The 288,358-nt window shown below is 46.4% G+C and overlaps 1 protein-coding gene across 1 annotated transcript; it reads right to left on the bottom strand.

The window, feature by feature from the left end:
• Positions 1 to 148,589: 148,589 nt before the first annotated feature.
• PPP2R1B (protein phosphatase 2 scaffold subunit Abeta) lies at positions 148,590 to 286,891 on the bottom strand. The gene is made up of 15 exons (XM_063943257.1): positions 286,665 to 286,891; positions 235,272 to 235,362; positions 228,983 to 229,083; positions 219,653 to 219,885; positions 206,843 to 206,990; positions 206,319 to 206,474; positions 203,568 to 203,682; positions 202,469 to 202,539; positions 189,403 to 189,537; positions 187,474 to 187,647; positions 187,138 to 187,198; positions 160,293 to 160,447; positions 159,442 to 159,584; positions 152,212 to 152,303; positions 148,590 to 150,023 (listed from the first exon to the last, which is right to left on the bottom strand). The coding sequence occupies exons 1-15, from the start codon at positions 286,845 to 286,847 to the stop codon at positions 150,007 to 150,009; spliced, it is 1,875 nt and encodes a 624-aa protein (XP_063799327.1). The 5' UTR covers positions 286,848 to 286,891; the 3' UTR covers positions 148,590 to 150,006.
• Between the last annotated feature and the right edge of the window lie 1,467 nt (positions 286,892 to 288,358).

Genomic DNA, 288,358 nt, shown 5'->3' with positions numbered 1-288,358 from the left:
TGGGGGACTGCCTGCCGCAATGTGTAAAAACGGGGGACTGCCTGCCGCAATGTGTAAAAATGGGGGACTGCCTGCCGCAATGTGTAAAAAGGGGGAATCTGCCTGGCGCAATGTGTAAAAATGGGGAATCTGCCTGCCGCAATGTGTAAAAAGGGGGAATCTGCCTGCCGCAATGTGTAAAAATTAAGGACTGCCTGCCGCAATGTGTAAAAACGGGGGACTGCCTGCCGCAATGTGTAAAAATGGGGGACTGCCTGCCGCAATGTGTAAAAACGGGGGACTGCCTGCCGCAATGTGCAAAAACGGGGGACTGCCTGCCGCAATGTGTAAAAATTGGGAATCTGCCTGCCGCAATGTGTAAAAATAGGGGACTGCCTGCCGCAATGTGTAAAAACGGGGGACTGCCTGCCGCAATGTGTAAAAATGGGGGACTGCCTGCCGCAATGTGTAAAAAGGGGGAATCTGTCTGCCGCAATGTGTAAAAACGGGGGACTGCCTGCCGCAATGTGTAAAAAGGGGGAATCTGCCTGCCGCAATGTGTAAAAAGGGGGAACTGCCTGCCGCTATGTGTAAAAATGGGGAATCTGCCTGCCGCTATGTGTAAAAAGGGGGAATCTGCCTGCCGTAATGTGTAAAAAGGGGGACGCTGTCTGCCGTAATGTGTAACAAGGGCACGCTGTCTGCCGTAATGTGTAAAAAGGGGACGCTGTCTGCCGTTATGTGTAAAAAGTGCACGCTGTCTGCCGTAATGTGTAAAAAGGGCACGCTGTCTGCCGTTATGTGTAAAAAGTATACGCTGTCTGCCACTATGTGTAACAAGGGCACGCTGTCTGCCATTATGTGTAAAGAGCGGACGCTGTCTGCCATTATGTGTAAAAAGTGCACGCTGTCTGCCGTAATGTGTAAAAAGGGGGACGCTGTCTGCCGTAATGTGTAAAAAGGGGGACGCTGTCTGCCGTAATGTGTAAAAAGGGGATGCTGTCTGCCGTAATGTGTAAAAAGTGGAATCTGTCTGCTGTAAGGTGTAAAAGGGTCTCTACCTGGTGTAGTGGTGCTACTGTGCGGCGTAATTTGAAGAATGGAGACTACTGTGCACCGTTTTATGAATTGGTATTATTTTGTGGCCACACCCCTTCCCCACGAAGCCACGCCACTATGTTTTTATGCGCGCGCCTACGGCGCGCACTGCCCCTGTTTTGCATGCAGGGGTGGGGCTCCGATGCCGTTTCTTGCACACAGTGCTAAAATGTCTAGTTACGGCACTGTTGCTAGGTATCCATTTCTCTGGCCCTGAGCAGGTCCCCCTCACCAGATCCTCTCCAGGGGTGAGGGGGTGGACCCAAAGCATTTTGTCGCACCTGGGCCCACCTCTCGCTAGTTCCACCACTGGCCATGTGGCTAGTCCAAAATGGAGGACAGACCATGCGGCTTCCTTTGTCACAAAAAAAATCACACATCATACAAGCACCAGAAGTTATTTTAGGCCCGAGTTAAAAAAAAACTATATCAAGGCTATGCAGCAACTTTTAAATATACTTAACAGATAAACAATCCAATCTGAATCAAACACAATATGACTTATTTGAACCTTGTTTTGCAACAATAAAAATAAATTTTAGCATCTTAAATATTATGAGAAACGCATTGTCCCTTGAATTTCATATCAGCGGCTTACTGATACCACAACAATATATTAACGTGGATGTTATTTTCATCAGCTTCTCCAGAGCCGGCCCTAACCAATATGATGCCCTAGGCAAGATTTTGGCTGGTGCCCCCTAGCACCACCGCTAGTTCTGCAGGAGATGCCTGGCATGAGTCAGCTGGCAGCTCTGCTAACGTCGGGCGCCTTTTCTTTATGAAAATGCATCTTATTTGCATTACTATGTGGCTAGGACGCAGAAGCAGCTTCTGCTGATTAAAATGATATGCAGCATGCTTATATTCTGTGTGCGACTCCGGCTGTATCTGCATACGAAATGTTACATTACATTGATTTCCAGGAATACACTGCAACGTAGCATTTCGTATGCAGATACAGCCGCAGTCACACACAAAATATAGGCATGTCGCATATCATTTTAATCATCAGAAGCTGCTGGTGCCCCTAAGCATACTAAATGCCCTAGGCATTTGCCTAGTTTGCCTATGCCTAAGGCCGGCTCTCAGCTTCTCTATGCGTCCATTGGAGCCGGTCAATTACAGCCGCGTTTGTAATGTACAGTGCATCATTAAGAACATGATATCCCGTGAGAGCCCACAATTGATAATGCTGATTTATCTTCAGGAATGAAAGCTATACCTTAAACACACCTTAAATACACTTTACCATGGAGCCGCTGCGGCCGCTATACTTCATACACACTCTACGTACTTTGTACGCTATTAGCGTACAAAGTCCCGTACTGTGAGATACACTTTAAACCCTTAACAGCTATGCAATGCAATGATAATACACTTTAAACCTTAGCAGGGCAATGAAGACATGACACCAGATTGTAATTAAACCGCTGGGTTCCGACACCACAGCGTATTATTGCTGAAAGGGGGTTACAATAAATACAAACAATACAATACAATATAACAGAGTAAATGGTTACAGTCAGGGCCGGTGGAAGGTTTCTCGGCACCCTAGGCAAAACTTAAGCCTACCCCCCCTACCCTTATTCACGTTACGTTACAGTAGTGTCTCTTATTGATGTTGCATCACACAGTAGTGCCTCTTATTCACGTTACATCACACAGTAGTACCCCTTATTCACATTACACCACAGTAGAGTCCACTTACATTAAACCACACAATAGAGACCATTCACGTCCTGCCACACAGTAGTATTCCTTATACACATTATGCCACACAGTAATACTGCCCTTTATAACACTATATGCCATAAAGTAATGCCTCCTATACATTATACCCCGAAACGTTGGTGGAACATTGCCTGTTACAAGACCTTGAGTGCCGCAGCTTTTTTCCCAATATATATATATATATATATATATATAGTGGTCGAAGTGGAAATTTGAAGTGGGGGTATGGAAAAGTTATGATTGCAATTATGTGCGCACTTCTGGGAAAGGGGGCATGGCCACTCAAAAGGGGGGTGTCCTTCAGTGTAGTTTACAACACAATTTACCCCTTATACACATTATGCACCACAATAGTAGGACCCCTTATACTATCTTGTACTGGTGCCCCTTTCACATTATACCACACAGTATGAGCCGAAATTCACATTATAGCACACAGTATGAGCCGAAATTCACATTATACCACACAGTATGAGCTGAAATTCACATTATAGCACATGGTATGAGCCGAAATTCACATTATACCACACGGTATGAGCCGAAATTCACATTATAGCACACAGAATGAGCCGAAATTCACATTATAGCACACAGAATGAGCCGAAATTCACATTATAGCATACTGAATGAGCCGAAATTCACATTATACCACATGGTATGAGCCGAAATTCACATTACAGCACACTGAATGTACCGATTTTCACATTATAGCACACAAAATGAGTTGAAATTCACAATATAGCACACGGTATGAGCCAAAATTCACATTATAGCACACAGAATGAGCCAAAATTCACATTATAGCACAATGAATGAGCCAAAATTCACATTGTAGCAAATTGAATGAGCCGAAATTCACATTATAGCACAATGAATGAGCCAAAATTCACATTATGCCACATGGAATGAGACAAAATTCAGGGAGAGTGACAGCTGGGACATAGGGACAGGGAGAGTGACAGAGGGACAGGGAAAGTGATAGCAGGGACATAGGGACAGGGAGAGTGACAGAGGGATAGGGGAAGTGACAGCAGGGACAGGAAGAGTGACAGAGGGACATGGAAAGTGACAGCAGGGACATACGGACAGGGAGAGTGACAGAGAGTGGGATAGCAAGGGCATAGAGTAGGGACTAGGTAGAGAGAAAGGCAGCAGGGTAAGCAGTGGTGTAACTTCAGCTCAATTTCCCAGAGGCAAGAAAAATGTTGTGCCCCCCCTTGCAAAAATTATTTGTATTTTACTGACCCTCTTCCTCCTTTCCTGAGCTATGTCCCCCTTCCTACTGTGTGAGACACAGAGACAGAGAGAGGGAGACAGGGAGAGGGAGAGAGCGAGAGAGACTGGGAAAGAAAGAGACGAGGGAGCGAGAGAGACAGAGATAAGGAGAGAGAAGTGAGGTAGAGAGGGAGAGACGCAGAAACAGGGAGAGAGACAGGGAGAGGGGGAGAGAGAGAGAGACAAGGGAGAGGTAGAGAGACGAGGGAGAGAGACTAGGGAGGGAGAGAGGGAGACAAGAGAGATGGACGAGGGAGAGAGAGATGAGAGAGAGACGAGAGAGAGACGAGGGAGAGAGAGAGAGACACGAGGGAGAGAGAGAGAGACACGAGAGAGAGAGAGAGACGAGAGAGAGAGAGAGAGACAAGGGAGAGAGAGATGAGGGAGGGAGAGACGAGGAAGGGAGAGAGAGACAAGGGAGGGAGAGAGAGAGACGAGGGAGGGATGAGAGAGACGAGGGAGGGAGAGATGAGGGAGAGAGGGAGGAAGAGAGAGACGAGGGAGGAAGAGAGAGAGAGAGAGGAGAGGGAGAGAGGGAGATAAGAGAGAGATGGACGAGGGAGAGAGAGATGAGGGAGACAAGGGAGAGACAGAGATGGGGAGAGAGGGGCGAGGGAAGGGAGAGAGAGATAGATGCAGAGACAGGGAGAGGGAGACAGGGACACAGGGAGGGGGTGAGAGAAACAGGAGAGAAAGAGCGAGAGACAGGGAGAGGGAGAGAGATACAGAGACAGGGACACAGAGAAACGTAGAAAGACGGAGAGAGAAACGAGGGAGAGAGAGACGAGGGAGAGAGACAGATGGAGAGAAAGAGAGGGGGAAAGAGATGTGGGAGAGAGACAGGGAGAGGGAGACAGAGATGGGGACACAGACAGGGAAAGGAAGAGAGACAGGAAGAGAAAGAGACGCGGGAGAGAGACAGGGAGAGGGAGACAGATGAGGAGAGAGAGAAGCGAGGGTGAGAGATGGAAAGGGAGAGAGACAGGGACACAGACAGGGAAAGGAAAATAGAGACAGGGAGAGAGAGAGGGGAGGGAGAGAGACAGGGAGAGAGAGGCGAAGGAGAGACAGATGGGGAGAGAGAAGCGAGGGAAAGGGGGAGACAGTGAGAGGGAAAGAGACGCAGAGAGGGAGACAGAGAGACAGGGAGAGAGACGCAAAGACAGGGAGAAGAGCCGGGGAGAAAGAGAGAGAGACAGGGGAAAAAGAGGGAACAGCACAGGGTGAGATGCATGGAACCTTTGCCACTCTGTGGGACGCTGGGTGATGAAGACGGACACCAAGGGTGCCACACACTGACGCTCCTCCTTATGTGGCCGGTCCGCCATGGTGCTCGCTGGTAGCTGCGGTGCTTCTTCCGGCCTCGCTGTCCGGACCGTGTACCCCTCTCTCAGTCAGGGCGGCTGGTTGTGGGGGCAGCTCCTCCCCGTGTCCACGGTTTCCACTCTGCTCATCCCGCTAATGTTCCCTGCCTTACCATGTCTTGCTTATTCGGCATCCGTCTCTGCTCTCAGGCAGCCACTGAATGGCAGTGAGTGGGTCCTTCTATGTGTCCCCGCCCGAGAGGGGGTCTTTTAGTGACCCCTTCGCCCTACTGTGGTCGGCGGCACAGCGGCTCCTAAGACCACGGCGCTACTATTTAAAATCTGCCGCGGACCGGCAGCCAATCAGGAGTGGTCCACGGCAGATTTAAAATAGTAACGCCGCGGTCAGAAGCGAGAATACGATATGGCGGCAGCAGCGGGGGTCATCAGAGCACTGTATATATAAATATACTGTATATGCTCAAGTTCAGAATCTGGTATTCCCATTTACATCTACATGGATAGTGAAATGGATAGCCCAGGGGGTCCCACGTTCTGACCTTTAGCATATACAGTATATGTGCGGTTCCATGGCAGCACTACTCTCTGTACACTGAGCATGCAGTGGCAGGAGGTGGAGCTGGCCAGGGTCAGGTAACTACAAAGGTGCCATCAGCAGGAGGGCGGCCAACAGCTGGTGGGAAATGGCGACGGACGGCTAAAAGAGCATGGAAGGCTGGCTGGGGGCAGCGATCGGACCTCCGTGCCTACAACTGCAGGGGGAGGAGGGAGAGGATGATGCTGCTGCTGCTGCCTGCCCGGATGCTGCTTGTTGCCGGGGTCCGTCATCAGAGGGGGCGCGGGTGCCGGCGCGGGCGCGGCAGACGCAGTTCACCCTGGCCAGGGGTGACTGATAGCACTGATAGCGCTGGCTGCGAGCGGCTGGCTAGACCGGCGCTGCGGCCGCCGCTAGCCAGCTCTGCACAACTTGATTTTAGGTAAAACTAATTCAGGAGGGGTGTGCCGCCCTCCAGTGGCCGGCGCTCATGGGCAGCTGCCTAAAGCTGCCTAATGGTAGCGCCGGCCCTGGTTACAGTCAATGTTACATACGTGAGTGGATTCGCCGCGCTACCCAGTCTGGTCCTCCGTCATCTGATAGATAACGTTGTGAGTCTTGTGTCTGACCAGGCCTGCTGCAGGCTCTCTTTATACAATTCATCCAAAACATAACACAATGGATACTGTAATCTCTGTGTCCATTGGATTCCCGTCGCATACATAATGTACAGTAAATACAGTTTATATTTATATTCTGCTCCTGCACATAACTATCCGCAGGAACATGCAATCTTTCTCAAACCAACACCGGAATGTTACCCTTAAAATACCCTACAGCTGGATACCAAACACCACCTTATAACCTTGTTCTGTCCCCTCCTATCCTGTAAAGGTGAATCCCTTTGTTCTGTTACCATTTAAACTGCTGTTACTTGCTGGTGTGGTGCAGGGATACTATGTGTACATTGTGCACTATTTGGATTAAATATGTAATGTGTTTTGATAGCCTTCCATGCGTTCACAAACTCTACCGTAAATACTCATACCACGCGCTAATACGCAGGACCGCGGGAGCGACCATACGCAAATTGCGGATATGGGCACGCACAGCAGAACAAGTACGCGCACGGAGGCCATCTGTGCGTAGTTTGTACGTGATGTGTGTACTGCAATATTTTTCGACTTTGACAGTACTTGGCGGATCTTATACATTTTCCCAGAGTGCGGATGAGTAAATGTGTCTCCAAATTCTAGGAAGCCGCGAGTAGTGCATCCAATGCATCTGTAGTTGCCCGGTTTCTTAGATATGAAATGTTGTACTGGGGTTCTACCACGGGACGTGATATCTGTCCTGACTACCATATCCCTAATATTCCTGCCCCTGTGATATATACGTTATGGTAAGAACTTACCGTTGATAACGTGATTTCTCTTATGTCCACAGGTATCCACAGGATAACATTGGGATATTGTTGAGCGACAGCGAAAATGGCACCAACACGGTCACGAGCTATCTGGTCTCCCAGGATGCATTGGGGCCTCCACTATATAGTCCCGCCCACTGACTCAGTCAGATCAGTTCTTTCCACAGCGATTTTAGGCAGGAACATTAGTTAGAGACCTGTACAGGCGATAAGAACACACATGCACACCCTTCCATACAAGAAGGAAGAGGTTTAGTGATTGTCTAGATCCTCAAATCAGATGCGTCAGGGTGGGATCCCTGTGGATACCTGTGAACATAAGAGAAATCACGTTATCAACGGTAAGTTCTTACCATAACGTATATTTCTCTGGCTGGGTCCACAGGATTATCCACAGGATAACATTGGGATTCCCAAAGCCATTTTAGTGGTGGGGACGCTCCTGATTGCACAGGAGGACCTTTCGCCCGAAGTCTGCGTCATGAGAGGCAAAAGTATCCAAGGCATAATGTCTGATGAATGTGTTTATGGAAGACCATGTGACTGCCCTACATATCTGTTCTGCTGAAGCACCCTGCTGTGCTGCCCAAGAAGGGCCTACCTTACGTGTAGAGTGTGCAGAGACATTAGCCGGAATAGGGAGATCTGCATGAGAATAAGCTTCTGATATTACCATTCGGAGCCATCTCGCCAGCGTCTGTTTACTAGCAGGCCAACCTCTCCTATGGAATCCGTAGAGGATGAAGAGAGAATCTGTTTTCCTGATGGCACTAGTACGATCTATGTAGATTCTTAAAGCCCGGACCACATCCAGCGACGCTTCTCCCGCAGATAGTCCCGATATCTGAAAAGCTGGGACTACAATTTCTTCATTCAGGTGAAACTTTGATACCACCTTTGGAAGATAGCTAGATCTCGTTCTGAGAACTGCTCTGTCTGGAAAAAAACGTAGGAAAGGAGACTTACACGATAATGCTCCTAAATCTGACACTCTTCTGGCTGACGCCATTGCCAGTAAAAAAAGAACTTTAACCGTTAACCACTTAAGATCTGCTCTCTCAAGTGGTTCAAACAAAGGACCCTGGAGAAATGTAAGAACTAAATTCAAATCCCAGGGAGCTGCAGGAGGAACAAATGGAGGTTGAATATGTACTACTCCTTGGAAAAATGTACGTACATCCTGTAAATCAGCAATCTTCTGCTGAAACCATACAGTTAATGCTGAGACTTGAACCCTCAAGGAAGCAGCTTTCAACCCTTTATCCAATCCTGCCTGAAGGAAATCCAAAATCCTAGCTACTTTAAAAGATCTCGGATTGTAATTTTTTCCAGTACACCAGTGAATATAGGCTTGCCATATTCTATGATACACACGGGCCGAAGAAGGCTTTCTTGCTCTAAGCATGGTTTGGATTACTTGTTTTGAAAATCCTTTAGCCTCTAAGATAGAGGTTTCAACAGCCACGCCGTCAAAGACAGGCGATCCAGATGACTGTGATAACAAGGACCCTGCATTAACAGATCTGGACGTTGAGGGAGCAGTATCGGTGCTTCCACGGACATTCTCAACAGATCTGTGTACCAATGCCTTCTTGGCCAAGCTGGAGCTATTAGAATGATTTTGCCTGTTTTATCTTTCTCACTACTCTGGGTAACAGAGATATTGGAGGGAACAGATATGCCAGCTGAAACCTCCATTCTACTGACAGTGCGTCTACCAGGACCGCTCCTGGGTCCCTTGTTCTTGATCCGTACCTCGGAACTTTGTTGTTTAGACGAGACGCCATAAGGTCTATCTCTGGTAGACCCCATCTGTTCACCAGTGTCTGAAACACTTCTGGGTGTAGTTCCCATTCGGTTTCCTGAATGGTGTGCCGACTGAGAAAATCTGCTTCCCAATTTAGTACACCCGGGACAAACACTGCTGACAATGCCGGGAGATGGAGTTCTGCCCATTTTAGAATGGAAGTTACTTCCTCCATCAGACTCTTGCTGTGAGTTCCTCCTTGATGATTGAGGTATGCTACTGCCGTCGCATTGTCTGAGCGGATCTGGACTGGACTTTCTTGTAGATTGTCCTTTGCCTGAACTAGAGCCAAGTAAACGGCCCTTATCTCCAACAGATTTATCGGCAGGCGACTTTCCCTTGCGGTCCATTTTCCCTGGAACCATAGGCTTCCGAGTACTGCCCCCCAGCCTTGCAGGCTGGCATCTATTGTCAGGACTTGCTACTCTTTTATCCAAAAGGGTCTCCCCTTGTTTAAATGGTCTGCCTGTAGCCACCACGCTAGAGACCTTTTTACCTTTACTGGAATCTTTATCATCTGTTTCTTTATCGTCTGATGATTTCCGTTCCATTCGGTCAGAATAAGGTGCTGTAATGGTCTGGAGTGGAATTGCGCATATTCCACCATGTCGAAGGCTGATACCATCAGACCCAACAGTCGCATTGCTGCATGGACTGACATTGTCTGGGCTTGCAACGGTTCCTGAGCCATGACCTGCACCTTGACTATCTTTTTCTCTGGCAAGAGAACTTTCTGTAGGTCTGAATCCAATATGGCCCCCAAATGAACCATCCGCTGTGACGGATTCAGGGACGACTTCTCCCAATTTATGAGCCACCCGTGTCTCTGTAAACAAACTATCGTCTGTTGAAGATGGCTCAACAGTAAATCTTGCGATTGTGCTAAGATTAACAGGTCGTCGAGGTATGGGAATATTCTTATCCCCTGTTTGCGCAGACAAGCTGCGATAACCACCATGATCTTAGTAAACACCCTGGGTGCTGTAGCTAGCCCGAAAGGCAGAGCTTGGAACTGGAAATGTTCCTGGAGGATGGCAAACCTGAGGTAACACTGATGTGACAGTGCTATAGGCACATGTAGGTATGCATCCCGTACATCCAGAGATACCATGTAATTTCCCGGTTCCATAGCCAACATTATGGAGCGTAACGTCTCCATGTAGAACTTCGGGATCCATATGTATTTGTTCAACATTTTCAGATTTAGAATTGGTCGATATGACCCATTTGGTTTCTGGATTAGAAAAAGATTGGAGTAATACCCCTGTCCCTTTTGTGATGGAGGTACCTGGACAATCACACCTGACTGCAGTCATTTTTGGACTGCTTCTTGCAGGGCATTGGCCTTCGACGAGACGGGCTGGTGCAAAAAAATCTTTGAGGAGGCTGCCTCCTGAATGGGAACCCATACCCCTGAGATACTACCTTCTGCACCCAGGCATCTGCTGTTGACTGTTGCCATATGTGTGCAGATTGAAGGAGTCGGCCCCCAACCCTGGAATCCTCCAGGCGGAGGCCCGTCTCTTCAGGCTGAGGGTTTCTGTTCAGGTTTGGAAGCTGGCTTTTTGCTAGCCCACTGCTTCCTACCCCTGGATTTAAACTGGGGTTGTTTAGGCTCCTCTTTAGCTCTTGCTTTGCCAGCGAAATGAGCGAAATTTTAAACCCTTGGACTTCGGGCTATAGGTAGCCGGAAATCTGACCTTTTTCGATTCAGCCTCTGATTCTAGGATATCCGATAAAGGTTTTCCAAATAATATATTACCCACAAAAGGCAATGCTTCCAATTCTTTCTTGGATTCCGCATCTGCCTTCCAGGTACGTAGCCAAATTGCTCGACGAGCGACTACTGTCAAGGCTGAAGCTTTAGAAGCAACTGTACCTACATCAATTGCTGCTTCTTCCAAATACTGGGCAGATTGTCTTAAACGGCAAAAACGATCCTCTTGCTCCCCAGTAGGAGAAGGGATGCTGTTCTCTAGTTCCTCTATCCATTCGCCCATAGCCTTTGCTACCCAGGCCGAAGCCATAGCAGGTCTTACCACTGCTCCTACTAGAGAAAAAATATTTTTCAAAAGGCTCTCTACCCTTCTGTCTGTGACATCATTCAAAGAGGTAGATGACAGTGGTAAAGCAGATTTATGCACGAGTCGCAGAACATGTGCATCTACTTTTGGAGGAACTTCTCTCTTCGAACAATCCCCAGCAGGAAATTGATAATAAGAATCCCATCTCTTAGGAATCTTATACTTTTTACTGGGCGCTGCCCAAGACTCATCCATCATTTCCGTCAACTCATCTGACGCTGGAAATTCAGCTTTCACTGATTTTGTTCGTTTAAATACAGGTGCTTTTGCTTTTAACGCTGTCTTGGCTGACTCTTCCAAAGAAAGCACAGCCTTCACGGCATTAATAAGTTCAGCTACATCTTCTGAACTAAAGATCTGCGACTGATCATCATACGGAGTTGATTCTATTGTTTCCTCATCATCATCCGATGTATCATCTTGTGTAGTCTGCCACACAGACGTATCTGTCTTAGTCTTACCTGCCCCTTGGTTGCTTGTAGAGGCTACTGGAACCAAACCATAGGAGGGGAGCTGCATGTATGGGTTCATAGTGTAACCTAACCCTTGAGGTGGTGCTACCGGAGCTAACCTGTCCGCTATTGAAGACAGAGTCTTTGCGAACATATTCCATGGTGGCTCTGTTGGTGGTTGAACCAACTCCTGTTTTTTACTTCGCTGAAAAGCGAAACAGTTTGCACACAAACCCTCATAAGTGACCAATTGATTAATATCAATTACCCCTGACTTACAAAATAAGCATGTTAGGGCTATAGGAGTGCTTGATAAATTCTCCTCATCACTTTTGCCGCTCACAGACATGGTATTAACCTGTTATCGACTACACAATTTGTGACTGAAGAACACCCTATATGTCAGTATATAGAGGTGAGATCAATCTGACCACAGTGCACCTGATTTGAGGGTCAGAACAGGACTGACATTACACAGAAAAGTCAGCACACATACTAGCAGTCAGTCACATGTTAAAGCATTAGACATTGTCATATGAGAATACAACCTCCATAATAACTTATACATAAGTAGGAAAATTGTACTTCTGTTTTAACTGGTTCTATTTTCAACATAACATGCAGAAAACACAGTAATATACAGGTCTCATATGCAATAGGTACTAAAAATTAACAATGCATACTAAGAAGTAGAGAGAATTTCTAGTACTGTATACCCTGCCTCCAGAGAGCGGGATACAGGGAGACTTACCACACTTCCATATCCAAGCAAATACGCTCGTAAGACACTGAGTGGATTCAGACGCTACTGGTGTACACTGCCGCTCTTGATAACTGATAATGGACATGGACGCTCACCAACGGACACGGACGCTGAGCGACTTCCACGTGTATGCAGACGCTAAGGCCTGCCAACCGCAGCGTCTATGCTGCGACCGAGTATCCTCGTGGTAGCGTCTGAGCCGGAAGTGAGGTAATTTAGTTCATGAAACGAGAGACACGCGGGAACTGGCCATGAACTCGGAGGAGGGACGGCCAGGAGAGCGTCTGAAACCCCCCGTTGACTTAAACTCCCAGGATCGCGGCCTCTACCTAGTCCTGGCGCCTATGATCCCCAGAGCGTAGCGCTGTCACACTCGCGATGTTCGGCGCAACAACACACTGTTTGTAGTCTCCACCAAATCAGTGTAGCTGTGTCCTGACCCCTCTAGTAAGAGGAAGTCCATAGGCTCACCGTCTCCCCATGCTCCGGCCACAGCCTGGTTACGTCTGCTGGACCTGCTAGAACATCCGACATAGACGCCCGTTGAGACAGCACTGATACCCAAAGGTAAGCGTTGTTGCGACCCAGTGGGGAGTTGTTGGAGCGACTCTTTCTAATATGCGTTTAAGACGCGGTTAAGATAAGTCGCTCTAAAAATATAGTAAGTCTATAAAAATAAAATAATAAAAGCTTTAGGCTGCTTTATTCACAGCAGCCCTGTGACCATGCGGCCTCCTGCCGCACCAAGCAAAAAACTGATCTGACTGAGTCAGTGGGCGGGACTATATAGTGGAGGCCCCAATGCATCCTGGGAGACCAGAAAGCTCGTGACCGTGTTGGTGCCATTTTCGCTGTCGCTCGACAATATCCCAATGTTATCCTGTGGATAATCCTGTGGACCCAGCCAGAGAAAACAGGGTATCAGACGACAATTGTTCAGGGCTGGAATCACCGGATCTTCACTGACCATAGGCCAATGCCTCTTTGCTACTTTCACAATTGTCACGATCCGGGTACTGAGACCTCGTTTTCTACCTGTCAGATGTCTCCTGAGGCTGGCTCAGCAAGCAAGGGCCGGGCTTTAACTATGATTATGGTTACTGCCTACAGCGCTGGTATCAGCGGCCTCCTCGGTAAATGTACTCACGGTGGTGCGGCGCTCTCAGCCCCGTCACGGCCGTCATTGCCGCACCTCTGGTCCTCTGCGGGATGCGCGTCCTCGGTGTGCCCCGGCCACCACTTCCATCCCTGTGGCCGCTGTGCGCGTCTGGGTGCGTTGAGTCCGGCTATTGCGACCTCCGCCGCCATTGTTATTTGTACTCATGCTTCAGAGTACTTAGTTCCCCTTCCAGTTCTGTTAATGGGCGCAGCCATTTTGGACTTTGACACATGACATCCATTCACCTATCCGCAGTGCTACTGGAGCCATGTCAGAATTGCCAGACCAATCCCTGTTCTGCAGCAGGTATAAATATCCTGTCCCAGCTCCCAGAAGATTGTCAGTGCTTCAGTTGTCTCCTGTGATTCCAGTGTGCAGTTCTCTGTGGACTCTCTCTGCATTAACTGAAAAAAATAAATAGATACAAAGTAACTTGCGCCCTAGCTTCAGCTCGGCAGATCTCCAAAAAAGAGCACCACTCCTTTACAGACACAATAGTAATAGAAAGAGGCGATCTCCCAGCGATGCTATATACAGATTCCAGATGTATATATTCCTGTTCCTCAAACAGAGAACACAATATACAGCATGTCCATTAGTTAATGTGAATTTTTTTCTCACAGACTTCCAAGGTCTTTGTGACTGACCTGTGCTAAATGAGATGCGTTCCCATAAAGGTTTCTTTCACACTTCATATGTAAACAGCCTTCCAACCCACGGCTTATCTACACCAGGCTTAAGGGCGGCAGTGAGGCACTCTTCCATGGTGGTTGGCGTTATCTTGTGGGTAATTTTTTTTCTTCAAACCCCTTACAGTTGGGAGAATTTACCAAGTCCATCCTACCGGTACCATTGGAAGTGGCCCTGCTATCTTTAAAATAGGGTACCTCTTGTATTTTGTTTTATATTTTTTATATATTCTGTATATTGTTTTTATTCCCGTATTCTTGTGGGAAAATTCTCTTTGGAATAAAAATAGACATTTTTTCACCATTTGCTGTCGTTTGGAGCCATTTGAGTGGAGGTAACAAAGGTCCAGATACGAATAAGAACTGGAAAAGATACCTTTCAGCGCATATAGGGCTTATCCTAAAGGTAAGCCTGGTGTAGATAAGCCGTGGGTTGGAAGGCTGTTTACATATGAAGTGTGAAAGAAACCTTTATGGGAACGCATCTCATTTAGCACAGGTCAGTCACAAAGAATAGTGACCTTGGAAGTCTGTGAGAAAAAAATTCACATTAACTAATGGACATGCTGCATATTGTGTTCTCTGTTTGAGGAACAGGAATATATACATCTGGAATCTGTATATAGCATCGCTGGGAGATCGCCTCTTTCTATTACTATTCTCTCTGCATTAGCCTGACTCCCTGGTGGATTTCCTCTCTGGTGATATTCCGGCTCCCTGTGTTCCTGCCCTGTGGTGCACCCTGTCACCATTGTTCCTGCACCCAGTGCTAACAGCATTTCATGCTCCGGCATCCCAGTAGCCACTTCCCAGTGTTCTACAGTTTTTCAGCAAACCCCAGCTTCATTTACAGTTTTCCATCGAACCCCAGCTTCATTTACAGATTTTCAGCGAACCCCAGCTCTATCTACAGTTTCCCTGCGAACCCCAGCTTCATTTATAATTTATTCACAAACTCTAGTATTATTTACAGCTTCACCTACCTTTCCCAGGATCACATTATTACCTCACGTGGGTCCCCAGGCTTTATACAGAACTCTCCTTCACATTCCAGATTACTGGTCCTAACCAGTTGTGCTCCAAATAATCACTTGTGACGTTTGATATTCTTTTGCACCTTATATGACTTTTTATTTAATAAAATCTCTGAAAGATACCTTCAGTTGTCGTGGTCACGCCTTCGGGCATTCTTTGCTATATATATATATATATATATATATATATATATACAGTGATCGAAGTGGGGCGGTATAGTATACCACCACTTCTACCACTGACCCGGAATGTGGAACTGAAAGTGCAGCAGGAGGCGAGGGAAGTGGCCATCCTGCTGCACATGGTGCTCCCTGTCCCTACGCGGCGGCCGGCGGCTGTGTAGGGCGCTGTATTAGCTCACAGCCGCTCACTGCCGCCCTTAGCCAGTCACCAGCCACCAACCGCTGCCAGCAACAAATGAGGTAATGTTCCCCTGCTGTCACCTCTGTTACCGTCCCTGTCCCTACTGTCACTCTCTCTCTCCCTGCTGTCCCTGTCGTCACTCTCTCCCCCTGCCATCACTGTCGTCACTCTCTCTCCTTGTCGTCACTCTCTCCCTGTCGTCACTGTCTCTCCCTGTCGTCACTGTCATCACTCTCTCTCCCTGTCGTCACTGTTGTCACTCTCTCTCCCTGTCGTCACTCTCTCTCTCCCTGTCGTCACTGTCATCACTCTCTCTCCCTGTCATCACTCTCTCTCACTGTCGTCACTCTGTCCCTCTCATCACTGTCTCTCTCCCTCTCGTCACTGTCTCTCTCCTTGTCGTCCCTGTTTCTCTCTCCCTGTCGTCACTGTCTCTCTCTCCCTGTCGTCACTGTCTCTCTCTCCCTGTCGTCACTCTCTCTCTCCCTGTCGTCACTCTGGCTGTCCCTGCTGTCACAATTTCAGCTCATTCAGTGTGCTACAATGTGAATTTCAGCTCAATCAGTGTGCTACAATGTGAATTTCGGCTCCTTCAGTGTGCTACAAGGTGAATTTCGGCTCATTCAATGTGCTACAAGGTGAATTTCGGCTCATTCAGTGTGTTACAATGTGAATTTCGGCTCCTTCAGTGTGCTACAAGGTGAATTTCGGCTCATTCAGTGTGCTACAAGGTGAATTTTCGCTCATTCAGTGTGCTACAATGTGAATTTCAGCTCATTCAGTGTGTTACAATGTGAATTTCGGCTCATCCAGTGTGCTACAAGGTGAATTTCGGCTCATCCAGTGTGCTACAAGGTGAATTTCGACTCATTCAGTGTGCTACAAGGTGAATTTCGGCTCATCCAGTATGCTACAAGGTGAATTTCAGCTCGTAGCGTGTGCTACAATGTGAATTTCAGCTCGTACCGTGTGCTACAATGTGAATTTCAGCTCGTACCGTGTGCTACAATGTGAATTTCAGCTCATTCAGTGTGCTACAAGGTGAATTTCAGCTCGTACCGTATGCTACAATGTGAATTTCGGCTCGTACCAGTAGAGAGAGCACCACTTTCCGTCAAACTCAATCTGACAGGTCAACACGCCCCCAATTATGCAAAACATGCCTCTGACCACACCCCTAATCACTCCTCCGACACTCCCACTTTTCCTCCCCTTCTGATGTTGTTTTATATGAAATAAGCTTACAGAATGAGATATAAGCGTCGTTTAACCATTGAAAAGCCTCCTGCGTATTAACTCTTAGTTGCACCAGTAAATGTTATATCCGGTTGATTTATAAAATAAGCATACGAGCTACGACTGCTGTTTATAGGATTCGATCGTTCTGTCTATAAAATTGTATAAACCTTATAGCTTTAGTTTACCTTTCTGTGACCGATAGTTGACCTCAATCCTTGAGATTTATTACAGATAGGTGAACGATTAATGGGCGGGCACACAGACAGATGTGTGCATTAATAGTTCACTATATGTGTGTCACACTCGCGGCGCTGCGGCTGCCGCGCTTACCGCTCCGGGTGCGCTGGGTCTCCCGGCGGTCGTCGCCCCCGGTGGGCTCCGGGTCGTCGAGTCTTGCTGGCGCTGCCTCCGGCGGGTTCCCAGGGTGTGGGCGCCGCCATTGCGCCCGACATCCACGAGAGCGTGGTGAGCGGGTGACGTCATCTGCCCCTTCTGCCAATCGGGAGAGGGCGGGAAGTTCAAAGGCAGACGCCGTACAGACCCCCGGCACCTGAGTGTCGTCTTTCCAATGATCACCAATGCTAGCAGTGTTCAGCGTGCTCTCAAGCTGAACGTCTCCTGTGTTCCAGCGTTACAGAGTATCTTTCAGTGGGACATTCCCTGTGCTACCAGCGTTACTGAGTATCTTTCAGTGGGACATTCCCTGTGCTACCAGCATTACAGTGTATCACTCAGTGGAACCTTCCCTGTGCTGCCAGCATTATAGTGTATCACTCAGTGGAACTTTTCCTGTGCTACCAGCGTTATAGTGTATCACTCAGTGGGACATTCTCTGCGTTACCAGCGTTACAGTGTATCTCTCAGAGGGACACCTCCTGTGCTTCCAGTATTACAGGGTATCCCTAAGTGGAACGCCTCCCAAACTTCCAGAGTTACACTGAATCTCAAATCCTCATTTATTTCTTCAGCATCACTCACAAGTTCTTCATTCTTCTATGTGCTTCAACATCGTTCTCAAATCTACATTCATCTCTTCAGCATCGCTCACAAGTTCTTCATTCTTCTGTGTGCTTCAACATCGTTCTCAAATCTTCATTCATCTCTTCAGCATCGCTCACAAGTTCTTCATTCTTCTGTGTGGTTCAAAATCGTTCTCAAATCTTCATTCATCTCTTCATCATCGCTCACAAGTTCTTCATTCTTCTGTGTACTTCAGCATCGCCCCCAAGCCTTGGCCACAACTAATTCTTTAGCATTACACATCGGTTACAACGGCTAAGTTCTGCATGAGGAAAACCTACATCCGGCCATCCCTGCTCCGGCCCAGCTGTGGTTCCTCTTCCCGATCATCGGAAGAACCCCCGAGTTCTCAACACTCCCAACCCAGGTCAGTGATAGTGTGTATTTTAAGCTATGGTGTTTGTGACAGATTAGTAAACTAATGACCAGTACACATAGATGTTTAATTTGTTTTAATTAGTAGTTGACATAGAGATCTAGTTCTTCCTTACGATGTTTACGTTGTTAAAGACAGATTAGTAAACTAATGACCAGTACACATAGACGTGTAATTTGTTTTAATTAGTAGTTGACATAGAGATCTAGTTGTTCCTTACGATATTTACGTTGTTACAGACAGATTGGTTAACTAATGACCAGAACACATAGACGTGTAATTTGTTTTAATTGCAGAGAAGTAATATATTATTGATCAGTACACACTGACAAAACATTTTTCCTTAAATAAAAATTTGACATTGAGAACAGTTATCATTATTACAGATAAGATAGATCTTTGTGCTCCACGCAAACAAACAGTCTGTTTGTTTTAATTAAGAGTGTTCTATAGTATAGTGCACAGGTTCTCAAACTCGGTCCTCAGGACCCCAAACGGTTCATGTTTTGCAGGTCTCCTCACAGAATCACGCGTGACATAATTAGCTCCACCTGTGGGCCTTTTAAAATGTGTCAGTGAGTAATTAATACACCTGTGCACGTGCTGGGTTACCTGCAAACATGCACTGTGTGGGGTCCTGAGGACCGAGTTTGAGAACCACTGGTATAGTGTATCTTTATTAAGATTTGTGTATTTTTACAGACATTTGAATGATCCACGCAAACAGATACGTCTGGGTCAATAATTAAGAAATAGCACTAAAAAGTTTATCTTTATTGTGACCGATCGTTGAACTTTGATTGCAAGCAGACATGACCAGACTTGTTTGGTTCATTAATTAAGGTCTATCAAGAGTGCTATGAGAATTCAGTTTGTAATTGATGTGTTGTCAGATGTAAAATGGCATACAAGCTATGAATAATGATATATTATCAATTAGCAACGGTTAGGTGAGAGAGAGAGAGAAACCAGATTTAACGGCGATGCACTAATCCGACTAATAATAAGAATAATACTTAATTGATGTATGTGATCATGTGCAATCTACCTATCTACACCAGTATTATGTGTTCCAGAATCATAATATATATGATAAATATATATAATTTAAATAAGATACAGTAATCAAACACTGACATACATATGAAAACCGTGTTAAATTAAAGACACAAACGTTATTGTGGCTTATAGAATATTATTTCATCACATCATATGTACTTTCAAAAAGAGGGTATGTTCAGACATGTTTTCTATATGTCTATATATATATATATATATATATATATATATATATATATATATTAGATATAACAGTTTATCACCTGTGCATATTATATTGTTACACTGATGATATGTATCATAAAGGTCTGAGTATGTGCTAAAATTGTTACTGGTGCCTTGATATTTTAGAATATAAGGCATGTTCAGACATGTATATTAACGAAAAAAATTTTACACCATTTATATCATTGTATACAAACCACATATTACTGTGTATTACACCGTATATATAGCTGCATACATACCATATATTACTGTGTATTAAACCGTTTATATCGCTGCATACCATAGATTACTGTATATTACACCGTATACATCGCTGCATACATGCCAAATGTTACTGTGTATTAAACAGTGTATATCGCTGCATACAGAACATATATTACAGCGTGTATAGCACTGTACACATACCACATATTACGGTGTATTACACCGTGTATATCGTTGCATACATACCACATATTACTGTGTATTAAACCGTTTATATCGATGCATACCATATATTACTGTATATTACATCGTGACATGTCCAGACTTGTATATTAACGAAAAAAATATTTACACCATTTATATAATTGTATACATACCACATAATACTGTGTATTACACCGTATATATAGCTGCATACATACCATATATTACTGTGTATTAAACAGTTTATATCGCTGCATACCATAGATTCCTGTATATTACACGTATATATCGCTGCATACATACCATATATTACTGTGTATTAAGCCGTTTATATCGCGGCATACCATAGATTACTGTATATAACACCTTATATATCGCTGCATACATACCATATATTACTGTGCATTAAACCATTTATATCGCTGCATAACAAACATTACTGTATATTACACCATATATATCGCTGCATACATGCCAAATGTTACTGTGTATTAAACAGTGTATATCGCTGCATACAGACCATATATTACTGTGTATTACAGCGTGTATAGCACTGTATATATACCACATATTACGGTGTATTACAACGTATATATCGCTGCATGCATACCATATATTACTGTGTATTAAACCATTTATATCACTGCATACCATAGATTACTGTATATTACACCGTATATATCGCTGCATACATGCCAAATGTTACTGTGTATTAAACAGTGTATATCGCTGCATACAGACCATATATTACTGTGTATTACAGCATGTATAGCAATGTATACATACCACATATTACGGTGTATTACACCGTGTATATCGTTGCATACATACCACATATTACTGTGTATTAAACCGTTTATATCGCTGCATACCATATATTACTGTATATTACATCGTGACACGTCCAGACTTGTATATTAACAAAAAAAAGATTTACACCATTTATATAACATACCACATAATACTGTGTATTACACTGTATATATAGCTGCATACATACCATATATTACTGTGTATTAAACAGTTTATATCGCTGCATACCATAGATTACTGTATATTACATCGTATATATCACTGCATACATGCCATGTGTTACTGTGTATTAAACAGTGTATATCGCTGCATACAGACCATATATTACTGTGTATTACAGCGTGTATAGCACTGTATACATACCACATATTACTGTGTATTACAACGTGTATATCGCCGCATACATACCACATATTACTGTGAATTACACCGTGTATAAAAATGCTTACACCAACAATGTTGTCAGGCTGTGATTAGTCAATCGGTAATACGATGGCAGGAGTTTACTCTAACTCTTCATCCCTAGCACGCTGTTATCCGCATACCTCCTGTTCCCGGCGCTGTTTGTGCTTTCTCAAACTGGTTAATGTTGTTACAGCATGTTACACCTTTACACGCCGGAATAACTGTGAAATTTTGTATGTTACATAGGTTTAACTCGTCGTTTTTTTACAGACATTTAAATTTAAAACATGTTTCAAACGTAGCCGATTATGACTAGTCATGGATCGGTTTCAATTATTTCTGCAAAATGATGTATGTTGGATTTAATAAAAGCAGTTGCCTTAACTGATCGATCTATGTATTTTGGCAGGCCATTCATATACGTCTCAACAACTTCTTTAATAATGTCATGTTTACATTTAAGCAATGTGGCTCACAACTTTAATGGGGTTTAACAAATATACGGCATTTACACCCATGTTCTCAACATCTTCCTGTATCTTACCCATCAATGCAAAAAATTGTATTTCAGCGCATTGGTCTACTTGTTCTGTATTTTTAATTTCACCAGCTATGTCGTGTGATAACCCGTGATCCTGGACTACTACATCGGGCAAAGTATGGCCTTGTGATAAACCGTGAGCCGGGGCACACACGTCGGTCATATGTTATGTTGGTAATAATGTAATGGGTTATTTTAACACAACAGATCCTATTTAGGAAAATGATGACATGATATGCCTAGTGACCCAATAGTTATTAAAACTTTTTACTTTAAATATGTTTGTGCATGCATACCCCATGAGATATGTCCTTCTATTAAGCACAATCAATCAAATTGGCATTCTACTCTAACATTTAGGGTAAAAGATTAGAATGGATCAAGGTAGCATAGCTTAAGGCCAGATATAGGTTCAGCGGCCTCTTTGCCAATCCATGTTATGGATATGAAGTAAACCCACCATTAATAAGCATTAAAAATACTACCAAGAATATGATTTTGACATATGGTCCCAGATTTTCAAATAAAGGATATGTACTGTATCTCCTTATTTAATCCTAATGTAGTCATAGTATTCAACAGGCAAATGTACAATATCTAGATTTTTTCTTTAGTGACTACTTAGTAATGTTACCAACACTTATCCCTAACTCAACCTGTTCTAGATCATACATTTTCACCTTTTTGTGATTACTATTGTGGAATCGTAGAAAGTGTCTCACCACACTTGTAATTTTCTTCATGTTGCTTATATCTCTTTGTGTATTTTTAATGATATATACATGATCCAATATTCATTTTTAAAAAGCATCTTAGTCATGCCAATATATTTATAAACGCATGGGGTCTATTAAGCAGTAAATTACACCAGGTGTGGAGCAGTTAATGAAGCTTTTTATTTCTGTTTTATTGTTATTTCTGTAAGAGAACTTCTGAGTGATATGAATATATTGGCATGCTTGACATTTGCCACAGGGATAACAGACAGATACTGATGGATTTTCCTCTGATGCTTGGGAAAGTGACTTCTAAACAAATTATCCCGTAAATTTGTTGATATCTTCCAGATGATCTGTATGTTCTTATCAAATTCTTTCTTCAGATCATCAGCCGTGTTGAGTATATATCGGTATTTGTGTAATGACACATTGATGTGTATCCACCCTTTACAGTATGTAACGCTGTATCTTATTTGGCACAAGGTGGGTTCTCTTGTCTTAGGTATAAGTAAGGATATACTTGAGGTTTTATTGGTGGCATTATAAGCTTTCTGTAGGTTCTGTTTTTCATAGACCATCCTAGTGTATATCTTTAACTCCTCTTGCTCTTTTTCTGTAAATTTCAACATCCGATCAATTTCTTCTGGTTCGAATGAACATCCAATCAATTTCTTCTGGTTTGGATATATTCTCCTTTTGGAAATGATCTCAGAGTGGTGGGATAATGGGAACTGATGTGATGTAAAATGCTGTTGGCGGCAGGTGATCTTACGGAAAACATCGGTGCTGATTTATCCAACAGCTGTTTTGGAAATCTTCAAGTCATGAAAAGTATTACTATTGTGACTTATATCCGATGTAAGTTTAAGTACTAAGTTGCTATTATTAAGAAGTTGAATAATTTTTCCAGAAGGGATGCTATTAACACTCTACGGGAGCGGGCAGAGGAAGGTTAGGAATCAAACAATAAAACAGAAATAAAAAGCTTCATTAACTGCTCCACACATGGTGTAATTTACTGCTTAATAGACCCCATGCGTTTATAAATATATCGGCATGACTAAGATGCTTTTTAAAAATGAATATTGGATCATGTATATATCATTAAAAATACACAAAGAGATATAAGCAACATGAAGAAAATTACAAGTGTGGCAAGACACTTTCTACAATTCCACAATAGTAATCACAAAAAGGTGAAAATGTATGATCTAGAACAGGTTGAGTTAGGGATAAGTGTTGGTAACATTACTAAGTAGTCACTAAAGAAAAAATCTAGATACTATACATTTGCCTGTTGAGTACTATGACTACATTAGGATTAAATAAGGAGATACAGTACATATCCTTTATTTAAAAATCTGGGACCATATGTCAAAATCATATTCTTGGTATCCTTTTTAATGCTTATTAATGGTGGGTTTACTTCATATCCATAACATGGATTGGCAAAGAGGCCGCTGAACCTATATCTGGCCTTAAGCTATGCTACCTTGATCCATTCTAATCTTTTACCCTAAATGTTAGAGTAGAATGCCAATATGATTGATTGTGCTTAATAGAAGGACATATCTCATGGGGTATGCATGCACAAACATATTTAAAGTAAAAAGTTTTAATAACTATTGGGTCACTAGGCATATCATGTCATCATTTTCCTAAATAGGATCTGTTGTGTTAAAATAACCCATTACATTATTACCAAAATAACATATGAGTATTGTTACTATTAAATTTAACTAACCTGTGTCTTATTTAAACGATATATATTTATCAAATATATTATGCTTCTGGAACACATAATACTGGTGTAGATAGGAAGATTGCACATAATCACATAGTATTATTTGTTTAAAAATTATACCCATAAGGGTATTACATTAGTAAAATATAGGAATATATAAGATTCATCATGATAAATTCAGTTATATCATCTGTCATGTTGATATTCTATTTACAATATTTAGTGGTACAACATGCATGAACCAGCTTAGATTTAGGAGCGTTTGGAAATATTTATGCCAAGCACATACAGTATCTATATGACACAGGGACCTATATGATTACTGTATACTGAGTTAACTATTTAGTCAGAAATCATTACAGCTCTCTTTTGTTTTGTTTAGCGATCTTATATATCATGATTCATATCTTTGTAGTGACCTGTAGTATATGTGTATATACCAAAATCATCATGTAAAGGATTATAGTAGCCGGAACTGCTTATTATCGGTTTTCATATGTATGTCAGTGTGAGATTACTGTATCTTATTTAAACGCTATATATTTATCATATATATTATGATTCTGGAACACATAATACTGTTGTAGATAGGAAGATTGCACATGATCACATAGTATTATTTGTTTAAAAATTATACCCAAATTATAGGATAAATATCCAGTGGAATTGCCCTGGAGATTATCACAACTTCAACGGAGTAGGATTGCGTTACAAACTGTATCAAGCGTCAGTAACGTGGCCGCTGTAACAGCAAAATAGAGACAATGACACAAGAACAGCAGAATAGTTCTGGTGAAATGTTAATAGTTGTTGCAGGAATTCCTGGTAATACTACAGCGTTTGTTTGTGTAGCAGCAACACACAATATTTTTACCACGGATGCCGGGGCATGCACATCGACCAACGTGTATGCCCCGGCTCACGGTTTATCACAAGGCCATACTTTGCCCGATGTAGTAGTCCAGGATCACGGGTTATCACACGACATAGCTGGTGAAATTCAAAATACAGAACAAGTAGACCAATATGCTGAAATACAATTTTATGCGTTGATGGGTAAGATACAGGAAGATGTTGAGAACATGGGTGTAAATGCCATATATTTGTTAAAACCCATTAAAGTTGTGAGCCACATTGCTAAATGTAAACATGACATTATTAAAGAAGTTGTTGAGACATATATGAATGGCCTGCCAAAATACATAGATCGATCAGTTAAGACAACTGCTTTTTTTAAATCCAACATACATCATTTTGCAGAAATAATAGAAACCGATCCGTGACTAGTCATAATCGGCTACGTTTGAAACATGTTTTAAATTTAAATGTCTATAAAAAAACAACAAATTAAACCTATGTAACATACAAAATCTCACAGTTATTACGGCATATAAAGGTGTAACATGCTGTAACAACATTAACCAGTTTGAGAAAGCGCAAACAGCACCGGGAACAGGAGGTATGCGGGTAACAAGGGATGTAGAGTTAGAGTAAATGCCTGCCATCGTATTACCGATTGACTAATCACAGCCTGACAACATTGTTGGTGTAAGCATTTTTATACACAGTGTAATACACAGTAATATGTGGTATGTATGCGGCGATATACACGTTGTAATACACAGTAATATGTGGTATGTATACAGTGCTATACACGCTGTAATACACAGTAATATATGGTCTGTATGCAGCGATATACACTGTTTAATACACAGTAACACATGGCATGTTTGCAGTGATATATATGGTGTAATATACAGTAATCTATGGTATGCAGCGATATAAACTGTTTAATACATAGTAATATATGGTATGTATGCAGCTATATATACGGTGTAATACACAGTATTATGTGGTATGTATACAATGATATAAATGGTGTAAATCTTTTTTTCGTTAATATACAAGTCTGGACATGTCACGATGTAATATACAGTAATATATGGTATGCAGCGATATAAACGGTTTAATACACAGTAATATGTTGTATGTATGCAACGATATACACAGTGTAATACACCGTAATTTGTGGTATGTATACATTGCTATACATGCTGTAATACACAGTAATATATGGTCTGTATGCAGCGATATACATTGTTTAATACACAGTAACATTTGGCATGTATGCAGCGATATATACGGTGTAATATACAGTAATCTATGGTATGCAGCGATGTAATTGGTTTAATACACAGTAATATATGGTATGTATGCAGCGATATATACGTTGTTATACACAGTAATATGTGGTATATATACAGTGCTATACACGCTGTAATATATGGTCTGTATGCAGCGATATACACTGTTTAATACACAGTAACATTTGGCATGTATGCAGCGATATATATGGTGTAATATACAGTAATGTTTGTTATGCAGCGATATAAATGGTTTAATGCACAGTAATATATGGTATGTATGCAGCTATATATACGGTGTAATACACAGTATTATGTGGTATGTATACAATGATATAAATGGTGTAAATCTTTTTTTCGTTAATATACAAGTCTGGACATGTCACGATGTAATATACAGTATTCTATGGTATGCAGCGATATACATGGTTTCATACACAGTAATATATGGCATGTATGCAGCGATATATACGTTGTAATTCACAGTAATATGTGGTATATATACAGTGCTATACACACTGTAATACACAGTAATATATGGTCTGTATGCAGCGATATACACTGTTTAATACACAGTAACATTTGGCATGTATGCAGCAATATATATGGTGTAATATACAGTAATCTATGTTATGCAGCGATATAAACGGTTTAATGCACAGTAATATATTGTATGTATGCAGCGATATATAAGGTGTAATATACAGTAATCTATGGTATGCCGCGATATAAACAGCTTAATACACAGTAACATATGGTATGTATGCAGCGATTTATACGGTGTAATATACAGTAATCTATGGTATGCAGCGATATAAACTGTTTAATACACAGTATTATATGGTATGTATGCAGCTATATATACGTGTAATACACAGTATTATGTGTTATGTATACAATGATATAAATGGTGTAAATCTTTTTTTTTTTTAATATACAAGTCTGGACATGTCACGATGTAATATACAGTAATATATGGTATGCATCGATATAAACGGTTTAATACACAGTAATATGTGGTATGTATGCAACGATATACACAGTGTAATACATTGTAATATGTGGTATGTATACAGTGCTATACACACTGTAATACACAGTAATATATGTTCTGTATGCAGCGATATACACTGTTTAATACACAGTAATATTTGGCATGTATGAAGCGATATATATGGTGTAATATACAGTAATCTATGGTATGCAGCGATATAAACGGCTTAATACACAGTAATATATGGTATGTATGCAACTATATAGATGGTGTAATACACAGTAATATGTGGTTTGTATACAGTGCTATACACGTTGTAATACACAGTAATATATGGTCTATATGCAGCGATATACACTGTTTAATACACAGTAACATTTGGCATGTATGCAGCGATATATAACGGTGTAATATACAGTAATCTATGGTATGCAGCGATAGAAGCAGTTTAATACACAGTAATATATGGTATGTATGCAGCTATATATACGGTGTAATACAGAGTAATATGTGGTTTGTATACAATGATATAAATGGTGTAAATCTTTTTTCGTTAATATACATGTCTGAACATGCCTTGTATTTTAAAATATCAAGGGACCAGTAACAATTTTATCACATACTCAGACCTTTATGATACATATCATCAGTGTAACAATATAATATGCACAGGTGATAAAATGTTATATCTAATTAATATATATATATATATATAGACATATAGAAAACATGTCTGAACATAACCCCATTTTGAAAGTACATATGATGTGATGAACTAATATTCTATAAGCCACAATAACGTTTATGTCTTTCATTTAACATGGTTTTTATATGTATGTCAGTATTTGATTACTGTATCTTATTTAAACGATACATATTTATCATATGTATTATGATTCTAGAACACAATACTGGTGTAGATAGGTAGATTGCACATAATCACATACATCAATTAAGTATTATTCTTATTATTAGTCGGATTAGTGCAGCGCAGTTAAATCTGGTTTCTCTCTCTCTCACCTAACCGCTGCTAATTGATAATATATCATTATTCATAGCTTTTATGTCATTTTACATCCGACAACGCATCAATTACAAACTGAATTCTCATAGCACTCTTGATAGATCTTAATTAATGAACCAAACAAGTCTGGTCATGTCTGCTTGCAATCAAAGTTCAACGATCGGTCACAATAAAGATAAACTTTTTAGTGCTATTTCTTAATTAATGACCCAGATGTATCTGTTTGCGTGGATCATTCAAATGTCTGTAAAAATACACAAATCTTAATAAAGATACACTATACTATAGATCACTCTTAGTGCGTGAGGCACGAAGATCTATCTTATCTGTAATAATGATAACTGTTCTCAATGTCAAATTTTTATTAAAGCAAAAATGTTTTGTCTGTGTGTACTGATCAATAATATATTACTTCTCTGTAATTAAAACAAATTACACATCTATGTGTACTGGTCATTAGTAAACCAATCTGTCTAACAACGTAAACATCGTAAGGAACAACTAGATCTCTATGTCAACTACTAATTAAAACAAATTACACGTCTATGTGTACTGGTCATTAGTTTACTAATCTGTCTTTAACAAAGTAAACATTGTAAGGAAGAACTAGATCTCTATGTCAACTACTAATTAAAACAAATTACACGTCTATGTGTACTGGTCATTAGTTTACTAATCTGTCACAAACACCATAGCTTAAAATACACATATAGTGAACTCTTAATGCACACATCTGTCTGTGTGCCCAGCCATTAATAGTTCACCTATCTGTAACAAATCTCAAGGATTGAGGTCAACTATCGGTCACAGAAAGGTGAACTAAAGCTATAAGGTTTATGCAATTTTATAGACAGAACGATCGAATCCTATAAACAGCAGTCGTAGCTCGTACGCTTATTTTATAAATCAACCAGATATAACATTTACTGGTGCAACTAAGAGTTAATACGCAGGAGGCTTTCAATGGTAACACGATGCTTGTATCTCATTCTGTAAGCTTATTTCATATAAAACAACATCAGAAGGGGAGGAAAAGTGGGAGTGTTGGAGGAGTGATTAGGGGTGTGGTCAGAGGCGTGTTTTTCATAATTGGGGGCGTGTCGACCTGTCAGATTGAGTTTGACGGAAAGTGGTGCTCTCTCTACTCGTACCGTGTGCTATAATGTGAATTTCGGCTTGTACCGTGTGCTATAAGGTGAAAGGGGCACCAGTACTAGATAGTATAAGGGGTTCTACTATATGTGACACGCCCCCTTTGGATGACCATGCCCCCTTTTCTGGAGCGCGCATGCATAATTACGTCCTTGACTTTTGCATACCCCCACTTCAAAATTTCCACTTCGACCACTGTGTATATATATATATATATATAGGGAATCCACTGCACTCGCCATTCCCAGGAGAGAGGTACACTCATGTACTCCCACCCCTAGGTTAGGGTGCGGTGAGCTGTGACTACCTAACTCCCGTTAATGCAACAAATCGGGAAATTCAACTTGAATTGAATATACCCCTATATGTTACTCCTTCTAGTGTCATAAAATGTGTACTGTCATTCACTATCCCTGGCTTGCAGATAAGCCTTATGTGAACTCTATTAATAATTTCTATTAATAATGGATTCACTAATGATTATGATGGCAACTATGTCCCATTTGATTGTGAAGCGCTATTAAGTGCTTTAATATCAACAGCGCTATTGATAGTATCTGATTGCGCTGGCTGGAGTGTGCTGACAACTTTGTGTTGCCATGGAGCGCATAGACTTCCGGTCACATGATCTGGAAGATGCGTTCCACAGACAGGAAGTGCGGCGGGTGGTGGAACCACGCCGCTGCACTCTGTCTCTATCTTGATACACAGCGGCGGCTGCCAGCCGGAGATGGGATTAACATTGGATGTACTGAATTAACATGAATATTGGTGAGATCTGGGTATGTTTTTAAACACTTGTTTAATGTTTGAACTTGTTTGATATGGGGTGTTGGGGGAGTTGCTGAGATTAATTAGGGGAAGGGTCTATGAGGGGTATATATGTAACACAGGCTCACTTCATGGTTATCTTGACAAAGAACTGGACTAAGACCGAAACGTTGATGTGAATAACTACTTGTTGATGGTTTGATTTAAACCCCTTTGCTATTGAAGACTGGTGAGTGCTCCCTTACTTTGGAAATTAAGTTGGAGTGGGGATATTTCTCCCTCATTGGATGTCACCCCAGCAACTTGGATGGAAAATGTGAGTGTGGACCCTATCTCTCTCTCTCTCTCTCTCTCTCATATATATATATATTGTGGTGAGAGGGCATGTGTCACTCTCACCACAGTTACCCACATTCTGGTGGGATCAGCTCCCCCCAGTGAGTAGAAAACAAGGCCTGCACATTATGCACCTGTAGTGGAAGCTTATAATTACAGGCTTTCTAAATTGCACAGCTGTAGCTGGAGAAACAGAGGTCCAGGTTTTTCAGTTCACCCAGAGACAGGAAGTGAGCTGCAGGAGAGGTATTTAAAAATCCCATTTACCCACAATGCATGGCGCTGGAGCCTGTTAGAGGCCAGTGAGCAGGGCTAAGTGTATAGCGCCAGGGACTGTGGACATTGGCCATGACAGGAGAGCCTGGTATGTGTAGCTGCAAACCACTGCAGCAGAATAAACAAAAAAAAAAGAACAAGTAACTCGCGCCTTAGCTACTGCACAGTATTAAACTTACAAGAGCACAACTCCTTGACATAACATACAGAATAAAAAATAAAGTAATACAAAGGCGCTGCTTAACACTATATTCTGTCCTTAATTTTCTTATCCTAAAGATTTTTCCAATAGACAGAATTCTTCTTTCAACCAGATCATCCTCAGATAATACAACTCTCCAAAATACGATTCGCACCTTTCAACTGACCTACTTAGATAGAGTATGTGCATCAAGGTTTCTTTTTGTTCCCCACACAGTATTTATATCAAAGCCGGACAGCCACTTGTCTTGGCCCTTGTAGTGGACACTCACCTCATAGAGGTTCCCTATGTGCACAGAAAGGTTTCTTTCACTTCCTCTTCATTCCAGACAGCAAACACTCCCCTGTCGCAATGTGGGTAAAAAAGATATTTTGACGGATATACACAAGCAAAAATATTTATTGTAGATTACATAGGTATATCCGAAAGAACAATTAAAATATAAAAACATTAAACCAAACACAAAAATTACCCAAATAGGCTTTTGGTTTGCTCCACTGTACACCCACAGGTATAAAGCACCACGTTTACCTCTTATTCGGCAAACCTCTTTATATTATAGAGTGCTGGTTCTTACCGGGATAGTGTGGAAAAAATGTGGATATATCCAAATTATCTAGGGCAGGGCTGGCCAAACCAGTCCTTGAGATCTACCAACAGTTCACATTTTCCAGACCACCTAGCTGGTGCACAGGTGTAGTCATTACTAATTAAGATGTGCTGCATTCATTCCTAACTGACAATTCTACAGATCTCCAGGAGGCCTGGAAAACATGAACTGTTGGTAGATCTCGAGGACCGGTTTGGCCAGCCCTGATCTAGGGTATAGAAACACCAACGCGTTTCGGATTTAGTATCCTTCCTCAGGGTGTACTTTGGAGCAAACCAGATCGGCCATTTATACCCCCTGGTCTCTCTCTGCAGCTATTCCAACCAATCATGATACATCAGTTTTAAAAACCCTTTAAAAATTATTCTATAGCTTTCTTTACCCACATATCCTCTAATTACTTCCATTCCAATTTAATTAGAGTATTAAAACATAATAATATCCGGAAAACATATATAATAACTTTCATAACTTAATTGGCTATACAGAAAATATGCACAGAATTTAGGGATTAGCCATTTTTCTATAATGTTCATTTTGTTTGGACCGTGCCAATCCTGGATTTCCCCCGTGTCTTTCCTTTAGTCCAACCTATGATCACTTCCTCCATGATTAACCATCATGCATCGGGTTTTCAATCAACTTTATCAGGATGTACATGTTTCCCTCTTTGTTTCCGTGTATTATTCTCAAGTGCAGGACCCGATCACATGTTTCCTGTCAATGGAACGCATAACCGGAAGTCCGGATCACGTGGTTCCGGTATTTGGAACGCATCGCGGGGATTCTCGTTTCTCTCAATAGAATACATAGGGACCTTTTTGTTTTGGCCGTAGTTATGGAAACAGGCTCATGCAAAAAAGCAAAGAATCAAACATTAGTGGTACAGTTGATAAATACAATAATTTTCACAATGACACACCATTTTATGTACATACATCCTCGAGATGTCATTTATAGACTAAAATTGATATACTATTTTTCAACAAAAAACTTTTTGCTATAAAAACCATTTAATCTCGAAAAGGGACTCAATGCAGATTTTGAGATGAAATGTTTTTTATAGCAAAAAGTTTTTTTGTTGAAAAATAGTATAGCCAATTAAGTTATGAAAGTTATTATATATAATGTTTTCCGAATATTATTATGTTTTAATACTCTAAATTGGAATGGAAGTAATTAGAGGATATGTGGGTAAAGAAAGCTATAGAATAATTTTTAAAGGGTTTTTAAAAATGATGTATCATGATTGGTTGGAATAGCTGCAGAGAGGGACCAGGGGGTATAAATGGTCGATCTGGTTTGCTCCGAAGTACACCCTGAGGAAGGATACTAAATCCGAAACGCGTTGGTGTTTCTATACCCTAGGTAATTTGGATATCTCCACATTTTTTCCACACTATCCCGGTAAGAACCAGCACTCTATAATACATAGAGGTTTGCCGAATAAGAGGTAAACGTGGTGCTTTAAACCTGTGGGTGTACAGTGGAGCAAATCAAAAGCCTATTTGGGTAATTTTTGTGTTTGGTTTAATGTTTTTATATTTTAATTGTTCTTTCGGATATACCTATGTAATCTACAATAAATATTTTTACTTGTGGATATCCGTCAAAATATATTTTTTACCCACATTGCGACAGGGAGTGTTTGCGGTCTGGAATGAAGAGGAAGTGAAAGAAACCTTTCTGTGCACATAGGGAACCTCTATGAGGTGAGTGTCCACTACAAGGGCCAAGACAAGTGGCTGTCCGGCTTTGATATAAATACTGTGTGGGGAACAAAAAGAAACCTTTTGATGCACATACTCTATCTAAGTAGGTCAGTTGAAAGGTGCGAATCGTATTTTGGAGAGTTGTATTATCTGAGGATGATCTGGTTGAAAGAAGAATTCTGTCTATTGGAAGAATCTTTAGGATAAGAAAATTAAGGACAGAATATAGTGTTAAGCAGCGCCTTTGTATTACTTTATTTTTTATTCTGTATCTCACTGCAGCAGAATGACTATTGAGCATGGGAAGTGCTAAGACTTTTTATGTTTGACTATTTACTTTCTCTATGTACCTGTGTGACCAGGCCCAAGCCTGGTTATGCTGTGCTACAGTGTCTGATGCCAGTATAGACACTGGTTGTAACCGGAAAACCTGCCTGCAAGTCCTTATTTACAATACCCATGTTACATTTTATATATGTACAATATATATATATATATATATATTCTGACAAGTGTACGGCACTCAGGTACATAACTTCAAACGGCACCACTGGCAGATGTCAGTGGTGCCGTTTGAAGTTATGTACCTGAGTGTTGCACACTTGTCAGAATATCTATTCCTCATTGGAACGCGAAGGCACCGGGGACTACTACCTTAATAATCTGGAGTGCCGGGCCATATCTATTGCATATATATATATATATACACGTACATACACACATTCATACATACACAAACAAACACACACATACATACATACATACATACATACATAAGCACACGTACATACTTACACATACAGTATACAAACATAGCTGGTGGTATACACATCACGAGGGTCTGGGAAGCGGGAGCAGACTGACAATTCTGTGAAGAGGGAGGCTGCTGTGGCTGAGCATGTGCTGCCAGCAGCTTCCCCCAGACTTTCTGCAGCAGCTCTGCGGTCGCGATTGCGAACGTGGCTTTTGCTGAGACGGAGACACTGCTGTCTCCGTCTTAAAAATTAAACATTTGGCTCATAAGGGGGGGGGTTTCAGGTACTCTGAACCCCCCAACTCTCCTCTGCGTGTGCTACTGCAGTGTAACACCTTTGCTATTATATGTGGTTAGAATTAAGGTTTGTCAATTTCAGTGTTTCTAAATATCCCCCATATACAGATAGAGCCACCGTTATCTTGGCTGGCTGAGGCGTTAGTCGTGATCGGGCATACGCAGCTTGCCTGGGCCCAATGAGGCAAGCCTATTCGTAGGGAGGCGCACAAGCGTTTGGCGTTACCTTTAAGTGTAATACCTGCGATCATCCAACAGATGTCGCTTTTTAAAATCACCATTGCGCATGCGTGTGGTCTCCATTAAAATACAATACCAAAAATACTTAGTAAGAACTACTTTACTAGTGCGTTTCATTATGCTACAATATGCTACAGTATGTCATACAGTATATTACAGTGTACAGACGTAAATACAGTAGTATAGTATATACAGATGCAAACGAATGTGATAAAGCTACAGTATAGTCTATTGACGTTAGGAATATCTGAGTGTCCAAGTCCCGCAGACAAATCAACAAATAAAACCAGTAGTGTATACAGACGCAAACGAACGTATTACAGGTACAGTGTGGTCTATTGATGTTAGGGATACTGTATGTTAGCATCCAAATCCCGTAGCCATTATGGCATAATCAAAACCAATGGGCTTATGCATCTGTCATTTGGCGACGTGTCCGAGTGGTGAAGTGTGCTGCTTCCCATGTTTAGAGTCCCGGGTTCGATTCCCAAAGTGCGAATGCATGTTCATTTTTTTCCTGACACTTTATAATATGTTTTACTTTTGTATCTATTGTACTTTACTATACTTTCACATTCAATAGAAGTGTGCACACAGGTTTTACATAAAGCAGGGCAAAGCTGCAGGAGCATATCTACTATAAAATACACAGCAGCTACGAGGATAAAGTTCTATGCACCGTACGGTACACATACAATTCTATAGCAGGCCAGACTCGATTGAAATGGCTACCATTCATGACCCCTTGCCTTGTGGAATGCCCTCAGCTATCGAGCCAGCGACTGCATAGGTTTTGCAAGTTACAGGGCAATGCTGAAGGAGCATGTGAATACCCTAGCTAAAATACACAGAGGCAATAGGGATAAGTGAATTGTTAGTTTAAAGATGGGGACTGCGCTCACTCATACATGGGTATATGGGGGTATGTAGGGAGAGGGGTGGGGAAAGACCGAAGCCCATAAACGACCAAGGACATTTACACCCTGAACGTCTATTTCTCCCTCCCTGACCAGAGAGAGGAAGCCCGTGAACACAGAACAGTGCCGGATCATGTGACCGCGAAAACCGGAAGTAGCAGAGAACGAGCCGGAGAGATCAGCAGCAGCCGAGCTGGAACTGTGCACCGCGGACACGCACCTAAGAAGACAAGAGGTACACCAGAGGGCAAAGGGATGGAAGCTGAGCCGGGACAGGTGCATATCACGCATCCCCGGTGGTATTAACAACAAGCCAGTTACCCTGTTTCCCACTGGTACTTTCACAGGCGTTTAGGTATGACTAGCGGGACGCCGTTATAGTAAAAAACCTAGCAGCACCTAACGTTATAACTATATACTATACCCATCACCACGATTGGTGAATATACACAAGGTACATAGGCTCATTTAGAGTCTATGGTAAAGGTATTCCCTAAAGGTTTACCTGACATTTTCCCCCATATAGGGGACCCTTGCAAACACTGTTATACAGCAGAAGGTTAGTCTGCAGGAATAACTTGAAGACACAACTCAGTAATTATCCCAATGAGCATTTATATCTATAATAAAAGAAGTACTTGATTTTACCAAACCCATTAGTTACTGAACTTGTCGGAAGTACAGAACATAAACTCAGTTTGTGACTATATTGTCTAGCATCACAAATCTAATCCGCACTCCATACTTTCCATCTCCACATCCCCAGCCCCCCCCTCTCTCTCTCTCTCTATATATATATATATATATATATATATATATAATTTTTTTCCCTTTCTCACTCTCCATTCCTTTGAATCCTCATACCCCCATTCCTGTGTGCGCTGACAACCCCCACATTGAATAGGGATAAGCGAGCTCTATGCACATTACGATACACCGGACTCAATCACATCACAAGTTGACAAAATGGCCACCACCCGTTACCCCCCGCCATGTGGCAGCGCTCAGCCATGGAGTGAGCAATGGCATAGGTGCTACAGGGCAATGCTGAAGGAGCATCTGAATACCTTAGCTAAAAATACACAGGGGCGATAGGGTTAACCTAGCTCTATGTACATTACGATAAAACGGACTCGATCACATCGCAAGTTAACAAAATGGCTGCCGCCCATTGACCTCCACCTTGTGGCAGCGCTCAGCTATGGAGCGAATGATGGCATAGGTTTTGCAGGCTACAGGGCAAAGCTGAAGGAGTGTCTGAATACCCTAGTTAAAATACACAGGGTTGATAGGGATAGGCGAGCTCTATGCACAATACGATACTGTACCATACCCTCCAACTTTTTACACATGAAAAATGGTTCAAATTAGGAAAGGGGCATGGCCACGGGTAAAGGGTATGGACAGGCTCCCTTTCCTCTACTTTTAGGGTAAATTTGGAGAGTCAAAAATCGGTACAAAGCCCTTTTTGGCAGGTACAGACCATAAAAAATGGTACTGTACCTGCCAAAAAGGTACAGTTGGAGGGTACTGTATGCGATACACTGGACTCGATCACATAGCAAGTTGACAAAATGGCTGCCGCCCATTATCTATCCCTTGTCCTATGGAAGCCCTCAGCCATGGAGCGAGCGACGGCATAGGTTTTGCATGTACTGTACTTTAGAAATACTGTACTGTCTCACTGAGCTTGCAGTACAATACTGTCAGTACTGTACCCAGAAAGACTAAAAATCTGAATACAGTACTGTAAGTACTGTTCTGTAGTTTGGAGCAGAGAATGGAAAGGGGGGCTAGGATCAAATAAGGTTTAAGCTAAAAATATTGCAAAAAAAAAGGGTCATACTAGATGCACACAGTGGTTCTTATCTGCCGTCAAATTCTAGTGTATGTTTCTACAGTACAGTACTGTAGAATATGTTTCTATGTTTAATAACACTTCTCCCCCATAGTGACACATCATACTGTACATTTACCCCCATGTACCATACTGTACTGTATAATGGAATATATATTGGAAAAGCATCAATATACTGCAAATGTAAAAAAAAGTCTTTATTAAAAAATCAGATTTCATGTACCGTACTGATCAAAAATGTACAGTACTCGATTACCCAGGACTTATAAAACTGTAAACAACTGTTCATACACATCAATAACAGTACTACTGTATAGTTTAATGTATAATATTGTACATTCGCTTACGCAATATTCAGACAAAGGCAATTTTATAAACATTTTTAATAATGCATCAATTAAAATTTTATACAGAAAACAAAGTACAGATCAACATATTTGTGGCTTGACCATTTCTTTCAACTATAACAGGTAATACTTTATACAGGTGATTTATATAATTATTACAATGTTCAGGTTTGAGTACTTTTAGCCAAAAAATTTGGATCCCATCCAACAGCTGCTGTTTTGTTGTTGGCTACACAACACTCCTAATGCATCTTTTCATTTGAGCCCACACTAATTCAATTGGATTCATATCCGGTGATCTAAAAAAAAAAAAAAAAACAGTACAGAAAAAAAGTTTGTTCATTAATGAAGTTAAAAAGAGAAAATAAAAACACACAGTACTGTACTGTTCATTAAACAAAAAAATACATTTACAGTACTAGAGTGCTAGCCAAAATGTAACTTGTACAGTATTAAAACAATACTCACTCTGGTGGTGTGCGTTCCCAATTGATACCTTTCTCCTCCATAAATTTGGCTGAGGCAGAATGTTTAGGGTCATTGTCTTGGAATATCCTGTGATGAGATGGGTAATATTTACTCACGAATGGCACCATACATCCCTCTACTATTTTTTCTTGGAATAATTGCTTATCCATTATCCCTACAGAGATAAGAAAATGTTGTTCGTTAATAAGCAACTCATTTTATTGTGCATTTACATGTATTGTACAGTACAGAATGTATTTTTACAGAACACAGGCTCAGAATAAAGTACAGTATCTTCGAAAAAGAATAGGGGACCAGCTCCTAATTGTGATATGCCTCCCCATACATGAACCTTCAATGGATGCTTTGGGCATGGCTTTAATGAGATATGGTGACGTTTCTGGAATGACATTCGGGAGAACCTCTCAAGATCAACAGACGATTCATCTGTGAAAATGTTTCACCACTCTCAACCCATTGCCGTGCCTGTTCAACTCTCTTTTCTTTATTCACATCTCTTATCATGGGAGATATCCTGTGAAGAGCCAAAAATAATTAATCAGATACAGTAATGAAATAGATTACAGTATATACAGAGAATTCCCTGCCTGAGAGAGTAGTAACTGCGGACTCAGCCAACACCTTTAAGAATGGGTTAGATAAATTCCTATTGGATAAAGATATTCAGGGTTATGGTGCGTAGGCACGCATTATAGTTAATTTAACTAGTCCTAACATAAAAAGAACTAGTCCTATAATAAGACTGCATAGGAGACCACAAATAGGTTGAACTTGATGGACAATTGTCTTTTTTCAACCTTAGTTACTATGTTACTATGTTACTGTATGTACAGTATACTGTACTGTATGTACAGTACAGACTATGTACAGTATATACACAGTTATATATATATATATATATATATATATATATGAATGACTCAGATGAATAAACAGGCAACAGGCAGTTGTTAATGCAACGTTTCGAAGCAGTTTGCTTTGACCTGATGACGAAGTAAACTGCTTTGAAACGTTGAATTTACAACTGCCTGTTGCCTGTTTATTCATCTGTGTGCCGCACGACTGTTGGTATAGATTGGACCCACTGTGTTACCTACTGTAGGAAGGCACCAGCTACTGTATCTGATTATTGGGAGTACTGCTTTTTTATATATATATATATATATATATATATAGGGAAAAATAATTTTAGAAGAATGCGCCCATAGTGCAGATCATTTTTATTTTATGAATGCATCATTAAAAACACACATCACAGGTTAAGATATTCTCGTACCAAATTTGACCCACTCTTTGGGTCAGTTTATAAGCATAAAACCATCCACCAGGCAAACCTCCACCGCTGTGTGCAGAAGCCGGAACCATGCACCGCGCCGGTGAGCCGAACCCGTCTGGCCACTCGCGACGGACACAGGGAGATGGAAGCCAAGTAAAAACGAGCGCACATGTCTGGCAAGCTCCGCCCCAACGCGTTTCGTAGATACTTTTTCATGTTGGCGATTATCTTGCTCATAGTTTTGTTGATAGTTACTACTGGCATGTTGTCCAACCGTAACTCCTGTGTGGGGAAAAAACATTTGTGAATACTGTATTCTAAAATGTACACATTTGAAAATTTGCATCGGTTTTATGATAAAAGCTAATACTGTACATGTTTACTATACAGTACCTGATGTTCAAATTTAAGTACTGTATACTGAGTACTGCAATTACTTTCCTGTAAAAAACAGTGGAATAACTGTCCTTGGAAGTGCATAGGCCCCGTGAGACTTACAGTACTGTACAGCATAAGGGACGACTGACATACTGTACCAGCATTACATACAGTACATGTCACTACTGTATGTAAATTCTTCAATTACTGCCTACCAGCAATGCTGCTTACTGTATATTAAATATTGTAGGCCTAGAAATGTGAGTCTCAATACGGTACTTAAAAAACACATGGGGCTATGGGGATAAGCGAGCTGAATGCACCGTAAGATACTGTACACCAGACTCAGGGGCGTAGCCAGAACTTTGTGGGACCCATACTGTAGCAAAATTTTGAAGGGGCCTCCATCCCAATGCAGAGCCTTATTTAATGTTATGCCACATCGTAGTGCCCTAGCTTCTTTTATGAATCATACTGTAGTAGTGAATAAGTTCACTCTACAGTACTGTACAGTATGTCCCATTTCAGAGCTGCTAGTACACATTATGCCACACAGTACCCCCAATTCACATTATTATACTGTATAGTGCTCCCTGTTCATATTGTGCCTCATTACAGAGCTCCAGTCCATATAACATTAAAATGTCCTACAGTTCATGTTATACTGTACCACAATGGGGTGTGGTATGTTAAGTCGACAGTAAGGTGGTAGACAATGTTTGAGTCGACCACTATTGGTTGACAGTAAGTAGGTCGACAGGGATGCTAGGTCGACAGGGTCTTTAGGTCAACATGGTCAGGTGAAAAGGTCCCATAGCAGCTGCACTGCCTGCACCTACAGTATAGTATGGTACAGTAGACCATGCACATTACGATACACCGGACTCAATCACATAGCAAGTTGACCAAATGGCTACCGCCTGTGACCGCTCACCCCATCATAGCCCTCAGCTATGAGCGAGCAACAGCACAGGTTTTGTAGGCTAAGCGGATTAATGCTGATTGAATGTATGCCGTAGCAGCACGTTTGTTCCTGGATTTTACAGCTATAAATATCCTCTAAATCAGTCAGTATTTAGTGTATACACGATGGTAAACCACATCAGCACACTGCTAATTGAGGAAGTACTTTACAATCGGATTATAATTAATTAATTAGTCATGGTTGTGTGTTCACGATAGTAAACTACGTTAGCACACTGCTAATTGAGGAAGTACCTTATAATCGGACTATAATTAATTTTACAAATCACTCCTACAAGTGCCTCTATTACCATTTATATATTTTTCACCTGTGGTCACGGGGAGCAGATAAATTACAATGTGGCCAATTCAGGATCATAATGAATATCAATACTGAGGGTATCTAATTTGACGGCAAATCAGTGGTTTAATGGGTTGCATATTAAGCTGATATATATGTATTATTCCTTCCACTGATAATTATGCTCAGTCTGAATAACTTGGATTAATAATAGATCTATTTTACTACTGAATCACAGTGGATATACCACCTGTATATGCAGCAATTTGGGTATGCGAATATACCATACTGTTAATGATAGGCATATCAATTATCGATCAAGAGTGGCAAATTAATTCAAGACATGTAATAGAGATCCTCCTATTTATAGGTACAAACGAATGTGCCAACCCTCGCTCGCACATTTAATATCAGCATTCCAATTAATCCCATCCAGATACAGTCAGTTTGCTGTTACAGTGGGGTAGAAACAGTAACTTCTGTGATTGAAGTGTTTATGTGATAGAGGAACACACTCGTAATTTAGTAAATTTTGCAATAAAGCTGTCTCTTTAATTCCCAATGAGCATAATGACACACGCCTTATGAAACATCGCTCAGTTTCATTGATCAATACACCTTATTCACTTTTACACCACTGGTGATACGGCTGTGTGTATACATTAGGAGTGAATGCTTGGGCGGTATAGGATAGCAAATCCAGGGCATACAAATCCGTATAAATACCAACCCCCTGTTCTACTCCAAAGTTGAGAAAAGGAAACAATTTATTGACACATATGGGCTGTTGGTCGTAGTGTGTGTGAGACATACAAAGGATCTACAATAATATACTTACACCATAGCGGACACTGGGATTTGGAAGTTTTCTGTAGCCATCAATTGTGGGCTCGATTTATTCATATGTATACATAACAGATTTATTTGTGAATTCATTAGTATTCCAATTAACTTCCATTGATAGTTTTTGCAATCATCGAAGTGGAGATATTTTTTAATTTCACTATTTTTCTATCTTAGAGCACCTTATTCTTTTTCTATACGTAATTTTAACCATATATTTCGCTATGCTGACCGGTTTACGGCCTCTTAATGTGACAATAAAAGTTATGTTTTAATTTATCCCCTGTGCACCTTACCAGTACAACCCCATTCTCTTTCTTCCATATCATGGAGTGTCTGAATTAGAGATGAGCGCCTGAAATTTTTCGGGTTTTGTGTTTTGGTTTTGGGTTCGGTTCCGCGGCCGTGTTTTGGGTTCGAACGCGTTTTGGCAAAACCTCACCGAATTTTTTTTGTCGGATTCGGGTGTGTTTTGGATTCGGGTGTTTTTTTCAAAAAACACTAAAAAACAGCTTAAATCATAGAATTTGGGGGTCATTTTGATCCCAAAGTATTATTAACCTCAAAAACCATAATTTACACTCATTTTCAGTCTATTCTGAATACCTCACACCTCACAATATTATTTTTAGTCCTAAAATTTGCACCGAGGTCGCTGTGTGAGTAAGATAAGCGACCCTAGTGGCCGACACAAACACCGGGCCCATCTAGGAGTGGCACTGCAGTGTCACGCAGGATGTCCCTTCCAAAAAACCCTCCCCAAACAGCACATGACGCAAAGAAAAAAAGAGGCGCAATGAGGTAGCTGTGTGAGTAAGATTAGCGACCCTAGTGGCCGACACAAACACCGGGCCCATCTAGGAGTGGCACTGCAGTGTCACGCAGGATGTCCCTTCCAAAAAACCCTCCCCAAACAGCACATGACGCAAAGAAAAAAAGAGGCGCAATGAGGTAGCTGACTGTGTGAGTAAGATTAGCGACCCTAGTGGCCGACACAAACACCGGGCCCATCTAGGAGTGGCACTGCAGTGTCACGCACGATGTCCCTTCCAAAAAACCCTCCCCAATCAGCACATGATGCAAAGAAAAAGAAAAGAAAAAAGAGGTGCAAGATGGAATTGTCCTTGGGCCCTCCCACCCACCCTTATGTTGTATAAACAAAACAGGACATGCACACTTTAACCAACCCATCATTTCAGTGACAGGGTCTGCCACACGACTGTGACTGATATGACGGGTTGGTTTGGACCCCCCCCAAAAAAGAAGCAATTAATCTCTCCTTGCACAAACTGGCTCTACAGAGGCAAGATGTCCACCTCATCTTCACCCTCCGATATATCACCGTGTACATCCCCCTCCTCACAGATTATCAATTCGTCCCCACTGGAATCCACCATCTCAGCTCCCTGTGTACTTTGTGGAGGCAATTGCTGCTGGTCAATGTCTCCGCGGAGGAATTGATTATAATTCATTTTAATGAACATCATCTTCTCCACATTTTCTGGATGTAACCTCGTACGCCGATTGCTGACAAGGTGAGCGGCGGCACTAAACACTCTTTCGGAGTACACACTTGTGGGAGGGCAACTTAGGTAGAATAAAGCCAGTTTGTGCAAGGGCCTCCAAATTGCCTCTTTTTCCTGCCAGTATAAGTACGGACTGTGTGACGTGCCTACTTGGATGCGGTCACTCATATAATCCTCCACCATTCTATCAATGTTGAGAGAATCATATGCAGTGACAGTAGACGACATGTCCGTAATCGTTGTCAGGTCCTTCAGTCCGGACCAGATGTCAGCATCAGCAGTCGCTCCAGACTGCCCTGCATCACCGCCAGCGGGTGGGCTCGGAATTCTGAGCCTTTTCCTCGCACCCCCAGTTGCGGGAGAATGTGAAGGAGGAGATGTTGACAGGTCGCGTTCCGCTTGACTTGACAATTTTGTCACCAGCAGGTCTTTCAACCCCAGCAGACTTGTGTCTGCCGGAAAGAGAGATCCAAGGTAGGCTTTAAATCTAGGATCGAGCACGGTGGCCAAAATGTAGTGCTCTGATTTCAACAGATTGACCACCCGTGAATCCTTGTTAAGCGAATTAAGGGCTGCATCCACAAGTCCCACATGCCTAGCGGAATCGCTCCCTTTTAGCTCCTTCTTCAATGCCTCCAGCTTCTTCTGCAAAAGCCTGATGAGGGGAATGACCTGACTCAGGCTGGCAGTGTCTGAACTGACTTCATGTGTGGCAAGTTCAAAGGGCATCAGAACCTTGCACAACGTTGAAATCATTCTCCACTGCACTTGAGACAGGTGCATTCCACCTACTATATCGTGCTCAATTGTATAGGCTTGAATGGCCTTTTGCTGCTCCTCCAACCTCTGAAGCATATAGAGGGTTGAATTCCACCTCGTTACCACTTCTTGCTTCAGATGATGGCAGGGCAGGTTCAGTAGTTTTTGGTGGTGCTCCAGTCTTCTGTACGTGGTGCCTGTACGCCGAAAGTGTCCCGCAATTTTTCTGGCCACCGACAGCATCTCTTGCACGCCCCTGTCGTTTTTTAAAAAATTCTGCACCACCAAATTCAAGGTATGTGCAAAACATGGGACGTGCTGGAATTTGCCCATATTTAATGCACACACAATATTGCTGGCGTTGTCCGATGCCACAAATCCACAGGAGAGTCCAATTGGGGTAAGCCATTCCGCGATGATCTTCCTCAGTTGCCGTAAGAGGTTTTCAGCTGTGTGCGTATTCTGGAAAGCGGTGATACAAAGCGTAGCCTGCCTAGGAAAGAGTTGGCGTTTGCGAGATGCTGCTACTGGTGCCGCCGCTGCTGTTCTTGCGGCGGGAGTCCATACATCTACCCAGTGGGCTGTCACAGTCATATAGTCCTGACCCTGCCCTGCTCCACTTGTCCACATGTCCGTGGTTAAGTGGACATTGGGTACAACTGCATTTTTTAGGACACTGGTGAGTCTTTTTCTGACGTCCGTGTACATTCTCGGTATCGCCTGCCTAGAGAAGTGGAACCTAGATGGTATTTGGTAACGGGGGCACACTGCCTCAATAAATTGTCTAGTTCCCTGTGAACTAACGGCGGATACCGGACGCACGTCTAACACCAACATAGTTGTCAAGGACTCAGTTATCCGCTTTGCAGTAGGATGACTGCTGTGATATTTCATCTTCCTCGCAAAGGACTGTTGAACAGTCAATTGCTTACTGGAAGTAGTACAAGTGGGCTTACGACTTCCCCTCTGGGATGACCATCGACTCCCAGCGGCAACAACAGCAGCGCCAGCAGCAGTAGGCGTTACACGCAAGGATGCATCGGAGGAATCCCAGGCAGGAGAGGACTCGTCAGAATTGCCAGTGACATGGCCTGCAGGACTATTGGCATTCCTGGGGAAGGAGGAAATTGACACTGAGGGAGTTGGTGGGGTGGTTTGCGTGAGCTTGGTTACAAGAGGAAGGGATTTACTGGTCAGTGGACTGCTTCCGCTGTCACCCAAAGTTTTTGAACTTGTCACTGACTTATTATGAATGCGCTGCAGGTGACGTATAAGGGAGGATGTTCCGAGGTGGTTAACGTCCTTACCCCTACTTATTACAGCTTGACAAAGGGAACACACGGCTTGACACCTGTTGTCCGCATTTCTGGTGAAATACCTCCACACCGAAGAGCTGATTTTTTTGGTATTTTCACCTGGCATGTCAACGGCCATATTCCTCCCACGGACAACAGGTGTCTCCCCGGGTGCCTGACTTAAACAAACCACCCCACCATCAGAATCCTCCTGGTCAATTTCCTCCCCAGCGCCAGCAACACCCATATCCTCCTCATCCTGGTGTACTTCAACACTGACATCTTCAATCTGACTATCAGGAACTGGACTGCGGGTGCTCCTTCCAGCACTTGCAGGGGGCGTGCAAATGGTGGAAGGCGCATGCTCTTCACGTCCAGTGTTGGGAAGGTCAGGCATCGCAACCGACACAATTGGACTCTCCTTGTGGATTTGGGATTTCGAAGAATGCACAGTTCTTTGCTGTGCTGCTTTTGCCAGCTTGAGTCTTTTCATTTTTCTAGCGAGAGGCTGAGTGCTTCCATCCTCATGTGAAGCTGAACCACTAGCCATGAACATAGGCCAGGGCCTCAGCCGTTCCTTGCCACTCCGTGTGGTAAATGGCATATTGGCAAGTTTACGCTTCTCCTCCGACAATTTTATTTTAGGTTTTGGAGTCCTTTTTTTACTGATATTTGGTGTTTTGGATTTGACATGCTCTGTACTATGACATTGGGCATCGGCCTTGGCAGACGACGTTGCTGGCATTTCATCGTCTCGGCCATGACTAGTGGCAGCAGCTTCAGCACGAGGTGGAAGTGGATCTTGATCTTTCCCTAATTTTGGAACCTCAACATTTTTGTTCTCCATATTTTAATAGGCACAACTAAAAGGCACCTCAGGTAAACAATGGAGATGGATGGATTGGATACTAGTATACAATTATGGACGGGCTGCCGAGTGCCGACACAGAGGTAGCCACAGCCGTGAACTACCGCACTGTACTGTGTCTGCTGCTAATATATAGATTGGTTGATAAAGAGATAGTATACTCGTAACTAGTATGTATGTATAAAGAAAGAAAAAAAAACCACGGTTAGGTGGTATATACAATTATGGACGGGCTGCCGAGTGCCGACACAGAGGTAGCCACAGCCGTGAACTACCGCACTGTACTGTGTCTGCTGCTAATATATAGACTGGTTGATAAAGAGATAGTATACTCGTAACTAGTATGTATGTATAAAGAAAGAAAAAAAAACCACGGTTAGGTGGTATATACAATTATGGACGGGCTGCCGAGTGCCGACACAGAGGTAGCCACAGCCGTGAACTACCGCACTGTACTGTGTCTGCTGCTAATATATAGACTGGTTGATAAAGAGATAGTATACTCGTAACTAGTATGTATGTATAAAGAAAGAAAAAAAAACCACGGTTAGGTGGTATATACAATTATGGACGGGCTGCCGAGTGCCGACACAGAGGTAGCCACAGCCGTGAACTACCGCACTGTACTGTGTCTGCTGCTAATATATAGACTGGTTGATAAAGAGATAGTATACTCGTAACTAGTATGTATGTATAAAGAAAGAAAAAAAAACCACGGTTAGGTGGTATATACAATTATGGACGGGCTGCCGAGTGCCGACACAGAGGTAGCCACAGCCATGAACTACCGCACTGTACTGTGTCTGCTGCTAATATATAGACTGGTTGATAAAGAGATAGTATACTCGTAACTAGTATGTATGTATAAAGAAAGAAAAAAAAACCACGGTTAGGTGGTATATACAATTATGGACGGGCTGCCGAGTGCCGACACAGAGGTAGCCACAGCCGTGAACTACCGCACTGTACTGTGTCTGCTGCTAATATAGACTGGTTGATAAAGAGATAGTATACTCGTAACTAGTATGTATGTATAAAGAAAGAAAAAAAAACCACGGTTAGGTGGTATATACAATTATGGACGGGCTGCCGAGTGCCGACACAGAGGTAGCCACAGCCGTGAACTACCGCACTGTACTGTGTCTGCTGCTAATATATAGACTGGTTGATAAAGAGATAGTATACTCGTAACTAGTATGTATGTATAAAGAAAGAAAAAAAAACCACGGTTAGGTGGTATATACAATTATGGACGGGCTGCCGAGTGCCGACACAGAGGTAGCCACAGCCGTGAACTACCGCACTGTACTGTGTCTGCTGCTAATATATAGACTGGTTGATAAAGAGATAGTATACTCGTAACTAGTATGTATGTATAAAGAAAGAAAAAAAAACCACGGTTAGGTGGTATATACAATTATGGACGGGCTGCCGAGTGCCGACACAGAGGTAGCCACAGCCGTGAACTACCGCACTGTACTGTGTCTGCTGCTAATATATAGACTGGTTGATAAAGAGATAGTATACTCGTAACTAGTATGTATGTATAAAGAAAGAAAAAAAAACCACGGTTAGGTGGTATATACAATTATGGACGGGCTGCCGAGTGCCGACACAGAGGTAGCCACAGCCGTGAACTACCGCACTGTACTGTGTCTGCTGCTAATATATAGACTGGTTGATAAAGAGATAGTATACTCGTAACTAGTATGTATGTATAAAGAAAGAAAAAAAAACCACGGTTAGGTGGTATATGCAATTATGGACGGGCTGCCGAGTGCCGACACAGAGGTAGCCACAGCCGTGAACTACCGCACTGTACTGTGTCTGCTGCTAATATATAGACTGGTTGATAAAGAGATAGTATACTCGTAACTAGTATGTATGTATAAAGAAAGAAAAAAAAACCACGGTTAGGTGGTATATACAATTATGGACGGGCTGCCGAGTGCCGACACAGAGGTAGCCACAGCCGTGAACTACCGCACTGTACTGTGTCTGCTGCTAATATATAGACTGGTTGATAAAGAGATAGTATACTCGTAACTAGTATGTATGTATAAAGAAAGAAAAAAAAACCACGGTTAGGTGGTATATACAATTATGGACGGGCTGCCGAGTGCCGACACAGAGGTAGCCACAGCCGTGAACTACCGCACTGTACTGTGTCTGCTGCTAATATAGACTGGTTGATAAAGAGATAGTATACTCGTAACTAGTATGTATGTATAAAGAAAGAAAAAAAAACCACGGTTAGGTGGTATATACAATTATGGACGGGCTGCCGAGTGCCGACACAGAGGTAGCCACAGCCGTGAACTACCGCACTGTACTGTGTCTGCTGCTAATATAGACTGGTTGATAAAGAGATAGTATACTCGTAACTAGTATGTATGTATAAAGAAAGAAAAAAAAACCACGGTTAGGTGGTATATACAATTATGGACGGGCTGCCGAGTGCCGACACAGAGGTAGCCACAGCCGTGAACTACCGCACTGTACTGTGTCTGCTGCTAATATATAGACTGGTTGATAAAGAGATAGTATACTCGTAACTAGTATGTATGTATAAAGAAAGAAAAAAAAACCACGGTTAGGTGGTATATACAATTATGGACGGGCTGCCGAGTGCCGACACAGAGGTAGCCACAGCCGTGAACTACCGCACTGTACTGTGTCTGCTGCTAATATAGACTGGTTGATAAAGAGATAGTATACTCGTAACTAGTATGTATGTATAAAGAAAGAAAAAAAAACCACGGTTAGGTGGTATATACAATTATGGACGGGCTGCCGAGTGCCGACACAGAGGTAGCCACAGCCGTGAACTACCGCACTGTACTGTGTCTGCTGCTAATATATAGACTGGTTGATAAAGAGATAGTATACTCGTAACTAGTATGTATGTATAAAGAAAGAAAAAAAAACCACGGTTAGGTGGTATATACAATTATGGACGGGCTGCCGAGTGCCGACACAGAGGTAGCCACAGCCGTGAACTACCGCACTGTACTGTGTCTGCTGCTAATATATAGACTGGTTGATAAAGAGATAGTATACTCGTAACTAGTATGTATGTATAAAGAAAGAAAAAAAAACCACGGTTAGGTGGTATATACAATTATGGACGGGCTGCCGAGTGCCGACACAGAGGTAGCCACAGCCGTGAACTACCGCACTGTACTGTGTCTGCTGCTAATATAGACTGGTTGATAAAGAGATAGTATACTCGTAACTGGTATGTATGTATAAAGAAAGAAAAAAAAACCACGGTTAGGTGGTATATACAATTATGGACGGGCTGCCGAGTGCCGCCACAGAGGTAGCCACAGCCGTGAACTACCGCACTGTACTGTGTCTGCTGCTAATATAGACTGGTTGATAAAGAGATAGTATACTACTAATATTATATATACTGGTGGTCAGGTCACTGGTCACTAGTCACACTGGCAGTGGCACTCCTGCAGCAAAAGTGTGCACTGTTTAATTTTAATATAATATTATGTACTCCTGGCTCCTGCTATAACCTGTAACTGGCACTGCAGTAGTGCTCCCCAGTCTCCCCCACAATTATAAGCTGTGTGAGCTGAGCAGTCAGACAGATATATAATATATATAGATGATGCAGCACACTGGCCTGAGCCTGAGCAGTGCACACAGATATGGTATGTGACTGACTGAGTCACTGTGTGTATCGCTTTTTTCAGGCAGAGAACGGATATATTAAATAAACTGCACTGTGTGTCTGGTGGTCACTCACTATATAATATATTATGTACTCCTGGCTCCTGCTATAACCTATAACTGGCACTGCAGTAGTGCTCCCCAGTCTCCCCCACAATTATAAGCTGTGTGAGCTGAGCAGTCAGACAGATATATATAATATTATATATAGATAATAGATGATGCAGCACACTGGCCTGAGCCTGAGCAGTGCACACAGATATGGTATGTGACTGAGTCACTGTGTGCTGTGTATCGCTTTTTTCAGGCAGAGAACGGATTATAAATAAAACTGGTGGTCACTATCAGCAAAACTCTGCACTGTACTGAGTACTCCTAATGCTCCCCAAAATTAGTAAATCAAGTGTCTCTCTAATCTATTCTAAACGGAGAGGACGCCAGCCACGTCCTCTCCCTATCAATCTCAATGCACGCGTGAAAATGGCGGCGACGCGCGGCTCCTTATATAGAATCCGAGTCTCGCGATAGAATCCGAGCCTCGCGAGAATCCGACAGCGTCATGATGACGTTCGGGCGCGCTCGGGTTAACCGAGCAAGGCGGGAAGATCCGAGTCGCTCGGACCCGTGAAAAAAAACATGAAGTTCTGGCGGGTTCGGATTCAGAGAAACCGAACCCGCTCATCTCTAGTCTGAATACCCTAGCTAAATTACACAGGGGTGATAGGGCTAGGCGAGCTCTATGCACATTACGATACACCGGACTCAAACGCATAGTAAGTTGACAAAATGTCCGCCGCCCGTGAACCCCCCCACCTCGTGGCAGCGCTCAGCTATGGAGTGAGCGACGGCATAGGTTTTGCAGGCTACAGGGCAATGCTGAAGGAGCGTCACAATATGCTAGCTAAAATACACAGGCGCGATAGGGCTAGGTGAGCTCTATGCACATTACGATACACCGGACTCGATCGCATAGCAAACTGACAAAATGGCCGCCGCCTGTGCACCCACGCCTCGTGTCAGCGCTTAGCTAAGGAGCGAGCGATGGCATAGGTTTTAGAGGATACTGGGCAATGCTGAAGGAGCGTCACAATATGCTAGCTAAAAAATACACACATACAATAAGTTAATTTAGATATATAAATGAAAACAGTAAATTAAAGAATTACCGATCAAATACTGTATGGAGAAACTGTATAAATGACCTGGAACAAGTGAGGCCAGCAGAAGACTTCAACAGCAGGAACAGAGAGCAAATTAGCAGGAGATTTTTCAAAGGTCGGAGAGGATCCACACAGCAAGTCTGATTACAAAGAAACAGCTTTGCAGAGTGGTTACCGGGCAGTGACTGAGGCGCTCTTTTATCCTGATTCAAACAAAGGAAATTCTTCCTGCTCAAAGTATATTCTGTGATTGGTGCCTGTGTTGGTGCATTCATTTTAGCCACCACCTCCCCCTACCCCTATCCCACTTTCCCCCTGGGAGCTGTAAATGCTGATTTACTTACAGGACTAAAAGCAATACTTTAATACACTCAATACACTTTAAAATTGAGCTGCTGCGGCCGCTGTATTCAATCCTTAACCTACGTACTTTTTACTCAGTTATCGTACAAATCCCCGTACCGTGTACGCACTTTGCGTACACACGCCGCGACGGACGCACAAAGTACACGCGGTGCATACACACACACCGACACGCCGTCAGCACTATGCAGCTACACGTGTGCCTGAAATACACTTATAACCTTAGCAGGGAAAGAGACACAACACCAATTGTAATTAAGCTGTTGGGATCCGACCCGCCAATATATAATTGATAAAAAGGGGGTTACAACAAATATACAATTACACTAACAGAAAAGAGGCTACAATACAATGGTACATATGTTTGGTTTCGCCTGCGCCACACGGTCCGGTGCTCAGATCAATCAGGCAAGATGACCTTCAGAGAGAGAGTGACCAGCTAGGCAGCTTTGGCTTTTATACAGTTGGTAAAAACACAATACAATGGAAACTGTAACCTCTTCATCCATAGGTCAAAGGGCTGGTCATTTACAGTACAGGAGGGGTCATAGGTTGGTTTGAATAGGTGGGCGATGTCTGTTCCCGGTGTGCTTGCAGTTGGTCTTCACTGGGTTCCCGCCGAATATCAGAGTACAGTAAATATAGTATAATAGTAATATTCTGTTCCTGCGCATAATTATGTGCAGGAGCGTGCTATCTTCTGCAAACTGCTACCGGACTGTTGCCCTTAAAATACCCTACAGCTGGATACCAAACACCACCTCATAATCTAATGCTGTCCCCTCATATCCTGTAAAGGTGAATCCCTTTATTGTTGTACCATTTAAACAAGTATAAATTGCTGGTGTGGTGCATGCGGGCTATGTGTTCATTGTGCACTATGTGGATTAAATATGTGATATGTCTTTGTGGCTTTTCCATGCAAGTACAAATGCTACCGTAATTACTCATACCACGCGCTAATACACAGGACCACGTGAGCGGTTATACGCAACTTGCGAATATGCGCACGCATGGCAGAACAAGTACGCGCACGGAGGACATCTGTGTGGAGTTTGTCCGTGATGTGTGTACTGTAATATTTTCCGACTTCGACAGTCCACCCTTTGGCAGTCATCAATAACTGCCACTCTTAACTAATAAACTAAAAATATTACCTATACAATATATACACAGCTTGGATGATCGGGGGAGAGTTGTAGGTGGGAAATGTATAGCCTAGTGGGATAGTAAAAGCATGTATGTATGAATCAATGTCTGAGGGGCATGTATCATCGTGCTGTATATGTTCTAAGTAAGCTTCGAGGTATTGCGAAGTATACATTAAATCCTTCTCATCCCATATTAAGGGTCTGTAAATGGGCAAACAAACACTACCGAGCTCTTTTCGGCTTCTTATTCCAACAAATGGGGAGCACATTTAGTTGATGATACATGGAGGGGGAACATATGTGAATGCTACTATATGTGTATAACACCTGTCGACTATGTGTGCCATTAACTGAGGGTTGCAGAGATGAAGATAAGATACATATATATAAAAATACATTCACATAAACATTGGGTAGGGTTGACGTCTTTTCTGGTTGGATGTTTTCTGGGTAAAGGGGGAGACAGAGAAAAATGGTGAAAGAAACAGGCCATGAAATTCATTTGCAATCCTTATCATAACACTGTTTCTATTAATGGGTCATAAACCAAATCTGCTGCTGTGACAACACCCTCGCTCCTTAGACTCATCAAATTTGTGCTGCGCTTGCGCCGCGTCAGAATTCGAACACACTTAAATATCACACCAATAATTATGACGACACCTAGGATACACAGGAGAAACTTTCCTGCACGTGCAATTACATTCTGCACCCACTCTCCTAATCCAGAAAACCATTTGAGTGGGTTTAACCATGAGACCCAGCCGGTCAATTCATTACCCACAGCTGTCAGGGTAAGATTGTGTCTCTTCCGGAACTCCCACTTCAACTGCAAGATCTCATCCATCTTTTGATCGATGATTTCCGTGGGGTCGTCAGTGCTATTCGTAATATACGTACAGCACTTCACGCCATATTGAGTTGCCAGAGTGACAAAGTACCCACCCGTCAAGGACGTGACATAATTCAGGACCATCCTGTGCTGGACCAGCTCTGTCTTGTAAGCTTGTAACTCCCTGCCCGTATACCTAAAGGTGTCATCATACATCTCAGTGATATTATCTATCAAGTTCGCTAGCGCATGGATGTACCTATACTTTATAGTTCCTCTGGCAGTACGGGTGATATCTAATGCGAGTAGGAACTGAATCCCGGTGGATTCGTGGATCAAATCGGAGGCTGCGTGCTCTGCCCTATCTATGAGGTGTCTCTTGATGATGTGTTCATAATGGGTGTGAGTATAAGGAGTCTGAGCATTGCGGTGAATGTCTTTCATTTTATCGTGCTCTAAGGTCATGACCTCTGGTAATACCCTTCCAATATAACACAATCCCTCAGAGCTCGTAGTAAGCCACTTGTACGCTTTCCTCCCACATATGAAATAGGCATCATCTGGGAGAACATAGGGGACAAAATGTAACAACACCATATTGCAAATCTTACAGGTAAAGAAACCAATCCCCAGTTCTCTCATCTGCTCAGTACAAGTATCAGGCTGGATGATGTGGACACAATACCCCGGTGACACTTTTCCAACCCACATGGTCTTGCTCCCACATGTATACCTATACCAAAAATACCTCCCACTGTTGGCTATCTTGCGTACAAGTTCAGAGTCAATAGGCATCCTATCAGCTCTGTGTGAAAAGGTCATTGTCTCGTTATTCCAGGTTACTTCCCAATTTCCGGGTTTTCGGAAATTGGAGACATTAAAGCATATTAGTGATCTATCTACATGATACTGGTGGAGTTTCAAGCTAGGGGGCCTATATATATTAAATTTCTTGTCCACCGGTCTCCCACCCCGTAATTCAAGTACCTCATCTAACGTTAATGGATATGGCACTAATCCTGACTTACTCTGTCCTTGGGGTACTTGTGAGCACACCCAGCATTCTGTCTGGTTTAAGACCTTTCCCACTAATGAGTGGTAATCACTCAACGGATGTCGGTCCATATCGATATTACTGTTGGACTGACATCTCTGGATGCACCCATCTTCGACTATGTTCTCGCAATATTTACAAATACAATGTTCATCAGACAATAACCCGTCACGTTGCCTCCCAGCTCCGTGACTACCAGAGCGCTTACTGATACCAGCCTTTACTCGAGTGATGTGCTGCTCTTGAGATCCTACAAATTCGTACTCGCCATCAGAACCCATTCCAGATCCTTGCTCGACTTCTCTGGGACCCTCACCAAAACAAATTGTCCTGAGCAAAAACAGAATTACTAGCAGAACCCGAAATGCAGTCTCTTGTGATAGATCCATTTTGTTAGGGGAAAGGAAGAAAATAAGGAGGAGAAAAGAAAGGAAAATGCAGTGGGGGGTGAAAAAAGAAAATGGTGCGACAACAGTCCTTGATCTTGTTGCTCTCCGCACTCAGGTGCCGTTCAACAGTCCTGCCTCTCAGCTTTCCCGGAATAGACTCTCTAGTGATATGAGGTTCTCTTCACCTTGCTCTTTGTCACAAGTTTTCTCCGGGTCAGCGAACTTCTTGCAGTGGGACGAGTGGACCCAAGTCTCTCTTTCAGCGACTTTTAGTGCTATTGTGCTGGTTAACAAGACTTGGTATGGTCCTTCCCACCTGTCTATGAGGCAACCTGAGCGTAAGAAATTTCGAATCATCACATAATCCCCAGGCTCAATGTCATGACAATTACTGTTCGGTAGGTCAGGAATCACCAGCTTTAGATTTCTTTGTTGATTTCTTAGCTGCTGGCACATCCTAACCAAATATTTCACAGTTATTTCGTTATTGCATTTCAAATCATCCTGGGGGTCTATCATTACATGAGGTTGTCGACCAAAAAGAATTTCAAAGGGTGATAAGTTAAGCGGTGACCTGGGAGTGGTTCTGATGCTGTACAACACTAGTGGTAAAGCTTCTGGCCACAGCAATCCAGTTTCAGCCATCACTTTGCTCAACTTGTTCTTAATAGTGCTGTTCACTCTCTCTACCTTCGCACTCGCCTGTGGGCGGTACGGAGTATGCAGCTTGCTATTAATTCCCATCAGTTTGCACATGACCTGAAAGACTTCACCTGTAAAGTGGGTACCCCTATCACTTTCAGTTACTCTAGGGATACCATATCTGCACACAAATTCCTGCACAATTTTCTTTGCAGTGAACGTAGCAGTATTTGTGGCAGCAGGGAACTCTTCTACCCAGTTGGAAAACACATCAGTACATACTAACACATATTTCAAATTTCTACAGGGTGGTAACTGTATGAAGTCGATTTGTATTACCTGAAAAGGTCCGTCTGTAGGAGGGATATGGCATGGCTCCGTTGGTATTGTCTTACCAATATTCCTCCTCAAGCAAATAAGACATGTCATTGCTTTCTTACCTGCATGAGAAGAGAATCCTGGCGCACTCCAGTAGGCTCTTACCAGCTTGCACATACCCTCTTTGCCCAGATGAGTCAGACCGCGTGCCGCCTCAGCTTGACATGGAAGATATGCTATGGGGGCCACTGGCTTACCGTGTCCATCTGTCCAAAGTCCTGAGGACTCTTGACCATATCTCTTCGCCTTCCAGATGGCCTTTTCCTGTAGGGAACACAAATTTTGCATTTCAATTAACTGTTGTGTGTTGACCATATTAAATGTCATTAGTGGTGTGATGTTCGTTTGTATGGTGGTGTTTGCTGCTGATTTTGCAGCTTCGTCTGCCTGGCTGTTACCAAGTGAGATTGGGTCTTGGTTGTAAGTGTGTGCTTTACATTTGATAACAGCCACTCTGTCTGGTTCTTGTATTGCTGTCAGGAGCCTTTTGATGTGGGACGCATGCGCTACAGGTGTGCCAGCTGCCTTCATGAAATTTCGGAGGCGCCACAGGGCCCCAAAATCATGCACCACTCCACAGGTGTACCTAGAGTCCGTGTATATATTAGCTGACTTACCTTTGGCCAACTCACATGCTCTGGTCAGAGCTACCAGCTCAGCAATTTGTGCTGAATGTGGTGGGCCAAGGGGTTCAGCTTCTATGATACCTTCATCATCTACAACTGCATATCTGGTGCACAAGTCTCCTGATTCCGTCTGTCTGTGGCAACTACCGTCAGTATAGAAGGTAAAGTCTACTCCTTCCAGTGGGTTGTCACTGATGTCAGGTCTCGCAGTGAAAGTTTGGTTCAGGTATTCCATACAATCATGCGTATCAGTATCTGCACTAAATCCTCCTTCACCATCGTTCTCATCCTCCACCCTTTGTGCATGACCAGGCACACTTGGCAAGTATGTTGCAGGATTTAGTGAGCTGCATCTCTTAATGGTGATGTTTACCGTGGCCATCAGTGATAATTCCCACTTTGTAAACCGAGCAGATGAGACATGTCTGGTTTGGGCAGGGTTTAGTAAGGCTGATACTGCATGAGGTGTATGGATGGTCAGGTCGTGTCCTAACACTACGTCCTCGCTTTTACTTACCAGCAAAGCTATCGCTGCAACACTTCGCAAGCAAGTGGGGAGAGACCGCGCTACCGTGTCCAACTGTGCACTGTAGTAGTCTACCGGTCTGCTGGCATCACCATGTCTCTGTGTTAAGACTCCTGCCGCGCACCCAGCACTTTCAGTACCGTACAATTCAAAGGGCTTCTCATAATCTGGCATACCTAATGCAGGTGCTTGTGATAAACACTGTTTGAGTCTCTCAAACGCCAGTTCGGACTCATCTGTGTGAGAGACCCATTCCGGTTTGTTCGAAGAGACCATTTCTTGCAAAGATAAAGCCAGTATGGAGAACCCCGGAATCCAGTTACGACAGTACCCACACATTCTAAGGAAAGTGCGGATCTGTTGCTGAGTTTGTGGCAGAGTCATGTCGCGAATCGCCTGTATTCTATCAGCGGTGAGGTGTCAAGTCCTTGCATCAAGCAGTGTCCCAAGTATTTAACCCTGGTCCGGCACAACTGCAACTTATCTTTTGAAACCTTGTGTCCTGCCTGGGAAATATGAAACAGAAGCTGTTTAGTATCTTTCAAGGACGACTCAAGTGACTCAGAACACAACAACAAGTCATTGACATACTGTATTAGCACTGATCCACTCTCAGGTTGAAAAGATTGTAAACAGTCATGCAAGGCCTGGGAGAAAATACTAAGGCCGTCAATGAAACCTTGGGGGAGACGAGTCCAGGTGTACTGTACTCCCCTATACGTAAAGGCAAAGAGGTATTGGCTGTCAGGGTGAAGAGGGACAGAAAGGAAAGCAGAACAGAGGTCAATGACAGTGAAGAATTTTGCGGTAGAGAGAATCTGCATGAGGATGACAGCTGGATTGGGCACTACAGGGAATTGGCTCTCAACTATTTTGTTTATCCCCCTTAGATCCTGCACTAGCCTGTAACCCCTCCCCCCACTCTTTTTCACAGGGAAGATGGGACAATTGGCTGTGCTGGATGTCCTGACTAGGATGCCCTGCTGTAGCAGCCGCTCTATGACAGGGTACACTCCTAATTCTACCTCTGGCTTCAGAGGATATTGAGGGATTTTTGGAGCTATCTTGCCATCTTTTACTTGTACTGCTACTGGAGCTACATTCGCCATCAATCCAGTGTCCTGTCCATCTTTGGTCCTAAGGGAACCCGGTATTTGCGAGATCATTTCCTCTACCTTTGATGGACACGTGTCTATAACAGTAGAAAGCGACATTAGCCTTTGAGGGGTGTCTAGTATATCTTGCACTTCCTGTGCGTGGTTCTTAGGTGTATCCAAGAAGACATCCTCAGGAGTACAATATATGACACACCTCATTTTACACAATAAATCTCTGCCGAGTAGATTAGTCGGAGCCCATGCAACCAGCAGAAAGGAATGTTTTGTCTGCAAGGGCCCTATCGTAATCTCTGAAGGTCTACTCAAAGGGTATTGTTGCACCGTTCCTGTTATTCCCATTGCCGAAATCGTTTTACCCATGGTTTTTACACCTGATGTGTAATTCAGCACTGACCTTGCCGCCCCTGTATCTACAAGAAAAGGTAATGGTACACCAGCTACATCAACCATGACCTTAGGTTCACTACCAAGGCTAGCAATCAACTTCACTGGCTGCAGACTACAGGTGTGGCCCAACCCCTATTGTGTAGTGGGACCCTCCCGCAGTGCATTGGCAGCTACCATATGTGAGGGGGTTAGCTGTGAGTTTTCGGAGGCCTGCCAGTCTCTCCTGGATGGGTACCTCCTTGTTTCCCCTCTATGTGGCTCATATTCTCTTCTATATGGTCCCTGATCCCAATTATGTGAATTGAAGTGTGGCTTGAATTCAGGTCTAGGGGGTCTGTATACGTTATGTGTCCCTTTATTCCTACAGTCCCTTGCAAAATGTCCTTCCTTCTTACAATAGAAACATACTATTGACCGTGACTTACCATCAGGGGTCTGAGGTCTTGGCTGATGTGGTTTTGCTGTAAGAGCCTGTATACTTACTGTCATCAGCCTATCCCCTTGCGACTCCCTGTGTTTGCTGATGTTCCGATCATGCTCGATAGCGGACTCTCTCAACGCAGCCACCGAGATACCTCTCCAGTTAGGTAGAGAGGTTTGCACCCTTGTCCTTAGTGATTCCTTTAAACCGTCCATCAACACAGAAACAGCTACCTCCCTGTGGTGTGCATTATCCTTAATATCCTCGATCCCAGTGTATCTAGCTATTTCCTGCAGTGCTCAATGGAAATATTCAGATGCCATTTCACCTTCCTTTTGACTTATGGAGATTTTATTCCAGTTAACAACAGTAGGGAAATATACTCCTAATTGCAGATTGATTTGCTTTACGTTCTCCTGATTGTACTCATCAGTGAGAGGTACCTCTGCATCTAACTTACAATCCGTTATGAATTTCGTGATGTCAATATTTGAGGGTAAACACACCCGTAGCACTGTTCGCCAATCTATATTTGTTGGTTCATGGGCGTTACCTAACTCTTTAACGAATTTCCGGCATCCGACTAGATCTTTTCTGGGATCGGGGAATTCTGACATAATTGACCTTAACTCTGCTCAGGACCAAGGACAATGCATGGCAATGTTCCTGATGGGAGTTACTCCCTGATTGTCAGTTCTCCCATTGGGAACTGCAATCACTCTGACAGGATTTAGTTCAACTATATCATTTTTGTTTGATTCTATAATGCGGGGAGCTATTGTCTCTGCATAGTGTATGGTACCGTACTTACCAGTGGACACAACCTCACTCACCCCTCCGCTGGGGGGTATCGCTACTACTCTTGGTGGTTGGGCTGTGCCCACCTGGGTGTCCCTTATGGTGGCTGCTAGAGAGAGTGCCGATATCGTGCTGGGCTCATCTTCCTGTTCACAATCCTGGGGAAAATTTAAGATGGGATACAACTGGCAAGGGTTAGGGTTAACACATTGATCAATCACTTTCCTATCCTTTACCAATGTACCATTGCTTGTAGCCAATTTCTCCCCATCAACATATAGTGGTGGTGGTGCGCTCGCAATCGCTTTCCCGCTAGGTTTGGAACCTGCTGTGCGAGCTAGTTCCTTCTGCACCTCCCCCTCTTGCTGCCATAGGTTTAAACAATCGTTATGTCTGACCCTTTGTTTTCTAGATTTAATCAGACATATTTTAATCCTTATGTTCTGCAGTACCTCTGATTCAAAGCTACCCACCCCAGGGAATGCTGCCCTATCTTTAGCAGTCATACGTACCCATTCATTGCAAAAAGCCTCCGTGTGTGAACCATATTTCTCACACATAATAAACCTTGCTGACCCCCTGGGCCGCAATTCTCCAGCCTGAACCCTAGCTACCAAACGCCCACTGCTTGTGCAATTGGATCCCATCGCGGACTTTTTGCCTGTAAACGCAATCCCCAAATGCACAACACAATAGACGGTGAAAGACACCTAACGCTTTCACTCGCTCCTTCTCCGCTGATGTACCACGACTCACTCCAATAGTGGCCACTGCGTACCCAGTGAGGCCTTAACTGGCTTCTATTCACTGGAAGATTTAGGAGTAACTTACCTTTTCCAGTGAATATCTACCATTGAAGATTTTCCTGAGGGAGACCAGCGAAAACTTCCCTTTTGACGTACACAAATCACGCCTGCGTGTGCTCTACACAGCGCTAATGATACCGCAATTTTACGCAAAGCTCATAAAGGGGTATCAAGTTCCACTACGTATCACACCCACAAACATTCGGTCCAATCGCACAGCGTATAGGTACTTGTTACCTATCCGCCCTTCGATCACTGGAGTCGAATATACAAGCTGCACTCCTCAGCCGGAGCGTAATACAAAACCTTTAAACTTCAATTCACAATTTCTAAATTTCACAATGCACAATTCTATATCACGCTCCTCTGCAAATCTCCTCACGACTTGCGTATTTCACTATCTGTATTAACGTAAGTCAGCCGCCTCACGCCACCAAGCCTCCACTTACTTGGTGTCACCACGAGACCCGAATTTCCGGGGTTCAACTCCACTCACTCCGCTTTCACTCACTAAAATACAACTTGTTTTTCTTTTCTGTACAGAAAATTTCCACTCCCCTAGGTTGGTTACTTTACCCCAGAGGTACTTACAGTTTTTAAATTAAATTTTTAAGGTAACCTGTTTTTGAAATCAGATAGTTAAGTGCTATTGTATTAAATGTATACTATCCCGCCTTTTAATTGAACAAACTATCGTGTGATTTGTACTTAGCGCCGTACTCCTACGCAACCTTGTGTACACACACTACCGTGCGTGCCTTTTACTCCAAGTGTGCGACCCTGCACTTTGTCCATACCATGTGTACAACGTACGTCCGCAATTCAACAAACCACACAATCTCTATAAATGTGAGCGATAAAAGCTACTATCGTTCACAAGCACAACCCACACTTGTTCTGTATAAATCTTTACAACCAGGCCAGAACTGCGTTTTGTGTCTTTATAATTATCCCCTTAATACAAATTTATCTATACAGCAAACAAATGTATCCGATTTCACACAGGTCTAAAATGACTAATAACCTATGGTAACACTATGTGGGGGGAGTATGCAAAATATTGGTTCGCTTTGTTACGCTTTTGGCGCCAAAAAAAATTACACAGATTTTTAAATAGCTTTTTTCCTGTTTACCTCCGGGTTCTTTCAGCACCTCTGCAGACCAGACAGAGCAGACGCAATCTAACAGCACACAAAATAGGGTTTTAAAACATCCAAGCAACCAGAAAAAGGTTTAACTTAAAGATGTATTTTCACCCTTTGCTGATAGATTAAAGTCTGCTATGAACTGCTAGCCTAAGAGCGTGTCAAAAACCGGATCGAGCCCCCAATTGTAAATGCTGATTTACTTACAGGACTAAAAGCAATACTTTAATACACTCAATACACTTTAAAATTGAGCTGCTGCGGCCGCTGTATTCAATCCTTAACCTACATACTTTTTACTCAGCGTACAAAGCCCCGTACCGTGTACGCACTTTGCGTACACACGCCGTGACGGACGTACAAAGTACACGCGGTGCATATACATACACCGACACACCGTGAGCACTATGCAGCTACACGTGTGCCTGAAATACACTTATAACCTTAGCAGGGAAAGAGACACGACACCAATTGTAATTAAGCTGTTGGGATCTGACCCGCCAACATATAATTGATAAAAAGGGGGTTACAACAAATATACAATTACACTAACAGAAAAGAGGCTACAATACAATGGTACATACATTTGGTTTCGCCAGCGCCACACGGTTCGGTGCTCAGATCAATCAGGCAAGATGACCTTCAGAGAGAGAGAGAGTGACCGGCTAGGCAGCTTTTATACAGTTGGTAAAAACATAATACAATGGAAACGGTAACCTCTTCATCCATAGGTCAAAGGGCTGGTCATTTACAGTACAGGAGGGGTCATAGGTTGGTTTGAATAGGTGGGCGATGTCTGATCCAGGTGTGCTTGCAGTTGGTCTCCACTGGGTTCCCGCCGGATATCAGAGTACAGTAAATACAGTATAATAGTAATATTCTGTTCCTGCGCATAATTATGCGCAGGAGCGTGCGATCTTCTGCAAACTGCTACCGGACTGTTGCCCTTAAAATACCCTACAGCTGGATACCAAACACCACCTCATAACCTAATGCTGTCCCCTCATATCCTGTAAAGGTGAATCCCTTTGTTGTACCATTTAAACAAGTATAAATTGCTGGTGTGGTGCATGCGAGCTATGTGTTCATTGTGCACTATGTGGATTAAATATGAGATATGTCTTTGTGGCTTTGCCATGCGAGTACAAATGCTACCGTAATTACTCATACCACGCGCTAATACGCAGGACCGTGTGAGCGGTCATACGCAACTTGCGAACATGCGCACGCACGGTAGAACAAGTACGCGCACGGAGGACATCTGTGTGGAGTTTGTCCGTGATGTGTGTACTATAATATTTTCCGACTTCGACAGAGCCTACACAGTTCATACAGTAGACCGGGAGGGAGGTCAGGTTACAATAAATGTACAACATAATACTACAGTATACTGTATATGAAAATCCGATAGAGAACTGCTGTCGCTTTAATAGGTGTGTAAATGGTACAGTAGCAGTGATCCCTTCTCATAACGTACAACACAGATTCTCTATCGCCGATGATCTACAGTACTGTGTTGCTCGAACAGTTAATTGTGTCAGGATACACTTATTTATATTTACTGGTATGTCTACAGGTGCTCATTACCACTGTATTTTAGACAGTGGAATCAGACGCTCCTGCAGATTTACTCAGATTTATGTGAAACCTGTGTGCACCCTTCTACTGAATGTATTACAATGGATTACAAAGAAATTTTTTTTTATCACGGGCGGCAGCCATTTTGTCAACTTGCTATGCGATCGAGTCCGGTGTATCGTAATGTGCATTAGTGATGAGCGGGTTCGGTTTCTCGGAAACCGAACCCCCCCGAACTTCAGCCTTTTTACACGGGTCCGAGCCGTACTCGGATTCTCCCGTGTGGCTCGGGTAAACCGAGCGCGCCCGAACGTCATCATCCCACTGTCGGATTCTCGCGAGATCCGGATTCTATATAAGCAGCCGCGCGTCGCCGCCATTTTCACACGTGCATTGAGATTGATAGGGAGAGGACGTGGCTGGCGTCCTCTCCGTTTATATAGTTATAGTAGTTAGTTGATCTGATTGCTACTGCTTAGCTTATTGTGGGGAGGATTGGGAAGCAGCTGTTAGGACTCAGGAGGAGTACAGTGCAGAGTTTTGCTAGTTTTTTTTTATCCGTTCCCTGCCTGAAAAAAACGCTCCATACCATATCTGTGCTCAGCCTCAGTGTGCTGCATGATATATCTGACTGTGCTGAGTGCTCACACTGCTTAATTGTGGGGGAGACTGCGGAGCAGCTATAGCAGGAGTACAGTGCACAGTTTTGCTGACAGTGACCACCAGTATACGTTTGTCTGCCTGAAAAACACTCCTGTGGTGTCTTTTTTTCTTTATACTATAAGTATAAACGCAGTCTGCTGACAGTGTCCACCAGGTCCATTATACTGTATATAGCAGTACGGTAGGCCACTGCTGTACCTACCTCTGTGTCTTCAGTCACTCGTCGTCATACATAAAGTATACTATCCATCCATCTACATTGTATACCTGTGGTGTCTTTTTTTCTTTATACTATAAACGCAGTCTGCTGACAGTGTCCACCAGGTCCATTATACTGTATATAGCAGTACGGTAGGCCACTGCTGTACCTACCTCTGTGTCTTCAGTCACTCGTCGTCATACATAAAGTGTACTATCCATCCATCTACATTGTATACCTGTGGTGTCTTTTTTTCTTTATACTATAAACGCAGTCTGCTGACAGTGTCCACCAGGTCCATTATACTGTATATAGCAGTACGGTAGGCCACTGCTGTACCTACCTCTGTGTCTTCAGTCACTCGTCGTCATACATAAAGTATACTATCCATCCATCTACATTATATACCTGTGGTGTCTTTTTTTCTTTATACTATAAACGCAGTCTGCTGACAGTGTCCACCAGGTCCATTATACTGTATATAGCAGTACGGTAGGCCACTGCTGTACCTACCTCTGTGTCTTCAGTCACTCGTCGTCATACATAAAGTATACTATCCATCCATCTACATTGTATACCTGTGGTGTCTTTTTTTCTTTATACTATAAACGCAGTCTGCTGACAGTGTCCACCAGGTCCATTATACTGTATACAGCTGTACCTACCTCTGTGTCTTCAGTCACTCGTCGTCATACATAAAGTATACTATCCATCCATCTACATTGTATACCTGTGGTGTCTTTTTTTCTTTATACTATAAACGCAGTCTGCTGACAGTGTCCACCAGGTCCATTATACTGTATATAGCAGTACGGTAGGCCACTGCTGTACCTACCTCTGTGTCTTCAGTCACTCGTCGTCATACATAAAGTATACTATCCATCCATCTACATTGTATACCTGTGGTGTCTTTTTTTCTTTATACTATAAACGCAGTCTGCTGACAGTGTCCACCAGGTCCATTATACTGTATATAGCAGTACGGTAGGCCACTGCTGTACCTACCTCTGTGTCTTCAGTCACTCGTCGTCATAAAGTATACTATCCATCCATCTACATTGTATACCTGTGGTGTCTTTTTTTCTTTATACTATAAACGCAGTCTGCTGACAGTGTCCACCAGGTCCATTATACTGTATATAGTAGTACGGTAGGCCACTGCTGTACCTACCTCTGTGTCTTCAGTCACTCGTCGTCATACATAAAGTATACTATCCATCCATCTACATTGTATACCTGTGGTGTCTTTTTTTTCTTTATACTATAAACGCAGTCTGCTGACAGTGTCCACCAGGTCCATTATACTGTATATAGCAGTACGGTAGGCCACTGCTGTACCTACCTCTGTGTCTTCAGTCACTCGTCGTCATACATAAAGTATACTATCCATCCATCTACATTGTATACCTGTGGTGTCTTTTTTTCTTTATACTATAAACGCAGTCTGCTGACAGTGTCCACCAGGTCCATTATACTGTATATAGCAGTACGGTAGGCCACTGCTGTACCTACCTCTGTGTCTTCAGTCACTCGTCGTCATACATAAAGTATACTATCCATCCATTTACATTGTATACCTGTGGTGTCTTTTTTTCTTTATACTATAAACGCAGTCTGCTGACAGTGTCCACCAGGTCCATTATACTGTATATAGCAGTACGGTAGGCCACTGCTGTACCTACCTCTGTGTCTTCAGTCACTCGTCGTCATACATAAAGTATACTATCCATCCATCTACATTGTATACCTGTGGTGTCTTTTTTTCTTTATACTATAAACGCAGTCTGCTGACAGTGTCCACCAGGTCCATTATACTGTATATAGCAGTACGGTAGGCCACTGCTGTACCTACCTCTGTGTCTTCAGTCACTCGTCGTCATACATAAAGTATACTATCCATCCATCTACATTGTATACCTGTGGTGTCTTTTTTTCTTTATACTATAAACGCAGTCTGCTGACAGTGTCCACCAGGTCCATTATACTGTATATAGCAGTACGGTAGGCCACTGCTGTACCTACCTCTGTGTCTTCAGTCACTCGTCGTCATACATAAAGTATACTATCCATCCATCTACATTGTATACCTGTGGTGTCTTTTTTTCTTTACACTATAAACGCAGTCTGCTGACAGTGTCCACCAGGTCCATTATACTGTATATAGCAGTACGGTAGGCCACTGCTGTACCTACCTCTGTGTCTTCAGTCACTCGTCGTCATACATAAAGTATACTATCCATCCATTTACATTGTATACCTGTGGTGTCTTTTTTTCTTTATACTATAAACGCAGTCTGCTGACAGTGTCCACCAGGTCCATTATACTGTATATAGCAGTACGGTAGGCCACTGCTGTACCTACCTCTGTGTCTTCAGTCACTCGTCGTCATACATAAAGTATACTATCCATCCATCTACATTGTATACCTGTGGTGCCTTTTAGTTGTGCGCATTAAAATATGGAGAACAAAAATGTGGAGGTTAAAAAAATAGGGAAAGATCAAGATCCACTTCCACCTCATGCTGAAGCTGCTGCCACTAGTCATGGCCGAGACGATGAAATGCCATCAACGTCGTCTGCCAAGGCCGATGCCCAATGTCATAGTACAGAGCATGTAAAATCCAAAACACAAAAGATCAGTAAATAAATGACCCAAAAATCAAAATTAAAAGCATCTGAGGAGAAGCGTAAACTTGCCAATATGCCATTTACGACACGGAGTGGCAAAGAACGGCTGAGGCCCTGGCCTATGTTCATGGCTAGTGGTTCAGCTTCACATGAGGATGGAAGCACTCATCCTCTCGCTAGAAAAAAGAAAAGACTTAAGCTGGCAAAAGCACAGCAAAGAACTGTGCGTTCTTCGAAATCACAAATCCCCAAGGAGAGTCCAATTGTGTCGGTTGCGATGCCTGACCTTCCCAACACTGGACGGGAAGAGCTTGCACCTTCCACCATTTGCACGCCCCCTGCAAGTGCTGGAAGGAGCACCTGCAGTCCAGTTCCTGATAGTCAAATTGAAGATGTCACTGTTGAAGTACACCAGGATGAGGATATGGGTGTTGCTGGCGCTGGGGAGGAAATTGACAAGGAGAATTCTGATGGTGAGGTGGTTTGTTTAAGTCAGGCACCCGGGGAGACACCTGTTGTCCGTGGGATGAATATGGCCATTGACATGCCTGGTCAAAATACAAAAAAAATCAGCTCTTCGGTGTGGAATTATTTCAACACAAATGCGGACAACAGGTGTCAAGCCGTGTGTTGCCTTTGTCAAGCTGTAATAAGTAGGGGTAAGGACGTTAACCACCTCGGAACATCCTCCCTTATACGTCACCTGCAGCGCATTCATCATAAGTCAGTGACAAGTTCAAAAACTTTGGGTAACAGCGGAAGCAGTCCACTGACCACTAAATCCCTTCCTCTTGTAACCAAGCTCCTGCAAACCACACCACCAACTCCCTCAGTGTCAATTTCCTCCTTACCCAGGAAAGCCAATAGTCCTGCAGGCCATGTCACTGGCAAGTCTGACGAGTCCTCTCCTGCCTGGGATTCCTCCGATGCATCCTTGAGTGTAACGCCTACTGCTGCTGGCGCTGCTGTTGTTGCTGCTGGGAGTCGATCGTCATCCCAGAGGGGAAGTCGGAAGACCACTTGTACTACTTCCAGTAAGCAATTGACTGTCCAACAGTCCTTTGCGAGGAAGATGAAATATCACAGCAGTCATCCTGCTGCAAAGCGGATAACTGAGGCCTTGGCAGCCTGGGCGGTGAGAAACGTGGTTCCGGTATCCATCGTTAATTCAGAGCCAACTAGAGACTTGATTGAGGTACTGTGTCCCCGGTACCAAATACCATCTAGGTTCCATTTCTCTAGGCAGGCGATACCGAAAATGTACACAGACCTCAGAAAAAGAGTCACCAGTGTCCTAAAAAATGCAGTTGTACCCAATGTCCACTTAACCACGGACATGTGGACAAGTGGAGCAGGGCAGACTCAGGACTACATGACTGTGACAGCCCACTGGGTAGATGTACTGCCTCCCGCTGCAAGAACAGCAGCGGCGGCACCAGTAGCAGCATCTCGCAAACGCTAACTCGTTCCTAGGCAGGCTACGCTTTGTATCACCGCTTTCCAGAATACGCACACAGCTGAAAACCTCTTACGGTAACTGAGGAAGATCATCGCAGAATGGTTTACCCCAATTGGACTCTCCTGGGGATTTGTGGCATCGGACAACGCCAGCAATATTGTGCGTGCATTACATCTGGGCAAATTCCAGCACGTCCCATGTTTTGCACATACCTTGAATTTGGTGGTGCAGAATTATTTAAAAAACGACAGGGGCGTGCAAGAGATGCTGTCGGTGGCCAGAAGAATTGCGGGCCACTTTTGGCGTACAAGCACCGCGTACAGAAGACTGGAGCACCACCAAAAACACCTGAACCTGCCCTGCCATCATCTGAAGCAAGAGGTGGTAACGAGGTGGAATTCAACCCTCTATATGCTTCAGAGGATGGAGGAGCAGCAAAAGGCCATTCAAGCCTATACATCTGGCCACGATATAGGCAAAGGAGGTGGAATGCACCTGACTCAAGCGCAGTGGAGAATGATTTCAACGTTGTGCAAGGTTCTGCAACCTTTTGAACTTGCCACACGTGAAGTCAGTTCAGACACTGCCAGCCTGAGTCAGGTCATTCCCCTCATCAGGCTTTTGCAGAAGAAGCTGGAGACATTGAAGGAGGAGCTAAAACAGAGCGATTCCGCTAGGCATGTGGGACTTGTGGATGGAGCCCTTCATTCGCTTAACCAGGATTCACGGGTGGTCAATCTGTTGAAATCAGAGCACTACATTTTGGCCACCGTGCTCGATCCTAGATTTAAAACCTACGTTGTATCTCTCTTTCCGGCAGACACAAGTCTGCAGAGATTCAAAGACCTGCTGGTGAGAAAGTTGTCAAGTCAAGCGGAACGTGACCCGTCAACATCTCCTCCTTTACATTCTCCCGCAACTGGGGGTGCGAGGAAAAGGCTACGAATTCCGAGCCCACCCGCTGGCGGTGATGCAGGGCAGTCTGGAGCGAGTGCTGACATCTGGTCCGGACTGAAGGACCTGCCAACGATTACTGACATGTCGTCTACTGTCACTGCATATGATTCTCTCACCATTGAAAGAATGGTGGAGGATTATATGAGTGACCGCATCCAAGTAGGCACGTCAGACAGTCCGTACGTATACTGGCAGGAAAAAGAGGCAATTTGGAGGCCCTAGCACAAACTGGCTTTATTCTACCTAAGTTGCCCTCCCTCCAGTGTGTACTCCGAAAGAGTGTTTAGTGCCGCCGCTCACCTTGTCAGCAATCGGCGTACGAGGTACTTCCAGAAAATGTGGAGAAGATGATGTTCATTAAAATGAATTTTAATCAATTCCTCCGTGGAGACATTCACCAGCAGCAATTGCCTCCAGAAAGTACACGGGGACCTGAGATGGTGGATTCCAGTGGGGACGAATTAATAATCTGTGAGGAGGGGGATGTACACAGTGAAAGGGGTGATGAATCGGACGATGATGATGAGGTGGACATCTGGCCTCTGTAGAGCCAGTTTGTGCAAGGAGAGATTGATTGCTTCTTTTTTGGTGGGGGCCCAAACCAACCAGTCATTTCAGTCACAGTCGTGTGGCAGACCCCGTCGCTGAAATGATGGGTTCGTTAAAGTGTGCATGTCCTGTTTATACAACATAAGGGTGGGTGGGAGGGCCCAAGGACAATTCCATCTTGCACCTCTTTTTTCTTTCATTTTTCTTTGCGTCATGTGCTGTTTGGGGAGTATTTTTATGAAGGGCCATCCTGCGTGACACTGCAGTGCCACTCCTAGATGGGCCAGGTGTTTGTGTCGGCTACTTGGGTCGCTTATCTTAGTCACACAGCTACCTCATTGCGCCTCTTTTTTTCTTTGCGTCATGTGCTGTTTGGGGAGTATTTTTTTGAAGGGCCATCCTGCGTGACACTGCAGTGCCACTCCTAGATGGGCCAGGTGTTTGTGTCGGTCACTTGGGTCGCTTAGCTTCGTCACACAGCTACCTCGGTGCAAATTTTAGGACTAAAAATAATATTGTGAGGTGTGAGGTGTTCAGAATAGACTGAAAATTAGTGGAAATTATGGTTATTGAGGTTAATAATACTATGGGATCAAAATGACCCCCAAATTCTATGATTTAAGCTGTTTTTTAGGGTTTTTTGAAAAAAACACCCGAATCCAAAACACACCCGAATCCGACAAAAAAATTTCGGTGAGGTTTTGCCAAAACGCGTTCGAACCCAAAACACGGCCGCGGAACCGAACCCAAAACCAAAACACAAAACCCGAAAAATTTCCGGTGCACATCACTAATGTGCATAGAGCTCGCCTATCCCTATCGCCCCTGTGTAATTTAGCTAGAGTATTGTGATGCTCCTGCAGCTTTGCCCTGCTTTATGTAAAACTTGCGTGCACACTTCTATTGAATGTGAAAGTTTAGTACAGTACAATAGATACAAAAATAAAAAAAATAATAAAGTGTCTGGAAAAAATTAACATGCATCCGCACTTTGGGAATCGAACTCGGGACTCTAAGTATGGCAAGCGGCACAATTCACCACTTGGACACATCGCCTAATAACAACTGTATAAGCTCATGTGTAAATGTACTGTAAGCAGTGAGCCCTTCCCATTGGTTTTTAAGTAGGGGACTTGGATGCTCATATTGGACACATGATCATACTGTATCCTTATCGGATGGACCATACTGTAGTTTGTAACACGTTCTACAGTACTGTATATCATGATGTGCGTCTATATAAACTACAGTATTGCTTATTGTGTCTGAGTCTGTATACACTAACACGGCAAAGGACAAGTGTTTTAACACGTTCGTTTGCATCTCTATAAACTTTTTTTCTCTTTACTCTCTCCATCTGACCATTGGTCTGTGTGTACAGTATCCAGTACGTACATACGTCACTGACCATTTGTAAGAGCTTGTAGATCAATCTGCCGCTATTCACTCTAAATTACTGGATTAGTGGAGCATTAGCCACCCAATGGTGGAGATGTGTATTGCATGCTGAGTATGTAGTCGTGCCTCAACTCGCCTGTCCGTGATTAAACTCAGCAACCTAAGCTATCGCCTAGCCGTGATTAAACCTCCGTCTAGGCGCAGAAACAGCCAAGATAACGGAGGACCCATCTGTATTTTTTTTTTTTTTGTCACGTGGTTAGCATGCAGCGGGAGTGTAGCTGGGGACGTGTTGAACTGGACAGTTCCTGGATAAACAGCCTCAGCCATAGTGTCCAGTCTGGAAGCAATCCAGCATCTTTCTTTGTCTCCTGCATATGTCTATTGTCTACCACTTAAATACATTCAGTGTTTCTTGTTCTAACAACACAAGCCAATATAGGGAATCAGTGTACACCGTTCCCCCTGCATACAGGGCCTTCTTAACAGCACTGCAGACCCTGGGCAAGGTAATGCACCGGGACCGCTACCCACCCATTCACAGGAACCAACTAAAAAATAAATTGCTATGCCTCTCCTGTGGTCCTGTGCTGTCTTTCCACATGTTTCCATAAAATTAATGTCTCTCAGCACTCTGATTAGTGGATAGCTCCAGCCACCCACCAGTCAGCATGCTGAGAGCCATTCACTGTCTGACTGCAGGCTGGAAGGCAGGTGGAGAATGCTTCCTCACCACTGTGTGTGACCACCACCTGCCCCTGGTTGAAGAGCACAAGAATTGTGGTGCTCTGGGAAGCTGACCAGTGTGCCTATGCATTAAGATGGCCCTGCCTCCATGACATTGGCTGGTATAAGCATGTGCATAGTAGGAACTCCTAATTGCCCAAATGTTCCCATGCATGCACACACAGCAGTCATGCATTATGTACACAATGGTAGGGGGTTTAATTATCACTACATCCTGGTGCTGCACAGTGTATCTAGCTCCTGCAGCATTTGCTACACTTGTTCTGCACATGCTCTGCCCTCTTCCTCCCTTTACCATCACTAACAAACCTACCTGCCTTTTCATGTTAGTCCCCTGAAAGTGTGACCAATCTAAATAAACCCTTTGACCACTAGCCCAGAAACTACCAAGCCCAGATTTGAAGAAAAGATAGTGATAGAAAAAACAACAAATAAGCTATTCCAACAATATTTTGTGCATGTTTTTCCTGCTATGATGCTACTAATTTTAACCACTGTTCCTGTTATTTCTCATTAGGCTGGTGAGGCTTCTGTAGTCTGATGAGTGCGGGTAGAATTGGACATTGCAATGTTCCACAGGCCTGGTCCAGAGAAGCGATAAGAACACTTATGAATTTCAATTCAATGATACTGTCAATTTCTTTCTTAGGTTTTTCTTTTGTTTTTTGCATGCGTCTGTTCTTTTGGGTGTGGGAAAGTGGATATTTTAAGTCACATACAGTATTGTACAAAAGTTTTAGGTTTTAGGCAGGTGCTGTAAAGTAAGAATGCTCTCAAAAATAGAAGTGTTAATAGTTTATTTTTATCAATTAACAAAATGAAAAGCGAATGAACAAAAGAGAAATCTAAATCAAATCAATATTTGGTCTGACCACCCTTTGCCTTCAAAACAACATAACTTCTAGGTACACTTGCACACAGTTTTTGATGGAATCGGCAGGAAGGTTGTTCCACACATCTTGGAGAATTAACCACAGATCTTCTGTGGATGTAGGCTTGCTCAAATCCTTCTGTCTCTTCACTTAAACCAGACAGACTTGATGATGTTGAGATCAGGGCTCTGTGGGGTCCATAACATCACTTACATGACTCCTTGTTGTTTTTTACACTGAAGATATTTCTCAATGACATTGGCTGTATGTTTGGGGTCGTCGTCCTGCTGCAGAATAAATTTAGAGCAAATCAGATGCTTCCCTAATGGTACTGCATGATGGATAAGTACCTGCCGGGCTGGGATGGAAATGCTGGCGGTCAGAATACCGATCACGGCATCCCCCATGTTCAAAATCCTGACAGGGAAAGAAAAGTATACTTACCTTCCCCCAATGCCCCTCTAACCCTTCCTACCCTACCCACAGCCTATATGTAACCTCCCCCCCCCCCGCAGTCTAAACCTAGCCCTCCCCAGTGGCGCCTAAACCAAAGCCCCTTCCCGCAGCCTAAACCTTACCCTCCATCCCTCGCAAGCTAACCCTAAACCTTCCCCCGTGGTGCCTAGGCCTAACTGTAACCCTCCCCATGCAGCCTAAACCTAACACACACACACACACTTACCCCTCCGGCAGCCCGGCATATGCTTGAGCGGGATTTCAGCATTCAGGATACCGGCATTGGGCTTGTGAACCTTGTTAGGATGCTGGCACTGGCATTCTGATCAGTGTCGGGATTCTGACCTCTGCATTTTGACGCCCAGGATCCCGAACGCCGGGATCCTGACCGTCTCCTGTACCTGCCTGTATCTCTCAGCATTGACACCATTAATCCTGACTAAATGCCAAACTCCCTTTGCTTTGCAGAAATAGAACCCCAAACTTGAAAGGAACCTCAACCATGCTTCACTGTTGCCTGCAGACACTCATTACAGTACTGCCCTCCAGCCCTTCAGCTAACAATCTGCCTTCTGTTACGGCCAAATAGTTACAATTTTTACTCATCAGTCCAGAGCACCTGCTGCCAGTTTTCTGCAATCGCTTGGCCTTTTTTCCACATCAAAGGTATGGCTTTTTGGCAGCAATTCTTCTATGAAGACCACTTCTGGATAGACTTCTCCGAACCGTAGATGGGTGCACCCGAGTCCCACTGATTTCTGCCAGTTCTGAGCTGATGGCACTGCTGGACATCTTCTGATTTCATAGGGATGCAAGTATGATGTGTCTTTTATTGGATACAGAGGTCCTTGGCTGACCACTGCGTCTACGGCCCTCAATGTTGCCCATTTCTTTGTGCTTCAATGCTGAGAAATACAGGCAGGTACTTATCCATCATGCAATACCATAAGTGAACCATGTGATTGGCTCCAAATTTATTCTGCAGCAGGACAACGAGCCCAAACATAAAGCCAATGTCATTAAGAATTATCTTCAGTGTAAAGAAGAAAAAGGAGCCCAGGAAGTGATGATATGGCCCCCACAGAGCCCTGATCTGAACATCATCGAGTATGTATGGGATTACATGAAGAGACAGGAGGTCTCTGGTTAGTTCTCCAAGATGTGTGGAACAACCTCCCTGCCGAGTTCCTTCAAAAACTGTGTGCAACTGTACCTAGAAGAATTGATGCTGTTTTGAAGTCAAAAGGTAGTCACACCAAATAGTGATTGGATTTAGACTTCTCTTCTGTTCATTCACTTTGCATTTTGTTAATTGATAAAAATAAACTAATAACACTTCTATTTTTGAAAGCATTCTTACTTTGTAGCAATTTTTCCACACCTACCTAAAACTTTTGCACAGTACAGAAAGCTAGCCAGTATACAAACAAAACATTGTTAAATAAACAACAACAAAGGGAAGGACCAGCAACAAAGTCCTGCATGCTGGTGGAACACAATCTAATTATTCAAATAAAGAGTTAAAACTGGCAAAATATCCTTTGCATTATGCAACATTAAGGTCTACAATACAAAGATGCATTAAACCAGTAACCAGCATCAACGGGAACACTTCTATATGGCTTCATTTACCTTGTGTGAACCACAAACTAATATGCAAAATTCAGAACTTTAGTGAGAACAGAAGAATAAATGACGCACAATGAGAAACTGCTCATAATACATGAATTTCCATAGTCTAGAAGGGATAAGAGCCTAGTACAGCTAGCTGTATTATTATCACAGCCCAGCAAATCAGCACAAGCTTTTTTTTAGCGAAAGATTTATATTAATGTAAACCATTTTGTATTATTGTCATACATTTTAGAGGCTGGCTTGTATTATCACAATCTGGGCAACAATAAATCCCAGGAGTGAAGGTTTTTAGAGTTCACCGGGGTGACATAAATGAAATAAATATACACACTTAAACTGTACCTTATGACAATGGTAATCCAGAATATTGAAAGCATCAAAACAGGCTGACAATCACCCCGACCACCAGTCTATTATGTAGTGTACAATGAGAATGGACAAATGAACAAAAATGGGGGATACTTATTAGAGATGAGCAGGTTCGGTTTCTCGGAATCCGAACCCGCCCGAACTTCATGTTTTTTTACACGGGTCCGAGCGACTTGGATCTTCCCGCCTTGCTCGGTTAACCCGAGCGCGCCCGAACGTCATCATCCCGCTGTCGGATTCTCGCGAGGCTCGGATTCTATCGCGAGACTCGGATTCTATATAAGGAGCCGCGCGTCGCCGCCATTTTCACACGTGCATTGAGATTCATAGAGAGAGGACGTGGCTGGCGTCCTCTCCGTTTATAGAGAAGAGAGTGAGACAGTAGAGAGAGACACAGAAGTAATTTTGGGGAGCATTAGGAGGAGTACTAGACTAGTTACTTGCTGAAGTGATAGATAGTGTGACTGTATTATCTGACTTGTGGGGGAGACACTGACAGTGGGGAGCAGTTAGAGTCTGAGAGCAGGACTCAGGAGTACATATAACGTACAGTGCACACTTTTACTGCCAGAGTGCCACACTGCCATTGTGACCACACTGACCACCAGTATAATATACTAGGTGCTTCATCGCGCCCTACGGGCGCTCTTCACACCGTCGCAAGGGGCTACGCCCCCTTAACCCTTGCATGCCTTTCTGGGGTTTAATATTTGTATTATATGGAGTATTACCTGCATTCCTTTGTTAGTGGTTAAATATTGCACAATGAAAGGGCGTGCGATGGTGAAGGAGGCACAGCCCCTTGCGACGGCGTGAACAGCACCTGCAGGGCACGATGTACAGAATGTAGCGGGTGCGGGGGGGACTGCGGATGGTGTCTGTAGATGCTGCGGGTGGAGGGGAGGCAGAAGTGGGGGTGGGGCCCGGATGGGGAAGGTTCGGGAGGTGCTGCGCGTGGGGGAGGGGCAGAGGAGTGGGGGATGCAGATGGGGGAGGGGTCCGGAGGCACCGCAGGTGGGGGAGGGGCAGGGGTGCCACGTGTGGGAGAGGGGCAGGTGTGGGGATGTTGTGGATGGGTGAAGGGTTCCGGAGGTGCTGTGGGATGGGAAGGGACGGGTGTGCCGGGGGTTGGGTAGGGGACCGCAGGCACCATGGGTAGGGTAGGGCAGGTACGGGTGTTGCGGCAGATGGGAAAGGAGGTCCGGAGGTGTTGCAGGTGGTGGAAGGGCAGGTGCAGGGGTGCCATTGGTGGGGGAGGGGTGGGTGAGGGGGGGACCGCTGATGGAGGAGGGTGTCTGCAGATGCTGCGGGTGGAGGGGGGCAGGTGTGGGTTGAGACGTATAAGGGGGGTGAATGGTGGAAGGGGCCTGGAGGTGCTGTGGGTGGTGAAGGGGTGGAGGAGTGGGAGCCACGGGTGGTGTAGGGGGTCTGGAGGCACAGCATGTGGGGGAGGGGTGGAGTGCCGCATGTGGTGGAGGGGAAGGTGCGGAGGTGTGGTGCATTGGGGTGAGGTCTGGAGGCGCTGCGGGTACTGTACATGCCATAAAAGGTAGTTGGAGGGTATGCAGTAACAGGGCCAGGACAGGGGTGACAGGGTCAGTACAGGGTTGACGGGGCCAGGACAGGGGTGACGGTGCCAGGACAGGGGTGACGGGGCCAGGACAGGGGTGACAGGGCCAGGACAGAAATGATAGGGACAGGATAGGGGTGACAGGGCCAGGGTAGGGGCGGCAGGACCAGGACAGGGGTGACGGGGCCAGTATAGGGTTGACAGGGCAAGCACAGGGGTGACAGGGCCAGGATAGGGGTAACAGGGCCAGCATAAGGGTGACAGGGCCAGGATAAGGGTGAAAGGGCCAGAATAAGGGTGGCAGGGCAAGGCCAGGGACATGACAGAACACAGGGCACGGGAGAGATTGGTATTAGGGACAAAACAGTGGTGACAGACAGATGTGTCTTACCGGAGTCACTGCTGCTGGCTGCTGCTGTTCCATTCCAACCTGTTGGGATCTGCTGCTGCTGGAGACTTGGCATGGCTGACTCTCTCAGGCTGGAGTCCTGCTTTCTCTGCCAGTCCGCATCCCTCCCCCCCTCCTCAGTCACACACCGCAGACCTCGCGCAGCTGCCGGGCACTGTGGTAAGGTGAGACTGGAAATGACTGGTTAGCCCCCAGGAGATGCTGCGGCTGGAGGGAGGAGGGGGTCATAGCATGCACGTAGCGGACCTCACGGCTTCCGGGCACTGTGGTAAGGGGAGACTGGGAGTGACTGGTTAGCTCCCAGGAGACGCTGCGGCTGGAGGGAGGAGTGGGTCAGAGCCTGCAAGCAGCTCGGATTTCTGCAGCGCTACCCGCCAGCTAAAGTGTGTGAATGAGCTGGGCGCACTCCACTGCGGGTGGCAGCGCTGCAGCTAGCGGTGGGGTTGCCGGGGCTGGAGATAACAGAGGCAGTATGGAACCTGCACAGCGGCAGGTGCCTCACTAAACTGCAGCTAAGAAGCATGGAGTGTGTCAGAAAGTGACGCTCCTCCGCACCAGAGAGACCCTGCTGAGTATGCCGATGTGGGGGGTCAAGCACACAGTGAGCCGGTGCCCGTCTGTCTGTATGACATACCCCTCACACACCCCCATACCTCCCAAATGTCCCGATTTTCGCGGGACAGTCCCATTTTTTGGGGTCTGTCCCGCTGTCCCACCCGCGGGTCGCAGTGTCCTGCGGTGGGGGGGGGGGAGGGGCAGTTGGAAAGCTCCTGTACTCGCTGTTCTGCTTAGCAGAGCAGCGGTGAATAGTGGAGACAGAGGGAGAGGGGGCATCAGGGGGTACGGATTAATGGGGGGGTTCCAGCAGCAGAGCCGGATTAAGGGGGGGGGGGGCGGGGGATACGTACCGTTGGCCCCACAGTTTTAGAGCCCCCCCCGGCTGGAGTAGCTCTGTCCCAGCTCAGAAGCTCCCCCGTCCTGCCAGCAACAGCGGCAGCATTGTGCTACAGTCAGCACACGCTGCTGCATATTGGCAGGTCTGTGGTGTTGCAGGGAGGCAGCAGTCTCCCTGCTTTCTTCTCCCTGTGCGGGTGTGTAGGGGGGAGCGACCACCTCCTCTGGATTTAGCCCTAGCTGAGGGGCCAAAATCCCATACAAAAAATAAAAACAAAAAAATCGGAATTTGCATAAGGGGGCGTGGCCGCGTGGCCCGCGATTAGGCCACGCCCCCAACCCCCAGCAGGCACAGCAATGAGATAGGGCTCCCCTGTCACAAGTGCCCTGGGCCCCCCGGACTCATAATCAGCCCCTGGGAGCATGCCAGCAGCTCACAGAGCGCTGGGCAAGCCCCCTCACTGACGAAAACGGGGCCCTCCCGTGAAGCCACGCCCCCTTTTCGCCGAGTGTGTTTCCCTCCTTCTGCCTGGAGAAAGCTCCTGCAGAAAGCTGGGAGGTCTGCACCCCTGCCTGTGACATGCCCAATGCCCATGCTATCTGCTTCTGCTCCTAGTCTCCTGTAGATTTGGCCAGATCTCTGTGACTCATTTGAATAACTCCGCCCACTGTTGTGACTCCGCCCAGCGTTAGCAAATGAATCCCAAGGTCACAGAATAGGGCTATTATATAGGAGATATTGTGATTGTCTGCTTAGGAGTACTACTTGCAAGTTGCTGATAGTGTGACCAGTGACCTGACCACCACCAGTTTAATAATCACCACCAGTTTAATATATATATATATATATATATATATATAATTGTATATAATATATATATAATATTGTATACCACCTACCCGTGTTTTTTTTTTTTTTCTTTCTTCTTTATACATACTACTATAGTAGCTTACTGTAGCAGTCTGCGGTGCTGCTGAGCTGACAGTGTCCAGCAGGTCCGTCATCAGTCATTACATAATAAATATATCTACCTGTCCGGCTGCAGTACTAGTGTGATATAATATATATTGATTTCATCTCATTATCATCCAGTCTATATTAGCAGCAGACACAGTATGGTAGTCCACGGCTGTAGCTACCTCTGTGTCGGCAGTCGCTCGTCCATCCATAATTGTATACCACCTACCCGTGGTTTTTTTTTTTTTTCTTCTTTATACATACTACTATAGTAGCTTACTGTAGCAGTCTGCGGTGCTGCTGAGCTGACAGTGTCCAGCAGGTCCGTCATCAGTCATTACATAATAAATATATCTACCTGTCCGGCTGCAGTACTAGTGTGATATAATATATATTGATTTCATCTCATTATCATCCAGTCTATATTAGCAGCAGACACAGTACGGTAGTCCATGGCTGTAGCTACCTCTGTGTCGGCAGTCGCTCGTCCATCCATAATTGTATACCACCTACCCGTGTTTTTTTTTTTTTTTTTTTTTTTTTTATACATACTACTATAGTAGCTTACTGTAGCAGTCTGCGGTGCTGCTGAGCTGACAGTGTCCAGCAGGTCCGTCATCAGTCATTACATAATAAATATATCTACCTGTCCGGCTGCAGTACTAGTGTGATATAATATATATTGATTTCATCTCATTATCATCCAGTCTATATTAGCAGCAGACACAGTACGGTAGTCCACGGCTGTAGCTACCTCTGTGTCGGCAGTCGCTCGTCCATCCATAAGTATACTAGTATCCATCCATCTCCATTGTTTACCTGAGGTGCCTTTTAGTTGTGCCTATTAAAATATGGAGAACAAAAATGTTGAGGTTCCAAAATTAGGGAAAGATCAAGATCCACTTCCACCTCGTGCTGAAGCTGCTGCCACTAGTCATGGCCGAGACGATGAAATGCCAGCAACGTCATCTGCCAAGGCCGATGCCCAATGTCATAGTACAGAGCATGTAAAATCCAAAACACCAAATATCAGTAAAAAAAAGGACTCCAAAATCTAAAATAAAATTGTCGGAGGAGAAGCGTAAACTTGCCAATATGCCATTTACCACACGGAGTGGCAAGGAACGGCTGAGGCCCTGGCCTATGTTCATGGCTAGTGGTTCAGCTTCACATGAGGATGGAAGCACTCAGCCTCTCGCTAGAAAAATGAAAAGACTCAAGCTGGCAAAAGCACCGCAAAGAACTGTGCGTTCTTCGAAATCCCAAATCCACAAGGAGAGTCCAATTGTGTCGGTTGCGATGCCTGACCTTCCCAACACTGGACGTGAAGAGCATGCGCCTTCCACCATTTGCACGCCCCCTGCAAGTGCTGGAAGGAGCACCCGCAGTCCAGTTCCTGATAGTCAGATTGAAGATGTCAGTGTTGAAGTACACCAGGATGAGGAGGATATGGGTGTTGCTGGCGCTGGGGAGGAAATTGACAAGGAGGATTCTGATGGTGAGGTGGTTTGTTTAAGTCAGGCACCCGGGGAGACACCTGTTGTCCGTGGGAGGAATATGGCCGTTGACATGCCTGGTGAAAATACCAAATAAATCAGCTCTTCGGTGTGGAAGTATTTCAACAGAAATGCGGACAACATTTGTCAAGCCGTGTGTTGCCTTTGTCAAGCTGTAATAAGTAGGGGTAAGGACGTTAACCACCTCGGAACATCCTCCCTTATACGTCACCTGCAGCGCATTCATAATAAGTCAGTGACAAGTTCAAAAACTTTGGGCGACAGCGGAAGCAGTCCACTGACCAGTAAATCCCTTCCTCTTGTAACCAAGCTCACGCAAACCACCCCACCAACTCCCTCAGTGTCAATTTCCTCCTTCCCCAGGAATGCCAATAGTCCTGCAGGCCATGTCACTGGCAATTCTGACGATTCCTCTCCTGCCTGGGATTCCTCCGATGCATCCTTGCGTGTAACGCCTACTGCTGCTGGCGCTGCTGTTGTTGCTGCTGGGAGTCGATGGTCATCCCAGAGGGGAAATCGTAAGACCACTTTTACTACTTCCACCAAGCAATTGACTGTCCAACAGTCCTTTGCGAGGAAGATGAAATATCACAGCAGTCATCCTGCTGCAAAGCGGATAACTGAGGCCTTGGCATCCTGGGTGAGAAACGTGGTTCTGGTATCCATCATTACTGCAGAGCCAACTAGAGACTTGTTGGAGGTACTGTGTCCCCCGGTACCAAATACCATCTAGGTTCCATTTCTCTAGGCAGGCGATACCGAAAATGTACACAGACCTCAGAAAAAGAGTCACCAGTGTCCTAAAAAATGCAGCTGTACCCAATGTCCACTTAACCACGGACATGTGGACAAGTGGAGCAGGGCAGGGTCAGGACTATATGACTGTGACAGCCCACTGGGTAGATGTATGGACTCCTGCCGCAAGAACAGCAGCGGCGGCACCAGTAGCAGCATCTCGCAAACGCCAACTCTTTCCTAGGCAGGCTACGCTTTGTATCACCGGTTTCCAGAATACGCACACAGCTGAAAACCTCTTACGGCAACTGAGGAAGATCATCGCGGAATGGCTTACCCCAATTGGACTCTCCTGTGGATTTGTGGCATCGGACAACGCCAGCAATATTGTGTGTGCATTAAATCTGGGCAAATTCCAGCACGTCCCATGTTTTGCACATACCTTGAATTTGGTGGTGCAGAATTTTTTAAAAAACGACAGGGGCGTGCAAGAGATGCTGTCGGTGGCCAGAAGAATTGCGGGACACTTTCGGCGTACAGGCACCACGTACAGAAGGCTGGAGCAACACCAAAAACGCCTGAACCTGCCCTGCCATCATCTGAAGCAAGAAGTGGTAACGAGGTGGAATTCAACCCTATATATGCTTCAGAGGTTGGAGGAGCAGCAAAAGGCCATTCAAGCCTATACAATTCAGCACGATATAGGAGGTGGAATGCACCTGTCTCAAGCGCAGTGGAGAATGATTTCAACGTTGTGCAAGGTTCTGCTGCCCTTTGAACTTGCCACACATGAAGTCAGTTCAGACACTGCCAGCCTGAGTCAGGTCATTCCCCTCATCAGGCTTTTGCAGAAGAAGCTGGAGACATTGAAGGAGGAGCTAAAAGGGAGCGATTCCGCTAGGCATGTGGATGGAGCCCTTAATTCGCTTAACAAGGATTCACGGGTGGTCAATCTGTTGAAATCAGAGCACTACATTTTGGCCACCGTGCTCGATCCTAGATTTAAAACCTACCTTGGATCTCTCTTTCCGGCAGACACAAGTCTGCTGGGGTTCAAAGACCTGCTGGTGAGAAAATTGTCAAGTCAAGCGGAACGCGACCTGTCAACATCTCCTCCTTCACATTCTCCCGCAACTGGGGGTGCGAGGAAAAGGCTCAGAATTCCGAGCCCACCCGCTGGCGGTGATGCAGGGCAGTCTGGAGTGACTGCTGATGCTGACATCTGGTCCGGACTGAAGGACCTGTCAACGATTACGGACATGTCGTCTACTGTCACTGCATATGATTCTCTCCCCATTGAAAGAATGGTGGAGGATTATATGAGTGACCGCATCCAAGTAGGCACGTCACACAGTCCGTACTTATACTGGCAGGAAAAAGAGGCAATTTGGAGGCCCTTGCACAAACTGGCTTTATTCTACCTAAGTTGCCCTCCCACAAGTGTGTACTCCGAAAGAGTGTTTAGTGCCGCCGCTCACCTTGTCAGCAATCGGCGTACGAGGTTACTTCCAGAAAATGTGGAGAAGATGATGTTCATTAAAATGAATTATAATCAATTCCTCCGTGGAGACATTGACCAGCAGCAATTGCCTCCACAAAGTACACAGGGAGCTGAGATGGTGGATTCCAGTGGGGACGAATTGATAATCTGTGAGGAGGGGGATGTACACGGTGATATATCGGAGGATGATGATGAGGTGGACATCTTGCCTCTGTAGAGCCAGTTTGTGCAAGGAGAGATTAATTGCTTCTTTTTTGGTGGGGGTCCAAACCAACCCGTCATTTCAGTCACAGTCGTGTGGCAGACCCTGTCACTGAAATGATGGGTTGGTTAAAGTGTGCATGTCCTGTTTATACAACATAAGGGTGGGTGGGAGGGCCCAAGGACAATTCCATCTTGCACCTCTTTTTTCTTTAATTTTTCTTTGCGTCATGTGCTGTTTGGGGAGTGTTTTTTGGAAGGGCCATCCTGCGTGACACTGCAGTGCCACTCCTAGATGGGCCAGGTGTTTGTGTCGGCCACTAGGGTCGCTTATCTTACTCACACAGCTACCTCATTGCGCCTCTTTTTTTCTTTGCGTCATGTGCTGTTTGGGGAGTGTTTTTTGGAAGGGCCATCCTGCGTGACACTGCAGTGCCACTCCTAGATGGGCCCGGTGTTTGTGTCGGCCACTAGGGTCGCTTATCTTACTCACACAGCTACCTCATTGCGCCTCTTTTTTTCTTTGCGTCATGTGCTGTTTGGGGAGTGTTTTTTGGAAGGGCCATCCTGCGTGACACTGCAGTGCCACTCCTAGATGGGCCAGGTGTTTGTGTCGGCCACTAGGGTCGCTTATCTTACTCACACAGCTACCTCATTGCGCCTCTTTTTTTCTTTGCGTCATGTGCTGTTTGGGGAGTGTTTTTTGGAAGGGCCATCCTGCGTGACACTGCAGTGCCACTCCTAGATGGGCCAGGTGTTTGTGTCGGCCACTAGGGTCGCTTATCTTACTCACACAGCTACCTCATTGCGCCTCTTTTTTTCTTTGCGTCATGTGCTGTTTGGGGAGTGTTTTTTGGAAGGGCCATCCTGCGTGACACTGCAGTGCCACTCCTAGATGGGCCCGGTGTTTGTGTCGGCCACTAGGGTCGCTTAGCTTACTCACACAGCTACCTCATTGCGCCTCTTTTTTTCTTTGCGTCATGTGCTGTTTGGGGAGTGTTTTTTGGAAGGGCCATCCTGCGTGACACTGCAGTGCCACTCCTAGATGGGCCCGGTGTTTGTGTCGGCCACTAGGGTCGCTTATCTTACTCACACAGCTACCTCATTGCGCCTCTTTTTTTCTTTGCGTCATGTGCTGTTTGGGGAGGGTTTTTTGGAAGGGCCATCCTGCGTGACACTGCAGTGCCACTCCTAGATGGGCCAGGTGTTTGTGTCGGCCACTAGGGTCGCTTATCTTACTCACACAGCTACCTCATTGCGCCTCTTTTTTTCTTTGCGTCATGTGCTGTTTGGGGAGTGTTTTTTGGAAGGGCCATCCTGCGTGACACTGCAGTGCCACTCCTAGATGGGCCAGGTGTTTGTGTCGGCCACTAGGGTCGCTTAGCTTAGTCATCCAGCGACCTCGGTGCAAATTTTAGGACTAAAAATAATATTGTGAGGTGTGAGGTATTCAGAATAGACTGAAAATGAGTGGAAATTATGGTTTTTGAGGTTAATAATACTTTGGGATCAAAATGACCCCCAAATTCTATGATTTAAGCTGTTTTTTAGTGTTTTTTGAAAAAAACACCCGAATCCAAAACACACCCGAATCCGACAAAAAAAATTCGGTGAGGTTTTGCCAAAACGCGGTCGAACCCAAAACACGGCCGCGGAACCGAACCCAAAACCAAAACCCGAAAAATTTCAAGTGCACATCTCTACTTATATACTGTAAGTAAAGGTGGACACACCTTCACAGAATAGCTGCATGCGACTGAAGTAGATATAAAGGAGGATCAATTCCAGTTTCTGTTCCCTTATACACAAGGGCATAGCAAGAACATTGTGGGCCCCATAGCAACATTTTGAAAGGGCCCCTGCCCCCAGTGCTTCTATAGGGACACTTTTTTCCACTGATTTCATTTCTTTCCCTAATATTGCCCTAGTTTATTTTATGCACCATACAGTAATAGTGCCCTGGTTCATAGTATGCCCCATAGTAGTGCCATAGTTCACAGTATACAACATAGTGCCACCAGTTATATAGTGCCACATTATATTTCCCCACAATTCACAGTATACCACATTGTGGTGCTGCCAGTGCACATTATGCCACACACTACCTCCAGTGCACATTATGCCACACACTGCCTCCAGTGCACATTATACCACACACTGCCTCCAGTGCACATTATACCACATGGTGCCTCCAGTCTACATTATACCACATGGTGCCTCCAATCCACATTATACCACACGGTGCCTCCAGTTCACATTATACCACACAGGGAGCAGGTCCAACTAGCTCTTACCTGAAGGGATACTTCCTAATGCAGAGCATTCCAACTTGGGTGATCTTCTTAATTTATACCTCTTTCCCACTAGCTAAATTTACCTGTGTTTTTGCACGGCTCGCGCATCTACATGGGTTTTTAATAAGTGGAAACGGCTCAACACGGGTTGAGTGACCCTGGAATCCTACCCAGGTAGCTTCCTGGGTTGAACACGGTAATGACCTGGGTAATTGTGCAGTGGAAACGGTCATTACCCGTGTTTTCAGACCAGAGTAATGCTCTGAGACCCTGATTGGTGCTTCTGGGGCACAGGAAAATTATGTCATCCCTGGGAGACATGCTGGGTGCATGCAGCCATCACAGCAGCTTCTAAACGTAGAGTTAAGATGCTGGTAGACATGCTGGGCACAGCTATTGCAGCAGCTTGCACAAATACACTCCACAGGGTACATGCAGGCATTGAAGCAGCTTGCAAACAAACAGACACTCTGAAGTCACGCTGGGCAAATGCAGATATTTATTGCAGCAGCTTCCAAACAGACACTATACAGCAGTAGAAACTCCAGCACAGCAACATGGCTACCCATAGCTGGTCAGACACAGAGATAAAAGAGCTGCTTAATATATTCAGGGAGAGGAATAAATTAGAAGGCAGGTGAGTGGAACAGTTAAGGATGCTGTCGTGTATAAGAACATATCCCTTATGCTGGCTGAAAGAGGCATCCAAAAAACCCAGCAACGTTAACAAATTGAAGGCACTACGCAAACAAGTTACTAAAGTACACGACCATAACTGCAAGAAAAGTGGCGCTGGATGGATCGAATGGGCATATTATGACCAATGCTGTAGTGTCTTCGGCAAAACTGCGCTAACAAATCCCATAGCACTATCGTCATCCAGCTGTGCTAGTCGCCAGATGTCAGTAGAGGAGGACCGTGAGGAAACACAGCACAGCCTTCCCAGCTCACAATGCAGCCCATCATCCCCGCTGCTTATATCGGACAGCAGTTTCGGACAGCAGTTTCGAAGAATCAACCGCCAACGTTGATTCCATCAGCACAACTATTGAGGACGTACCAGAGTCTCAGGCGGAGACGTCGCAATCCCCCAAGACCATGACTTTGCGCTCAAATAGTAAGTATTAACATTTACAAACATTTTTATTTACGTACATACAAACCACCGTACAGCAGGGGTGTAAAAACTCCAGGCCCTCCAGCTTATGTAGAACTATACATACCAGCATGCTTTCCCACAGTTGCAGCAGTCCCTATACAACATCTATGTAAAGGCATGCTGAGATGTGTAGTTCCACAACAGCTGGAGGTCTGCGAGTTTAACACTCCAGCCATACAGGCTCATTTCTCAACAAGTTTTAGCTATTTCAGTCAAATTGAGGGTGCTCTAGTCAATACTGTGGTTTTGCCTTGTCAATGATCGGCGCATAGAAATGTTGCAGAGTGTAGCTAGTGTGCAGGTGGGAGAAGGCCACAAACACGTATATGCTACCACTGCTATTTTTATATATAATCATTGCTGATTAAAAAAATTTTTCGGGTGGCCGCCGGTCAGCTTACCGACGACGGGATCCCGGCAGCATACCGACGCCGGGATCCCGGCGGGGAGGGGCGAGTGCAGCAAGCCCCTTGCGGGCTTTCTGTGCTCGCCATGCTGCGGGCACGGGTTCTATTCCCACTCTATGGGTGTCGTCACTGTCGTGGACACCCACGAGTGGAAATAGTCCCTGTTGGTCGGCATGCTGACCATCGGGATAGTGAGGGGTCGGGATGGTGGAGGAGGTCATGTGACTGTCGGTCTCCCGACCGCCGGTCACATGAATACCACCCTTTTTTTTCATCACCTTCACAGTCTATAATGTTCCACAGCAGAAAAAGAAACTGAACAAAACAGAACAAACGGTCAGAGCAATGATGTCCATTATCGTGGAGCACCTGCAAGAGGCGGAAAGTGAGCTAAATTCCCAGGAAGATGCACGAATTGAGAGATATCTTGCGTCCAAAAAGGAAATGCATCAATCATTTATGATGCAGTTAATGGCCATGCATGATAGGCAGATGTCATTTTTTGAGTGCACGTTTGCACGTACTCTAGGGAATACCACACAAGCACAACAGCAAGACACAACCTACCCATAGCACCCATATGGTCCATACAACTATGAGCCTCCCTCAAATCCCACAACACAAATCCCGCAATATTCAGAATATCGGGTGTATAGACATTACAATTGCCTTAAATAAGGCCAGCTGTTGATAAAAATGTTTGTGTGTTAAGGTTTCTGTTTGCATTTTTCTATGTTATATTGTTACCTCAAAGATGTGCGGCAGTGGGATCCAAATATTGGGGTTACCCTGATACCTAGAAAGCCAAACGTGAGGGGATTTTTACAGAGTGTTCTGTTTGCACTTTACTCTTTTCTAATGTTACCTCAAGGATTTGCGGCAGTGGGATCCAAATATTGGGGTTACCCTGATACCTGCCAAACATTGGGGCAGGAGTCTTCAACCTGTGGACATCTAGCTTTTGTGGAAATACATAGCAAGGCATGCTGGGACATGTAGTGTTCTGTTTGCACTTCCATATTTTATATAGTTACCTCAGAAAATGTGTGGCAACTGTTTAAAAGCAAACATATACAACTAATAACTTATGAACAATTTTTATAACTGAGAAATTGTAGAAAACAAAGTAAACACAAAACTGTTTGCACACAAAAACTTGTCTGTCTTCTCTATCTACTGCAACATTGAGGGAAGATTGGCTGCAATGGTGGCCCTGTTGCACTCGCCACCTATGTCATGCCCCCCCACCAAGCCTGATGCATCATGTACAGTGATCCCCGCCCCATGATCATGCACATTCCACTCGGGGAGAAAGTTTTCCTTTTGTATCTCACATATGTTATGGAGAATGCAGCAGGCTGCTACTATATGTGGCATGATTTTCAAGTCCACATCATTCCTCTTCATGAGGCGGCGCCAGCGTCCTTTTAAACGCCCAAACACATTCTTTACTGCCATATGGGCCAAACTAAGGGCATGGGTGTGTGATATCTGTTTGGGAGATAACTGAACATGCTGGATGTAGCTCTTCATCAGCCAGCGCTGTAACGGGTATGCTGCATCACCAATGAGGTGGACCGGGATGTCCACACAATCTACAATCACCAATTTTTGTTAATAAAATATTATTATTCCAGGGGTAAAACATGAATATTGGTTAAATTTGGTAAATAATCTTACCTCTCTAGGGAAAATCCACCCACTGAGCTTGTCCTCAGCAATATTGTAAAGATCGGAGTTGGCGAGAACCCTCGCATCATGTGACCGTCCGGGCCACCCTATGAAGACATCTGTGAAACTAAAAATAAAGGTTTATTACAGTTTATGCATCATCAAAAAAAAAAACAAGCCTATTTCAAACACAATAATAAAACAATGCTTACCAGTATTTGTGGTCCACTACGGCTTGCAGGACAATGGAATGGACCCTTACAATTATAGTAGTCTGCTGGGTTGTCACGGGGTAGCGATGATGGGGATGTGGGTCCCATCTATGACACCAGCACACTGTGAGTTGCCACGCTTCTTAAATCCTTCTATAGTCTCATCTAGCCGCTGTCTTTGTGGCAAGGAAATAAAGCGATGGTACTGGGTATTCAGCAATGCCCACGTGATCTGGTAGACAATATTGCAGACCGTGCCAATCCCTACTCAAATAAACAGGAAATTGTGCGATATTCTCCAGGGGTAGCACACCACCAGAGAGCAGTCGCTAATCTCCTGCTCGGCTCCATGGGCTTTCGGAACCTGGTGGTCTGCTTGGTGATTGTGGGGGACAGTAGTTCCAAAATATAGTGAAATGTAGCACGGAACATCCTGAAATGTGCCATCCACTGCTCCTCCTGATAAGCTAAAATGGTCTGCATTAATGCTTCTCCATCATGGGCAAACGCAGGATTTACCGTGCGGGTTTTTTTATATATATATATATATATATATATATATATATATATATATATATATATATTCACAAACACAGACTGCACATACATAACACAACATACTTTAAAACAAACAAATACAGTGCACTGCACAGTGCACACATACCCGGAAGCTGCAGCAGCTCTCACTCACTGACAGATGCTGTAGGGAGACTGCTGGCAAGAGCTCCCTGCAGCAGTATCAAACACGATCGCGGCTTTTCTTGAGACGGAGATACAGCTGTCTTCGTCTCTAAAAAGCTAATTCAGTCCATTAGGAAGGGGGGGGGGGTTTCTGTGCAACCAGAAACCCCCCCTGCATGTGCTACTGTCCATGTCTGCTATCTCTCACCCACATTCTTCGGCTTGGTGTAGAGCTCATTCCTATGCATAGGTGTGCGCAGGGGGGGTGCCTGGTGCGCACAGGCACCCCCTAATGTCTGGCACCCCGATCTCACATGCCTGATGCAGCGATCGCCGAGCAGGCTGATTACTGTCCCCTCTGCGCTGCACCCTGTCAGGACTGCATTACTGACTGGACGCCTGGGTTAATCAAGGATGCCACCGCCCACCCGCCACATGCCCACCTCTCTCCTTCTATGCTATGCCAACGCCAAACACTGATGAGGAACAGCATGCAGCCAGCATTCCTCTTAGGAAGACAAATTCAATGCTGGCAGGCGGCCGGCAGCAGCATTGACGCGTCACTCATTTTTCCAGCAGCAGCAGTACTAGTCTGCGACTGTCAGTGTCAGTGAGTGACTGACTTGTAAGTAAGCTGCTGCATCTTGCAGGGGAAAGAGAGGGGCAGCCAGACCAGTCTGAAGAGGAGCAGAGTAATTGCAGTGAGTGCCATCAGGGGTGTTTGTTTGGTGCACACCACAACATCTGACAATGTATCTGCTTTATTAGGATTGGAACAAGGGTGGATATTTTATATTATGATGACCGTAAATAGATGGTGCTAGACACGCCCAAAAGGCGGTGCTAGACACACCCCTCCGACGGTGCACCCCCTAATAAAATGTGCTGCGCACGCCTATGTTCCTATGAGAGAAGTAACTGTGGCTGATATCAGCACTCTCCTCCTTTTCAAATAGTTGCGTCGAGAACTATCCCTCTCCGCAAAGAATTGTGCCCTCCACCTCCAGCAGTAGGTAGCACAAGGTGAGAAGCTGCAGAAAGCGGTTCTGAAGCAGATATAAGCAGAAAAAAACTGCAACAGTCTGCGACTCCATGCTAGACACAGCTGCTACTGCATCAGTCTCCATTGCTGTGATGCTGTGAGCAGGCCCCACCCCTCCCTTTCGTTCCTTTTCGTGACTTCATCTTGATGAGACAGTAAAAAGTAAATTTTTAATGACATCAATAGGCTTTTACAGAGCTTACCCAGGTTAAGTGGAAACAAATCCGACCCAGGAATAACCCGTGTCGAAGTGCAGTGGAAACGGTGAGGCTGACACGGGTTGTAGCCAGGTTAAAAAATCCCGGATCAGACTCGGTACTCAGGTGGAAAAGGGGTATAAGGCACACTCTCCCTATCCAGAACCTCCAATATTTTAAACATAAAAAATTGTACAAATTAGGAAAGGGGGAGTGGCCATGGGTAAAGGGGCATGGCCACTCCCCTTTTTCTATACTTTCAATGGAAGTTTGGAGAGCCGTAAATCGGTACAGGCCATAAAAAAAATTATCTGTACCTGCTAAAAAGGTACAGTTGGAGGGGGTGCCTATCTGGAACAGTCCTAATCTTGGAGCTCAATTCCGGCCCCCCAGCTTCACCAAGGCATAAACAAAGTAAAGACTACTTAGGACAGTGCTGGGCTTACCGATTGGCTCAGCTGTGCCTGTGAGGGTGACAGGATTGTGGGAGAGTAATCATATAAGTGTGGAGCATTACTGAGAGGGAAAGACCACCACTGATGACTCCCCATGTGCAGGCCTAGACAATGGTCCAGATCCTATTTCTTAGCAGGGAATTTTGGGAACTTGGTAGACAACTATGTGTGCCCCATGGCAACGGCATCCCTTGCGCCCACTATAACTCTACCCATGCTTACAATACACACTCAATTACTTGAAGTCATTAGGGGCTAACTCTACACTTTATTTAAAAATGGGTGACATTTAAATGATTAAAATGATAAAATGATTAAAGAGTAGTCTAGTGGAACACCTGTGCTATTAAATGTGTCATATTTATGTGTTCCTAAATACTGTATTATATATATTGTAAATGTTGATTTACTTACAGGACTAAAAGCAACACTTTAAAAATACATTCAATACACTTTAAAATGGAGCCGCTGCGGCCGCTGTAATCCTTAGCCTACATACTTTTTACACAGTTTGCGTACAAAGCCCCGTACCGTGTACGCACTTTGCGAACAAACGCCGTGATGGTCGTACAAAGTACACGCGGTGCGTACACACACAAAGACACGCCGTGAGCACTTTGCAGCTACACGTGTGACTAGATTACACTTATATAACACTAGCAGGGAAAGAGAGGCATGACACCAATTTGTATTTCAAAGACTATGTTGGGATCTGACCCACCAATGGTTCTTTACTAGCAGGGGGTTACAATAATAACAATACAATACAATACAATAAGAAAATGGCTACAGTCAATGGTAAATACGTTTGGTTTCACCTGCGCTTCCCGGTCCGGTCCTCAGTCATCAAGGTAGATGACCTTCAGAGATTGAGAGAGTGACCTGGCCTGCAGCTGGCTATTTATACATTTGTCCAAAACCTAACACAATGGAAACTGTAATCTCTTTGTCCATTGGACACAGGGATGGTCATTTACAGTACAGGAGAGGTCATAGGTCAGTTTGAATAGGTGGGCGATGTCTGGTCCAGGTTCAGTTGCAGATGTTATCCTCTGGGTTCCCGCCGCATATCAAGTGTACAGTAAATACAGTTAATATTTATATTCTGCTCCTGCGCATAACTATTCTCAGGAGCGTGCGATCTTCTGCAAACTAACACCGGAATATTGCTCTTAAAATACCCTACAGCTGGATACCAAACACCACCTTATAACCCAGTTCTGTCCCCTCCTATCCTGTAAAGGTGAATCCCTTTGTTCTTATACCATTTAAACAAGTGTAACTCGCTGGTGTGGTGCAGGGAGACTATGTGTCCATTGTACACTATTTGGATTAAATATGTAATGTGTTTTTATGGCTTTTCCATGCGATTACAAACACTACCGTAATTACTCATACCACGTGCTAATACGCAGGACCGCGGGAGCGACCATACGCAAATTGCGAATATGCGCACGCACGGTAGAACAAGTACGCGCACGTAGGCCATCTGTGTGTAGTTTGTACGTGACGTGTGTGCTGCAATATTTTTCGACTTCGACAGTCCACCCTTTGGCAGTCATCAATAACTGCCACTAACTAATCAATAAACAGAAAAATATTACCTATACAATATATACAAGTTTGGATGATCGATGGTGAGTGGTAAGTGGGAAATGGGTAACCTAGTGGGATAGTAAAAAGCATGTATGTATGAATCAATGTCTGAGGGGCATGTATCATCGTGCCGTATATGTTCTAAATAAGCTTTGAGGTATTGCGAAGTATACATTAAATCCTTCTCATCCCGTATTAAGGGTCTGTAAATGGGCAAACAAACACTACCGAGCTCTTTTCGGCTTCTTATTCCAACAAATGGGGAGCACATTTAGTTGATGATACATGGAGGGGGAACATATGTGGATGCTACTATATGCGTATAACACCTGTCGGCTATGTGTGCCATTAACTGGAGGTTGCAGAGATGAAGAGAAGACACATATATAAAAATACATTCACATAAACGTTGGGTAGGGCTGACGTCTTTTCTGGTTGGATGTTTCTGGGTAAGGGGGAAACAGAAAAATAGTGAAAGAAACAGGCCATGAAATTAATTTGCAATCCTTATCATAACACTGTCTCTATGGATGGATCATAAATCAAATCTGCTGCTGTAACAGCGCCCTCGCTCCTTAGACTCATCAAATTTGTGCTGTGCTTGCGCAGCGTTAGAATTCGAACACACCTAAATATCAGACCAATAATTATGACGACTCCCAGGATACGAAGGAGAAACTTCCCCACACTCATAATAACATTCTGTGCCCACTCTCCTAACCCTGAGAACCATTTGCGTGGGTTCAACCATGAGACCCAGCCGGTCAGTTCATTACCTACAGTTGCTAAGGTAAGGTTGTGCTTCCTCCTGAACTCCCACTTCAACTGTAAGATCTCGTTCATCTTCTGATCGATGATCTCCGTGGGGTCGTCAGTGCTGTTCGTAATATATGTACAGCACTTCACAACATATTGAGTTGCCAGGGTAACACAGTACCCACCTGTCACGGCTGTGACATAATTAAGAACCATCCTGTGCTGGATCAGTTCCTTCTTGTAGGCTTGTAACTCCCTTCCTGTATACCTGAAGGTGTCATCATACATCTCGGTGATATTGTCTATCAAGTTCGCTAGCGCATGGATGTACCTATAATTTATAGTTCCTCTGGCAGTACGTGTGATATCTAATGCGAGAAGGAACTGAATCCCGGTGGATTCATGGATCAAATCAGAGGCTGCGTGCTCTGCCCTATCTATGAGGTGTCTCTTGATGATGTGTTCATAGGGAGTATGAGAATAAGGAGTCTGAGCGCTGCGGTGAACGTCTTTCATTTTGTCGTGGGTTATGGTCATGACCTCTGGTAGTACTCTCCCAATATAACACAATCCCTCAGAGCTCGGAGTAAGCCACTTGTACGCTTTCCTCCCACATATGAAATAGGCATCGTCTGGGAGAACATAGGGGACAAAATGTAACATCACCATATTGCAAACTTTCCATCTAAAGAAACCAATCCCTAGTTCTATCATTTGCTCAGTACAAGTATCGGCTGGATGATATGGGCACAATACCCTGACGATACTTTTCCAACCCACATGGTCTTGCTTCCACGTGTATACCGGTACCAAAAATACTTTCCACTGTTGGCTAACTTGCGTACAAGTTCAGAGTCGATAGGAATCCTATCAGCTCTGTGTGAAAAGGTCATTGTCTGGTATTTCCACGTAACTTCCCAATTTCCTGGTTTTCGGTAATTGGAAATATTAAAACACAACAGGGACCTATCTACGTTGTACTGGTGGAGCTTCAAGCTAGGGGGCCTAGATAAATTGAATTTCTTGTCCACTAGTCTCCCACCCCGTAATTCGAGTACCTCATTTATTGCTGAAGGGTATGGTACTAATCCTGACTTACTCTGTCCTTGAGGTACTTGTGAGCACACCCAACATTCTGTCTGGTTTAAGACCTTACCCACTAATGAGTGGTAATCACTCAATGGATGTCGGTCCATGTTGATATTAATGTTGGACTGACATCTCTGGATGCACCCGTCTTCGACTATGTTCTCACAATTTTTACAAATACAATATTCATCAGACAATAACCCTTCACCTTGCCTCCGAGCTCCATGACTACCAGAGCGCTTACTGATACCAGCCTTTACTCGAGTGATGTGCTGCTCCTGAGATCCTACAAATTTGTACTCGCCATCAGAACCCATTCCAGATCCTTGCTCGACTTCTCTGGGACCCTCACCAAAACAAATTGTCCTGATCAAAAACAGAATTACTGGCAGAACCCGAAACGCAGTCTCTTGTGATAGATCCATTTCGTTAGGGGAAAGAAGGAAAATAAGAAGGAGAAAAGAAAGGAAAATGCAGGGGGGTGAAAAAAGAAAATGGTGCGACAACCGTCCTTTATCTTGTTGCTCTCCGCGCTCAGGTGCCGTTCAACAGTCCTGCCTCTCAACTTTCCCGGAACAAACACTCTAGTGATATGAGGTTCTTTTCACCTTGCTCTTTGTAACGAGTTTTCTCCGGGTCAGCGACCTTCCTGCAGTGGGACGAGTGGACCCAAGTCTCTCTTTCTGCGACCTTTAATGCTGTAGTGCTGGTTAACAAGACTTGGTATGGTCCTTCCCACCTGTCAATGAGGCAACCTGAGCGTAGAAAATTTAGTATCATCACATAATCCCCAGGCTCAATGTCATGATAATTACTGTTCGGTAGGTCAGGAATCACCAGCTTTAGATTTCTTTGTTGATTTCTCAGCTGCCGGCTCATCCTAACCAAATATTTCACATTTATTTCATTATTGCATTTCAAATCATCCTGGGGGTCTATCATTACATGAGGTTGTCGACCAAAAAGAATTTCAAAGGGTGATAAGTTAGGCGGAGACCTGGGAGTGGTTCTGATGCTGTACAACACTAATGGCAAAGCTTCTGGCCACAGCAATCCAGTTTCAGCCATCACTTTTCTCAGCTTGTTCTTAATAGTGCTGTTCACTCTCTCTACCTTCGCACTCGCCTGTGGTCGGTACGGAGTATGTAGCTTGTTATTAATTCCCATCAGTTTGCACATGACCTGAAAGACTTCACCTGTAAAATGGGTACCCCTATCACTTTCAATCATTCTAGGGATACCATATCTACACACAAATTCCTGCACAATTTTCTTTGCAGTGAACGTGGCAGTATTTGTGGCAGCAGGAAACGCTTCTACCCAGTTGGAAAAAACACATCGATACATACTAACACATATTTCAAATTCCTACAGGGTGGTAACTGTATGAAGTCGATTTGTATTAACTGAAAAGGTCCGTCTGTAGGAGGGATATGGGATGGCTCTGTTGGTATTGTCTTACCAATATTCTTCCTCAAGCAAGTAAAACATGTCATTGCTCTCTTACCTGCATGAGAAGAGAATCCTGGCGCACACCAGTAGGCTCTTACCAGCTTGCACATACGCTCTTTGCCCAGATGAGTCAGACCGTGTGCCGCCTCAGCTAGACTTGGAAGATATGCTCTGGGGGCCACTGGCTTACCGTGTCCACCTGTCCAAAGTCCTGAAGACTCCTGACCATACCCCTTCGACTTCCAGACTGCTATTTCCTGTAGAGAACACAAATTTTGCATTTCAATTAGCTGTTGTGTGTTGACCGTGTTAAATGTCATCAGTGATGTGATGTTCGTCTGTATGGGGGTGCTTGCTGCTGATTTTGCAGCTTTGTCTGCCCGGCTGTTACCAGGTGAGATTGGGTCTTGGTTGTAAGTGTGTACTTTGCACTTGATAACAGCCACTCTGTCTGGTTCCTGTATTGCTGTCAGAAGCCTTTTGATGTGTGACGCATGCGCTACAGGTGTGCCAGCTGCTATCATGAAATTTCTGAGGCGCCACAGGGCCCCAAAACCATGCACCACTCCAAAGGCGTATCTAGAGTCTGTGTATATATTAGCTGACTTACCTTTGGCCAATTCACATGCTCTGGTTAGGGCGACCAGCTCAGCAACTTGTGCTGAGTGCGGTGGGCTAAGGGGTTCAGCTTCTATGATACCTTCGTCATCTACAACTGCATATCCGGTGCACAAATCTCCTGATTCCGTCTGTCTGTGGCAACTACCGTCAGTGTAGAAGGTAAAGTCTACTCCTTCCAGTGGGTTGTCACTGATGTCAGGTCTCGCAGTGAAAGTTTGGTTCAGGTATTCCATACAATCATGCGTATGAGTATCTGCACTAAATCCTCCTTCACCATCGTTCTCATCCTCCACCCTTTGTGCATGACCAGGCACACTTGGCAAGTATGTTGCAGGATTTAGTGAGCTGCATCTCTTAATGGTGATGTTTACCGGGGCCATCAGTGATAATTCCCACTTTGTAAACCGAGCAGATGAGACATGTCTGGTTTGGGCAGAGTTTAGTAAGGCTGATACTGCATGAGGTGTATGGATGGTCAGGTCGTGTCCTAACACTACGTCCTCGCTTTTACTTACCAGCAAAGCTATCGCTGCAACACTTCGCAAACAAGTGGGGAGAGACCGCGCTACAGTGTCCAACTGTGCACTGAAGTAAGCTACCGGTCTGCTGGCATCACCATGTCTCTGTGTTAAGACTCCTGCCACGCACCCAGCACTTTCAGTACCGTACAATTCGAAGGGCTTCTCATAATCTGGCATACCTAATGCAGGTGCTTGTGATAGACACTGCTTGAGTCTCTCAAACGCCAGTTCGGACTCATCTGTGTGAGAGATCCGTTCCGGTTTGTTCGAAGAGACCATTTCTTGCAAAGCCAGTATAGAGAACCCTGGAATCCAGTTTCGACAGTACCCACACATTCCAAGGAAAGTGCGTATCTGTTGCTGAGTTTGTGGCAGTCATGTCGCGAATCGCCTGTATTCTATCAGCGGTGAGGTGTCTAAGTCCTTGTGTCAAGCAGTGTCCCAAATATTTGACCCTGGTCCGGCACAACTGCAACTTATCCTTTGAAACCTTGTGTCCTGTATGGGAAAGATGAAACAGAAGCTGTTTCGTATCTTTCAAGGACGATTCGAGTGAGTCAGAACACAACAACAAGTCATTGACATACTGTATTAGCACTGATCCACTCTCAGGTTGAAAAGATTGTAAACAGTCATGCAAGGCCTGGGAGAAAATACTCAGGCTGTCAATGAAACCTTGGGGAAGACGAGTTCAGGTGTACTGTACTCCCCTGTACGTAAAGGCAAAGAGGTATTGGCTGTCAGGGTGAAGAGGGACAGAAAAGAAAGCAGAACAGAGGTCAATGACAGTGAAGAATTTTGCAGTAGAGGGAATTTGCATGAGGATGACAGCTGGATTGGGCACTACGGGGAATTGGCTCTCAACTATTTTGTTTATCCCCCTTAGATCCTGCACTAGCCTGTAACCCCTCCCCCCACTCTTTTTCACAGGAAAGATGGGACTATTGGCGGTGCTGGACGTCCTGACTAGGATGCCCTGCTGTAGCAGCTGCTCTATGACGGGGTACACTCCTAATTCTACCTCTGGCTTCAGAGGATATTGAGGGATTTTTGGAGCTATCCTGCCATCTTTTACTTGTACTGCTACTGGAGCTACATTCGCCATCAATCCAGTGTCCTGTCCATCTTTGGTCCAAAGGGAACCCGGTATTTGCAAGATCATTTCCTCTACCTTTGATGGACACGTGTCTATAACAGTAGAGTGCGACATTAGCCTTTGAGGGGTGTCTAGTATATCTTGCACTTCTTGAGCGTGGTTCTCAGGTATATCCAAGAAGACACCCTCGGGAGTACAGTATATGACACACCGCATTTTACACAATAAGTCTCTGCCGAGTAGATTAGTCGGAGCCGATGCAGCCAACAGGAAAGAATGTTTGGTTTACAAGGGCCCTATCGTAATCTCTGCAGGTCTACTCAAAGGGTATTGTTGCACTGTTCCTGTTACTCCCATTTCCGAAATCGTTTTACCCATGCTTTTTACACCTGATGTGGAATTCAACACTGATCTAGCCGCCCCTGTATCTACAAGGAAAGGTAATGGTACACCACCTACATCAACCATGATCTCAGGTTCACTACCAAGGCTAGCAATCAACTTCACTGGCTGCAGACTACAGGTGTGGCCCAACCCCTATTGTGTAGTGGGACCCTCCAGCAGCGCATTGGCAGCTACCATATGTTAAGGGGGTAGCTGTGAGTTTTCGGAGGCCTGCCAGTTTCTCCTTGGTGGGTACCTCCTTGTTTCCCCTCTATGTGGCTCATAATCTCTCCTATATGGTCCCTGATCCCAATTATGTGATTTGTAGTATGGCTCGTATTCAGGTCTAGGGGGTCTGTATACGTTATGTGTCCCTTTATTCCTACAGTCCCTTGCAAAATGTCCTTCCTTATTATAATAGAAGCATACTATTGACCGTGACTTACCATAGGGGTCCGGGGTTTTGGCTGATGTGGCTTTGCTGTAAGAGCCTGTATACTTACCGTCATCAGCTTATCTCTTTGTGACTGCCTGTGCTTACTGATGTTCCGATCATGCTCGACAGCGGACTCTCTCAACGCAGCCACCGAGATACCTCTCCAATTAGGTAGAGAGGTTTGTACCCTTGTCCTCAGTGCCTCCTTTAACCCGTCCATTAATACAGAAACAGCTGCCTCCCTGTGATGTGCATTATCCTTAATATCCTCGATCCCAGTGTATCTAGCTATTTCCTGCAGTGCTCGATGGAAATATTCAGATGCCATTTCACCTTCTTTTTGTCTTATGGAGAAGATTTTATTCCACTTAACAACAGTAGGGAAATACACTCCTAATTGCAAGTTGATTTGCCGTACATTCTCTTGATTGTATTCATCAGTGAGAGGTACTTCTGTGTCTAACTTACAATCCGTTATGAATTTCGTGATGTCAATATTTGAGGGTAGACACACTCGTAGCACTGTTCGCCAATCTTTATTTGTGGGCTCGTGGGCGTTACCTAACTCTTTAATGAACCTCTGGCATCCGACTAGATCTTTTCTGGGATCGGGGAATTCTGACATAATTGACCTTAACTCTGCCCGGGACCAGGGACAATGCATGGCAATGTTCCTGATGGGAGTCTCCCCCTGAGTGTCAGTTTTCCCGTTGGGAACTGCAATCACCCTGACAGGATTTAATTCAACTACGTCATTCTGGCTTGACTCTATAATGCGGGGAGCTATTGTCTATGCATAGTGTATGCTGCCGTACTTACCTGTGGACACAACCTCACTTATCCCTCTGCTAGGGGGCCTCGCTACTACTCTTGGTGGTTGGGCCGTGCCCACCTGGGTGTTCTGTATGGTGGCTGCTAGAGAGAGTGCCGATATCATGCTGGGCTCATCTTCCTGCTCACAATCCTGAGGAAAATTTAAGATGGGATACAACTGGCAAGGGTTAGGGTTAACACATTTATCTATCACTTTCCTATCTTTTACTGATGCACCATTGCTTGTAGCCAGCTTCTCCCCATCAATATATGGTGGTGGTGGTGGTGGTGCGCTCGCAATCACTTTCCTGCTAGATTTGGAACTTGCTGTGCAAGCCAGTTCCTTCTGCATCTCCCCCTCTTGCTGCCACAGGTTTAAACAATTTGTATGTCTGACCCTTTGTTTACTGAATTTTATCAGACATACTTTAATCCTTATGTTCTGTAACACCTCTGATTCCCATCTTTGGGAATGGGGCCCTATCTTCCGCAGTCATACGTACCCACTCATTACAAAAAGCCTCCGTGTGTGAACCATATTTTTCACACATTATAAACCTTGCTGACCCTCTCGGCTGCAATTCTGACCTTCTCGATCCCAACTCTTCAGCCTGAACCCTAGCTACCAAACGCCCACTGCTTGTGCAATTGGATCCCATCGCGGACTTTTTGCCAATAAACACAATCCCCAATGCACACCGCAAATAGACGGTGAAAGACACCTAGCTCTTTCACTCGCTCCTTCTCTGCTGACGTACCACGACTCACTCCAATAGTATCCACCGCGTACCCAGTGAGGCCCTAACTGGCTTCTATTCACTGGAAGTTTTAGGAATAACTTACCTTTTCCAGTGGATATCCACCGTTGAAGATTTTCCTGAGAGAGACCAGCAAAAACGTCCCTTTTTGACTTACACAAATCACGCTTGCTTATGCTCTACACAGCGCTAATGATACCGTGATTTTACGCAAAAGCTCGTAAAAGGGGTATCAAGTTACGCTATGTATCGCACCCACAAACATGCGGTCCAATCGCACAGCGTATAGGTACTTGTTACCTATCCGCCCTACGACCACTGGAATCGAATCACAAGCTGTGAAACCTCAGCCGGAGCGTAATACAAAACCTTTAAACTTCAATTCACAATTTTTATACTTCTGCACAATGCACAATCCTACATCACACTCCTCTACAAATCACCTCACGATTTGCGTATTACCTTTATTAACGTAAGTCAGCCGCCTCACGCCACCAAGTCTCCACTCACTTGGTGTACCCACGGGACCCGAATTTCCAGGGTTCAAATCCTCTCACTCCACTTTCACTCACTCAAATACACCTTATTTTTCTTTTCTGTACAGAAAATCTTTTACTCCCTTTAGGTCAGTAGCTTTATTCCAGAGGTGCTCACAGTTTTTAAACTAAATTTTAGAGTAACCTGCTTTTGAAATCAGATAGTTATGTGCTATTGTATTAAATGTATACTATCCCGCCTTTAATTGAAGAAATATCATGTAATTTGTACTTAGGCCCTCATTCCGAGTTGTTCGCTCGCTAGCTGCTTTTAGCAGCATTGCACACGCTAAGCCGCCGCCCTCTGGGAGTGTATCTTAGCTTAGCAGAATTGCAAACTAAAGATTAGCATATTTGCGAATAGAAAATTCTTAGCAGTTTCTGAGTAGCTCCAGACTTACTCAGCCATTGCGATCAGTTCAATCAGTTTCATTCCTGGTTTGACGTCACAAACACACCCAGCGTTCGCCCAGACACTCCCCCGCTTCTTCAGACACTCCCGCATTTTTCCCAGAAACGCCAGCGTTTTTTTGCACACGCCCAGAAAACGGCCAGTTTCCGCCCAGAAACACTTACTTCTTGTCAATCACACTCCAATCACCAGAACGATGAAAAATCCTCGTTATGCCGTGAGTAAAATACCTTACTTTTGTGTAAAATAACTAAGCGCATGCGCTCTGCGAACCTTGCGCATGCGCAGTATGCGACTAATCGCAATATAGAGAAAATCGGCAACGAGCGAACAACTCGGAATGACCACCTTAGTGTCCGTATTCCTACGCAACCTTGCGTAAACACGCGACCAGCGTGTCTTTTACGCCACGATCGCTCTCCTGTACTTTGTCCGGACCACGTGTACAAACATACGTCCGCAATAAAACAAATCACACAATCTCTATAAATGTGAGCAATACAAACTATAATCGCCCACAAACACAACCCACACTTGTTCCGTGTAAACCCTTTATAACTAGGCCAGAACTGCGTTTTGTGTTTTTATAATTACTCCCTTAAATACATTTACTTTGAATTTTCTATATAGCAAACAAATGTATCTGATTTCACACAGGTTTTGAAATGACTAATAACCTATGGCAACACTATGTGGGGGGAGTATGCAAAATATTGGTACGCTTTGTTACGCTTTTGGCGCCAAAAAAATTACACAGATTTTTTTAAATAGCTTTTTTCCTGTTTACCTACGGGTTCTATCAGCACCTCTGCAGACCAGACAGAGCAGACGCAATCTAACAGCACACAAATAGGGTTTTTAGAACATCCACCAACCAGGAAAAGGTTTAACGTAGATATCTTTCCACCCTTTGCTGATAGATGAAAGTCTGCTATGACCTGCTAGCATGTGAAAACCGGATCGAGTTCCCATTGTAAATGTTGATTTACTTACAGGACTAAAAGCAACACTTTAAAAATACATTCAATACACTTTAAAATGGAGCCGCTGCGGCCGCTGTAATCAATCCTTAGCCTACGTACTTTTTACACAGTTTGCGTACAAAGCCCCGTACCGTACAAACGCCGTGATGGTCGTACAAAGTACACACACAAAGACACGCCGTGAGCACTTTGCAGCTACACGTGTGACTAGATTACACTTATATAACACTAGCAGGGAAAGAGAGACACAACACCAATTTGTATTTCAAAGGCTATGTTGGGATCTGACCCACCAACGGTTCTTTACTAGCAGGGGGTTACAATAATAACAATACAATACAATAAGAAATTGGCTACAGTCAATGGTACATACGTTTGGTTTCGCCTGCGCTTCCCGATCCGGTCCTCAGTCATCAAGGTAGATGACCTTCAGAAATTGAGAGAGTGACCTGGCCTGCAGGTGGCTATTTACACATTTGTCCAAAACCTAACACAATGGAAACTGTAATCTCTTTGTCCATTGGACACAGGGGGGTAAATTTACTAAGGTGGGAGTTTTTTAGAACTGGTGATGTTGCCCATAGCAACCAATCAGATTCTACTTATCATTTGTCTAGCTGCTTCTAGAAGATAATAGATACAATCTGATTGGTTGCCATGGGCAACATCACCAGTTCTAAAAATCTCCCACCTTAGTAAATTTACCCCAGGGATATTCATTTACAGTACAGGAGAGGTCATAGGTCAGTTTGAATAGGTGGGCGATGTCTGGTCCAGGAGCCTTAATTGTTTTCTGTAACAGAATAGCGCTTATGGTTAATCATAGCAAGATGGTTTATGCAATGGTATTGTCATTACAGATTATTTTACTTGCAGATGTTCATGTTCCACGATCTATATGTATCATGTTTATGCGTTAATATTGAAGTATTTACACTGTATGAGCCAGTTGTTATGAACATGCAGGTGATGGAGTCTATTTTCCACACATCTATTTTTTGTTTATTGGTTTCTATGGCAGCCAGGAGTCCTGCGGGGTGAGCGTTCACAGCGTCACGTGTGAAGCAGTGACGTCATCTATCCCCGACCCGACCCTGTGGCCAGAAACGGAGTGCACTTGTTTGAGGTGAAGGTATATAAGGTATGTCTTTTGTTTTGTCTCATTTGTTCTGAAGAAAGTTAATACAACTGACACGTCAACAGCAGTTTGTCTCTGCAGTCGTTATTATATTGAAGTCCCGAGTGAGTGCCGCCCATTGTTTTTGCTACATAGACCGCACGGTCATAGGAGGGCACCCGGGCATTCCATAAGGTGGGATTGAGTGCCGAAATACTGCATTCATATATATATATATATATATATATATATATATTGCATATGGACTAATGGCTGGTAGCTGCTGCAAAGCTTCTTATGAAGCGAATACCTAGACATTGATACATATATAAAATTATACACCTAAACACATACACACCGGCATACATACATACACTCACTCACTCACTCACTCCATACACTCACTCACATATATACATATAGCCAGACACCTGTATACATACATATATATATATATATATATATATATATATATATATATATAGAGTCACACATATATACACACAGTGACACACAAGCACACATACAGATGTGTATGTGACCCGGCAAATTCCTGGGTCACATGTCTGAAAGCGGCATAACCCTCCCCACGTCCTACAAGTAATACCGCACCGAACTTCAAATTGCTGCAATACATTTATATGTGTGTATATACTGTATATACACACACATTACATAAAATACACACACACACATATATATATATATATATATATATACACACACATACATACACACACAAAATAGTATACAATTATTATTAATAGAAAATTATACTTACCTGCCATGTTTCAGACTATGATGCGCTGTTCATGGTCTTGCTTCTGTTGGTCTGCGCCTCTTCCAATGCCAGCCGCTAGCCATGGAGGGGGAGAGTAGGCATAGGCACGCATGGGGAGGTAGCAGAGAAACAGATGGGGAATGGTATGGAGGCACACGGGGGAGGGGGGGGGGGCAGAGGTTCTCAATGGATAGTGAGCAGAGGCACGGGAGGAGTATCAGAGACACAGATAGAGGGGACAGAGACATGGATAGGGAACATGTCAAATATATATAGACTGTACAGTATATAGGAAAGTGAGCAGAGGCACTGATGGGAAAGGGACTGAGGCATAGAAGGGGAGGGGCAGAGAAAGATGTTCACATGAGGTGAGGAGCAGATGCACACGAGGATATAGGGAAAGAGGCGCACACATGGGGATATAGGAAAAGAGGCAGACATGGGGATATAGGGAAAGAGGCACATATGGGGATATAGGAAAAGAGGCACACATGGGGTGGGTAGGGGCAGAGGCAGACATGGGGATATAGGGAAAGAGGCACATATGGGTACATTGGAGAAAGAGGCATACCTGGGGATACAGGGGAGAGAGGCACAGCTGGATAACTTCTGATGGCCTCTCTAGCTCAGCCTCAGTTAGAGGAAGCAGGGGAAGAACGGAGGAGCAGCAGGAGACCTGGGGGCGGGGCAACATGCAGAGAGGACAGAGGAGTGAAGAGGGGAAGCTGAGCTGCTGGGAGATTTAAGTTATTCCTCTGGCCTGTGCTGTACTTCCTGTAGTTCCCCCCCCCCCCCTTTTCTTCACTTATCCCCCTTCAGCTGTACCTGCCATCTGCCTCTTCAATGCCCAGCCCCTCTGCTGGCTGATTTAGTAATCAGCTGCTCTCCTCCTGCCCCACATAGTACTGCCGCTGTCTGTCTCTGAAGTGAGGGGAGAGAAGACCTGGTCATGGAGATCGCGCTGAAACTGCTCCGTCCTGCACTGCCTAAGTGTGCCGCTGCCTGTCAGCTGTTTCACAGGCGCAGCAAGCAGCAGAGTTCCCCACTCTGCGTTGCTGCGCTTGTCAAACAGCTGACAGGCAGCGGCACACTTAGGCAGTGCAGGACGGAGCAGTTTCAGCGTGATCTCCATGACCAGGTCTTCTCTCCCCTCACTTCAGAGACAGACAGCGGCAGTGCTATGTGGGGCTGGAGCCTCACTCATCGCGGACAGCGCTTAACGGGTAGCGCCAGCTCTGGTTAGGGAGGACTCGGCGCCCCCTCCAATCCGGCGCCCAGGTCGCCTGCCCCCCCCCCCCCCCCTAGTTGCGGCCCTGGTAAGAACTTACCGTTGATAATGGTATTTCTCCTAAGTCCACAGGTTCCACAGGATAACAATGAGATATGATGGAGCAACAGTGGATTGGCATCAAACGATCAAAAGCTTTCTGGCTTCCCAGGATGCAACTGGCCCGTCCATATATCCCGCCCACTGGCTCAGGCAAATCAGTTGTATTCCAGAGCACAAGGCAGGAGCATTATGTAGATCCCTAATCAGGCGAGAAGAACACACATACACACCCTTCCGTACAAGAATGAAGAGGTAAGTGAATAAAAGGATCCTCAAATCAGGTGCGTCAGGGTGGGATCCCTGTGGACTTAGGAGAAATTCCGTTATCAACGGTAAGTTCTTACCATAACGTATATTTCTCCGGCAGGGTCCACAGGTTATCCACAGGATAATAATGGGAATTCCCAAAGCAATTTAGTGGTGGGGACGCCCCTGATTGGACAGGAGAAACTTACGCCCGAATTCAACGTCATGAGAGGCAAAAGTATCCAAGGCATAATGTCTTATGAATGTGTTAATGGAAGACCATGTGGCTGCCTTACATATCTGTTCTGCTAAAGCACCATGTTGTGCTGCCTATGAAGGACCTACCTTACGAGTAGAGTGAGCAGAGACAATAGCCGGAAAAGGGAGATCAGCTTGAGAATATGCTTCTGAAATCGTCATTCAAAGCCATCTTGCCAGCGTCTGTTTAGTAGTAGGCCATCCTCTCTTGTGAAATCCATAGAGAATGAAGAGAGAATCTGTTTTTCTGATGGCACTGGTACGATCCACGTAGATCCTTAATGCCCGGACTACGTCCAGCGACGCATCTCCCGCAGAAAGTCCCAATACCTGAAAAGCCGGGACTTCATTAAGGTGGAATTTAGACACCACCTTCGGTAGATACCCAGACCTAGTTCTGAGAATTGCTTTATCTGGATAAAAAATCAAAAATGGGGTACGACATGACAGCGCTCCTAAATCTGATACTCTTCTAGCTGATGCCATAGTCAGTAGAAAAAGTACTTTTGCTATCAACCATTTAAGATCCACCTTGTTTAGTGGTTCAAATGGTGCAACTTGAAGGGCTTTCAGGACTAAACATAAGTCCCACGGTACTGTAGGCGGAATAAAGGGAGGTTGAATGGGCAGCATTCCCTGGAAGAAAGTACACAGTCATTGCCGATACCTGCACTCTCAAGGAAGCCACCTTCAAACCTTTATCCATTCCTGCCTGAAGGAATGCTAGGACCCCGGAAACTCTAAAAGATTTCGGGTCCATACCACCTTCACTGCACCAATAAATATAGGCCTGCCATATTCGGTGATAAATACGAGCTGAGGAGGGTTTCCTTGCTCTGAGCATTGGGGGTCATTCCGACCCGATCGCTCACTGCAGTTTATCGCAGCGCAGCGATCGGGTCAGATCTACGCATGAGCCGGCGCCACAGTGCGCCGACGCATGCTGGGCGGCCAAAGGCCGTTGTAGTGTAGCGATCGCCTCTGCCTGATTGACCGGCAGAGGCGGTCGCTGGGCGGGAGGGGGCTGGATGGTGGTGTTAAGCCGCCGTTTAGGGGGTGCGGTCCGGCCAACGCAGGCGTGGCCAGACCATTGGGGGCCGCGGCAGCTGCGTGACGTCACATTCAGCCGCTGCGATCCGGGCAGCGAGGAGGTTCTCCCGGCCAGCCGCAGGAACTGCACTGGCCGGGAGTTACTCCTGAAATGCAAAAGCATCGCCGCTGTGCAATGCTTTTGCATTTCTGCGGGGGCGGCCGGCACTGACATGCGGGGCGGACAAGCCCTGTGCTGGGCATCCCCCCGCATGTCTGAGTGCCTGATCGTAGCTCTGCTAAATTAAGCACAGCTACGATCAACTAGGAATGACCCCCATTGTTTGAATTACCTGTTTAGAGAATCCTTTTGACTTTGGGATAGAGGTTTCAAGAGTCACACCGTCAAAGACAGTCGATCCAGATGTCTGTGATAACAGGGACCCTGCATCAGTAGATCTGGACGTTGAGGGAGCAGAAGTGGAGCATCCATCGTCATTATCTGCTGATCTGTGTACCAATGCCTTCTGGGCCAAGCCGGAGCTATTAGAATCACAGCACCCTTTGCTTGCTTTATTTTTCTCACCACCCTGGGTAACAGGGTGATCAGAGGAAACAGATAAGCGAGATGAAAGTCCCATCTCGCCGACAAGGCGTCCACAAAGATCGCTCCGGGATCCTTTGTTCTTGACCCGTATGCGGGCACTTTTTTGTTCAGATGGGATGCCATGAGATCTATCTCTGGCAACCCCCATTTGTCTACTAGAGTCTGAAAGACCTCCGGGTGTAGAGCCCATTCGCTTGCTTGAATGGTGTGTCGACTGAGAAAGTCTGCTTCCCAGTTTAGGACTCCTGGAACGAATACTGCGGACAAGGCTGGAAGATGGAGTTCTGCCCACTTTAGTATGTGACATACCTCCTTCATTGCTTTTTGGCTGCAAGTTCCTCCCTGATGGTTGAGGTACGCTACTGCCGTTGCATTGTCCGAGCAGATCTGGACTGGTTTTCCTTAAAGAATGTCCTTTGCCTGACTCAGTGCCATGTATATGGCCCGAAGTTCTAACAGGTTTATTGGCAGGCAACTTTCTTCTATGGTTCATTGTCCCTGGAACCATAATTTTCCGGACACTGCTCCCCAGCCCTGAAGACTGGCATCTGTTGTCAGGACCTCCCAATCTGATATCCAAAAGGGTCTTCCCTTGTCTAGATGGGATGTCTGTAGCCACCAGGCTGATGACTTTCTTACCTTTACTGGAAGTACCATAGTCTGTTTCTTTATTGTCTGATGTACTCCATTCCATCTGGCCAGAATCAGATGCTGCAGAAGTCGTGAGTGGAATTGTGCATACTCCACCATGTCGAATGTTGACACCATCTAACCCATCACTCGCATTGCTGCGTGAATGGATACCTTTTGACTGTGTAACAAGTCCTGAATCTTTGACTGTACCTTGGATATCTTGTTTCGAGGTAAAATTACTTTCTGCAGACCTGAATCCAGTACAGCCCCCAAGTGAGTCATCCATTGTGAAGGCACCAGAGATGATTTTGACCAATTTATGAGCAACCCGTGTCTCTGCAGACATGTTATTGTCTGGTGGAGATGGCACAGGAGCAATTCCTGTGATTGTGCCAGGATTAAAAGGTCATCGAGGTATGGAAAAATTCTTATCCCCTGCTTGCAGAGATAAGCTGCCATAACCACCATAATCTTGGTAAATACTCTGGGGGCTGTGGCTAACCCAAAGGGTAGGGCCTGGAACTGAAAATGCTGCTGGAGGATGGCGAACCTGAGATAACCCTGATGGGACAGTGCTATAGGAACATGTAGGTAAGCATCCTGAATATCCAAGGATACCATATAATCCCCTGGTTCCATGGCCAAAACTATGGAGCGTAACGTCTCCATGTGGAACCTCGGTACCCAAATATTTTTGTTTAGCATTTTGAGATTGAGAATGGGCCGAAATTACCCATTTGGCTTCTGAACCAAAAACAGGTTGGAGTAAAAACCCTGTCCTCGTTGTGCAGGGGGTACTGGAATAGCTACTCCTGACTGAAGCAATTTCTGAACTGCTTCTTGCAAAGCCCTGGCCTTCATCTCTACCCGAGATGGGTTGGTGCAGAAGAACCTTCGAGGAGGATGCTTCTTGAAGGGAAAAACATAACCTAGAGATACCGCTTCTTGCACCCAGGCATCTGTTGTAGACTGTTGCCAGATCTATGCAAACTGAAGAAGTCGGCCCCATACCCTGGGGTCCCCCAGGACGAGGCCTGCACCATCAGTCTGATGCTTATCTTCTGGTTTAGAAGCTGGCCCTCTGGTAGCCCAATGCTTTTTTGACTTATCAAATTTACTGTATTGGGGCTGCTTACGATCACTTTTTCCCTTTGCTTTTCCTTGAGACCGAAAAGGGACGGAAAACTGGACCCCTAGGTTTGGGGGTTATACAGTATGTGGAAGGAAACTTGACCTTCTTGGAGTCTGATTCTGACTCCAGAATATCTGTCAATTCTTTACCAAACAGAATATTTCCAGAAAAGGGCAAAGATTTCAAAACCTTCTTGGATTCTGAATCAGCTTTCCACGTACGTAACCAAACTGCTCTGCGAGCAGCAACTGTTAAGGCTAATGCCCTAGAAGCAATAGTACCCATATCTAATGCAGCGTCTTCCAAGAATACTGCAGCCTGTTTAATATGAGCTATATAGGATTTTTGCTCTCTAGAAACTGATGAAAAATCATCTTCCAATGCATCAGGCAAGCAAGCCACTGCCTTTGCCATCCAAGCTGAAGCCATGGCTGGCCTTATGACTGCTCCAGACAGGGAAAATATGGTTTTTAGAAAACCATCCACTCTCCTTTACGTGACATCATTTAATGACGTTGACGGCAAAGGCAATATAGATTTTCGCACTAGTCGAATCACATGCGTATCTACTTTAGGAGCCACTTCCCTTTTTAAACAGTCCCCGGCTGGAAAAGGATAATTGGAATCCCATTTTTTGGGAATTCTATATTTTTTATTGGGTGTTGCCCAAGCCTCTTCCATGATTTCCGTCAGCTGGTCTGACCCTGGAAACTCAGTCTTAACTGTTTTGGGACGTTTAAACAGAGGTGCCGTGGTTTTTAACACAGGCTCTGCTGAATCTTCTAAGGATAGAATGGCCTTCATAGCTCTAATTTACTCATCTACATCCACTGAGCTGAGACCTTCTTCCACACCTCTTCGTATGTCGAAGTAGAGTAAACTGAGCTTTCATCTTCCGTTGAATCGTCATGTGTAGTATGTGAAGGTGAAGATTTACTTACCATCGGTTTATCAGCTTGTTTCATTTGAGAAGCTGCTGGGGGAAATGATATACCGTAGGTAAGGAGCTGCATGTATGGGTACCCCATTCCTGGTACCGAAGCTGTAGGAATTATCCGTTCAGCTATACTGGACAAAATCTGTGCAAACTTAGTCCAAGGTGGATCCATCTGTACCTGTCGTTGTACAGGTATCTGCCTTGTATTCTGCTGAAAAGCAATTTGCCCATAAACCATCCTGAACCAGATCCTGAGAGGATAATACAGTTTTGCAAGACAAACATGATATGAGTGTTGGTATTACTGTAAGAGTACCTACGTCACCTTTGCCACTCTTAGACATGATAAATAATCAGCACTTTCACAGTGTACTACCCAATTTGTGACTGTAATCACTTTAACCTTCTAAAGTGATAGCAATCTGACCCTACCCATGCACCAGCATTGAGGATCAGAAGAAACAACTGACAAACATATATTAAAGTCAGCAATCACACTAGCAGTCAGTCACATGTTATATATTAGTCATATGAGCACATCATTAACTACAAACACTTTTTTAAGTATGTAGGCAAACATTTACTGAATCATGTATAAACAGATCTAACGTATTCAGATGCAATGCGAAGAAAACCACAGTAAATACAACCAGACTCATATGCAGTAGGCACTTATCTTAACTATTCATACTGAAAAAGTAGATAGAAATTTAGTGCTGTATAACCCTTACTCATTAGAGTGGGATACAGGGAGACTCACCTCACTTCCAAGATCGATCAATACGTTAGCGAACGCTGAGATGATCCAGACGCTACTAGTGTACACTGCCACTCCAGGCACCTATAGTGAACACAGACGCTTAGTGAACACAGACGCACCGGTCACACAGCCGCCTATGCTGCGACTGGGTCTCCTCACGGTAGCATTCAGTGAACACAGACGTAGCGATCACACAGCCCCCTATGCTGCGTCCGGGTCTCTCGTGGTAGCGCTCAGTGAACACCGACGCAGTGGCCTGCGTCTGAGACGGAAGCGAGGAAACAGTTCATGGCGGGAGACTCGGCGGAAACTGGTCATAAACCAGGGGGAGGGGCGACCAGGAGAGCGTCTGACTCCTCCTGCTGACATCAACCCTAGGGATCGCAGCCTCATGCTATTCCTGGTGACTAAGATCCCTAAGGCCTAGCGCTGGAGGAGCACCCGTGGTGGCAGCCGCGTCAGCTACTGTTTGGTAGTCTCCTCCCAATACAGTGCGGCTGTGTCCGTATTCCATCTACTAAACGGAACTGATGCCTTACCTTCTCTCCGTGCACCGGCCACAGCCTGGTAACGTCTGCTGGACCTGCTAGTACATCCAACACAGACGCCCGCCGAAACAGCACTATACTCATGGGTAAGCGTGGTCACGACCTGGCAGAGAGTTGTTGGAGCGACTCTTTCCAAGCATATAAGACGCTGTTTAGAAAGATCACTCAAAAACTAGTAAGACTATTAAAAATAACATACGAAAGCTTAGAGCTGCTAAAGCAGAGCAGCCCTCTGACCATGGTCCGGCTCCTGCCGAACCAAACAAAAAACTGATTTGCCTGAGCCAGTGAGCGGGATATATGGACGGGCCCGTTGCATCCTGGGAGGCCAGAAAGCTTTTGATCGTTTGGTGCCAATCCGCTGTTGCTCCATCATATCCCATTGTTATCCTGTGGACCCTGACAGAGAATATATATATATATATATATATATATATATATATATTTATTATTAATCTTACACGGATGTATAGATCCTAAAGGGTACCTGTGGCTTATGCATGGTACACTTGCACTTTATCAAACAATTTCTTTGTTAATGAGAGAGAATGGTGTTGCTGTAATATAGAGTCAATATTTTACTTCTGGCTCTTGTAAAACCATAAACTAACTGTATTCCAAGATGATGGATTTCATACAAATGATTCTGAGGAACTCTTCAATTACAGAGTGTACTTTCACTGAGGTAACTGAATTAGGTGGACACAATGATAACCATGTCTTTTCCTGTAGGAACATCTTGTATAGCATTGTATTTGTATCTCCTATTCAGCTTGACAGAAGAGTGTTCTGATCTACAGATGCAGCTAAAGGTGATATTGTTCCTTAGTTATTATCTCGCCCATAGCACTACTGTATTAAACAATGAGCGTTTTGTTTCCGCGCTGTAAGGAGTACAACCTGAAATAAGCGACAGTGTTGTGAGCAGGTGCTGAGGGGGAATCGTGTGCGCAGTTGGAATAATGCCAGTTGCCTGGCTGTCTTTAACCACTTAACTGACAAATGTTTTTTGTTTTTTTACAAAACCGGCTCAGATATTGTCGTTTTTTTTTATTATGAGTGAAGTAGGTGAAAAACATGTATTTAAACATACCCAAAATTATTTTATTTACCAAAAATATATAAATTTTTTATATTTTTAAAAACCCCTTTTTTTCCAAACATCTGAAACATCGCGGCAATCACGGCTTTCATTTTCCCAGCAGTGTAGCCACCAGGTACACACTGGTGGGATTCATTTACATTTCCCCAGTGGCTGTTAGTGTCTGCAGCCACCAGGTAGAGGGTTCTGCTGTGCTGACCGGTGACCTGAGACGGAGTGGCAGCTGCAGGCATATTCTCTTCCCTGCAGCTGCACACGCGGTCTATCTGACTGATTGGATCATGTGCGACCTTGATCAGATAAGGCACTTGCTGGTGTGGTCGCATGTGATGCGACCATGACAAGCAAGTGGTTAAACCCCCAACTGTATTTCCTGAATTTTGTACAATCATGGCTTTGCCTGTCCATGGCAGGTAGTGACATAGAAGGTGATAGAAATACACTGAAGAGATGCACAGACATACAGATATACAGATGGTATTGGAGGTTTAAGTTGACGTTTAATTTTTCACATCTCCAGTTTTATTATAGACACATAAACTCAGGACTGTCTCAGGTACGGATACAGCTGACCCTTGCCCCCAGTGGGTCCTTACAGCAGCCTGGGTCTGGGTAATTAGTACCTAACCCTGCATAACTACATACCAAAACCATGTACACAGTTACATGCCTTTTTATTAGTGTATATGGCTTTTAGAGCCATATCCATTTCTAACAGGTGCACACACAAAAAGTAACATACAGCATACTTGCCGACTTTTCTTGTCTCATCTCCGGGAGCTACTTTTTATATGTTTTAGGGGTAAATGTATTATAGTGGCACGGATCATGCCGCTATAAAACTTCCTGCTTCGCCTCATTAACGGAAGGGACATCGACACCTTATTAACACCTTGTCTACCGGTGCTGTCCCCCGAACACACAGCGCTTCAGCTCAGTGCTGAAGCGCTGTGTCTCCCTGTCCCGGCCGGCTCTCGCTACTCACACGAGATCCCCTGCGCACTCCGGAGCAGGCACCCGCCACAGCCAAAGACAGCTGTCCCTGCTGTGGTGTGTGGGCATCGCCACCTACAGCTGTCAAAATGGACAGCTGACCGGCAATGCTGACCGTTCATACATTGCCCTCACATATTGACCTGCTATCTTTAAGATAGCAGCACCGATATGGAGAGGGGTGCATAGCGCCAATGTCACTGTGCACTCTTCGCAGCCATCATACATGCGGGAGAAGCGGTATAGCGCACATATTGTGGTGCGGATAACGCTTCTCTCCCATAGCACCCATTCTTACATTTACCCCTTAGTGCCAAACTCTAGCCCACACACCATAACCCAGTGGTAACGATGCAGCATCCCCCAGATGGACGAAAATGGAAACGCTTTACTTCTTTTTCGCAACCGATAGGACACTGATATCCAGATGACTAGTATCCGTGGCTGCTAAAGTAGTATACCTCAATAAATCTTTTTGCATCGAAAGGAGAGAGATATTGGAAACTCAACTATTTTAAACCCTTATTGGATAATTAACTGATCATGGAGTTCCCATCCACGGTTCTCAAGGTACACCAACATCCAAAATTTAAAGATAATCGTACTTGAGCACAGATGACTTTGATTTAAGCATCTGTGCTCAAGCATGGATATCACTAAAACCTGGAATGTTACTGTACCTCGAGCACAGAGATTGGGAAACACTGACCTATAATATGAAACATAGAGTTTGACGGCAGATAAGAACCACTTGGGCCATCTAGTCTGCCCTTTTTTTAACCATATTTTTACCTCAAACCTTGGGGTATATTTACTAAGGTTTGAGGGGTTTTTTTTAAGAAGTGGAGATGTTGCCCATAGCAACCAATCAGATTCCACTTAACATTTATCTAGCTGCTTCTAGTAGATAATAGCTAGAATCTAATTGGTTGCTATGGGCAACATCTCCACTTCTAAATAAAAAACCTCACACCTTAGTAAATAAACACCCTTATTTGATCCTTAAGTCTATCCTATGCATGTTTAAATTGATCTTAACCTCTACCACCTCTGATGGGAGGCTATTCCACTTGTCCACTACCCTTTCTGTGAAGTAATTTTTCATAAAATTTCCCCTGAACCTACATAGCTCTGGCTTCCATGCATGTCCTAGTGTTCTATTACTTGTCTTCATTTTTCCCTCCTGAACTTTGTTAAAACCCTTGATATATTTGAAAATTTCTATCATGTTCCCCCTTTCCCTCCTCTGCTCCAAACTATACATATTAAGACGTTTTAGTCTTTCTGGGTATGTTTTCTGATGTAGGCCATGCACCATTTTAGTTGCTCTTCTTTGTACAGTCTCTAATGTATTAATATCCTTCTGAAGTTATGGCCTCCAGAATAGAATACAGTATTCTAGATGAGGCCGTACCAATGACCTATACAGTGGCAATATTACATTTCCCTCCTATGAATACACTCCATTTACTACAACTCTGTTTTCTATCCTGCAACCAAGATCTTATCCATTCAACCATTTAAAGGTAAGTATACACGCACCGATGCAGGCTAACGGCTGATACAGACTAGATTGTGCCCGGAGGCATGTAGTCAGTATCAGCCCCGCCTGCACACACTATATTTTCTTGCAATGCTGATCCCGCGGGACCACGCATCAGCATCGCAAGTGCATACACACGGTGCAATATAGACTATATAGTCCATATCGCACGGAAAATTGCACCGTGAGTATGCAGCTTTAGTATCCATCCCAAGCTTTTGAGTTTATTTAGCAGTCTGCGATGTAGAACAGTGTTAAAAGCCATACAAAAGTTTAGATAACCTATATTTATGAATCCACCTTTATTACTTTAGTCACACAATCAAAAAAGGAGATATGGTAGACTTACCATTGTTAACTCTCTTTCTGCGAGATACTTTGGTTCCACAGGAAAACATTGAGGTGTAGAGTGGATCTTGACCCAGAGGCAGCAACAGGCTAAAGCTTTAGGCTGTCCCAGGATGCATTGGGGCCTCCTCTATAAACCCCGCCTCCAGGCACTGGAGCTCAGTTTCGTTAACCAGTCAAATGCAGAAGCAGGTAAAAGAGAAGACAGTAGTTAGTAGCCACATATAACCACATTCTCACGACAGGAGAAGGTACCAGCGGCTAATGCCATACAAACCCAAAGAAGCTAAGTGCGTCAGGGTGGGCGCCCTGTGGAATCCAGTGTACCTCGCAGAAAGAGATTTAACAATGGTAAGTCTACCATAACTCTCCTTTTCTGCAGCAGGATACATTGGATTCCACAGGAAAATATCAGGGATGTCTTAAAGCAGTTCCTCAAGAGGTTCCAATGGAGACTCTTGCAGGGCCTTTAGTACAAAAGTCAAATCCCATGGAGCCACGGGAGGGACATAGAGAGGATGACTCCTAAGTACACCCTGAGTGAAAGTATGAACGTCAGGTATAGACGCAATTTTTCTCTGAAACCATACCGACATGGCAGATATGTGAACCTTGAGGGTGGCCAGACAAAGACCTAGGTCAAGGACTCATTGCAGAAAAGCCAGGATTCTGGACGTTCTGAATTGATATGCATCATAATTCTTATCAGAACACCAGGTGAAGTAATAATTCCAGACTCTCTAATAAATCCAGGCAGAGGCCAGTTTGCAGGCTTTCAACATAGTTTGAATAACCGCCTCGGAAAATCCTCCTGCCCTCAGGAGTAATGCTTCAGAAGCCACACCATCAAAGCCAGTCTGGCCAGGTCTGGGTAAAGCCAAGGGCCCTGTACGAGAAGGTCCAGGCACTGCGGAAGTAGAAGGCATCTCTGTCGATAGACCTTGCAGGTCTGTGAACCAATTCCTTTGAGGCCACGCTGGAGCAACTAGAAGTAGTATTCCTCCTTCTTGTTTGAACTTCCATAGTACCCTGAGCAGGAGTGACACTGGAGGGAACACATTGGGCAGCCGAAAGTTCCATGGAATTGCCAGTGCGTCTACGAACGCTGCTTGAGGATCCCTGGTCCTTGATCCGAAGATCGGTACCTTGTGATTGTGACGCGACGCAATGAGGTCTACGTCCGGAAGGCCCCATCTGTCCACTAGGAGTTGAAAGACTTCCGGATGAAGACTCCGGCGTGCACGTCCTGGCAACTGAAGAAGTCCGCTTCCCAGTTTAGGACACCTGGAATGAGCACTGCTGATATGGCTGGCAGATGGTGTTCTGCCCAACAAAGGATTTTTGACACTTCCATCATTGCCATGCGGCTTAGAGTGCCACCTTTATGGTTTATGTATGCCACTGTGGTGGCTTTGTCTGACCGTACTTGAACAGGCCTGTTCTGTACCAGAGGCAGGGCAAGAGATAGTGCATTGAACACCGCCCTCAACTTCAGAATGTTTATTGGGAGGAGTGATTCCTCCTTGGTCCAGCGACCCTGAAATGAGTGTTGCTCCAACACCGCACTCCATCCCCTGAGACTGGTGTCCGTTGTCAGCAGTCGGTGATCCAGAAGGGACAGCACCTGTTTAATCACTGGTTCTGTAGCCACCAGGTCAGCGACAGACGAAGCTCCGGAGTTAAAGTGATCATCTGATCCGATGAGGTTGGCCGTCCCATTTGGAAAGGATTAACCTCTGTAATGGGCGGGAATAAAATTGAGCGTACTCTACCATGTAAAATGCCTACATCATCAGGCCAAGTACTTGCATCGCCAAGTGTATCGACATTCTCGGGCGACAAAGGAAGCATCTTATCCTGTCCTGAAGCTTCAGGACCTTTTCTGGAGACAGAAACAGCCGTTGACTGTGTGCGTCCAGAAGTGCCCCTAGGTGCACCATGCTCTGAGCTGGGACCAGTGAGGACTTTTTCCAATTGATAAGCCACCCATGGGCTTGCAGGAAGTTTACTGTCATTTGCAGATGACTGAGGAGGACATTGTGGGAATTTGCCAGAATCAACAGGTCGTCCAGATACGGCAAGATTCTGATCCTCTGGCGATGGAGATAGGCCGTTATAACAACCATGACCTTGGTGAAGATCCGAGGAGCCATGGCCTGTCCAAATGGTAGAGCCTGGAATTGATAATGTAGGTTGCCAGTAGCAAACCGCAGAAACTGCTGGTGATGCACGGCAAAAGGTATATGAGGGTATGCATCCTGTATATTCAGGGATACCATATAGTCTCTGTGTTCCATAGCCAGTACAATTGAGTGCAGAGTTTCCATACGAAACCTGGGCACTCTCACAAACTTGTTCAGGGATTTGAGGTTGAGTATAGGCCGGAATGACCCATTTGGTTTCGGAACTAGAAACAGGGTCCAGTACTAACCTCTGCTTCTCTGGGACTGAGGTACCGGCACAACCATTTGTTTGCAAAACTTGCGCCTTTAACGGATCTGAAGGTAGGACCATGGTGCAAAACTGGCTAGGGGGACGTCTCTTGAAAGAGACAGCGTACCCGTGAGAGACAACTTCCAGCACCCATGCATCTGAAGTGGTCTTTTACCAGACCTGGGTAAACTGTAGAAGTTGGCCTCCCACCTTGGGGTCCCCCAGGGGGAGGCCCGCCCCATCATGCAGCAGGCTGATGGGTTGCCCAGGATTGTTTGGCGTTGGGCTTTGTGGTTTTGGGAGCACGAGACTGTCTCGGGTATGCCTGACCTTTTGCTTTCCTTTGAGGCCGAAAGGAACAAAAAGTGGTACCTTTTGCCTTCTGTGCAGAAGGATTAGTATTTGGTAGAAAAGTAGTCTTAGCAGCTGCTAACTCAGACACAATTTTATTCAGGTCTTCCCAAACAAAATGTCCCCAGTAAAGGGGATTACCTCCAAGGTCTTTTTGGAGTCTAGGTCCACTTTCCATGACCTCAACCACAGAATCCGGCGAGCCAGGACAGATGTAGTCGACGCCTTGGCTGCCAACACACCCGCCTTAGAGGACACCTCCTGAATTTAATAGGCGGTGGTGGTAATGTGAGATAGGCATTGTCTGGCCTTGTCAGAAATATTCTCGGGCAGCTCATCCTCTAATGCCTAAACCCACGCTTCAATACCTTTTGCAGCCCAGGAGGCAGCAATAGTGAGCCTATGCATAGCTCCTGTAAGAAAGTAATAGACTTCAGGCATTCCTCCACACGGTTATCTGTTGGTTCCTTCAGTGAGGTGACAGTGGTGACAGGCAGAGTGGATGACACCTCAAGACGGGTGACGTGAGAATCCACCGGTGGTGGATTTTCCCAGTTGCTACATAACTCTGCAGGGAGAGGATAGTGAGCCAAGGCCCATTTAAGCAGAGGGAATTTCTTCCCTGGAGTAGACCAGGGTTCCTGTCTGATGTCCACTAAATGGTCAGAATGGGGTAACAGAGTTTTAACCACTTTCTGCCATTTAAACATATCAGTTTTCTTTGTCACAGTAGTGTAATCCTCATCAACAGATATTTGTAGGATTTGTTTAGTAGCAACCACTAAGGCAGGGACATCAAACTGCAAGGGAGAATCCTCATCAGTAACACCAGATTCAGTGTCTGGCAGGACCGTATGCTCTCCCTCCTTTAGAGATGAAACATCAGAGAGGTATGTGGACTGTGAGGAGAAAGTAGCCCGCTTAGATGACCCAGAAGCACGGGAGTAACCTAGGGTGGATATCTGTCTAACCAAGGATTGATTTAATTGTTGCAGCTGGTTAGATAAATTTTCTGCCCAAGGTGGATTAACCATAGGGACAATATGTGGCTGTAGTGGTACAGGTGGTCCCATAAAGGGCGTAAGGCATTCTACCAGAGTACCCAGTAGGTTAGTGAACACAGCCCAGGGTGGCTCCTGAGTAGACCTAGGAGCTGCGGATTGACTAGGAAGTGTATGACCCATAGTACAAAAACCATCATACAAAACTTCCCCTTCTGGTAAATCCCTGGAGCATGCTCTGCATGATGCAGGAGCTTCCACTGATTCACTGCCCTTTCTGTTAGACATTATGTAAATATGCAACAACAGAGTGACTTAGGCCCTCATTCCAAGTTAATCACTCGCTAGCTGCTTTTAGCAGCAGTGCAAACGCTAGGCCGCCGCCCTCTGGGAGTGTATCTTAGCTTAGCAGAAGTGTAAACGAAAGGATCGCAGCATTGCTATAAAAAAAGATTGTGCAGTTTCAGAGTAGCTCGAGACATACTCCTAGCTAGCTATCACTTAAGTCTGTTTAGTTCCTGTTTTGACGTCACAAACACGCCCTGCGTTCGGCCAGCCACTCCCCCATTTCTCCAGGCACGCCTGCGTTTGTATCGGACATGCCTGCGTTTTTCAGCACACTCCCGGAAAACGGTCAGTTACCTCCCAGAAATACCCCATTCCTGTCAATCACTCACGGATCAGCAGTGCGACTGAAAAGCATCGCTAGACCTTGTGTGAAACTGCATCGGCTTTTCTGAAAGTACGTCGCGCGTGCGAACTGCGCGCCATACGCATCCGCAGAAGTGCAAATTTTTTGTCTGATCGCTGCGCTGCGAACAACGGCAGCTAGCGATCAACTCGGAATGACCCCCATAGTACGATAAAGCCAGACAAAGTACAATACCTACAAATAAATCCGGTATTATGTGACTAAGTACACAGTAGAATATGCATATTGAAATATACTAGTAGGTTTATTGGCTTCTGACAAAATTAACCCTAGTATGAATGTGGGTGCGTATACGGTAAATGTGCTAGGGAATATAGATTGTAAGCTCCACTGGGGCAGGGACTTATGGAATGGCCAAATATTCTCTGTAAAGTGCTGCAGAATATGTGTGGCTATATAAATAACTGGTAATAATAATAATATTGGATGAATACTGTGACGCACTATATTAGCAGACCCAGACACACCCAGCCTCTAAGGGTACAGAATATAAAGACCGTTATATCTGGGAAATACTGAAAGTGAAACCACACAGCAGATACAGGCACACACAGTCACAGGCAATGCCGATATTATTAAACAATAAAGCTGCACTGGATTAGAATATATATAGTGAGGAGTTTAAAGCCAATGAGATTGTTTTGGTAAAAAAGTTGGAAAGGATAGAATCAGAGGTTATAAAGAATAAAGAGAGGAAGTTTTTCCGTGACAAACTTGACTATGAGAGTAATAGAATAAAAAAGTGGAATGGAAATGTAGAGATTAGATATCCAAGGAGATGGGATGCCTCTAACCCAGGGGTGACCAACCAGTCAGAGGCAAAGAGCCAGAATAGATCTGTAGTCAAGGGCAAGAGCCAGTATCATGCACGCGCCGAAGTCGTGCGTGCAAAAATGGGGGCGTGGTCTAGTTTTCACAAAGCCACACCCCATTTTGTGCGCACACCTTTCGTTATGACGTTTGTAGGAGTATGACCTTGTGTCATAACTCCGTTTTTAGTCATGTTGTACAGTGCCAAATATATATAATGTCCCAGTACAGTGCCACATACATATAAAAGTGTCAAAAAATGGGTGCCTCCACACTGCCAGAAACATATGTCCCCACAGTGCCACATACACATATGTCCCCACAGTGCCAGATACATATATGCCTCACAGTGCCAGATATACATGTCCCCCCAGTGCCAGATATACATTTCCCCCCAGTGCCAGATATGCCCCCAGTGCCAGATAGATATGTCCCCAAAGTGCCCGCTATGCCCCCAATTCCAGATATACATGTCCCCACACAGTGCCAGCTCTGCCCCCAGTGACAGATATACATGTCCCCACACAGTGCCAGCTCTGCCCCCAGTGCCAGATATACATGTCCCCACACAGTGCCAGCTCTGCCCCAGTGCCAGATATACATGTCCCCACACAGTGCCAGCTCTGACCCCAGTGCCAGATATACATGTCCCCACACAGTGCCAGCTCTGCCCCCAATGCCAGATATACATGTCCCCACACAGTGCCAGCTCTGCCCCCAGTGCCAGATATACATGTCCCCACACAGTGCCAGCTCTGCCCCCTGTGCCAGATATACATGTCCCCACACAGTGCCAGCTCTGCCCCCAGTGCCAGATATATATGTCCCCACACAGTGCCAGCTCTGCCCCCAGTGCCAGATATATATGTCCCCACACAGTGCCAGCTCTGCCCCCAGTGCCAGATATACATTTTCCCCCAGTGCCAGCTATGCCCCCGTTCCAGATATACCCCCAGTGCCAGATATATATGCCCCCACAGTGCCAGCTTTGCTCCTAGTGCCAGATATATATGTCCCCACAGTGCCAGATATGCCCCCCAGTGCCAGATATACATGTCCCCCAAGAGCCAGATATATATGTCCCCACAGTGCCAGATATATATGTCCCCACAGTGCCAGCTATGCCCCCAATGCCAGTGACCCCACAGTGCCAGATATACATGTCTCCCCAGTGCCAGGTATACATGGCCCCACAGTGCCAGCAATGCCCCCAGTGCCAGATATACATGACCGTCCGTCCCCCTTCCCCCGTGCTGCTCACCGCGCTGCTGCTGTCTGTGAGGGGAGGAGAGCGCAGCTCTCCGGCGGCTGTGTCTCTTCAATCAGGCGCCGGTCCGTGATCCAATCAAAGCTCGCGGTCCGGCAGCCTTAGCTGCCGGTCCGCAAGCTCTGATTGGCTCATCACAGACCGCCGCCGGAGAGTGAGGGGCAGGAGAGGCGCAAGCTGTGCTCTCCTCCCCTCACAGAGTGACAGCAGCAGCGCAGTGAGCACGGGGGATGGGGGGGCCTGGGCAGCGGTGGCCAGAACCCGGCTGAGCAGCATGCGGCGGATGAAAGAGCCGCATGTGGTGGATGAAAGAGCCGCATGCGGCTCGAGAGCCGCGGGTTGGCCACCCCTGACCTAGAGTCAGAAGACAAATGGGCATACATAACTCAAAAGTACGTGCTCTGAGAAATAGCGCATTTGTGCTTAAATGCACAGAAATACGGACATATCTGCATCAGCAACATATGCGACTGGTTTATCATAAGCCATCATCATCGGTGTATTTATACCTGCTCTGTAATACGCTAACATGCTGAGTCTGCAAGGGCTGCATTTTTAAGAAAACGCCCCTTCCCACCCTCGTTCTGCTTTTCTGATCACAAATGTATAAGAGCTCAGAATGTGTTCCACAACGAGGCATGGGTTAACGTTTGCACTTAATTATGTGTAAAGACTGACTATTTAAAAAGTCATCAGCCAAAATTAAATGATACTCTTACTGGAGCCAAAAACCACACAAAAAAAAAAAGTCATAAAACGTATCATAAAATTCTTAGTTTGTAGTTTCATGTAGGTTAAAGGGTATCGCTTCCCCTATTCTCAAGCTATGTTATTATCTATAGAACTTTTACATAAACTTCTCTAAAAGGAATGAGATAAACCAACTGCACGGGATACTAGAATGATGGGGAGCTACGTGGAAGGGCAGGTTTACAGGCCCATGAAATACATTAATATGTAGGCGTTCAGTAGTGATCAGAACACTCGTATAAAAGTAACATTTCAAAATTCACCAAATTAGTCCTTTAAAATCTGTGAAATAACAGAGCAATTTCATCCTTGCTGCCTAGTCTTTGCACGGGGTTATCCAATTAACCCTGATGCAAGTTTGCGATATCACAATTAATGACAGATGGTCATTACCAAGGTATCCACTTAGAGGCTATTTTAATGGCCAAAACTGGACACATGATTGCACGAAAACACATAAGAAGAGGGATAAGTCCCATGTTTTATCGCGGCTCCGCAGGCTGCTTATCGGGGATTATGCTTTGCGTGTCTGAATCGGAGGAAATGGACGCCGGCATCGGGGTAATAGGATACCCCACAATCCATTTTGAATGCAGCTGCAAGGCTGTTTTTCCTCGCTAGATGTTCATCGTCTGCGGAACAACTATCAGTCCCTCAAATAAAAATATACCAGCGCTGGCTGTTTCAGAGTTAAAAAATGGAACGGCTTGTTAAAGAGTAATAACCAATTCGTTAAAACTATACACAATAAAAATCTATTAAATAAGAATTCATAACAGTAAAAAGCCACATGTCATCTGTGAAACCATATCTAATTGCCACATATATTTTTTTTACTATCAGTCCCTCCATTGGTTACCAGTATTCTATATAAAATACTTTTCCTTACATACAAGGCCATTACCCAAACGGCACCAATGTACATCTCAAAATATTTCCCTACCCGACTTCTCGCTCTGCACAAGATCTGTATCTCTTCACATGTATTACTTGCTCCCACTCAAAATTACAGGACTTTGGGGGTAATTCCAAGTTGATCGCAGCAGGATTTTTGTTAGCAATTGGGCAAAACCATGTGCACTGCAGGGGAGGCAGATATAACATGTGCAGGGAGAGTTAGATTTGGGTGGGGTGTGTTCAATCTGTAATCTAATTTGCAGTGTAAAAATAAAGCAGCCAGTATTTACCCTGCACAGAAACAAAATAACCCACCCAAATCTAACTCTCTCTGCACATGTTATAACTGCCCCACCTGCAGTGCACATGGTTTTGCCCAATTGCTATCAAAAATCCTGCTGCAATCAACTTGGAATTACCCCCTTTATCCGGACTGCACCCACTCTATGGAATGCCATGACACGCACAATAAGACTCACCTTTAGTCTCCAAACCTTCAAACGTTCCCTGAAAACTCACCTCTTCAGCCAAGCTTATCAAATTCTGGACCTAGCCACATAACCTTTAATAACTTCCTATCTAATTACATCCCCTCTGTACAGTCTACACATAACCTCACATATTTTGTCTTCACTTTCACATCCCACTGACCCTTGGCCAACATTTCTGGGTGACCATACCATACAGTCCATTAAGAACCTTTCCAGTCTGGTGGACCATTATGCAATCGATAACACCTATCCTTGTGTATCAATGCCTAGTTCCCTATAGATTGCAAGCAGGGCCTTCCTACCTCTATGTCTGTCTGTTTTTACCAAATTTTGTTCTGATACCGTTGTTCCAATTGTAAAGTGCAACGGAATATGCAGCACTATGGGGGTAATTCCAAGTTGATCGCAGCAGTAATTTTTTTAGCAGTTGGGCAAAACCATGTGCACTGAAGGGGAAGCAGATATAACATGTGCAGAAAGAGTTAGATTTGGGTGTGTTATTTTATTTCTGTGCAGGGTAAATACTGGCTGCTTTATTTTTACACTGCAAATTAGATTGCAGATTGAACACACCACACCCAAATCTAACTCTCTCTGCACATGTTGTATCTGTCTCCCCTGCAGTGCACATGGTTTTACCCAACTGCTAAAAAAATTCCTGCTGCGATCAACTTGGAATTACCCCCTATATAAGAAACTGTTAAGAAATAAATAAAAGATTAAAACAGTAAAAAAAATACTGTAGTTGGTGCATACAGGGTCAGACGTGTTACACTCTGTGTACAAGTGCAAATTCTACACGAACATTTGTAGATGTCACAAGATGTTTTACCCCAAATTAGACACACTTGTGAATAAAACAAAAACACAATGAGCCTTAGTTCTCCAACGTCCACAAGTTCTGAAACAAAGATTTGTCACAAGTTATTTTCTTTTTTTAACTTGTGTAGTTTTTTATTAGAGTTTTTCACAGGGAAAAGATAAAAAAAAAACCCAAACATTAAATATAGAACAAAACCAGAACAACAAACAAAACAAAGAAAAAATTACAGGAAAAATACAGTAATTTATACCATCTGTGTCACAGTGTCACACATAGGCGTGCGCACGGGGGGTGCCTGGTGCGCACAGGCACCCCCTAATGTCCGGCACCCCCCTCAAGCACGCCTGCTGTAGTGATCGCCAGCACTCACAGGGGGAGGAGGGGGTGCAGCATCAGGCGTTCATTGCCTGTCCTCCCTGATCCCCAGTCTAGAAGGTGATGGGCTCCGGTGCTGGCGTGTGGGGAAGGGATGGGGGGCGGGTGCTTTCTGTAGATTGGCTCTTTCCCCTGCTTGCTTAGCAGCAGCGTGGTTGGGGGAGAGCTGTAAGGCGGCAGAGTGTACCTGCCATGCGGAGACTTCTGCTCGCGGCTGTGAAGGGAGGGGGGGTCGCGGGTGCCTCCCGCTGTCAGGGCAGGCTATGCTGCTGTGCCTGAGTCTGTTCAGTGCTGGTCTCCCCTTTGATCTACTGGCTGCTGCTGTGAATGGACACTTTGGCTTCTGGCCCCTGCGCAGGAACCATTTCTTATGACTTCTTCCTGCTGCTGTGGAATGCTCCTGTTGCTGCAGGCAGACCCTTATGTTATCTACACCACCTCAAAGGTATTGTTTTATCCCACTTCTAACCACTCTCCTATTGTGCACCAGTCCTCCTGCACCTTGAAACTGCATTGCCTGCAACTGACACCCCTACATCCCTGTACCCTACATGTACCCACCAACAATATGCACCTTCAACCAGCACCCTACACCTTCCCTCCCTGCACCCTGTACCTGCCCACCTCTGCACCATACGCCTTCCCTCCCTGCACCCTGTACCTGCCCACCTCTGCACCATACGCCTTCCCTCCCTGCACCTGCCCACCTCTGCACCATACGCCTTACCTCCCTGCACCCTGTACCTGCCCACCTCTGCACCCTACGCCTTCGATCCCTGCACCCTGTAATTGCCCTCCTCTGCACCCTATGCCTTCCCTACCTGCACCCTGTACCTGCCCACCTCTGCACCATACGCCTTCCTTTCCTGCACCCTGTACCTGCCCACCTCTGCACCCTACGCCTTCGATCCCTGCACCCTGTAATTGCCCTCCTCTGCACCCTATGCCTTTCCTACCTGCACCCTGTAACTGCCCACCTCTGCACCCTATGCCTTCCCTCCCTGCACCCTATTCCTTCCCTCCCTGCACCTTGTACCTGCCCACCTCTGTACCCTATTCCTTCCCTCCCTGCACCCTGTAACTGCCCTCCTTTGCACCCTATACCTTCCCTCCCTGCACCCTATTCCTTCCCTCCCTGCACCTTTTACCTGCCCTCCTCTGCACCCTATTCCTTCCCTCCCTGCACCCTGTAACTGCCCTCCTCTGCACCCTATGCCTTCCCTCCCTGCACCCTATTCCTTCCCTCCCTGCACCTTGTACCTGCCCACCTCTGCACCCTATTCCTTCCCTCCCTGCACCTTGTAACTGCCCTCCTTTGCACCCTATGCCTTCCCTCCCTGCACCCTATTCCTTTCCTCCCTGCACCCTGTAACTGCCCTCCTCTGCACCCTATGCCTTCCCTCCCTGCACCCTGTAACTGCCCACCTCTGCACCCTATGCCTTCCCTACCTGCACCCTGTACCTGCCCACCTCTGCACCATACGCCTTCCTTTCCTGCACCCTGTACCTGCCCACCTCTGCACCCTACGCCTTCGATCCCTGCACCCTGTAATTGCCCTCCTCTGCACCCTATGCCTTCCCTACCTGCACCCTGTAACTGCCCACCTCTGCACCCTATGCCTTCCCTCCCAGCACCCTATTCCTTCCCTCCCTGCACCTTGTACCTGCCCACCTCTGCACCCTATTCCTTCCCTCCCTGCACCCTGTAACTGCCCTCCTTTGCACCCTATACCTTCCCTCCCTGCACCCTATTCCTTCCCTCCCTGCACCTTGTACCTGCCCTCCTCTGCACCCTATTCCTTCCCTCCCTGCACCCTGTAACTGCCCTCCTTTGCACCCTATACCTTCCCTCCCTGCACCCTATTCCTTCCCTCCCTGCACCCTGTAACTGTCCTCCTCTGCACCCTATACCTTCCCTCCCTGCACCCTATTCCTTCCCTCCCTGCACCTTGCACCTGCCCTCCTCTGCACCCTATTCCTTCCCTCCCTGCACCCTGTAACTGCCCTCCTTTGCACCCTATGCCTTCCCTCCCTGCACCCTATTCCTTCCCTCCCTGCACCCTGTAACTGCCCTCCTCTGCACCCTATGCCTTCCCTCCCTGCACCCTGTAACTGCCCACCTCTGCACCCTATGCCTTCCCTCCCTGCACCTTGTACCTGCCCACCTCTGCACCCTATTCCTTCCCTCCCTGCACCCTGTAACTGCCCTCCCTGCACCTTGTACCTGCCCACCTCTGTACCCTATTCCTTCCCTCCCTGCACCCTGTAACTGCCCTCCTTTGCACCCTATACCTTCCCTCCCTGCACCCTATTCCTTCCCTCCCTGCACCTTGTACCTGCCCACCTCTGCACCCTATTCCTTCCCTCCCTGCACCCTGTAACTGCCCTCCTTTGCACCCTATACCTTCCCTCCCTGCACCCTATTCCTTCCCTCCCTGCACCTTGTACCTGCCCTCCTCTGCACCCTATTCCTTCCCTCCCTGCACCCTGTAACTGCCCTCCTTTGCACCCTATACCTTCCCTCCCTGCACCCTATTCCTTCCCTCCCTGCACCCTGTAACTGTCCTCCTCTGCACCCTATACCTTCCCTCCCTGCACCCTATTCCTTCCCTCCCTGCACCTTGCACCTGCCCTCCTCTGCACCCTATTCCTTCCCTCCCTGCACCCTGTAACTGCCCTCCTTTGCACCCTATGCCTTCCCTCCCTGCACCCTATTCCTTCCCTCCCTGCACCCTGTAACTGCCCTCCTCTGCACCCTATGCCTTCCCTCCCTGCACCCTGTAACTGCCCACCTCTGCACCCTATGCCTTCCCTCCCTGCACCTTGTACCTGCCCACCTCTGCACCCTATTCCTTCCCTCCCTGCACCCTGTAACTGCCCTCCCTGCACCTTGTACCTGCCCACCTCTGTACCCTATTCCTTCCCTCCCTGCACCCTGTAACTGCCCTCCTTTGCACCCTATACCTTCCCTCCCTGCACCCTATTCCTTCCCTCCCTGCACCCTGTAACTGCCCTCCTCTGCACCCTATGCCTTCCCTCCCTGCACCCTATTCCTTCCCTCCCTGCACCTTGTACCTGCCCACCTCTGCACCCTATTCCTTCCCTCCCTGCACCCTGTAACTGCCCTCCTTTGCACCCTATGCCTTCCCTCCCTGCACCCTATTCCTTCCCTCCCTGCACCCTGTAACTGCCCTCCTCTGCACCCTATGCCTTCCCTCCCTGCACCCTGTAACTGCCCACCTCTGCACCCTATGCCTTCCCTCCCTGCACCCTATTTCTTCCCTCCCTGCACCTTGTACCTGCCCACCTCTGCACCCTATTCCTTCCCTCCCTGCACCCTGTAACTGCCCTCCTTTGCACCCTATACCTTCCCTCTCTGCACCCTATTCCTTCCCTCCCTGCACCCTGTGACTGCCCACCTCTGCACCCTACACCTTCCCAAATATGTTTTATAACAGTTCATTGTCCATACCTATTGCAAGTGCGGCTAGTAAGAAGGGATTTGGTAAGGGGTAACATGTATAAGGGACGCTACTGTGCGGTGTAATGTGAACAATGGACACTACTGTGCAGTTTAATTTAAGTAAGGGTCACTACTATGTGGTGTTACGTGTGAATTGAAGGGGGATTGTGAGAGATGCAGACGGGAGATGATGGCGTGACTGAGAAACAATGCAGGGATGAGATGATGGTGTGGTTGAGAGATGCAGGCAGGAGATGATGGTGTGGCTGAGAAACGATGCAGGGAAGAGATGATGCTATGGCTGAGAGATGCAGGGAGCAGGAGGTGACACAAGTCTGCTTGAATCTCTGTTGCATGATGATGACATTGGTCATATATCTACACAAACAGGCATCTTCCGTTTCATGTGATATCCTACATGAATAGTGAATACCAACTGAAGACGCCGTCTGCCCAGGGAGGACATTTCTTCAGAGGTTCCCCGTTGTGAGAAGCCACCATATAGGTAAGGTGCATATGGAATGAAAAGGAATGTCAATAGGCGGTGCTAGATACGCCCGACAGGCGTTGTGAGACACGCCCAATAGGTGATGCTAGACACGTCCCTCCGACAGTGCACCCCCTAATAAAATGTGCTGCGCACGCCTATGGTGTCACATAGAAAAAGATAATAAGTGTCACTGCAACATCGCAAATTCAAATATGAAGCCTCAATCAGTCAGAGAATATTGCTCCAGTTGTAGCCAGACGGGAGGTATTCCACCTGTCCCACTTGCTAAAGTAATGGGGTAGGGTCCCTCTAGACCTGTGTGTAAACCTCTCATGTCCTGACACCTCATTTACTAGGGCTCGCCAGTTGTACACATTGGGGGAAGAAGTAGCAAACCAGTTACGCGCTATAATCACCTTAGCTAAGGTAGTCAGGCAAAGAACATATTTGTATAGTGCCGGGCAGTAGGATTCCTCTAAGTCTAGCGCAAACATACACATAGTAGGAGAGAGGGGGGGCAGCGTAGGTTCAGTGAGCAGAATGTCCGACCAAACTGCTTCCCAAAAGGCATATACAGTGGGGCACAGCCATAATAGGTGCCAAAAAGTAGATTCAGGGGCACCACATCTGGGGCAGGTACTATCAGGCCGTAGACCTGCTTTATACAAAGAAACTGGAGTTCTATACGTCCTATGCAGAACAAAGAAATAAACCTGCTGGTATTTGACACAGAGTAGAGTATTTAAGTGAGCTCAACACCTGTAGCCACTGGTCATCTGTAATTGAGCCAATGTCTTGTTCCCATTTAAGTTTAAGTTGGTCAAATATATTCGGACAGATGTGGGCATTAAGACTACCATATAAAATGGAAACTTGGTATCTTGCACCCAAATTCCTAACCATACCTTTAATCGGGGAGTCAGAAATGGGCGGGGGCGAGGTCCCAAACTGTGCCTGCACCGCATGGAGCTGTAGATAGCGATAAAAGGATCTATTGGATATTTCAAGCTCCTCCTTCAGTTGTGTGAAAGACTTGAAAACACCATTATCATACAGTTGTGAGACTGTGGTAAGGCCCGCCCCAATCCATATGTTGTCCTGTGAGAGCTGCAACAACTCCCTATACCCTGGATTGAACCAAAGTGGCGTGTCAGAGTCTGTGCCTTGCCATGAATAATAGGAGTGAGCCTGACGCCACACAAGTAGCGATTGACGGAGTAAAGGAGGAAGACCAGCAGTAGAAGAGGCAGAAAGAAAAAACTGGAGAAGGGAGAAATGAGACCCCACACACTCTGCAAAGAATCTCTCAAACGTGAGACTATCCCTACTGAGAATCCAATTAGACAAATGTGCAAGTTGAGCAGCTAAATAATAGGCCCGGAGATTGGGAAAGCCCAAACCTCCATCCAATTTAGCCCTAACCAGAGCTCTCAGGGCAACCCTAGGCGTTTTGTCGCCCCAAAGGAGGAAAGCACACTATCAATGTTAGTGAAAATTTTCTTGGGGATATAGGTAGGAGAGTGCTGCAATAGATAAAGATACTTTGGTTGCATCACCATCTTGATCAGGTTAATGCGACCCGTGACAGTAAGGGGAAGCTTCTTCCATACATGAATCCGTCGCTTCAGATCCACCGTCACCTGGTCAATGTTTTGATGTACAAAAGACTTAACATTAGGAGTGATCCAGACACCAAGATACTGAAAGCGAAGGGTCCAGGCCAAGGAGGACACATCTGGCAACGGGTCAGGAAGAATACCAGATATGGGAAAGACATTAGATTTATTCCAGTTGATAGTCAGGCCGGAGTAAAGGCCAAATGTATCAACACTACCCAGGAGGGAGGTCAGGGGAGCATCAGGGTCTCTGAGGAACAAGAGCATGTCATCGGCATATAATGCAATAACATCCTCATGTCCGTCAATAGTGATGCCCCTAACATCAGGGGACGCTCTGATGAAACATGCCAATGGCTCTATAGCCAGGGCAAAAAGGGCAGGGGAGAGTGGGCATCCCTGTCTAGTACCACGGGACAAAGCAAATGGGGACGTCACATAGCCATTGACAGATATTCGAGCCACGGGGGAGGAATAAAGTAATTGTACCCAGCGTATGAATTTGGGGCCAAAAGCAAACCGTCTAAGGACTTCCCACAAATACTCCCATTCTACAGAGTCGAAGGCCTTGGCAGCATCCAAGGAAACCACCACAGCCCCCGACTCGGGCCGGTCCTCCATCTGCAGGTGACAAAACAGTTGCCTCAAATTTTGGAGGGTGGACTTGCCTGGCATAAATCCTGTCTGATCATCATGAATGATCAAGGTGATAACACTATTGAGTCTAAGTGCCAGAATTTTGGCCAAAATCTTGACATCAGTAGGTAGCAATGAGATCGGGCGGTAGGACTCCGGGGCCATGGGGTCTTTACCCGGTTTAAGGATCACCACAATAATAGCTTCGGACATAGAGGGAGGTAGACGAGCACCCTCCATCAATGCATTAAAGAGAGTCAAAAGATAGGGGACAAAGTATGCACGATATTGACTATAAACTTCAACCGGTATACCGTCGCTACCCGGGGCCTTTTTATTAGGGAAGGAGGCAATAGCAGCCTCAACCACCTCTGGGGTGATATTAGCATCCAAAATATCTACAGATTGTTGGGACAGCTGCGGCAGGGCAATGTCTGAAAGATATTGCTGTAGTTGAGTGGGGGTATAGGTGACCCTAGAGGCATACAACAAAGAATAAAAGGACTAGAAAACCTGGGCTATTTCAGGAGTGGCATATACCATTTCACCCTGAGTATCACAGATCTGCTGAATGGAACCCCCAGTTCTCTCTCCCTGAGCCAGAAAGGCCAAGTAACTACCCCCCGTGTCCGATTGTGAATAGAGGGTGTGCTGGGAGAAAAGTAATTTGCGCCTTGATTTATCAAGCAAGTGGTCAGACCAGGCTTCCTGGCCAAATCCCACCTTGCCCGATCACCAAGGGTCCTAGTAGTGAGGTAAGCAGACTCGGATTTGGAACAGGCAAGCTCCAGGCGCATCTCTTCCTCCCTACTAGATTTCTTGACATTAGCTATGTGTCGTATGAAGGAGCCCCGTAGTGAAGCTTTAAATGCGTCATGCTTAACCAGTGGATCAGAACAGGACGCATTATGAACTCCAAAATCACTCCATTCACTAAGCAAGGCCTCGTGGTCAGTCAGCAAGGTCAACCAGAAGGGATTCAATTTACAGAGTTTAGTCCCACAGGCAGGTACAGAATCCAGGACCACCAGCAGAGGTGAGTGATCCGAGATTCCCCTCTGAAGGTACTGGACATCCAGTATTCTAGCAGTGAGAACAGGGGAGACGAGGGCCAAGTCTATTCTCGAGAACGAGTGAAAGCTGGCCGAGTGGCAGGAGTATTGGAGTTGTTTAGGGTGTCTCAACCTCCAAATATCCAGGAGTCCAAGCTCGGAAACCAACCTCGCAAACGGAGTGGGGGACGGGGAGGCAGAGGGTAGAGAAGGGGGAAGTTCAGCCCACCTATCTAAAACTTTATCCAAAACATTATTGAAATCACCGATGCAAAGGACCGGAGCTGAGGGAGAAGTAGCAAGAAACGACATTGCCTGCCTGAGTACTTCATTACTGTAGGGGGGAGGGACATAGACAGCAAGTATGTGCAAAAGTGTACGGTTAACATAGGCCCTAAGAAATACATACCTGCCATATTGGTCAATTTGGCTATGAACTAAATGGAAATTAACCGACTTCCGCACCAAAACTGAAACCCCACTGGAGTTAGCAGAGAAGGTGGAATGATAGGAGAGACCCACCCAGGGCTTCCTGAGAGCCAAGGTTCTAGTACCAACTAAGTGCGTTTCGGAGAGGCATATGACATCTGCCCTATACTTTCTCACCTGAGATAAAACCAGAGCCCGCTTAATGCGGTCATTCAGGCCCCTCACATTCCAGCCGAGTATGCGGAGTCCATCAACCCATGCAGCCATGGATACAAAAGAGAAAGGACAGAAGGAGAAAAGAAGCAAGGGGCAAATATGGAGAGGCAGGAGAAGAGGGAAATCCAAGGCAAGCAAGGCGCGCAAAAGAGAGGAACCCATAACGTAGAGGGGGAAAGAGCAAAGGGATCACTACGACCCCCGCCAGCACACAGGCAGAGCATACGGAGAGCAGAAGGCATACATAGAAGAAATCATGGACACATTACAGTTCGAGAAAAAAAAATAAAAAAAAATAGCACAGTGACACATGGAGCAATACATGTACAAAAAAAAGAACAAACCCAGAACATCCCAACCCCCCCCCCCCCCCCTCCCTGCATATCCATCCCAAACTAGACACGCCTGGATCCCGAAAAAACCCTAACTAAACTAAGGCTGAGAACCTATAACAACCCTAGGGAGTAGAGACAACTAATGCCTCTACAAAAAAGGCTATATCCTAGCATTCAGCTCCTAGAAATAAAGATCATTCCCGCTACATGTTTAGAAGGAGTACAAAACCCAGCAGTCAATGCGACCTCTGAGGGAGAAACAGTCCTTAAATAGGGGGCCTGGGTCTGCGCTCCAGCCAGGCCTCCGCCTCTTGAGGGGTATTGAATAAGTGTGTGGAGCCATCATACACCACCCTTAAACGTGCCGGAAACAACATGGCATATTGAATTTGATGGTCACGAAGCTTTCTTTTGACCTGAACGAACTGCGTACGCGACTTCTGGACATCTACGGCAAAGTCTGGGTAAACAGAAATATCATGGTTGTCAAATTTCAAAGGACCCTGTGTGCGGGCCAGCCGCAGGACTGCATCCCGGTCCCTGTAATGTAGAAAACGGGTTATGAAAGTGCGTGCAGGTGTGCCCGGGGGAGGAGCCCTGGCAGTCAATCGATGGGCCCTCTCCACAGAAAACTGAGGACCAAAGTCATCGCGTTGAAATAGTCGGAGAAGCCATGTTTCGAGGAACGATTCTGGGGAGGAGCCCTCCGCTCTCTCCGGGAGGCCCACAAAGCGAACGTTATTACGACGCAGTCTTCCTTCAATATCGGAAAGCTTCGCCTTAACTGCCGACATCTGGGTTGTGAGGTTGGAAACTGTGTCTTTAAGAGGATTGGTGACGTCTTCTAGGTCGGAGATACGGTGCTCCGCCTCCCCCACCCGTTCACGAATCTTTTGCATGTCATGCCTGATTAAAGTGATATCCACCTGTACTTGGCCAATTTTATCCATGACTCTGTGCTCGGACGTGGATATGGCTAAGAGAATTTGCTGTGTCGACTGAGACGTGTCGTCTTCTCGAGGTGGTGATCCCGAGGGGGAAGAGGGGGATGGGGGAGTAGCAGCCCTGGTGGGTTGGGAGGAGGATTGAGAGCCTCTAGCATATTTCTCAAGTTTAGCAGCAGCGGTAGCAGCAGCAGCACTGCCCCCACGCACCATGATGGGACACGGGTGGAACACGGGTGCAGAAAGAGGGCTCCCTCAGCAATGATATAGAATAAACAATACCTGCTCACCACAGGCTGTAAAATCCCCAGGACTCCAGAGTCTCACGCAGGTGAATAAACCCAGGCAAGGAAAAGGAAATCTTTAGTGTCAGTGGTCAGGCAGTATAATCAATAGCAGGCTTTTGAGTGGACCCTCCTGGAGAGTAGTGTAGATATGGAAGCGTCACCCAGCAGTGTGGGTAGAGCAGGATAGCTGCAGGTATCCAGGCAGCCCCGCAGGCAGAGTAGTGCAGACTGGGAGGCTCCGACCAGCAGTGCAGAAAGGCAGGGGATGTGAGGAGGGATGGCCCGTGCAGGCAGATGCACCCCAGCGCCGTCAGTAATTATCACCGCCACAGAGGGACATGCAGTCCGCCAGACGCAAGGTGGAAGGAGACAGGGACACACACTGACCTCCGGTCCAGCAGAAAACAGCAGAGGGTGCAAGTGAAGGGAGCTCCGTCCCAGCGCGGCTCCGGCCTCCGCTGTTAGTTCCCAAGATGGCGCAGGGCGGAAGGAGCGAGGCCGAGCGGTGTAGGCCGCGACTCGTCCAGCGGCTTCCCAGGGCAGAAACACAGTCCCGCAGACCCCTCAAAATGAGCAGGGTTAAAAGCCACAACGCGTGAGCCGGGTCAGTAGCAGCCACGAGCGGGGGAACCAGGATATATAAAGCAGGATAGACTAAGCTCTAACTCCTAGCTTCTTACTCCATGCTCGGCCAAGCCACGCCCCCTCGTCACAAGTTATTTTCAACATTGAATTAATCCAACTTTGAAACTTCTAATCTGTCCAAACAAAAATATCTTAGGGCACGAATGTGTGCTGGGAAAATGGTTAGAGATGCTTATAAACAAACTCTATAGTCATGCCTTAACAATACTAGCCAGAACATCCAGGAGGATCCCAAATCTTGGGTGGCGTTTGCAGAAACACAGAAGAGTGGGCAAGCCTCGGATAGGCTGCCCACCAGCTGACTGTGGCCATCTCCTTCCTGTGTGAAGTGGGCGGTCCAGACGGCCAATGTGATACACACTGCAGCCTGTCTAAATGGCTGTATGCTGCAAAGGTGTCAGCCCAAATAATTTGATTTAGGACTGAACTGCCAATCTGTGGCACCCAGTATGGGAACACCTGTGTTTTAGAATATAGATTGTAAAATTAAAAAAAATAAGAATTTACTTACCGATAATTCTATTTCTCATAGTCCGTAGTGGATGCTGGGGACTCCGAAAGGACCATGGGGAATAGCGGCTCCGCAGGAGACTGGGCACAAAAGTAAAAAGCTTTAGGACTACCTGGTGTGCACTGGCTCCTCCCCCTATGACCCTCCTCCAAGCCTCAGTTAGGATACTGTGCCCGGACGAGCGTACACAATAAGGAAGGATTTTGAATCCCGGGTAAGACTCATACCAGCCACACCAATCACACCGTACAACTTGTGATCTGAACCCAGTTAACAGCATGATAACAGAAGGAGCCTCTGAAAAGATGGCTCACAACAACAATAACCCGATTTTTGTAACAATAACTATGTACAAGTAATGCAGACAATCCGCACTTGGGATGGGCGCCCAGCATCCACTACGGACTATGAGAAATAGAATTATCGGTAAGTAAATTCTTATTTTCTCTAACGTCCTAGTGGATGCTGGGGACTCCGAAAGGACCATGGGGATTATACCAAAGCTCCCAAACGGGCGGGAGAGTGCGGATGACTCTGCAGCACCGAATGAGAGAACTCCAGGTCCTCCTCAGCCAGGGTATCAAATTTGTAGAATTTAGCAAACGTGTTTGCCCCTGACCAAGTAGCTGCTCGGCAATGTTGTAAAGCCGAGACCCCTCGGGCAGCCGCCCAAGATGAGCCCACTTTCCGTGTGGAATGGGCTTTTACAGATTTTGGCTGTGGCAGGCCTGCCACAGAATGTGCAAGCTGAATTGTACTACAAATCCAACGAGCAATCGTCTGCTTAGAAGCAGGAGCACCCAGCTTGTTGGGTGCATACAGGATAAACAGCGAGTCAGATTTTCTGACTCCAGCCGTCCTGGAAACATATATTTTCAGGGCCCTGACTACGTCCAGCAACTTGGAATCCTCCAAGTCCCTAGTAGCCGCAGGCACCACAATAGGCTGGTTTAAGTGAAATGCTGAAACCACCTTAGGGAGAAATTGAGGACGAGTCCTCAATTCTGCCCTATCCGTATGTACTTTAAACTTTTACACTAAGCAGCTCAGGAGAGCCCCTTAGCCTGCACCCGTCTCGTTCGGGCACAAAAATCTAACTGAGGCTTGGAGGAGGGTCATAGGGGGAGGAGCCAGTGCACACCAGGTAGTCCTAAAGCTTTTTACTTTTGTGCCCAGTCTCCTGCGGAGCCGCTATTCCCCATGGTCCTTTCGGAGTCCCCAGCATCCACTAGGACGTTAGAGAAAACAGAATTTCCAAACATATTTTAAAAACATTTTACATTTTAGATTGCAGCGGTGACAACACTACTGACATTGTTTTTCTTGCACATTTCAAGTATTTACTAATGCGTAAAAAGTACCAAAAAAAACAGCAACTAGCATTAGAAGTGCTGTACATGGTGTGTATTAATGTAAGCGGATGTATCTCATGTATACTAATAATACAAAGGGGTCTATTCAATTGTTGGAGAGATTGTTTTCACTAATGGGCGTCTGATCGGAGCGATTTAAATGTTGCTCCAATCAGACGCCCATTAGCCACAGCAGTCACTTTTCAGCTCACACCTCCAGAGGCTGAGAGTTGAAATGTGTGAAAACGCGCCCATTACTTTGGACGGGTTTTGCCGCTTTACGCGACTAAACCCTGTCTAACCTGGCGCAATAAGTGCAATAATTAAAGGGCTCCGAGAACAATTGAATAGCAACAATGGGCGCCCTTTAATTGTCGCTAAAGAACAAACATTTGAATAGCTCCTTAAGTGTAGCTTTACATGATCAAAGATGGTCTGATCTGTAATGTATTGAAGTTTATAGGTCCTCAAGAGATGCTGCATTTCAAATCAATTGACTCCGAAATTATTTTAATGCTCTTTCTATATCCAGTTAGGCCTGAAATAGATATCTGGGCTATAGGCTCCTTGTTTCTTCATTACGGTTACTATTTGCACAATCACAGACTATAGTTCAGGGGTGGCCAACCAGTCAAGAGGCAAAGAGCCAGAATATGTCTGTAGTCAAGGGCAAGAGCCAGTATCATGCGTGCGCCTAAGGCGTGCGTGCAAAAATGGGGGCGTGGTCTAGTTTTCACAAAGCCACACCCCATTTTGTGCGCGCACCTTTCGTTATGACATTTGTAGGAGTATGACCTTGTGTCATAACTCCGTTTTTAGTCATGTTGTACAGTGCCAAATATATATAATGTCCCAGTACAGTGCCACATACATATAAAAGTGTCAAAAAATGGGTGCCTCCACACTGCCAGAAACATATGTCCCCACAGTGCCACATACACATATGTCCCCACAGTGCCAGATATATATATGCCTCACAGTGCCAGAAATACATGTCCCCCCAGTGCCAGATATACATTTCCCCCCAGTGCCAGATATGCCCCTAGTGCCAGATAGATATGTCCCCAAAGTGCCCCCTATGCCCCCAATGCCAGATATACATGTGCCCACACAGTGCCAGGTCTGCCCCCAGTACCAGATATACATGTCCCCACACAGTGCCAGCTCTGACCCGTGCCAGATATACATGTCCCCACACAGTGCCAGCTCTGCCCCCAGTGCCAGATATACATGTCCCCACACAGTGCCAGCTCTGCCCCCAGTGCCAGATATACATGTCCCCACACAGTGCCAGCTCTGCCCCCAGTGCCAGATATACATGTCCCCACACAGTGCCAGCTCTGCCCCCTGTGCCAGATATACATGTCCCCACACAGTGCCAGCTCTGCCCCCAGTGCCAGATATATATGTTCCCACAGTGCCAGATATACATGTCCCCCAAGAGCCAGATATATATGACCCCACAGTGCCAGATATATATGTCCCCACAGTGCCAGCTATGCCCCCAATGCCAGTGATCCCACAGTGCCAGATATACATGTCTCCCTAGTGCCAGGTATACATGTCCCCACAGTGCCAGCAATGCCCCCAGTGCCAGATGTACATGACTGCCCGTCCCCCTTCCCCCGTGCTGCTGCTGTCTGTGAGGGGAGGAGAGTACAGCGTGCGCGTCTCCTTCCCCTCACTCTCCGGCGGCTGTCTCTCTTCAATTAGGCGCCGGTCCGTGTGCCAATCAAAGCTCGCGGTCCGGCAGCCTTAGCTGACGGTCCGCGAGCTCTGATTGGCTCATCACGGACCGCCGCCGGAGAGTGAGGGGCAGGAGAGGCGCACGCTGCACTCTCCTCCCCTCACAGAGTGACAGCAGCAGCGCAGTGAGCACGGGGGATGGGGGGGGCCAGGGCAGCGGTGGCCAGGACTCGGCTGAGCCGCATGCGGCGGATGAAAGAGCCGCGGGTTGGCCACCCCTGCTCTAACCAAAGGAGGAATAAGGAGTGGAAGACCATTCCGGCTAGGACCAAGAACCCACAGAGATAATATTATCCACCTAAACAAGCGACTTTTGGACACAAAAATAGGTATATGGCCCTAAATCGGTTGGATTCAGAAACAGACGGAGACGATTTTTTATCCCCAGCGGCTTCACAAGCACCACAAAGAAAGCTACCGTATTTACGAGAAACTGTACATCGAGCATCCCCCTTAAAAAGGTTTGTCGAAGAAGAGGAAGACAGGGAGGGATTAAACTGGTACAAAAAGAAAAGGAACATCCGCTATTAGAGAAATCAGCCTTAGGGGAAAATGGAATTTTTAATTTGTCCAATTATGAATTGTCACAAGCAGAGAGGACTCTGCTTACTAAGGGTTTATCATTCGCACCCACATCTAAACTTAATCATTTTCAATTGTTTACAGATTTAAATAAGTTCGTTAGGAAACTAACGTTAAAACGACATTTTATAAGGAAGGATTATGACAAGGAATTTGAGAATACATCCAAGTCGGGTTTAAAGTTACCCTCCAGGTACTACCCACTGGAATCAAAAAGCAGTCAGATTGAGATGTTTTATCAGTTGGTTAAAAAGGATTTGTTTGAAGATACTTGGACATCCGTACAAACCAATGGTAATCTTACGAACTTTGAGAAGCAAGCTCTTAAAAACAGTTGAAAAACAATACAGATATAGTCCTGAAGAAGGCAGATAAGGGTGGTGGCCTCGCGATCTTGAACAGAATAGATTATGAGGCGGAAGCATGGAGACTTCTAAGCGATATTGAATCTTATTCTAAATTAACTAAAGATCCAACTTTTGATTTTGTTGAAGAATTAAGGCCTATATTAGTAGATGCATTACATAGGAGGATCATTAAAAAAAGATGAATATCAATTTCTTATTAAGAATCACCCCATTATCCCAATTTTCTACTTCCTACCGAAAATTCATAAATAATTGGTCAATCCACCCGGTAGACCGATAGATTCCCTCACGGCCAATGTTTCAGAATATGTTGAGTTTTTTTTAAAAGAAATATGTACCCCTTTTAACATCATATGTGCAGGATACTACATCAATACTTCAAGCACTTAAGGATGTAGAATGGAAGAACTATACTTGGTTGACTATAGATGTACAGTCACTCTATACGTCCATTGAGCACAAGAAAGGTATCGAGTCTTGTAAGGAATTTCTTATGATGGATCAGGAATTAAACGAGGAGCATAAGAATTTTATCTGTGTTTTAATTAATTTTATCCTTACTCATAACTATTTTAAATTCCTTGATCAATTCTATATTCACGTACGTGGTACAGCTATGGGGACTATTTTTGCCCCTAGTTTTGCAAACCTCCATATGGGCAGTTGGGAGCAAAAGTATATTTATAATAACCCTTTTTTAGAAAATATTATCTTTTTTAAACGGTATATTGATGTTATTTTATTAATTTGGGATGGTGAGGAGGAATTTTTTTTTATCATATAAATTACATTGGTGTTAATGATTACAACCTAACTTTTACATACAAGTGGAGATTGAATATTTGGACCTCATTCTGAAAGGAGAGGGAAACATTATTCAAACTTTCAACTTTATCAAGAAGGTGGATACTAATTCCTACGTGCATTGCAAGAGTGGTCATTTTCCACAGTGGAAAGCGAATATCCCCTACTCTCAATTTTGCAGAATTAAAATAAACTGTAGTAAGGAAGAACAATGTGAGCAACAACTCCAAATCTATGCCAAACGGTTTGAGAATAGAGGATATCGTAGTCGACTTACAGAGGACGCTATAAGGAAGACCAATTTGAAATCTAGAGAGGACCTTTTGGTCTATAAAAATAGCGGATCAAACATGAATGGATTGAATTTTATCACCTCTTACAATGAGCATGAGGGGAAGATACGTAGGATCTTAACAAAACATTGGGACATACGGAAAATGGACTCTGTTCTAAGTGAAGTTTTGCCAGTGAAACCGAAAATGGTTTTTAAAAAAGCAAAAAATTTAAAAGATCATCTGGCACCTAGTATGTTAAAGAAAAAAAGAAATAGTGAGGAAAGGTATATTTGATTGCTCTCTAAAAGGTTTTTATAAATAATCACTGCAACATTTGTAAATTTATACATGTGAATACACAGAATGTTACAAATGTTGATGCTTCCAGAGTGTCACGATCCTGACTGTAGTTCTCATATTGGGTGACTTACCCCTGCCATCTGTCCTGGATCCGGTGTCTTTTCTGCTCACTGGGATAAACAGCTTGCCATTACCATGAGTTTCCTGAGTGCTGAGTTCTCTGCCTGGAAGATAAGAGTTAACAAGCTACACCTGCTGTGTTTAACCTTCTGTGTGAATCTGAATTCAGCAATCTGGGGTTTGGGCCTGAAAGCCAGCATCCTCTATTAATTTGCAGAAGTTCAGGCTTCAGTGTTCTTTCGGCCTGCTAGGCCTCACTCCACAGTCTAGTCTAGAGTACTCACATGACAGTGACTGTTCACCTGACCCAGAGCTGTCCAATCCTGTGCCAGCCTGAGACTCTCTGAATCACCTGACACTGCTCACCAATCACCAGGAAGTATAAGTCAGGAGACTTGAGTTGGAAACTCGGCCAGTTCCTCGTGTCACACACAGCTGTGTGAGCTTAGAAGCTGAGCTCCCTAAAGGTAACACTTGTACTTCGGTTCCTGTAAAACTCTGCTCCTTTGCTACCCAGTCTGGATTACAGTTGTGTTACCACTGATATCCAGTATTTCTAGTTTCATCTTAAAGTCACAGTTGCAGTATTCCATAGTCTCATCTTAAAGACACAGCTGCAGTATTCTAGTTTCATCTTAAAATCACAGCTGCAGTATTCCATAGTCTCATCTTAAAGCCATAGCTGCAGTATTCTACACTCTCATCTTAAACTTAAAGCCACACCCGCAGTGTTCTTCAGCCTTGTCCTAAAGTCACAGCGACAGTTATACTTTCAGTTGCGTTTCCAGTTATATCCGGTACCAGCCCGAATTACAGTTGCATCCCAGTCTCACCAGTAACCTTGAGTACATAAGCACCTACTCCTTTGACACTATATCCAGTTCAGTCTCACCAATACATTCATCATCCTGCTATCAACACCAAGTCCCTGGTGATCCAGTGGTCAGGATACGGCTTCCTCTGCCGAGGCCCGAGTTCGATCCCCGGTCAGGGATTGCTCCTTCTCACTGATTCCTACAGACCAGCCCTATATTGACATAGTCCTCCAGTCGCCCGCACAGACTTCACTAACACCGGGTTCACAAAAACCACAGTCATGACAGAGTTTATCCTATCAAGGACATGATAAATTGTAATACCCCTTGGGTTATCTATATGTTAGAATGTCCTTGCAATTTAAAATACATAGGAAAAACAAAAAGGCCATTGAAAATAAGAATTCAAGAACATGTAAGGAGCATTAAAAATAAAGTTGATGGCCATATGATTCCTCGCCACTTTAAAACATTTCATGCCTCAGATGTTAACTGTTTAAGGTTTAAAGCAATTGAACTGGTACAGCTGGGTCCCAGAGGAGGGGACCGTGAGAACAAACTGTCTAGGCGTGAAATGTATTGGATATTTGAATTGAATACTTTAGTACCACATGGTTTAAATGACAACTATGAAATAGCACCTTTTTTATAGTTACATTTTTTAGAAATTGTTTATTAATGTAAATCCTCTGGTTCCTTATTGCTGCTAGTCCATGTTTCCGTATGTGGGTATAGAATATTAATTATTTTTATTATTGTTTTTCATTGTTATGAAATTAATGTGTTGGTAGGAATTAAGGCCCATGTTCCCTATTTTATTTTATATATTTTTTGTGTATTTTTATGTGTCTGAGTTTGTGGTACTTATTTATTAATAGATCGTTATCGATAATGAATTTTGAGAAAGTGTGCTTACAATGTAAGTTTACCCGAGGGTCACTGTGTTACCCGGGCGCGTGGTCTTTGTATGGGTAGGGAGGCGGCACTGTGACCGATGTACCCCTTGCTCATGTGCGGATGCCGCGAGCGGGACACGTGATAGTCGTCGCTGACGTCATGATGCATTCCAGCTGCGTCATCCCGCTCGGAAACAGGCAACAAGCGGGAAGAGAGTCCAAGACGCTAATGTGGGCGCTACCGGCGGCGTAATGTCATCGTGCTACTGGAAGCCGCCAGCAGCGGGTTTTTTCTATTGGTGTTTCTAAAGAGACCCACAATAACACACTAAATAGCCGGAAATGGCAGGACCGGAATCCATAGAGGGCGGTAAACACAGCCCCTAATTAAACAATTACTGCTAGGTTAAATAGAGCAGAGGGATAATGTGGCAGCATACTCCTGATGAAGTCCAGGCTGCAAACGCCATAGGGACGAAACGGCGTTGAGCACTACTGACCTGATCGAACTGCTGTAGATCAGATAAGCTGTATTTTATTTTTCTAAATGTATGGGCATATGTTGTATGTAAACCATTAAATTGTGTTAGACTTACTACACTATTGGTGGCGTGTCTCTTGTGCCCTTCCCCCTCTTTTCTTTTTGATTGTACTGGCCGGGGATCGGAACTATATGAAGCCAATGCGTGGTGAATGAAAAGCCATCCTGATTGTGATTACCCACTGGACACATGTGACATAAAAAGTGGATATGTCCACTTAAAATGGTATTTGTGCATTTCAAGGGTGTATTATACTGGTGAAGGTATCCGTAAAATAAGACTCCTATTTACTGCACTAGAAGGCGCTATTTCTCACTTCTTTCCAGATTTATTACCTTGAACCGCATGGAACATCGGTTTTCTGGAGGAAAGCTGCCACCCTCCTTATAGGGGAGTGCGGAAGGATTTTTATTGAATTTGAATGATATCTAAGGACTGTAAGACTCTGTACATCTGTGTGGTGTAGCACTTGAAACCACTATTTTCTAAATAATATATATATATATATATATATATATATATATATATGTGTGTGTATGTGTGTATGTGTGTATATATATATATATATATATATATATATATATATATATAGTCCAAGTGAGCTCGGCACTCCAAATGCCCCATATACAAATTGCTGCGGTGCCCTCCGAGTGATGAGAAATCACTATGTAGAAATGGTGTTGTTTTGCGGCGGCACTTATCAGACTCAATCCAAATCGATTAAAGCTGTGTCAATTTATTCAGCCTAGTGAATAAATTGAAACCGCTTTAATTGATTTGGATTGAGTCTGATGAGTGCCGCCACAAAACAACACACACATTATATATATATATATATATGCTTGTCCCTGAAGACGGGGTATCGCCCCGAAATGGCGTAGGACCGTAATAAAAGGCTGTACATTTATTTTACCAGTCTGTAGAGTGCCTCTGCTTCCAAGGCTGCTATATATATATATATATATATATATATATATATATATATATATAAAATCTCACAGCGTGGTACACTTTTTCTTAACTAACGCTGTCTGTATAAAGACATGTAGAATACTCAAGTGTTTGTAAAGTCACAGTGCTGTATACAGGAGGCTTTACAAAGGAGACCTTGCCCTGCAGTCCCAGAGACCAGCCGCATCTATACTCAGATGGCGCCCAGCGTCTCAGTCAGGGTGTGAGGGATAGTGTGAGGCAGGCCCAGGATGGGAAAATCTGCTCAGAGATGGCTCCCTGGGCCAGGGGAGGGGCTATAGGTCAAGCACCACCTCCCCTATGCTGGACTTCCACCCCAGGTACTGTGAGTCTTATTAAATGGGGTGTTCGTACACCCGACCTGTACTCAGACGCCCCGGAGGTCCAGTGGGATCCCTGCTCGGAGATGGTGTCCACGCCAGCACCGCGACCCGTCTCCCTAAGTCACGGACAGAATAGGGAATCCTCTTTCCTCCTCCCTGTAGCAGCCATGCAAACCAGGAGAGTGTCTGCGACTGTGTGCCTAAGCTGGAGCGTCTCCACCGCAAGTACCCAGGAACTGAATCGAGGGAGTATGCGACACCGCTTGGGAGGTGGAGCTGCAGTGCTGAAGTTTCACCCTGACATACACCACTGACAGCCCAACGAAGAAATCTTCTTCGCAATCTTTTTCAGGGCTGCCAGTGCAGCCCTTCTGTTAGGTGACCTGCTGCTGCAGGCACCAACTCGAAACTGAGCTCCAGTGCCTGGAGGCAAGGTTTATAGAGAAGGCCCCAATGCATCCTGGGACAGCCTAAAGCTTTAGCCTGTTGGGTGTCTCTGGATCAAGATCCACTCTACACCCCAATGTTTTCCTCACTGGTCGGTAGTTGCTTGCCTCTTCCTTGCTTCCACTTTTGTGCAATAGGGCTACATTCACTATTTTCCAATACTCTGGAATTACTCCTGTAGCTATTGACTGGTTGAGTAATTCTGGTAATGGCGCTACCAGCACCCTTTTAAGTTCTTTTAGTATCCTTGGAGGTATCCCATCTGGCCCCATTAATTTATCCACTTTCAGCTTTGAGAGTTCTGTTAGGACCTTATCCTCTGTAAAGTGAGTAAGGGCACAAAACGCCTAGTGTAGTTCCATACAAGAGTAAGCCAGGTGGGGAGAACCATTTATGGGAGAGACCATATAGCTGCAACTAAGCTATTTCAAAATAATTTTTTTACACCATAAATTATTTGAAACATGTAATAGACTTTACAGTGAAAGCGAAATCCAATTTTGTTGTAGGCAATTACAGTAATTTGGGACAAAATTAATTTAATGTGCATTCAAGGTTTCAACTTTGTTAATTTACATTAAGCCTGCATTTGGCCATTTAACAGTGCAGACTGAACAGGGCCTATTATAAGTGTGAGGCCCTACCATTCACTGACCACAATGTGTGGGGCAAAGTTATCAACGATGGCTCCATACAGCTATATTTTAGAAATTCTTATAGATTTATTCTTACTTCAAATGTTGCCAGTAGTGCTTTTACAGTATTTCCATTCAAAACATAATTTATACATTGGATGGATGGCACTTATCCTGCTCACAGGTATGAATAATATAGTCTTTTATTTTAACTTTTAAAAAAATAAAAAAAATAACTAAATATGAATCGGTACGGACCCTAGTATGTGTTCTTAATGTCTTCAACCTTTCTAGATCTGAAATCATTACTATAATCAGTCCAAGCGCTGTTAGGAAGAAATTCTATTTTTTCCAGTAAAACTATGCAAAATTTCTGCAAATCGTGGTAAAATTATTCAAAAATTACAGCGACTTGCGGTAAATAGCCACACACCTATTCAATTGTCCACGAAAATGGTTTTAATGTAATTTTATCACGAATTTCAATTCACCAACTGAGCAGGTAACTTAGGGAAAATCCCTATTTCAAGTTAAAATGGTCTGGATTCAGTTCTGAACCCCTGGGACAACCCCCTGAGTAACTAATCAGGCACTTAGAAGATTTTAATTATTTTTAAATGGCCAATAATGACGTCATTTTTGGGGTGAAAAAGTGCAAAATGATGGAAATTGGGGTACAAGGTGTGGGATAGGAATATTGGGGCGAGTCTCCTAAAATGACCCAAATATACACTTATACCCATTTTTATGTACTCCAAGTTTAAAAAAAAAAAGAAAAGAAAAAGAAACGATCATTTAAAAAAAAAATGCATATAACAGCCATATGACCTAATTTAAGTTCCAGAAATACTTTTATTATAACCAATAGTAAACTTTAATACTGTTACCCGATGTTCGTTTAGCTCTTTTGGGGGTATAGACAGACTTACCCATTTTCCACTTTCATCACCATTTTGTCGATGCAATCCCGTTTCCCTATTTTGCATATCGGGTGAATTGCGGAAGCGTGCATACCCATGAAAAGTATTTTTTTAGGCAAAAAGATGCAAAAATGGCAATCGCTGCAAATTGATGCGATATTGCTGCTAATTCAATACCCCTTAACCAGTAAAGCGACAGTGTGCTCTTTCAGCAGTCTGCTGTATTATGACTGGGTTGTGGCACAAACCATCCCAGCACTGGTTAATGTGGGTAGCTGTGTGCACAGCACATTTCTTTCTGCACATGCTGACAATCATGTGTTTTGCTGGAACAGGAAGCAGGTGCGGGCCAGGCTGTGTTATACGTGTGTATCAGATACTGAATGATTACATGAGGTAGAGCTCCTCAGATTTACATATATGCTGTCCGCTGATTTATCATGTACGTACTACGTATAAGGCATTCCACGTGTCAGCTAACTGCCATCTGTATACTGAGATTCTAAAAAGCGATGTGGACTGTGAACATAATATTATTAATTAGTTTGGAGAAGGAACAGTTGCCATGAATCATAAACACAAGGTAAAAGGGAAAAATACATTAATACCTCAAAGAGCTAAAAAAATAATCTAAACACATTGAAGCGTAAATCCAATTGAATGTTTATTTCCTTTTAATCAAGCACTTACATGACACTATTTCTACAGCCGTTATAGAGTTAACCTTCAAGGAATGTCCTAAGAGGACTTCAGTTAGTTTTTGCACTTTTAAAAAAGGCTTTCTCGGGGTGATTGGGGTGCACACAGTTTGCGGAGAGGGATTATCTTAAAATGAGAGGAACCTTTGTCCAGGCATTGGGGATGCAAAGCAGACCAGCTAACAAAATAAACTAAAAAAGATGGAATGCCACGTTCTTTTTCAAGGAGGCATCACATTAAATAGACCTGAAAAAGAGGTTGCTTGTCAGAAGGCGAGCACAGCCCCTGATCATACCAGACATGCAAAGTACTGACCCTCGCAGTGTTACTATTTCATTACAGCACCAGCAGCAAGGAGGGGGGCGGGGGTTAAGGTGATGCTGGGTGGACCCTTCCTGCAGTCCTCAAAGGAAGAAGATAAAATGCAAAGAGAAGGAAGCTTACAACAGTGTTCCCTTACTGCATGTGACACATATGTATTATGCACATGTGAATAATGCCTTCCGGGCACAGTTACAGCATATATGTTCTTAACAGTTCATTGTCTCCATCTCAAAAAAAAATTAATCTCCACTGACTGGTTTCTCCAGTATTCATTTTCACTGACCAAGCCGGTCCAGTGGTTTTACGTCACAAATGTTCCATTTACACAGTGGCAAGCAAACATTACACATAAAAAAACACTCCTAAGAAGTACATCCCCATACCCAAATCGTTATATGAATGGCCAGCAACTTAATATAGAAGTATGTGGTTGGAGTATGGGGGTTCTGGACCACAAACGGAGACCTTTGTACACAAGAAGCCAATTGGGTTTTTTCTTTGTATGAAAATGTCAACTAAATGGATTCATCAATTGTTTTACTTCAGTCAATGACACTGGACTCATCGGTCTCTTCACCGTTACATTATCCACTGTGGCCAGACCGTCATTTCTATCCAATACACACGACAATGACCATTAGTGTCAGATGGTCAGACCACCACTCTGCTGATCGATTATTCAATAATTTAATATTTAAAGAAACCTGGCAATAGTGTCTGTGGGTACCCAATTCTTTATGTCATCACCAAAATAACAAAAAGCTCTGACCATCACCAGTAACAAGACTCCCTTTGAACTGCAAATAAAAAACATGAGATTGGACATACATAAATAAAGTTGTACAAAACAAAAAACAAACAAAAACAAACAAAGTCTTTTAGAAGAGGCACATGTGCAGGGAATGTGGTCTTCCAACAGTAGTTGCCATATGTTCCGTGAGGTCTTGAAAGGTTGTTCCGCAGAGGTTCAAAACAATCGTTCTACTACATACTGAACAAACAATGGGGTAAAGTGGTTGTCTCCATATTCTTCTTATGCCAAGGCAAGGACTGCAAGGAATGATAGATAGCGATTAGTAGTTGCTCCAGATTTGTGGATTTCTTTACGCAACCCCTATCCGCAAATCCAGCGGTACTGCAAGTGCGGTATACAGCCGCAGTTATTGCTGCAAGAAATTTGCTATAAACTGAATCAACCCCTAACATAGAAAGGTAAAAATCCCAAAACTCCAACAGTGAAGGCACCAGTGCTACAGTATAAAGAGCAACCTATTCAATGACTATTACCATTATGTAGCATTTTTAGGAGTGATCGTTTTCCTTGTGTATTTTGTTGGCCTAAAAACCAGTCAGGCTAGGGCCACACATAGTTCACATTGAAATCCCGCCATCCGGCCCAACTGCAGCATGCTGCGGTTGGATCCGGCGGCGGGACTGCCACATATGTATGGGCGCCTGCAAAGACCGTCTCCTTCCGGCCAAGTGGGTCCCACTGAACTGGCGCCCACACATATGCGGCAGTTCCGCCGCCTCTGGATCCAACCTGGACCGGATGACAGGATTTCAATGTGTGTGTTCACACAGTGCGGCTGTGTTGTATTGAAATCCCGTGTGCCACTGGCCAGATCCTGTTCTGCGGCATCCCTCAGAACAGGATCCGTGTGCACACAAAACCCCCCCTCCCAGCCAAGCAGTTCAGCGGAACCCACTTGGCCGCTATGTGGGGCCCTAGCCTTAAAGTTAAATGTATTGCAGAGAATTCTATTCACTATCATACACAGGGCATTAATAGTTTAAGGACAGGTGTTTAAACTTTTTTTTTTTTTTCAACCTGGACCCAAAACGTGAAACAAAGACTTAGAACAAAATAATTTACTCATTTATTGGTAGGTAAAAATGCCAAAAAATGGCTTGAACTTTTGATGTCAGTGCATTCTTAAGGTTATTTTTTCTTTTAGTGTGCATAGAGTTACTGAGAAGTGAGGCTTATCCGCATATTCCACTCGTCATCCATAGCAAAATGCCCCCCACTGGCTATAATTACTAATCTATTGCCAGAGATTGGGGGAGGGACTTTAAGTCCATATTTCCCCACAATCATGGAGGGAGGGAGACCCCTTATTCAAATTACGTGGAACTCTTAGCAGCTATTGTCTGGTAACGCAATACCGTAACATAGGTGTCGTAAGGCGATCTCTGGGAGGACAGAAACCTCCCATGGAGCAGAAGAATGGAAAATAAATATTTTACATAGATGGGGGAAGGGCATATTGTGCCTCATCTCCCCCATACACTGGCCTGCACAAACATAAGGGGACCCTGTCTTAAGGGAAGTCTCCTCTTTCAAATAATGTGCTTGCTTAGTAGTTATTGTCCGATCACCAAACTGAAGCTAAAACAGTACAAAAAATAAATAAATAAAGTGTCCAGGCAAAGAAGGTCGATAAAGCCCTCAACACCTCCATCTTGTGCCAAATATAAACGTGACCCCTCATTTAATGCAGTAGGTAGGCTAGCTTTTAAAATGGTATGCCTTGTTGGACGCCCATATTTTTCCTACACATAGGAAGTGTTTAAATCGAGACAACGACATTTGTAAATAAAAAAAATTACAAATAAAATAAAGCATTTTTAATTAAAGTGCAGATGTTTTTTGGAAAGGTGGATTGTTGTCAAAATAGGAGCCACAAAGTGTTTCTTTGTAGTGTTTATAAGACCTAAAAAGAAAGGGATGTAGCTATGTCACCAGTGGTCAGGAGGCCGCTGGTCACAATACCGGCACCTACATACCGCCCCCTCACAATCCCGACGGTCGGCGTGCCGACCAACAGGGACTATTTCCACTCTCGGGTGTCCACGACACCCAGAGTGAGAATAGAACCTGTCGTGAGCGCAGCTCACCTCCGAGCGCGCAAGGGGCTTCGTTCCGCTACCCCTTGGCTGTACACCTCACCGCATATTATGGTAAGGCGTCTGCTAATTTTCTGGCACATCTATAAAGATGGAGCAAAAAAAACCACTGCAGAGTGCCCCCATAAGCTTACGGCCAAAAACTGGATTACCCACTTACATATAATAGGGCATACAGCCATCCTAAGTACGTTATGACCTCACCAAGTAACACTAACAAAATCTGGGAGAGGTGATATTGTGCATGTGTCAAGTGTTAATTCTGAAAATCTTACAGTACCCACCCCCACCTATATCAGCAGTGTGCAGATATGTACACAGAACCTACCAGTCATTGCTTCCTGCGCAAAATATTTCACGTCCATATCCTCATCCTGGCCCAGCTTCTGCAGTACAGGCTTCACATCTGTCTGTAATGTACTAAAATAGAATAGATGTGTGTTCTGAATTATTTTGTATTTATGTATAGGATACAGATTATAAACTTATCGTTGCAATAAAAATTCTCAACCAGCAAAGCATCATCTTAAATATAGTATAGTATGCTACACTACCTGCAATAAACGCTCATATTAAGTTAAAAGGCTCTTCCTTCAACCCCTGCTGCATTTGTGTGTTACAAAGTCCACAAGGGTAAGGTGTAAAGAAGATAATAAGAATTTACTTACCGATAATTCTATTTCTCGGAGTCCGTAGTGGATGCTGGGGTTCCTGAAAGGACCATGGGGAATAGCGGCTCCGCAGGAGACAGGGCACAAAAAGTAAAGCTTTACGATCAGGTGGTGTGTACTGGCTCCTCCCCCTATGACCCTCCTCCAAGCCTCAGTTAGGTACTGTGCCCGGACGAGCGTACACAATAAGGAAGGATTTTGAATCCCGGGTAAGACTCATACCAGCCACACCAATCACACTGTACAACCTGTGATCTGAACCCAGTTAACAGTATAACAACAGCGGAGCCTCTGAAAAGATGGCTCACAACAATAATACCCGATTTTTGTAACTATGTACAAGTATTGCAGACAATCCGCACTTGGGATGGGCGCCCAGCATCCACTACGGACTCCGAGAAATAGAATTATCGGTAAGTAAATTCTTATTTTCTCTATCGTCCTAGTGGATGCTGGGGTTCCTGAAAGGACCATGGGGATAATACCAAAGATCCCAAACGGGCGGGAGAGTGCGGATGACTCTGCAGCACCGAATGAGAGAACTCCAGGTCCTCCTTAGCCAGGGTATCAAATTTGTAGGATTTTACAAACGTGTTTGCCCCTGACTAAATAACCGCTCGGCAAAGTTGTAAAGCCGAGACCCCTCGGGCAGCCGCCCAAGATGAGCCCACCTTCCTTGTGGAATGGGCATTTACATATTTTGGCTGTGGCAGGCCTGCCACAGAATGTGCAAGCTGAATTGTATTACACATCCAACTAGCAATAGTCTGCTTAGAAGCAAGAGCACCCAGTTTGTTGGGTGCATACAGGATAACAGCAAGTCAGTTTTCCTGACTCCAGCCGTCCTGGAACATATTTTCAGGGCCCTGACAACATCTAGCAACTTGGAGTCCTCCAAGTCCCTAGTAGGTGCAAGGCACCACAATAAGCTGGTTCAGGTGAAACACTGACACCACCTTAGGGAGAGAACTGGGGACGAGTCCGCAGCTCTGCCCTGTCCGAATGGACAAACAGATATGGGCTTTTTTGAGAAAAAACCACCAATTTGACACTCGCCTGGTCCAGGCCAGGGCCAACAGCATGGTCACTTTTCATGTGAGATGCTTCAAATCCACAGATTTGACTGGTTTTAAACCAATGTGATTTGAGGAATCCCAGAACTACGTTGAGATCCCACAGTGCCACTGGAGGCACAAAAGGGGGTTGTATATGCAATACTCCCTTGACAAACTTCTGGACTTCAGGAACTGAAGCCAATTCTTTCTGGAAGAAAATCGACAGGGCCGAAATTTGAACCTTAATGGACCCCAATTTGCGGCCCATAGACACTCCTGTTTGCAGGAAATGCAGGAAACGACCGAGTTGAAATTTCTTTGTGGGGCCATCCTGGCCTCACACCACGCAACATATTTTCGCCACATGTGGTGATAATGTTGTGCGGTCACCTCCTTTCTGGCTTTGACCAGGGTAGGAATGACCTCTTCCGGAATGCCTTTTTCCCTTAGGATCCGGCGTGCCACCGCCATGCCGACAAACGCAGCTGCGGTAAGTCTTGGAACAGACATGGTACTTGCTGAAGCAAATCCCTTCTTAGCAGCAGAGGCCATAAGACCTCTGTAAGCATCTCTTGAAGTTCCGGGTACCAAGTCCTTCTTGGCCAATCCGGAGCCATGAGTATAGTTCTTACTCCTCTACGTCTTATAATTCTCAGCACCTTAGGTATGAGAAGCAGAGGAGGGAACACATACACCGACTGGTACACCCACGGTGTTACCAGAACGTCCACAGCTATTGCCTGAGGGTCTCTTGACCTGGCGCAATACCTGTCCCGTTTTTTGTTCAGACGGGACGCCATCATGTCCACCTTTGGTATTTCCCAACGGTTTACAATCATGTGGAAAAAACTTCCCGATGAAGTTTCCACTCTCCCGGGTGGAGGTCGTGCCTGCTGAGGAAGTCTGCTTCCCAGTTTCCATTCCCGGGATGAAACACTGCTGACAGTGCTATCACATGATTTTCCGCCCAGCGAAAAGTCCTTGCAGTTTTTGCCATTGCCCTCCTGCTTCTTGTGTCGCCCTGTCTGTTTACGTGGGCGACTGCCGTGATGTTTTTCCCACTGGATCAATACCGGCTGACCTTGAAGCAGAGGTCTTGCTAAGCTTAGAGCATTATAAATTTACCCTTAGCTCCAGTATATTTATGTGGAGAAAAGTCTCCAGACTTGATCACACTCCCTGGAAATTTTTTCCTTGTGTGACTGCTCCCCAGCCTCTCGGGCTGGGCTCCGTGGTCACCAGCATCCAATCCTGAATGCCGAATCTGCGGCCCTCTAGAAGATGAGCACTCTATAACCACCACAGGAGAGACACCCTTGTCCTTGGATATAGGGTTATCCGCTGATGCATCTGAAGATGCGATCCGGACCATTTGTCCAGCAGATCCCACTGAAAAGTTCTTGCGTGAAATCTGCCGAATGGAATTGCTTCGTAGGAAGCCACCATTTTTACCAGGACCCTTGTGCAATGATGCACTGTTTTTAGGAGGTTCCTGACTAGCTCGGATAACTCCCTGGCTTTCTCTTCCGGGAGAAACACCTTTTTCTGGACTGTGTCCAGAATCATCCCTAGGCACAGCAGACGTGTCGTCGGGATCAGCTGCGATTTTGGAATATTTAGAATCCACCCGTGCTGTTGTAGCAGTATCCGAGATAGTGCTACTCCGACCTCCAACTGTTCCCTGGACTATGCCCTTATCAGGAGATCGTCCAAGTAAGGGATAATTAAGACGCCTTTTCTTCGAAGAAGAATCATCATTTCGGCCATTACCTTGGTAAAGACCCGGGGTGCCGTGGACAATCCAAACGGCAGCGTCTGAAACTGATAGTGACAGTTCTGCACCACGAACCTGAGGTACCCTTAGTGAGAAGGGCAAATTTGGGACATAGAGGTAAGCATCCCTGATGTCCCGGGACACTATATAGTCCCCTTCTTCCTGGTTCGTTATCACTGCTCTGAGTGACTCCATCTTGATTTGAACCTTTGTAAGTGTTCAAAAAAATTTTTTTTTTTTTTTAGAATAAGTCTCACCTAGCCTTCTGGCTTCAGTACCACAATATAGTGTGGAATAATACCCTTTTTCTTGTAGTAGGAGAGGTAATTTAATTATCACCTGCTGGGAATACAGCTTGTGAATTTTTTCCCATACTGCCTCCTTGTCGGAGGGAGACCTTGGTAAAGCAGACTTCAGGAGCCTGCGAAGGGGAAACATCTCGACATTCCAATCTGTACCCCTGGGATACTACTTGTAGGATCCAGGGGTCCTGTACGGTCTCAGCGCCATGCTGAGAACTTGTCAGAAGCGGTGGAACGCTTCTGTTCCTGGGAATGGGCTGCCTGCTGCAGTCTTCTTCCCTTTCCTCTATCCCTGGGCAGATATGATCTTATAGGGACGAAAGGACTGAGGCTGAAAAGACGGTGTCTTTTTCTGCAGAGATGTGACTTAGGGTAAAAACGGTGGATTTTCCAGCAGTTGCCGTGGCCACCAGGTCCGATGGACCGACCCCAAATAACTCCTCTTCCTTTATACGGCAATACACCTTTGTGCCGTTTGGAATCTGCATCACCTGACCACTGTCGTGTCCATAACATCTTCTGGCAGATATGGACATCGCATTTACTCTTGATGCCAGAGTGCAAATATCCCTCTGTGCATCTCGCATATATAGAAATGCATCCTTTAAATGCTCTATAGTCAATAAAATACTGTCCCTGTCAAGGGTATCAATATTTTTAGTCAGGGAATCCGACCAAGCCACCCCAGCTCTGCACATCCAGGCTGAGGCGATCGCTGGTCGCAGTATAACACCAGTATGTGTGTATATACTTTTTATGATATTTTCCAGCCTCCTGTCAGCTGGTCCTTGAGGACGGCCCTATCTATAGACGGTACCGCCACTTGTTTTGATAAGCGTGTGAGCGCCTTAGCCACCCTAAGGGGTGTTTCCCAATGCGCCCTAACTTCTGGCGGGAAAGGGTATACCGCCCCTAATTTTCTATCGGGGGGAACCCACGCATCATCACACACTTTATTTAATTTATCTGATTCAGGAAAAACTACGGTAGTTTTTTCACATCCCACATAATACCCTCTTTTGTGGTACTTGTAGTATCAGAAATATGTAACACCTCCTTCATTGCCTTTAACGTGTGGCCCTAATAAGGAATACGTTTGTTTATTCACCGTCGACACTGGATTCAGTGTCCCTGTCTGTGTCTGTGTCGACCGACTAAAGTAAACGGGCGTTTTAAAACCCCTGACGGTGTTTTTGAGACGTCTGGACCGGTACTAATTGTTTGTCGGCCGTCTCATGTCGTCAACCGACCTTGCAGCGTGTTGACATTATCACGTAATTCCCTAAATAAGCCATCCATTCCGGTGTCGACTCCCTAGAGAGTGACATCACCATTACAGGCAATTGCTCCGCCTCCTCACCAACATCGTCCTCATACATGTCGACACACACGTACCGACACACAGCACACACACAGGGAATGCTCTGATAGAGGACAGGACCCACTAGCCCTTTGGAGAGACAGAGGGAGAGTTTGCCAGCACACACCAAAAACGCTATAATTATATAGGGACAACCTTATATAAGTGTTTTCCCTTATAGCATCTTTATTATATATTTCTAACGCCAAATTAGTGCCCCCCCTCTCTGTTTTAACCCTGTTTCTGTAGTGCAGTGCAGGGGAGAGCCTGGGAGCCTTCCCTCCAGCCTTTCTGTGAGGGAAAATGGCGCTGTGTGCTGAGGAGATAGGCCCCGCCCCTTTTTCGGCGGCCTCGTCTCCCGCTCTTAACGGATTCTGGCAGGGGTTAAATATCTCCATATAGCCTCCGGAGGCTATATGTGAGGTATTTTTAGCCAAAATAGGTTTTCATTTGCCTCCCAGGGCGCCCCCCTCCCAGCGCCCTGCACCCTCAGTGACTGCCGTGTGAAGTGTGCTGAGAGGAAAATGGCGCACAGCTGCAGTGCTGTGCGCTACCTTTAGAAGACTGAGGAGGTCTTCTGCCGCCGATTCTGGACCTCTTCTTACTTCAGCATCTGCAAGGGGGCCGGCGGCAAGGCTCCGGTGACCATCCAGGCTGTACCTGTGATCGTCCCTCTGGAGCTGATGTCCAGTAGCCAAGAAGCCAATCCATCCTGCACGCAGGTGAGTTCACTTCTTCTCCCCTAAGTCCCTCGTTGCAGTGATCCTGTTGCCAGCAGGACTCACTGTAAAATAAAAAACCTAAGCTAAACTTTTCTAAGCAGCTCTTTAGGAGAGCCACCTAGATTGCACCCTTCTCGGCCGGGCACAAAAATCTAACTGAGGCTTGGAGGAGGGTCATAGGGGGAGGAGCCAGTACACACCACCTGATCGTAAAGCTTTACTTTTTGTGCCCTGTCTCCTGCGGAGCCGCTATTCCCCATGGTCCTTTCAGGAACCCCAGCATCCACTAGGACGATAGAGAAAATACAGACACGCAAGAAATGGATTAAACAGTAAGTGCTTGAGATCCTGTTTTCTGCTTCATCCACCTGGTGGACACTGCCACCATGGGGACACGCCATACTTATCCCTGTTGATGGTTCATTTAGACTAAGGTGAACACATACTTGTGTGCACAGTTCCTTAGACATAGAAAAATGAAATCAGTAAATTTATAGACAGAAGACTAAGTGGCTGCCCAACACAACTGCTTGGCAGAAGATCCGTGCTCAGCCTCCCAGAACATACCCAGCCTATCTGGGAAAGCATGCTGAAATCTGAGCTGGAACCGACCTCCCAGATCCTGAATACACCTGCTGAATGATTGATCTGATACATCAGGCTATAGTCTGGTTAGCCATTTATCTAAGCCAGGCATGTCCAAACGATGGCCCTCCAGCTGTTGAGAAACTACATATCCCAGCATGCCCTGACACGGGGGGTAATTCTGAGTTGAATGCAGCAGCAAGTTTGTTAGCAATTGGGCAAAACCATGTGCACTGCAGGTGGGGCAGTTATAACATGTGCAGAGAGAGTTAGATTTGGGTGGGTTATTTTGTTTCTGTGCAGGGTAAATACTGACTGCTTTATTTTTACACTTCAATTTAGATTTCAGTTTGAACACACCCCACCCAAATCTAACTCTCTGCACATGTTATATCTGTCCCCCCTGCGGTGCACATGGTTTTGCCCAACTGCTAACAAATTTGCTGCTGCGATCAACTCGGAATTAGGCCCACAGCTTTAGCATTCTCTGACAGCAAAACTGTTTCAGGGCATGCTGGGATATGTAGTTTCAGAGCAGCTGGAGGGCCGCAGTTTGGACATGCCTGATCTAAGCCTTCTTTGTTGACAGAGAATCCTTCCACAGCAAAACAACTTATCAAGATAAGGAGAGATCTAGAGCATTTGGGATGGGAGTCCTAGGTAACCCAATATATACGGAATTAAAATAATTAAAGGCAAAAATCCATCTCACACATATCCAAGTTAAGGTCATCCCAAAGCTGCATCTGTGGGAGGGTAATGCTCTGAAGTTACCAAGTTCAAAGCTTTCCGTCCATAACATATCTGGACACGAAAATAATATACAGACTATTCATAGCTGGCGATTGCTCCATTAACTCTTATGGATGTAGGCGTGTACGCACGTGGGCATCCTAGTCACAGGCACACTAGTCACACCAGCTATCGCGCATCTGTACATACAGAAATGCTGGCTGACAGGTGGTGCTCATGCCAATACCAAATGAAAACTGAACGGCCTCTGTAATAGCTTCTGCTTGCACAGCCAACATTATTTCCTAGAGATACAGATTACACCAACATGTAGGTAAGGAATGATCATCAACATACTTGCTATCCAGGACTGGTCCTATTCTTTGCAGCGATTTGGCCACGTTGAAACGTACATTAGCCACCTGGTCAGCTGCCATCTTCAGTACAATGGGCAGCATCAGCTTGGTGGTGATATCCTTTCCACATGCTTCAGACAGAGCCTGCAGGTACAATACAATCAGACTGATTTACCACAGAGACATAACACCCCCCCTGCACTACATAATATTTATCACACGTAACAGAGGGAGTAAGGAAACTGTACACACGTGTGCTACTAACAGCGCTTTCTGTGTAATCAACCATTTACCAGCTGTCAGTTTGGCCCGCACGTCTGCATTTATGTTAATGCTGAGAGCGATCATCAGCCTAATGAGACGCTCACTGGGAATGGCGCTATTCCATCCTGGTGCGTACCAAGCCACACCATCGGTTGCAACAGCTCTGTAGCTGCTGCAATTCTGCAGACTGAACATGCCCTCCTGTGTCAGACACACCCGCATCTGACTAGCCACCCCGTCGTACCTCCCAGTGACACCCACTGAAAATCAATCCCTGTGTGCAATTCCGTATCTCAGAGCGGGACAGATGTGCATTGTGACTAACTCATGCACAGACTGAAAGCGCTGAGCGCCTGCGTCCGACACCGCCACTGCATGCACCTCTGAATCTGGGACATAATGTCTCTTTGCTTATTCCCTTCCTTTTATATAAAAGTCACACATGCTTCAGTTCTTTCTGAAGGCACAATCATGTCAATATACAAGAGGCAGTACTCCAGTGCAATAGACTATTCCCCAGGGTCCTGCTTACAGTTCATTATAATTCTGATGTAAAAGGCAGGGTGTCAGACCATGGCTCATACGTACATTGACACAGAACAGAGTGGTCATCCGATGCAGGTAGTTGGGATCATTTGCCATGGCTAAGACTTTTGGAACTATAGTATTCTGTGCCCACTCTGCACCAAACTTTTCCACCAGCTTCATTAGATTGTTGGTGGCTGCTTCTCGGATGGCGTAAACTGAAACAGAGTGGAGGAATAATAATAAGTGCCATAAAGTTTTGTACAATCGTTCACACTTTCTTCTTCTTCATTACATTAAGCAGCAGCAGGTTGTGTCCGTAAGAACACGCATTCCGGCAGCTGCTCGCTGCACTGAACAGGTCTCTTCCAGAATCTGCCGAATGTTTACGGGTAAGAAAGGAGAACAAACCCTCAGCATAAGTAAGCCTTAGAGAACGGTTTAGATCAGATGCCTGGCTCCTGCTGATGAGCATTTCACAGTAAAGCGGGAGCGCAACCACAATTTAAAATCATTTACAAAAGTTCATTAGCGTTTTTGTCCTCACATAGCAAAACAAGAGTACGATATATCTACTTACAAAGAAATGGTATTTTAGGAGGTACGGGCAACGCCCTCTAATAAAAAATTAGAAACCGTACACAGGGCAAAGAAGTTTAAAGTTAGCACCATGCCAATCAGACATGACAGGTGAAGTAATAACGTTGATTATCCCGTTATAACAGCACCTGCGAAGGAATGGGATAAATTAGACAGCAAGTGATCAGTCAGTTCTTGAAGTGGATGTGAAGCGGGAAAAACAGGCAAGCGTAAGGATCTGACCAACTCTGACAAGGGCCAAAATAAGATTTTACTTACCGATAAATCTATTTCTCGTAGTCCGTAGTGGATGCTGGGACTCCGTAAGGACCATTGGGAATAGCGGCTCCGCAGGAGACAGGGCACAAAATAAAAGCTTAAGGATCAGGTGGTGTGCACTGGCTCCTCCCCCTATGACCCTCCTCCAAGCCTCAGTTAGGATACTGTGCCCGGACGAGCGTACATAATAAGGAAGGATATTGAATCCCGGGTAAGACTCATACCAGCCACACCAATCACACCGTACAACTCGTGATCTGAACCCAGTTAACAGTATGATAAACGCAAAGGAGCCTCTGAAAAGATGGCTCACAACAATAATAACCCGAATTTTTGTAACAATAACTATATACAAGTATTGCAGACAATCCGCACTAGGGATGGGCGCCCAGCATCCACTACGGACTATGAGAAATAGATTTATCGGTAAGTAAAATCTTATTTTCTCTGACGTCCTAGTGGATGCTGGGACTCCGTAAGGACCATGGGGATTATACCAAAGCTCCCAAACGGGCGGGAGAGTGCGGATGACTCTGCAGCACCGAATGAGAGAACTCCAGGTCCTCCTCAGCCAGGGTATCAAATTTGTAGAATTTAGCAAACGTGTTTGCCCCTGACCAAGTAGCTGCTCGGCAAAGTTGTAAAGCCGAGACCCCTCGGGCAGCCGCCCAAGATGAGCCCACTTTCCTTGTGGAATGGGCTTTTACTGATTTTGGCTGTGGCAATCCTGCCACAGAATGTGCAAGCTGAATTGTACTACAAATCCAACGAGCAATCGTCTGCTTTGAAGCAGGAGCACCCAGCTTGTTGGGTGCATACAGGATAAACAGCGAGTCAGATTATCTGACTCCAGCCGTCCTGGAAACATATATTTTCAAGGCCCTGACAACGTCAAGCAACTTAGAGTCCTCTAAGTCCCTGGTAGCCGCAGGTACCACAATAGGTTGGTTCATGTGAAATGCAGAAACCACCTTAGGTAGAAATTGAGGACGAGTCCTCAATTCCGCCCTGTCAGAATGAAAAATTAAGTAAGGGCTTTTATATGATAAAGCCGCCAATTCTGACACACGCCTGGCTGAAGCCAAGGCTAACAGCATCGACACCTTCCATGTGAGATATTTTAAGTCCACAGTGGAAAGTGGTTCAAACCAATGTGACTTTAGAAAACTCAACACAACATTGAGATCCCAAGGTGCCACTGGAGGCACAAAAGGAGGCTGTATGTGCAGCACCCCTTTTACAAATGTCTGAACTTCAGGTACTGAAGCCAGTTCTTTCTGGAAGAAAATCGACAGGGCCGAAATTTGAACCTTAATGGACCCTAATTTTAGGCCCATAGACAGTCCTGTTTGCAGGAAATGAAGGAAACGACCCAGTTGAAATTCCTCTGTAGGGGCCTTCTTGGCCTCACACCACGCAACATATTTACGCCAAATGCGGTGATAATGTTTTGCGGTTACGTCCTTCCTGGCTTTGACCAGAGTAGGGATGACTTCTTCTGGAATGCCTTTTTCCCTCAGGATCCGGCGTTCAACCGCCATGCCGTCAAACGCAGCCGCGGTAAGTCTTGGAACAGACAAGGCCCCTGCAGTAGCAGGTCCTTTCTTAAGAGGTAGAGGCCACGGTTCGTCCGTGAGCATCTCTTGAAGTTCCGGGTACCAAGTCCTTCTTGGCCAATCCGGAACCACGAGTATAGTTCTTACTCCTCTCCTTCTTATGATTCTCAGTACTTTTGGTATGAGAGGCAGAGGAGGGAACACATACACTGACTGGTACATCCACGGCGTTACCAGAGCGTCCACTGCTATTGCCCGAGGGTCCCTTGACCTGGCGCAATATCTGTCCAGTTTTTTGTTTAGACGTGACGCCATCATGTCCACCTTTGGTTTTTCCCAACGGTTTACAATCAGGTGGAAGACTTCTGGGTGAAGTCCCCACTCTCCCGGGTGAAGGTCGTGTCTGCTGAGGAAGTCTGCTTCCCAGTTGTCCACTCCCGGAATGAACACTGCTGACAGTGCTATCACATGATTTTCCGCCCAGCGAAGAATCCTTGCAGCTTCTGCCATTGCCCTCCTGCTTCTCGTGCCGCCCTGTCTGTTTACGTGGGCGACTGACGTGATGTTGTCCGATTGGATCAACACCGCCTGACCCTGAAGCAGAGGTTTTGCTTGACTTAGGGCATTGTAAATGGCCCTTAGTTCCAGAATGTTTATATGAAGAGATGTTTCCATGCTTGACCACAAGCCCTGGAAATTCCTTCCCTGTGTGACTGCTCCCCAGCCTCTCAGGCTGGCATCCGTGGTTACCAGGATCCAATCCTGAATGCCAAATCTGCGGCCCTCTAGTAGATGAGCACTCTGCAGCCACCACAGGAGAGACACCCTTGTCCTTGGCGACAGGGTTATCCGCTGATGCATCTGCAGATGCGATCCGGACCATTTGTCCAGTAGATCCCACTGAAACGTTCTTGCATGGAATCTTCCGAATGGAATCGCTTCGTAGGAAGCCACCATTTTTCCCAGGACCCTCGTGCACTGATGCACTGAGACCTGGCCTGGTTTTAGGAGGTTCCTGACTAGCTCGGATAACTCCCTGGCCTTCTCCTCCGGGAGAAACACCTTCTTCTGGACTGTGTCCAGAATCATTCCTAGGAACAGTAGACATGTCGTTGGAATCAGCTGCGATTTTGGAATATTTAGAATCCACCCGTGCTGACGTAACACTACCTGAGATAGTGCTACTCCGACTTCTAACTGTTCCCTGGATCTTGCCCTTATCAGGAGATCGTCCAAGTAAGGGATAATTAAAATGCCTTTTCTTCGTAGAAGAATCATCATTTCGGCCATTACCTTGGTAAAGACCCGAGGTGCCGTGGACAATCCAAACGGCAGCGTCTGAAACTGATAATGACAGTTTTGTACTACAAACCTGAGGTACCCTTGGTGAGAAGGGTATATTGGGACGTGGAGATAAGCATCTTTGATGTCCAGAGACACCATATAGTCCCCTTCTTCCAGGTTCGCTATCACTGCTCTGAGTGACTCCATCTTGAATTTGAACCTTTTTATGTAAGTGTTCAAGGATTTCAGATTTAAAATTGGTCTCACCGAGCCGTCCGGCTTCGGTACCACAAACAGCGTGGAATAATACCCCTTTCCCTGTTGCAGGAGGGGTACCTTGATCACCTCCTGCTGGGAATACAGCTTGTGAATGGCTTCCAAAACTGCCTCCCTGTCGGAGGGAGACTTTGGTAAAGCAGACTTCAGGAACCGACGAGGGGGAAACGCCGCGAATTCCAGTTTGTACCCCTGCGATACTACCTGTAGAATCCAGGGATCCACTTGCGAGTGAGCCCACTGCGCGTTGAAATTCTTGAGACGGGCCCCCACCATATCTGAGTCTGCTTGTAAAGCCCCAGCGTCATGCTGTAGACTTGGCAGAAGCAGGGGAGGGCTTCTGCTCCTGGGAAGCGGCTGCACGGTGCAGTCTTTTTCCTCTTCCTCTGCCCCGGGGCAGAAAGGAGTGGCCTTTTGCTCGCTTGTACTTATGGGAACGAAAGGACAGTTTGAAAAGACGGTGTCTTTTTCTGCTGATGTGAAGTGACCTGGGGTAAAAAGGTGGATTTCCCAGCCGTTGCCGTGGCCACCAGGTCCGATAGACCAGCCCCAAATAACTCCTCCCCTTTATACGGCAATACTTCCATGTGCCGTTTGGAATCCGCATCCCCTGACCACTGTCGCGTCCATAACGCTCTTCTGGCAGAGATGGACATAGCACTTACTCTTGATGCCAGGGTGCAAATATCCCTCTGTGCATCACGCATATATAGCAATGCATCCTTTAAATGTTCTATAGTTAACAAAATATTGTCCCTATCCAGGGTATCAATATTCTCAGTCAGGGAATCCGACCATGCGACTCCAGCACTGCACATCCAGGCTGAGGCGATTGCTGGTCGCAGTATAACACCAGTATGTGTGTATATACTTTTTAGGATATTTTCCAGCCTTCTATCAGCTGGTTCTTTGAGGGTGGCCGTATCAGGAGACGGTAACGCTACTTGTTTAGATAAACGTGTGAGCGCCTTATCTACCCCTAGGGGGTGTTTCCCAACGCGCCCTAACCTCTGGCGGGAAGGGATATAATGCTAATTTATTAGAAATTAGCTGTTTTTTATCGGGGGAAACCCACGCTTTATCACACACCTCATTTATTTCCTCTGACTCAGGAAAAACTATTGGTAGTTTTTTCACACCCCACATAATACCCTTCTTTGTGGTACTTGTAGTGTCAGAAAGGTTCAATGCCTCTTTCATTGCCGTGATCATGTAACGTGTGGCCCTACTGGACATTACGTTTGTCTCGTCACCGTCGACACTAGACTCAGTATCTGTGTCAGGGTCTGTGTCGACCCACTGAGGTAACGGGCGTTTTAGCGCCCCTGACGGTGTCTGAGACGCCTGGACAGGCACTAATTGATTTGCCGGCTGTCTCATGTCGTCAACAGTTTTTTGCAAATTGCTGACATTATCACTTAATTGTTTAAATACAATCATCCAGTCAGGTGTCGACTCCCTAGGGGGTGACATCACCAACACAGGCAACTGCTCCGCCTCCACATCATTTTCCTCCTCATACATGTCGACACACGCGTACCGACACACAGCACACACACCGGGAATGCTCTGATAGAGGACAGGACCCCACTTAGCCCTTTGGAGAGACAGAGGGAGAGTCTGCCAGCACACACCCAGCGCTATATATATACAGGGATAACCTTATATAAGTGTTATTCCCTTATAGCTGCTGTTATTATCGTTATTTGCTGCCAAAAATGCCCCCCCTTCTCTTTTTTACCCTGATTCTGAAGCAGGACTGCAGGGGAGAGTCAGGGAGCCGTCCTTCCAGCGGAGCTGTGAGGGAAAATGGCGCTTGTGTGCTGAGGAGATAGGCTCCGCCCCTTCACGACGTCCTTATCTCCCGCTTTTTTGTGTAAAAATGGCAGGGGTTAAAATACATCCATATAGCCCAGGAGCTATATGTGATGTATTCTTTTTGCCACCTAAGGTATATACTGTTATATTGCGTCTCAGGGCGCTCCCCCCCAGCGCCCTGCACCCTCAGTGACCGGAGTGTGAAGTGTGCTGAGAGCAATGGCGCACAGCTGCGGTGCTGTGCGCTACCTTAGTCTGAAGACAGGATGTCTTCTGCCGCCGATTTCACCGGACCTCTTCGTCTCTGTAAGGGGGACGGCGGCGCGGCTCCGGTGACCCATCCAGGCTGTACCTGTGATCGTCCCTCTGGAGCTAAATGTCCAGTAGCCTAAGAAGCCCAATCCACTCTGCACGCAGGTGAGTTCGCTTCTTCTCCCCTTAGTCCCACGATGCAGTGAGCCTGTTGCCAGCAGGACTCACTGAAAATAAAAAAACCTAAACTAAACTTTTATTCTAAGCAGCTCAGGAGAGCCACCTAGATTGCACCCTTCTCGGCCGGGCACAAAAATCTAACTGAGGCTTGGAGGAGGGTCATAGGGGGAGGAGCCAGTGCACACCACCTGATCCTTAAGCTTTTATTGTGTGCCCTGTCTCCTGCGGAGCCGCTATTCCCCATGGTCCTTACGGAGTCCCAGCATCCACTAGGACGTCAGAGAAATTGTGATGACTATATGACAGTCAGCGCATCTGCAGGTCTTGTGGGGTGTTCTCAGTACGCAATGGTTAGTGTATTTACCAAAAGTTGTTCAAGGAAGGACAACCGGTGACCAGTCGACAGTTATGGGCACTCAGATGTGGGGGAAGTGAAGGCTAGTCCATCTGATGCTATCCCACAGAAGAGCTACTGTCACACAAATTGCTTGAAAAGATATTGCTGACAAGGATAAGAAGATGGCAAACCGTGCATCATAGCTTGCTGTGTATGGGGCTACGTAGTCGCAGACCGGTCATACTGCCCATGCTGATCCCTGTCTACAGCGCGTATGATGGGCACATAAGCATCAGAACTGGACCATGGTGCAATGGAAGAAGGTGGCCTGGTCTGATGAATCACCTTCTCTTTTACTTTAGCAAGACGCACATTTTGAGTATATAAGACGCTCGGGAGAGTTGAGTGGGCCCTGGCACACAAAGAGTTGCTGTTCGGCGTGACAGTGTGTGTGGAGATATATATATATATATATATAAAAAAGCTGTTCTACCCGTTCATCGGCCGGGAGTTTCTGATTTTCACGGTTATAAATATAAAGGAGTGTTAACAATTGGTAAATCTATAGAGATGTAAATTTGAGACGTCTTGATGTAAGTAAATATTAATCCATGGTTTTTGGCACACTGGAGGTGCAATCCAAATTTTGATCTGATTGTCTATTTCTATCGTTCACGCAACTCAAGCCACACATCGGTAATGACATCATTATGTCAACCTTCTTTTCATCCCCTTAGGGGAGGCTTGTTAAAATTCTAATTACGTAGTTTTCCTATTTCCCACTTAAAGAATACCTATGTGACATTTCAGCTTCCTGTCATATCAGGAAGTAAGAGAATTAGTGATGAGCCAGTGAGTGAGGACTTACAGTATAGAGCGCAGCATATTCCGTTGCACTTTACAATTAGAACAGTCATAGAACAAAACTGGGCAAAAACAGATAGAGGTAGGATGGCCCTGCTCGCAAGCTTACAATCTATAGGGAAATAGGCATTGATACGGGATCCGGTCTTTAGGTCGACAGTAAGTAGGTCGACATGACAAAAGGTCAACATGAGCTTTTCACTTTTTTACCCTCCCCCCCCCCCCCCCCCTCTTACGTCCTAGAGGATGCTGGGGACTCCGTAAGGACCATGGGGTATAGACGGGCTCCGCAGGAGATAGGGCACCTAGAAAGAACTTTGACTATGGGTGTGCACTGGCTCCTCCCTCTATGCCCCTCCTCCAGACCTCAGTTAGATCTTGTGCCCAGAGGAGAAAGGGTACAATGCAGAGAGCTCTCCAGAGTTTTCTGTTTTAAAGAATTTTGTTAGGTTTTTTATTTTCAGGGAGTCCTGTTGGCAACAGGCTCCCTGCATTGTGGGACTGAGGAGAGAGAAACAGAGCTGGCTTGTCAAGTTGGGCACTGCTTCTAGGCTACTGGACACCATTAGCTTCAGAGGGAGTCGGAACACAGGTCTCACCTGGGGTTCGTCCCGGAGCCGCGACGCCGTCCTCCTCACAGATGCCGAAGATAGAAGCCAGGTGAGTATGAGAAGGCAAGAAGACATCAGGCGGCAGAAGACATCAGGTCTTCATGAGGTAAGCGCGCAGCGGTAAGCTGCGCGCCATTGCTCCCAGTACACACACACATGCAGGCACTGAGGGTGCAGGGGGGGCGCCCTGGGCAGCAATATTCCTCATTTTTGTGGCAATATAAGCAGGATTAGACTGTGGCACAGTAAATCCACAAATCCCCCGCCATTTTTTATATAAGTTTACTGGGACCGAAGCCCGCCGTCGGGTGGGCGGGGCATGATCCTCAGCACTAACCAGCGCCATTTTCTCCACAGAAACTGCACGAGGAAAAGCTGGCTCCCTGATCTCTCCCCTGCTGAACTTCACAGGCAGGAAAAAAGAGGAGGGGGGCACTTTGGAGACGCAGTGAGTGGGAATTAAGGATATATATATATATATATATATATATATATATATATATATATATATATATATATATATATATATATATATATATATATATCTCTATCTATCTCTATCTATCTATCCTTTCCATGGTGCGGCACTCTTGCTTGTTTCAGAAATAAATGGACTATAGTCCTTCTAGTCCATTTATTTCTGAAACCAGCAAGAGTGCCGCACCATGGAAAGGCTATTTGATTCATCTTTGTGAGGGCACCAGCGACAGATATTTCTAAGGCTAACACGGAGTGCCGGACCGCAGCTATATATATATATATATATATATATATATATATATATATATATAAATAAATATATAAAAAGCGCTATCTGGTATATATATTCCAGTGTTTTTAAGCGCTGGTGTGTGCTGGCATACTCTCTCTCTGTCTCTCCTAAGGGCCTGGTTGGGGTTTTGTCCCCTCATAGGTTAATCCCTGTGTGTGTGGGGTGTCGGTATGTGTGTGTCGACATGCCTGAGGCGGAGGGCTTCTCCAAGGAGGCGGTGAAGCAAAATGAGTGGTGTGTCCCCGTCGGTTGTGACGACTCCGGATTGGATGGACATGTGGCATATGTTGAATGCAAGTGTGGCATTTTTACATAAAAGGCTTGATAAGGCTGAATTAGGGGGGACATCAGGGAGTCAATCCTCGGATTGGACCGACTCACAGGGCCCGTCGGGGTCTCAAAAGCATCCCTTAACACAAGACACTACTACCGGCACAGATTCTGACTCCAGTGTCGACTACAATGAAGTAAAATTACACCCTAGGTTGAATAAAACCATTCAGTGTATGATTGTGGCAATAAGGGATGTGTTACATATTGAGGATGAACCCTTGGTCCCCGACACAAGGGTACACATGTTTAAGGAAAAGAAACAGATTATTAATTTTCCTACATCTCATGAATTAAATGATTTCTTTGGAAAAGCTTGGGTGACTCCGGAAAAGAGACCGCAGATACCCAAAAGAATTTATATGGCATACCCCTTCCCTAAGCAGGACAGGGAGATTTGGGAATCATCCCCCACTGTGGACAAGGCCCTGACGCGCTTGTCCAAGAAAGTGGCGCTACCGTCTCCTGACACAGCGGCCCTTAAGGACCCTGCAGATCGCAGGCAAGAAACTACCTTAAAGTGTATTTATTCTCATACGGGGGCTGTGCTAAGACCGACAATTGCGTCGGCATGGGTGTGTAGCGCAATTGCAGCTTGGACAGATGAGCTGACAGATCAATTTGATGATATGGATAAGGATACTATATTCTTAACTCTAGCCCATATAAAAGACGCAGTCTTATTTATGAGGGATGCTCAAAGGGACATTGGATTGCTGGCTTCTAGGGCCAATGCCATGTCTATCTCAGCGAGAAGATCCTTATAGACTCGCCAATGGACGGGTGATGCGGATTCCAAAAAACATATGGAAGTACTACCCTATAAGGGTGATGTATTGTTTGGGGATGGGCTGACGGACCTGGTTTCCACAGCTACAGCAGGTAAATCAAATTTTTTACCATATATTCCCCAACAGCAAAAGAAAGTAACACCCTATCAGATGCAGTCCTTTCGGTCGCACAAGTCCAAAAAAAGTCGGGGATCCTCTTTCCTCGTCAGAGGTAAGGGCAGAGGCAAAAGAGCACCTGCTTCGGCAGGTGCCTAGGAACAAAAGTCCTCCCCGGCTGCTCCAAAACCCACAGCATGACGCTGGGGGTCCCCTGAGGGAGTCCGCACCGGTGGGGGCACGTCTTCGACTTTTCAGTCAGGCCTGGGTCAGATCAGACCTGAATCCCTGGGTGTTGGAAATAGTTTCCCAGGGGTACAAACTGGATTTCGAAGAGGTGCCCCCGCGCCGATTTTTCATATCGGCCCTACCAGCTTCCACATCGGAAAGGGATGTAGTGTTAGCTGCAATTCAAACGCTGTGTATACAGCAAGTTTCCCCTGCACCAGCAGGGAAGAGGTTACTACTCAACCCTATTTGTGGTCCCGAAACCGGACGGTTCGGTCAGACCTATTTTGAATCTGAAATCCCTAAACCTGTACATAAAAAGATTCAAATTCAAAATGGAATCACTCAGAGCGATAATAGCCAACATAGAGGAGGGGGAGTTTATGGTGTCTCTGGACATAAAGGATGCGTACCTTCATGTCCCCATATATGCCCCCCACCAGGAATACCTGAGATTCGCTGTACAGGATTGTCATTACCAATTTCAGACGTTGCTGTTTGGACTTTCCACGGCCCCGAGGATTTTCACCAAGATAATGGCGGAAATTATGGTGGTCCTGCGCAAACATGGAGTCACAATTATCCCATACTTGGACGATCTCCTGATAAAAGCGAGATAAAGGGAGAAATTGCTGAGCAGTGTGGCACTCTCTCTGAGAGTGCTCCAGCAACATGGTTGGATTCTAAATCTACCGAAGTCACAGTTGATTCCGACAACTCGACTACCGTTCCTAGGTATGATCCTGTATACGGAACAAATGAAGGTCTTCCTCCCAATAGAGAAAGCCCAGGACATCCAGAACATGGTCAGAGACCTGCTAAAACAGAAAAGGGTGTCAGTTCACCAATGCACTCGACTTCTGGGAAAAATGGTGGCGGCCTACGAGGCCATTCCCTTCGGAAGGTTCCATGCAAGGACTTTTCAATGGGACCTTCTTGACAAGTGGTCCGGGTCCCACCTGCACTTACATCGGAAAATAACTCTGTCCCCAGGGGCCAGAGTGTCTCTCATGTGGTGGTTGCAAAGTGCTCACCTGCTGGAGGGTCGCCGGTTCGGGATTCAGTACTGGATCCTGGTTACCACGGACGCGAGCCTCCGAGGATGGGGAGCGGTCACACAGGGAAAAAACTTTCAGGGACTTTGGTCAGACCAGGAGTCCTGTCTACACATCAATGTGTTGGAACTCGGGGCCATTTACAACGGCCTTCGACAAGCGGAGAGTCTTCTTCGAAACCTACCGGTTCTGATTCGATCAGACAATGTCACAGCAGTGGCTCATGTGAACCGCCAAGACGGGACAAGAAGCAGAGTCGCGATGGCGGAGACCACCAGGATTCTTCGCTGGGCGGAAAATCATGTAAGCGCTCTGTCGGCTGTCTTCATTCCGGGAGTGGACAAGTGGGAAGCAGACTTCCTCAGCAGACACTATCTCCATCCAGGAGAGTGGGGACTTCATCAAGAAGTCTTTGTAGACATAAAACGTCTTTGGGGAACTCCTCAAATAGACATGATGGCGTCCCGCCTCAACAAAAAGCTTCGGAGGTATTGTGCCAGGTCTCGGGACCCTCAGGCAGTGGCAGTAGATGCTCTGATAACACCATGGGTGTTCAAATCGGTCTACGTGTTTCCTCCTCTTCCTCTCATCACATAAGTGTTGAGGATCATAAGGCAAAGAAGAGTACAGACGATACTCGTTGTCCCAGACTGGCCTCGAAGGGGCCTGGTACTCAGATCTACAAGAGATGCTCACAGGACATCCCTGGCCTCTTCCTCAGAGGGAAGACCTGTTGCAACAGGGGCCCTGTGTATTTCAGGACTTACTGCAGTTACGTTAGACGGCATGGCGGTTGAACGCCGAATCCTAGCGAAGAAGGGGATTCCGGAAGAGGTCATCCCTACTTTAATAAAGGCTAGGAAGGAGGTGACGGTTAAGCATTATCACCGTATCTGGCGAAAGTATGTGTCTTGGTGTGAGACCAAGAATGCACCTACGGAAGATTTTCATCTGGGTCGTTTTCTCCACTTCCTACAGACAGGAGTGGATATGGGCCTGAAATTAGGCTCTGTTAAGGTTCAGATTTCGGCCCTCTCGATTTTCTTTCAGAAGGAATTGGCTTCTCTTCCAGAAGTCCAGACGTTTGTAAAGGAAGTGCTACACATCCAGCCTCCTTTTGTGCCTCCAGTGGCACCGTGGGACCTCAACGTGGTGTTGCAGTTTCTAAAATCACACTGGTTTGAACCGCTTAACAAGGTTGAGTTGAAATTTCTTACTTGAAAGGTAGTCATGTTGTTGGCCTTGGCATCGGCAAGGCGAGTATCAGAATTGGCGGCTTTGTCACACAAAAGCCCTTACTTGATTTTTCATGTGGATCGAGCTAAATTGAGGACACGCCCTCAATTTTTGCCTAAGGTGGTTTCTTCATTCCATGTGAATCAACCTATTGTGGTGCCTGTGGCTACAAGTGACCTGGAGGATTCCAGGTCCCTGGACGTAGTAAGGGCCTTAAAGATTTATGTAGCCAGGACGGCTAGAATTAGGAAAACAGAGGCTCTGTTTGTCCTGTATGCGGCCAATAAGATTGGCGCACCTGCTTCGAAGCAGACTATTGCTCGCTCGATCTGTAATACGATTCAGCAGGCTCACTCTACGGCTGGATTGCCGGTACCAAATTCGGTTAAGGCCTATTCCACTAGGAAGGTGGGCTCTTCTTGGGCGGCTGCCCGAGGCGTCTCGGCATTACAACTTTGCCGAGTGGCGACTTGGTCGGGGTCAAACACTTTTGCTAAATTCTACAAGTTTGATACCCTGGCTGATGAGGACCTAGCGTTTGCTCAGTCGGTGCTGCAGAGTCATACGCACTCTCTCGCCCGATTGGATGCTTTGGTATAAACCCCATGGTCCTTATGGAGTCCCCAGCATCCTCTAGGATGTAAGAGAAAATAAGATTTTAAACCTACCGGTAAATCTATTTCTCCTAGTCCGTAGAAGATGCTGGGCGCCCGTCCCAGTGCGGAAACTCTGCAAGACTTGTATATAGTTGTTGCTTACATAAGGGTTATGTTACAGTTGAAATCGGTTTTGGACAGTTACTGTTGTTGTTCATATGGTTAACTGGTTATGTATGTTCCAGGTTACATGGTATGATTGGTGTGGGCTGGTATGAATCTTGCCCTTGGATTGCTAAATCCTGCCTTGTATTGTCCATCTCTTCTGGGCACAGTTCTCTAACTGAGGTCTGGAGGAGGGGCATAGAGGGAGGAGCCAGTACACACCCATAGTCAAAGTTCTTTTTAGGTGCCCTATCTCCTGCGGAGCCCGTCTATACCCCATGGTCCTTAGGGAGTCCCCAGCATCCTCTACGGACTAGGAGAAATAGATTTACTGGTAGGTTTAAAATCTTATTTTTTTACTTTTTCATACTTCACGATCCACGTGGACTACAATTGAGAACGGTAACCTGTGCCAAGCGCAGAGAGGCACCTTTCCCAAAACATGGCGAGCGAAGCGAGCCATGCGAAGGGACACAGTGCACTAATTGGGGTTCCCGGTCATGTACAGAGAAAACGACACAAAAAAAAATAAGAATTTACTTACCGATAATTCTATTTCTCATAGTCCGTAGTGGATGCTGGGGACTCCGAAAGGACCATGGGGAATAGCTGCTCCGCAGGAGACTGGGCACAAAGTAAAAGCTTTAGGACTAGCTGGTGTGCACTGGCTCCTCCCCCTATGACCCTCCTCCAAGCCTCAGTTAGGATACTGTGCCCGGACGAGCGTACACAATAAGGAAGGATTTTGAATCCCGGGTAAGACTCATACCAGCCACACCAATCACACCGTACAACTTGTGATCTGAACCCAGTTAACAGCATGATAACAGAAGGAGCCTCTGAAAAGATGGCTCACAACAACAATAACCCGATTTTTGTAACAATAACTATGTACAAGTAATGCAGACAATCCGCACTTGGGATGGGCGCCCAGCATCCACTACGGACTATGAGAAATAGAATTATCGGTAAGTAAATTCTTATTTTCTCTAACGTCCTAGTGGATGCTGGGGACTCCGAAAGGACCATGGGGATTATACCAAAGCTCCCAAACGGGCGGGAGAGTGCGGATGACTCTGCAGCACCGAATGAGAGAACTCCAGGTCCTCCTCAGCCAGGGTATCAAATTTGCAGAATTTAGCAAACGTGTTTGCCCCTGACCAAGTAGCTGCTCGGCAAAGTTGTAAAGCCGAGACCCCTCGGGCAGCCGCCCAAGATGAGCCCACTTTCCGTGTGGAATGGGCTTTTACAGATTTTGGCTGTGGCAGGCCTGCCACAGAATGTGCAAGCTGAATTGTACTACAAATCCAACGAGCAATCGTCTGCTTAGAAGCAGGAGCACCCAGCTTGTTGGGTGCATACAGGATAAACAGCGAGTCAGATTTTCTGACTCCAGCCGTCCTGGAAACATATATTTTCAGGGCCCTGACTACATCCAGCAACTTGGAATCCTCCAAGTCCCTAGTAGCCGCAGGTACCACAATAGGTTGGTTTAAGTGAAATGCTGAAACCACCTTAGGGAGAAATTGAGGACGAGTCCTCAATTCTGCCCTGTCCGTATGAAAAATTAGGTAAGGGCTTTTATAGGATAAAGCCGCCAATTCTGATACACGCCTGGCTGAAGCCAGGGCTAACAGCATTACCACTTTCCATGTGAGATATTTCAAGTCCACAGTGGTGAGTGGTTCAAACCAATGTGATTTTAGGAATCCCAACACTACATTGAGATCCCAAGGTGCCACTGGAGGCACAAAAGGAGGCTGTATATGCAGTACTCCCTTGACAAACGTCTGAACTTCAGGAACAGAAGCTAGTTCTTTTTGGAAGAATATCGACAGGGCCGAAATTTGAACCTTAATGGACCCTAATTTGAGGCCCATAGACAGTCCTGCTTGCAGGAAATGCAGGAATCGACCCAGTTGAAATTCCTCCGTAGGGGCCTTCCTGGCCTCGCACCACGCAACATATTTACGCCAAATACGGTGATAATGTTGTACGGTTACATCCTTCCTGGCTTTGATCAGGGTAGGGATGACTTCATCCGGAATGCCTTTTTCCTTCAGGATCCGGCGTTCAACCGCCATGCCGTCAAACGCAGCCGCGGTAAGTCTTGGAACAGACATGGTCCCTGCTGGAGCAGGTCCTGTCTTAGAGGTAGAGGCCACGGGTCTTCCGTGAGCATCTCTTGAATTTCCGGGTACCAAGTCCTTCTTGGCCAATCCGGAGCCACGAGTATAGTCTTTACTCCTCTCCTCCTCATGATTCTCAGTACTTTTGGTATGAGAGGAAGAGGAGGGAACACATACACTGACCGGTACACCCACGGTGTTACCAGAGCGTCCACAGCTATTGCCTGAGGGTCCCTCGACCTGGAGCAATATCTGTCCAGTTTTTTGTTGAGGCGAGACGCCATCATGTCCACCTTTGGTTTTTCCCAACGGTTTACAATCATGTGGAAGACTTCTGGGTGAAGTCCCCACTCCCCCGGGTGAAGATCGTGTCTGCTGAGGAAGTCTGCTTCCCAGTTGTCCACTCCCGGAATGAACACTGCTGACAGTGCTATCACATGATTTTCCGCCCAGCGAAGAATCCTTGCCACTTCCGTCATTGCCCTCCTGCTTCTTGTGCCGCCCTGTCTGTTTACGTGGGCGACTGCCGTGATGTTGTCCGACTGGATCAATACTGGCTGACCCTGAAGCAGAGGCCTTGCCTGACTTAGGGCATTGTAAATGGCCCTTAGTTCCAGGATATTTATGTGAAGTGACGTTTCCATGCTTGACCACAAGCCCTGGAAATTTTTTCCCTGTGTGACTGCTCCCCAGCCTCTCAGGCTGGCATCTGTGGTCACCAGGACCCAATCCTGAATGCCGAATCTGCGGCCCTCTAGGAGATGAGCACTCTGTAACCACCACAGGAGAGACACCCTTGTCCTTGGAGACAGGGTTATCCGCTGATGCATTTGAAGATGCGATCCGGACCATTTGTCTAGCAGATCCAACTGAAAAGTTCTTGCGTGGAATCTGCCGAATAGAATCGCTTCGTAAGAAGCCACCATCTTTCCCAGGACCCTTGTGCACTGATGCACTGACACCTGGCCTGGTCTGAGGAGTTTCCTGACTAGGTCGGATAACTCCCTGGCTTTCTCTTCCGGGAGAAACACCTTTTTCTGTACTGTGTTCAGAATCATCCCTAGGAACAGCAGACGTGTCGTCGGAATCAGCTGCGATTTTGGAATATTTAGAATCCATCCGTGCTGTCGTAGTACTATTTGAGATAGTGCTACTCCGACCTCTAACTGTTCTCTGGACCGTGCCCTTATCAGGAGATCGTCCAAGTAAGGGATAATTAAGACGCCTTTTCTTCGAAGAAGAATCATCATTTCGGCCATTACCTTGGTAAAGACCCGGGGTACCGTGGACAATCCAAACGGCAACGTCTGAAACTGATAGTGACAGTTCTGTACCACAAACCTGAGGTACCCTTGGTGAGAAGGGCAAATTGGGACATGGAGGTAAGCATCCTTGATGTCCAGAGACACCATGTAGTCCCCTTCTTCCAGGTTCGCTATCACTGCTCTGAGTGACTCCATCTTGAACTTGAACCTTTTTATGTAAGTGTTCAAGGCTTTCAGATTTAAAATGGGTCTCACCGAGCCGTCCGGCTTCGGTACCACAAACAGCGTGGAGTAATACCCCTTTCCCTGTTGTAGGAGGGGTACCTTGATTATCACTTGCTGGGAATACAGCTTGTGAATGGCTTCCAATACCGCCTCCCTGTCGGGGGTAGACGTTGGTAAAGCAGACTTCAGGAACCGGCGAGGGGGAGACGTCTCTAATTCCAATTTGTACCCCTGAGATACTACCTGCAGGATCCAGGGGTCCACTTGCGAGTGAGCCCACTGCGCGCTTAAATTCTTGAGACGGGCCCCCACCGTGCCTGAGTCCGCTTGTAAGGCCCCAGCGTCATGCTGAGGACTTGGCAGAAGCGGGGGAGGGCTTCTGTTCGTGGGAAGAAGCTGTCTGTTGCAGTCTTTTTCCCCTTCCTCTGCCCTGGGGCAGATATGAGTGGCCTTTTGCCCGCTTGCCCTTATGGGGACGAAAGGACTGAGCCTGAAAAGACGGTATCTTTTTCTGCTGCGAGGTGACTTGGGGTAAAAAGGTGGATTTCCCAGCCGTTGCCGTGGCCACCAGGTCCGATAGACCGCGCCCAAATAACTCCTCCCCTTTATACGGCAATACTTCCATATGCCGTTTGGAATCCGCATCCCCTGACCACTGTCGCGTCCATAATCCTCTTCTGGCAGAAATGGACATCGCACTTACTCTTGATGCCAGAGTGCAAATGTCTCTCTGTGCATCTCGCATATATAGGAATGCATCCTTTAAATGCTCTATAGTCAATAATATATTGTCCCTGTCCAGGGTATCAATATTTTCAGTCAGGGAATCCGACCAAGCCACCCCAGCACTGCACATCCAGGCTGAGGCGATTGCTGGTCGCAGTATAACACCAGTATGAGTGTATATACTTTTAAGGATATTTTCCAGCCTCCTATCTGCTGGCTCCTTAAGGGCGGCCGTTTCTGGAGACGGTAACGCCACTTGTTTTGATAAGCGTGTGAGCGCCTTATCCACCCTAGGGGTGTTTCCCAACGAGCCCTAACCTCTGGTGGGAAGGGATATAGTGCCAATAATTTTTTAGAAATTAGCAGTTTTTTGTCGGGGGTTACCCACGCTTCATCACACACTTCATTCAATTCATCTGATTCAGGAAAAACTAGAGATGAGCGCCTGAAATTTTTCGGGTTTTGTGTTTTGGTTTTGGGTTCGGTTCCGCGGCCGTGTTTTGGGTTCGAACGCGTTTTGGCAAAACCTCACCGAATTTTTTTTGTCGGATTCGGGTGTGTTTTGGATTCGGGTGTTTTTTTCAAAAAACCCTAAAAAACAGCTTAAATCATAGAATTTGGGGGTAATTTTGATCCCAAAGTATTATTAACCTCAAAAAACATAATTTACACTCATTTTCAGCCTATTCTGAACACATCACACCTCACAATATTATTTTTAGTCCTAAAATTTGCACCGAGGTCGCTGTGTGAGTAAGATAAGCGACCCTAGTGGCCGACACAAACACCGGGCCCATCTAGGAGTGGCACTGCAGTGTCACGCAGGATGTCCCTTCCAAAAAACCCTCCCCAAACAGCACATGACGCAAAGAAAAAAAGAGGCGCAATGAGGTAGCTGACTGTGTGAGAAAGATAAGCGACCCTAGTGGCCGACACAAACACCGGGCCCATCTAGGAGTGGCACTGCAGTGTCACGCAGGATGGCCCTTCCAAAAAACCCTCCCCAAACAGCACATGACGCAAAGAAAAAAAGAGGCGCAATGAGGTAGCTGACTGTGTGAGTAAGATTAGCGACCCTAGTGGCCGACACAAACACCGGGCACATCTAGGAGTGGCACTGCAGTGTCACGCAGGATGTCCCTTCCAAAAAACCCTCCCCAAACAGCACATGACGCAAAGAAAAAAAGAGGCGCAATGAGGTAGCTGTGTGAGTAAGATTAGCGACCCTAGTGGCCGACACAAACACCGGGCCCATCTAGGAGTGGCACTGCAGTGTCACGCAGGATGTCCCTTCCAAAAAACCCTCCCCAATCAGCACATGATGCAAAGAAAAAGAAAAGAAAAAAGAGGTGCAAGATGGAATTATCCTTGGGCCCTCCCACCCACCCTTATGTTGTATAAACAAAACAGGACATGCACACTTTAACCAACCCATCATTTCAGTGACAGGGTCTGCCACACGACTGTGACTGATATGACGGGTTGGTTTGGACCCCCCCCAAAAAAGAAGCAATTAATCTCTCCTTGCACAAACTGGCTCTACAGAGGCAAGATGTCCACCTCATCTTCACCCTCCGATATATCACCGTGTACATCCCCCTCCTCACAGATTATCAATTCGTCCCCACTGGAATCCACCATCTCAGCTCCCTGTGTACTTTGTGGAGGCAATTGCTGCTGGTCAATGTCTCCGCGGAGGAATTGATTATAATTCATTTTAATGAACATCATCTTCTCCACATTTTCTGGATGTAACCTCGTACGCCGATTGCTGACAAGGTGAGCGGCGGCACTAAACACTCTTTCGGAGTACACACTTGTGGGAGGGCAACTTAGGTAGAATAAAGCCAGTTTGTGCAAGGGCCTCCAAATTGCCTCTTTTTCCTGCCAGTATAAGTACGGACTGTGTGACGTGCCTACTTGGATGCGGTCACTCATATAATCCTCCACCATTCTATCAATGTTGAGAGAATCATATGCAGTGACAGTAGACGACATGTCCGTAATCGTTGTCAGGTCCTTCAGTCCGGACCAGATGTCAGCATCAGCAGTCGCTCCAGACTGCCCTGCATCACCGCCAGCGGGTGGGCTCGGAATTCTGAGCCTTTTCCTCGCACCCCCAGTTGCGGGAGAATGTGAAGGAGGAGATGTTGACAGGTCGCGTTCCGCTTGACTTGACAATTTTGTCACCAGCAGGTCTTTCAACCCCAGCAGACCTGTGTCTGCCGGAAAGAGAGATCCAAGGTAGGCTTTAAATCTAGGACTAGGATCGAGCACGGTGGCCAAAATGTAGTGCTCTGATTTCAACAGATTGACCACCCGTGAATCCTTGTTAAGCGAATTAAGGGCTGCATCCACAAGTCCCACATGCCTAGCGGAATCGCTCCGTGTTAGCTCCTTCTTCAATGCCTCCAGCTTCTTCTGCAAAAGCCTGATGAGGGGAATGACCTGACTCAGGCTGGCAGTGTCTGAACTGACTTCACGTGTGGCAAGTTCAAAGGGCATCAGAACCTTGCACAACGTTGAAATCATTCTCCACTGCACTTGAGACAGGTGCATTCCATCTCCTATATCGTGCTCAATTGTATAGGCTTGAATGGCCTTTTGCTGCTCCTCCAACCTCTGAAGCATATAGAGGGTTGAATTCCACCTCGTTACCACTTCTTGCTTCAGATGATGGCAGGGCAGGTTCAGTAGTTTTTGGTGGTGCTCCAGTCTTCTGTACGTGGTGCCTGTACGCCGAAAGTGTCCCGCAATTTTTCTGGCCACCGACAGCATCTCTTGCACGCCCCTGTCGTTTTTTAAAAAATTCTGCACCACCAAATTCAAGGTATGTGCAAAACATGGGACGTGCTGGAATTTGCCCATATTTAATGCACACACAATATTGCTGGCGTTGTCCGATGCCACAAATCCACAGGAGAGTCCAATTGGGGTAAGCCATTCCGCGATGATCTTCCTCAGTTGCCGTAAGAGGTTTTCAGCTGTGTGCGTATTCTGGAAAGCGGTGATACAAAGCGTAGCCTGCCTAGGAAAGAGTTGGCGTTTGCGAGATGCTGCTACTGGTGCCGCCGCTGCTGTTCTTGCGGCGGGAGTCCATACATCTACCCAGTGGGCTGTCACAGTCATATAGTCCTGACCCTGCCCTGCTCCACTTGTCCACATGTCCGTGGTTAAGTGGACATTGGGTACAACTGCATTTTTTAGGACACTGGTGAGTCTTTTTCTGACGTCCGTGTACATTCTCGGTATCGCCTGCCTAGAGAAGTGGAACCTAGATGGTATTTGGTAACGGGGGCACACTGCCTCAATAAATTGTCTAGTTCCCTGTGAACTAACGGCGGATACCGGACGCACGTCTAACACCAACATAGTTGTCAAGGACTCAGTTATCCGCTTTGCAGTAGGATGACTGCTGTGATATTTCATCTTCCTCGCAAAGGACTGTTGAACAGTCAATTGCTTACTGGAAGTAGTACAAGTGGGCTTACGACTTCCCCTCTGGGATGACCATCGACTCCCAGCGGCAACAACAGCAGCGCCAGCAGCAGTAGGCGTTACACGCAAGGATGCATCGGAGGAATCCCAGGCAGGAAAGGACTCGTCAGACTTGCCAGTGACATGGCCTGCAGGACTATTGGCATTCCTGGGGAAGGAGAAAATTGACACTGAGGGAGTTGGTGGGGTGGTTTGCGTGAGCTTGGTTACAAGAGGAAGGGATTTACTGGTCAGTGGACTGCTTCCGCTGTCACCCAAAGTTTTTGAACTTGTCACTGACTTATTATGAATGCGCTGCAGGTGACGTATAAGGGAGGATGTTCCGAGGTGGTTAACGTCCTTACCCCTACTTATTACAGCTTGACAAAGGGAACACACGGCTTGACACCTGTTGTCCGCATTTCTGGTGAAATACCTCCACACCGAAGAGCTGATTTTTTTGGTATTTTCACCTGGCATGTCAACGGCCATATTCCTCCCACGGACAACAGGTGTCTCCCCGGGTGCCTGACTTAAACAAACCACCTCACCATCAGAATCCTCCTGGTCAATTTCCTCCCCAGCGCCAGCAACACCCATATCCTCCTCATCCTGGTGTACTTCAACACTGACATCTTCAATCTGACTATCAGGAACTGGACTGCGGGTGCTCCTTCCAGCACTTGCAGGGGGCATGCAAATAGTGGAAGGCGCATGCTCTTCACGTCCAGTGTTGGGAAGGTCAGGCATCGCAAACGACACAATTGGACTCTCCTTGTGGATTTGGGATTTCAAAGAACGCACAGTTCTTTGCGGTGCTTTTGCCAGCTTGAGTCTTTTCAGTTTTCTAGCGAGAGGCTGAGTGCTTCCATCCTCATGTGAAGCTGAACCACTAGCCATGAACATAGGCCAGGGCCTCAGCCGTTCCTTGCCACTCCGTGTGGTAAATGGCATATTGGCAAGTTTACGCTTCTCCTCCGACAATTTTATTTTAGGTTTTGGAGTCCTTTTTTTTCTGATATTTGGTGTTTTGGATTTGACATGCTCTGTACTATGACATTGGGCATCGGCCTTGGCAGACGACGTTGCTGGCATTTCATCGTCTCGGCCATGACTAGTGGCAGCAGCTTCAGCACGAGGTGGAAGTGGATCTTGATCTTTCCCTAATTTTGGAACCTCAACTTTTTTGTTCTCCATATTTTATAGGCAGAACTAAAAGGCACCTCAGGTAAACAATGGAGATGGATGGATTGGATAGTTTACTAGTATACAATTATGGACGGACTGCCACGGTTAGGTGGTATAAAAAAACCACGGTTAGGTGGTATATATTATAATAATAATACAATTATGGATGGACGGACTGCCTGCCGACTGCCGACACAGAGGTAGCCACAGCCGTGAACTACCGCACTGTACACTGGTTGATAAAGAGATAGTAGTATACTCGTAACAACTAGTATGACACTATGACGACGGTATAAAGAATGGAAAAAAAACCACGGTTAGGTGGTATATATTATAATAATAATACAATTATGGATGGACGGACTGCCTGCCGACTGCCGACACAGAGGTAGCCACAGCCGTGAACTACCGCACTGTACACTGGTTGATAAAGAGATAGTAGTATACTCGTAACAACTAGTATGACACTATGACGACGGTATAAAGAATGAAAAAAAAACCACGGTTAGGTGGTATATATTATAATAATAATACAATTATGGATGGACGGACTGCCTGCCGACTGCCGACACAGAGGTAGCCACAGCCGTGAACTACCGCACTGTACACTGGTTGATAAAGAGATAGTAGTATACTCGTAACAACTAGTATGACACTATGACGACGGTATAAAGAATGGAAAAAAAACCACGGTTAGGTGGTATATATTATAATAATAATACAATTATGGATGGACGGACTGCCTGCCGACTGCCGACACAGAGGTAGCCACAGCCGTGAACTACCGCACTGTACACTGGTTGATAAAGAGATAGTAGTATACTCGTAACAACTAGTATGACACTATGACGGTATAAAGAAAGAAAAAAAAATACCACGGTTAGGTGGTATATATTGTAATACAATTATGGATGGACGGACTGCCTGCCGAGTTCCGACTGCCGACACAGAGGTAGCCACAGCCGTGAACTACCGCACTGTACTGTGTCTGCTGCTAATATAGACTGGTTGATAAAGAGATAGTATACAATACATACAACAATATACTACTATACTGGTGGTCAGGCACTGGTCACCACTAGTCACACTGGCAGTGGCACTCCTGCAGCAAAAGTGTGCACTGTTTAATTTTAAATTAATATAATATTATGTACTCCTGGGGGCTCCTGCTATAACAACCTGCAGTGCTCCCCAGTCTCCCCCACAATTATTATAAGCTTTGCCTTTTATACATTGATGTGCAGCACACTGGGCTGAGCTGAGTGCACACAGACTGAGTCACACTGTGTGACTGGCTGCTGCTGTGTATCGTTTTTTTTCAGGCAGAGAACGGATATAGCAGAGAACGGATATATATTAAAATAAATAAAAGTTAACTAACAACAACTGCACTGGTCACTGTGGTAAACTCTGTCTGACTCTGCACAATCTCTCTCTCTCTTCTAATCTAATTTCTAATGGAGAGGACGCCAGCCACGTCCTCTCCCTATCAATCTCAATGCACGTGTGAAAATGGCGGCGACGCGCGGCTCCTTATATAGAATCCGAGTCTCGCGAGAATCCGACAGCGTCATGATGACGTTCGGGCGCGCTCGGGTTAACCGAGCAAGGCGGGAAGATCCGAGTCGCTCGGACCCGTGAAAAAAAACATGAAGTTCGGGCGGGTTCGGATTCAGAGGAACCGAACCCGCTCATCTCTAGGAAAAACTACGGGTAGTTTTTTCACACCCCACATAATACCCCTTTTTGTGGTACTTGCAGTATCAGAGATGTGCAAAACCTCCTTCATTGCCGTGATCATGTAACGTGTGGCCCTACTGGAAAATACGTTTGTTTCTTCACCGTCGACACTGGAGTCAGTGTCTGGGTCCGTGTCGACCCACTGAGGTAACGGGCGTTTAATAGCCCCTGACGGTGTTTGAGACGCCTGGACAGGCACTAACTGAGCTGCCGGCTGTCTCATGTCGTCAACAGTTTTCTGTAACGTGCCGACACTGTCACGTAATTCCTTAATTACGGCCATCCATTCAGGTGTCGACTCCCTAGGGGGTGACATCACCATTATAGGCAATTGCTCCGCCTCCACATCATTTTCCTCCTCATACATGTCGACACACACGTACAGACACCCAGCACACACACAGGGAATGCTCTGATAGAGGACAGGACCCACTTAGCCCCTTGGGGAGACAGAGGGAGAGTTTGCCAGCACACACCAGAGCGCTATATATGTATAGGGACAACCTTACAATAAGTGTCTATCCCTTATAGCTGCTTATATCTGTTATTTTGCCAAATAAGTGCCCCCCTCTCTTTTTTACCCTGTTTCTGTAGTTGCAGGATGCAGGGGAGATTCTGGGAGCCTTCCTACCAGCGGAGCTGTGTGGGAAAAATGGCGCTGTGTGCTGAGGAGATAGGCCCCGCCCCCTTCACGGCGGGCTCTTCTCCCGCTTTTTTCTGGAAAACTGGCAGGGGTTAAATACATCCATATAGCCCAGGAGCTATATGTGATGTATTTTTTGCCAAATAAGGTAAATTCATTGCTTCCCAGGGCGCCCCCCCCCAGCGCCCTGCACCCTCAGTGACCGAAGTGTGAAGTGTGCTGAGAGCAATGGCGCACAGCTGCAGTGCTGTGCGCTACCTTATGAAGACAGGAAAGTCTTCTGCCGCCGATTTATGGACCTCTTCTTGCTTCAGCATCTGTAAGGGGGCCGGCGGCGCGGCTCCGGGACCCATCCATGGCTGGGCCTGTGATCGTCCCTCTGGAGCTAATGTCCAGTAGCCTAAGAAGCCCAATCCACTCTGCACGCAGGTGAGTTCGCTTCTTCTCCCCTTAGTCCCTCGATGCAGTGAGCCTGTTGCCAGCAGGTCTCACTGAAAATAAAAAACCTATTTAAACTTTTACTCTAAGCAGCTCAGGAGAGCCACCTAGATTGCACCCTTCTCGTTCGGGCACAAAATCTTAACTGAGGCTTGGAGGAGGGTCATAGGGGGAGGAGCCAGTGCACACCAGCTAGTCCTAAAGCTTTTACTTTGTGCCCAGTCTCCTGCGGAGCCGCTATTCCCCATGGTCCTTTCGGAGTCCCCAGCATCCACTAGGACGTTAGAGAAAAAAAGTTTAAAAAACTCATGTCGACCTTTCCTCACGTCGACCTAGAGTCCCTGTCGACCTACTTACTGCCGACCAATAGTGGTCGACCTAACTCTATTCTACCTAACATACCACACCCATTGATACACAAGGGTAGATGCTACCCATTGCATAGTTAGAGAGATAGATATTATATACAGGGCCACAGGTTACCTACTAATGGTATACAAACAGTATGAAAGTCTGTCCGGGCTGGGTACGCGGGGTTGCTGGCTCGCTACGCTTGCCATGCTGCAGGCTCGGCGTCGTGGACACCCACGAGTTTGAATAGTTCCTGCTAGTCAGCATGCAGACTGTCTGGATTGTCAGGGGGCGGGATCTAGTGGGAGATGTTGTGTCCGGTGGTCACATTACTACATCCCGTCTGTCCAGCTACTGTGTTTATGGAGTGAAAAATACAAGAATGAAGGCAGCCGACTTAGAATCTACAACGTGAGAAAGTACAGAGACACAACATAGTGCAGACACATAGGGGATAAATCCAAGTTGATCGCAGCAGGAATTTTGTTAGCAGTTGGGCAAAACCATGTGCACTGCAGGGGAGGCAGATATAACATGTGCAGAGAGAGTTATAGGCCCTACACATTCGGCGATGTAAAGCCGAGCTGCCCAACCGCCGATACGGGCGACCCGGCTGCGGGGGGGCAGTGACGGGGGGAGTGAAGTTTCTTCACTCCCCCCGTCACCCGGCTCCGTAGACTTGCAGGCAAATATGGATGATCTCGTCCATATTGGCCTGCATGCACAGCCGACATAGCACCAGCGATGAACGAGCGCGGGGCCGCGCATCGTTCATCGCTGGTGCCTCCACACTGCACGATATGAACTTTATCTCGTTCATTAATGAACGAGATCATTCATATCGTGCAGTGATATCGGCATGTGTGCAGGGCCCATTAGATTTTGGTGGGATGAGTTCAATCTGCAATCTAAATTGCATTGTAAAGATAAAGCAGCCAGTATTTACCCTGCACAGAAACAAAATAAGCCACCCAAATCTAACTCTCTCTGCAAATGTTATATCTGCCCCCCCCCCCCCCCCCCCCCCCTCTGCAGTGCACATGGTTTTGCCCAACTGCTAAAAAATTTCCTGCTGCGATCAACTTGGAATTACCCCCATAGTTCCACTGCACTATACACAGGTTTCATGAAAAGAATATGGAGCCCGTTTCTTTATAAAGTTTAATAATTCAATATAACATTCTGGAAGTGGAAGTCTCCAGCCATTGGCGTTAGTAAGCATAACACCCTATTGCAGCCATTCAGTGCTTACACTGAGAACTGCCAAAATCAATGCGCTTATGTGAAATCCAAGCTAGCGACGATGAAACTGCTGTTCCCACTAAGCCTCATTATGATAGGAGAATTGCAGCGATTAAACAAGCCACAGGAACTTAGACACATAATTAATGAGATTATCTTGGCACATTTGGAACACTTACCATGGTCAACAAGCCAAGCCATGCACAAAGAATTCAGCTTTTCATCAAAAAACTCCACCCCCTAATAAAGACAGGAAAATGAAAGATAAATGTACAACTAATACACACGGCCACATCTGCGAGCTACAAATGTAATAAGATAAGTAGTTTTACAAATGTATTGTAAAACCTCATTTATAAAAAAACAATAGTCACAATTTTATGTAACTGAACTAATACAACCAATGTATACACACACACTGGAAACCACATGTGTAGATAGAATGACTAAGAAATGACAGGCTTTTGTTGTTTTACGTGAATCTGTGGAGGCAGCTAAGTATCAGGAAGACTTACCAGCTGCCCAGCGAGCAAGGGCATGTATTCTATGATCGCAAGCCTCACTCTCCACTTTGTATCCTCCGCCAGCTCCACAATGGCTGGTAAGAGAGACTGGGAGAGCTGACGGATTCCAATCACTTCATTTACACAGTCCAAGTTGGATATTATATTCAGCCGAACTTCTGGGCACTGCGAGAACGTAATTACAGAAAACGTATTAATTCAACTGAACAATGGTTTGTTTAGGGAAAGCAACCGATACACTGACCAGGAAAACCAACAGAAAGCATCTAGGTAACTCCTATAGGCCCTGTGCTTGGGGCTCAACCTTTACCCCCCTCACCGCCCCAATATTTGTGCGCGCGATTATTTCTCTACACTTGGGGTTCACAAATTATAGTTATGCTTCTGGGCAGCATCTGCAATTGTGAGCTGCTTTCCACAATTAGTATCTGTTTTGCTTTAGATTGGATCCAGTCACAACATACGGATAGGAGAGGCTCCCCAGTGCCCGCCCACTTGTTACCTGGGGTAGAGATTTTGGGGTCTATTTACTAAGCCTTGGATGGAGATAAAGTCGCTGGAAATAAAGTATCAGCCAATCGGCTCCTAATGGGCCCTACATATTGGCAGATAATACTGAAAGATATGAACGAGATACCGTTCATATCTTTCAGTGTGGAGGCACCAGCGATGAACAATGCGCGGCCCTGCCCTCGTTCGTCGCTTGTGCATGCAGGCCAATATGGACGATCTCGTCTATATTTGCCTGCACTTCTATGGAGCCGGGTAACGGCTCCCCCCTTCACTGCCCCCCTGCCGCCGGGTCACCCGTGGTGCAGCTCGGCGGCAGATCTGTCAGTGTGTAGGTTGGTTTTCAAACCCAGCCTGTCACCTGGCAGTTAGGAGCTGATTGGCTGGTACTTTATCTCCGTGCACTTTGTCTCCATCCAAGGCTTAGTAAATAGGCCCATAAGCCTCTGACACAGCTTTCAGCATTGGAGGACCAGTGCCAAGTACTCTATAACATTTTCCATAGAGCTCTACTGGAAACTACTATCAGATTTTGCAACAAGCTCAATTTGTCTGTAGTAAAAAGCAGTAAAGTTTCAAATTTACTGCCTCTCCACAATGTATGGGGGAGACTCCCCAAATGGTGAAAGCATGTGTCTGGGGGGGATTGGGGGGGGGGGGGGGGGGGGGTCGTCTACAGCCACCCTGTGAGTGTGTGTTAATGGGAAACCAACTAAAAGCAAAGATGCGCTTTAACTCAAAATACATACTTTAAGGACTGCTAAAATACAACAGAGGTGTTAGAAACATACAGCTTGCACTGCAGCAGCAACCTCTGCTTGTATAACTTGAGAATTTCAATCCAATCAAACAAATACATTTATTTTTTAATTTAAATGTAATAATTCTATAGAAGCCTATGTTAGACCAGCTTCCTCCTGCATTACCCTACAGAAGTTACACTACGAATGAACTGACAACATGCACAACGGTTGCATAAAGCAATGGGTGTAGTATGGGTGACCGGCGGTCTCCTGACCGCCGGTCACCTTACCGACGCCGGGATCCCGGCAGCACACCGACGCCGGGATCCCGGCGGGGAGGGGCGAGTGCAGCAAGCCCCTTGCGGGCTCGGTGGCGACCTGCGGTCGCCACGGGTTCTATTGCCACTCTATGGGTGTCGTGGACACCCACGAGTGGAAATAGTCCCTGTTGGTCGGCATGCCGACCATCGGGATAGTAAGCCGTCGGGCTCACGGAGGAGGTCATGTGACTGTCGGTCAGCCGACCGGCGGTCACATGACTACCACCCAAAGCAATAACTGCAGATGATCGGATATTTTTGCAGTGTCGCACAAAATGTGGGTGGCCGCAGTAACATTTGGCAGCTGGAAAAGAATCTCTTCAAACAAATGGAAGTTGACCCATTACCTCATCTTTCAGCTGAGCTAGGAAGAGAGGTAGGAGATGCTCAATTGTATTATCCTTTCCTAAAATTGTGGATAATCCCATGATTACAGATGCCAGAGCGGATTTCACGTGCTGATTTGTGTCGGACACCAGTTCCTAAAAAAAAAAAAAAAAAAGATACAAATGCGCATGAGAACTAGTATATGGTAATTATACAGGTGCAATGGGGATTTACATTTTCTTTGCTTAGATAAAGCCACTTTGTCTAACACAGTAGGTAAGTGACAAACAGGGCTTGTTATGTCTACAGGCATACAGACAATGCAAACAGCCTTCAGACATATAAAAACTGCAATTTGTATTAACCAATTTTATCAAGAATGCCTCTAACAGGATAATTTCCAGCAAAACTGCAGCCCACTCCCGCAGACTGAACAGTTCAATTGCTTATTACTGAAGAGTCGCAACATGTTAAAATATTAATTGTCACACCAATCAGTGTTAAAAATGGATATTATACTGAAGCATTGTAAACACTATTTGAGACATCTTGTTGCTAAGCAACGAGACACTACACAAAAAATAAGAATTTACTTACCGATAATTCTATTTCTCGGAGTCCGTAGTGGATGCTGGGGTTCCTGAAAGGACCATGGGGAATAGCGGCTCCGCAGGAGACAGGGCACAAAAAGTAAAGCTTTTCCAGATCAGGTGGTGTGCACTGGCTCCTCCCCCTATGACCCTCCTCCAGACTCCAGTTAAGTACTGTGCCCGGACGAGCGTACACAATAAGGGAGGATTTTGAATCCCGGGTAAGACTCATACCAGCCACACCAATCACACCGTACAACTTTTGATCTAAACCCAGTTAACAGTATGATAACAGAGGAGCCTCTGAAAGATGGCTCCCTAAACAATAACCCGAATTAGTTAACAATAACTATGTACAAGTATTGCAGATAATCCGCACTTGGGATGGGCGCCCAGCATCCACTACGGACTCCGAGAAATAGAATTATCGGTAAGTAAATTCTTATTTTCTCTATCGTCCTAGTGGATGCTGGGGTTCCTGAAAGGACCATGGGGATTATACCAAAGCTCCCAAACGGGCGGGAGAGTGCGGATGACTCTGCAGCACCGAATGAGAGAACTCCAGGTCCTCTTTTGCCAGGGTATCAAATTTGTAGAATTTTACAAACGTGTTCTCCCCTGACCACGTAGCTGCTCGGCAGAGTTGTAATGCCGAGACCCCTCGGGCAGCCGCCCAAGATGAGCCCACCTTCCTTGTGGAATGGGCCTTAACAGATTTAGGCTGTGGCAGGCCTGCCACAGAATGTGCAAGTTGAATTGTGTTACAAATCCAACGAGCAATCGACTGCTTAGAAGCAGGCGCACCCAACTTGTTGGGTGCATACAGTATAAACAGCGAGTCAGATTTTCTGACTCCAGCCGTCCTTGAAATGTATATTTTTAAAGCTCTGACAACGTCCAACAACTTGGAGTCCTCCAAGTCGCTTGTAGCCGCAGGCACTACAATAGGCTGGTTCAGGTGAAACGCTGATACCACCTTAGGGAGAAAATGCGGACGCGTCCGCAGCTCTGCCCTATCCGAATGGAAAATTAAATAAGGGCTTTTATAAGATAAAGCCGCCAGTTCAGATACTCTCCTGGCGGAAGCCAGGGCCAGTAACATAGTCACTTTCCATGTGAGATATTTCAAATCCACATTTTTTAGTGGTTCAAACCAATGGGATTTGAGGAAATCTAAAACTACATTTAGATCCCACGGTGCCACCGGAGGCACCACAGGAGGCTGAATATGCAGTACTCCTTTGACAAAAGTCTGGACCTCAGGGACTGAGGCCAATTCTTTTTGGAAGAATATTGACAGGGCCGAAATTTGAACCTTAATAGATCCCAATTTGAGACCCATAGACAATCCTGATTGCAGGAAATGTAGGAAACGACCCAGTTGAAATTCCTCCGTCGGAGCACTCCGATCCTCGCACCACGCAACATATTTCCGCCAAATGCGGTGATAATGCTTCGCGGTGACTTCCTTTCTTGCCTTAATCAAGGTAGGAATGACTTCTTCTGGAATGCCTTTTCCTTTTAGGATCTGGCGTTCAACCGCCATGCCGTCAAACGCAGCCGCGGTAAGTCTTGAAAGAGGCAGGGACCCTGTTGAAGCAGGTCCCTTCTCAGAGGTAGAGGCCACGGATCGTCCGTGACCATCTCTTGAAGTTCCGGGTACCAAGACCTTCTTGGCCAATCCGGAGCCACTAGTATCGTTCTTACTCCGCTTTGCCGTATGATTCTCAATACCTTTGGTATGAGAGGCAGAGGAGGAAACACATACACCGAATGGTACACCCAAGGTGTTACCAGCGCGTCCACAGCTATTGCCTGCGGATCTCTTGACCTGGCGCAATACCTGTCCAGTTTTTTGTTGAGGCGAGACGCCATCATGTCCACCATTGGTCTTTCCCAACGGTTTATTAGCATGTGGAAAACTTCTGGATGAAGTCCCCACTCTCCCGGGTGAAGATCGTGTCTGCTGAGGAAGTCTGCTTCCCAGTTGTCCACGCCCGGGATGAACACTGCTGACAGTGCTATCACGTGATTCTCCGCCCAGCGAAGGATCCTGGCAGCTTCTGCCATTGCACTCCTGCTTCTTGTGCAGCCCTGTCTGTTTACATGGGCGACTGCCGTGATGTTGTCCGACTGGATCAACACCGGTCTTCCTTGAAGCAGAGGTTCCGCCTGGCTTAGAGCATTGTAGATTGCTCTTAGTTCCAGAATGTTTATGTGAAGAGACTTTTCCAGGCTCGACCACACTCCCTGGAAGTTTCTTCCTTGTGTGACTGCTCCCCAGCCTCTCAGGCTGGCGTCCGTGGTCACCAGGATCCAATCCTGTATGCCGAATCTGCGGCCCTCCAATAGATGAGCCCTCTGCAACCACCACAGAAGAGATACCCTTGTCCTTGGAGACAGGGTTATCCGCAGGTGCATCTGAAGATGCGACCCTGACCATTTGTCCAACAGATCCCTTTGGAAAATTCTTGCATGGAATCTGCCGAATGGAATTGCTTCGTAAGAAGCCACCATTTTTCCCAGGACTCTTGTGCATTGATGTACAGACACCTTTCCTGGTATTAGGAGGTTCCTGACCAGGTCGGATAACTCCTTGGCTTTTTCCTCGGGAAGAAAAACCTTTTTCTGAACCGTGTCCAGAATCATCCCTAGGAACAGCAGACGAGTTGTCGGCATTAATTGGGATTTTGGAATATTCAGAATCCATCCGTGCTGCTTTAGCACCTCTTGAGATAGTGCTAATCCCATCTCTAGCTGTTCTCTGGACCTTGCCCTTATTAGGAGATCGTCCAAGTATGGGATAATTAATACGCCTTTTCTTCGAAGAATAATCATCATCTCGGCCATTACCTTTGTAAAGACCCGAGGTGCCGTGGACAAACCAAACGGCAGCGTCTGAAACGGATAGTGACAGTTTTGTACAACGAACCTGAGGTACCCCTGGTGTGAGGGGTAAATTGGAACGTGGAGATACGCATCCTTGATGTCCAAGGATACCATAAAGTCCCCTTCTTCCAGGTTCGCTATCACTGCTCTGAGTGACTCCATCTTGAACTTGAACTTCTTTATGTACAGGTTCAAGGACTTCAGATTTAGAATAGGCCTTACCGAGCCATCCGGCTTCGGTACCACAATAGAGTGGAATAATACCCCTTCCCTTGTTGTAGAAGAGGTACCTTGACTATCACCTGCTGAGAGTACAGCTTGTGAATGGCTTCCAAAACCGTCTCCCTTTCGGAGGGGGACGTTGGTAAAGCAGACTTCAGGAAACGGCGAGGTGGATCTGTCTCTAATTCCAACCTGTACCCCTGAGATATTATCTGCAGGATCCAGGGATCTACCTGCGAGTGAGCCCACTGCGCGCTGTAATTTTTGAGACGACCGCCCACCGTCCCCGAGTCCGCTTGAGAAGCCCCAGCGTCATGCTGAGGCTTTTGTAGAAGCCGGGGAGGGCTTCTGTTCCTGGGAAGGAGCTGCCTGTTGCTGTCTCTTCCCTCGACCTCTGCCTCGTGGCAGATATGAATAGCCCTTTGCTCTCTTATTTTTAAAGGAACGAAAGGGCTGCGGTTGAAAAGTCGGTGCCTTTTTCTGTTGGGGAGTGACTTGAGGTAGAAAGGTGGATTTCCCGGCTGTAGCCGTGGCCACCAAATCTGATAGACCGACTCCAAATAACTCCTCCCCTTTATACGGCAAAACTTCCATATGCCGTTTTGAATCCGCATTGCCTGTCCACTGTCGCGTCCATAAAGCTCTTCTGGCCGAAATGGACATAGCACTTACCCGTGATGCCAGTGTGCAGATATCCCTCTGTGCATCACGCATATAAAGAAATGCATCCTTTATTTGTTCTAACGACAGTAAAATATTGTCCCTGTCCAGGGTATCAATATTTTCAATCAGGGACTCTGACCAAACTACCCCAGCACTGCACATCCAGGCAGTCGCTATAGCTGGTCGTAGTATAACACCTGCATGTGTGTATATACTTTTTTGGATATTTTCCATCCTCCTATCTGATGGATCTTTAAGTGCGGCCGTCTCAGGAGAGGGTAACGCCACTTGTTTAGATAAGCGTGTTAGCGCCTTGTCCACCCTAGGAGGTGTTTCCCAGCGCTCCCTAACCTCTGGCGGGAAAGGGTATAATGCCAATAATTTCTTTGAAATTATCAGCTTTTTATCAGGGGCAACCCACGCTTCATCACACACGTCATTTAATTCTTCTGATTCAGGAAAAACTATAGGTAGTTTTTTCACACCCCACATAATACCCTGTTTAGTGGTACCTGTAGTATCAGCTAAATGTAACGCCTCCTTCATTGCCAAAATCATATAACGTGTGGCCCTACTGGAAAATACGGTTGATTCGTCACCGTCACCACTGGAATCAGTGCCTGTGTCTGGGTCTGTGTCGACCGACTGAGGCAAAGGGCGTTTCACAGCCCCTGACGGTGTTTGAGGCGCCTGGACAGGCACTAATTGATTGTCCGGCCGCCTCATGTCGTCAAACGACTGCTTAAGCGAGTTGACGCTATCCCGTAATTCCACAAATAAAGGCATCCATTCTGGTGTCGACCCCTAGGAGGTGACATCCCCATATTTGGCAATTGCTCCGCCTCCACACCAATATCGTCCTCATACATGTCGACACACACGTACCGACACACAGCAGACACACAGGGAATGCTCTACACGAAGACAGGACCCACTAGCCCTTTGGGGAGACAGAGGGAGAGTCTGCCAGCACACACCAAAAAAGCGCTATATATGACAGGGATAGCCTTATAATAAGTGCTCCCTTATAGCTGCTTTATATATATCAAAATATTGCCATTAAATTTGCCCCCCCTCTCTGTTTTACCCTGTTTCTGTAGTGCAGTGCAGGGGAGAGACCTGGGAGCCGTCCTGACCAGCGGAGCTGTGAGAGGAAATGGCGCCGTGTGCTGAGGAGATAGGCCCCGCCCCTTTTCCGGCGGGCTCGTCTCCCGCTATTTTGTGAATCCAGGCAGGGGTTAAATATCTCCATATAGCCTCTGGGGGCTATATGTGAGGTATTTTTAGCCTTTTAATAGGTTTTCATTTGCCTCCCAGGGCGCCCCCCCCCCAGCGCCCTGCACCCTCAGTGACTGCGTGTGAAGTGTGCTGAGAGGAAAATGGCGCACAGCTGCAGTGCTGTGCGCTACCTTTAGAAGACTGCAGGAGTCTTCAGCCGCCGATTCTGGACCTCTTCTTACTTCAGCATCTGCAAGGGGGCCGGCGGCGCGGCTCCGGTGACCATCCAGGCTGTACCTGTGATCGTCCCTCTGGAGCTGATGTCCAGTAGCCAAGAAGCCAATCCATCCTGCACGCAGGTGAGTTCACTTCTTCTCCCCTCTGTCCCTCGTTGCAGTGATCCTGTTGCCAGCAGGAATCACTGTAATAAAAAACCTAAGCTAAACTTTCTCTAAGCAGCTCTTTATGAGAGCCACCTAGAAATGCACCCTTCTCGGCCGGGCACAAAAATCTAACTGGAGTCTGGAGGAGGGTCATAGGGGGAGGAGCCAGTGCACACCACCTGATCTGGAAAAGCTTTACTTTTTGTGCCCTGTCTCCTGCGGAGCCGCTATTCCCCATGGTCCTTTCAGGAACCCCAGCATCCACTAGGACGATAGAGAAATGTATTGTTTACGAGTACAAGTTCTGTTTTTTATTCCATGGTTACTAGGTTGATATTGGAAATTATTGTATTATCTACGGATGCCTGTTACACTTAATAAGACCTACCAACCTGCACACCAGACTCTACATAGAAATGTTAAGCAATGCATAATATGATAAAAGTAAAAACAAAAATGTTTCTTATTTGCAAGAATTTTTCCCATCTCCAACATAATGAATAGGGTACACTCTGTATACTTGTCATGAAATAAAGGCTACTGCTACCATAGTTTTCTCCAAAGTAGCAGAAGTCAGCGTCTTAATTCATGATCTACTGTACAGATGTGTCCACGTAAACCTATGACATCACATTAGATCACCCCACGTGGCAGACTTTGCCGTGTCATGCATCCCAGAGTTTTCATTCCAGAGACAAATTATGCATGTTATTTGCATTACTTATGTGTCAAATGTACAATGCAGGAGCATACTAATTACAGAGGCCGGCATTTCATGTAGTTCAGTGTGGGATTCCGTCGTTAATCCAGGTAAAAAAGCAAAAATGATTTTACTCACCGGTAAATCTATTTCTCATAGTCCGTAGTGGATGCTGGGACTCAGTAAGGACCATGGGGATTAGCGGCTCCGCAGGAGACTGGGCACAACTAAAGAAAGCTTTAGGACTACCTGGTGTGCACTGGCTCCTCCCACTAAGACCCTCCTCCAGACCTCAGTTAGGATACTGTGCCCGGAAGAGCTGACACAATAAGGAAGGATTTTGAATCCCGGGCAAGACTCATACCAGCCACACCAATCACACCGTATAACTCGTGATACTATACCCAGTTAACAGTATGATAACAACTGAGCCTCTCAACAGATGGCTCAACAATAACCCTTTAGTTAGGCAATAACTATATACAAGTATTGCAGACAATCCGCACTTGGGATGGGCGCCCAGCATCCACTACGGACTACGAGAAATAGATTTACCGGTGAGTAAAATCTTATTTTCTCTAACGTCCTAAGTGGATGCTGGGACTCCGTAAGGACCATGGGGATTATACCAAAGCTCCCAAACGGGCGGGAGAGTGCGGATGACTCTGCAGCACCGAATGAGCAAACTCTAGGTCCTCCTCAGCCAGGGTATCAAACTTGTAGACTCTTGCAAGAGTGTTTTTACCAGACCAAGTAACAGCTCGGCAAATTTGTAAAGCCGAGACCCCTCGGGCAGCCGCCCAAGAAGAGCCCACTTTCCTCGTGGAATGGGCTTTTACAGATTTAGGGTGCGGCAGTCCAGCCGCAGAATGTGCAAGTTGAATCGTGCTACAGATCCAGCGAGTAATAGTCTGCTTAGAAGCAGGAGCACCCAGCTTGTTGGGTGCATACAGGATAAATAGCGAGTCAGTTTTCCTGACTCCAGCCGTCCTGGAAACATATACTTTTCAGGGCCCTGACTAAGTCCAGAAAACTTGGAATCCTCCAAGTCCCAAGTAGCCGCAGGCACCACAATAGGTTGGTTCACATGAAAAACTGATACCACCTTAGGAAGGAATTGGGAACGAGTCCTCAATTCCGCCTTATACATATAAAATACAGATAAGGGCATTTGTATGACAAAGCCGCCAATTCTGATACACGCCTGGCCGACGCCACGGCCCACAGCATGACCACTTTCCACGTGAGGTATTGTAGCTCCACGGATTTAAGTGGCTCAACTCAATGCGACTTCAGGAAATCCAACACTACGTTGAGATCCCACGGTGCCACTGGAGGCACAAACGGGGGTTGACTATGCAGCACTCCCTTAACAAAAGTTTGAACTTCAGGCAGTGAAGCCAGTGCTATTTTGGAAGAAAATCGATAGAGCCGAAATCTGGACCTTGATGGAACCCAATTTTAGGCCCATAGTCACCTCTGACTTGTAGGAAGTGCAGAAAGCGACCTAGCTGAAATTCCTCCTTTGGGGCCTTACTGGCCTCACAGCACGCAACATATTTCCGCCATATGCGGTGATAATGGTTTGCGTTCACTTCTTTCCTAGCTTTAAATAGCGTAGGGATAACTTCCTCCGGAATGCCCTTTTCCTTCAGTATCCGGCGTTCAACCGCCATGCCGTCAAACGCAGCCGCGGTACGTCTTGGAACAGACAGGCCCCCTGCTGCAGCAGGTCCTGTCTGAGCAGCAGAGGCCATGGGTCCTCTGAGATCATTTCTTGGAGTTCTGGGTACCAAGCTCTTCTTGGCCACCCGGAACAATGAGTATAGTTCTTACTCCTCTCCTTCTTATTATTCTCATTAACCTGGGTGTGAGAGGCAGAGAAGGGAACACATACACCGACTGGTACACCCACGGTGTTACCAGAGCGTCCACAGCTATCGCCTGAGGGTCCCTTGACCTGGCGCAATATCTTTGTAGCTTTTTGTTGAGGCGGGACGCCATCCTGTCCACCTGTGGCCTTTCCCCACGGTGTACAATCATTTGGAAGACTTCTGGATGAAGTCCCCACTCTCTCGGGTGGAGGTCGTGTCTGCTGAGAAAGTCTGCTTCTCAGTTGTCCACTCCGGGAATGAACACTGCTGACAGTGCTAACACATGATTTTCCGCCCATCGGAGAATCCTTGTGGCTTCTTGTGCCGCCCTGTCGGTTTACATGAGCGACCGCCGTGATGTTGTCTGACTGGATCAGCACCGGCCGGTGTTGAAGCAGGGGTCTAGCCTGACTTAGGGCATTGTAAATGGCCCAAAGTTTCAGAACATTTATGTGTAGGGAAGTCTCCTGACTTTTCCATAGGCCTTGGAAGTTTCTTCCCTGTGTGACTGCCCCCCAGCCTTGAAGGCTGGCATCCGTGGTCACCAGGTCCCAAGTCCTGTATGCCGAATCTGCGGCCCCCTAGAAGATGTGCAGTCACCACCACAGCGACACCCTGGCCCTTAGAGACAGGGTTATCCGCCGATGCATCTGAGAATGCGACCCGGACCACTTGTCCAACAGATCCCACTGGAAGATCCTTGCATGGGACTTGGCGAATGGAAATTCTTCGTAAGAAGCTACCATCTTTCCCAAGGCTCGCGTGCATAGATGCACCGATACCTGTATTTGTATTAGGAGGTCTCCGTCTAGAGACGCCAACTCCTTGGACTTCTCCTCCGGGAGAAACCCTTTTTATCCTGTTCTGTGTCCAGAACCATACCCAGGAACAGTAGACGCATCGTAAGAACCAGCTGTGACTTTGGAATATTCAGAATCCAGCCGTGCTGTTGTAGCACTTCCCGAGATAGTTTTACTCCGACGAACAACTGCTCCCTGGACCTCGGAGATCGGATAAGGAGATCGTCCAAGTACGGGATAAGTACTTCGGCCATTACCTTGGTAAATACCCTCGGTGCCGGGGACAGACCAACGGCAACGTCTGGAATTGGTAATGACAATCCTGTACCACAATTTTGAGGTACACCTGGTGACGAGGGTATATAGGGACATGCAGGTAAGTATCCTTGATGTCCAGTGATACCCTGAAATTTTCCAGGCTTGCAATAATCGCCCTGAGCGATTCCATTTTGAACTTGAACCTTCGTATATAAGTGTTCAAGGATTTCAATTTTAGAATGGGTCTCACCGAACCGTCTGGTTTCGGTACCACAACATTTTGGAATAGTAACCCCGGTCTTGTTGAAAGAGGGGTACCTTGATTTCACCTGCTGGAAGTACAGCTTGTGAATTGCCGCCAGTACTACCTTTCTCCGAGGGCAGCAGGCAAGGCTGATGTGAGGCAACGGCGAGGGGGAGTCGTCTCGAACTCCAGCCTGTATCCCTGTGATACTACTTGCAGAACCTAGGGATCCACCTGTGGGCAAGCCCACTGATCCCTGCAGTTCCCGAGACGCGCCCCCACCGCACCTGTCTCCACCTGTGGAGCCCCAGCGTCATGCGGTGGACTCAGAGGAAGCGAGGGAAGATATTTGATCCTGGAACTGGCTGACTGGTGCAGCTTTTTCCTTCTTCCCTTGTCTCTGTGCAGAAAGGAAGCGCCTTTGACCCGCTTGCTTTTCTGAAGCCGAAAGGACTGTACCTGAAAATACGGTGCTTTCTTTAGGCTTTTGTGAGGAAACCTGAGGTAAAAAATTTTCTTCCCAGCTGTTGCTGTGGATACGAGGTCCCAGAGACCATCCCCAAACAATTCCTCACCCTTATAAGGCAGAATCTCCATGTGCCTTTTAAATGCAGCATCACCTGTCCACTGCCGGGTTTCTACTACCCTCCTGGCAGAATGGACATTGCATTAATTCTGGATGCCAGCCGGCAAATATCCCTCTGTGCATCCTTTATATATAAGACAACGTCTTAAATATGCTCAATGTTAGCAAATATTATTATCCCTGTCTTAGCGTATTAATATTATCTGACAGGGTGTCAGACCACGCTGCAGCAGCACTATTTATGCTGAGGCAAATGCAGGTTTCAGTATATAACCTGAGTGTGTAAATACAGACTTCAGGATCGCATCCTGCTTTTTATCAGCAGGTTCCTTCAAGGTGGCCGTATCCTAAGACGGCAGTGCCACCTTTTGACAAACGTGTGAGCGCCTTATCCACCCTAAGGGATATGTCCCAACGTGACCTATCTTCTGGCGGGAAAGGGTACGCCATCAGTAACTTTTTAGAAATTACCAGTTTCTTATCGGGGGAAATCGCGCTTCTTTACACACTTCATTCATTCATCTGATGGGGGAACAAAACAGTGGCTGTTTTTTCTCCCCAAAAATAAAACCCCTTTTTTGTGGTACTTGGGTTCATGTCAGAAAATGCGTAACACATTTTTCATTGCCGAGATCATGTAACGGATGTTCCTAGTGGATTGTGTATATGTCTCAACCTCATCGACACTGGAGTCAGACTCCGTGTCGACATCTGTGTCTGCCATCTGAGGTAACGGGCGTTGTTTGAGCCCCTGATGGCCTTTGAGACGCCTGGGCAGACGCGGGCTGAGAAGCCGGCTGTCCCACAGCTGTTAAGTCATCCAGCCTTTTATGTAAGGAGTTGACACTGTCGGTTAATACCTTCCACCTATCCATCCACTCTGGTGTCGGCCCCACAGGGGGCGACATCCCATTTATCGGCCTCTGCTCCGCCTCCACGTAACCTTCCTCATCCATGTCGACACAGTCGTACCGACACACCACACACACAGGGAATGCTCTGACTGAGGACAGGACCCCACAAAGTCCTTTGGGGAGACCGAGAGAGAGTATGCCAGCACACACCAGAGCGCTATATAATGCAGGGATTAACACTATAACCGAGTGATTTTTAACCAAATAGCTGCTTGTATACATATATTGCGCCTAAATTTAGTGCCCCCCCTCTCTTTTTAACCCTTTGAGCCTGAAAACTACAGGGGAGAGCCTGGGGAGCTGTCTTCCAGCTGCACTGTGAAGAGAAAATGGCGCCAGTGTGCTGAGGGAGAAGCCCCGCCCCTTTTCGGCGGACTTTCTCACGCTTTTTCTGTGATACTGGCAGGGGTAATTTTACATCTATATAGCCTCTGGGACTATATATGATGTATATTTTGCCAGCCAAGGTGTTATTTATTGCCCTCAGGGCGCCCCCCCCCCCCCCCCCAGCGCCCTGCACCCATCAGTGACCGAAGTGTGAGGTGTACATGAGGAGCAATGGCGCACAGCTGCAGTGCTGTGCGCTACCTTGGTGAAGACCGAAGTCTTCTGCCGCCGATTTTCCGGACCTTCTTCGTGCTTCTGGCTCTGTAAGGGGGACGGCGGCGCGGCTCCGGGAACGAACACCAAGGTCGGGTCCTGCGGTCGATCCCTCTGGAGCTAATGGTGTCCAGTAGCCTAAGAAGCCCAAACTACCACCTGTTAGGTAGGTTCGCTTCTTCTCCCCTTAGTCCCTCGCTGCAGTGAGTCTGTTGCCAGCAGATCTCACTGAAAATAAAAAACCTAAATATACTTTCTTTCTAGGTGCTCAGGAGAGCCCCTAGTGTGCATCCAGCTCGGCCGGGCACAAGAATCTAACTGAGGTCTGGAGGAGGGTCTTAGTGGGAGGAGCCAGTGCACACCAGGTAGTCCTAAAGCTTTCTTTAGTTGTGCCCAGTCTCCTGCGGAGCCGCTAATCCCCATGGTCCTTACGGAGTCCCAGCATCCACTTAGGACGTTCGAGAAATACAAATGCCTCACACTTCGTAGGGCCGTGCTTAGGGGGGTAATTCAGAGTTGATCGCAGCCGCACATTTGTTAGCAGTTGGGCAAAACCTAGGGCATTGCAGGGGGGACAGATATAACATGTACGGAGTTAGATTTGGGTGGGTTAGTTAGTTTCTGTGCAGGGTAAATACTGGCTGCTTTATTTTTACACTGCAATTTAGATTTCAGTTTGAACACACCCAAATCTAACTCTCTCTGCACATGTTACATCTGCCCCCCCCTGCAGTGCAGATGGTTTTGCACAACTGCTAACAAATTTGCTGCTGCGATCAACTCTGAATTAGGCCTTTAATCTGCAACTTTCTGCCAACTCCTTTGTAATAACAGTACCAATCTGGTGCGCCTAGTACAACCACAAGCCAACTTCAGGAAACAGTCTTGGCCTCGCTACCCGTGGTGGAGCGCATAAGTCGCACACTAGGTGAATGTGTACACACGTGTAGGTGTCAGTGTAACTGGGAGACACTAACAGTATATATTACATAGCTGTAACATTATGTAATGCTGCTGTCCCCATATCTGTAGATTGTTAGATCACCTACTTTGCTCCGGATAAGAGAAGTTACTGCAGTAATAAACAATACTGGTGGATGACGTGTAGCAAATGATGATCACACAGAACTGAAAAAAGATCTCACCTTTACATAGGGTAGAATGTGGTTCATAATGATGGTCTCCCTTCCATCTCCTGGCAGATTCTCACAAAACTCTAAGACAAACAAGAAGTTATACATTTTTACTGAAGCAGACTGGCCTGAGGAAGTGCACACAGCACCAGATGGGTTAGGGTAAATAGGAGATGATCTGCCTTTGGTAACACACATTCAGAATGGAAGACCAAAAATCAATTTTGAAAGATACATTCTGTGGTCACGTTTGGGATGTGTTTCATACAGAAGAACTTATATGGAGACTAACACTCTCCCAACCTCCCTCTAGTACTTAGTTAACAGCAGCAAGTACTCCATAACAAGAATACCAAACATGTACTTTGCACAAGGTCTGACAAAGGCAGTATCATGTTGGTCTAATACTGGAGTAGGTAAGTGTCAGCGGGGATACTATTTAGGAAGTTTAAGGTGAATTGTAAAAATGTTTCACTGCTTCTGGAGACCCTTTATTGTCAGGGGCGCCAAGATAGGTGGGGAGACGTACCAATTACCCTGGTCTGTGCCTCTTGAGGGGCCAGAGCTAGTTGCTGAAGGGGACAAATGTCCCCCTCTGCAGTGCGTAGTGTTGCACATCGCAGCTTTCTGTTCTTTTTCATGGAGGGGCGTGGCCATTTCTTCCAATCACAGTTGTCTCAATAGCCCTGTTCATAGTAAGGGGTTGGATATCACCACCTGCGCATCAATACTTTTGGATCTAGACTTGTCTAGATCTCATACCAGGTTACAAGCTATAAAAGTTTACACTTTATTGCAAAGTGTTAGAGGAGGAGGAGAGATCTGCACCTGCACTGTCAGAGGATTTCCCACAACTTTGGGATGTCAGGTGTTCTCCGGAACGGTCACACTCTGAACAAAACATTGACATAGAAAGATTCCATAATTCAATAAGGTTACTAAGAAGTGAAATCCAATATCCTAATCCAACAAAAAAAAAACCTCACAATTTCTGGCAGCAAAGCCATTACTAGCTTTGTTAAAATATTAAACCTAATGAGTAAAAATGTTTCCGATTGCCATTTGATTTGAAGAAAGCCGAACACACACAATGCGCATTCCGTCAGCTCACCCTTCACTTTGTGAGCCCCTGCAGCTCGGACCTCTGCTTCGCAGTCTTTTAGCAGGTTCTGAAATGCAGGTACGAGGTCATTCTTCGTGATCTCTGGGCCAACAGCTTTCTGGAGCTGGAAGAGAGTATTTACAGGTCATTCATTGGTTTCTTACCAATATAAAATCGCCTCGAATCCTGTTGGAGAATGAGCGCGATCTAAATGCTCTTCAGTACAAAGTGAGATATATAGATATATAAAAAATAAAAAAATTAAAAATAAAAACACAACTTTCCTCCAGAAAACTCATAGGTTCAGTAAAACCCTCTGTGTTTGTGAGAAATAGTCCAGTTTTCGCTTAAAAATGGGGCTGTTTAATAGGATTTGGTTTTGCATGACCGAGGCAGGTGAAAAAATCCCTGACAAGCCACGGCGACCCATCAGTGTCCCAGGCCCGCTACAGCAGCAGGCTGGGACTGCAGTGAGGGGAGCTGGCACTCGGCACTGTGACCCACGGCGTGGAAAACGGAGCAAAACCTGCATCCCACCCCCTTCCACCCCACCCGGCAGCGGTCACATGACGGGGGAGAGGCCATGTGACCAGGGAGCCGAAGGCGCAGCGCTAACCTGCCTTCACCAGGAAGCTGTCAGGAGCCGAACACAAAGACCCTGACAAGCCGCAGCTCATGCCGGCTTATCGGGACTAATAGGACAGCCCCGGGCGATATCATTACCCATGGTGATGTACCGCAGGTAATTGGATATCCCGTAAGTCATGATGATGGGAGTGAGAGGTGGTTATTGAAGAGCACATGAATACTGGTCAGAGGTAGATCAAGGGGTATGAAGTATAATATTTCAAGGTGAGGTGTGACAGGAGGGTGAGGGAGTGGTGGTGTTTGGAGCTTTGCAGGGAAGGACTCATAACTTGAATTTAATTCTGGAGAATAGGGAACTGGTGTGTGGATTTGCAGAGCGATGCTACTGATGGAGTGGCAAAGAAAAGCGGACCAGTCCTGTGGCATAGTCCTAGATGGATTGATGTGGGGCAGACCAAGAGGAGTGCCAGATTGGAGAAGGTTGCAATAGCTGGGGTGTAAAGGATGATATAACCGAGAAGCGTTTTGGTTGCACCTCGGGTAAGAAATAAGACTACTGCCTAATCATACCACTGTTTGGTCACATCTAGCGTGCCTGGTCGTGTGTGATTGGGCCACGCCAAGCATCTCTATTGCTAGCTTACATTACAACTATCTGAATCTGTGTAAAAAAGGCTCGGATGCAGCAGCTGCAGCTTTTCCGCACACCAAGTTCTGTAATGCTTCATCTGCGACTTTATAAGCATGCAAAATTAATTCCTATACAGTCAACAACGTCGCCCATCGATCTACTACACTGAGTGGCTTTTCCCTGCTTCTGTGATGCGACCAAGACACAATGGTGGTTATTCAGAATTCTTAGCAGATCAGTTGCCAAAAAAAAAAAAAAAAAAAGTTAGTAATTTGGCAAAACCAGGTTGCACTGCAGGTGGGGCAGATGTAAATATGTGCAGAGAGATTTGATTTGGGTGGGTTATATTGTTTCTGTGCAGGGTAAATACTGGCTGCTTTATGTTTACACTACAATTACAATTTCAGTTCAAACAAACCCCACCCAAATCTAAATCTCTCCGAACATGTTACATTCTACCCCACCTGCAGTGCAGCATGGTTTTGACCAACTGTTAACTTTTTTGGTTTGCTAACAACTCTGAATAACCCCCAATATTAAGAAAAAAAACCTGTACGCTGATACTTCTGAAGCATCTTTGTCTTGTGCCATATGGCAGAGGTTCCCAAACGCGGTCCTCCAGGCATCCCAACAGTCCAGGTTTTAGGTATATCCATGGCTTAGCACAGATGGTTAAATCATATTGACTAAGGTGCTAATTAAGTCACCTGTGGCCAAGCATGGATACATTTAAAACCAGGACCGTTGGGGTGCCTTGAGGACCGTGTTTGGGAACCTCTGTCATATGGTGTACGGACAAATGGATGAATGTCAGAAAGCATCTCTTTACAAGGTCTAGCATTTGCGTGTGGATTGTTGGGTCGGCAGTAACTAAGTCGACAGTGACTAGGTCGACACCTGAAATAGGTTGAGACGGTCATTAGGTCAACATGGAAGAAAATGTCGACATGGAAAAAGGTCGACATGAGTTTTTTTTTTTATAAAATATAAATAATTGGTGTCGTTTTGTTCGTAAAGTGACCGGGAACCCCAATTAGTGCACCGTGCCCGCTCGACATGCTTCAGGCAAGGTTACTATTGCCAATCGTAGTATACGTGGATCGTAAAGTATGAAAAAGTTCTAAAAAGGAAAACATTTTTTAAAAATTCATGTCGACCTTTGCATGTGTCAACCTAATGACCATGTACACCAAAAGTGGCAGACATGTGTGTTGACCTAAGTGATATCGACCTAAAGACCGGATGCCCCAGTATTTACTAATTATAGACTAATTTCCTTCTACAGGCACATTTCACACGTGCAACCACTTCTACTGTAAATGGTGCCTTTTACATAGTGCTACGAACTGAAGAATGTTCGTACCGACTCTAGGTTGGTATGGTCTAGGAAATGGTGTAATCTGCTTAATTGCAGTAGTTTTGATTATATCTACATCAGAGCTGCTTATGTGGTGGCAATGACAAACTAAAGTACGCAATAAATGGAGATCGAGCATTTAAAAGGGGAACTAAATTATGTAAGAATTAAACAATATAATTACCTCTGAAAATTTGTCGGCAACCATGTAGCGAACACGCCAGGATTTGTCCTCGGTGGCTTGTCGCAGTGTAGGCATCACCAGAGCTTCAAGATCCTCTTCAGGAAGGAGCTGAGCAATGCTGACACAGGCTTCCACTGCCAATAGCCGTACAGAGTCCTGTAATGACAATCTTACAGTCAGCACAGGAACTACACTGACTGCATGAACAGACATGCATATACACTACACATTATAATACTGCAGGAGATGTTGGGGAATTGGCCAGTTATTGCTGTGTTTATGGGAACAAAATACCACAATGCCCAATAAATAATCTTATCAAACTCAATGGATGCAGGGTGAAAGAACAGGCATCAGTCCATGGATGTGACAATCCGGAGCCTGCACTAAGGCCACTGACAGCAGGGCCGATCTTCAATTTTGGCCACTTATGTGTAGCCAAACTGGGGATGTGCCTGGCTGAGCACCAGTTGTGTGACCTGCTATAATGTTTCCAACAATGCTACCATAAACATGTTACTCACCTGCTCATCTGAGGCCAGGTTGGTAAAGAGAGGAATGATGTCATTTTTCACATATTCCAGTTCAAGGACTTTGGCAAATTCACCAAGTTTGGAAGCAGCAGCACGTCGTACCATTGGAGTGTCATCAGAGCACAGGTTGCGGAAGTGTCTGGGAAATAATAGGATTTTAATTACCTACCAGTAAATCCTTTTCTCGTAGTCCGTAGGGGATACTGGGAATCTATTTTAGTACCATGGGGTATAGACGGGTCCACTTGGAGCCATGGGCACTATAGAAGTTTGATAAACGTGTGCTGGCTCCTCCCTCTATGCCCCTCCTACCAGACTCAGTCTAGGAAACTGTGCCCAAGGAGACGGACATACTTTGAGAGAAGGATATAGATAAGGAAAGTGGTGAGATTTCGAACTAGCACAACCAGAAGAGGAAAGCCATGCTAACCAAACTTGAAAACCAGAACAGCAACAGCTAAACAAAACAGTAGTTAAACAAGTAACTGTGCAGGAAAAACAAAGAACTGGGTGGGCGCCCAGTATCCCCTACGGACTATGAGAAAAGGATTTACCGGTAGGTAATTAAAATCCTATTTTCTCTTACATCCTAGGGAATACTGGGAATCCATTTAGTACCATAGCTCCCAAACAGGGTGGGAGAGTACTGAGGTTCCTGCAGAACTGACTGACCAAACTGAAGGTCCTCAGAGGCCAAGGTATCGAACTTGTAAAACTTGGCAAACGTGTTCGAACCTGACCAAGTAGCTGCTCGGCAGAGCTGTAATGCCGACACCCATGAGAAGCCCATCGACCTAGTAGAGTGGGCCTGTACAGATTTTGGAATTGGCAAGCCTGCTGTGGAATAAGCATGATGGATAGTGAGCCTGATCCAGCAAGCAATGGACTGCTTTGAAGCAGGACACCCAATCTTGTTGGCATCATATAAAACGAACAGCGAGTCCTATTTCCTGTGACAAGCAGTTCGCTTTACATATACCCTCAAAGCAACGTCCAAGGGCTTTGAAGTAGCAGAGGTGTCAGTAACAACCGGGACCACAATTGGCTGGTTGATGTGAAACGCAGACACCACCTTAGAAAGGAATTGCTGACGAGTCCCGAGTTCAGCTCTGTAATCATGGAAAATCCAGTAGGGGCTCTTGTGAGACAATGCCCCCAGCTCAGACACACGCCTTGCAGAAGCCAACAGCATGACGGTCTTCCACGTAAAATACTTTATGTCTATCTCCTGTAACAGTTCAAACCAGTCCGATTGGAGGAATGTCAGAACCAAAATTGAGATCCCAAGGTGCCGTGGGAGGCACAAAGGGAGGTTGGATGTGAACACCACCTTTCAAGAATGTCTGGACTTCAGGTAGAGTAGAGTAGTCAATTGTTTCTGAAAGAAAATAGACAAGGCTGAAATCTGAACTTTTATGGAGCCCAGGTGTAGGCCCACGTCAACTCCCGACTGCAGATAAAGCAGGAAACGTCCCAGATGAAATTCCACCGTAGAATATTGTCTGCTCTCACACCAAGAGACACGTCTTCCAGATACGATGGTTATGTTTTGACGTTACCCCGTTTCTGGCTTTGATCATAGGGGGTCATTCTGACCTGATCGCACGCTGCCGTTCATCGCAGCAATCAGGTCAGAAGTGCGTATGCGCCGGCTGTAGTAGCCAGGCGATCGCCTCTGCTTGATTGACAGGCAGAGACGGTCGCTGGGTGGGAGGGGGTGGCACGACGGCGTTTGAACGCCGTTTTGTCCTGCCAACCCAGGCGTGGCTGGACCGTGCGGGGGGCAGGCCGCAGCAACTGCGTGAAGTCACACGCAGCTGCTGCGACCATCACAACAATGAGTAACTCCCGGCCAGCAAGCAGGAGCTGTGCTGGCTGGGAGTTGCTCTTCAAGTACAAAAGCATTGCCGCTGTGCGATGCTTTTGTACTTGTGCAGTGGGACCGGATGCCTGACATGCGGGGCGGTCTACCCTGTGCTGGGCGTCCCCCCGCATGTCAGTGTGGATGATCGTAGCTGTGATAAATTTAGCACAGCTACAATCAGGTCTGAAACAAACCCATAGACGGGATAACCTTGTCAGGAATCCCTCTCGTGGCTAGAATCAGCCATTCAACTTCCATGCCGTCAAATGAAACCGTGGTAAGTCTGGATAGACTAACGGGCCCTGTTGTAGAAGATCCTCTTGAAGAGACAGAAGCCAGGGATCGTCGATTAGCATCTCGAGGAGATCCGCATACCAGGCCCTTCGTGGGCAGTCAGGAGCAATGAGAATTGCTTGAACTCTTTCCCTTTTTATTCTTTTGAAAACTCTTGGGATCAGAGGAATGGGAGGAAACATGTACACCAGCTGGTAGACCCATGGAGTTGTCAGAGGGTCGACTGCTACACCTTGTGGGTCCCTCGAGCTGGAACAATACCGTTTGAGGTTCTTGTTGAGTCGAGAGGCCATCATGTAGATTTATGGATAACCCCACCGATGTGTCAGCCACTGGAACATCTCCGGGGTGGAGGCCCTATTCCCCCAGGTGCAGGTCGTGTCTGCTGAGGAAGTCTGCCTCCCAGTTGTCTACTCCCGGAATGAAGATGGCCGACAATGCCACGGCGTGTTTTTCCGCCCAGCGGAGAATTCTCGACACCTCTGACATTGTGGCCCTTTTCGTTCCGCCCTGTCGGTTGATGTAAGACACCGATGTCACATTGTCCGACTGAACTTGAACGGCCCGATTCTGATGAAGAGATGAGGCCTGAGGAAGGGCGTTGTAGATAGCCCTGAGCTCCAGGATGTTTATTGGAAGAATGATTTCCTGACTTGACCATCTTCCTTGAAACTGCACCCCCGGGTGACTGCACCCCAACCTCTGAGGCTTGCGTCTGGTTAGCAGAATCCAATTCTAAATCCCGAACCGTCGACCCTCCACTAGGTGAGAAGTTTGTAGCCACCACAGGAGGGAGATCCTGGCTTTTGACAACAGACGAATCCGCTGATGCATGTGGAGATGCGATCCGGACCATTTGCCCAACAGTTCCAGCTGGAAGGCCCTCGCATTAAACTTTCCGTACGGAATTGCTTCGTGAGAAGCCACCATTTTCCCCAGAAGGCGGATGCACAGATGTACTGAGATTCGGGTCGACTTCAAAACAGCCCGAACCAACCATCGACTGGATCACCATTGCCTTTTCCAAGGGAAGGAACACAGACTCTGTCCAGTACCATTCCCAGGAAATGAAGCTTCTGCATTGGTTCTAGGTGAGATTTTGGTAGGTTCAGAACACACCCATGATCCAGGAGTAATCTGGTCGTGAGACCAACGTTCTCCAACTGCTCCCTGGACGCCGCCTTTATCAGAAGAGTAACATCATCATCTCTGCCATCACTTTGGTGAACACCCTCGGTGCCGTGGAGACACCTAATGGCAGGGCCTGAAACTGGTAGTGACAGTCCTGCAGTGCAAACCGTAGATAAGCCTGATGAGGCGGCCAGATGGGAATGTGAAGGTATGCATCCTTGACATCCAGAGACGCTAGGAATTCACCCTCTTTCAGACCCGAGATCACTGCTCTCAGAGACTCCATCTTGAACTTGAACACTTAATGACTTGAGATCCAGAATTGGTCTTACCGAACCGTCCGGTTTTGGAACTACAAACAAGCTGGAATAGTATCCCTTGTTTTGTAGATGAGGTGGAACTCGAACAATGACCTGGGTCTGTAACAGTTTTTGAATGGCTTCTTGTAAGGATACTCTTGCTTCTTGTGAAGCAGGTAAGCCTGAATTGAAGAATCTGTGAGGTGGAAGATCCTGGAACTCCAGCCTGTAGCCCTGGGATATACGGTCTACGACCCAGGGATCCTGGTAAGATCTTGTCCAGGTGTGACTGAAGAATTGTAGCCGGCCTCCCACCTGCCTGTCTCCCAGGCATTGTGATCCACAGTCATGCGGAAAGATTTGAGGAGGCAGAGCCTGAGCTCTGTTCCTGTGGACCAGCAGTCGCTTATTTGCATGGGTTTACCTCTACCACCTCTGGCGGCGGTAGAAGAACCTCTGGCCTTGCCCCTAAACTTGGCAGTCCGAAAGGACAGTAGAGTAGGTCCTGAGTAGGCCTTCCTGGCTGGCAGAGCTGCAGAAGGTAGATAAGTAGACTTACCCGCAAGTAGCTCGTGAGAGCCACTTGTCGAGCTCATTACCAAATAAGGCCTCACCTGTGAAAGGCAGGTTTTCCACACCTTTTTTAGAGTCTGCGTCAGCAGTCCACTGATGTAGCCATAATCCCCTGCGTGCCGACACTGCCATAGCTGTAGTGCATGCATTAAGAAAACCTCTCTCTTAATGGCTTCCACCATAAAGTTTGCAGAGTCTTGTATGTGCTGCAGGAGTAACACAACTTTCCTCTTGAGGTAAGGCGGCTAACCCCTCAATTAAATTACCAGACCATTTAGCAACAGCTCGAGCAATTCACCCACATGCTATACTAAGTCTCTGGGCCACCCCTGTAGCTGTATACAAAGATTTGAGTGTAGTCTCAATCTTACGATCAGCTGTATCCTTTAGGGAGGCTGCACCAGGAACAGGTAGTACTATTTTACGCGAGAGCCTGGAGACTGATGTATCCACTATTAGTGGATTTTCCCATTTTTTCCTATCCTCAGGAGGAAAATAAGAATTTACTTACCGATAATTCTATTTCTCGGAGTCCGTAGTGGATGCTGGGGTTCCTGAAAGGACCATGGGGAATAGCGGCTCCGCAGGAGACAGGGCACAAAAGTAAAGCTTTTACAGGTCAGGTGGTGTGTACTGGCTCCTCCCCCTATGACCCTCCTCCAGACTCCAGTTAGGTACTGTGCCCGGACGAGCGTACACAATAAGGGAGGATTTTGAATCCCGGGTAAGACTCATACCAGCCACACCAATCACACCGTACAACTTGTGATCTAAACCCAGTTAACAGTATGATAACAGAGGAGCCTCTGAAAGATGGCTTCCTAAACAATAACCCGAATTAGTTAACAATAACTATGTACAAGTATTGCAGATAATCCGCACTTGGGATGGGCGCCCAGCATCCACTACGGACTCCGAGAAATAGAATTATCGGTAAGTAAATTCTTATTTTCTCTATCGTCCTAAGTGGATGCTGGGGTTCCTGAAAGGACCATGGGGATTATACCAAAGCTCCCAAACGGGCGGGAGAGTGCGGATGACTCTGCAGCACCGAATGAGAGAACTCCAGGTCCTCCTTTGCCAGGGTATCAAATTTGCAAAAATTTACAAACGTGTTCTCCCCTGACCACGTAGCTGCTCGGCAGAGTTGTAATGCCGAGACCCCTCGGGCAGCCGCCCAAGATGAGCCCACCTTCCTTGCGGAATGGGCCTTAACAGATTTAGGCTGTGGCAGGCCTGCCACAGAATGTACAAGTTGAATTTTGTTACAAATCCAACGAGCAATCGACTGCTTAGAAGCAGGTGCACCCAACTGACAACGTCCAACAACTTGGAGTCCTTCAAGTCGTCTGTAGCCGCAGGCACTACAATAGGCTGGTTCAGGTGAAACGCTGATACCACCTTAGGGAGAAAATGCGGACGCGTCCGCAGCTCTGCCCTATGTCGAATGGAAAATTAAATAAGTGCTTTTATAAAACAAAACCGCCAGTTCAGATACTCTCCCGGCCGAAGCCAGGGCCAGTAACATAGTCACTTTCCATGTGAGATATTTCAAATCCACATTCTTTAGTGGTTCAAACCAATTGGATTTGAGGAAATCTAAAACTACATTTAGATCCCACGGTGCCACCTTAGGCACCACAGGAGGCTGTATATGCAGTACTCCTTTGATAAAAATCTGGACCTCAGGGACCGAGGCCAATTCTTTTTGGAAGAATATTGATAGGGCCGAAATTTGAACCTTAATAGATCCCAATTTGAGACCCAAAGACAATCCTGATTGCAGGAAATGTAGGAAAACGACCCAGTTGAAATTCCTCCATCGGAGCACTCCGCTGCTCGCACCACGCAACATATTTTCGCCCAATACGGCGATAATGCTTCGCGGTGACTTCCTACCTTGCCTTTATCAAGGTAGGAATGACTTCTTCTGGAATGCCTTTTCCTTTTAGGATCTGGCATTCAAACGCCATGCCGTCAAACGCAGCCGCGGTAAGTCTTGAAAAAGACAAGGACCCTGCTGAAGCAGGTCCCTTCTCAGAAGTAGAGGCCACGGATCGTCCGTGACCATCTCTTGAAGTTCCGGGTACCAAGTCCTTCTTGGCCAATCCGGAGCCACTAGTCTTACTCCTCTTTGCCGTATAATCCTCAATACCTTTGGTATGAGAGGCAGAGGAGGAAACACATATACCGACTGGTACACCCAAGGTGTTACCAGCGCGTCCACAGCTATTGCCTGCGGATCTCTTGACCTGGCGCAATACCTGTCCAGTGTTTTGTTGAGGCGAGACGCCATCATGTCCACCATTGGTTTTACCCAACGGTTTAATAGCATGTGGAAAACTTCTGGATGAAGTCCCCACTCTCCCGGGTGAAGGTCGTGTCTGCTGAGGAAGTCTGCTTCCCAGTTGTCCACGCCCGGGATGAATACTGCTGACAGTGCTATCACGTGATTCTCCGCCCAGCGAAGGATCCTGGCAGCTTCTGCCATTGCCCTCCTGCTTCTTGTGCCGCCCTGTCTGTTTACATGGGCGACTGCCGTGATGTTGTCCGACTGGATCAACACCGGTCTTCCTTGAAGCAGAGGTTCCGCCTGGCTTAGAGCATTGTAGATTGCTCTTAGTTCCAGAATGCTTATGTGAAGAGACTTTTTCAGGCTCGACCACACTCCCTGGAAATTTTTTCCCTGTGTGACTGCTCCCCAGCCTCTCAGGCTGGCATCCGTGGTCACCAGGATCCAATCCTGCATGCCGAATCTGCGGCCCTCCAATAGATGAGCCTCCTGCAACCACCACAGAAGGGATACCCTTGTCCTCGGCAACAGGGTTATCCGCAGGTGCATCTGAAGATGCGACCCTGACCATTTGTCCAGCAGCTCCCTTTGCATGGAATCTGCCGAAAGGGATTGCTTCGTAAGAAGCAACCATTTTTTCCCAGGACTCTTGTGCATTGATGTACAGACACCTTTCCTGGTTTTAGGAGGTTCCTGACCAGGTCAGATAACTCCTTGGCTTTTTCTTCCCGAAGAAAAACCTTTTTCTGAACTGTGTCCAGAATCATCCCCAGGAACAGCAGACGAGTTGTCGGCATTAATTGGGATTTTGGAATATTCAGAATCCATCCGTGCTGCTTTAGCACCTCTTGAGATAGTGCTAAACCCATCTCTAGCTGTTCTCTGGACCTTGCCCTTATTAGGAGATCGTCCAAGTATGGGATAATTAATACGCCTTTTCTTCGAAGAAGAAATATTATCTCGGCCATTACCTTTGTAAAGACCCGAGGTGCCGTGGACAAACCAAACGGCAGCGTCTGAAACTGATAGTGACAGTTTTGTACAACGAACCTGAGGTACCCCTGGTGTGAGGGGTAATTGGAACGTGGAGATACGCATCCTTGATGTCCAAGGATACCATAAAGTCCCCTTCTTCCAGGTTCGCTATCACTGCTCTGAGTGACTCCATCTTGAACTTGAACTTCTTTATGTACAGGTTCAAGGACTTCAGATTTAGAATAGGCCTTACCGAGCCATCCGGCTTCGGTACCACAAAAAGAGTGGAATAATACCCCTTCCCTTGTTGTAGAAGAGGTACCTTGACTATCACCTGCTGAGAATACAGCTTGTGAATGGCTTCCAAAACCGTCTCCCTTTCTGAGGGGGACGTTGGTAAAGCAGACTTCAGGAAACGGCGAGGTGGCTCTGTCTCTAATTTCAACCTGTACCCCTGAGATATTATCTGCAGGATCCAGGGATTTACCTGCGAGTGAGCCCACTGCGCGCTGTAATTCTTGAGACGACCGCCTACCGCCCCCGAGTCCGCTTGCGAAGCCCCAGCGTCATGCTGAGGCTTTTGTAGAAGCCGGGGAGGGCTTCTGTTCCTGGGAAGGAGCTGCCTGTTGCTGTCTCTTCCCTCGTCCTCTGCCTCGTGGCAGATATGAATAGCCCTTTGCTCTCTTATTTTTAAAGGAACGAAAGGGCTGCGGTTGAAAGGTCGGTGCCTTTTTCTGTTGGAGAGTGACTTGAGGTAGAAAGGTGGATTTCCCGGCCGTAGCCGTGGCCACCAAATCCGATAGACCGACCCCAAATAACTCCTCTACGCATCGCCTGTCCACTGTTGTGTCCATAAAGCTCTTCTGGCCGAAATGGACATAGCACTTACCCGTGATGCCAGTGTGCAGATATCTCTCTGTGCATCACGCATATAAAGAAATGCATCCTTTATTTGTTCTAACGACAGTAAAATATTGTCCCTGTCCAGGGTATCAATATTTTCGATCAGGGACTCTGACCAAACTACCCCAGCACTGCACATCCAGGCAGTCGCAATAGCTGGTCGTAGTATAACACCTGCATGTGTGTATATACCTTTTTGGATATTTTCCATCCTCCTATCTGATGGATCTTTAAGTGCGGCCGTCTCAGGAGAGGGTAACGCCACTTGTTTTGATAAGCGTGTTAGCGCTTTGTCCACCCTAGGAGGTGTTTCCCAGCGCTCCCTAACCTCTGGCGGGAAAGGGTATAAAGCCAATAACTTCTTTGAAATTAGCAGTTTTTTATCGGGGCACCCCACGCTTCATCACACACGTCATTTAATTCTTCTGATTCGGTAAAAACTACTGGTAGTTTTTTCACACCCCACATAATACCCTGTTTAGTGGTACCTGTAGTATCAGCTAAATGTAACATCTCCTTTATTGCCAAAATCATATAACGTGTGGCCCTACTGGAAAATACGGTTGATTCGTCACCTTCACCACCGGAATCAGTGCCTGTGTCTGGGTCTGTGTCGACCGACTGAGGCAAGGGGCGTTTTACAGCCCCTGACGGTGTTTGAGGCGCCTGGACAGGCACTAATTGAGTGTCCGGCCGCCTCATGTCGGCAAACGACTGCTTAAGCGAGTTGACGCTATCCCGTAATTCCACAAATAAAGGCATCCATTCTGGTGTCGACCCCCTAGGAGGTGACATCCTCATATTTGGCAATTGCTCCGCCTCCACACCAATAACGTCCTCATACATGTCGACACACACGTACCGACACACAGCAGACACACAGGGAATGCTCTATACGAAGACAGGACCCACTAGCCCTTTGGGGAGACAGAGGGAGAGTCTGCCAGCACACACCAAAAAGCGCTATATATGACAGGGATAGCCTTATGATTAAGTGCTCCCTTATAGCTGCTTTTATATTAATATATATATATAGCCATTTATTTTGCCCCCCCTCTCTGTTATACCCTGTTTCTGTAGTGCAGTGCAGGGGAGAGACCTGGGAGCCTTCCTGACCAGCGGAGCTGTGACAGAAAATGGCGCCGTGTGCTGAGGAGATAGGCCCCGCCCCTTTTCCGGCGGGCTCGTCTCCCGCTATTTAGTACATTTAGGCAGGGGTAAATATCTCCATATAGCCTCTGGGGCTATATGTGAGGTATTTTTTAGCCTTTTTAAAGGTTTTCATTTGCCTCCCAGGGCGCTCCCCCCCCAGCGCCCTGCACCCTCAGTGACTGCCGTGTGAAGTGTGCTGAGAGGAAAATGGCGCACAGCTGCAGTGCTGTGCGCTACCTTAAGAAGACTGCAGGAGTCTTCAGCCGCCGATTCTGGACCTCTTCTTGCTTCAGCATCTGTGAGGGGGCCGGCGGCGTGGCTCCGGTGACCATCCAGGCTGTACCTGTGATCGTCCCTCTGGAGCTTCATGTCCAGTAGCCAAGAAGCCAATCCATCCTGCACGCAGGTGAGTTCACTTCTTCTCCCCTCTGTCCCTCGTTGCAGTGATCCTGTTGCCAGCAGGAATCACTGTAAAATAAAAAACCTAAGCTAAACTCTCTAAGCAGCTCTTTATGAGAGCCACCTAGAATTGCACCCTTCTCGGCCGGGCACAAAAATCTAACTGGAGTCTGGAGGAGGGTCATAGGGGGAGGAGCCAGTACACACCACCTGACCTGTAAAAGCTTTACTTTTGTGCCCTGTCTCCTGCGGAGCCGCTATTCCCCATGGTCCTTTCAGGAACCCCAGCATCCACTTAGGACGATAGAGAAAAGATGATAATAACCGCCTAGGAATTTGAAATTTCTTATCTGGATTAACCCATGGTTCTTCAAACAGAGTATTTAGTTCCTTTGATACGGGATAAGTATCTGAGGATTTTTTCTTTATGTTAAAGAAAGATTACGCACACTCCTCTGTCACCTTATCAGGGATATTTAGGACTTCTCTGATAGAATATATGAGAGCCTCTACACCCTGCGACAAAGTACCCTCCCCTACCTTTATGTCCACCTCCCCTTCCTCCATTTCTGACCCTTCATTATCAGTCAAAATGCAGGATATGGGCCAAAGAACGTTTTTGCGGACAAATGACAGAGGACTGAGACGCTGGTCTGAGTACCGAGTCCTTTTGCATAAACTCAGCCATAGACTCTCTTAAGTATTGCGTCTCTTTCTCTTTACGAGATAATTTAGTAGAGATGGTGGAAATCATCCCCCTAATGGGAGTCCAGCCATGCTGGCTCCGCCCCACTAGCCTGAGAAGGGATACTACACAGTGTACACACTAGTGAACCCCCTGAAGAAGAGGAACACTGTGCCTTACATGAAACAGACTCCTTGCCCGACATACTGCAGCAGTGACAGCACACACAGGAAAAGATTAAATGCACAATTAACCCACAAGAGCACTTCGAGAGACAGAGAGAGCATAGAACCAGCACACAGCACCCTTATCGCTAAAGCCAAGCTTAGCTGGGTCGCAGACTAAGTACCTCAGGTTAGAGGAGAGCAGATTCCGCACAATACGGCGTGTAAAGGCTTTTTTACGGTAAGGACGATACGTGTTTGGAATTCGCTGCCTGAGGGAGTTGTAATGGCCGACTCAGTCAACACCTTTAAGAATGGGTTAGATAAATTCCTAATGGATAAGGATATCCAGGGTTATGTTGCATAGTCACGCACTATGGTTATTATAAAAAAAAAAAGAGGGGTAAAATGTAACGGCAGTCATCAACATCAGTCAAAATTTTATACCAAATAATCCTGCATAGGAGACCACAAATAGGTTGAACTCGATGGACAATTGTCTTTTTTCAACCTTAGATACTATGTTACCTAGATTAGGGACTTAGTAGACTAGTATATAGCTCCCCCCTGCCATGACCTCCTGGTACCGCTAAGGTAATCTGGAGGTACTCCGGAGGAGTTGCGCACCCCTGTAGTCAGCGTCTGTGTCAGCTGCAGTAGGGTAAAATGGCGCCCGTGAGCTGCTGGATCCACTCCGTGAAGCCCTGCCCCTTCAATGGCACGCGGTCTACACGCTCTTCTTTATACTGGCTTTATGTGTCTGAGTGCATAACATGGAGACATTCCCCTTTTAAGCCTGTATTGCCAGTCTTGGTACTGTGTACACTACAGTGCACTAAGTCTGGAGACTCATTCCGCCCAGCGTAGAAGCTGTGCGTCTCCGTACCCGTATGCTGCTATAAAGGCCGGCGACCAGCTAATCAGGACGCTGGCTTAGTACTCACCACTCTTCTTTCTTCTGGCTCTGTTAGGGGTGGCGGCATGCTGCGGGAACATACACTCGTCGTGGTGGGGCTTGCGAACAGTTCCCTCAAAAGCTAGCGTCCTGTCAGTGGGGAACGGGACCATTAACCCTTAGTGGGGTTGGGCCGTTCCGCCCCTAAGTCCCACAAAGCAGGCAGGCTGGTGCCATCCAGTCCTGCCTGAAAACAACAAACTTTAAAAATAAATGCAGAAAACTCTTCAGGAGCTTCCAGAGATGTGACCGGCTCCTTCGGGCACATTTTTTAAACCGAGTCTGGTGGGAGTGGCATAGAGTGAGGAGCCAGTACACGTTATCAAATTTCTACAGTACCCATGGCTTTAAGTGGACCCATCTATAACCCATGGTACTAAATGGATTCCCAGTATCCCCTAGGACGTAAGAGAAAAGAGAATGATCACTTATTAAACCATATCAGAAAGAGAAATTACAGGTGCACACTCTAAGCACTAAGAATAATAATAGTCATAAAAACTGTAATAAACACGGAGTGTAAGTGAGGTCCTTAGCACATGTTTGGCTGAAAATGCATACCGATCTACCATGTACTGTAAAAAGGTGAACCTTCCCAAATACAAACATTATATTAGTTTAACCAGTACCTACAGTAGTGCCCGTTCTAATGTGTGGATAGTAATGCAATTAAAACTAAGGGCAGTTGGGAGGGGTGGTAATATTAAGCAGCAGGAGTCTGAACCTTCAATCTTATTAAACCGTAAAACCCATTTATGTGTCTCTACATGATGTGCATTGGTTACAGACACTAGATCATCATAATCATCAGAAGAGTGATAATAAGGACAGCACGGGGTATAGGAAAACGGCTAAGAGGTATCAGTAAGGAACTGCTGAAGTCCAGATCTCTGGGATAACCTAGTAGACTCTTCTGGAGATAGAGTACCGCTACTGACCATTTAGTTGATAGAGACTAAGCACTTTATGCAAGCAAATATGTTACAGCAAATTCAGTACACTACTGCCACTAAACCATGTCAAATGAGCAATTAACTATTTCAAACCTAATACTTTATATAGCAAACACTTTTTCCCCTTTTTCATCATGTGCTAGCCTTCAGACTGGACTTACTGCCTTATCTCTGCCTTGACAGTACTAGACACTCTAGGGTAGCACACACTGAAGAGACCACACGCAGATGTGCGTGACGTGAACCAGTCCCCACTAGCCAGGCGTTTCACCAGCGGTACAAAATGAGCTTCAAGGTCAACAGGAGAATGTTCATGCGAGATCTTCCGTAAGGATTCCACTGCTCTGTCACGCACTACGGTCTCTTCCACAGTGGCCAAGCTTTCCAGGGGAGGCTGTAAACATATGAGGACGAGGGTTACGGAAGGATACACACACACGCAAACACTGGAAACTGTTACTGCAAAAATGGCTTGTGATGTGGACAAGATCACTTTGAGGTAATCTAGCCTTAAATAGCATCACATTCTTAACACGTGTTACGGGGAACATGGGTAGAGAAAGTTCTGACCCTTGGAAGCTTTAAAATGCTGTGGTTACAGCAGTCTTTGTTATCTGCTTCTTGTTACAGATGAAAATGTTATATCTGGTGATTTTCTGTCAATGGGGCAGATGTATGAAGCCTGGAGAAGGGATAAAGAAGTGATAAAGCAGTGATAACACATTAGACAGTCATTATGAATTTGAAAAAATAAGATTTTACTTACCGATAAATCTATTTCTCGTAGTCCGTAGTGGATGCTGGGGACTCCGTCAGGACCATGGGGAATAGCGGCTCCGCAGGAGACAGGGCACAAAAGCAAGCTTTTAGGATCACATGGTGTGTACTGGCTCCTCCCCCTATGACCCTCCTCCAAGCCTCAGTTAGGTACTGTGCCCGGACGAGCGTACACAATAAGGAAGGATCTTGAATCCCGGGTAAGACCCAAACCAGCCACACCAATCACACCGTACAACTTGTGATCTGAACCCAGTTAACAGTATGATAACAATGAAGTAGCCTCTAAAAAGATGGCTCACAACAATAATAACCCGATTTTTGTAACAATAACTATGTACAAGTAATGCAGACAATCCGCACTTGGGATGGGCGCCCAGCATCCACTACGGACTACGAGAAATAGATTTATCGGTAAGTAAAATCTTATTTTCTCTAACGTCCTAGTGGATGCTGGGGACTCCGTCAGGACCATGGGGATTATACCAAAGCTCCCAAACGGGCAGGAGAGTGCGGGTGACTCTGCAGCACCGAATGAGAGAACTCCAGGTCCTCCTCAGCCAGGGTATCAAATTTGTAGAATTTTACAAACGTGTTCCCCCCTGACCACGTAGCTGCTCGGCAAAATTTTAAAGCCGAGACCCCCTCGGGCATCCGCCCAAGATGAGCCCACCTTCCTTGTGGAATGGGCATTGACAGATTTTGGCTGTGGCAGGCCTGCCACAGACTGTGCAAGCTGAATTGTACTACAAATCCAACGAGCAATAGTCTGCTTAGAAGCAGGAGCACCCATCTTTTGGGGTGCATACAATATAAACAGCAAGTCAGACTTTCTGACTCCAGCCGTCCTGGAAATAAATATATATATATATATATAAGTGGAAGTGGTGTTCGGCACTCTGTACTTGAAGGCTGAAAGCTGCTCCGGTGCCCTGCCAGCTGAAGTCAGTATAAGGCAGGAAAAAACGGCTGGCACTCAGAGACTTGCAAAAACGACTCAGACTAAGTGGTTAAATGCCAACGTTTCAGGGGATAACCCTTTTATCAAGACAACCAGATAGTACAATGTAATAAAATTTATAGCTTACCTAATCACCGCGTGTACAATCCGACCACGGCACCCGCAGGGACCCGATGACGTCATTGGCGCTGGCCAGCGCCGGCGACCCGGCGTCAGAGGGGGGCGTGGCGGATGACGTGAGAAGTGAACCCATCACCAAGGAAACCAAACATAGAAACGGCTGTAGGAGAAAATGTAAACAATGACTCATTCCTGTCCAGTATTCTGCAGTGCAAGATGCAGTCAGTGAGGGGAAGGGCATATGGCAAATTCTAACCAAAATAGAAATAATATTATGCACTATATTGTCTACGTAAAAAGCGGTGTGCATAAACAGTTTATCTGTGGTTAATGAATCACAAATGAAGACATGTGTTTCTAAGCTGTATTGTTGCCCCTTTAATAACTGTCCAGCATTATGCAGTGCAAGATGCTGTCAGTGAGAGCAAATAGCAACTTCTATCCAAAAATGAAACATTATATATTTTTTTTTTTTTTTTAGGGCCCCGACAACGTCTAGCAACTTGGAGTCCTCCAAGTCCCTAGTAGCCGCAGGCACCACAATATGTTGTTTCAGGCGAAACGCTGACACCACCTTAGGAAGAAACTGGGGACGAGTCCGCAGTTCTGCCCTGTCCGAATGGAAAAACAAATATGAGCTTTTTTTAAGACAAAGCCCCCAATTCTGACAATCGCCTGGCCGAGGCCAGGGCCACAACATGGTCCCTTTCCATGTGAGATATTTCAAATCCACAGATTTGATCGGTTCAAACCAATATGATTTGAGGAATCCCAACACTACGTTGAGATCCCACGGTGCCACTGGAGGCACACAAGGGGCTGTATATGCAATACTCCCTTGACAAACGTCTGGACTTGAGGAATTGAAGCCAATTTTTTCTGGAAGAAAATCTACAGGGCCGAAACTTGAACCTTAATGGACCCCAATTTGAGGCTCATAGACACTCCTGTTTTCAGGAAGTGCAGAAATCGACCTAGTTGAAATTTTTTCGTGGGGCCTTCCTGGCCTCACCCACGCAACATATTTTCACCACATGTGGTGGTAACGTTGTGCGGTCACCTCCTTCCTGGCTTTGACCAGGGTAGGTATGACCTCTTCCGGAATGCCTTTTCCCTTAGGATCCGGTGTTCAACCGCCAGGCCGTCACACGCAGTCGCGTTAAGTCTTGGAACAGACAAGGTCCCTGCTGGAGCAGGTCCTTTCTTAGAGGCAGATGCCACGGTTCCTCTTGGAACAGACATGGTTCTTGCTGAAAGCAAATCCCATCTTAGCTCCCGAGGCCATTAGTCCTCTGTGAGCATCTCTTGAAGTTCCGGGTACCAAGTCCCTCTTGGCCAATCCGGAGCCACGAGTATAGTTCTTACTCCTCTACGTCTTATAATTCTCAATACCTTGGTTATGAGAAGCAGAAGAGGGAACACATACACCGACTGTTACACCCACGGTGTTACCAGGACGTCCACAGCTATCGCCTGAAGGTCTCGTGACCTGGCGCAATACCTGTCCCGTTTTTTGTTCGGGCGGGACGCCATCATTTCCACCTTTGGTCTTTCCCAACGGTTCACAATCATGCGGAAAACTTCCCGATGAAGTTCCCACTCTCCCGGGTGGAGGTCGTGCCTGCTGAGGAAGTCTGCTTCCCAGTCGTCCACTCCCGGAATGAACACTGCTGACAGTGCTATCACATGATTTTCCGTCTAGCGAAAAATCCTTGCAGTTTTGACCACTGCCCTCCTGCTTCTTGTGCCGCCCTATCTGTTTACGTGGGCGACTGCCGTGATGTTATCCCACTGGATCAATACCGGCTGACCTTGAAGCAGAGGCCTTGCTAAGCTTATAGCATTACAAATTTGCTCTTAGCTCCATTTATGTGGAGAGAATTCTCCAGACTTGATCACACTCCCTGGAAATTTTTTCCCTGTGTGACTGCTCCCCAGCCTCTCAGGCTGGCCTCCGTGGTTACCAGCATCCAATCCTGAATGCCGAATCTGCGGCCCTCTAGAAGATGAGCACTCTGTAATCACCACAGGAGAGACACCCTTGTCCTTGGATATAGGGTTATCCGCTGATGCATCTGAAGATGCGATCCGGACCATTTGTCCAGCAGATCCCACTGAAGAGTTCTTGCGTGAAATCTGCCGAATGGAAGCGCTTCGTAATAAGCCACCATTTTTTACCAGGACTCTTGTGCAATGATGCACTGACACTTTTCCTGGTTTTAGGAGGATCCCGATTAGCTCGGATAACTCCCTGGCTTTCTCCTCTGGGAGAAACACCCTTTTCCTGGACTGTGTCCAGAATCATCCCTAGGACCAGCAGACGTGTCGTCGGAACAACTGCGGTTTTGGAATATTTAGAATCCACCCGTGCTGTCGTAGAACTACTTGAGATAGTGCTACTCCGACCTCCAACTGTTCTCTGGACCTTGTTCTTATCAGGAGGTCGTCCATTTTCTTTGAAGACGAATCCTCATTTCGGTCATTACCTTGGTAAAGACCCGGGGTGCCTTGGACACTCCAACGGCATCGTCTGAAACTGATAGTGACAGTTCTGTACCACGAACCTGAGGTACCCTTGGTGAGAAAAGCAAATTTTGGGACATGGAGGTAAGCATCCCTGATGTCCCGGGACACCATATAGTCCCCTTGTTCCCAGTTCGCTATCACTGCTCTGAGTGACTCCATCTGGATTTGAACCCTTGTAAGTGTTCAAATTTTTCAGATTTAGAATCGGTCTCACCTAGCCTTCTGGCTTCAGTACCACCCTATAGTGTGGAACAATACCCCTTTCCTTGTTGTAGGAGGGGTAATTTTATTATCACCTGCTGGGAATACAGCTTGTGAATTGTTTTCAATACTGCCTCCCTGTCGGAGGGGGACATTGGTACAGCAGACTACAGGAACCTGCGAGGGGGGAAACGCCTCGACATTCCAATCTGTGCCCCTTTGATACTACTTGTAGGATCCAGGGGTCCTGTACGGTCCCAGCGTCATGCTGAGAACTTAGTAGAAGCGGTGGAGGGCTTCTGTTACTGGGAATGGACTGCCTGCTGCAGTCTTCTTCCCTTTCCTCTATCCCTGGGCAGATATCTTATAGGGACGAAAAGACTGAGGCTGAAAAGACGGTGTCTTTTTCTGCAGAGATGTGACTTAGGGTAAAAAACAGTGGATCTTCCAGCAGTTGCCGTGGCCACCAGGTCCCATGGACCGACCCCAAATAACTCCTCCCCTTTTATACGGCAATACATCTTTGTGCCGTTTGGAATCTGCATCCCCTGACCACTGTCGTGTCCATAAACATCTTCTTGCAGATATGGACATCGCATTTACTCTTGATGCCAGAGTGCAAATATCCCTCTGCGCATCTCGTATATATAGAAATGCATCCTTTAAATGCTCTATAGTCAATAAAATACTGTCCCTGTCAAGGGTATCAATATTTTTAGTCAGGGAATCCGACCAAGCCACCTCAGCTCTGCACATCCAGGCTGAGGCGATCGCTGGTCACAGTATAACACCAGCATGTGTGTGTATACTTTTTAGGATATTTTTCTGATAAGCATGTGAGCGCCTTATCCACCCTGAGGGGTGTTTCCCAATGCGCCTTAACTTCTGGCGGGAAAGGGTATACCGCCAATAATTTTCTATCGGGGGAAACCCACGCATCATCACACACTTCATTTAATTTATCTGATTCAGGAAAAACTACAGGTAGTTTTTTCACCTCACACATAATACCCTTCTTTGTGGTACTTGGAGTATCAGAAATATGTAACACCTCCTTCATTGCCCTTAACGTGTGGCCCTAAAGGAAAATACGTTTGTTTCTTCACCGTCGACACTGAAATCAGTGTCCGTGTCTGGGTCTATGTCGACCGACTGAGGTAAATGGGCGTTTTTACAAGCCCCTGACGGTGTCTGAGACGCCTGGACCGGTACTAATTTGTTCGCCGGCCGTCTCATGTCGTCAACCCACTTGCAGCGTGTTGACATTATCACGTAATTCCATAAGTAAGCCATCCATTCCGGTGTCGACTCCCTAGAGAGTGACATCACCATTACAGGCAATTTGCTCCGCCTCCTCACCAACATTTTCCTCATACATGTCGACACACACGTACCGACATACAGCACACACATAGGGAATGCTCTGATAGAGGACAGGACCCACTAGCCCTTTGGGGAGACAGAGGGAGAGTTTGCCAGCACACACCAAAATGCTATAATTATACAGGGACAACCCTTATATAAGTGTTCCTCCCATATAGCATTTAATATATATGTATATCGCCAAATCAGTGCCCCCCCTCTCTGTTTTAACCCTGTTTCTGTAGTGCAGTGCAGGGGAGAGCCTGGGAGCCTTCCCCTCAGCCTTTCTGTGAGGGAAAATGGCGCTGTGTGCTGAGGAGAATAGGCCCCGCCCCCTTTTCGGCTGGCTTCTTCTCCGGAGATTGTGAAGTCTGGCAGGGGTTAAATACATCCATATAGCCTCAAGGGCTATATGTGATGTATTTTTCGCCATACAGGTATTCTACATTGCTGCCAGGGCGCCCCCCCCCCCGCGCCCTGCACCCTCCGTGATCGCTGTGGGAAGTGTGCTGACAGACAATGGCGCACAGCTGCAGTGCTGTGCGCTACCTGAGGAAGACTGAAAAGTCTTCTGCCGCCTGGTTCCGGACCTCTTCAATCTTCAGCATCTGCAAGGGGGTCGGCGGCGCGGCTCCGGGACGAACCCCAGGGCGAGACCTGTGTTCCGACTCCCTCTGAAGCTAATGGTGTCCAGTAGCCTAAGAATCCAATCCATCCTGCACGCAGGTGAGTTGAAATTCTCTCCCCTAAGTCCCTCGATGCAGTGAGCCTGTTGCCAGCAGGACTCACTGAAAATAAAGAACCTAAAAACTTTTTCTAAGCAACTCTTTAAGAGAGCCACCTAGATTGCACCCTTCTCGGACGGGCACAAAAACCTAACTGAGGCTTGGAGGAGGGTCATAGGGGGAGGAGCCAGTACACACCATGTGATCCTAAAAGCTTGCTTTTGTGCCCTGTCTCCTGCGGAGCCGCTATTCCCCATGGTCCTGACGGAGTCCCCAGCATCCACTAGGACGTTAGAGAAATGACAGTTAGGAGCCGATTGGCTTGTGCGTTATCACCTTGCACTTATCACTGCTTCATCACCTCTTCGTCCCTTCCAGGCTTAATGCATCTGCCCCAATGTATGAGAGAGAGAGAGAGAGAGAGAGAGAGAGAGAGAGAGAGAGAGAGAGAGAGAGAGAGAGAGAGAGAGAGAGAGAGAGAGAGAGAGAGAGAGAGAGAGAGAGAGAGAGTGAGTGTGTGTGTGTGTGTGTGTGTTAGTTAAAGTAATCCCTCAAATCATTTTGAACATTCACTTTAAAAGTAACTGGTCAATATTAAATGCAATATTTAGAAAGCAAAATATAACTGTTTAGAAATGGAACAACTTTAAGATTATCTTTACCCAAAACACATGGCTGAATGGGAAAAACGTAAATACATGAGAAAAAAGCCATAGCTGGCAATAAATGTCCAAGTGCTGGACAGTTCAAAAAGGAGGTGCCGGTATAGCAAAGGTTCTTGGTTTTTGAGCAGTTAGCAGCCTTGGGAAGAAGACACCGCGGCTGAAGTGCACCTGACTATAATCAGCTAGCGATTGTGCTAGGATTTGTTGTTTTGAACATTATGTATAATTGAAACCTAACGTCGCTTCGCTTTACATCAAGAACTGCTGTGCTAAACAAAATCCTCTCCCCAGCAACTTTGGGAATCTCTCCCCCCCCCCCCCCTTCCCTTCACCTCGGCCTTAAAGCACTCACTGAAAGAGCTACAATTACAGTCAATCCATTCAATTTTAATTTCAAGTATTTTCACTCTAAGAACACATAACATCAAAGGCTAGGTTTGGAAAGGCAATTATCTGCGCTCCCCTAAACCAGGAGGATTTGCAAACCAGGCGTTATGAGCCACAGGACACCCTCCACCATCATAGAATCTTGTCCCAGAGAGCCAGAAAGCTTATTCAGAGATGCAGGACAGGAGGAGCCGCATATGCTCCGTGAAACTCAGAAGCAACCGTGACCAACTAGGTGCAGTTTCCCTGTTGCGTATTATGGGAACTTTCATAGGATGTACATAGAGTCTGAGCACTCACTGATTACTGTAATTCCTACGGCACCATAAGCTTATAATGTGTATACTCACAAGACCACCTGGTGCTGCCTGTTTTGTTCAAGCAGCATCTGCTACCAACCTACAGAAATTACTTTCAACTGAGCTGGTGACGTTGATAAAAATAATTTGAGAGCTGCCAAACTGAAGACAAGCTTGGGCCAGGAGCCAGGAGAGTAGGACCCCCCAGATGGCACCCAGTGTCTGAAGAACCGCAAGACTTGCAAGCCGCTCACTCTAGAAGGCGAAAAGGGCTCACAAGATATCCAAGACTTTGGCAGCTTCACTTGCTGACGCACAAACTACATTGGCAGGAAATGGGGAAGCAGATGTAAGCTTTGTAGCTCTAGCCAAGAAAAGACAAAAAGGGACAAGACAATATTCTAACAACTTTCATGTCTCTTGATGGAACAGGGACTACAGAGATGAGGAAGAACTACCCCATAGATCCGCAACAGGAGATTAAATACAAGGGGGGGGGGGGGGGGGGGGGAATCTCTCTGCCACTACAAATTCAAATAAAAAGGTGTAAAAAGCAGTTAATATATGTGGATATTTGAGACATCCCTCCTTGATCACAGATATGACAGTTAAACCTTGCAGTTTACTTTCCAGTGATTTTATATGAAATTGGCACTACAGAAAGTCCCTAGAAAGCAAAGCACTCTGGGTGGCACTAAGTAACTGCACCAAGCTATAGACAGTCCACGTAATGGATTAGCAGCAACACATAATACAGTGAATAACTCAAATTTGCGGAAGTCCAGACAAGACATGGGCCAGATAAAGACGGCTCCTGAATTCTACACTGGTCAACCTTACATAACAATACAGGAACTTGACTAGCGGCAGTGTGTTTGATTACATAGATTCCAATCACTTCTCCAGCCAGAGCATGACTGCAGCAAAGTTATGCGTGAACAGCATATATGAATAAAAACCAGGACACTTCATAAGGGCCGTACGGACGGAGAGATTTCCCCAGAGATGTGTGCTGAGCGATCTAGCACAAACCGCTCAGCACACAACTCTCCCCCCGCTCAGCACAGCGCAATGTGTGCTGAGCGAGGAACAGACGGGGGGCCGCTCATTTGACCCAGCGGTGAAATGAGCGACCTGCTAGACTGCACCGGCGATAGCGACGCGCGGGACTGCGCATCGCTGTCACCGGCACCCCTACACACGGAGCGATGTTCAGCTAATTTCTAAGCAATCTAGTCAGATTGCTTAGAAATTAGCTGATCACCCCGTGTGTACCCCCTATAGGGTAAGCTTTTACCACACCATACTGCACAATAGCTGAAACGTACAATCACTATGATCATTGCTCCACCCCCCACACCCGGATGTTGATCACAATGTAAGTTCAATGTCCATATCAAAGAGAAAACATGTACATACGTGACAACAGCCACAGTTCTACTGGAAGTAATGTGAAATGTGTACTTACCAGCAGACAGTGGACAAATTCTGGTCCTCCAACCAGAGTGGTGAAACTTCCCAGCTGTTCAGCCAGTGCCAAAAGCACCTCATCTTCATCATAGATGGTGTCTGCAATTGCGGAAATCACACAAATTGAAAAGCTGTATATGAATTTACACTGCATGCGTCAACTCTATGATATATTCTTAATGGTTAATCACCACAAATAAGACCGTTGTGATCTTATACAGTACCAGTCAAAAGTTTGGACACACCTTCTCATTCAATGGTATTTATTTTAATTATTTTCTACATTGTAGATTAATACTTAAGACATCCAAACTATGAAAGAATACGTATGGAATTATGTTGTAAACAAAAAAAAAGTGTTAAACAAATCAAAATAGGTTTTATATTTTAGATTCCTCAAAGTAGCCCCCTTTTGCTTTGATGACAGCTTTGCACACTTTTGGCATTCTCTCAATGGGTGTGCTGGCTCCACCCCTCTATGCCACCTCCCACAGGCAGTTGTAAGTAAAATAGTACCCGAAGGAGAAAGGACATACTTGAGAGAAGGAACATAACAATGAATGGTGAGATTCATACACCAGCACACCATAACGGGTGGTATTCATGTGACCGGCGGTCTGCTGACCGACAGTCACATGACCTCCACCATCCCGCCGGCTCAGTATCCCGATGGTCGGCATGCCGACCAACAGGGACTATTTCCACTCGTGGGTGTCCACGACACCCATAGAGTGGGAATAGAAACCGTGGCGACCGCTCCACTCGCCCATCCCCGCCGGTATGCTGCCGGGATCCCGGCGTCGGTAAGCTGACCGGCGGTCAGCCATACTACACCCCACCATAACATAAAACAATCCAATGGCTGGAACAAAACAGCAACAGCTGAACAGGTTACTTTTGGAAAAGAAAACCCTGCAGACAAGTCAACGCAATGAGGCGGGCGCCCAGTATCCCTTATGGACTTCAAGAAAGGGATTTACCGGTAGGAATTAATATCCCGTTTTCTCTAGCATCCATAAGGGATACTGGGGTTCACTTAATACAATGGGGACGTCCCAAGGCTTCCAGAACGGGCAGAGTCGCCTGCAGTACCGCCTGCCCAAACTGGGTATCCTCTTTGGCCAGGGTATCAAACTTGTAGAACTTCACAAAAATGTTCTTCCCCGACCAGGTAGCAGCACTGTGTAGTTGTAAGGCCGAGACTCCACGGGCAGCCACCCAGGAAGACCCACCAAACTTGTAGAGTGGGCCTTCAAAGACTGTGGAACAGGCAAGGCTGCCGACACATAGGGGATCTTTCCGAGTTGTTCGTTCGCTAGCAGATTTTAGCAGCATTGCACACGCTAGGCCGCCACCCTCTAGGAGTGTATCTTAGCTTAGCAGAATAGCGAACGAAAGATTAGCAGAATTGCGAATAGAAAATTCTTAGCAGTTTCTGAGTAGCTCCAGACCTACTCACAGAATGCGATCAGCTCAGGTCGTTTCGTTCCTGGCTTGACGTCACAAACACGCCCTGCGTTCGGCCTGCCACTCACCCGTTTCTCCAGACACGCCAGCGTTTTTTCCTGGCACGCCTGCGTTTTTCTGCACACTCCCAGAAAACGGCCAGTTTCCACCCAGAAACACCCACTTCCTGTCAATCACACTCCAATCACTTCAACGATGAAAGTTCTTCGTTTGGACGTGAGTAAATCTACTAAGTTTTGATGCTAAAATACTTACCGCATGCGCACTGCGTACCATGCGCATTTTTGCCTTAATCGCTCCGTTGCGAAAATCGGCAACGAGCGAACTCGGAATGACCCCCATAGGCCTGTTGAATAGTCAGCCTAATCCAACGAGCAATGGACTGCTTAGAAACAGGGCAACCCTTTTTCTGCGCTTCATAGAGCATAAACAGGGAATCCGTCTTCCTGATCCGAGCCATCCTCCTGATATAGATCTTCAAGGCTCGCACAGCATCTAACGACTCCGGAGGAGCAGATGCACCAGAACTTGAGGGACTACAATCGGTTGATTTAAGTGGAATGCAGAGACAACCTTCGGCAGGAACTGCTGTCTAGTCCTGAGCTCAGCTCTGTCTTCGTAGAAGACCACGTAGGGACTTTTACACGATAAGGCCCCAAATTCTGAGACATGCCTAGCAAAAGCCAGGGACAGTAACATCACAGTCTTCCACGTGAGGTACTTGTCTTCTACCTTCATCAAAAAGGTACAAAATCAGGAGGAATTTTACAGGAGGACTGTAGAAATTCCAACACCACACTGAAGTCCCAGGGTGCCGTGGGCGGCACAAAAGGAGGTTGGATGAGTAGAACTCCCTGCAAGAAGGTCTGAACTTCTGGCAACACTGTCAACTTCTTCTGGAAGAAAATTGAGAGAGCGCTGAAATCTGGACCTTGAGAGAACCCAGACGTAAGCCCTTACCCACACCAGCCTGCAGGAAACGTAAGAAACGTCCTAAGTGGAACTCTGCAGGTGGATATGTGCATTCCTCGCACCAAGAGACATATCTCCTCCAAACATGGATGATAGTGTTTTGATGTTACATGCTTTCTGGCCTGAACCATGGTTGCAATAACCTTCTTGTAAAAGGCCTTTGTGAGCTAGGATGTTCTGCTGAACTTCCAAGCCGTCAAACGATGTCGCCGTAAGTCCGGGTAGACGAACGGTCTTTGTTGCAGAATATCCTCTCTCAGTTGCAGAGGCCAAGGGTCTGTCACAGACATGTCCAGAAGATCTGCGTACCATGCCCTCCGAGGCCAATCCGGGGGTAATCAGAATTGTCTGGATCCCCCGATTCGTTTGAGCACCCTCGGGAGCAACGTAATCAGAGGAAACAGGTAGACCAACCAATAAGGCCAAGGAAACGTCAGTGCGACTATTGCCCTCGCATAAGGGTTCCTGGTTCTTGAGCAATACCAGCAAAGCTTCTTGTTGAGTCGAGAAGCTATCATGTCTATCTGTGGGCAGCCCCACAAGTCGATCTGTTGAAACAGCTGTTGGAGACCCCACTCTCCTGGATGGAGATCGCGGCGACTGAGATAGTCCGCTTCCCAGTTGTCCACCCCCGGAATGAAGATGGCGGGCAACGCTATTGCGTGTCTTTCTGCCCAGAAGAATATTTTTGACACCTCTCGCACGCAGGCTCTGCTTTTTGTCCCTCCTTGTCGATTTATGTAAGCCACTGCCGTGGCGTTGTTCGACTGAACTTGAATCGATCCCTGAGCAGAGGAGAGGTCTGAAGCAGAGCATTGTAGAGCGCCCGCAGTTCTAGAATGTTGATTGGAAGAAGGGCTTCGTGGGCTGACCACCAGCCCTGGAACGGAGTACCCTGGGTAACAGCTCTCCATCCTCTCAGACTCGCATCTGTAGTGAGGAGGATCCAATCCTGAATCCCAAAACTGCAACCTTCCAGAAGGTTGGAGGACTGTAACTACCACAGGAGCGAGATCATGGCCTGAGGTGACAGACGTATTATCCGGTGCATCTGAAGATGTGATCCGGACCACTTGCTCAGGCGATCCAATTGAAACGTTCTGGCATGGAACCTTCCGTATTGAATGGCCTCGTAGGAGGCCACCATCTTTCCCAACAATTTTATGCAAAGATGAATGGATATCCGAGTAGTCCGTAGGACTAGTCGTACCATCTCCTGAAGTGTTCTTGCTTTGTCCTCTGGGAGGAACACTTTCTGGGCCATAGTATCCAGCAACATTCCCAGGAACAGGAGCAGCCGAGTTGGCTCCAGGTGGGACTTCTGTAGATTAAGGATCCACCCATGGCGTGACAGAAGTTGGATAGTGCGGTCTATATGGAGCAATAAAAGCTCCCTGGATCTTGCTTTTATCAAGAGATCGTCCAGATAAGGGACAATATTGACCCCCTGGACCCGCAATAGGAACATCATCTCCGCCATCACCTTTGTGAAGACCCTCGGAGCTGTGGACAGGCCGAAGGGTAGCGCCTGGAACTGGTAGTGATAGTTCAGCAGGTCAAACCGCAGGTAAGCCTGATGAAGTGGCCAAACTGGGATATGAAGGTAAGCATCCATTATATCCAGAGAAACCACAAACTCCAGCAATCACTGCTTTCAGAGATTCCATCTTGAACTTGAAAACCTTTAGGTAAGGGCTCAGAGATTTTATATTCAGAATGGGCATTACCGAACAGTCTGGCTTCGGTACTACAAATAGGTTGGAGTAATAACCCTTTCCTCGTTGTTGTAGTGGCACTGGAACAATGACTTGGGACTGGACCAACTTTAGGATGGCCAGTTGTAACCTAACTCGTGTATCCTCCAAAACTGGTAAGCTTGATTTGAAAAATCGTTGGGGAGTAGCGCCGTCGAACTCCAGCTTGTAGCCCTGAGAAAGGAGGTCCTTTACCCAGGTATCCTGGCAGGAGGTTTCCCAGATGCGGCTGAAGATGTCGAGCTCCCACCTCGAGATCCCCTCAGGGTAGGGGGCCAACCGTCATGCTGAGGCTTTTATGGAAGCCGAACTGGTGCTTGGTTCCTGAGAACCGGCAGTAGTTGGTTGTCTTGCATTACCTCTGGTGCCTCGTGTTGCATTGGAGGCACCGCACCTCTGGCTCTTGATCTGAACCTGTTAGTCCGAAAGGACTGGGTAGACTGCCTCGGGTAGGAACGCCTAGCCAGCGGGGCCCCATAGGGTAGAAATGTGGCTTTTCCTGCAGTAATCTTAGAAATCCATGTATCTAACTCAACCCCAAATAGCCACTCTCCTGAGAAGGGAATAGCCTCCACACTGCGCTTGGAATCCGCAATCCACTGACGCTGCCAAAACGCCCTGCGTGCCGACACTGCCATGATAGTAGTCCTAGCATTGATAGTGCCTATTTCCTAGAGAGAGAGTCACACAGGACACGTGCAGCGTCGTGAATGTGCTTGATGAGGGTCACCATAGTGACATGGGGCATATCCCCTGTAAGGCTCTCTTGAATTTGAGTAGCCCAGGTATGGATGGCATGAGTCATCCAGCAACCCGCTATCACAGGTCTGTGTGATACGCCAGCCGCTGTATAAATAGATGTGTGCAGTTGCTATTTTTCTATCCCAGGGTCCCTTTAGTTGAAAGGAGCCAGTAGCTGGTAACACCGCCTTTTTAAAGAGGCGGGAGACAGATTAGTCTACGGCTGGGGGTGTAAATGGGAATATGTGTAAAACCCTTGTAACCTGAAACTTTTTATCAGGAATTTTCCAGGCTTGCTTAAATAGGTAATCTAGTTCTGGTGAATTAGGAAAAGTGACACTGAGCTTCTTCTGTGTCAAGAAAAACGAGTGCGGTACAGCCGCGTCTTCCAAAGGGAATTTTAATAGATCCCTGATAGCAAGAATGAGGGACTCCATACCCTGTGCAGGAGTGGAATCCTCTGCAATAGGCTCTAACCCCCCTCCTGTACTTCCTCAGATTCTGAGATTAAATCAGTTAGCCAACGTTCTAGTGGCCCTGTTTAAGGTGGGGGGGCGGCTGTTTTTCATCTGTTTTAGCAGCAAGATCTTCTATACTTAGCCTTTCATGCTCCAGTAGTGTTTGGCCCATCTGTCTCCTACTGAGATTCATACATCAGCACAATCTTTGATTTTGGCAACAGCCTGTTACAGCTCCGATGCTGCTTGACCACCTCCGGTCAATGTTGCGGCCTCTGTGGGAGGCCACGATACGGGCACTAACAGGGTCTCTGGGTGCCTACCCGTATCCATGCTTTCTGATCTTGGCCGAGCCATCTTGGCTCTTCATCTATGCAGCTGTAGGGAGTTCTGCATTGTTTGTTACACAAAGGTCCCTTGAGGCTGAGGGACGGTGTGGGGGTCTGGTGCTCCCCCCACAGATCCACACTGATGCTGTGACCTCCTGCAACTTCTAAGGTTCCTTGCCTGCTGTTTATGTATGCTGGATTCTGGAGAAGGGGCTCCCTATTTCTTGATCAAATTGGTCCTACTCACAGCTCTATCTGCTACCTGTAACTTGCAAATATTTTGCGGACCTGTGAAAATCAATCAGAAGACGGTGAAGATCTTCCAGTGTTCAATACTTTTAACACCAACAACAGTGTTTGTACCTTGCTCTATCTATTTAGGGCATTTCCCAGTCACTGGTGCTAAGAATCCGGCCCACGGCATTATGCTCCAGCCATTGCAAATTATAATGCTCACTTAAGTTTGTATTCAATATGTATAGCTGTAGGATTCCTACAAAATGTAAGGACCACTGTATTACTATGACAAGGAGCAAGTGCAGCAGATTGTGCTATAAAATACCTACCAGTAAGGAATGGCAGCAGCTCCGTCCGAGTCCTCTCTACCCCTAAGGCCAGGGCTATGGTAGACAACTTCTTGATACTGTTCAGACGCAGCTGCAGGAAAAGCAAAAATAAAATTAACCAAACTGTACAAGAATGAAAAATACTAGTACATATAAATGATTTAATGTAGTAAGGGAACAGTATGTCGTGTTATGCGAGTGCACTGTAAGATAAGATTTCAGTTACTGGCTATGCCCAAACATTTCCTGTCCAATTGACAGCATGAAAAAATAAATAAATAAAAGACTGCATAAGTCTTTCACTTACGCAGCGGTGTCCGCAATATAATGCAGAACAATAAAGATCAAAACAACACAGACTTCACATTTTCAGTCTAATCAAACAAAAAAAACAACACAGAGTAAAGGACCGTATCACACGTGGGACAGATGAGGTAATTTATCCTCTGGAGGGTCCTTGCAGAAACCAATATATGGGATGCAGTTATGTGACTGGCGGTCAGTAAACCGGGATCCCGTGGTCGTTATGCTGACCTACGGGACCCCCAGCGGTGGTAATTGTACCCAACCCCAATATATAGGACAAAACAAAAGAAAACTGAACGTGTAAATAGAGGATCATATAGAGTTTGCCAGGATCAGCAAGTCGTCCAGATACGGCATGATTCTGTCACCCTGACGTCAGAGAAGAGTCGTCAAGACTGCCATGACCTTGGTTAAGATACTAGGAGCCGTGGTTAGTCCGAAAGGAAAGGCCTGGAATTGATAATGTATGTTGCCAATAACAAACCGCAGATATTGCTGATACGACATGGCAATAGGTATGTGCAGATAAGCATCCTGTATGTCCAGGGATACCATATAGTCCTTAGGCTCCATAGCCAGTACAATAGAGCAGAGAATTTACATATGGAATTTGGATACCCTCACAAATTTGTTCAAAGATTTGAGATGGAGTATAGGCTGGGACTAGAAACAGGGTGGAATAGTAGCCCCTGCCTCTTTGAGACAGAGGTACCAGCACAATCACTCCAGTATCTAGGAGAGATTGTACAACCAAATGTAGAGTTTGTGCTTTCAGCGGATCCAAAGGGATAACAGTCGAGCAGAACCGTTGAGGGGGGCGTCTCTTGAAAGAGATAGCGTACCCATGAGAGACAACTTCACGCACCCAGGCGTCCGAAGTGGTCCTTAACCATGCCTGGACGAACTGCAGAAGTCGGCCTCCCACCCTGGGGTCCCCCAGGGGGGAGGCCCACCCAGTCATGCTGCAGGCTTGTCCTGTTTGGAAGCAGGCTGACAGGCGGCGCAAGATTGCTTAGACTTGGGCTTGGTGGTTTTAAAAGTACAAGCCTGTCTCGGGGTACGTCTGACCCTTTGCTTTACCTGGAGGTCGAAAGGAACGAAAAGTGGTACTCTTAGCCTTCGGAGCAGAAGGATTAGTACTTGGGAGACATGCAGTCTTTGCTGTTGCCAAGTCAGTCACAATCTTATTCAGGGAGATTCCATGAAAACAGGGACAAAGTACTAAAAACTTTAACATTTTAAATGATTTGTTATTTCAGTTTATTCTGAAGCACAAGATGTTAAAGTGGCAGCACTAATATTTTTTTTTTTACAAAAACTTTTTCACTAGATTAGCTGCTTCCACATATCCATGTGTTTCTCAGGCTAGTTGGATACGATTCTTTCACTTTCATTTAGAAGGAAAATAGTGTTCACTCTAGGCTGTTTTAGCAGGGCGCCGCGCCCTGCCCGTTTTTTAGCAGGCAAAACCCGCCCTGCCCCTTTTGCGGCGCCCTGCTAGAACAGCCGCCCGCTTCCAGCCCTCCCGGCGCGTATAGATGCCGTGCGCATGCGTGCGGCATCCATTCACGCATTGGGAGAGAGCTGGGGGAAGCCCAGCACCGACGGAGGTGCTGGGCACGCCCCCAACAGTGACGTCGCCGGCCACAGACGCTCTCTATAGTAGCGTCTGTGGGCCGCCGCACCACCCCCTAAAATGACGTAGGTGTGGCCACGCCCCCTAATTTGCGTGGCCGCGCCCCGTTTCTGCCGCGCGCGCACATATGCCCCCGGAGTCCGGCGCCATGCCCCTTTTCACTCCTAGAGTGAACACTATAAAATATTTTACATTTTAACATGTCAGCAGTAAAGCAAACGTTATGTTGTATTCATTTATATTTTGTTTAGGAATAATTGAAAACTACATCCCAATACCTTATTGATTTTGCATAATATTAGGTTTCTTAAGCCTACTGTTAGCATGTAACCTGAGTTACCAAAACATGGATTGTTTTTTTGGGGTTTTTTTTTTTTTTTTTTTTAAGGGTAAATAATAATACTGCTAGTTTATACTTGTTTTTGTATACATTTGTCATGCATGTTACTCAACTCTATAAAAAAAGAAAAAATGTAATTCACATTTAAGTCATGAAAAATGCAATTAAATTCTGTAACCTGAGTTACCATGTAACCTGAGTTACAAGACAAGCTATTCATTTGATTACCAGTTTAATAATGCAATATATTTTGAATTTTTTTTTAGTGTAACATACATATGAATTAACTGGATCAGTATAAACTTAAAAATAAAAATAAAATAAGCTATCTTTATCTGTTTTGTATAAGAATTACTGTAAGATGGCACTAACACCAGCAGAAAAAATGGGGAGACAGAAATTGAAGGATGAAGGAAAATATGATGAGTACAAAGCAGCTCATAGGCTTGCCGGAAAAAAAAAGCAGTCAGAAAAGAAAAGATGCATTAAAAACGCTTCCAGCAAGGAGAAGAGAAGCTATTTTGAGTAAAATTAGGGAAGAAAAACAGAATCAAGGTGGCAAAAAACAGGCAGCGAAAAACTGAAAACAGAGCAACTCCGTCTGAAAGAAAATAAGATTTTAAACCTACCGGTAAATCTTTTCCTCGTAGTCTGTAGAGGATGCTGGGGACTCCGTAAGGACCATGGGATAGACGGGCTCAGCAGGAGACATGGGCACTTTAAGAAAGACTTTAGGATTTGGGTGTGCACTGGCTCCTCCCTCTATGCCCCTCCTCCAGACCTCAGTTAGAGAAACTGTGCCCAGAAGAGACGGACAGTACAAGGAAAGGATTTTTGTTAAACCAAGGGCAAGATTCATACCAGCCACACCAATCACACCGTATAACTTGTGATATACTAACCAGTTAACAGTATGAAACAACTTAGCATCAGTCCAAAACCGATGAAAACTATAACATAACCCTTATGTAAGCAAAACTATATACAAGTCTTGCAGAAATATTCCGCACTTGGGACGGGCGCCCAGCATCCTCTACGGACTACGAGAAAAAGATTTACCGGTAGGTTTAAAATCTTATTTTCTCTTACGTCCTAGAGGATGCTGGGGACTCCGTAAGGACCGTGGGGATTATACCAAAGCTCCCAAACGGGCGGGAGAGTGCGGATGACTCTGCAGCACCGAATGAGCAAACAGGAGGTCCTCCTCAGCCAGCGTATCAAATTTGCAGAATTTCGCAAACGTGTTTGCCCCTGACCAAGTAGCCGCTTGGCACAGCTGTAAGGCCGAGACCACTCGGGCAGCCGCTCAAGAAGAGCCCACTTTCCTAGTGGAATGGGCCTTGACTGATTTAGGTAACGGCAATCTAGCCGTCGTATGCGCCTGCTGAATCGTGGTACAGATCCAGCGAGCAATAGTCTGCTTTGAAGCAGGAGCGCCAACCTTGTTGGCTGCATACAGGATAAACAGCGCTTCAGTTTTCCTGACTTTGGCCGTCCTGGCCACGTAAATTTTCAAAGCCCTGACTACATCCAGATACTCGGAATCCTCCAAGTCTCGTGTAGCCACCGGCACCACAATAGGTTGGTTCATATGAAAGGATGACACCACCTTAGGCAAGAATTGAGGACGGGTCCGCAATTACGCCCTATCCATATGGAAAACTAGATAGGGGGCTTTTGTGAGACAAAGCCGAAAATTCGGACACTCGCCTAGTCGAAGCTAAGGCCAACAACATGACCAACTTCCAAGTGCGATATTTTAACTCTACTGTCTGAAGTGGTTCAAACCAGTGCGACTTAAGGAAACTCAAAACCACGTTAAGGTCCCAAGGCGCCACCGGAGGTACAAAAGGAGGCTGAATATGAAGCACTCCCTTTACAAAAGTTTGTATTTCTGGAAGTGAAGCCAATTCTTTTTGAAAGAAAATGGATAATGCCGAAATCTGAACCATAATGGAGCCTAATTTTAGACCCAAATTCACTCCAGTTTGTAGAAAGTGAAGGAAACGGCCAAGATGGAATTCTTCCGTAGGAGCATTCCTGGCCTCACACCAAGCAACATATTTACGCCATATACGGTGATAATGTTTAGCGGTCACATCCTTCCTAGCCTTTATCAGAGTAGGAATGACCTCATCCGGAATGCCCTTTTCCGCTAGGATTCGGCGTTCAACCGCCATGCCGTCAAACGCAGCCTCGGTAAGTCTTGGAACAGACAGAGCCCCTGTTGCAACAGGTCCTGTCTTAGAGGAAGAGGCCACGGATCTTCTGTGAGCATCTCCTGCAATTCCGGGTACCAGGCCCTTCGTGGCCAATCTGGAACAATGAGAATTGTCCGAACTCTTCCTTTTCTTATTATTCTCAACACCTTTGGGATGAGAGGAAGAGGAGGAAAAACATATACTGAGTGGACCACCCACGGTGTCACTAGTGCATCCACCGCTACCGCCTGAGGGTCTCTTGACCTGGCGCAATGCCTTTGCAGTTTTTTGTTTAGGCGGGACGCCATCATGTCTATCTGGGGTAGGCCCCACTGGCTTGCAATCTCTGTGAAGACTTCCTGATGAAGTCCCCACTCTCCCGGATGCAGGTCGTGCCTGCTGAGGAAGTCTGCTTCCCAGTTGTCCACTCCCGGAATGAACACTGCTGATAGGGCGCTTACATGGTTTTCCGCCCAGCGTAGAATCTTTGTGGCTTCCGCCATTGCCACTCTGCTCCTTGTGCCGCCCTGGCGGTTTACATGAGCTACTGCGGTGATGTTGTCCGACTGGATCAGAACTGGTAAGTCGCGAAGCAAAATCTCCGCTTGATGAAGGGCGTTGAATATGGCCCTTAGCTCCAGGATGTTGATGTGAAGACAAGTCTCCTGACTTGACCAAAGACCCTGGAAGTTCCTTCCTTGTGTGACTGCACCCCAACCTCGGAGGCTCGCGACCGTGGTCACCAGGACCCAGTCCTGAATGCCGAATCTGCGACCCTCTAGAAGGTGGGCACTCTGCAGCCACCACAGGAGACACCCCCTGGCCCTGGGGGACAGGGTGATCAACCGATGCATTTGTAGATGCGACCCGGACCATTTGTCCAGTAGGTCCCATTGGAAGGTCCGTGCATGGAACCTGCCGAATGGAATGGCCTCGTAAGATGCCACCATCTTTCCCAGGACTCGCGTGCAGTGATGCACTGACACCTGTTTTGGTTTCAATAGGTTCCTGACCAAAGTCACGAGTTCTTGAGCCTTTTCTATCGGCAGATACACCCTTTTCTGGTCCGTATCAAGAATCATGCCCAAGAAGGGTAGACGAGTCGTAGGAACCAGCGGCGACTTCGGGATACAGGTTGAGTATCCCATATCCAAATAATCCGAAATACGGACTTTGAGTGAGACTGAGATAGTGAAACCTTTGTTTTTTGATGGCTCAATGTACACAAACTTTGTTTAATACTCAAAGTTATTAAAAATATTGTATTAAATGACCTTCAGGCTGTGTGTATAAGGTGTATATGAAACATAAATGAATTGTGGGAATGTCCACACACTTTGTTTAATGCACAAAGTTATAAAAAATATTGGCTAAAATTACCTTCAGGCTGTGTGTATAAGGTGTATATGTGACATAAATGCATTCTGTGCTTAGATTTAGGTCCCATCACCATAATATCTCATTATGATATGCAATTATTCCAAAATACGTTAAAATCCCATATCCAAAATTCCTCTGGTCCCAAGCATTTTGGATAAGGGATACTCCACCTGTATTGAGAATCCAGCCGTGTTGCTGTAACACTGTCAGTGAAAGTGACACGCTGTTCAGTAATTGTTCTCTTGATCTCGCTTTTATGAGGAGATCGTCCAAGTACGGGATAATTGTGACACCTTGCTTGCGCAGGAGCACCATCATTTCCACCATTACCTTGGTGAAAATTCTCGGGGCCGTGGAAAGCCCAAACGGCAATGTCTGAAATTGGTAATGACAATCCTGTACCGCAAATCTCAGGTACGCCTGATGAGGTGGATATATGGGAACATGAAGGTATGCATCCTTTATGTCCAGAGATACCATAAAATCTCCCCCTTCCAGGCTGGCAATGACCGCCCTGAGCGATTCCATCTTGAATTTGAACCTTTTCAAGTATAGGTTCAGGGATTTTAAATTTAAAATGGGTCTGACCGAACCGTCCGGTTTCGGGACCACAAACAAGGTTGAGTAATATCCCCTGCCCTGTTGAAGCGGGGGAACCTTGACCACCACCTGTTGAAGATACAATTTGTCGATTGCATTTAACACTATCTCCCGTTCTTGAGGAGACGTTGGCAGAGCCGATTTGAAAAACCGGCGAGGAGGCACCTCTTCGAATTCCAGTTTGTAATCTAGGGAAAATTTCTATTGCCCAGGGATCCACCTGTGAGTGGGCCCAGATGTGGCTGAAAGTTCGAAGATGTGCCCCCACTGGGGCGGACTCCCTTAGTGGAGCCCCAGCGTCATGCGGTGGATTTTGCAGAGGCTGGGGAGGACTTCTGTTCCTGGGAACTAGCTGTGTTGTGCAGCTTTTTCCCTCTGGCAAGAAAGGACGATCCACGGCCTTTCTTGTTTCTATTTGATCGAAAGGACTGCATTTGATAATGCGGTGCTTTTTTAGGTTGTGAGGGAATATAAAGTAAAAAATTAGAGATTTGCCTGCCGTAGGAGTGGAGACCAGGTCCGAGAGACCATCCCCAAACAATTTCTCACCCATGTAAGGTAAAACCTCCATATGCCTTTTTGAGTCGGCATCACCTGTCCATTGTCGGGTCCAAAGAACTCTTCTAGCCGAGATCGACATAGCGTTGATTCTCGAACCCAATAGACCAATGTCTCTTTGTGCATCTCTCATATATAAGACAGCATCTTTTATATGTCCTAGGGTCAATAGGATGGTATCCTTATCCAGGGTATTAAATTCCGCTGATAAGGTATCTGTCCATGCTGCTACAGCACTACACACCCATGCCGACGCAATAGCCGGTCTGAGTAAGGTACCTGAATGTGTATAAATGGACTTTAGGGTAACCTCCTGCTTGCGATCAGCAGGATCGCTGAGGGTAGCCGTATCTTGGGAAGGCAGCGCTACCTTTTTGGATAAGCGTGTCAAAGCTTTGTCCACCCTAGGGGATGATTCCCACCGTATCCTGTCCGTTGGCGGGAAAGGATACGCCATAAGAATCCTTTTGGGAATCTGCAGTTTCTTGTCTGGAGATTCCCAAGCTTTTTCACATAACTTGTTCAGCTCATGTGAGGGGGGAAAATTTATCTCAGTTTTCTTTCCCTTATACATGCGTACCCGCGTGTCAGTGACAGGGGGTTCCTCTGTGATATGCAAAACATCTTTGATTGCAATAATCATATATCGAATACATTTAGCCACCTTTGGCTGTAATTTTGCATCATCATATTCCACACTGGAGTCAGAATCCGTGTCAACTATTTGGGATAGTGGGCGCTTTTGGGACTCCGAAGGTCCCTGCGACATAGGTACAGGCATGGGTTGACTTCCTGACTGTTCCCTAGCTTCAGCTTTATCCAATCTTTTGTGCAATAAATTTACATTGGCACTTAAAACATTCCACATATCCATCCAGTCAAGTGTCGGCGCCGTCGACGGCGACACCACATTCATTTGCTCCTCCTCCCTCGAAAAGCCTTCTACCTCAGACATGTCGACACACACGTACCGACACACCACACACTCAGGGAACCCTCTTATCTGAGGACAGTTCCCCCACAAGGCCCTTAGGAGAGACAGAGAGAGAGTATGCCAGCACACACCCAGCGCTATAATAACCCAGGACAAAAACACAATAATAAGAATTTACTTACCGATAATTCTATTTCTCATAGTCCGTAGTGGATGCTGGGGACTGCGTAAGGACCATAGGGAATAGCGGCTCCGCAGGAGACTGGGCACATCTAAAGAAAGCTTTAGGACTATCTGGTGTGCACTGGCTCCTCCCCCTATGACCCTCCTCCAAGCCTCAGTTAGGATACTGTGCCCGGACGAGCGTACACAATAAGGAAGGATTTTGAATCCTGTGTAAGACTCAAACCAGCCACACCAATCACACCGTATAACCTGTGATCTGAACCCAGTTAACAGCATGATAACAGAGGAGCCTCTGAAAGATGGCTCACAACAATAATAACCCGATTTTTGTAACAATAACTATGTACAAGTATTGCAGACAATCCGCACTTGGGATGGGCGCCCAGCATCCACTACGGACTATGAGAAATAGAATTATCGGTAAGTAAATTCTTATTTTCTCTAACGTCCTAAGTGGATGCTGGGAACTCCGTAAGGACCATGGGGATTATACCAAAGCTCCCAAACGGGCGGGAGAGTGCGGATGACTCTGCAGCACCGAATGAGAGAACTCCAGGTCCTCCTCAGCCAGGGTATCAAATTTGTAGAATTTTGCAAACGTGTTTGCCCCTGACCAAGTAGCTGCTCGGCAAAGTTGTAAAGCCGAGACCCCTCGGGCAGCCGCCCAAGATGAGCCCACCTTCCTTGTGGAATGGGCATTGACAGATTTTGGCTGTGGCAGGCCTGCCACAGTATGTGCAAGCTGAATTGTACTACAAATCCAACGAGCAATAGTCTGCTTAGAAGCAGGAGCACCCAGCTTGTTGGGTGCATATAGGATAAACAGCGAGTCAGATTTTCTGACTCCAGCCGTCCTGGAAACATATTTTCAGGGCCCTGACAACGTCTAGCAACTTGGAGTCCTCCAAATCCTTAGTAGCCGCAGGCACCACAATAGGCTGGTTCAGGTGAAACGCTGACACCACCTTAGGGAGAAACTGGGGACGAGTCCTCAATTCTGCCCTATCCATATGGAAAATCAAATAAGGGCTTTTACAAGACAAAGCCGCCAATTCTGATACTCGCCTGGCAGAAGCCAAGGCAAATAACATAACCACCTTCCATGTGAGATATTTCAGATCCACGGTTTTTAGTGGTTCAAACCAAAGTGATTTTAAGAAAACTCAACACCACGTTGAGATCCCAAGGTGCCACAGGAGGCACAAACGGGGGCTGACTATGCAGCACTCCTTTTATAAATGTCTGAACTTCAGGTACTGAAGCTAGTTCTTTTTTGAAAGAAAATCGACAGAGCCGAGATCTGTACCTTAATGGAACCCAATTTAAGGCCCATAGTCACTCCTGCTTGCAGGAAATGCAGAAATCGACCTAGTTGAAATTCCTCTGTTGGGGCCCTTTCGGCCTCACACCATGCAACATATTTTCGCCATATGCGGTGATAATGAGTTGCTGTAACCTCTTTCCTGGCTTTAGTAAGCGTAGGAATTACTTCCTCCGGAATACCCTTTTCCTTCAGGATCCGGCGTTCAACCGCCATGCCGTCAAACGCAGCCGCGGTAAGTCTTGGAACAGACAGGGCCCCTGCTGCCGCAGGTCCTGACTGAGTGGCAGAGGCCATTGGTCCTCTGATATAAATTCTTGAAGTTCTGGGTACCAAGCTCTTCTTGGCCATCCACGAGTACTTCTTATTATTCTCAGTACCTTTGGTATGAGAGGCAGAGGGGAGAACACCTAAACCGACTGGTACACCCACGGTGTTACCAGAGCGTCCATAGCTATCGCCTGAGGGTCCCTTGACCTGGAGCAATATCTTTTATAGCTTTTTGTTAAGGCGGGACGCCATCATGTCCACCTGTGGCCTTTCCCAATGGTGTACAATCCTATTGGAAGACTTCTGGAGGAAGTCCCCATTCTCCCGGGTGGAGGTCGTGTCTGTTGAGAAGATCTGCTTCCCAGTTGTCCACTCCGGGAATGAACACTGCTGACAGTGCTAACACATGATTTTCCGCCTATCGGAGAATCCTTGTGGCTTCTGCCATCGCCATCCTGCTTTTTGTGCCGCCCTGTTGATTACATGGGCGACTGCCGTGATGTTGTCTGATTGGATCAGTACCGGCTGGTTTTGAAGCAGAGGCCTTGCTGGCCTCAGGGCATTGTAAATGGCCCTCAGATCCAGAATATTTATGTGTAGGGAAATAACCTGACTTGACCAAAGTCCCTGGAAGTTTCTTCCCTATGTGACTGCCCCCCAGCCTCAAAGGCTGGAATCCATGGTCACTAGGACCTAGTCCTGTATGCCGAACCTGCGGCCCTCTTGAAGATGGGCACTCTGCAGCCACCACAGTAGAGATACCCTGGTCCTTGGAGACAGGGTTATCAGCCTATGCATCGGAAGATGCGATCCGGACCACTTGTCCAACAGGTCCCTCTGAAAAGTTCTTGTATGGAACCTGCCTAATGGGATTGCTTCGTAAGAAGCTACCATTTTTCCCAGGACTCGCGTGCAATGATGCACCGCTACCTATTTTGGTTTCAGGAGGTCTCTGACTAGAGATGACAACTCCTTGGCTTTCTCCTCCGGGAGAAACACTTTCTGGTTTATGTCCAGAACCATCCCCAGGAACAGTAGACGTGTCATAGGAACCAGCTGTGACTTTGGACTGTTTAGAATCCACCTATGCTGTTGTAGCACTTTCCAAAATAGTGCTACCCCGACTACCAACTGCTCCTTGGACCTCGCCCTTATAACGAGATTGTCCAATTACGGGATAATTACAACTCCCTTTTTTTGAAGGAGTATCATCATTTCGGCCATTACCTTGATAAAACACCCTCGGTGCCATGTACAGTCCAAACGGCAGTGTCTGGACTTGGTAATGGTAATCCTGTACCACAAATCTGAGGTACTCCTGGCGAGGATGGTAAATGGGGACATGCAGGTAAGCATCCTTGATGTCCCGGGATACCATGTAATCCCCCTCGTCCAGGCTTGCAATAACCGCCCTGAGCGATTCCATCTTGAACTTGAATTTTTTTATGTTCAAGGATTTTAAATATAAAATGGGTCACACCGAACCATGCGGTTTCGGTACCCCAACCCGTGTGGAATAGTAACCCCGTCCTTGTTGAAGTAGGGGCACCTTGAGTATTACCTGCTGGGAATACCGCTTATTAATTGCCTCTAGCACAGCCTCCCTGCTTGAGGGAGTTGTCAGCAAGGCATATTTTAGGAAACGGCTGGGGGGAGACATCTCTAATTCCAGCTTGTACCCCTGAAATACTACTTGGAAGAAACAGGGATCCACCTGTGAGCGAGCCCACTAATTGCTGAAATTTTAGAGGCGGCCCCCCACCGTACCTGGCTACACCTGTGGAGCACCCGCGTCATGGTGTGTACTCACAGGAGGCGGGGGAAGAATCTTGATTCTGGGAACAGGCTGACTGGTGCAGCTTTTTCCCTCTACCCTTGTCTCTGTACAGAAAGGAAGCGCCATTTGACCCGCTTGCTTTTCTGAAGCCGAAAGGACTGTACCTTTTTCTGTGAGGAAACCTGAGGTAAAATTATTTCTTCCCAGCAGTTGCTGTGGATACGAGGTCCCAGAGACCATCCCCAAATAATTCCTCACTCTTATAAGGCTCTCTATGCGCTTTTTAAGTCAGCATCACCTGTCCAGTGACAGGTCTCTAATACCCTCCTGACAGAATGGACATTACATTTATTTTGGATGCCAGCCGGCAAAATATCCCTCTGTGCATCCCCCATATATAAGACAACGTCTTTAATATGTTTTTATGTTTGCCAACTATTATCCCTGTTTGACAGGGTCACCAACCACGCTGCAGCAACACTATCTGCAGGTCTCAGTCTAGTACCTGAGTGTGTAAATACAGACTTCAGGATAGCCTCCTGTTTTTTTTTTTTTATCAACAGGTACCTATTAAAGTGGCCGTATCCTAAGACGGCAGTGCCACCTTTTTTGACAAACGTGTGAGCGCCTTATCCACCCTAGGGGATATCTCCCAGCGTAACTTATCCTCCTGGCGGGAAAGGGTACGCCATCAGTAACTTTTTATAAATTACCAGTTTCTTAAAGGGGGAACCCACGCTTTTCACACACTTCATTTATTCATCTGATGGGGGAACAAAACACTGCCTGTTTTTTCTCCCCAAACCTAAAACCCATTTATAGAGGTTAAAGTCAGAAATGTATAACACATTTTTTATTGCCGGGATCAAGTCACGGATTGGATTGTGTATATGTCTCCACCTTGTCGACACTGGAGTCAGACTCCGTGTCGACATCTGTGTCTGCCATCTGAGAGAGCGGGCGTTTGAGCCCCTGATGGCCTTTGAGACGCCTGGGCAGGCGCGGGCTGCGAAGCCGGCTGTCCCACAGCTGTTACGTCATCCACCCTTTTATGTAAGGAGTTGACACGGTCGGTTAATACCTTTTACCTCTCTATCCACTCTGGTGTCGGCCCCACAGGGGGCGACATCACATATATCGGCCTCTGTTCCGGCACCATATAAGCCTCCTCATTCAACATGTCGACACAGCCGTACCGACACACCGCAGACACACAGGGAATGCTCTAAACGAGGACAGGACCCACAAAAGCCCTTTGGGGGGACAGAGTGAGAGTATGCCAGCACACACCAGAGCGCTATATACTGCAGGGACTAACTGAGTTATGTCCCCTATAGCTTTATATCTATATATATATATATATATATATATATATATATATATATATATATATATATATATATATATATATCTATATATATATCTATATATATATATATATATATATATATATATATATATATAATGTATACTGCGCCTAAATTTAGTGCCCCCTCTCTCTTTTTTTAACCCTTGTAGACTGCAGGGGAGAGCCAGGGAGCTTCCCTCCAACGGAGCTGTGAGGGAAAATGGCGCCAGTGTGCTGAGGAGATAGGCTCCGCCCCTTTTTCGCGGCCTATTCTCCCATTTTTTATGGACTTCTGGCAGGGGTATTTACCTCATATATAGCCCCTGGGGCTATATATTGAGGTATTTTTGCCAGCCAAGGTGTTTTTATTGCTGCCTCAGGGCGCCCCCCCCCAGCGCCCTGCACCCTCAGTGACCGGAGTATGAAGTGTGTGAGAGGAGCAATGGCGCACAGCTGCAGTGCTGTGCGCTACCTTGGTGAAGACCGAGTCTTCATGCCGCCGATTTTCCGGACCATCTTCTTGCTTCTGGCTCTGTAAGGGGGACGGCGGCGCGGCTCCGGGACCGAACATCAAGGCTGGGCCTGCGGTCGATCCCTCTGGAGCTAATGGTGTCCAGTAGCCTAAGAAGCCCAATCCGGCTGCAAGCAGGCGAGTTCGCTTCTTCTCCCCTTAGTCCCTCGCTGCAGTGAGCCTGTTGCCAGCAGGTCTCACTGAAAAGAACAAATTCTAAGACTATAACTTTCTAAGAGCTCAGGAGAGCCCCTAGTGTGCATCCAACCTCGGCCGGGCACGAAATCTAACTGAGGCTTGGAGGAGGGTCATAGTGGGAGGAGCCAGTGCACACCAGGTAGTCTAAGATCTTTCTAGAGTGCCCAGCCTCCTTCGGAGCCCGCTATTCCCCATGGTCCTTACGGAGTTCCCAGCATCCACTAGGACGTTAGAGAAATTTATGTTTACCCAGATAGCGCTTTTATACTCAATTCGCCAATTATGTGCCCCCCCTCTACTTTAAACCCCTCTTGTCACCGTGATCTAAGCAGGGGAGAGTCCGGGGAGCCTCCTCTCAGCGGTGCTGTGGAGAAAAAATGGCGCTGGTGAGTGCTGAGGGAGAAGCCCCACCCCCTCGGCGGCGGGCTTCTGTCCCGCTCTAAAATACAAAACTTTGGCGGGGGCTCGTAGGTATATACAGTGGCCGACTGTATATACCCATCTTTTGCCAGGAGAGGTTTATTTGCTGCCCAGGGCGTGCCCCCCCCCCCCGCCCCGCACCCTTACAGTGACACAGTATGTGAGGTGAATGGGAGCAATGGTGCACAGCTGCAGTGCTGTGCGTTACCTCAGTGAAGAAAATTGAAGTCTTCTGCTGCCTCTGATGTCTTCTAACTTCTCATACTCACGTGGCTTCTACCTTCAGGCCCTGTGAGGAGGACGGCGGCGCGGCTCCAGGACGGACGGCGAGGATGAGACCTGCGTACCGATCCCTCTGGAGCCAATGGTGTCCAGTAGCCAAAGAAGCAGAGCCTTTCAACTCACAGAAGTAGGTCTGCTTCTCTCCCCTCAGTCCCACGATGCAGGGAGTCTGTTGCCAGCAGGCTCCCTGAAAATAAAAAACCTAACAAAATACTTTGTCAGAAACTCAGGAGAGCCTCTGAAAAGCACCCAGTCTCCTCTGGGCACAGTTATCAACTAAGGTCTGGAGGAGGGGCATAGAGGGAGGAGCCAGTGCACACCCAAATCCTAAAGTCTTTCTTAAAGTGCCCATGTCTCCTGCGGAGCCCGTCTATCCCATGATCCTTACGGAGTCCCCAGCATCCTCTAGGACGTAAGAGAAATGAGGAAATGCATTTGAAGACAACATTTGATAATGCACCTTCTTTTCCTGGAATTTCTAAAGTCCAATGCCTGCGTTTAGAAGAGTTTGAACCCAAAGGCTACATGTTAACAAAACATGCTAAAGGACCATATACACGGGAGAGATGTGTGCTGAGCGAACCGCTCAGCACACATCTCTCCCGCCGCTCGTCACAGCGCGATGTGTGCTGAGCGATGCAGGGGGAGGACGGGGAGCCGCTCATTTCACCCAGCGGGTGAAATGAGCGACGTGATAGATTGGCCTGCATGCAGGCTCAATCTAGCGCCGGCATAGCAATGTGCGGGGCCGCGCATCGCTATCGCTGAGGGGGCTACACACGAGTGATCTGTGCTTAAAATCTAAGCAATCTAGTCGGATAGCTTAGATTTTAAGCATGGATCTCTCCGTGAGTACCCCCCTTAAATCTGTGAACAAGAGGTCCAGGAATAACTTTTCTAAGGAAGTGTACGGGTCTTCTCCATCAGAAGATGAAGCCCAAGTTCAAGAACCAGATAGACCCAGGGTTGAAGAAATCAAACCTGGAACATATGTTCTTGCTAAGTTTGATGGAGAGCGCAAAACATCATATCGATATGTTGCTGTCTGCCAGAGTGAATTGGAAGATGATGGTAAGGTTAAGATCATGTGTCTGAAGCTGGTTGACAAAAGTGGCATGCATTTTAAAGTGGATGATTCTGATGTATCATATCCTGTATCTTTTACCAACTCCAAGGCTAGTAATGCAAGGAAATAGAATGATGTATGATTTTGATACAGAAATTGGTGTGTATCAAAAGACCTAGGACCCAGAGAATGCACTTCCATCAACATTTTTGCCGCATGTTTTTTTTATGAATAATTCATTTCTTATCATAAAACATGTGTAATGTGTTATATCATCATCTATGATTTAGTGGCTTTATCATAAATAAATTGTAGCAACTTCACACCTCAATAAGAGCAGAAATATTACATTACATGATCTTGAAAAAAAGCTGTGTCTTTTTAGTGTAACCTGAGTTACCACACAAAAACAATTTGTATTAATTTATGTGCAATTATTTTTCATTGTTTGACCATTTGGGAATAAAAGAAGAATGTATTAGTAGGCTAATCATTATTTAGTACTCCTAAGCTTATTTTAGGTGGTAAAAATATTGGTTTAAAAGTCAACTTAGAGTGTCACTTGTAACCTGAGTTACCATGGAATCACCCATCAGATCTTCCCCAAATAGTATGTCCCCCTTAAAAGGGAGCAACCCCAAGGTCTTTTTGGAGCCCATGTCCACTTTCCAGAACCTTAACCACAAAATCTGCAAGCCACGACAGACGAAGTAAACGCCTTGGCTACCATTACACCAGCATCAGAGGCCGCCTCCTGAATATAGTGAGAGGCTCTGATAATATATGTGATAAGATATTGTCTGGCAGTGTCTACAGGTAGCTCATCCTCAACTGCCTGAACCCATGCTTCAATTGCTTTTGCAGCCCAAGAGGCAGCCATAGTGGGTCTATATATAGCCCTGGTAAGTGTGTAGACAGACTTCAGGCATCCTCTACACGCTTATCCGTCGGTTCCTTCAGTGAAGCGACAGTGGTGACAGGCATAGTAGAGGACATCACTAGACGTGCGACATGAGAGTCCACCGACGGTGGAGTTTCCCACTTGTTACTCAACTCCGCAGGCATAGGATAACGAGCTAGCATCCTTTAGACAGGGAAAAATAAGAATTTACTTACCGATAATTCTATTTCTCGGAGTCCGTAGTGGATGCTGGGGTTCCTGAAAGGACCATGGGGAATAGCGGCTCCGCAGGAGACAGGGCACAAAAAGTAAAGCTTTCCGATCAGGTGGTGTGCACTGGCTCCTCCCCCTATGACCCTCCTCCAAGCCTCAGTTAGGTACTGTGCCCGGACGAGCGTACACAATAAGGGAGGAATTTTGAATCCCGGGTAAGACTCATACCAGCCACACCAATCACACCGTACAACTTGTGATCAAACCCAGTTAACAGTATGATAACAGAGGAGCCTCTGAAAGATGGCTTCCTAAACAATAACCCGAATTAGTTAACAATAACTATGTACAATTATTGCAGATAATCCGCACTTGGGATGGGCGCCCAGCATCCACTACGGACTCCGAGAAATAGAATTATCGGTAAGTAAATTCTTATTTTCTCTATCGTCCTAGTGGATGCTGGGGTTCCTGAAAGGACCATGGGGATTATACCAAAGCTCCCAAACGGGCGGGAGAGTGCGGATGACTCTGTAGCACCGAATGAGAGAACTCCAGGTCCTCCTTAGCCAGAGTATCAAATTTGTAAAATTTTACAAACGTGTTCTCCCCTGACCACGTAGCTGCTCGGCAAAGTTGTAATGCCGAGACCCCTCGGGCAGCCGCCCAAGATGAGCCCACCTTCCTTGTGGAGTGGGCCTTTACAGATTTAGGCTGTGGCAGGCCTGCCACAGAATGTGCAAGTTGGATTGTGCTACAGATCCAACGAGCAATCGTCTGCTTAGACGCAGGAGCACCCATCTTGTTGGGTGCATACAATATAAACAACGAGTCAGATTTTCTGACTCCAGCTGTCCTTGCAATATATATTTTTAATGCTCTGACAACGTCCAGTAACTTGGAGTCCTCCAAGTCACTTGTAGCCGCAGGCACTACAATAGGCTGGTTCAGATGAAATGCTGACACCACCTTAGGGAGAAAATGCGGACGAGTCCGCAGTTCTGCCCTGTCCGAATGGAAAATCAGATATGGGCTTTTGTAAGATAAAGCTGCCAGTTCTGACACTCTCCTGGCCGAAGCCAGGGCTAGTAACATGGTCACTTTCCATGTGAGATATTTTAAATCCACCTTTTTTAGTGGTTCAAACCAATGAGATTTTAGAAATTCCAAAACCACATTGAGATCCCACGGTGCCACTGGAGGCACCACAGGAGGCTGTATATGCAGCACTCCCTTAACAAAAGTCTGGACTTCAGGAACTGAAGCCAATTCTTTTTGAAAGAAAATCGACAGGGCCGAAATTTGAACCTTAATAGATCCCAATTTGAGACCCATAGACAATCCTGATTGCAGGAAATGTAGGAATCGACCCAGTTGAAATTCCTCCGTCGGAGCACTCCGATCCTCGCACCACGCAACATATCTTCGCCAAATGCGGTGATAGTGTTGCACGGTTACTTCCTTCCTTGCTTTAATCAAAGTAGGAATGACTTCTTCCGGCATGCCTTTTTCCTTTAGGATCCGGCGTTCAACCGCCATGCCGTCAAACGCAGCCGCGGTAAGTCTTGAAACAGACAGGGACCCTGCTGAAGCAAGTCCCTCCTTAGAGGTAGAGGCCACTGATCTTCCGTGATCATCTCTTGAAGTTCCGGGTACCAAGTCCTTCTTGGCCAATCCGGAACCACTAGTATCGTTCTTACGCCTCTTTGCCGTATAATTCTCAATACTTTTGGTATGAGAGGCAGAGGAGGAAACACATACACCGACTGGTACACCCAAGGCGTTACCAGCGCGTCCACAGCTATTGCCTGCGGATCTCTTGACCTGGCGCAATACCTGTCCAGTTTTTTGTTGAGGCGAGACGCCATCATGTCCACCATTGGTCTTTCCCAACGGGTTACCAGCATGTGGAAGACTTCCGGATGAAGTCCCCACTCTCCCGGGTGAAGGTCGTGTCTGCGGAGGAAGTCTGCTTCCCAGTTGTCCACTCCCGGGATGAACACTGCTGATAGTGCTATCACATGATTCTCTGCCCAGCGAAGAATCCTTGCAGCTTCTGCCATTGCACTCCTGCTTCTTGTGCCGCCCTGTCTGTTTACATGGGCGACTGCCGTGATGTTGTCCGACTGGATCAACACCGGTTTTCCTTGAAGCAGAGGTTCTGCCTCGCTTAGAGCATTGTAGATTGCTCTTAGTTCCAGAATGTTTATGTGAAGAGACGTTTCCAGGCTCGTCCACACTCCCTGGAAGTTTCTTCCTTGTGTGACTGCTCCCCAGCCTCTCAGGCTGGCGTCCGTGGTCACCAGGATCCAATCCTGTATGCCGAATCTGCGGCCCTCCAATAGATGAGCACTCTGCAACCACCACAGAAGAGATACCCTTGTCCTTGGAGACAGGGTTATCCGCTGGTGCATCTGAAAATGCGACCCTGACCATTTGTCCAACAGATCCCTCTGGAAAATTCGTGCATGGAATCTGCCGAATGGAATTGCTTCGTAAGAAGCCACCATTTTTCCCAGGACTCTTGTGCATTGATGTACAGACACCTTTCCTGGTTTTAGGAGGTTCCTGACAAGCTCGGATAACTCCTTGGCTTTTTCCTCCGGGAGAAAAACCTTTTTCTGAACCGTGTCCAGAATCATCCCTAGGAACAGCAGACTAGTTGTCGGCATTAACTGGGATTTTGGAATATTCAGAATCCAGCCGTGCTGTTTTAGCACTTCTTGAGACAGTGCTAATCCCCTCTCTAGCTGTTATCTGGACCTTGCCCTTATTAGGAGATCGTCCAAGTATGGGATAATTAATACGCCTTTTCTTCGAAGAAGAATCATCATCTCGGCCATTACCTTTGTAAAGACCCGAGGTGCCGTGGACAATCCGAACGGCAGCGTCTGAAACTGATAGTGACAGTTTTGTACAACGAACCTGAGGTACCCCTGGTGTGAGGGGTAAATTGGAACGTGGAGGTACGCATCCTTGATGTCCAAGGACACCATAAAGTCCCCTTCTTCCAGGTTCGCTATCACTGCTCTGAGTGACTCCATTTTGAACTTGAACTTCTTTATGTACAGGTTCAAGGACTTCAGATTTAGAATAGGTCTTACCGAGCCGTCCGGCTTCGGTACCACAAATAGAGTGGAATAATACCCCTTTCCCTGTTGTAGAAGAGGTACCTTGACTATCACCTGCTGAGAGTACAGCTTGTGAATGGCTTCCAAAACCGTCTCCCTTTCTGAGGGGGACGTTGGTAAAGCAGACTTCAGGAAACGGCGAGGCGGATCTGTCTCTAGTTCCAACCTGTACCCCTGAGATATTATCTGCAGGATCCAGGGATCTACCTGCGAGTGAGCCCACTGCGCGCTGAAATTCTTGAGACGACCGCCCACCGCCCCCGAGTCCGCTTGAGAAGCCCCAGCGTCATGCTGAGGCTTTTGTAGAAGCGGGGGAGGGCTTCTGTTCCTGGGAAGGAGCTGCCTGTTGGTGTCTCTTCCCCCTTCCTCTGCCTCGTGGCAGATATGAATATCCCTTTGCTCTCTTGTTTTTAAAGGAACGAAAGGGCTGCGGTTGAAAAGTCGGTGTCTTTTTCTGTTGGGGAGTAGCTTGAGGTAAAAAGGTGGATTTCCCGGCTGTAGCCGTGGCCACCAAATCTGATAGACCGACTCCAAATAACTCCTCCCCTTTATACGGCAAAACTTCCATATGCCGTTTTGAGTCCGCATCGCCTGACCACTGTCGCATCCATAAACTTCTTCTGGCCGAAATGGACATAGCACTTACCCGTGATGCCAGTGTGCAGATATCCCTCTGTGCATCACGCATATAAAGAAATGCATCCTTTATTTGCTCTAAAGACAGTAAAACATTGTCCCTATCCAGGGTATCAATATTTTCAATCAGGGACTCTGACCAAGCTACTCCAGCACTGCACATCCAGGCTGTCGCTATAGCTGGTCGTAGTATAACACCTGTATGTGTGTATATACTTTTTTGGATATTTTCCATCCTCCTATCTGCTGGATCTTTAAGTGCGGCCGTCTCAGGAGAGGGTAACGCCACTTGTTTAGATAAGCGTGTGAGCGCCTTGTCCACCCTAGGAGGTGTTTCCCAGCGCGCCCTAACCTCTGACGGGAAAGGGTATAAAGCTAATAACTTCTTTGAAATTAGCATCTTTTTATCGGGGGCAACCCACGCTTCATCACATACATCATTTAGTTCTTCTGATTCAGGAAAAACTATAGGTAGTTTTTTCACACCCCACATAATACCCTGTTTAGTGGTACCTGTAGTATCAGCTAAATGTAACGCCTCCTTCATTGCCAAAATCATATAACGTGTGGCCCTACTGGAAAATACGGTTGATTCGTCACCGTCGCCACTGGAATCAGTGCCTGTGTCTGGGTCTGTGTCGACCGACTGAGGCAAAGGGCGTTTTACAGCCCCTGACGGTGTTTGAGGCGCCTGGACAGGCACTAACTGATTGTCCGGCCGTCTCATGTCGTCAAACGACTGCTTTAGCGTGTTGACACTATCCCGTAATTCCATAAATAAAGGCATCCATTCTGGTGTCGACCCCCTAGGAGGTGACATCCCCAAATTTGGCAATTGCTCCGCCTCCACACCAATATCGTCCTCATACATGTCGACACACACGTACCGACACACAGCAGACACAGGGAATGCTCTTAACGAAGACAGGACCCCACTAGCCCTTTGGGGAGACAGAGGGAGAGTTTGCCAGCACACACCAAAAGCGCTATATATGACAGGGATAGCCTTATAATAAGTGCTCCCTGTATAGCTGCTTTTATAATATAATTTTTGCCACTATTTTGCCCCCCCTCTCTTGTTTTACCCTGTTTCTGTAGTGCAGTGCAGGGGAGAGACCTGGGAGCCGTCCTGACCAGCGGAGCTGTGTAAGGAAAATGGCGCTGTGTGCTGAGGAGATAGGCCCCGCCCCTTTTCCGGCGGGCCCGTCTCCCGCTCTTTAGTGTATTCTGGCAGGGGTTAAATATCTCCATATAGCCCCCGGAGGCTATATGTGAGGTATTTTTTAGCCAAATAGGTTTTCATTTGCCTCCCAGGGCGCTCCCCTCCCAGCGCCCTGCACCCTCAGTGACTGCCGTGTGAAGTGTGCTGAGAGGAAAATGGCGCACAGCTGCAGTGCTGTGCGCTACCTTTAGAAGACTGAGGAGTCTTCTGCCGCCGATTCTGGACCTCTTCATGTTTCAGCATCTGCAAGGGGGCCGGCGGCGAGGCTCCGGTGACCATCCAGGCTGTACCTGTGATCGTCCCTCTGGAGCTGATGTCCAGTAGCCAAGAAGCCAATCCATCCTGCACGCAGGTGAGTTCACTTCTTCTCCCCTAAGTCCCTCGTTGCAGTGATCCTGTTGCCAGCAGGACTCACTGTAAAATAAAAAACCTAAGCTAAACTTTCTCTAAGCAGCTCTTTAGGAGAGCCACCTAGATTGCACCCTTCTCGGCCGGGCACAAAAATCTAACTGAGGCTTGGAGGAGGGTCATAGGGGGAGGAGCCAGTGCACACCACCTGATCGGAAAGCTTTACTTTTTGTGCCGTGTCTCCTGCGGAGCCGCTATTCCCCATGGTCCTTTCAGGAACCCCAGCATCCACTAGGACGATAGAGAAATGTCTTTACTGGAGATGACCAGGCTTCCTGGCGTATGTCAATTAAGAGGTCAGAATGAGGTAAAACTACTTTAGCAACCTTCTGACGTTTAAACTTATCAGGTTTCTTAGACGTAGTAGGAGGTTCAATCTCATCATCAATCTGGAGAATCAGCTTGATAGCCTCCACTAAGGTCAGGAACATCAACCTGAATTGTACATTCCTCATCAGAAACCACTGTATCAGTATCCGAAGGATCAGTATAATCCCCATCCTCATCGGACGAATCATCTGAAATATTAGTGGATTGCGAGGAAGAAATGGCCCGCTTAGAGGACCCTTTGGTCCCAGTAGGGCGAGGGTTAGGTTTGTGTTTAACCAAGGACTGATTTAATTGCTGTAATTGGGAGGACAGAGTATCCGCCCATGGCGGATTAACTACAGGGACAATATGTGGCTGTAATGGCACAGGAGGTAAGTCATGTTACAAGCGTAATCAGCATATTTGAAAAAGCAGCCTAAGGTGGGTCATGACTAGCCATAGGTGCTGCAGGCTGACTGGAAGGTGCAGGACACCCAGTACCTGAACCCTCAGCTGAAACCTTTTCCTTAGTCAAATCCGTGGCGCCAGCACTGCATGATGCAGGAGCGTCTGCTGATATCCCACCCTGTGTAGCAGACATTATTGTGAATGTAGCCTTAGGGCGCAACAGTACAATATAGCCAAACAATACCTGCATTAAAATAAAACCTGTGTTACGTGACAGCAAAGCACAAACAGAGGATTTAAGCGGTGTGAGGTGACAAACACATAGTGAAAAATACAAAACAAACACTATATGGTATATGAGACCCTGACGCACTTAGCCCCCCAGGGTACAGAATATAGTGATAGCAATAGGTGTGATACACAGAATAGAATCCACACAGCAGCTATAGGCACACACAGTCACAGGTACAATGCAGAAATTATTTCATATAACCAATAAAACTGCACTGGACTAGTAATACTACATATAGAAATGTATGTATACAGATATAACAATGCACAGTAAACACTGGATGTATAACACAGAATACTTGTACTAAATATTCATATAGTAGTGCACTTTTCTTAACGAACGATGTCTAAACGACATGTAGAATACTTGAGTGTCATGTAAATGCACAGCGCTGATGAGGCAGGCGGCTTTACAGAGGAGACAGTGCCCAAGGATCAGCGCAGCTATGTGAAATGGCGCCAAACGAAGACAGGGAGTGAGGGAGAAAGAGAGATGCAGCTCCAGGGCGGGAACACCTGCTGTAGATGGCGCCTGGAGCTGGGGGAGGGGCTACAGGTCAGCACCTTAGCCCCTCTGCTGAACTTCACCACCGGGTACTATGGAGCCTATAACAAACGACCTGTGCTCCCTGCCATGGTGGATATAGTGGGGTCCCTGCACGGCCGCAGTGTCATGCCAGCGGCTACGGAAAAGTGGTGCTGGCAACAGATGCTCTTCGCAGGGAAAAAATAAGAATTTACTTACCAATAATTCTATTTCTCGTAGTCCGTAGTGGATGCTGGGGACTCCGTCAGGACCATGGGGAATAGCGGGCTCCGCAGGAGACAGGGCACATCTAAAAAGCTTTTTAGGTCACATGGTGTGTACTGGCTCCTCCCCCCATGACCCTCCTCCAAGCCTCAGTTAGGTACTGTGCCCGGACGAGCGTACACAATAAGGAAGGATCTTGAATCCCGGGTAAGACTCATACCAGCCACACCAATCACACCGTACAACTTGTGATCTGAACCCAGTTAACAGTATGATAACAAAACGAAGTAGCCTCCGAAAAGATGGCTCACAACAATAGTAATAACCCGATTTTTTGTAACAATAACTATGTACAAGCATTGCAGACAATCCGCACTTGGGATGGGCGCCCAGCATCCACTACGGACTACGAGAAATAGAATTATCGGTAAGTAAATTCTTATTTTCTCTAACGTCCTAGTGGATGCTGGGGACTCCGTCAGGACCATGGGGATTATACCAAAGCTCCCAAACGGGCGGGAGAGTGCGGATGACTCTGCAGCACCGAATGAGAGAACTCCAGGTCCTCCTTAGCCAGAGTATCAAAATTTGTAAAATTTTACAAACGTGTTCTCCCCTGACCACGTAGCTGCTCGGCAAAGTTGTAATGCCGAGACTCCTCGGGCAGCCGCCCAGGATGAGCCCACCTTCCTTGTGGAATGGGCATCTACATATTTCGTCTGTGGCAGGCCTGCCACAGAATGTGCAAGCTGAATTGTACTACAAATCCAGCGTGCAATAGACTGCTTAGAAGCATGAGCACCCAGCTTGTTGGGTGTATACAGTATAAACAGCAAGTCAGACTTTCTGACTCCAGCCGTCCTAAATATATATATATATATATATATATATATATATATATATATATATATATATATATATATATATATTTATATTTTTAGGGCCCTGACCACGTCTAGTAACTTGGAGTCCTCCAAGTCCCTAGTAGCCGCAGGCACCACAAGAGGTTGTTTCAGGTGAAAACGCTGACACCCCTTTATGAAGAAACTGGAGACGAGTCCCAGTTCTGTCCTGTTCAAATGGAAAATTTTAATATGGGCTTTTGTAAGACAAAGCCGCCCATTCTGACAATCGCCTGGCCGAGGCCAGGGCTAACAACATGGTCACTTCCCATGTGAGATATTTGTCAACAGCATGGTCACTTTCCATGTGAGATATTTCAAATCCACAGATTTGAGCGGTTCAAACCAATATGATTTTAAGAAATCCCAACACTATGTTGAGATCTCACGGTGCCCCTAGGGGCACAAAAAAGCTGTATATGCAATACATCCTTTACAATCTGGACTTCAGGAACTGAAGTCAATTCTTTCTGGAAGAAAATCTACAGGGCCGAAATTTAAATGTTAATGAACCCCAATTTGAGGTCCAAAACACTCCTGTTTTCAGGAAGTGTAGAAATCGACCTAGTTGAATTTCCGTCGTGGAGCCTTCCTGGCCTCACCCACGCAACATATTTTCACCACATGTGGTGATGACGTTGTGCGGTCACCTCCTTCCTGGCTTTGACCAGGGTAGGTATGACCTCTTATGGAATGCCTTTTCCCCTCAGGATCCGGCATTCAAACCGCCATGCCGTCAAACGCAGCCGCGGTAAGTCTTGGAATAGACATGGTACTTGCTGAATCAAGACCCTTCTTAGCTCCCCAGGCCCTTAGTCCTCTGTGAGCATTTCTTGAAGTTCCGGGTACCAAGTCCCTCTTGGCCAATCCGGAGCCACTAGTATAGTTCATACTCCTCTATGTCTTATAATTCTCAATACCCTGGTTATGAGAAACAGAGGAGGGAACACATACACAGACTGGTACACCCACGGTGTTACCAGAACATCCACAGCTATCGCCTGAAGGTCTCATGACCTGGCGGAATACCTGTCCCGTTTTTTGTTCGGGCGGGACGCCATCATGTCCACCTTTGGTCTTTGCCAACGGTCCACAATCATGTTGAAAAACTTCCCTATGAAGTTTCCACTCTCCCGGGTGGAGGTCATGCCTGCTGAGGAAGTCTGCTTCCCAGTCGTCCACTCCCGGAAAGAACACTGCTGACAGTGCTATCACATGATTTTCCGCCTAGCGAAAAATCCTTGCAGTTTTCACTGCCCTCCTGCTTCTTGTGCCGCCCTTCTGTTTACGTGGGCGACTGCCGTGATGTTATCCCACTGGATCAATACCGGCTGACCTTGAAGCAGAGGTCTAGCTAAGTTTAGAGCATTATAAATTTGCTCTAAGCTTATTTATGCGGAGAGAATTCTCCAGACTTAATCACACTTCCCTGGAAATTTTTTCCCTGTGTGACTGTTCCCCAGCCTCTCAGGCTGGCCTCCGTGGTCACCGGCATCCAATCCTGAATGCCGAATCTGCGGCCCTCTAGAAGATGAGCACTCTGTAATCACCACAGGAGAGACACCCTTTTCCTTGGATAAAGGGTTATCCGCTGATGCATCTGAGGATGCGATCCGGACCATTTGTCCAGCAGATCCCACTGAAGAGTTCTTGCGGGAAATCTGCCGAATGGAATTGCTTCGTAATAAGCCACCATTTTTACCAGGACTCTTGTGCAATGATGCACTGACACTTTTCCTGGTTTTAGGAGGATCCCAATTAGCTCGGATAACTCCCTGGTTTTCTCCACTGGGAGAAACACGTTTTTCTGGACTGTGTCCAGAATCTTCCCTAGGAACAGTAGACGTGTCGTCGGAAAAAGCTGCGATTTTGGAATATTTAGAATCCACTCGTGCTGTCGTAGAACTACTTAAGATAGTGCTACTCCGACCTCCAACTGTTCTCTGGACCTTGCCCTTATCAGGAAAGCGTCCATGTTTCTTTTAAGAAAAATCATCATTCCGGCCATTACCTTGGTAAAGACCCGGGGCGCCGTGGACAATCCAAACGGCAGCGTCTGAACTGATAGTGACAGTTCTGTACCAGGAACCTGAAGTACCCTTGGTGAGAAGGGCAAATTTGGACCTGTAGGTAAACGTCCCTGATATCCAGTGACATCATATCGTCCCCTTCTTCCTGGTTCGCTATCACTGCTCCGAGTGACTCCATCTTGATTTGAACGCTTGTATGTAAGTGTTCAAATATTTCAGATCTCACCGAGCCGGTTGGCTTCAGTACCACAATATAGTGTGGAATACTACCCCCTTCCTTGTTGTAAGAAGGGTACTTTGATTATCACCTGCTGGGAATACAGCCTGTGAATTGTGTGAGGGGGAGACGTCTCGAATTTCCAATGTACACCTGGGATATTACATGTAGGATCCCGGAGTTCCCTTGCGAGTGTTGCTGAAACTCTTGAGATGACCCCCTACCGCACCTGAGTCCGCTTGTACGGCCCCAGCGTTATGCTGCGGACTTGGCAGAAGCCGTGAGGAGCTTCTGTTCCTGGGAATGAGCTGCTTGCTGCAGTCTTCTTCCCTTTCCTCTCCCCCTGGGCAGATATGACTGGCCTTCGCCCGCCTGCCCGTATGGGGACGAAAGGACTGAGACTGAAAAGACTGTGTCCTTTTCTGCCAATATGTGACTCGGGGTAACAAAAAGTGGATTTTTCAGCTGTTGCCATGGCCACCAGGTCCAATGGACCGCCCCTTTATACGGCAATACTTCCATATGCCGTCTGGAATCTGCCTCACCTGACCACTGTCGTGTCTTCGTCTGGCAGATATGTACATCACATTTACTCTTGATGCCAGAATGCAAATATGCCTCTGCGCATCACACATATATAGAAATGCATCCTTAAAATGCTCTATAGACAATAAAATCCTGTCCCTGTCAAGGGTATCAAAATTTTCAGTCAGGAAATCCGACCAAGCCCCCTCAGCGCTGCACATCCAGGCTGAGGCGATTGCTGGTCGTAGTATAACACCAGTATGTGTGTATATACTGTTATGATATTTTCCAGCTTCCTATCAGCTGGCTCCTTGAGGGCGGCCGTATCTGGAAACGGTAACGCCATGTTTTTTTATAAGCGTGTGAGCGCCTTGTCCACCCTAAGGTGTGTTTTCCAACTCGCCCTTACTACTGGCGGGAAAAAGGGTATACCGCCCATAACTTTCTGTCGGAGGAACCCCACGTATCATCACACACTTCATTTAATTTATCTGATTCAGGCAAAACTACAAGTAGTTTATTCCCACCCTACAAAATACCCTTATTTGTGGTACTTGTGGTATCAGAAATACGTAACACCTCCTTCATTGCCCTTAACATGTAACTTGTGGCCCTAAAGGAAAAATACGTTTGTTTCTTCACCGTCGACACTGGGGTCAGTGTCCGTGTCAGTGTCTGTCGACCGACTGAGGTAATTGGGCGTTTTTACAAGCCCCTGACGGTGTCCGAGACGCCTGGACCGATACTAATTTGTCCGCCGGCTGTCTCATGTCGTCAACCGGCTTGCAGCGTGTTGACATTATCACGTAATTCCATAAGTAAGCCATCCATTCTGGTGTCGACTCCCTAGAGAGTGACATCACCATTACAGGCAATTTTCTCCGTCTCCTCACCAACATTTTCCTCATACATGTCGACACACACGTACCGACCTACAGCACACACATACAGGGAATGCTCTGATAGAGGACAGGACCCACTAGCCCTTTGGGGAGACAGAGGGAGAGTTTGCCAGCACACACCAAAAGCGCCATAATGTATATAACAACCCTAGAAGGTGTTGTTTCTATATATGGGCTCTTAATAAGAATTTACTTACCGATAATTCTATTTCTCGGAGTCCGTAGTGGATGCTGGGGTTCCTGAAAGGACCATGGGGAATAGCGGCTCCGCAGGAGACAGGGCACAAAAGTAAAGCTTTTACAGGTCAGGTGGTGTGTACTGGCTCCTCCCCCTATGACCCTCCTCCAGACTCCAGTTAGGTACTGTGCCCGGACGAGCGTACACAATAAGGGAGGATTTTGAATCCCGGGTAAGACTCATACCAGCCACACCAATCACACCGTACAACTTGTGATCTAAACCCAGTTAACAGTATGATAACAGAGGAGCCTCTGAAAGATGGCTTCCTAAACAATAACCCGAATTAGTTAACAATAACTATGTACAAGTATTGCAGATAATCCGCACTTGGGATGGGCGCCCAGCATCCACTACGGACTCCGAGAAATAGAATTATCGGTAAGTAAATTCTTATTTTCTCTATCGTCCTAAGTGGATGCTGGGGTTCCTGAAAGGACCATGGGGATTATACCAAAGCTCCCAAACGGGCGGGAGAGTGCGGATGACTCTGCAGCACCGAATGAGAGAACTCCAGGTCCTCCTTTTCCAGGGTATCAAATTTGTAAAAATTTACAAACGTGTTCTCCCCTGACCACGTAGCTGCTCGGCAGAGTTGTAATGCCGAGACCCCTCGGGCAGCCGCCCAAGATGAGCCCACCTTCCTTGCGGAATGGGCCTTAACAGATTTAGGCTGTGGCAGGCCTGCCACAGAACGTACAAGTTGAATTTTGTTACAAATCCAACGAGCAATCGACTGCTTAGAAGCAGGTGCACCCAACTTGTTGGGTGCATACAGTATAAACAGCGAGTCAGATTTTCTGACTCCAGCCGTCCTTTAAATGTATATTTTTAAGGCTCTGACAACGTCCAACAACTTGGAGTCCTTCAAGTCGTCTGTAGCCGCAGGCACTACAATAGGCTGGTTCAGGTGAAACGCTGATACCACCTTAGGGAGAAAATGCGGACGCGTCCGCAGCTCTGCCCTATGTCGAATGGAAAATTAAATAAGGGCTTTTATAAGACAAAGCCGCCAGTTCAGATACTCTCCCGGCCGAAGCCAGGGCCAGTAACATAGTCACTTTCCATGTGAGATATTTCAAATCCACATTCTTTAGTGGTTCAAACCAATTGGATTTGAGGAAATCTAAAACTACATTTAGATCCCACGGTGCCACCTTAGGCACCACAGGAGGCTGTATATGCAGTACTCCTTTGATAAAAATCTGGACCTCAGGGACTGAGGCCAATTCTTTTTGGAAGAATATTGATAGGGCCGAAATTTGAACCTTAATAGATCCCAATTTGAGACCCATAGACAATCCTGATTGCAGGAAATGTAGGAAAACGACCCAGTTGAAATTCCTCCATCGGAGCACTCCGCTGCTCGCACCACGCAACATATTTTCGCCAAATACGGCGATAATGCTTCGCGGTGACTTCCTTCCTTGCCTTTATCAAGGTAGGAATGACTTCTTCTGGAATGCCTTTTCCTTTTAGGATCTGGCATTCAAACGCCATGCCGTCAAACGCAGCCGCGGTAAGTCTTGAAAAAGACAAGGACCCTGCTGAAGCAGGTCCCTTCTCAGAAGTAGAGGCCACGGATCGTCCGTGACCATCTCTTGAAGTTCCGGGTACCAAGTCCTTCTTGGCCAATCCGGAGCCACTAGTCTTACTCCTCTTTGCCGTATAATCCTCAATACCTTTGGTATGAGAGGCAGAGGAGGAAACACATATACCGACTGGTACACCCAAGGTGTTACCAGCGCGTCCACAGCTATTGCCTGCGTATCTCTTGACCTGGCGCAATACCTGTCCAGTGTTTTGTTGAGGCGAGACGCCATCATGTCCACCATTGGTTTTACCCAACGGTTTAATAGCATGTGGAAAACTTCTGGATGAAGTCCCCACTCTCCCGGGTGAAGGTCGTGTCTGCTGAGGAAGTCTGCTTCCCAGTTGTCCACGCCCGGGATGAATACTGCTGACAGTGCTATCACGTGATTCTCCGCCCAGCGAAGGATCCTGGCAGCTTCTGCCATTGCCCTCCTGCTTCTTGTGCCGCCCTGTCTGTTTACATGGGCGACTGCCGTGATGTTGTCCGACTGGATCAACACCGGTCTTCCTTGAAGCAGAGGTTCCGCCTGGCTTAGAGCATTGTAGATTGCTCTTAGTTCCAGAATGCTTATGTGAAGAGACTTTTTCAGGCTCGACCACACTCCCTGGAAATTTCTTCCCTGTGTGACTGCTCCCCAGCCTCTCAGGCTGGCATCCGTGGTCACCAGGATCCAATCCTGCATGCCGAATCTGCGGCCCTCCAATAGATGAGCCTCCTGCAACCACCACAGAAGGGATACCCTTGTCCTCGGCGACAGGGTTATCCGCAGGTGCATCTGAAGATGCGACCCTGACCATTTGTCCAACAGATCCCTTTGCATGGAATCTGCCGAAAGGGATTGCTTCGTAAGAAGCTACCATTTTTTCCCAGGACTCTTGTGCATTGATGTACAGACACCATTCCTGGTTTTAGGAGGTTCCTGACCAGGTCAGATAACTCCTTGGCTTTTTCTTCGGGAAGAAAAACCTTTTTCTGAACTGTGTCCAGAATCATCCCCAGGAACAGCAGACGAGTTGTCGGCATTAATAGGGATTTTGGAATATTCAGAATCCATCCGTGCTGCTTTAGCACCTCTTGAGATAGTGCTAAACCCATCTCTAGCTGTTCTCTGGACCTTGCCCTTATTAGGAGATCGTCCAAGTATGGGATAATTAATACGCCTTTTCTTCGAAGAAGAAATATTATCTCGGCCATTACCTTTGTAAAGACCCGAGGTGCCGTGGACAAACCAAACGGCAGCGTCTGAAACTGATAGTGACAGTTTTGTACAACGAACCTGAGGTACCCCTGGTGTGAGGGGTAATTGGAACGTGGAGATACGCATCCTTGATGTCCAAGGATACCATAAAGTCCCCTTCTTCCAGGTTCGCTATCACTGCTCTGAGTGACTCCATCTTGAACTTGAACTTCTTTATGTACAGGTTCAAGGACTTCAGATTTAGAATAGGCCTTACCGAGCCATCCGGCTTCGGTACCACAAAAAGAGTGGAATAATACCCCTTCCCTTGTTGTAGAAGAGGTACCTTGACTATCACCTGCTGAGAATACAGCTTGTGAATGGCTTCCAAAACCGTCTCCCTTTCTGAGGGGGACGTTGGTAAAGCAGACTCCAGGAAACGGCGAGGTGGCTCTGTCTCTAATTTCAACCTGTACCCCTGAGATATTATCTGCAGGATCCAGGGATTTACCTGCGAGTGAGCCCACTGCGCGCTGTAATTCTTGAGACGACCGCCTACCGCCCCCGAGTCCGCTTGCGAAGCCCCAGCGTCATGCTGAGGCTTTTGTAGAAGCCGGGGAGGGCTTCTGTTCCTGGGAAGGAGCTGCCTGTTGCTGTCTCTTCCCTCGTCCTCTGCCTCGTGGCAGATATGAATAGCCCTTTGCTCTCTTATTTTTAAAGGAACAAAAGGGCTGCGGTTGAAAGGTCGGTGCCTTTTTCTGTTGGGGAGTGACTTGAGGTAGAAAGGTGGATTTCCCGGCCGTAGCCGTGGCCACCAAATCCGATAGACCGACCCCAAATAACTCCTCTACGCATCGCCTGTCCACTGTCGTGTCCATAAAGCTCTTCTGGCCGAAATGGACATAGCACTTACCCGTGATGCCAGTGTGCAGATATCTCTCTGTGCATCACGCATATAAAGAAATGCATCCTTTTATTTGTTCTAACGACAGTAAAATATTGTCCCTGTCCAGGGTATCAATATTTTCGATCAGGGACTCTGACCAAACTACCCCAGCACTGCACATCCAGGCAGTCGCAATAGCTGGTCGTAGTATAACACCTGCATGTGTGTATATACCTTTTTGGATATTTTCCATCCTCCTATCTGATGGATCCTTAAGTGCGGCCGTCTCAGGAGAGGGTAACGCCACTTGTTTTGATAAGCGTGTTAGCGCTTTGTCCACCCTAGGAGGTGTTTCCCAGCGCTCCCTAACCTCTGGCGGGAAAGGGTATAAAGCCAATAACTTCTTTGAAATTAGCAGTTTTTTATCGGGGCACCCCACGCTTCATCACACACGTCATTTAATTCTTCTGATTCGGTAAAAACTACTGGTAGTTTTTTCACACCCCACATAATACCCTGTTTAGTGGTACCTGTAGTATCAGCTAAATGTAACATCTCCTTTATTGCCAAAATCATATAACGTGTGGCCCTACTGGAAAATACGGTTGATTCGTCACCTTCACCACCGGAATCAGTGCCTGTGTCTGGGTCTGTGTCGACCGACTGAGGCAAGGGGCGTTTTACAGCCCCTGACGGTGTTTGAGGCGCCTGGACAGGCACTAATTGAGTGTCCGGCCGCCTCATGTCGGCAAACGACTGCTTAAGCGAGTTGACGCTATCCCGTAATTCCACAAATAAAGGCATCCATTCTGGTGTCGACCCCCTAGGAGGTGACATCCTCATATTTGGCAATTGCTCCGCCTCCACACCAATAACGTCCTCATACATGTCGACACACACGTACCGACACACAGCAGACACACAGGGAATGCTCTATACGAAGACAGGACCCACTAGCCCTTTGGGGAGACAGAGGGAGAGTCTGCCAGCACACACCAAAAAGCGCTATATATGACAGGGATAGCCTTATGATTAAGTGCTCCCTTATAGCTGCTTTTATATTAATATATTGCCATTTATTTTGCCCCCCCTCTCTGTTATACCCTGTTTCTGTAGTGCAGTGCAGGGGAGAGACCTGGGAGCCTTCCTGACCAGCGGAGCTGTGACAGAAAATGGCGCCGTGTGCTGAGGAGATAGGCCCCGCCCCTTTTTCGGCGGGCTCGTCTCCCGCTATTTAGTACATTTAGGCAGGGGTAAATATCTCCATATAGCCTCTGGGGCTATATGTGAGGTATTTTTAGCCTTTTTAAAGGTTTTCATTTGCCTCCCAGGGCGCCCCCCTCCCAGCGCCCTGCACCCTCAGTGACTGCCGTGTGAAGTGTGCTGAGAGGAAAATGGCGCACAGCTGCAGTGCTGTGCGCTACCTTAAGAAGACTGCAGGAGTCTTCAGCCGCCGATTCTGGACCTCTTCTTGCTTCAGCATCTGTGAGGGGGCCGGCGGCGTGGCTCCGGTGACCATCCAGGCTGTACCTGTGATCGTCCCTCTGGAGCTTCATGTCCAGTAGCCAAGAAGCCAATCCATCCTGCACGCAGGTGAGTTCACTTCTTCTCCCCTCTGTCCCTCGTTGCAGTGATCCTGTTGCCAGCAGGAATCACTGTAAAATAAAAAACCTAAGCTAAACTCTCTAAGCAGCTCTTTATGAGAGCCACCTAGAATTGCACCCTTCTCGGCCGGGCACAAAAATCTAACTGGAGTCTGGAGGAGGGTCATAGGGGGAGGAGCCAGTACACACCACCTGACCTGTAAAAGCTTTACTTTTGTGCCCTGTCTCCTGCGGAGCCGCTATTCCCCATGGTCCTTTCAGGAACCCCAGCATCCACTTAGGACGATAGAGAAATATAATTATATCGCCAATTTATGCCCCCCTTCTCTTTAACCCTGTTTCTGTAGTGCAGGGGAGAGTGGGAGCCTTCCTCACCAGCGGAGCTGGTCAGGAAAATGGCGCTGAGTGCTGAGGAGAATAAGCTCCGCCCCTTTCACGGCGGGCTTTTCTCCCGGTTATTAGGAAAACTGGCCTGGGTTAAATACATACATATAGCCTTAATGGCTATATGTGATGTATTTATTTGCCAAATAGGTATTTATATTGCTGCCCAGGGCGCCCCCAGCAGCGCCCTGCACCCTCCGTGACCGTGTCAGTGAGCCGTGTAGCAACAATGGCGCACAGCTGCAGTGCTGTGCGCTACCTCTCTGAAGACTGTGAAGTCTTCTGCCGCCTGTTTCCGGACCTCCGTTCCGCCGTCTTTCTTCAGCGTCTGTAAGGGGGATCGGCGGCGCGGCTCCGGGACGAACCCCAGGCTGACCTGTGTTCCGACTCCCTCTGGAGCTCAGTGTCCAGTAGCCTAAAACTTCAATCCTCCTGCACGCAGGTGAGTTGCAAGTCTCTCCCCTAAGTCCCTCGTTGCAGTGATCCTGTCGCCAGCAGGAATCACTGATTAGAAACCTAAAAAAAAACTTTACTAAACAGCTCCTTAAGAGAGCCATCCAGTTTGTACCCTTCTCGGACGGGCACAAAAACCTAACTGAGGCTTGGAGGAGGGTCATGGGGGGAGGAGCCAGTACACACCATGTGACCTAAAAAGCTTTTTAGATGTGCCCTGTCTCCTGCGGAGCCCGCTATTCCCCATGGTCCTGACGGAGTCCCCAGCATCCACTAGGACGTTAGAGAAAGTGGCCATTAAGATCTTAAAGTAGAGAGCCCTGATAGAGGAAGACTTGGTTGAGTGTCAGGTCCTTCAAATGGCACATCAGAGCAATTTTCTTATTCATGGATATGCAGCCTTCCAAACACATCATTATCTATACTGTGTAATGGAACTGGCTGGCGGAGGGGATCTGTTTAATTTTTTGAATCAGACATCAGAGCTGGACCTTTGCAGCGGAACTGGTATGTGGACTGCAGTTCATGCATTCTAAAGGAATGATCCACAGAGATATCAAACTGGATAATATTCTGCTGACCACAGACGGACATGTGAAGATCACTGACTTTAGGTCTATCCCTACTGAATGTGTTTGGAGAAACTGACAAAGACTTTGGCGGGACACCTGGCTATTATGCGCCAGAAATAATAAACCACCATCCATACACTGCATGTGTGGACTGGTTCGCATTTGGCGCTATATTATAACGACTCAATGCAGGATCTTTCCCTATCCCTGGTGAGTCAGCGGCCGAGATAAAAGCAAAGATCCTTGCAGAGGAACCAACGTACAAAGGCCTTACTGATGGTGAAACAAAGGACATTTTATCCAAACTCCTTTGCAAGGACCAGTCCCTCCGGCTCGGGGTAAATAACAATGTCCGAGAACACCCCTTCTCATCTATTAACTGGGCAGAGATAGAGACTGGTAAAACAGCATCCCCTCTCACACTGCTCAAGTACTCTATGGATTTAGATGCACAGAAAAATCCCGTGCCCCATAGTGAAGCCCTGAAACAGCCAATTCCTGATACGCACCAGAGGCTATTTGAGAACATACAATTCGTATGCCCTGTGTGGAGTGAAACGTACCACAATGCAATCAGATATAACAATGCAATCAGATATAACACCATAGACCCGCACTAGCGTGACACAGAAACATCTACAATCCTTAAAACATCTGGATTCTGCTGCATCAGCCGCCTGCTCACACCTCAGCTGCATCCCTAGGGATGCATTGTCTGCCCCTACCTCATTTACATCTCAGGAGGTGCACTGTCTGCCACCTACAGTGTAATGGTGTGCTGGACATATACGCTAGGGTCTTGCAGAAAATTGGGGTCCCTTGACGATGGGCTGCAAGCTTAAATGTTTTGATCAAAATATGACCAAATCACCTCTGTTTTATGTGCTACATGCACACAGGTTTGCAGTATATTATTGTTAGCACTAACAGGAAAAGCTTGTTTTGTATACAGACGTGTCCTCATATACTTGGGACAGCGCAGCATAGTGGGGTGCGTGTGATCGCACGCTTCCGCTATGCCTCAGACTTGAATAGGAGCCAGCATGCGTATGTGCCCGACACCCCTTGACTTCAATGGGACCTGGCTGCAAGCTTAAATATTTTGATCAAAATATGACCAAATCCCCAATGTTTTATTTGCTACATACAGAATTACAGTATATTATTGTTAGTGTAGATAGGAAACGTCTTTGTTTTGTATACACATTAATACTGCCATGCAGCTGGAACCATGTACAACAGGAGTGGGGAACCTTTGGCCCTCCAGCTGCTGTTGAACTACACATACCAGCATGCCTTGCTACAGTTTTGCTATTTGGACATGCTAAAACTGTTGCAGGGCATGCTGGGATGAGTAGTTCACAAGTAACTACTTGTTGAACAAGTAGTTCATCACTCACTAAATACACTGTCCGAGCCTTCGCTCATATAGAGGTCTGTCATTGCTCAGTGGAACTAATTTTATAAAGACATTAGTGCCATCTAATATTGTGATGTATATGTATATTGTATACATTGATCACACAATTTCTTTGTAAACCATATTTGTAGTTTTTCCTTCAGGGACTAACACAAACAGATGCTTGGGGCTACTAACTAGTGAGCAGGCCACGTAAAGCTGCCCATGGGAGAAGCAGCTGGTCCTGAGATCTACTCCTGCAGCTTCGAGCGTTTGCCCCTGTGACTTGTTGATCATAATAGCAAAGTAGACGCTTACAGGAAACTGCAGGCACTTGAATTGAAAAGGAAGGGGTATACATAGTATAAACAGTATCACTTGCGTCACATCCCGTTAGACTCTCTGCCTCAATTAGGTTCCTCTGCAGTCACACTACTTTCAGCCATGCATCGAAATCCCTGGTTTACGCATGTGGACACACATCGACCTGGGATTTTGGTATGTCTGAATGCAAACGAGCGATTTTTCTCCCAACCAGAGTCATGAAGTGCAGATCCGACAATGTCTGAAAGGGGTATTAGTTGGATTTCATTGCATAACTTGGGAGGAGTCCGTTCCGCATAAGAATGATCTGGACTCCCAACTTGCAGTGCAATGCTGTGCGCTTGAAGTCCATCTGCACTGAGAGAGTTCAGAAATTCCATTGAGGAGCCTGCACGCGCCAGGTGTCAAGCAACTGCTTTTTTCACTGTATTGCTTCTCTCCCTGATGTCACATCAAGATCATACATAACGCAGTTTCTTTCTAAGCTATACAATTGTGAGTGATGCCGGAACAAAAACTCAGAAAAATTGTGTACACACAACCCTTACAGGGTGCCGTGGCACCCTGGGGAGCCTCAATACACTTGCAGGGGTGCCTTGGAAGGGATTGGGTCTTTAGGTCGACATTAAGTAGGTTGATGTTTGGTAGACAGTAAGTAGGGCGACAGGTCAAAAGGTCGACATGAGTTTTTCACATTTTTTTTTCCTTTTTTTGAACTTTTTCATAGTTAACAATCCACGTGGCCTACAATTGGGAATGGTAACCTTGCCCGAGGCATGGCGAGCGAAACAAGCCATGTGTGGGGACACGGTGCACTAATTGGGGTTCCCGGTCACTGTACGGAGAAAACGACACCAAAAAACAAACATCAAAAAACTCATGTCGACCGTTTGACATGTCGACCTAGACCATGTCGACCTAAAGACCCCGTCGACCTACTTACTGTCGACCAATAGCAGTCGACCCAAACATTGTTGTCCTACTTACTGTCGTCCTTACATACCACACCCAAAAAAAAAAAAAAAAAAGTTGTAGGATTTTTTTAGTGGAAAATGCTAAAATACTTTTCAGAGGGAACCAGCCAAGGAGAGAAACCAGAGGAAGGAGGAAGACAGTGGTAGGGCTAGTAAGATCAGCAACCTATCTAAATACCGAGCACCTTTTAACCTGCGGCAAGAATCAGACCCAGCAGGATAAAGCAAGCACATTTACAAAAAGGAGTTTTAAACATTACTTGTTTTTGTTAGTTTATAATAAAAAAATAAAAATAAAAAAATAGTGTGTTCCGCGGGTAACAGCCATCAGATCAGAGCAACAATTGAATAGCTCAGAGACATGCGCCCATTACTATAGACACCTAGCAGGGGGGGCGCACACAACATTCCTCTATGTGGTCAGTGCTGCAGCCGCCATGTAGAAAATATACCTGCTTTGGACAGGTCCAACAGTGTCACCAAGTGGTTTGAGAGCATGCAACATTGCAGACTCCTCTGGCGAATATTTTAAATAAATGTAATGTTCACTTTGTTAGTAAATATACTTTTCGTTCTTCCAGAAACTTACAGCACACCCCTCGTACTGTGCCTTAAACAGCAACACACAAAGGAGCAAAATGCTGCCAGCACCCAAATGCATGTAGACTTTTCGTCCAAAATGTGTCAACAGCGAACACGCTCTTAATAAAGAGTGAAAAATATATGTGGTGTCCTCATCTATTCACGATCAAACAGGAACATAAAAAGGGAAACAAACAAAAAAAAACATACATTGAAGCAAAACCAATCCCAGGTACCCTGGGATTAATCATTCTTCAATCTCGATACCCGGGATTGAAGAACATGGCCCAGGATTGGCCACCCTACAAACCCTACATAAACGGATCTGGTTACAGATATTTTACAAATCTGTTCAGATCAATCATCGCTTTCTGATTCTATACAGAACAATCATGTACCCTTATCAACACAAGTGCAAATTAATGATAAAAGCCAAATACACAACACTGATCAACACATGACCACACCACTCGATCATAGGGCCTAATTTAGACCTGATCGCTCGCTAGGGTTTTTTTTGCACTGCTGCGAACAGATAGTCGCCGCCCATAGGGGTGTGTATTTTAGCTTTGCAAGTGTGTGAACGCATGTGTAGCAGAGCTGTACAAACAGATCTTGCGCAGTCTAGTAGTCCAGGACTCACTCAGCCGCTGCGAACACTTCAGCCTGTCCGGGACTGGAATTGACGTCAGGTACCCTCCCTGCAAACGCATGGACACACCTGCGTTTTTCCAACCACTCCCTGAAAACGGTCAGTTACCACCCACAAACGCCTTCTTCCTGTCAATCTTGCGATCACCCGTGCGAATGGATTCTTCGCACAAACCCATCGCTGAGCAGCGATCCTTTGTATCTGCACAACGCAGTGCATACGCAGTTCTGACCTGATCGCAGCTCTGCAAAAAGTGTTAGCAAGCGATCAGGTCTGAATTAGGCCCATAATTTCCATGCAACCTTAAACATGCTTTAAAGGCATGCAGTTGCCCATCCTATTATCCGATGATAACTAATGTGGTCACATGTTGATCATGATGAAGAATAATTTTAGAAATTGCACATGGTACATTAGTCAAATAAATTAAAAAAAAATGACCAAGGGCAGGCCGCATAAGACACCAGTTATCAAACCCAATGTTATGCAAGGATGAGATGTATAAAAAGACTAGATGGGCGATATTCAATTGTTATATCGCACCTGATCTCCTGTCTAAAGTGACGGGAGATAGTAGGCGATATTCAATTGATATTTCTTTTTGCGGCTATCGCGCCCATAGAGGTCAGGTTTAGCAACTTAATGCAGCTAAACCAGGTCAAACTAAAGACCGTGACGCAAAAAGTTCAGTTTGGGCATCTTAACGTGTCACTTTGCTCATTTTAGCTTGCCACCCCAGAGAGGTGCAAGCTGAAATGCCAGCGCCGGCAGCCACTGCGCCCGAATGGAGCAACAACTGAATTGCTCCGTTGGCTGCCGATGGCATAACATCTAGTGGCTGTTGACACCATAACAACGGAATATCGCACCAAAAATCCAATAATAAAACTTAACCCCTGCAATATCAACTTTTCTCTAACGTCCTAGTGGATGCTGGGAACTCCGTAAGGACCATGGGGAATAGCGGGCTCCGAAGGAGGCTGGGCACTCTAGAAAGATTTATGACTACCTGGTGTGCACTGGCTCCTCCCACTATGACCCTCCTCCAAGCCTCAGTTAGATTTCGTGCCCGGCCGAGGTTGGATGCACACTAGGGGCTCTCCTGAGCCCTTAGAAAGAAAGTATAGTTTTAGGTTTTTTATTTTCAGTGAGACCTGCTGGCAACAGGCTCACTGCAGCGAGGGACTAAGGGGAGAAGAAGCGAACTCGCCTGCTTGCAGCCGGATTGGGCTTCTTAGGCTACTGGACACCATTAGCTCCAGAGGGATCGACCGCAGGCCCAGTCCTTGGTGTTCGGTCCCGGAGCCGCGCCGCCGTCCCCCTTACAGAGCCAGAAGCAAGAAGAGGTCCGGAAAAACAGCGGCAGAAGACATCAGTCTTCACCAAGGTAGCGCACAGCACTGCAGCTGTGCGCCATTGCTCCTCATGCACACTTCACACTCCGGTCACTGAGGGTGCAGGGCGCTTGGGGGAGGGGGCACCCTGAGCAGCAATAAAAACACCTTGGCTGGCAAAAATACCACAATATATAGCCCCAGAGGCTATATATGTGGTAAATACCCCTGCCAGAATCCAGAAAAAAGCGGGAGAATAGGCCGCGGAAAAGGGGCGGAGCTATCTCCCTCAGACACACTGGCGCCATTTCTCCTTCACAGATCCGCTGGAAGGAAGCTCCCTGGCTCTCCCCTGCAGTCTACACTACAGAACAGGGTAAAAACAGAGAGGGGGGGCACTAAATTTGGGCGCAATATATATATATATATAATATAAAAAGCAGCTATAGGGGACATAACTCAGTTAGTCCCTGCATTATATAGCGCTCTGGTGTGTGCTGGCATACTCTCACTCTGTCCCCCCAAAGGTCTTATGTGGGTCCTGTCCTCATTCGGAGCATTTCTTGTGTGTGTGCGGTGTGTCGGTACGGCTGTGTCGACATGTTTGATGAGGATAATGATGTGGAGGCGGAGCAGATGCCTTTAGAAGGGATGTCACCCCCTGCGGGGCAGACACCTGAATGGATGGGCTTATGGAAAGTAATGAGTGCACGTATAGACTCCTTATATAAGAAAATCGACGACATGCCAAAATGTGGGACAGCCGACTTCTCAGCTCGTGCCTGCCCAGGCGTCGCATGGGTCGTCAGGGGCTCTAAAACGCCCGCTACCTCAAGCAGACCCAGATGTCGACACTGATACTGACACCAGTGTCGACGACGATGAGTCAAACCTGATGCCCACTAAGGCCATTCACTGCATGATTGAGGCAATGAAAGAGGTGTTACACATTTCTGATATAACTACAGGTACCACTAAAAAGGGTATTATGTTTGGAGAGAAAAAACTACCCGTAGTTTTTCCCCCATCAGATGAATTAAATGAAGTGTGTGAAGAAGCGTGGGCTTTCCCTGATAAAAAATTGGTAATTCCTAAGAAGGTATTAATGGCGTTCCCTTTCCCGCCAGAGGATAGGTCACGTTGGGAAACACCCCCTAGAGTGGATAAAGCGCTCACACGTTTGTCTAAAAAGGTGGCACTACCGTCTCCGGATACGGCCGCCCTCAAGGAACCTGCTGATAGAAAGCAGGAGGCGATCCTGAAGTCTGTATATACACACACAGGCATTATACTTAGGCCAGCTATTGCGTCAGCTTGGATGTGCAGTGCTGCCGCTGCATGGTCAGATAAACTGTCAGAAAATATTGACACATTAGACAGAGACACGATCCTGTTAACCATAGACCATATAAAAGACTCAGTCTTATATATGAGAGATGCACAGAGGGAAATCTGCCGACTGGCATCTAAGGTAAGTGCATTGTCCATTTCTGCTAGGAGAGGCTTATGGACTCGCCAGTGGACAGGAGATGCAGATTCAAAAAAGCACATGGAAGTGTTACCATATAAGGGTGAGGAATTATTTGGGGATGGTCTCTCGGACCTAGTTTCCACAGCAACGTCTGGTAAGTCAGCATTTTTACCCCATGTCCCCTCACAGCCTAAGAAGGCGCCGTTTTATCAGGTTCAGTCCTTTCGGACCCAGAAAAACAGGCGTGGAAAAGGCGGGTCTTTTCTGTCCAGAGGCAGAGGAAAAAGGCTGCAACAAACAGCAGGTTCCCAGGAGCAAAAGTCCTCCCCCGTTTCTTCTTCCAAGTCCGCCGCATGACGGTGGGGCTCCACAGGCGGAGCCAGGTACGGTGGGGGGTCGCCTCAAAAATTTCAGCGATCAGTGGGTTCGCTCACAGGTGGATCCCTGGATCCTGCAAATAGTATCTCAGGGGTACAAGCTGGAATTCGAGGCGTCCCCACCCCACCGGTTCCTAAAATCTGCCTTGCCGATTGCTCCCTCAGACAGGGAGGCGGTGCTAGCGGCAATTCACAAGCTGTATTCCCAGCAGGTGATAATCAAGGTACCCCTACTTCAACAAGGCCGGGGTTATTATTCCACACTATTTGTGGTACCGAAACCGGACGGTTCGGTGAGACCCATTCTAAATTTGAAATCCTTGAACACATACATAAAGAAATTCAAGTTCAAGATGGAATCGCTCAGGGCGGTTATTGCAAGCCTGGACGAGAGGGATTACATGGTATCCCTGGACATCAAGGATGCTTACTTGCATGTCCCCATTTACCATCCTCACCAGGAGTACCTCAGATTTGTGGTACAGGATTGCCATTACCAATTCCAGACGCTGCCGTTTGGACTGTCTACGGCACCGAGGGTATTTACCAAGGTTATGGCGGAAATGATGATACTCCTTCGAAGAAAGGGAGTTCTAAATTATCCCGTACTTGGACGATCTCCTAATAAAAGCGAGGTCCAAGGAACAGTTGTTGGTGGGAGTAGCACCATCTCAGGAAGTGCTGCACCAGCACGGCTGGATTCTGAATATCCCAAAGTCACAGCTGGTTCCGACGACACGGCTACTGTTCCTGGGTATGATTCTGGATACAGTCCAGAGAAAAGTGTTTCTCCCGGAGGAGAAAGCCAGGGAGTTGTCATCTCTAATCAGAGACCTCCTGAAACCAAAACAGGTATCAGTGCATCGCTGCACGCGGGTCCTGGGAAAGATGGTGGCTTCTTACGAAGCAATTCCCTTCGGCAGGTTCCATGCCAGAATCTTTCAGTGGGACCTGTTGGACCAGTGGTCCGGATCGCATCTTCAGATGCATCGCTTAATAACCCTGTCTCCAAGAACCAGGGTGTCTCTACTGTGGTGGCTGCAGAGTGCCCATCTTCTAGAGGGCCGCAGGTTCGGCATACAGGACTGGGTCCTGGTGACCACGGATGCCAGCCTTCGAGGCTGGGGGGCAGTCACACAGGACAGAAACTTCCAAGGACTATGGTCGAGTCAGGAGACTTCCCTTCACATAAATATTCTGGAACTAAGGGCCATCTACAATGCCCTAAGTCAAGCAAAATCCCTGCTCCTACACCAGCCGGTGCCGATCCAGTCAGACAACATCACGGCAGTCGCCCATGTAAATCGACAGGGCGGCACAAGAAGTAGGATGGCGATGGCAGAAGCCACAAGAATTCTCCGATGGGCGGAGAATCATGTACTAGCACTGTCAGCAGTGTTCATTCCGGGAGTGGACAACTGGGAAGCAGACTTCCTCAGCAGACACGACCTCCACCCGGGAGAGTGGGGACTTCATCCAGAAGTCTTCCAGATGCTGGTAAACCGTTGGGAAAAACCACAGGTGGACATGATGGCGTCCCGCCTCAACAAAAAGTTAAAAAGATATTGCGCCAGGTCAAGGGACCCTCAGGCGATAGCTGTGGACGCTCTAGTGACACCGTGGGTGTACCAGTCGGTTTATGTGTTCCCTCCTCTGCCTCTCATACCAAAGGTATTGAGAATAATAAGAAAGCGAGGAGTAAACACAATTCTCGTGGTTCCGGATGGGCCAAGACGAGCGTGGTACCCGGAACTTCAAGAGATGCTCTCAGAGGACCCGTGGCCTCTACCGCTCAGACAGGACCTGCTACAGCAGGGGCCCTGTCTGTTCCAAGACTTACCGCGGCTGCGTTTGACGGCATGGCGGTTGAACACCGGATCCTGAAGGAAAAGGGTATTCCGGAAGAAGTCATTCCTACGCTTATTAAGGCCAGGAAAGATGTTACGGCAACGCATTATCACCGTATATGGCGAAAATATGTTGCATGGTGCGAGGCCAATAAGGCCCCAACAGAGGAATTTCAACTAGGTCGATTTCTGCATTTCCTGCAAACAGGAGTGGATATGGGCCTAAAACTAGGCTCCATTAAAGTACAGATCTCGGCTCTGTCGATTTTCTTTCAAAAAGAACTAGCTTCAGTACCTGAAGTTCAGACTTTTGTAAAAGGAGTGCTGCATATTCAGCCCCCGTTTGTGCCTCCAGTGGCACCTTGGGATCTCAACGTGATGTTGAGTTTCTTAAAATCACATTGGTTTGAGCCACTTAAAACCGTGGATCTGAAATATCTCACGTGGAAAGTGGTCATGTTATTAGCCTTGGCTTCAGCCAGGCGAGTGTCAGAATTGGCGGCTTTATCATGTAAAAGCCCTTATCTGATTTTCCATATGGATAGGGCAGAGTTGAGGACTCGTCCCCAATTTCTCCCTAAGGTGGTGTCAGCGTTTCACCTGAACCAGCCTATTGTGGTGCCGGCGGCTACTAGTGAATTGGAGGACTCCAAGTTGCTAGACGTTGTCAGGGCCCTGAAAATATATGTTTCCAGGACGGCTGGAGTCAGAAAATCTGACTCGCTGTTTATCCTGTATGCACCCAACAAGCTGGGTGCTCCTGCTTCTAAGCAGTCTATTGCTCGCTGGATTTGTAGTACAATTCAGCTTGCGCATTCTGTGGCAGGCATACCACAGCCAAAATCTGTAAAGGCCCATTCCACAAGGAAGGTGGGCTCATCTTGGGCGGCTGCCCGAGGGGTCTCGGCTTTACAACTTTGCCGAGCAGCTACTTGGTCAGGGGCAAATACGTTTGCAAAATTCTACAAATTTGATACCCTGGCTGAGGAGGACCTTGAGTTCTCTCATTCGGTGCTGCAGAGTCATCCGCACTCTCCCGCCCGTTTGGGAGCTTTGGTATAATCCCCATGGTCCTTACGGAGTTCCCAGCATCCACTAGGACGTTAGAGAAAATAAGAATTTACTCACCGGTAATTCTATTTCTCGGAGTCCGTAGTGGATGCTGGGCGCCCATCCCAAGTGCGGATTGTCTGCAATACTTGTAAATAGTTATTGTTAACTAAAGGGTTATTGTTGAGCCATCTGTTGAGAGGCTCAGTTATTTTCATGCTGTCAAACTGGATATAGTATCACGAGTTGTACGGTGTGATTGGTGTGGCTGGTAAGAGTCTTACCCGGGATTCTAAATCCTTCCTTATTATGTCTGCTCGTCCGGGCACGGTGTCCTAACTGAGGCTTGGAGGAGGGTCCTAGTGGGAGGAGCCAGTGCACACCAGGTAGTCATAAATCTTTCTAGAGTGCCCAGCCTCCTTCGGAGCCCGCTATTCCCCATGGTCCTTACGGAGTTCCCAGCATCCACTACGGACTACGAGAAATAGAATTACCGGTGAGTAAATTCTTATTATTACTATTATTTATTTATATGGGCCATAAGGGTTTTACAGCAACTAACAAAGTACAGAAACAAATGAACACAACAAGAAAACTACTTACAGTACAAGACAATTTAGGACAAATACAAAGACTATAAACACTTTTGCATCAGGGGACAGGACACTCATCAGGGTGGCAGAAACCGAGGGTTAGGTGCCGTTGTAGGGAGTATGGAGTAGATATGTTAATGGGAAAAGAATGAGTGGGCTTTGTAGGTGAGTGTGAGAAGCCTGAATTGGATTCAGAAGGGGAAGAGGAACCAGTGTAGGGCTTGTAAGAGGAGAGGTGGACGTAGTATGTTTGGAGAGGAAGCTAAGCCTGGCAGCAGCATTGAGGATGGATAGATGGATAGATGGATAGATTGGAGTGGAGACGTCAGATGTCAGGGACGTCAGATAGGAGAAGATTACAGTAGTCCTGTCCGGAAATGACCAGTGAGGATGCCGGTCTTAGTAGCATCCAGGATGAGTGTCTGATCCTGGAAATATTTTTGAGATGCAAGCAGCAGGACTGCAAGAGGTGCTGAATGTGTGGTTGAAGGAGAGGGAGGAATCAAGGATAACTCAGATAGTGTACTTGAGGGCTAGAGTACATAGTTGTGCAGTCAATACTAAAAATGTGGGAGGTGAGGTTATGTGGGATTGCGGAAAGATGGTTAGCTCAGTCATAGACATGTTAAATTAAGAAAACGAAGGAACATCCAAGAAGGAATAGCAGAGAGACAGTTGGAGATACAAGTAAGCAGAAAGTAAGAAAGGTCAGGGGAGGAAAAGGTAGATTTGAGTATCATCAGCATAGAGGTGATATTGGAACTCAAATAAGCTCACATAAAGAGGATGTATAGAGAGAGAAAAGAAGAAGTCCAAGAACAGAGCCTTGGGGGACACCTACTGTTAGTGGGAGTAGAGGGGAGGTGGAATCATGAGAGGAGACCGAAGGAGTTAGAAAGGTAGGAGGATAGCCAGGAGAGGGAAGTATCACGCAGAACAATAAAGTGAAGGATTTGCAGAAGCAGAGGGTGGTCCACAGTGTCAATGACAGCAGAGAGCTCCAGGAGAAAAAGCAGAGCAGTTGTCCTTAGATTTGGCAGCATGGAGGCCATTGTAGAAAAAGAGAAAAAATTACCCTAAGGTAATTCTCTCCAGACGCTGATTGGGGAGGTTCAACACAGCAGCTAGATGAAGAGGTTGGTCAGACCTCACACAATAATACAAACAAATAAATAATCAGCGCTAAATGGTCATAAATGAGATGAGTAGGTCAGTAATTATAAACATTTAATTCATAATAAAAATTCAATAAAACATCTATATGGAATCGATAAAATAAGTGAAGAAAAACCCTTAAAAAAGGAGGTATGGAATGTTACTCCCGATCACATTTATCTCAAAATGGAGGAGATAATAGGACCTGTTCCTATAATATAGTCCCCTTCTAGGTTTGTGCGGACCAGATGGATAGTCTGAACTAGGCAATAGTTACCACAAGTATAACCCTTGGACATACTTGTGGTAACTATTGCTTAGTTCAGACTATCCATCTGGTCCGCACAAACCTAGAAGGGGACTATATTATAGGAACAGGTCCTATTATCTCCTCCATTTTGAGATAAATGTGATCGGGAGTAACATTCCATACCTCTCTTTTTTAAGGGTTTTTCTTCACTTATTTTATCGATTCCATATGGATGTTTTATTGAATTTTTATTATGAATTAAATGTTTATAATTACTGACCTACTCATCTCATTTATGACCATTTAGAAATGATTATTTATTTGTTTGGAGGCCATTGTAGACTTTCAAGAGGGCAGTTTCAGTGGAGTGGAGAGGATGGAATACAGACTAAAATGGGTCAAGTAAGGAGTGGGAGGAAAAAAAGGCAATAAGGTGGTTGTAGACAATGCGGACAGGGAGTTTGGAGGCAAAAGGAATGAGAGAGATAGGTTGGTATTTGGAAAACATGTTAGGATCAAGGGTAGGGGAGACAAGGGCATGCTTGACGGCAGAGGGGACAGTGCCTTATGAGAGGGAGAGATTGAGGGGGTGGTCAAGATGGGAAAAGGCAGAAGGAGAGAGGTAGTGGATGAGGGGGGAGGGCATAGGGTATACTGGGGAGGTGTTTAGGAAGGGGAGGGTGGGGAACCAGATGAGGGCTATTACGTCATATCCCGAGACAGGGGTAAAAAGTCAAAGTTGGTGTGGAGGGGTGGTCGGGAAAAGGAGGGGGCATATTGTTGAGGGTCTGTTGGGATGTGATGTCCGGATATATGGAGTCAAATTTGGATATGGAGTAGGTGGCAAAGTCAAGGGTAGATAGTGAGTAAGGGAGTCGAGGTGGGGTTAGGCGGAGGAGGAAGTTGACAGTGGCAAAGAGACACTAGGAGTTTGAAGACTGGGAGAAGAAGTTCTTGAAGTATGACTGTTTAGAGGCGGAAAGAGAAGCACTACAGGATGAGAACATAAATTTGAAATGGAGGAAGTCCGCTCCATATAATATCAATTCAATTAGTGGTCAGATGGAACTTCATCAATAGTGAAGAAGTTCTAAAATAAAATTAGTTTTAAATGAAAAGTCATTAAGTACCACCACGATAACTCAAAATATATGACACACCCAATAATTTATAATAAGCATACATAAAATGAAGAGGCTGAAAATAGTCATTAAGTATTCCGGAGTCAAATAAATTACTTCAGGTGGTCACATGCATTAGGAACCATCAATTGATTCTAACTGCAACCTCTGAGCCCATATCTGCCAAACCCACTGGAAACCATGCATCACTGTTAGAGCAGATGACCAATAGTATTATATTGGTCACTCACCGACTGAATAATGCTGAATATTGTCAAACAATTATCTTTAAAGTGGACAGCTTTAGAGATGAGGAGCCATCATTCTGTTTAATGTGGCCCCATCACCAGCACACAATCTACCACTACTGCTGCTCGAATCATCCACGCAGTTTTCAGAGTATACCATCTAACACAGCAGAGGAAGTCTTATATGTGCAGCAAACGTGGGGGTCGATTCTATTCGGCAACTTAAGAATAGCGCCGGGAATTAGCTCCCGACGCTATTCAATTCAGCTGCTAGTGACCCGCAATTGTCGGGAATTCTTCTCTCATCCCTGGGGGATGAGAGAAGAAACCCGACAAAAGTGCTGCCTCGCGGCCGGCGCGGGGCTGATTCTGTCGGGAATCAGCATCGCCGCGGGTAGTTAAGTCGGAGAATGCCCGTTCTCCCGACAAAACTACCTGTTAAGTCGGCGAGAACGGGACATCGCCGACTTAACTGGAGCGGAATTGAATAGCGTCGGGAGCTAATTCCCGGCGCTATTCTTAAATTGCCGAATAGAATCGACCCCGTGGTGTCAGTATGCAGAGGATGGAGCTAACCTGAGAGTGCATACCGCTTAGCGAAGAAAGCCTAAGTGGAACCATTTCTACACTGGTGGTGCTAGTAGGAAACCTCCCCCTGAGCAATTAGGAGGTGTTAATGTTACTTTAAATTCCAGAGTAAGAGTTTGGGAAACACTGCCCTATACCAACACTAGGCTTAACGCAATGAATCGTATTTAACTGCAGTTAAAATCTACTGAACTCACGTCAATCTCAGAGGCAGCTAGACTTGTCCACGGTTGATATTTGCTGCGCATCATTGATATATGAAGCATTTTGTCAGTGTAGGGCGTGCAGGGAGCGAGGATCTGCAAGGTGGGAAGCTAGCTTAAATGTTTGCATTAAAACTTGAATACCTCTCATACTTTAATGTTGTTAGGTGGACACAGGTGTGCAAAATTAAGGACGAGGCTGACAACTGCTATTTGGCTAGAGATGTGTATGCGTATCTAGTTCTGGCAAAAAAAATAAAAAATCTATATATTACAATTAAAAAACCCCATAAAGCTTACACTCTCCGCTGCCAGCATCACCTCATAAGGAAAAAAACTAAAAGGGGAGGGTTAGCGAGAGAGCGGTGAGAGGCACAAAGGGGGAGAGAGGAGGTGAGGCACACGGGAGAGAGAAGGTGACTGGCACACGGGAGAGGGCTAGGGAGAGAGTGGTGAGGCACACGGGGGGGGGGAGAGAGCAGATGAGGCACATTAGGGGGGCTAGGGAGGGAGCACGGTGGGAGCGCAGTGAGAGGCGCCAGGGAGAGGGCTAGGGAGAGAACAGGTGAGAAGCACACAGGGGGAGAAAAGAGGAGGCACATGGGAGGAGAGCTAGGGAGAGAGTGGTGACAGGCACACGGGAGGGCGCTAGGGAGAGAGCGCGGTCAGAGGCGCTAGGGAGAGAGCGCGGTCAGAGGCGCTAGGGAGAGAGCAGATGAAAAGCACACGGGGAGAAAAGAGGAGAGAGGTACACGGGGGGAGAGCTAGGGAGAGAGCAGGTGAGAGGCACATGGGGAGGGCTAGGGAGAGAGCAGGTGAGAGGCACACACAGGGGTTGTAATAAGTCCCTATCTGTCTCTACTCTGCATTGGTGGCGTGCGCTGATGCATGGGTGTCGATGCTTGGGTTCCGGCCCCTGCTTAAACATGTCTCATCCACGCGATGGTGGTTTCTGGCCTGAGAACATTTTGCACTTGTTTCAATGTGCGGCATGATGCCGCGTCGCACTTTACATGCCAATGCACTGGGAGGAGTCACATCCACCTAGTAGCAGTAATGAATGAGCAGGCTGGCAGTGTTTACAGAGGGACACAAGCTGCCAGCTGAGCTGACCTGCTCGTCACTGCTCGAGAGCCCTCTATGTGCGGTGCTCTACTTACCTACGTAACTTGCGTACTTCTAGGGCTGCCACTCTGTAACTTGCGTACATAGGTAGAACCCCCAGGTGACCGCCAGGATCCAGGCTGTGATGTTAGTTCTCATTATGTACTGCTGTGGAACTGCAAGTCCCAGCATGTTCCATATATACTGCTGGGACTTGCAGTCCCACAACAGAGGAATAAGGTGTAACATGAGGGAGAAGGATCATGGATCTCTGGCTCGGATGAGGCCAGGTGTGTGGAGTGGTCCCTGGTGACTGACGTTTTATAGGGCAGCGATGGTTCGGATAGTGGAGCAGATGTATTAACCTGGAGAAGGCATAAGGAAGTGATAAACCATGGACAAATGCAAGGTGATAAACGTACCAGCCAATCAGCTGCAATATGTAAATTTAATCACTTCCGACCTTATGCCTTCTCCATGTTAGTACATCTGCCCCAGTTACTGCTGTACAGTGCCTTTCCCCATGGCCATCTTGTTGAACACTCTGAAGATGTCCCCAGGAAGGGCATGATGACGTAACGCGCGGCACTGAGGAGGCACTTGCAGCGGAGAAGAGAAGGGCAATCTGCTGGCTGAAGAGCAGGCTCAGCCTCCTCCGTGAGGACCGTGGGCAAGTTCTACTGCTGCCGGGTGACGCCTCCACACGCCCTAAAGTGATGTCGCTGAGCGGCGCATCCCGGCCGGCCTGACAGGGGGAGAAGGGAGGGAGCGGGGACCTACAGCACGGCACCCGGCCACCAAGGCTGCCTGTACAGCAGCAGCATCGTGTAGGGGGAGCGGCGGGTCCCGGGCCCCATAGCAGCCGCATCCCCTGCACCTGGGGTAATTACGCACCTGATGAGAGCGGTGCCTCCATCATATGAACGCGCAGCAGCCAGCACGGCCGTAGCCCACACAGCGCTCAGGTGAGCGGCGCTCCTGTCACACGGCCGGCAATGAGCTGCAGAGGCAGGCACGGGGACATTCTCCTCACCTGCACGTCCTCGTTCCGCAGCTCGTCGATCAGGACCGCGATCGGATACAGCGAGTCATCCCCATCGGCTCCGGCCATCGTAACAGTCACAGACCGCAGCTTCCTCCTCCACTCTCTTAGTACAGGCCTACTTCCGCCCGGGACACACAGAGGGGGCGGGGAGGTGCACACCGGAAATCGCATGTTTAGGGGCGGAGAAGTGCGGGACAGTCAGATGATGGGAGGTGCGGTTGAGTTATCATTCTGTCTTTGCTCTCTGTCTATAGAGAGGTGGTGGTTGTGTTAGGGAGGAGGTGGTGTCACTGTCAGTCTATGGAGGGGGGGAATGATTTTACCTAACAGGCACCGTCATTCTAGTATCCCACAACCACTCCATAGACAAGACGGGATACAGTCGACACAGCTTAGGTCAACAGTCAGGTCAACCACTGAAGGTCGACATGGTCAATAGATTGACTTGGTCATTAGGTCGACATGTACTAGGTCAACAGGTCAAAAAGTCGACATGAGGTTTTTTGTTTTTCTCTATCGTCCTAGTGGATGCTGGGGTTCCTGAAAGGACCATGGGGAATAGCGGCTCCGCAGGAGACAGGGCACAAAAAGTAAAGCTTTACGATCAGGTGGTGTGTACTGGCTCCTCCCCCCATGACCCTCCTCCAAGCCTCAGTTAGATTTTTGTGCCTGGCCGAGAAGGGTGCAATCTAGGTGGCTCTCCTAAAGAGCTGCTTAGAAAAGTTTAGCTTAGGTTTTTTATTTTACAGTGAGTCCTGCTGGCAACAGGAACACTGCAACGAGGGACTTAGGGGAGAAGAAGTGAACTCACCTGCGTGCAGGATGGATTGGCTTCTTGGCTACTGGACATTAGCTCCAGAGGGACGATCACAGGTACAGCCTGGATGGTCACCGGAGCCTCGCCGCCGGCCCCCTTGCAGATGCTGAAACGAGAAGAGGTCCAGAATCGGCGGCAGAAGACTCCTCAGTCTTCTTAAGGTAGCGCACAGCACTGCAGCTGTGCGCCATTTTCCTCTCAGCACACTTCACACGGCAGTCACTGAGGGTGCAGGGCGCTGGGAGGGGGGCGCCCTGGGAGGCAAATGAAAACCTTTTTTGGCTAAAAATACCTCACATATAGCCTCCGGGGGCTATATGGAGATATTTAACCCCTGCCAGAATCCACTAAAGAGCGGGAGACGAGCCCGCCGAAAAAGGGGCGGGGCCTATCTCCTCAGCACACAGCGCCATTTTCCTCACACAGCTCCGCTGGTCAGGAAGGCTCCCAGGCTCTCCCCTGCACTGCACTACAGAAACAGGGTAAAACAAGAGAGGGGGGGCAAAATTGTGGCAAAACTATATTATTAAAGCAGCTATACAGGGAGCACTTATTATAAGGCTATCCCTGTCATATATAGCGCTTTTGGTGTGTGCTGGCAAACTCTCCCTCTGTCTCCCCAAAGGGCTAGTGGGGTCCTGTCTTCGTTAAGAGCATTCCCTGTGTGTCTGCTGTGTGTCGGTACGTGTGTGTCGACATGTATGAGGACGATATTGGTGTGGAGGCGGAGCAATTGCCAAATATGGGGATGTCACCTCCTAGGGGGTCGACACCAGAATGGATGCCTTTATTTATGGAATTACGGGATAGTGTCAACACGCTAAAGCAGTCGTTTGACGACATGAGACGGCCGGACAATCAATTA

This window comes from Pseudophryne corroboree, chromosome 10, assembly GCF_028390025.1.
Source record: "Pseudophryne corroboree isolate aPseCor3 chromosome 10, aPseCor3.hap2, whole genome shotgun sequence".
Classification (NCBI taxonomy): Eukaryota; Metazoa; Chordata; class Amphibia; order Anura; family Myobatrachidae; genus Pseudophryne; species Pseudophryne corroboree.
This window is presented reverse-complemented; position numbering and strand designations above follow the sequence as displayed.

Excerpts from the sequence above, each read along its gene's own strand:
- PPP2R1B (XM_063943257.1), bottom strand. The coding sequence starts at position 286,847 with ATGCGATTTCCGGTGTGCACCTCCCCGCCCCCTCTGTGTGTCCCGGGC. Across the intron at positions 189,538-202,468 it reads ACATTCTACCCTATGTAAAG|GAACTGGTGTCCGACACAAA; the intron begins GTGAGATCTTTT and ends TTTTTTTTTTAG. Across the intron at positions 187,199-187,473 it reads CCTTGCTCGCTGGGCAGCTG|GGGGTGGAGTTTTTTGATGA; the intron begins GTAAGTCTTCCT and ends TGTCTTTATTAG.